Genomic DNA, 227,114 nt, shown 5'->3' with positions numbered 1-227,114 from the left:
TCCATCCCTTGCTTTTGGCGCAGACATTTCACAATGGAACAAAGCCTTTGTAGGCAGCTCCTGGGAAGAACCAATTATTTACTTCAGGTGTTATTTATTTATTTATTTATTTTTGCCTCCCCTTATAACACTAACATGCAGGTCCTATTACTATCCCCACAAGGAGCTGAGAAACGGGGCTTCAGGAATTTTCCAAAGGCCATGTGGCCTTCAGGTGGGATCTGACTGCAGGGTGTCAGGCACCAGCCCCCTGCGTCTTGGTGATTGTCAAGTTATCTTTTCAGTGCCTTTCACCAGAAACTGCATCATACGCCTGGCTCTGCCAGCCCCATGCTATTGATGGGACCAACACATATTGTTGCATGAAAAGTTAACTCCGGAAACTGATTTCCAATGGGATTTATTAGTCAGATAGCCAGATGAACACTTCCAACCCCAGAGACCAGAGAGCGCAGCAGGCTTCTCTGAGTTCTGGTCTCACCCTACTGAAGTTCTGTCGTTTTAAGTTTTATACCACTGGTTAAGGTCCAAAGAGCTTCGTAAGTCTCCCAGCAGAGAGAAAAGACATCTAGACACATGAAAAGGAAGACTGTTACACAATATTGACAAAATGGGAAGTTTTGCTTTGGCGAACTGTACATGGACCGAGGCTTATGCAGGTTTCTCTCTGCCCTAGAGAGAGCTTCTGCCGCCCCTAAGGCCAGACTGTGCAGGTTACTACTGGTCCCCTTCCAAGCACGACAAAGTGAGTGCTGGCCTTGGTGTGTGGCGTTTCTCAGAGCCTGATCGGCTATTGATTTTGCTGACTTGAAGCTTCTGGAGCCACTGGCAGTTTTTGGGGTGGGGTGGACACATCTCAGGTCAAAGCAGGAGGACAAGAGTTTTTCTCCAGTGACAAGAAACAACAAGACGTTTCCCTTAGGGGATCAAAACAGCCTATCATTTTGATGATCTCTTCCTCACCCTCATTCTCCCACTGCCCTTCTCTGGGGGTAGCCACCACTCTCTCTCTATCCCTTGCTTTTGGCACAGACATTTCACAATGGAACAAAGCCTTTGTAGGCAGCTCCTGGGAAGAACCAATTATTTATTTCAGGTGTTGGCTATATTTGCTAAAAAAAAAAAAGATATTTTTTTTTAGCCTCCCAACATAACACTAACACGCAGGTCCTATAACTATCCCCATAAGGAGCTGAGAAACGGGGCTTGAAGGACCTTCCAAAGGCCATGTGACCTTCGGGTGGGATCTGACTGCAGGGCATCAGGCACCAGCCTTCTGTGTCTTGGTCATTATGCTGTACTGACTTTCTGCTTATCTCACACGAAGGTGGTATTATTTCCACTGCAGTGCAGTGGTATTCTTTTTTTTTTTTTTTTTAAATTGAGGTGGCTGGGCAGTAGCTCAGTGGGTTAAACGCACATGGCGCAAAGTGCAAGGGTCAGCATAAGGATCCCGGTTCAGCCTCCCAGCTCCCCATCTGCAGGGGGGTCACTTCACAAGTAGTGAAGCAGGTCTGCAGGTGTCTATCTTCCTCTCTTCCTGTCTTCCCCTTGTCAATTTCTCTCTTTCCTATCCAACAACCACCACAACAGCTATAACAACTAAACAAGGGCAACAAAATGGGAAAAATGACCTCCAGGAGAAGCGGGTTCATAGTTATTGTGAGTCCAGCAATAACCGAGTCCCAGCAATAACCCTGGAGGCAATAAAATAAAATAAAATGAAATTTCTTTATTGGGGGATTAATGGTTTACAGTCAACAGTAAAATACAATAGTTTGTACATGCACAGCATTTCCCAGTTTGCCACATAACAGTTCAACCCCCACTAGGTCCTCTGTCATCATGTTTCAGGACCTTAACCACCCCCCCTGCCCGCCCCCAGTATCTTTTACTTCGGTGCAATACACCAACTCCGGTCCCAGTTCTCCTTAGTGTTTCCCTTCTGATCTTGCTTTTTCAACTTCTGCCTCTGAGTGAGATCATTCCAGACTCATCCTTTTGTGTCTGATTTATTTCACTTAACATGTTTTCGAGCTCTAAGATGAGATAAAGAAGGTGAATTCACCGTGAACGTGGGACTTTGGAGTCTCAGGAATAAGAGTTTCATTGCCTAACATTATGCCATCTACCCCTGTTCAGATTTCTCAGTTTTCCACATGACAATTCAGCCCCCTCTAGGTCCTCCTCTGCCATCATGTTCCAGGACCTGAAACTTCTCCCTACCCCAGTGTCCTTCACTTTGGTGCAATACTCTAGACCCAGTCCAAGTTCTGCTTTGGGTGTGTGTTTTAAATTGTCAGTGCCCATTTTCACATTTTATTATGAGAGGAGAAACAAGCTGACGACTATTTTTTAAAAATTATTTATTGGATAGAGCCAGAAATCGAGAGGCAAGGAAGGGGGGATAGAGAGGGAGAGAGACAGAGAGGCACCTGCAGCCCTGCTTCACCACTCGCAAAGCTTTCCCTGTGCAGGTGGGGACTAGGAGCTCGAACCCGGGCCCTTACGCACTGTAACCGGGTACGCCACCCCCGGCCCCTACTTTGTGTTTAACATTTATTTATGTATTTATTTATTTATTTATTTATTTATTTATTTATTTAGTGCAGTGGTATTCTAAGCTCCTTCCTAACTGCTGGAGCTCTATGTCTACCCGCATTTGGGAGATGCCTCAAGCAACCATCAATGACTGGATATTTGAAATCTGACCTGGTAGTAAATTAACACTACCTTTTTGCCTTAGTCTTTTTTGCTGTGAAGATGCCAACAGCTCTATTCTTGGTGCAGCTCCCTGTACCTGCAGAATCACGAAATCAAAGAACAAGAGGATAGATTCAAAGAAAGGCTGAACATGAGAATGCACCTTTGACAAAAAAAGTATATATATATATATATATATATATATATATATATATATATATATATATATGTGTGTGTGTGTGTATATAGATATTGCCTGCCTTTAACTGTCACCTGACAGCATCAGAATGAGTATCTGGCCAGAGTCAGGTCATAGCCTAAACAGAGGAGTTGATGCAAGTAGGGTCAGTCTGCCTTTTCTCCTCCTTTCTAAAATATATATGTGTAGATAGACTTACACATACATATATTTCAGAAGGAAAGACAGAGAGAGGGTGAGCACAGAGCGCTGCTTATCTCTGACTTATGGTGGTGCTGGGAATTGAACATGGGATCTCAGACATGAAAGTTTTTTTTTTTTTTTTTGCATAACCATTATGCAGCCTTCTTGTCTTCTTTCACTCTTTTTTTTTTTTTTTTTATAAATCTTATTAATTGGAATAGAGACAGAAACTGAGGGGAAGAGAGGGAACCAGTGAGATACCTGCAACTCTGCTTCACCACTTGTGAAGTTTTCCCCTTGAAGGTGGGGACCAGGGGCTTGAACCTGGGTCCTTGTGCACTGTAATGTGTGTGCTTAAGCAGGTACGTCACTGCCTGGGCCATCATCTTCTTTCAATAAGCAAAGTGCTTGCAAGATTTCTTCGTGTCCTTAAATGGACTAGTACTTTAACCTGTTTGTGACTGAATAAAAAACCATCTTACAAACAACCTTTTTTTTTTTTTTTTTTAATAAAAAGGGTTATCTCTGGGACTTAGTGCCTGCAGTATAAATCTACTGCTCCTGGAGGCCATTTACCACCCCCCCCCCCCCATTCTGTTGCCCTTGTTATTGCTGATGTTGTTCTTGGATAGGACAGAGAGTAATTGAGAGAGGCAGGTAAAACAGAGAGGGGGAGAGAAAGCCAAGTCACCTGCAGACCTGTTTCACTGCTTATGAAGTGACCCCTCCCTGCAGGTGGGGAGCTGGGAGCCTGAACCAGGATCCTTGGCCAGTCCTTGTGAAGGCTTCGAGCTGTGTGTGCTTAACCTAATGTGCTACCGCCTGGCCCCCAGCCCATTTTGTTTTTCCTTTCTTTGGTTCATGAGCAGTTGGGTTGTTTCCAGTTTTAAACTAAGAAGAGTGCTGCATTGAAGTAGTTTTTTTGGAAAGTATATAGTTTCTTCAAAACCAACACTCCCTCCCCCCTTTTCTCCCCTCCCTAGGAGAGGGGCTCTCGGGCTACCTGATAAGTGTGCGCTTAACTGTTGGAGGATTTTCCAAAGTGTCTTTTTATCTGTACCCGGGATGCATGGATGTTCCAATTTATCTGCATCTCAGTCAGTACCTGTGTCTCCTTTTCATTTTAGTCATCCCAGTGAGTGGCAGGGAGTGGTGGTGCTTTTATTTTTGCCACCAGGGTTATTGCTGGCGTTCTGACCTGCACAAATCCACCATTCCTGGTGGTCGGTTTTTTTGGTGAAGGGGGAGAGGGGAGGGGGGAGGGTGGGAGGGGGGGGGCACAGACATCAGCAAGACCATCACTCATACAGCTTTCCCCTGCTGTAGGTGGGGACAGGGCGTTTGAACCCAGGCTCTCACACATGGGAATATGTGCACTCTACTGGGTGCACCACTGTGCAGCTTCAGGGGATGGCATTTCACAGCAGTTTTGATTTGCACTTCCCTATTTTGATTTTGAACATTTTCTTAATGTGCCTATTGGCAATTACTATATAAGTTCCTTAGAACAATCAATATCTACACACACTCTTTTGCCTTTAAAGATTTGGTTAGGGGGCTGGCTGGTAGCACACCAGGTTAAATGCCCATAGCGCAAAGTGCAAGGGCCTAGGCAACGAGCCCGGTTCGAGCCTCTAGCTCCCCACCTGCAAGGGGGTCACTTCACAAATGGTGAAGCAGGTCTGTGGGTCTCTTTCTCTCTCCCCCTTTCTTCTCAATTTCTCTCTGTCCTATTCAGGAAAAAATAGGAAAAAAAAAAAAAAAAGGCCGCAGTGGATTCATAGTGCAGGTTCTGAGTCCCAGCGATAACACTGGAAGTGAAAAAAAAAAAAAGCATTTATTTGGCATTTGATTATTAGAACCCCATTTATTATTGTTCATTAGAAACACTGGTCTGTGAGGCCAGGCAGGGGCTCACCTGGTTAAGTGCTCACATTCCAGTGTACAAGGACCCAGATTCAAGCCCCTGATCCCCACCTGCAGGGGGAAAGCTTCACAGTGGTATAAAGTAGGCCTGTAGGTGCCTGTTTCTTTCCCTATCTCCCCTTCCCTTCTCAGTTTCTATCTCTATGCAATAAAAAAAAAGTTAACTAAATACTGTTTTTCCTATCTTGTACTGTTTCTGGTTTGGGTATCAGTAAATTAGTCTCATGGAGTGAGTTACTGCCAAGTGGTTCCTCTTCTACATTTGAAAACCTGTGAAAGATTATTTTAGTTCTTTTAACGTTGGGAAAAATTTACCAGCAAATAATTCAAGCTCTAAGTTTCCTCCCTCCTTCCCTTTTCCCCTTCATTTATCTCTTTACTTGGTGTAGTTGCATTCTGTCATTTCTAGTTCTTCTAGAGTGGGCTTTCGTAGCTCTATTTTTCTCATTTATGCAATTTGTTGACATACAATCATCATAGATAAAAATGTCAGTGGATGACAGTTGCTTTTTAATAATCTCTTTATTAATTTTTGTCTTAATGTTCCTTTCACATTTGATTTTAGTAATTTGAGTCTTTTCAAAGAACAACTTTTGGCTGCTCTTTTTAAAGTTTCCATTCTAATTATTTAAACTTCTTCATTCTGTTTGCTTTGAAATTAGTTTCTGCTCTTATTTCAAATTTGTTAAGGAGGGAAGCTGGACTATCAATCCAAGATGTTAATACGTTACGTAGATACTTCTAAATATTTCTTACCATTTTTGCCACTTTTTACTGTACTATCTAAATATATTCTTGAAAAATTTCACACACTTCGTTAATAAATTTGATTTAGAATTGCACTGTTTAAGCCTACTGTTGATTTCTAGTTTATTACGCCTAGAGGAACATTATTTGTGTGTTTTGCCCTCATCTAAGTGCTAATTTTATTGCCTATGAAATGGTATATTCTGGACCCAGACAATGTCTCCTGTATACTTGAAAAGAATGTGCTTTGGAAAAAAAAAAGTTCATTTTGCTTCTGTTGGAAGGAGTTTTCAACAGCTATGTTAGGTATAGTTGATATGTAGTATTATTCAAGTCTTTTAAACATCTTTTTAAAAAATTTTTATTTTGTGTTAGAGACCAGAAACAACATATGCACTTGACCCCAATCAACCAACCAAGTCACATTGATCTTTTTTTTTTTTTTCCTGGATTTTTTTTTTTTTTTTTGGATAGAGGCACAGAAAGGACCAAGAGACTGAAGCTTTCTTTAGTGGGAAAAACAGGGGTCACATGTCCAGATATTTTAAGAAAGTCCCGGAGCCAGAGACAGATAATGTATTTAAGATGAACAAGACTTTACCAGGGCAGACTTCGGAAAGTCAAGTTGATGATGGAGTAGCGCCATTACTGTTACAGAGCCATCTGCTGCCAACTCCAGGAATCGCTCCTTCAGGATGTCAACAATACTTTTTGAGAGTTCCGAGTGTAATAAAATAGATGAACTCAAGACATTTTTTTTTTCCCAATGACCTGGAAGGAAGAATTATTATGATTCCATCTGGGGCGCGCGGATTCCTAGGCAGGCTATGCACGCTCCGAGACAGACTGCGCTCGCCGGACTCATAGGCTTTCTGGTCTGAACCGCCCCAGCATTTACAAGGGCGGAGGGGCGCGGGGAAGCAGAGTCCCAGGGCCAGGAGACACCTGCTTCCGCATCGGGTGGCGCTCAGGGCATGTTGGCCCTTTTCTTTTGCAAAGCTTTCATGAGATCCGACATGAAGTCTTGCTCCCCGCCGCCCGCGCCCGCGCCCGCCGGGCTCTCGTGCCTCTTGGGGGGTATCGGGGGCCTCCTGGCGGCGCCCGGGAGCGGCCTGGCGGCGGCGGGGGGCGCGGAGCCCGGGGCGGTCGGCGGCGGCGGGGGTGGCGGCGGCAGGGCCCCCTCCTCACCCGCCCAAGACGGCGGTGGCGGCGGGATAAAGTCCGGGGGCCCCTCGCCGAAGTCGGGGGGCGGCGGCGGCGGCGGCAGCTCGTCCTGGTCCCCAGGGGGCGGTGGCGGCGGCGGCGGCAGGTCGTCGGGCGGCGCGGGGCAGCGGGCGGCCCACATCTTGGGGGGCGGCACCGGGCTGCCCCCCGCCACGTCGGAGGACCGGCGCACGGGCGGCGGCGGCGGCAGGCTGGCCTTGGCGGGGGGAGGGCACGGGGCCGGATTCTTGTCCTGGGACAGAGCAACGACAGCGTCAGGCGACAGTGGCCCCGGGGGTGGGGGCACCCCCCCCCCAAGATCTCAAGGCTGGTCCCCGGCTTGTTTCAGCTGTGGCCGCAGAGGACGTCCCCAGACTTGTCACCAGGGGGCGCCAGTGCCTGTGGCTTCTGTAATTGGCAATCTGCCCTATCCAGGGAGGTGCTTGGCATACTAGTACCATTATGTATTATTGCTATTATTATTTTAAGGAGAGAGGCAGAGAGAGAGACCGAGAGACCGAGACCACTTCAGCCCTCCAATGCGGTGGGGGCGGGTTCCAGTCTGTGCGGAGCGCATGGTGAAGCAGCGCACTCCACTCCCAGCGCCTGTGTTCTATTCAGATAGCCCCCTGCTCCTAACCAGAGCTTTACTGGTACAGAGTTTGGTGACCTGTGGGCCTACATCAGTCATCATCCACAACGTGGTCGGATTATGGGGCTCAGAATGGAAGCAGAATGGTTCTCCAGAACTGCCCTGGGTCGCTCCTCACCCCCCAAAACAAGCCACCAGGATCTTAGGTGCACCCCTAGCCATGGCCTTTTTCTTGGCCTCTTCGGGGTGGGTTGCAGCTCAGCTGCCTCGAGCAGGCGTCTGTCTGTAAATCACTCTGTCTGTAAATCACTCTGCTAAGCGCAGGGCAGTAGCACAGTGGATTGAGGGCACAAGGACTGGCCTTAAGGATCCCGGTTCAAGCACCCAGCGACCAACCTACAGGTGGGTCGCTTCACAAGCAGCGAAGCAGGTCTGCAGGTGTCTGTCTACACTCCCTCCCCTTCCCCCTGTCTTCCCCTCCTCTCTCGATTTCTCTCTCCTATCCAATAATAACAAGGGCAACAAAATGGGGAAAATGGCCTCCAGGAACACCGAGCCCCAGCGATAACCCTGGAAGAAAAAAAAGAAAAATCATTGTGCTCCGTGCCAGTCCCACCATGGCAAACAGGCTCTTAAGGAGCTTCCCAGACCTTTCTCCAAACCTCTGGCTTAACCGGCTTCCTTTAGGTAAGTGTGCATCTTAGAACGATGCTAAGACGGAAACTGAAACAGTTCTGGCTGGGCAAGAGGGAGCCAGTGTGGGAAGCTGAGCACCGGGACACTCCTTGGCTGTTCTGCCCACTCAGGTTTCTGTCTCCTTGCTCAGAGCAAAGGTGGCCGTTCCCCCAGCAGCTGCTTCTAGCCAGGAGCCAACCACAAACTTCTGGGAGGAGGTCCTGGCCTGTCTCCACACCTTTCCCTGTTCTTATGCGCACGAGAGTCAGCTGGTGAATGGGGGGGGGGTGGTCCGTAAAACAAGTGACACCCCCCCATTCTTATCTGTGTCTCAAGGTTATGAGATTAAGTCAGATCCATCAATGTGTGAGTGAGGCGGGGAAAGCAAAATACACGGATGCTCCAGGGTGAAACCAGAGCGCCAGTCTTGGCCAAGTAACAGAGGCTCAGTTTCCATGTGCTAACAAGTGGCACAGAGAGTGAGAGAAGTTTCTTTATATCATCCAACTTTCCTTTGGATTTCAAGCAGCCGTACTTAAATCCTCTGTTTTCATGATTATCATTGTAATTTTGCATTTTTCCAAGATTTTTTTTTTCTTGGCTCATTAAGCTCTGGACATAGAAGATTACATCTAGAAGTTTTATCTTTTTGTGACAAAATGTATTATGACTGAATTCTTTTTTATTTGGTTTGTTTAGCGTGATGAGCCAGCTCACTGTGATTTTTTTTTTTTTAAAAGATTTATTCTGTGTCTGGGAGGTGGCACAGTGATAAAGCTTTGGACTCTCAAGTATGAGGTCCTAGGTTTGATCCTCAGCAGCACATGTGCTAGTGTGATGTCTGGCTCTCTCTCCTCCTATCTTTCTCATAAATAAATAATTTTAAAAACTGTTTAAAAAAAGATTTATGGGAGTCAGGCAGTTAAGTGCAGGTGGTGCAAAGCGCATGGACTGGTATGAGGATCCTGGTTCAAGCCCCCACTCCCCACCTGCAGGGGTTCCCTTCACAGGTGGTGAAGCAGGTCTATCTTTCTTTCCCCCTTTCTGTCTTCCCCTCCTCTCTCCATTTCTCTCTGTCCTATCCAACAACAATGACATCAAAACAACAATGACATCAATAACAACAATAACTATAACAATAAAGCAACAAGGGCAACAAAAGGGAATATTAAAAAAAAGATTTATTCTGAATAGGCAGTTTGGTAACTGGTGTTCACGATAGAGCTAAGTGTTTTCTATTCTAGGATCCTCTTGTTGATTTTGATATTTAAAATATTTTACTTCCTTTAATACAGTCCTGGGTCGCTCCTCATGAAAATAAGAATAGCAGGGAGTCGGGTGGTAGTGCAGCGGATTAAGCGCACGTGGCACGAAGCACAAGGACTGGCATAAGGATCCCAGTTCGAGCCCCCGGCTTCCCACCTGTAGGGGAGTTGCTTTACAAAAGTGAAGCAGGTCTGCAGGTGTCTATCTTTCTCTCCCCCTCTGTCTTCCCCTCCTCTCTCCATTTCTCTCTGTCCTATCCAACCACAGCAACAACAACAACAATAATAATGATAAAACAACAACAATGATAAAACAACAAGGGCAACAAAAGGGAAAAAAATGGCCTCCAGGAGGAGTGGATTTGTGGTGCAGGCACCCAACCCCGGCAATAACCCTGAAGGCAAAAAAAAAAAAAAAGACTAGCAGAAAGTATAGTGCATGATGTGACTCCAGACTTGTGGTGAAGATAAAAAGGAATGTTGGAGAAATATAACCTTGGGGGTGTGAAATATTGTCCACATTTAAGCACACCTGGTTGAGCACACATTACAGTGCATAAAGGATGTAGGTTCGAGCCCCGGCTCCCGCCTGCAGGGGGGACGCTTCACAAGTGGTAAAGCAGGGCTGCAGGTGTTTCTCTGTCTCTTCTTCCTCTTTTTTAAAATCTAATTTAAAAATTTTATTATTGGATAGAGACAGAGAAATTGAGAGGAGAGGGGAGATAGGAGAGGGAGAGAGAGACAGAGAGACACCTGCAGCCCTGCTTCACTACTATTGAACCTTTCTCCCTGCAGGTGGGGACCAGGGGCTTGAACCTGGGTCTTTGCTTACTGTGGTGTGTGTGTTTAACCAGGTAGCCACCACTTGGCCCCACTTCTTTGTCTTTAACCTCCTTTCCCTTCTCAATTTCATTCTGTCTCTGTCCAAAAAATAAAATACAAACCTGAAAAAAGAAGAAACACCACCTTTAGGTCTATAATGGTTTTTCAAGAGTTATAATGCAAAGTTAAAAAAATAGATTTGTTTGCACCATGGCTGATGGACAAAGTGAAGTTGGAGAACACTAAAAGCAAAATCATCTAAGGTTGTTTTGAATCACAGGATGGAAATACTCAAAATAGAACTTGCAGTCAACTGAGACGATATCAACTGCTCTACTGAAAAAAAAAAAAAAAACAGCTTATAGAGAATGTTATGGGGCTGGGTGGTGGCACACCTGGTTGAGCGCTCAGGTCAGTGTGCAAGGACCCATGTTCAAGCTCCCAGTCCCCACCTGCAGGAGGGGAGCTCCAGTAAGTGGTGAAGCGGGGCTATCTTCCCCATCCCTCTTGATTTCTGTCTCTATCCAATAAATAAGAGTATTAAAAGAAATGTTCTAAGAATTTGCTTAATATTCAACAAGCATGCTTTTTATCTATCTCTGGGGTGGAGGGGATGTGTAGACTATAAACGGACAGACATAGAATCTTTTAAAATCACTTTTACAGTAGCCCTCTAACCTGTTATTGGATTCTACATACTGATTCTAATCTATTAAGCAGAAAGGCACATAAACATTTTTAGTGTCAGCTCACAGGCGCCAGCTAGACAGAACTTATGCCGGCTGCTCTCTGGCCTCACCTTGGTTGGCTCGGCTGGCCTTTGGGTTTCGTGCTGAACACGGCTCACAGAAGGTGCTGCTTGTGGAATCTGACCGTTGGCCTGGCAGGGGCTCATTTTCAGAGCTGAGAGGGGAGGAAGAGAGACAAGAAGAGTGAGTACGGCATCTTTAACGTTCTTGGAAATTAAGCCAAAAAAACACAGCTTCAATGCCCAAAGCCAGAGAAGGCAACTTGCAGGTCCAGTGTTGTATGCAGGCCTCATGAAGAACCCCAGGTCCCGGGCAGTCCTGCCGAGGATTTAGCAGAAGGTTCAGGAGAGTGAAAGCTTTCTCAGGTCTCCAGAAGATTTGGATAAACTGGCTAGAGAACAGCTTATTTGAAAAAGATAACCCGCTTCTCTGGCAAAAAAACCTTGGAAATCTCATTGAAGAAATAATTCCTATTGCTGACGTTTCTGAACATCTGCATGCTGCAGCTTGACGCTGTGCTGTGCACTCGTGGACACGACCTCAACAAAACCTTTTCTGGGCCCAGAAACGTCCCTGACTTTCTCCCTGGACCTGTTTCCACAAAACCCAGAGTAACAAGGATTTCAGTTTTGTACGCAATCAGAAGCTGCCTTTTGATTACGCTGGCTCCTCAGAGAACTTTCTGGAAGGGACAGCCAGTTCTCAAGTGACTTAACTGTCCGCCTGGATCCCCTTCCCCCACTGCTAGCTCTTCTGGCAAATCCTAATGGAAGGACTTGTTTCCTAGAGCCTTCAATGTTTTTTCTAGCATTTTGAGAAACTTGTCAATCACAAAAGCATCAAGAAGGTTAAGGATTTCAGGAGAGTAAGAAAAGAAGGGAGAGTTTGGGAGTCGGGCGGGCGGTATCGCAGCGGGTTAAGCGCATGTGGCACAAAGCGCCAAGGACCGGCCTAAGGATCCTGGCTCGAGCCCCCGGCTCCCCACTTGCAGGGGAGTCACTTCACAAGCAGTGAAGGAGGTCTGCAGGTGTCTATCTTTCTCTCCCCCTCTCTATCTTCCCCTCTTCTCTCCATTTCCTCTGTCCTAACAACGATAACATCAACAACAATAAAAAAACAAGGGCAACAAAAGGGAAAATAAATATAAAAAAAAAAAGAAGGGAGAGTTCAGTGAGGGTCAGGGTACTGGACAACACCGTCACCAAGGGGTCTGGGTGAATGCCCGCAACGAGGAACAAGAGGCGGGGCATGCCTCTCACTGATAGCTGAGGAAGGTATACTGCCCAGCAGATGACCTGAAATGCCTTAGAATGAAACAACAAACACATTCTAGCAAAGAAACAGCTCTTACCAGGTGAGGGAGATAGCATATTGCTTACACAAAAAGACTTTTGTGTCTGAGGTTCCAAAGCCCCAGGTTCAACCCCCCGTACCACCATAAGCCAGAGCTGAGCAGGGCTCTGGGGAAAACAAAACAAAAGTAAACTAAACTAATAAAAAAAAACCAAAGAGCTCTTATCTTTAAAACAGTGTTAATAGCCTGATAGCTGTTTCGGGTCCAAGGGGACTAAAGATGTGAGAACCCAGTGGAGTGCATGACCTTGGCCCACACCAGTGCCAGGGAAAACACGGCTGCCAGCAAAACTGGAATGTGGCCTGTGGTTTAGCTAAGAACATGCCATCAATTCGAAGATGTGTCTCCTGAATTTGATAATTAGGGCTAGTGAGTGCACAGGCAATGCGAACAGAAGAGTTATGGGGCAAATTAGAGTCAGTCTACTCTCAGATGTCTGCGGCTGGCAAGTGGTAGGGAGAGAAAATGAGCAAACCTGATGAAATAGTCTATGGTGGTGATCTGGGTGTTAAAGCGACACAGGAGTTCTTTATTCTCTTACTGCCCCATTCTGCTAGTCTAAATGACTCTCACAAAAAATAAGAGCAGCCCCCCCCCCCCCGGGATCGTTCTCTCTCTGTCTCTTCCTCACCCCTTCCCTCTTGATTTCTGGCTGTTTCTATCAAATAAACAAACACATACATACATAAATAAAAAGCAGGAGACACTGCAGCCCTGCTCCACCACTCCTGAAGTGTAATGTGGTGCAGGGCCCGGGGGCTGTAACCTGGATCCTCACGCATGGAAGTACGTGCTCTACTGGGAAAACTAAAGCCCAATCCCCTCCAACTTACTTTCTCTCTCTCTCTCTTTTTAAAACAGCATCAAGAATGAACTTCAATCCAGGGCCTCCAGCACGTATAACACTATTGAGTGGCCACCGTCGGTTCAACACTGTGTATTTTTCAGAGAGGAAAAGACATATATCTGTCTATGCAGCAATGCTGGTGCCATCCACACTGCTCCCATGTGGTGCTAGGCCTTGTGCATGGCGAGGCATGTGCTCTACCAGGTGGGTTATCTCCTGGCCTCCAGCACGTTTTCAAAGGTTCACCTCAAGTATTTTTTTTTTGGGGGGGGAGGTCTTGAGTCTTGGGAGGAGCATATGATTGGTTTATTGTGGGCCTCTATGAAGGGCGAGGGCCCCTCCAACACTTCCCAAGGGGCCCACTGATGCTGTGCCCTGAGTTAAGATGGAGAGAGAGGCTTCAGTAACAAAATCTGGTGAGAACGGGATTTTAAAAGATGGTGTCATTTCAGGAAGTCTGTTTCCAAAGACGTGACCAGGGTCATTCCTACATGTGTAGGTAGGTAGGTATGTGTGTGAGAAGAGGGACAGGTTCCCCCTTCTCTTTGAGGGGGAGCTTCACATTTTTCTACTCCCATCTTCAGTTCCTTCCATGCTCGTCAGTAATGAAACCCCACAGAGCAGGTGCCCATAGCCGTAGCGTCTAACCATACGCTGAACATGAGACTGATAACTTCTTCCCTTGACATGCTCACCGAAACATTTGATCATTAATAAGCCTGGGTGGCGTCCAGTCTGGTTAATCTGTAAAATCTCTGCCCCCAGTAGAATCAGTCATAAGAAAATAGAAGAAGGAGCATGTCTATCTGTATCGTGGTTCTATCTGTATCTGTTGTATGTCGAATCTGAAACTGTCCGTGTGTGTGTGTGTGTGTGTGTGTGTGTGTGTGTGTGTGAGAGAGAGAGAGAGAGAGAGAGAGAGAGATAATGGGATAGCGCTAGCTCTTCAGCAGAATCATAAGAAGGGTGCATGTCTGGTACAGTGTCTGCAAAGCTATTTCCACAAAATGGGTCTGACAGTTTGACGCCAGCGCTGGGTTCTGGGCGGTGTCAGGATGTGTGCCCTGTCAGCACTGTACCTGTGGGCGGCGTTGCTGGAGTGGCTGCATTGGTATTGCCCAGGCTTGTCCACCGGGACGCGAGCCCAGCCCTGGCCATGGCTCGCTGGTAATTGTCGTAGAGGGTCTTTCCGTACTAGGGAGGGGGCAGGAGAGAAGAAAGAGAAGGATCCATTTAGTCCGAGTCTGCACTCTATACACTACTGAGGAAAAACAAAGAACTCCATGGGTGACAAGGACAGAGGACTGGATAAAGCGGCTGTGGGAGTGGCCGGGAGGAGCACAGTGGCTACAGTTTTGCTTTCGAAGGCCTGAAGCCTTGCATTTAATCCTTGGCATCACATGTGCCAGAGTGATGGTGTGGAGAGAGCTCACCCGAGTAAAGAAATCTTAAAAAAGGAAAAAAAGAAACACCAATTCTAAGAAGTTAAGCAATACAGAGAAGACTATTCTGCAACTAAAAAAAAAAAGTGAGATTATTTCATTTGGGGGTGATTATGCTATGAGAAATAAGTAAAAAGTGAAGGACAACTACTGGATGGTTTTGCTCATATGTAGGATACGGATGGCTATACAAATAAATGTAAGAAAAAAAGGTAACCAAATTGTTGTTTGGACTTTGTGAGAACTATAGTCCTTATGGGGTTAGGGACGGGCACAGAACTTCGGTGGAGGGTTTGGTGACTCATAACCTATCTGCATGTGAAAAGAAACCCTTGCCATTTTATAATGCTGTAAATATAGTAAAATTACTAATAAAAAAGGGGAAAAAAACCTCACTGAACCATGCCATTAATATCCAGAACTGAGTAGTGCTCTGGTAGAAATAAACAAACAAACATACAAAGAAAGGAATGGGCCAACTATCTCCCAGCACTGCAAAGAGTGGACCAGCAGGCTGACAAATTCAAGATGGCAGATGCTCCCTCCCTCACCTTGGCAATCCTGATCCCAGCGACCCACTGGTTTAGCGTTCTTGCGTCATCACAACAGAGATACTTGATGTACTGGGACTCCTTCTGAATTTGGGGGTGCTAGAAAAAGAAAAAAACCCAAACATTTCAAAGGCCATTGTCATGAACTTTGCACACACCAACACCTTTCCCAAAGTTGTTTCAGGCTCAGATGATGTATGTGTCTTTATGAGCCGGTGTTAGGAAGTGAGGTGCTTTGTCAAAGGGGCTCGCTTTGGAAAGGACCTAAGACATCTGTGACAGGCCATCATCAACCCTTCACATGACAGTGTGACCACGACTCTTGGCTCTGCTTGTCTCAACTCTTCAAAGTCTTCCTCTCTGTCTTGGCTCTGTGCCCACAACAAATCTCAATCTGTTCTCTATTTATCAGATAAGGGGACCTACCAGATATAATTCTTCTGTCACAGGGTTAATGCTCTCGTGATGCACCCCCCCCCCCATAGACCTAGGGTTATTTCTGCTGCCAGGCACTCAGAAGTTCACTCTTAACTACCATTTCCTGTTTACATGGGGGACATTTTGACTTCTGCATGGATGGCCTGAAGGGTTACTTCTGGCTGTTCTTGAGTTGGGCTTGGGATGATGCAGTAGGGGTTATCTGGTGACCCAGGGGAGGCGACAGCCAAAGAGAACAAGGACAGGGCACACAGGAATGTAACAGAGACACAGGTCCTCATTCCTCTTGCCCTGTTGACTTCTGTTTTATGCCTCTGTTCCTGATATGCCGTGTGCCCCCCTGAGGATAGGAACCACAACCGTCACTCACTGGCGAAGACCCTAGTGCTTGGCTCTACAATCCAGAGGGGGAGGAAAGTTGGAAATAAACACATGTGGGATTTCCTGTGACCATCTGGTGAGTGACAGGCAACCAACTCTAGGTTCCAAGATGCATGTCCTGGGAATTTTCATGGGTGCTTATAATTTTTTTTAATTAATGTATTTATTTTCCCTTTTGTTGCCCGTGTTCTTTTTTATTGTTATTGTAGTTACTATTGTTGTTGTTACTGATGTCGTCATTGTTAGGACAGAGAGAAATGGAGAGAGGAGAGAGAGACAGGGGGGAGAGAAAGACAGACACCTGCAGACCTACTTTACTGCCTGTGAAGCGACTGCTCTGCAGATGGGGAGCTGGGGGCTCGAACCAGGATCCATACACTGGTCCTTGCACACTGTGATGTAAACATTTAACCAGGTACGTCACTGCCTAACCCCAGAAATGACTATTTTCAAAGCTAACCTCAGCCAAGGATACTGTGCCCTTGAACTTCCATTTAATCTGAGAGGCATCATCTGGGCTAGTCATTCCACTGGTCTTTCTTTTTTTTTTTTTTTTTTTAATTTTAATTAATTTTATTGGATAGAAACAGAAATGAAAGGGGGAAGGAGAAATAGAGAGGGAAAGAGAAGAGAGATAGGTGCAGTCCTGTTTCACCACTCATGAAGTTTCACCCCTGCAGATGGGGACCAGGGTCTTGAGCCTGGGTTCTTGTACGTTGTAATGTGAGTGCTTCATCAGCTGCGCCACTACATGGCCCCCATCCCACTGGTCTACCCACTAATTCAGTGATGGTGGTGTGTTTGCCTAGAGAGGACAGCAAGACCCACGGAGACTCTGAAGAGCTTACTGGGAAAGGGTAGGGCATTTTGAGAGAACCTAGTTCAGAGAGGTCATGGGGTCTTACCTCACAGCCTACTAGCACCCTGGGGCCTCTGGTCCTACTGCCTACAATGACTTTGTTTATGTGAAACCAAAAGCCCAGAGTTTCAATTCACCACAGAAAAACTCAAGAGATTACAAAGAGCTCTTCCTTTCAGCCTTTCGAGTTAGTTTAGCGGTCTGTCTTTATGTTTTTATCTTTGCATAGGCTGTCATCTTGATTTGAGTTCTTCATCCTCAGGTTCCACATCAACCGCACTTGAAGGAAGGCCACTTCCTGTGAAGACCCCAGTAGAGCCCCCCGCCCACCACCCCGGACTCTGGAACATTGCCTGCAGTTTTCCATTGTGACCAGCAGATGGCAGAAAACACTGCCGAAAGGTGGCTGTACATTTGTTTGTTTTGCGTTCAATGTTACTCTAAAGCCCAGCTATTTTGAAGGCCCTCATCTCCCAAACATGCAGTGGCGTCTTCCTAGTTATGTAAGGGGCAACCGGGAGTCTCTACAGTTAATCCATGCTTGTAACTGTTCTTAGAAAGTTGACTTAAAATGATTACTATTTTGACTTGTTTTCCAGACATCTAGAAAGTTGACACCATTATCCTGGACTGAGTGTACTAGCATGTTTGCTTGTTTTTTTTTTGTCACATGACCTGGGAGAGTCTGGTTCCCAGGTGCAGATTATAAACAGCAGCCTGAAGATAAATGCACAGACTGGGTTACACATGTAAATTCTGTTTTCTCCCCCAGATTTATTGAGAGAGAGACCCCAAGCAAAGCATTTGCTCTGCTGCCACAACAATTTTCTAAGTATGCTATTTCACCCAAATAGAGCAAAATGTAGCTATTCCCTTAAATACCAGGAGACAGCATCATGGTTATACAAAAGGCTTTCGTGCCTGAGGCTCAATTCCTGGCGCCACCCAAAGCCAGAGCTGAGCAGTGCTCTGCTGAAAACAAACAAGACACAGAAAAGAAAACGAAACCATAGTGACCTTGAAGTGTCAGGCAGAGACAGCACCTCTTCACTTTGAGTTCCCACAAGGTGAGAGGGACGGGTAGCTCCTGGCCTGGTCCATGCAGCCTCCCAGGGCAAATCCCACTGGCTTGCTGCCGTCAATCACACACTACAGACGTGCACAGGGGGGAGGGGGGCGGGGGGGGGGCTTAGCACCAGGTGTCCTGAAGGTGCCTGGCCAGTCTCAGGCGAACCCTTCAGTGATGCAGGGCTCCTCTAGGTTCTGCCATGAGTCTGGGCTCCAGTCTTGGGGCCTTGCTAAGGGTTTTACTCTCAAATTGAACTTTGGGTTGAAAACTTCTTTTGCAAAGGGAATTAAGAAAAAAAAGTGCTGCTTCAGTGCCTCTGGCCAGGTACTTCCAAAAGTGGTTTGTTCCTGACAGTAAAGAGAGAAGTTTCCTCAGGACAGTACATGAAAGGCTTCCAGCTTGGAAGCTTCTAGGTCTGAGGTTTGGACTCCCGCTTGCTGGACTTCCCTGTTCTGGCCTCTGGGTCTTCAAACCCTGGGGCTTGAGCCTCTGCTCCCTTCTAACAGCTCCTATTCAATGTGTCCACGCAGACAAGCATTTCCATCACCTGTCAAGCGCTGATGGTTGAGGGCAGAATTAGGACATTCGATAAACTTGACTACATGTAGAAAAACAAAGTTTTGGGGCTGGCAACACAGCTCACCCAGACAGTACGACCCCATGCAGTTAGCTTTCCCCAAAAGGAAGTCTGAACTCAAGATGCCTGCCACATCTGAACCAAGGGCCTCTCCCAACATACCTTCAGAACAAAGCAGTAGTCGCTGGGCGCTTTATATTTCATTTTGTACTGAATCCCATAGTAAATGTTGACATTTTCAAACTGGATAAAACATGCCAGATCACGAGATGTCTGCAGGAGAAGAAAAAAAAAATGAGCCTTAACACAGCCGGCTGACAGTTACTCTTTTCCCAAGGTTGTTCTTTATTTTGCCCCGGGGGCCTCAAACCTGTGAGATGACTTTGCATCTATGTCTCTGCAGACTATGTTTTCTTTGCCTTTCAATTCCCGATCTGGAGGGACAGACAGACGGACACAGATGCACACACACAGAAAAGCAGAGAGAGACATCATGCCACCGTTTCCTCATGGTGAAGCACCCCGCTGTGCTATGCCTGGTGCTACGTGGTGCAGAGGCTCAAACCTGGGTCCTCACACATGGTGAAGTGTATGTTCTGCTAACTGAGCCATCTCCCAGGCCGTCTTGAGGTTGCCCTTGATGGCACAACATTTTAGTAGAAAGAATATGGTGACTTTTACGCCTGCTATGTACAGTCTGCGGAAGGCCAAGCCTGCATTTAAAGAGTTAAAAGATATATTCTTGGCAACACAGAGCCACAGATCTGATAGGGGTGAAAGATGGTACCGCCTTGCCGGCACGGGGGACCCATAAGCCGCAGGCTTGACCTTGAGACATCAAAGGCAAGGTCACTGGCCACCTTAGTCAGAGGTTTCCCCTGGCCTTGGGTCATGCTAAGTCAGTGATGGGAGTCCATTGTGTGGGTCAAGCTGGGTGTGTGAACTTGATGTTCAACAAATTAGCAAATGCTTCATGCACTTCTTCTTGAGCAAAAAAACAAAAAACAAAAGAAATCCCAAGCAAAAAACCAAACCAAAAAAAAAAAAAAACCAAAAAACAAAAAACCACCTTTCATGAGCTCTCTTTAGAGCTGCCTGTGTTGCCATGGAAACAGGAACCTGCCCTCTGTACAGAATATACCCTGTGAAGACAACCTCTAATCTCTGTATTTGCTTCCACTTCAGTTAGAGATCCACTCCGCTCCGCTACCTCGTTAGGGGATGAAGAGGAAAGGGCAGGACTGCTGCACCTCGGTGCGCCACTAACCCCTTCCATGTAATTTTTTTTTGCTGTGCGTGGCATCTCCTTCTGCATTTCCAAAGCTTATCATTACAAAATAACACACATTCATCATGATCTTTCAAATAAGATGCTGTGCACATGAAGAGTAAAATGAGGAGCTGGGAGAGATCTCACCCCACAGAGCACATATTTTAACCATGCACCAGGCCCCAGGTTTAAGCCCCCACACCAGGGAAGGCTTCATGAATGGTGGAGCCATTCTATGGCTTGGCTTGGCTCCCCTCCCCTTCCATTCCCTCCCCTTCCCTTCCCTCCCATTCCCTCCCTTCCCTTCCCCTCCCCTCCCATCCCCTCCCCTCCCCTCCCCTCCCCTTCCCTCCCATTCTCCTCCCCTCTCCGGCCTGCCCTGCCCTGCCCTTCTCTCTCTCTCTCCCCCCAAACCCCACCGTCTGAAATTAAAATGAAAAAATAGTCTGCCAGGAGCAGTGGAGTTGTGTGGATGCAAAGTCTTGGTACCCAAGGAAAAAAAGGAGAAAATCACAACCATCATCCTGTTTCCCTTGAAGCACAGTTTGGTGCTATCATCCCAAGGGTTTTAGGTAAGTGTTTATACACACAGGTATGTGTGCGCATACTTACATGCATACACAAAGTTTTTAGAAAACTAGTATTACTGGACATGCCGTTCCATGAACTTGCTCTTTTCCCCTCCAGGGTTATTGCTGGGGCTTGGTGCCTGCACTACGAATCCAATGCTCCTGGAGGCCATTTTTTCCCCCTTTTGTTGCCCTTGTTATTTTATCGTTGTTGTGGTTATTATTGTAGTTATTACTGATGTCATTGTTATTGGATAGGACAGAGAGAAACTGAAAGAAGAGGGAAAGACAGAAGCGGGGAGAGAAAGATAGACACCTGCAGACCTGCTTCACCGCTTGTGAAAGTGAACCCTCTGCAGGTGGGGAGCTGGGGTCTCGAACCAGGATCCTTACACCAGTCCTTTGCACTTGGAGCCATGTGCACTTAACCTGTTGCACTACCACCCGGCTCCCAAACTTGTTATTTTCTTAACATGGCATCTTGGGGGTCTTTCTATGTCAAGATAAATGAAAGGATACGTGACATGCATTTTTATGAGTATACAGCACCCAATGCAGTGATTTAGCCATTTTACTATAGATAACAAGAGATTATGGACACACCATGCTTCTACCGCGACGCTCTGCTAGTTAGGTGACCAGAGATAAATACAATATTTAACTATTATAAAAATACTGCATGCCTGACTCCCTTATATTTGGCATTCTTTTTCTTGACTGGCTAGCTGTTTCTTTCATTCCTATGTTAATGGGAATGGTGAACTTACCTTGCCTAAATCTAAATAAACAATTCTAATTTTTATCACCAAGTATGTTGTTTGTGGTAGACTTATATGCAAATGAAAAAGACCTAAAATTCCTAAAGCAAATTTCTAAGATACATAAATGAAACTTATTTGGGTGTTATGTTCCTTCTGAACTGAAAATGTACAGGAAGGAAAGCAGCATTTCTCAGACTGAGGCCAGCAAAGGCGGAAGCTGCCTTGGGCCAAGTATTACCCATAGGCCTCACTGCTTGACAAGAAAAAGGGGATTCTAGGAGCAGACCTGTGTAAACACCAGGACTTCACCTTCATGGGCATGTGGCAACCTTAGAAGAAGCCTGCAGTTTGTAAATACGCCACTCGGTGGTGCTCTACCTTCAGCAGTGAAGATAAAACACATACCGTTTATCTTATCTCAAATACAGATTAAGTGGTTTTGTAAAAAAAAAAAAAAAAGCAACAACAACAACAATAATAATAATGTGGTGACAGGGAAATGAACTCGGGGTTTCACACATGAACAATTATCACTGCAGAGAAGCCTCACTGGCCCAATTTCTTCATTCACTGTTTTTTCTGAGAGGAGAAAGGGAGAGACAGAGTAGAGATACCACAGCACTGTTCTGCAATTTATGGACTAATGGAACTCCCTTGTGCTCCTATGTGGTGCCTTGACTTGGAACCCAAGCCTCACATACAGCTTGGTATGGGTTCTATGCTGTGAGCTTCTCTCTCAGTCCTAAAACTTTTCAAAGGCAAACAAGTGATGAAAATGCCTCAACCCTCTAAGAAAGATCTTCAAAAAGAATGATGGACAGAAAGAAGAGTTAAAATGACATCTCAAAGAATAGTTTACCATTTATTTAATTGGATAGGACAGAGAGAAATTGAGAGAGGAGGGGAAGACAGAGGGGGAGAGAAAGACAGACACCTGCAGACCTGCTTCACCACTTGTGAAGCAGGTGGGGAGCTGGGGGCTCAAACCAGGATCTTTGTGTGGGTCCTTATGCTTGGTACTATGTGCACTTTAACCCGGTGTGCTACTGCCCGGCCTCCTAAGAATGATTTACCATATGCTTGAAGATTTGAGACAATCACCTCCATCATCAACTAGAAGTTCAATGTTTGTCTAAACAAGTCTGCTAATTTATTTAGGAAAATGAATATAGCACATCTCACAGAATAATTTAAATGTTCAGAATATAAATGCTAAAATCTAAAGATTGATTAATATTTTTAATACCTCTATGATTCCTGGATAAAGAAGTTTTATTATGCTAACTATAGAATAAAAGAGGAGGTATGAAAGGGAAAATGGTCAGAAACAGATTATATACTGTAACAAATTCACTTGAAAGTGAACAAATTAGAAAAGTCTTCTCAAAATCTGACTTTAAACAGGTGAACCTCTTCACTTTCAAAACAGGGCTACGAAGATGAACTCACCAAACCCCACCTCTCCAGAGTCTTACTTCACTAGGAAAAGACAGAAACAGGCTGGGGGTATGGATCCACCTGCCAACACCCATGTCCAGTGGAGAAGCAATTACAGAAGCCAGACCTTCCACCTTCTGTATCCCATAATGATACTTGATCTATACTCCCAGAGGGTTAAAGAACAGGGAAGCTTCCAGTGGAGAGGATGGGACATGGAACTCTGGTGGTGGGAACTGTATGGAATTGTAAAAAGATTAACTATCTTGCTAATGATTTTTAAGTCACTAATAAAAAAAATAAAATCAAAGATGCTAAAAAAATAGGGCTATGAAAAAATTCAAAGGGCTTCCTACAATTTTATTCTAAAAGGTATGTATTCGTATAAACATTATATGTGACATGAATTTCAGTATATTTAAGCTACCTTAGCTATACGTATTTAAAATTAAGTATATTTTTAGCTTTAGTGTCATAGGAATTATAATCTTTTTTTTTTTTTTTGGTGCTATAGAGTTTTTTTTTTTTAATCTGACCTTAGTTTTTCCTTTGGGTACATAATAAATTCCAGAAGCCCGTAAAAGAAAATAACGCCTTTTCCAAGATTTCTTTCCATCTTCTTTCAGATAAAGAGCTCCTTCAAGCTCTGGTACAATGACGGATGTTCCACAGAAACTTTCCTGAAATTGAGGTAAAACACATGATATAAAACACTCATTTTGTTGACATTTCAACAAACCAGTAAAGTAGTTTTTAAGTTAAACTTTATTTCTAGCTGCAACTTAGAGTGAACGTATGGCCTGCTGTTAACAAGAGGGAGATTAGTCTGCTGGTGGAGTCCAGCTCCACAGTGAGTGAGATTTCTTTTTTTAAAAATTTTTTAATTTAAAAAAAATTTATTTAAGAAAGGAGACATTAGCAAAACCGTAGGATAGGAGGGGTACAACTCCACACAGAGTGAGTGAGATTTCAAGGCTTCCCGACTCCTCAGCTCTGTGACCACGGTTGGGCAAACTATGAAATCTCAGTTCCTTTACTTGTAGAAGTGTAGTAACAATAGCCTTAACCTCACGAAGAAGATTATGAATTAATCTGGGCATATTGTAAGAACTAAATATAAGCTTTGGCAAATACAAAGAAGAAAATCATTACTTTTCCTGTAAGTAAAAAAAAATACTATTTCACTCTTAGTAAATAGAAAAGTCATAAATATATATATTATATGTAAGTTAATTTAATCTTGGAAATATCTCCTTATCTAAGGATCAAGAAGGCAAATATGAATATTACAATACCAGAAGAGGATAGTGACAAAGTAATTTTCTTTTTTCTTATTCCATTCCATATATTTATTTTTCTTTTAATAACTGATAATTTTCTTTGTAATGTAGTCAATATATCTTAATGTATCTAGTAAAACACCTATCAGTTTGGTCACTTTACATGGAATTTAAAATAAACTATACATAGCAGGAAATGAACATAGTTTGTTATTAGTTTATAGCAACAGTAATAATAAGGTTTAAGTAAAGATCATATATGTCTTCATGCCAGCAATAATTTTTCTTGGGGGTGGGTTGCTGAGGACTGAAGCTAGTGCCTTAGGTATCCAGAGCATGAGGTCTGTCACTGAGCTGTAGTTCTGACCTGATAATACCTTTTTCCTGACAAAGTACATTTTCAAATGCCAAAACTTGCATCATTATATGTTCCTTAACAAAATTTACTTAAAAATCAATGTGACAAAATTAATACAGACTAGTCTATCAGTCAGTTTAGAGATTCAAACTTAATTCTTTTGCCTTCTAGTAACTCAGCTTCGTTGTACTCAGTGAATGGCGAGTAACTTCCAGCTTTGCATCCTTCCATCAAATGTGTATGTGGTTGAGCCAGGATACTTTTTGTTCTATTCGCATCTCCTCAGTGATTCACCCAAATTTGGCTAGTATTAGTTGTCTTGTCAATAGTCTCTTATTCAAGAAAAAGATTTTATTTATTTATTTTTATTTATTTACTTTTTATTTTTGAGAGAGATGTATGTAGTGAAAGACACAGAAATACCAGAGCACTGCTCAGCTCTGGTTTGTGGTGGTGCGGGGGATTGAACCTGGGACTTCAGGCATGAGAATCTCTTTGCATAACCATTATGCTGTCTATCCCTCCCCCACCCCACCCTTGAAGGATACTTTGAATGATGCTTGGTACATAGAAAGTGTAATAAGCACTTGTTCAACTAGAAAAGTCATTACATTCCAGAGAGAGAGTTTCTAGTTTGCACTATAGCATGTCATGGGCTCCTTCCACCCACCCCTCTTTCACCAGAGCACTGCTCAACTCTGGGTTATAGTGGTGTGGGGAATTGAACCTGGGACTTCAGAGCCTCAGGCATGATAATCTTTTTGCATAACCATTATCTATCTATCTATCTATCTATCTATCTATCTATCTATTTTTTAACAAACTGATGTCAGAATGATGGCTACCAGCAGGGAACAAGATAGGGTGGACTGACTAATGATGGATATTGACAGCCAGAGGTGGACATGATGTGAAGTGAAAAACTGGACACCTGGGACCTTCAGTGTTGGAAATTAAAGTTCCCTCAACAGAAATAATATTGTTTAAAAATAAAACTTTACAAGGGAAAAAAAAAGATTTGAGGATCAAAATTAAAGTAGGATACTGCTAGTTTTTCAAAGCATGTTTTAAATTTTCATTCACATCCAGCTTTTTAAAAATAAAATTTCACTGGCTGACAGTACTGTATCAGTGTCAACACAGTTTGACACCTCAAGCTGTATACTGACGCTCGAGAACCATCACACTGGTCCGGGAGGTGGCACAGTGGATAAAGCACTGGACTCTCAGGCATGAGAACCATCACACTATTTAATTCACTTCCTCTGAGCACTCCTCCCATTCACTGTCCCTCTGACAACCACCGCATTTTTTTCTTCCAAAAAAAATCTACAAGTTATTTTTATGCACGTCCAGCTTTTGAAATAAGAATCACTGAGGCAACTACATAAATCAAGGCATAAAACAGTCCTTGGTTCACAGGCAGTTGACATCTAAGCACTGACTGTCAGCAAGCGGCATTGTGGGGAAGCTCTTCACTCCCCTGTGTCTGTGGGCCTCCATCTCTGCCTGGTGTGCTTAGAACAGGCCCGTCCTTGTTGCAGGCATATCAGGTACTATATTTTCCTCAACCCAACCTGGAATCTGTTTGGAAAATGCAGACAGGTCCCCATTCCCACTGTTGAGCCTCCTTGGGAAATGCCACTGTGCTCTTGGTCCCAGGAATCAGACTGTCTGTGTGGGTGTTTAGGCTCTAGGAAGTGGCAGCCATTTTGCAGTGCTGCTCCTGGTGGTATGGGGCTGGGTGTGTGTGTGTGTGTGTGTGTGTGTGTGTGTGTGTGTGGTGCTGATAGGAACAGAAATAAATGAGGAGCCTGGGATGACCACGCAGGATGGGAGAGGGGGTCCGGGAGGTGGCGCAGTGGTAAAGCATAGGATTCTCAAGCATGAGGTCCCGAGTTCAATCCCCAGCAGCACATGTACCAGAGTGATGTCTGGTTCTTTCTCTCTCCCCTTCTATCTTTCTCATTAATAAATAAATAAATTCTAAAAAAAAAAAAAGAAAGCAAGAAAAAAAAAAAGAAGAAAGAATATGAATGGGGCTAGGCAGCCCAAGTCTCTTGAGATTTCAAGAGAAATTCAAGGAAAGTTCAGCAAATTTTCGGGAGTGAAGAAAAGTAGTTTGGGACTTCAGCATCCCCACTAGCAACCTGTGACCTGACCCTCATCTGTGCTTTGAGCTGGGAGCACAGTCTGGGCTTTGAGTATAGTCACATGTCCATGAGGAGTTAAAACAAAAACTGTCAAGTGAACTTCTGGAATGAGACCCCACAGTGCTCATCCTGGACACCTGTAGAATGACAGATACATGGCACTTCTGCTACCCTCTGGGCCTCTGGAATAACTCAGGAAATGGAGGTGCTTCAGACATGAACCTCAGTGGGCAGGGCCATACCTTGTGTCAGAACTCTAGCTCCAAACGTCACAATTCCCACACCCCTGGCTACTAGATGAGCGTTTCAGAACTCACTTAATTTTATTTATTTTAACAACAACTTATTATTTATTGTATAGAAAGAGAGATAAATACAGACGTGCAATACTGATTTGCTGTTCATGAAACTTTCCCCTTGCAGGTGGGGACTAAGGGCTTGAACCCAGGTCCTTGCACACTGTAACATATGCCCTTAACCAGATGCACCACCACTTAGCCTCCATAGAACTCTAAAGAAGATTTGGATGGGGTAGGGGAGATAGCATGGTTATACAAAGAGACTCTGCTTGAGCTTCTAAAGTCCCAGGTTCAGTCCTCTGAACCACCATAAACCAGAGCTGAGCAGTGCACTGTTAAAAAAAAAAATAGCTGTCTTTGCATCTAACTTAGGTGGAACATGTCAGTAACAAATAGGGCCATGGAGACAGCTCACCACAGTAGAGCACAGGACTTGCATGCCTGAGGGGCCAGGTTTGATACCCAGCCTTGTATATGCCGAGCACTGCTCTGTTCTCTTGCTCTCATAAAAATAAATTAGCCTTTTTATTATTATTATTTTTTTAAATATTTATTTTATTTATTTATTCCCTTTTGTTGCCCTTGTTGTTTTATTGTTGTAGTTATTATTGTTGTCGTAGTTGTTGGATAGGACAGAGAGAAATGGAGAGAGGAGGGGAAGACAGAGAGGAGGAGAGAAAGATAGACACCTGCAGACCTGCTTCACTGCCTGTGAAGCGACTCCCCTGCAAGTGGGGAGTCAGGGCTCGAACCGAGATCCTCATGCCGGTCCTTGTGCTTTGTGCCACCTGCGCTTAACCTGCTGTGCTACAGCCCGACTCCCCTTATTTTTTTTTTAAACAAAAGTAAGGAAGATGTATTGTCTAAAATTGTACTTTTTTTTTATAAACCAAAGAATTTAATTCAAATAGCTATAATCTAGTAATAATTCGATTTAAAAACTCCAAGTTAAAATTTCAGTGTGTCTCAAATCTGCCATTGTTCTCAAAAGGGAATAATTTAAAAAGTAGACCCGCAACAGCCTTCTCTAGTCTTCCATTCTGCAAAATTAAACTTACCTCAAGTAAGGATTCTTTGTTCTTAGCGTTCATTTTCTCCATTGTGTCCTTGTTTTCTTTTTTCCCTCTGTTGACCAAGTAAAAGTTCTAAATAAAACAGGAGACGTCAAGGTCAGTAAGTGGTCACCTACGTGCTACACACCACAGATTCATGTTGGAAAGAGAAAACAGAGGGGTCTGAAAGAGCATGGGAGCCTCCGGGCCCAGGCAACCCAACTGTCCACTGACTGCTCACTACTGTGTCACGGAGGTGGCAGTGAAGCCTCCCTTTCCTCCCTCAGTGCACAGTCAGCGAGGAGGCAAATGCAACGGCTGGAGATACCAGCAAGAGAGGTGATGTCTCTCCACTGTGCGCTCCTGAGTGGACCACCACTCAGCCCCTTCAGGTTCTTATTTTTATTTTATTTAATTTTTTTTTTTTTATGAGAATACTGCTAAATTCTGGCTTCTGTTGTTGCTGGGGATTGAACCTCAGGCACAAAGGTCTTTCTGTCGAAACTCTATGCTAGCTCCCTAGCCATTAAACGTCTCAGGATGACTAAGCTCTTCTGTACAAAAACATACCAAGTCATACTTTCTACCTATACCATTCTCATTTTAAACCTGGAAGGTACACTTTCATTATTTGACTTGTCCCTTTTCTTCAGTGAGATTGCAAACTCTGGGACAAATAATCTTTATCTTCCAAAAATAGTCACCAGAGTCAGCCAAATGGCTAAGATGAACCCTACCAAAGGGTTCTCAGACAAGCCAACTTTGAGAAAACATTCCACATGCTCATCCTTTTTTTTTTTTTTTTTTTTTTTTAATGAATCAACTGCTCAAAGACTCAAGCTTTTCCTTGTATTATCTCTGGTTAACATTAGCTCTTTGCACAGTTTCTAACGTTTGGATGGCTCCTAGACAGTTCCATGACTGGCTTTAGTGAGGCACAAAGACAAGGCGTACAGACTCTAAGTCCTAGTCCTGAAATGAGGAAGCGGAGTCTGTCTGAGGTTATGCTCTAGCCAACACTGAGACCCACTAGCTCATGTGAATGTTGGCAATTGTACTTTAAAAGAAATTAACAACCCAAATGAAGCACAGGATGAATTTGTACTTTTTTCCCCCCCTCCAGGGTTATCACTGGGGCTCGGTGCCAGCACTATGAATCCACCGCTCCTGGAGGCTATTTTTCCCATTTTGCTGCCCTTGTTGTGGTTGCTATTATTATTGTTGTTATAGCTATTGTTGTTGTTGGATAGGACAGAAAGAAATGGAGAGAGGAGGGGAAGACAGATGGGGAGAGAAAGACACCTGCAGACCTGCTTCACCGCTTGTGAAGAGACCTCAAACCGGGATTATTATGCTGGTCCTTGCACTTTGCGCCATGTGCGCTTAACCCGCTGCGCTACTGCCCAGCCCCAGAATTTGTACTTTTTAATGAACTGTTTCCGATAGTACTTGTAGAGAAAAAGGTTAGTCAATTAAAAAAAAATTCTAGATTGTATTTGTATAATAAACTCCCTCTGAATATATTCTTAACTAGGATCTTTTTTTCTTTTTTGTTAACTTAGCATAAAAAGTAAAGTTTACAGGGCTGGGGAGGTGGAGCAGAGCAGCACATAGGACTTCTGGCTATTACAAATCACGCTGCTCTGAACACAGGTATACACACATGCCTGGCAACAGTACATAACCGGGCTGAGCAGTGCTCTGGTTAAGGGAACAACATCGGGTTAAAGGCTAATAACTAAAATATACAAAAGAGCTAATGAAATGCAGCAAATGGAGGATATGAACAGAATATTCACCAAAGAAGAGGTCCAAAAGGACAACAGAAATGTGAAAAAATGCCCCTAATCATTGACTGTCAGGGAAATGCAAATAAAGATAATAATGAGGTACCACTTCACTCCTGTGAGAATGGCATACAACAGAAACATTAGTAACAATAAATGCTGGAGAGGTTGTTGGCGCAAAGAAGCCCTCCTGCACTGCTGGTGGGAATGCTGGTAGGAACCAGTTGGACCTTTTGGCCCAGGCCCTGTGGAAAGCAGAAGGACAGAAATGGACCTACCCTATGACCTGGCAATTCTTCTTCTGAGGATTTAATTTATGGAACCAAACACACCCATCCCCAAAGATGTGTGTATATCTATATTCATAGCAGCACAATTTATAATAGCCAAACCTGGAAGCAACCCAGGTGTCCAACAACAGATGAGTGTCTGGGCAAGTTATGATCTATGTACACAATGGAATACTACTCAGCTTTTAAGAATCATGAATTCACTTTTCTTCATCTCATCTTGAATGGAACTTGAAAGAAACATGTGAAGTGAGATAAGCCAGAAAGAGAAGGATGAATATGGGATGATCTCACTTTCAGGCAGAAGTTGAAAAACAAGATCAGAAGAGTAGAACCTGAACTGGAATTGGCGTATTGCACCAAAGTAAAAGACTCTGGGGTGGGGGGTGGGGTGGAGGGGAGAATACAGGTCCAAAAAGGATGACAGAGGACCTAGTGGGGGTTGTATTGTTATATGGAAAACTGGGAAATGTTATGCATGTATAAACTACTGTATTTACTGTTGAATGTAAAATATTAATTCCCCAATAAAGAAATAAAAAAAAGATTTAAAAAAAAACAAAGAGAAGGATGAATATGGGATGATCTCACTCATGGACAGAAGTTGAGAAATAAGAACAGAAGGGAAAACAAAGAGCAGAACTTGGACTGGGTTTGGTGTACTGCACCAAAGTAAAGGCCCAGCAGGTCACTGCCAGGTGCTTTTGCGATGACTCAAGTCCCACACACGGGGCACACATAGTACCCTAAGGAGTGTATCTCTTGTGACTGAGAGCCCAGTACCATCTCTGTCCAAGAAGGAGCTTGTCCACCACGTAGAAGTACGTCTTAAGCTTCACGCAGGTGCAAAACGAATACAGTCTCCTAAGTAGTAGATTCTCCCTCCCTGCAGATTCCCAAGGACCAGTAAATTCTCCCCAATTACCAAGGTTGAAGAGGCAGTGCTTTGCAAATGCTGTCTCCCTGTCTCTACTGCTTACTGCTAGTAATAAACTTCCCAATTACTTCTTTCTACCTTGATTGTGTCTTTTAGCTCAGCATTCATCAAGAGACCAATCCATTAAGGTTGGTTGTGACAATGGTATCCTCATTAATGTAGGTACTAATGCACGGCATAATGGTAGCTGCGGTTTGAAAGCTTTGCACTTTTTATTGTTTGCTATTTGTCACAAGCAAGTGTACTAAATAGCTTTGTTGTCCATCTGCCATTAAACACCCTAGAGAAAAGCACAGTACGGAGAAAAGAGCATGTTTTTTTTTTTTTTTAGTATTTATTTTTATTTATTTATTCCCTTTTGTTGCCCTTGCTGTTTTATTGTTGTAGTTATTATTGTTGTTGTCATTGTTGGATAGGACAGAGAGAAATGGAGAGAGGAGGGGAAGGCAGAGAGGAGGAGAGAAAGATAGACACCTGCAGACCTGCTTCACCGCCTGTGAAGCGACTCCCCTGCAGGTGGGGAGCTGGGCTCAAACTGGGATCCTTATGCCGGTCCTTGTGCTTTGCGCCACCTGCGCTTAACCCGCTGCGCTACAGCCCGACTCCCAAAGAGCATGTTTTTATGAAGAAAGTGTTCTGGGATATCCTACTTTCTCTTCTAGTGCAATGGGACTTGGATTTTTTTTTAAGAAATGTATTGGATAGAGAAAGAAAAAAATTGAGAGGAAAGGAGGATCTAGAGAGGGAGAGAGAAAGAGGGACACCTGCAGACCTGCTTGATCACTTATGAGGCTTTCCCCCTGCAGGTGGGGCCTGGGGGTTTGAACCTAGGTCCTGGTGCATGGTAACATGTGTACTCAGCTGGATACAATTCTGCCTGGCCTTGGTTTTCTTTTCACCTTCAAAATACAAATGTGTTTAGATGTCCCCAATAATCTTGTCCGTGGTGAACATGATTTGACTTTATAGAAAGAGTTAATGACTCTTCTGCACTTAGTTGACTGGAGTCTACAAGGGTAAAACTCCACAGTTATGTGACACCCTTTTACATATGACATTAAGAAAAAGCCCTTTTTAAATATCCTTTTTATTACACAGCCTGTGGAACTAGGGTAAACAAGCTATGTATTTCCCTCAGGTGTTCCCATTTGTTATTCCACATAAACAAGAACCAAACATGAACACCAAAGGACAGAGTATTTCTAAAGTTGAGGCATCCAGGACTCACCAAGCAAAAAGATACGACAACTGAACTGGATTAATGCTGTCAAACAGAAGTAAGAACGGGACGGGATTTTCTTCAGCAGATCCATCTTGGATACTGAATCCAAAGAAAAGACGTTCTTTTCTTTCTGCATCCCTCAAAGGACTCTTACTGCAAATGTTCTAAAGGTTGAGCTTGTGTTTATTCAAAAGGACCCCTTGTGTGATCCGTTCTGAGATGATGAGTGATGTGGGAAGTACACAGGTCACAGCGGAGACTCCTCTGTACTATACACCATTCAACAGTACAGGCATTATCTTACCTGTGGGTTTTTAAATACAGAATATTTTTCTTCCTTCTCTAAAAACAACACTTTGTTTTCTGTGTCTCTTGTCCAGTCTGATAAGACTTCAACAACATTTTCATGGTCTTCAAAAAACCTTTCTGATGAAATGAAAGAAAGCATTTTTTCAGACCCAAGATATTAGGGTTCCCTACACAGATAATGTTAGTTAGTACCAAGTTAAACATAGTGCATCATACTTCTCCTTGATGTCTGCAACTTCTAATTTATACGTATATATGATTTAATATCGATCTACAAAATTATGAGATAACAGGGGTATAATTCTGTACCATTCTTACCACCAGAGTTCTGTGTCCCCATTCTCTCCATTAGAAACTGCAGGAAATTCTCCCAAGGTCACCGAGGGGGGTTGACTAGTATTTCTATAGATATCTATACTTATATCAATATTTGCTCTTTTGTTTCCCATGGTCCTGCCTTCTCTTCCTGTCTAAGTCATACCTACACCTATTACTGATTGTCCTTCCCTTTCCCCCCTTCTCTCTCCAGGTGCTGATGGAACCGGAGATTCAGAGCCTTCTTGGTCATCTTCTTCTAACATTTCTCCTCTTCTGGGAGTATTCTTTATGGGGTACAGAAGGTGGGAGTTCTAGATTCTGCAATTGCTTTTCTGCTGGACATCAATGTTCGTAGGTTAATCCATACAGCCAGCCTGAGAAACTGCTAATTCTTACTGATGCCACATGGCTATATCCCTGTTAGATGGACTATTTCAGGTCTTCAACTTAGTTTCCATTAAGAAGATGTGGCAAAGCCTACAATGCAGTGAGAATGATGACCTACCATTGCACTTTTTTTCATATAAGATTATTATTATTATTACTTTTACTTTTAATAGTCCCAAACAGAGGTAAGCATTCTCTCTGTCAGATAACTAAGCAATGACTGGTTAAACAATTTTGAGTGCAATTTTGAGTTCAAAATATTCTAAAACACCATTCCCTAAACTCTCAAAACAGTCTATGAATGTCTGAACCAAAACTAAATATAGAAGGAGGCTTTCATTTCTCTGTTTGACGTAGCGAGTTGAAGAGAACTTCGAGGACTTGTTTCAGGGTAGGTAATTTCCTCTAGAAAAATAAAACAAACACCTAAAGTTCCTAAAATAGGTAACTGTACCCACCAGTATTTCTGGAAGACGTTCTGTGAGTGAAATTAAGAATGAGAAAGAGGGGGTCAGGCAGTGGCGCCCCAGGTTAAGTGCACATAGAACGAAGCACAAGGACCCGTACAAAGATCCCAGTTCCAGCCCAGGGTGGGTCCCCATCTGCAGGGGGGTCACCTCACAAGCAGTGAAGCAAGTCTGCAGGTGTCTTTCTATTTCCCCTTCTCTCTCAGTTTCTCTCTGCTCTATCTAATAAAATGGAGGGGGGAGGGTGCCAGGAACAGTGGATTTGTGGTACTAGCACCGAGCCTCCAAAGATTTAAAAAAAAAAAGGAATGAGAAAGTGTATTGCTTTAATGGCTTCTTTTCTTTAATCTATTATTATTATTGCTGTTGTTGTTGTTGCTTTGCTCCACCAATTCCTATCAATTACACTTTGCTATCGGGGTTGAATCTCTTCCTTTTTTTTTGTAATGTTTTCTTTTATTTTTTAATCTTTATTTATTTATTGGATAGAGACAGCCAGAAATTGAGAGGGAAGGGGTTGATAGGAAGAGAGACAGAGAGAGATGTCCGCAGCTGTGCTTCACCACTCGCAAAGCTTTCCCCTTGCAGGTGGGGACCGGGGGCTCGAACCTGGGTCCTTGAGCACTATAACATGTACACTCAACCAGGTGTGCCACCACCCAGTCCCGTGCTGAGCCTCTCCCACTAGATAAAGAGTCAGACATCAGGCTAGCAGGCTGGGGGCAAGAGGAAGTGAACAGTGATGTGAAGTCTACTTCAGAGTCACACTAGAGTTAACAAACAAATAAACAAAAAAACCCAAACAAGCAAACAAACAAAACTCTACAGAGACCTGAAGTGACTACTACTTAGTTCCTTCTATAATCTGCTCAGCTTATGAAGCAGGCCCTATGAAGTATCCACCTGCCACTTCCTCTTCCTTGTGGGGGCCCTAGAGACTTGGTAAGAATAAGGCTTCTGGGTCCCAAGCTGTGGGCCCCCCAACAAAGAAACGGAGAGGCCAGCACTGAGTCTGACTCTGGGAAGTGACAGAGAAGACGTTTTAATGGACTTGCACCAAACTCTTCTCAAGTAACAGAGTAAGACCCATGAAAGAGAAAAAAGAAAGGGTGGCATGGTGGTGCACCTAGCTGAGTGCACATACTCCCATGTGCAAGGACCGGGGTTCAAGCCCCCAGTTCACTTTTGTATGGGGGAAGCTTCCTGAGTTGTGAAAGTCCTGCAGCTCCCCCCTCGCTCCTTCCCTTCTCCCTCTCTCACCCCCTTCCCTCTCTATTTCTCTCTCTTGCTCTATCCAAAATAAATAAATAAAATTAAAAAAGAGAAAAGAATGAACGCAAAGCCACGGGATTTGGGAGGGCCACTCGTTGCTGGGCACGGGACTTACCAATTTGTAGTTCTGGGTAGATTTCATACAGACACCAGTCGACGTTGCAGTCACAGTGGGTCTTCTCAAAAAGGTTGTCTAGAATGTCTCTGGCCAGCTGCCGCTCGTCCACCATGAGGGACTTGGTGCTGCTGTCATTCATGTGCACCTTGACCACAAGCTGAGGAGGAAGCCACACAGTGGCCTGTCAGTGTCAGCAGCCGGAAAAGGCCCTGAAGACTGGGGTTTGAAAGACGCTAGTGTTTCTGTGAACGTGAGCAATCACAAATCCTGTGAACTCACTTGAGGTGAATTCACTCCCCTGCTAAGTCCTCGTTGGAACGTGCTAAGACTATGGAGGAGGATAAACCAACTCACAGAAAAGCAAGGGCAGAGGATGTAGCTCAGCTGTAGCGCGCCACACCTTTCACACGGGAGACTCGGGGTTCGGATACCAACAAGACACTAAAGATAGGACAGAGCTTCCGAGTGATAGCTCACCCAGTAGAGAGTATTCCTTACCAAGCACAGGAACCTGGGTTCACGCCCTGACACTACGTGGGAGCACCAGGGGTGGCACCAGGGGAGCTATGGTTAGTGTAGTGTAGTGCTGAGCTGTCTCTCTTGCTTTCTCTCTAAAGAATAAAGAATGAATGGGGGCCGGGTGGTGGCACACCTGGTTGAGTGCACATGTTACAATGCCCAAGGACCCAGGTTTGAGCCCCCGATTCCCACCTGTAGGGGGAAAAGTTTCACGAGTGGTGAAGCAGGACTGCAGGTATCTCTCTCTCCCCTCTCCATTTCTGACTATCTCTATCCAATAAGTAAATAAAGATAAAAAAAAATAAAGTAAAAAAAAAAAAAGAATGAATGTAAGCGGCCTTGTGGCCAGAGGAGAGATAGCATAATGGGTATGCAGTCAGACTCTCATTCCTGAGGCTCTGAGACATCCCAGGTTCAATCCTCTGCACTATCATAGGACAGAGCTGGACAGTGCTCTGGTAAAATAAATAAATAAATGAATGAATAAAAGATTGGCCCAGAGAGGTTACTCAACAGAACTATTACACATGCTTAAGACCTTGGTTTCATTCCCCAATATGAAAAAAAAAGACAGAAAAGCACACAATAAACAAACTCCTTTTATGGCCATCACAGATTTTGCCTTCTGGTTGAGGAGACAGAAAACAAGGAAAGAGAAGCAAAGAAATGCCGACTTTCTGCTCCCTGGACATGTTTCTGTTACTTGTTCAGGCTCATCCTGAAGCCAAGAAGTATTTCTTGATTGAAAACCAAGCCTGGATCTCTATAATACAGTCTCCTGCATAACTTAGCACAAGTTAGGCCCCTTATTGCAATTCAAGACTCATATTGGACTAAAGAAGCTAACAGTTCTTGGAAGGAATCCTCCTGCCCTGCTGGTGGGAATGCAAAATGGTCCGGTCCCTGTGGAAAGCAGAAGGACAGAAATGGACCTACCCTATGACCAGGCAATTCTTCTCCTGGGGATTTAATTTATGGAAGCAAACACACCCATCCCCAAAGATGTGTGTATATCTATCTGTTCATAGCAGCACAATTTGTAGTAGCCAAACCTGGAAGCAACCCAGGTGCCCAACAACAGATGAGTGGCTGAGAAGGTTGTGGTCTATGTACACAATGGGATACTATTTAGCTATTAAAAGTGGTGAATTCACCTTCTTCACCTCATTTTGGATGGAGCTTGAAGGAATCATGTGAAGTGAGACAAGCCAGAAAGAGAAGGATGAATATGGGATGATGTCACTCATGGACGGAAGATGAGAAATAAGAACAGAAAGGAAAACACAGAGCAGAACTTGGACTGGGTTTGGTGGACTGCACCAAAGTAAAGGACTCTGGATGGGGGGTAGGTTTCTGGTCCTGGTGCTGATGGTGGAGGAGGACCTCGGTGGGGGATTAGTGTTTGGCAGAAAACTAAGAATTTTTACATATGTACCAACAACTGTTGACTGTAAACTACTAATCCCCTCCAATAAAAATTTTTCCTCATATTAAAAAAATGAAACAAAACAAAATGCTAAGCAGATCAGATCTTTGCTTACATAACGTATTAGACTTGTGGGCATGAGGCCCCTATTTGATCCCTGGCATGACATGTTGGAGAAAGCCCTGGCTTTCTCTCTCTGCTTCTCTCACTCATATACAAACAAATACATTTAAAAAATAAGTCTACTGTATTCAGTTCAAAGCCAAACTGCTAAAACCCCAAATCTGGAGGTTTTAGTGGAAAACCTTTCTACTCATCTTCACTAAAGACAGAAGATTTCACTGACTTTTCTCAGACTACTTGTCAAAGTCATTACAATTTCTGGTCCCCATGATTCCGATACAATAGAGCAGAACTAATCCTTGAATTCATGCCTCTGGAGTTTGAATTTTTCTGTGATTTATTTTATATTTGCAGTACATTTTTAAACTATATTAATTGATTTTATGGGAGCTACGGGTTACAATGATGCTATGTATCCAGTCTTCAAAAGGATCAGTGGAAACGTACCACCGAGTCAGTTTCTTACACATTACAGTTCTATTTAAGAGAAGGTTTCCCATGAGCCTTTCTGGGAAGGCCTGTAGTCATATATATATTTTTTAAATATTTATTTATTTATTCCCTTTTGTTGCCCTTGTTGTTGTATTGTTGTAGTTGTTGATGTCATTGTTGTTGGATAGGACAGAGAGAAATGGAGAGAGGAGGGGAAGACAGAGAGGGGGAGAGAAAGACAGACACCTGCAGACCTGCTTCACCGCCTGTGAAGCGACTCCCCTGCAGGTGGGGAGCCGGGGGCTCGAACCAGGATTCTTATGTCGGTCCTTGCACTTTGCGCCACATGCGCTTAACCAGCTGCGCTACTGCCAGACTCCCAGTCATATTCTTTACTGAAATCACAGCTTTTATTATTTAAGAGGGACTCAGTTCTAGCTGAAGTCAGTCAAGACAGAGCATCTCTGACTGCAACACCAGGAAGGTGCAGCTTACTGGCAAGATGCTATCTTTTCCTTTGTAGACTGTCACCGCTCTCCCTCCAGGCTACGGTGCCTGCCATGCAAATATAGCACACCAAGCACACAAACTCAGCAGAGGAAGCCTAAAAGCAGCTTCACCAACCGGAAACTCCTAGTCCCCTGCCTTGTGTTTCTGTTCTCCTTTGGTGGTGTGTGGAGCAAGTTGCTCTAGTCATAGCCTTGGAATCTTACAACATTGTAAACCAGTGTCTAATTAATGCAAAACAGACAAACACAATAGCTGAAAAGAAATTCTAGTCTCTCTCATAAAGGGAAATAGTGAAAGAGAAGTTCTGCCTAGCACGTTCGCCTTGTATTGGTCCTGGTTATTCCCAGATGAGATTTCTTATTTAAGAAGTGACTAGGAAGGTACTTCAGTAGACGAAGCACATGCTTTTCTCCCAGGAGGTCCTGGGTTCGATCTTTGGCACCACATACGGACATCAAGTGTAAGACAAGAAGAACTTCATGGAGGCTCAAACAGTGCTTAAGCCTCTCTCTCTCTTTAACATTTATTTATTTATTTATTTTTGCTAGAGATAGAAATTGAGAGAGAAAGGGGAGGTAGAGAGGGAGACAGGAAGAGATACCTGTAGGATAGTTTCACTGTTTGTGAAGCTTCCCGCCCTGCAGGTGACTAGGTGCTTGAACGAGGGTCCTTGCGCACTGTAACATGTGCGCTCGACCCAGTGTGCATTGCCTGGTCCCTTATCTTCTATAAAAATATAAAAACCTGGGCTGGGGAGGTGGCTTAGCAGCAGAGGGCATGTAGAAGGTATTGGATTTGATCACTGTGGACTGCATTAAAAAAAAGTCACTACTTACGGTTGGCAGTATGTGTGGTCAACTGGGTGCAACACTGTCTGGCCTCCTTAAAGACTATGTTAAAAATCTTTTTATTTATTTATTTATAAAATCTTTTTATTTATTTATTATTGGATAGGTAGAGACAAAGAAACACTGAGAGGGGAAGGGGAGGTATAGAGGGAGAAAAAGGGCCAGTTGGCATACCTGGTTGAGTGCGCATGTTACAGACCCAGGTTCAAGCCCCGGTTCTCCACCTGCAGGGGGAAAGCTTTGCAAATGGTGAAGCAGGGCTGCGGGTGTCTCTCTGTCTCTGTCCCTCTCTATCTCCCCTTTCCTTCTCTATTTCTCTTTGTCTCTAATAAGTAAATATAATAATAAAAAAAAGAGGAAGAGAGAGAGACCTACAGTCTTGCTTCACCACTTGTAAAGCTTCCCACTTGCAGGAGGGGACCAGGGGCTTGAAACTGGGTCCCTGTACACTTAACCAGATGAGGCAGCACCTGCGCCCCCTTAAAGACTTTTTAAGAAATACTTTTTATTTTATTATTTTTTAAGATTTTATTTATTTATTCATAAAAGAGGAGGAGGAGAGATAAAGAATCAGACATCACTCTGGTAACTGTGCTGCCAGGGATTGAACTCTTGGACCTCCAGCTTGAGAGTCCAATGCTTTATCCATTGTGCCACCTCCCAGAACACTTAAAAATATTTTTTTATTGAAGAGATTAATGATTTACAGCAAATACAGCTGTTGATACATGTGTAAAATCACTCAGTTTTCTTCCAAACACTCTCACCTCTAGGCTAGGTTCTCCTCTACCATTGTGATCCGGGACCTGAACACACCCCTACCCCGAACCTGCCCCAAAGTGCTTTCCTTTGGTGCAATATATCAACCTCAGTCCAAGTTCTACTTTGTGTTTCCCCTTATGTTTTATTTCTCAATTTCTGTCCATGATCACTCATCCCAAATCATCCTTTTCTTTCGGGTCTATCTCACTTCACATGATTCCTTCAAGCTCCATCCAAGATGAGGTGAAGAAGGTGGTTCATTATTTTTATTTCTTACCTCCAGGGTTATCCCTGGGGTTTGGTGCCTGCACTATGAATCCACTGCTCCTCTGGCAAATGTTTTTTTTTTTTTTGGATAGGACAAAGAGAAATTGAGAGAGGGAAGGGAAGACAGAAAGGGAGAAAGACACCTGCAGACCTGCTTCACCACTTGTGAAGTGACCCCCCTGCAGGTGGGGAATTGGGGGCTCGAACCAGGATCCTTGCACTGGTCCTTGTGCTTTGTACTATGTGTGCTTAACCCGGTGTACCGCCACCCGGCCCCAGGTTCATTATTCTTAATAACTGAGTAGAATCCCATTGTGTATATATACCACAACATTTTCAGTCACTCATTTGCTGTCGGTCTTTTTTTCCCAGGGAAAAATCTGTATCCCAACCTCCAGTGGGACAGATGCTTTTTTTGCCTTTGGATACATTTGAATGATAGGCTCAAGTGCCTTGGTATCAAAACTGTGCTCACCTGACAGTAGAAAGAGTTCCCTAAACCCTAGGTCTTTACTGTGATGTATTTCCTGTGGAAGACAGACCTGCTCCCTGTGCTGAGAATTACGGCTATAATGTAGCTACATGTTTAGAGACACTAAACATATCAGTGCTTAGAAGAATTAATCTTCTTGGTGGAAAGCTTAACGGTGTTTGACTGCATTTTATTTCCACTAAGGAATTTATGAGAAAATCAAGTATAAGCCAGGTGCTTTATTTTTACATAGAGCCAACAAGCTAAACAACATAATTTGACAAGGGTGAAAGGTTGTTATTGTTTTTTTTTTTTTCTCCAAACTTATTTTAATCTCCATGTAGTTGTAAATATTCATAATTATAAAAATGTAGAAAAAATTAAAAACCAACAGAAGGCTGGTAACTTTTGGCAGGAAGAAATCTTATTTACTATTTTGAACAGCTTCTATCACCCCCTTTACCTGCTAAAAAAAGTAACTTATATAAATAAATAACACCAAAACGCAATCACAGTCCTTTGATGTAGCAAACTGAATATTTTTCATAGCTACAGAAATATGATTTGGAAGAAAAATGATTCAAGAGAAAAAAAAATAAAGCCACCACCTTTCTAGTGCTTCCTAGTAAATAGCTCACAGTTTTAAAGTTTCCTTCCTTTTTCTTTTGCAAGCTCTTAAATACAGGAATGCCCTAGTTCATAATCATTTACCACTGTTTTGCTGCTGTAATAAAACTTAGAAATGAAATTGTTCTCCTGTGTCACCAAGCTTTACAATAAACATACAAAATTAATAGATAAGTCCAATTATGTTTCCAGTCCCCCAAGCTTTATATCACAAACTGTGCGCACCATTTGTAATACAAAACAATTTCAGCACTCCACAGAATACTTACTGGCAAAATACTTCCAACAGACATGACCCACCTGCTGTGGATTACGCTTGAGCACTGCCTAGTTCTTTACTACGGAATGAATGGGTCTCAGCTCTTAACGTTCTGTGCCACACCTGAATTTTATAAGAACTCCATTTGTAGTGTCTGAAGCCGGAACAAACATCACTTGGCTTCCCAGTTGGCTCTCCTTCTGCCCTGAACACAACGGTTTTCTGCTGTACATCTTTTTTTTGGTGTGTGTTAAATCAAGGTAGGTCGTGCTTTGTGTTTAACTGTAAGACTTCCACCCAACTAAGTTATAGCAAAATTCTCTTGCTTTGATATGCAGCAGGGAATAGTTGCTTTCTCCACTCCTTAAAAAACAAAACAAGGGAGTTTGGCGGTAGCACAGCCGGTTAAGTGCAGGTGGTGCAAAGTGCAAGGACAGGAGTAAGGATCCCGGTTCGAGCCCCCGGCTCCCCACCTGCAGGGGGGTCGCTTCACAGGCGGTGAAGCAGGTCTGCAGGTGTCTATCTTTCTCTCCCCCCTCTCTGTCTTCCCCTCCTCTCTCCATTTCTCTCGGTCCTATCCAACAACAACGACATCAACAGCAACAACAATAATAACTATAACAATAAAACAACAAGGGCAACAAAAGGGAAAATAAATATTAAAACAAACAAACAAACAACTCCAGATGAAGTGAACAGGCTGATGATGCTAGCTGATCGATCTTTTAATCCAAAATGCAACTTCTCTTTTTCCTTCTCCTTCTGAAAATATACGCAGCGTGATCTTCCCTGTACAACTGAATGGCTTAAGGGAAGTTTCATTTTTTTTTTTTTTACTTTACTTTTTTCTTTTCTATCTCCAATGGTCACAGTGAGTGACCCTGTAAAGCCATTTCCACTTGTCATTTATTTTGTGATTGCATCAACCCAGCACATCTTTCTACAGGTCAAGAAGGTATTTTTCTAGAGAGGAACACAGGCCACTGGGCTCTTGACCGCTCTCCTTCCAATTTCTCCCACAAAAAAGGCTGAATGATCGCTAAAACCCACAGACAAAACAAACAAATAAACCAATAACCAGAGTAGCCCCTGTTAAAACCCTCATGGGGTATTGCACCAAAGCAAAAGGGCTCTGGGGAAGGAGGGTGGGCAGGGGGAGCTTTGGGCTCCTGGTGCATGGCGGGGGTGGGGGGGAAAGGACGCAAATTGGGAGAGTGTTCTGCAGACACCTGTCATGGTGAGATGAGAAAATGTACCCACGTGTCAACAACTGTGCTGTAAGTCACTATCCCCCTCCCAATAAAGTGATTAAAAAGCGCACACATTACAATGTGCAAGGTCCCAGGTTCAAACCCCTGGCCCCCCCACCTTCATGAGTGGTGAAGCAGGTCTGCAGGGGTCTCTCTGTCTCTCTAGCTCCCACTTCCCTCTCAGTTTCTCTCTATTCAATAATAAATAAGTTAAACAATAAAATGATTTAAAAAAAAACACCAACAAAACCTCATGGAGCGTCTATCACACTTGGAACAGACACATTCCAAATTCTCACCAGCTCAGTGACACCGAAACAGACTTAGGCGGCCTCCCAGACCTGTGTCCTCTCCCTCTTTGCCACGACTCAGTGGCTCAGCTTCCGGAGGGGGGGGACCCCCGATGTACCCTCAGCCATGACTCAGGTGGCCCGGATGTGCGCAGCTCGCTTACAGTGCGCTGACCTATTCGCCCTCGCCCACAGTGACCCGGATGCACCCTCGCCATGTCCGGCCGCCCAAATGCTCCCCCTACACCCTCAGTGCCTAGACGTTCCAGCCCGTGGCTGCAGTGACCTGGTTGCTCCCCACCACACCCACAATTACCTGGGAGGTCGCCACCCTACCCGCAGTGGCTGGGAGAAATTGAGAGGGGAGGGGAAAAGGGAGAGAGAGAGAGAGAGAGAGAGAGAGGCAAAGACAGAGACTTGCAACCCTGCGTTAGCATTTGTGAAGTTTCTTCCACGCCAGGTAGGGACGAGGAACTTGAACTTGGGTCCTTGCACATTGTAACATGTGCTCAACCAGGTGCAACACCACCTGGTCCTGTTTTAGGTTCTTCCTAAATGCCACCTCCCCCACCACAGATTTTATGTGTGTCCAGAGGACCTGACTGTCTGTCTGTCCGATGGGGGTGCCTTAAGGGGGGGGGGCTGGGAGAGCCAGAAGCCTTCCCACTAGGGCTCAAGGCCACTAGGGGCTTTTGACTTGGCTGTGTGACATGGGATGTCCTTGTGGCATCTAGCAGAGGAGGGGCAAGAAGAGAGGCTGGTCATATCCACCCCCCCCAGAGGGGAGAATGTTAGGGCAAGATGGCCAGAGGGATGTGAACCCCAATTCCACCAGGACAGAGACAAAGAAAATGAAAAAAAGGAAGGACACTCAGAAGTAGTAACCGGTGTAGGTGTGACTTAGGAAGAGAAGGGAGGACCATAGAAAACTGGGCAAATATATATAATTATAGATAGTTATAGAAATAATAGTCAACCCGTATCTGTGATCTCTGGAGAACTGCTGTAGTTTCCAATGGAGGGAATGGAAACAGAACTCGGCTGGTGGGAACGGTGTGGAATTGTACCCCTGTAATAATTTTGTAAAGCAATATTAATTCACTAATAATAATTAAAAAAAAGAAGAGAGGTTAAAAAGAAGGAGAAAGAGGAGGAGGAGAAGGGAGGTTAGTCTTAGAAACATGACACCAGCATGGAGAAGACAGGGGGCCCACATCTCAGACCTGGGCAGAATAGCAGCTACATATATTGGGAGCATCCCAGAGATTACTTCCAATGACTTCTGTTTTCTCAGAATAATGGGCAGTAGTGACCCATGGCACTAAGTGAGAGAATGTGGATGTGCCAAAGAGGGCCAGGGAGAAGTGACCTTCTACGTTAGTGGGGGTGGGGGTGGGTGGGTGACTTATTGGGATCGGCTGAAAATACATTGAGGGTCCAGGCCCCAAGCAGCAGAAAAGCTGCATCGACCCAGGGTTGACCAAAGTGAGTACAGTAGAGGAGAAAAATCAAGACAGCCGACGGCATCTAACTTCAGCAAATTGTCCACAGGATTCCATCGTGTGTACAAGGACGATGTAAAGAAATGCAGACATATCGGTACAAATAGGAACAGAGTAACTGGAAAGACTCCTAGATAAGGAGTCATTGGTTCAAGGAACCAGTGAGAAGTGTTGTGGAGACACAAAGTCTGAAGCCCTACGTGAAGCGAACAGTTCACCCAAATTATAAGTCAAAAGTGCTTGAGTCTCAAGAGATGCAAAGGCATCCGGAACTGAGCCCCATTACATCTCTTAACTTACCAAACTATCATGAACACAATTGTATTACATATAGATGTTTAAGGAAGTTGTTTGTTTTTAAACCAGAGCTCTGCTCAGCTCTGGCTTATGGTGGTGCTGGGGATTGAACCTGGGACCTTTGATGCCTTAGGTATGATAATCATTTTGCATCACCATTATGTTGTCTCCCCAGCCCAGACTTCTAATAAGGTTAAATACGTGTGTTTCTGATATGAAATAATATATAGGTATCTGGAAAAGTTATCGAACCCTGGTCATCTAGGGAGGCAGTTATGCTGAACACTGCCCCAGTGGATAGGAAAGATGACAAAGCTTTCATGGACATCCTAGCTCTGAAGGGAGGCCAAGGCCAACCTCGCTCTGATCCTAGTCTCACAGGCCCAAGGGGGTGCCAGTTGCTACTAGCCAAGTACTGAATGAGCAGAATCCAAGAAGGTGTGAAAAGAGAAAGAGAGAGAGAGAGTCAGTCAGTCAGTCAGTCAGTCAGTCAGTCAGTCAGTCAGTCCTGGGGGTAGAGATTCACTACAGAAATCTCATAAAAGAGAGCTGAGAGGGCCCTGGGTCTGTGCAATAGATGGCTCAAGAGTCTTTTCCTTTCTTGAAGGTTATAATTTTACTCCTGTTTTCTTGCTCCCAGGGAAAACCATGTGTAAGTCAAGGGGAAAAAAAGTCCTGTATTTACTAAGGATATAAGAAACACCAAGTTAATACTAACACAGTCCCTTATTTATCAAAGACAAGCTCAGTAATGTTAAAGAAAGAATAACTACAACAGTCCAATTATTTGGGAAGTACTACTCAAGATTCTCTTTTTTAATCATTACTTAATAAAATATTATTGATTTAACTTCCTCATGCAAGAGTTTACCTTCTTTTTCTTTATTTTATTTTATTTATTAAAAGGAAACCTAAGGGAGTTGGGGGGGGGTAGGGGTAGCGCAGTGGGTTAAGCACAGGTGGTGCAAAGCACAAGGAGTGGCATAAGAATCCGGGTTCAAGCCCCCAGCTCCCCACCTGAAGGGGTGTCGCTTCACAGGCGGTGAAGCAGGTCTGCAGGTGTCTGTCTTTCTCTCCCCCTCTCTGTCTCCCCCTCCTCTCTCCATTTCTCTCTGTCCTGTCCAACAACATCAATAACCACAACTACAACAATAAAACAACAAGGGCATCAAAAGGGAATAAATAAATATTAAAAAAAAAAAGGAAATACAAAACCATAGGGTAAGAGGGGTACAACTCCACACAGTTCCCACCACCAAAACTCCATATAGCCACTGGCCCTTTGGAATATAACTAAAATAAGCCTATTAGCTATCTACAAAAAGAGTTTACCTTCTTAACCTTGGCCTCCTTAAGTTTTTCCAGTGCAAGCTTGATTTTATCAGCCTTGGCTTGGGCCTCCTCTTCTTCCTGTAATAGAGCAAGACGATCAGCACAGACCATGAAAGAATACCAGCAAGTACTCAGGCCATTCTAACTATTCTATCTTGACAAAAGGTTGTCATTGGAGGCATGCAGTATCACACAATTGGCTTTCAGAATATGAACAACAGCAACAAAAATCTTGGGGCTAGGGAGATAGTTCAGTGGTAGAGTGCCCACCTTGCATGCATAAGGCCCTAGGTTCAAATACAGAACAAGTGGAGCTCCATGCCTGCTCAAACAGCACTGACCAAGTGCTTTCTGCCTCTCACAGGCACTAAAACACTTCCAGCTCAAAATACAGAGGACAGCTACCCACTACCTTTAGAACAGCGACTAAAAAGTGAAACGATGACTCCAACAAGACACACATTTTAGGTCACAGAAATATTTGTCTGGCTCAAAATGGGTTATATCAAATCTACATTTGGATCTCACTTGCTAATTTACATGCATTCTTTTTGATCTATTTTGCATCGGTGATTCTTAGTTTCCATTAGATTTATAAAGGGGCTCTTAGCTCCACCAAAGTTAAATTCAACGATCATTTCTGTTTAATGGGCTAGAGAGAAATTGAGAGTGCAAGGGGAGACAGAGAGAAACAGAGAGAACACCTGCAGACCTGCTTCACCACTTGTGAAGCTTCCCTCCTCCAGGTAGGGAGTGGGGGCTCATACCTAGGTCCTTGCACGCTGTAGTATGTGTGCTCAATTGCTACCATCTAGCCCTCCCAACTGTCAGCTTTAAGACCACAAAACCCACTGACAAGCACACAAAAGGAAGCAGAAAAGAGTGAAACATCTTATGAGCTCAATGCCCATCTATTTTTTGTAGTAATAATCTAAGACTAGGATAATAAAAGCGATCTATTTTTAGTGGTGATCTTTTCTGATTACACTCTAATTACTTGAAAACAGACATCCTTTTTATTTAATCAGTGGTTCTTATAATCTTTTGGAACCACAAACCCCTTTAGAGATATGCTGAGAATAATTAAGCCCGAATAGTCTCATATGTGAAATCAATATTCTTTCTTTTTTATATTTATTGATTCTCTTTTGTTGCCCTTGTTGTTTTATTGTTGTAGTTATTATTGTTGTTGTTGTTGTTGGCTAGGACAAAGAGAAGTCGAGAAAGGAGGGGAAGACAGAGACGGGGAGAGAAAGACAGACACCTGCTGACCTGCTTCACTGCTTGTGAAGCGACTCCCCTGCAGGTGGGGAGCTGGGGGCTCGAACCGGGATTCTTATGCTAGTCCTTGTGCTTTGCACCACCTGCACTTAACCGGCTGCACTACCTCCTGACTCCCAATATTCTTTCTTTTTTTAATTTAAATTTTATTTCTTTATTGGGGGTTAATAATTTACAGTCAAATCAGTTTTCTTTCAGGGAGTCATGGCCTTCTTGAAATCATGGATTCCACATTCAGAGACTCTGTTGATTCGCATGGCTATTATCAAAAGACAAGTGATTTTGGGTATTGAGAAGGTACCGAGGAAAGGGAAATCTTGTGCCTTATTGATGAAAATGTACATCGATATGTCACTATGGAACAGTCTGCAGCCTCCTTAAAAACTTAAAAATCTAACTACCACATGATACTGCAATCCTACTTCTAGATATTTATCCAGAGGAAATGAAATCACAGTCCCAGACAGAAAACTGAACTCCCAAGTTCACTGAAACATTATTTATAGCTAAGTTGGGCTAAGCTATGGACATAAAGACGCACAAGTCACTTCCACAGTTCATACCAATGTAATAAAACATTACCTCAATGGTTGTGTATTACCATAAAATGCTGTACACCAATATAGATTTTAGCCAAAAACACAAAGACCCCCGATTAGGCCCCTAATATGATGCTTACACACACCAATAATTTTTATTTATGGATGCCTCTGGCTTTGCAATAAATATGTTTGGTGTTCTTATTCTTTTTTCTTTTCTTTTCTTTCTTTCTTTCCTTTTTTTTTTTTTTTTTTTTTTTTAGTAACTTGAGCTTTGGATAGCAGTGAATGTAACCATCAGTTGGTTCTGCCAGCTCTGGCCGGCTGTGTGCATTTACCTGTGAGAGAGGCTCAGGAGGTGGAGGTGGAAGAGGAAGGTCAAGCATTGGGTCAACTGGCGGAGGTGGCAGGTCTTCATACTGGCTGCCACTAGCTGCAGCAGTGTTCGTTCTATAACCAAGAGACGCTGCCCCACTGTAATTGGAGACCTCCTGAGAGGTCGGATGATGCTGGTTCTGACCCAACTCTTTCTGTGCCTGGATTGTTCTCTGCTCAGCTTCACTTATATCTGCTACGAGCTCTGCCATGAGGGCATCTAGATCTTGGTCTTCCAGTGCATTTAAGGACTCTGAGAGGGAAAAGTACATTGTTATTAATCATCACAGGGATTTTGGACTTGAAAAAAAAATCATCTCTCTCTCTTTTTCTCTTTTTATTACCAGGATTATTGCTGGGGCTTGATGCCTACACAACTCCAATACTTCCAGTAACCTTTATTTTATTATTTTTTTTTTGCTTTCTTTCCCATTTCTTTTATAATAAGAGTCAGAGAGAAATAGGAGTGGGTTAGAGAAGGGCAAAGTGGTCCAGGAGGTGGCACAGTGGCTAAAACACGGGACTCTCAAGCATAAGGTCCTGAGTTCAAACCCCAGCAGCACATGTAGCAGAGTTTTGTCTGGTTCTTTCTTTCCTCTTATCTTTCTTATTAAAGAGTAAATAAAATCTGAGAAAGAGAGAGGGACAGAGACATTTAGCACTGATCCACCACTTGTGAGGCTTCAGGGAATTGAATCTGGGTTCTTATGCATGGTAATGTGTGAACTTTACTAAGAGTTAACTCTGACTGGCTCCAAAACCGATCATTTTAAGAAAAACACTTGAGTGTTAGCTGTAAATAGGTGGGGATGGGGGGATAGGGAGACAGATGCTGTTGTTTTATTTTTCATTCCTCTGGTAGGCTCTGCGAGTCTATGGAAAATACTGTTCTTCAGGAGTTGCAGTGAACCCTTACTAATTTGGAAGCAATTACCTCAAGATTCATTGTAGTAATTTGAATAACATGTTAGCAAAGCATTGTCTCTGTGCTCAACAAGAGAGATATCGTTAATAAAACAGTGGATTTTCTTAGGAACAAAAATGTGAAGTAGAACAAATGTATGCAGAAATAAAATATGCTTGTAAGCTCTCACATATTATCAGTCACCATGAAATGAGCAGTTCCTGGACATCCTTGAAAGATTATCTCTTTATTTACATTTTCTTATACTACTGTAACTTAACCCTACAGGGGCTGAGTTATAAGAAGTTCTCTTCTTGGAGGGGTAGAGCCAAGATGACGACTTGGAGGCAGCTGCTGGATAGGGTGACTGGTTGTCCTATCGATTGTGAGAGGAACTTGTTTCACTCTACCTCCTCCATCCACTCTCCCCTTTTCCCATCTTCTTAGCTAATTAAAAAAAAACCTCTTTCCTTTCACTGTTCTTTATTTTTTCTTGTTCTTGTCTTCTTTTCTTCCTTCCTCCTTCTTCTGCTTTCTCAATTCACTGATACTTGTTTGTGAATTATTTTGGGGAAGAAATCTTACTCAGAGTGGACTCTGTGTGTGTGTCTCTTCTCTACTTCCCTTTCTCCTCTTGCTACCCCTAGAATTTAGTGGACAGTAGATTTGCATAATTGTCTATTCTTGTTTTCCCTTTTTTCCTTTCTCTTTCTTGTTCATTTGGATTTGGTTGCTATTTTTTCTTGGACTGGAGGCATTGTGTGGTTAACTGGTATTGGTAAAACTGCATCAATCCTTGCTTCAGTTACCATTGTTGTAATTTCTGAGGTTGGTGACTGCATTTGTCATAAAGGTATTTAGTATAGTGTGGCTTGTACTCAAAATACAACAACTGAAGAACAGAAAAATAAAAAACACATCAATAAAAAAAAGGTTAAACTAAGAGCAAATAAAACTGCTACTACAATGAATCAAGACAGGAGCTCAGAAGAAACTCCAAATCAGTCAGAAATAACCATAGATAAGAAAAGTATGCAAGCAATAGTAAACCTAATAATCACAGAAATAAAGACAACTATGGAGGAAAAGGATAGCTAAATTAGGGAAACAACAGATGAAACCATCAAGGAAAATACTAGCTACCTCAAGGTAATTAGAGAACTGAAAGTTGAAATAGCTGAACTAAAAGGTCAGTTAGCAAAACAAGCTAATACTATAACTGAACTGAAGAAAGAAGCTGAGGGAAAGGAAAGCAGGCTAACAGAAGCAGAAAACAGAATTAGCCAGACAGGATGAGCTAGAGAAAACAAAGAAAGAGGTAAAAGAGCTCAAAAAGAGATTGAGAGACACTGAAAACAACAACAGAGACATATGGGATGATCTCAAAAGAAGCAACATTTGTATAATTGGCCTGCCAGAGGAAGAAAGAGAGGAAGGGGAAGTAAACATTCTAGAGAAAATAATAAAAGGAAACTTCCCAAACTTGAACAACAGAAAGGACATTAAGATTCAAGAGGCCCAGAGAGTCCCAAACAGAATCAACCCAGACCTGAAGACACCAAGAAACATCATAGTTACAATGAAAAGAAGTAAGGATAAAGAAAGAATCCTAAAGGCTGCAAGAGAAAAACAAAAAGTCACATACAGGGGAAAACCCATAAGACTATCAGCAGACTTCTCCACTCAAACTCTAAAAGCCAGAAGAGAGTGGCAAGATATCTATTGAGCCCTAAATGAAAAAGGGTTTCAACCAAGGATAATATATCCTGCTAGACTTTCATTCAGACTAGATGGAGGGATCAAAACCTTCTCAGACAGACAACAGTTAAAGGAGGCAACCATCACCAAGCCTGCCCTGAAAGAGGTTCTAAAAGACCTCTTATACACAAGAACATCACCATTATATATATATGTATGTGTGTATATATATATATAATGTATACACATTATATGTACATATAATGTATACACATATGTGTACATATATATATATCAGAGCAAATAAAAAATTGTTAAATAATGGCACTACAATACATTAAGTCCATAATATCAATAAATGTCAATCGCTTAAGCTCACCCATCAAAAGGCACAGAGTGGGAGGATGGATCAGAAAGAAGGTCTCTTCTTAGAAAATTAAAATATTTTTGAGACCTTATACACATGCACAATGGAATTTCCTTTCATGAGAGACAAAAATATATTCTTGTCTTTCCATTGGGTCCAAAGACAAGAAAACATGATCTGAATTCCAGGACTTGCTAGTAAATCATACTAATATGATGCCCAGCTTCCTCTAATCTCCCTTTCCTTCCCCTCCTCTCCCCTCCCCTGTTTTCCCCTCCCCTTCCCTCCCTTTCCCTTTCCTTCCCTTCCCCTTCCATAGAGACAGAGAGGGAGTAGAAGAGAAGTCAGCATTGAAGTTTCCTTTAATGCAGTGGGGGCCGGGCTTGAATGTGGGTTGCACACATGGCAAAGCAGCACATTATCTAAATGAGCTATTTCACTGGCCCTAATTTTGTTTCCAAATTATAGCTTCACATAAACTTTAGGTATCACTATGATTTCAAATGACTTAAGAAATTGTTAGGCTTACCATTTAAATCCTTGAAGCCCACAGTATAGTTAAACTCAGTTCCAGGTGGCTTAGGGTCTGGTGGAGGAAGAGTATCCACTCCTAAACTCTGTGAAGACATGTTCCACCCCCAAAAGTTATTTACAGTACAGACATTTCTTTTCTAGCACATTTTAATAACTAAGTAAACAATTACTTTCTGTTTACATACACCCTCTCATTAAACATGCTCTTTAGGGTTAGTGTGGGTTGCATAATGGCTATGCAAAGAGATTCTTATGCCTGAGGCTCCAAAGTCCCAGGATCAATCCTCTGCACCACTGTAAGCCAGAGATGAACAGTGATTTGGTTTAAAAAAAAAAGAAAAAAAAGTATGCTCTTTAAAAATTATATTCTTACCTTTATCCATGTGACTTATCTCTCCACAAAATTATGATTTAGAAAATATTCTAGAAAGAACATCTTGAAATAAGATACATCCACTGAAGACGAAATATTTAATTTTTACAAACAGGAGGTAGAATGTTCTGTAGTGATGTATCTGAGATATGCACACAATATAAGCAATTCTACAGATGCGTAACTAAGTCAAAGAAAGAGTACGTTCGGTATTTTCAGGATCAAAGTTGTTGCCATTATCAGTAAAATTGGTATGCTGTTACTCTCAGCTAGTAAACCACCAACAAAGAAATGAGGGCAGAGATAAGTTGCTCACTTTGTGACATTAAAATTTTTTTTTTATTTATAAAAAGGAAGCACTGACAAAAACCATAGGATAAGAGGGGTACAACTCCACACAGTTCCCACTATCAGAACACCGTATCCCATCCTCTCCCCATAGTTTTCCTATTTTTTTATCCCTCTGGGAGTATGGACCCAGGGTCATTATGAAGCTGTGGGAAGGGAAAGCAGATTAACAGAAGCAGAAAATAGAATTAGCCAGGCAGAGGATGAACTAGAGAAAACTAAGAAAGAAGTAAAAGAGCTAAAAAAAAGCGATTGAAAGACACTGAAAACAACAACAAAGATATATGGGATAATTTCAAAAGAAGTAACATTCGTATAATTGAACTACCAGAGGAAGAAAGAAAGGAACGTAAAACATCCTAGAGGACATTTTATTTTATTTTATTTATTTTCCTTTTTGTTGCCCTTTTATATTGTTGTTGTAGTTATTATTGTTGTTATTGGTGTCGTCGTTGTTAGGACAGAAAGAAATGGAGAAAGGAGGAGAAGACTGAGGGAGAGAGAGAGAGAGAGACACCTGCAGACCTGCTTCACCACCTGTGAAGTGACTCCCCTGCCAGGAGCTCAAAGCAGGATCCTCATGCCAGTCCTTATGCTTAGCGCCACGTGCACTTAACCTACTGCGCCACTGCCTGGCGCCCTAGGACATTTTTTTAAATGGAAAAAAAATGATTTCTTATATAATTTAAAAATTACCAAAGGGCTGGGCAGTAGCACACCTTGTTGAAGGCACATTATTACCATGTGCAAAGATGAGGTTCGAGTCCTCGTTCCCCACCTGCAGTGGGGGAAGCTTTACAAGAAGTAAAGCAGGTTCACAGAACTTTCTGTTTCTCTCTCGATCCCCTTTCAATTTCTGTGCCCTATCAAATAAAATAGAATAAAAGGGGGGGGGGAAGAAATGGCTTCTGGGAGAGGTGGACTTGTAGTGCTAACACTGAGTCCCAGCAAGAAACCTGGTGGCAATAAATAAATAAATAAATAAATAAATAAATAAATGTTATTACACATAATTTCAAGCTTCAAAAACACTTTGTTTATATCTTGAGAAGTTTTTTTTTTTTTACCCATTTGTAAACATGAGTGGTTCTTATGATGGTGAACGAATCCTTTGATTCTCATTTGGCTTGGCACGTAATTTGTGAAGGAAATCAATCATCTTATGTCTTCATCTACATTAAATTATGGGTAAAGCATTTATCAAGAAGTAAAGAAAATAATTCACCCACGCCAAGTGAGAACCAAGGAAACACGGGGGAGGGGCAGTAAATGCAACCCAGCAATTCATTCCCAAAAGCAGAAGGCACATGCAAACACTGCCAGGGCAATGGGGGGCTGCTAGAGTAACTATGCATGGGGTGGCAAGCAAAAAAGAAAAAAAATTGGTAACCAAATAATTTTTCTAAATTCGCTGTGCTCCTTAAAGAAAGAAATTACACACTAACAAAATATTAATACATACATTTCTTCCTCTTTCTTTTCTCTTTTTTCAAATTTTTGATTTGAGAAAGGGCTTCCTTCCTTCCTTCCTTCCTTCCTTCCTTTCTTTTTTTTTTTTTCCTTTCCTCCAGGATTATTGCTGGGCTCGGTGCCTGCACCATGAATCCACCGCTCCTGGAGGCCATTTTTTCCCCCTTTTGTTGCCCTTGTTGTTGTAGCCTCGCTGTGGCTATTATTATTGCCATTGTTGATGTCGTTTGTTGTTGGACAGGACAGAGAGAACTGGAGAGAGGAGGGGAAGACAGAGAGGGGGAGAGAAAGACAGACACCTGCAGACCTGCTTCACCGCCTGTGAAGCGAACCCTCTGCAGGTGGGGAGCCGGGGGCTCGAACCGGGATCCTTACGCCGGTCCTTGCGCTTTGCGCCACATGCGCTTAACTCACTGCACCACTGTCAGACCCCCCCTTCCTCCCTTTCTTTCTTTCTTTCTTTCTTTCTTTCTTTCTTTCTTTCTTTCTTTCTTTCTTTCTTTCTTTCTTTCTTTCTTTCTTCCTTCCTTCCTTCCCTCCCTCCCTCCCTCCCTCCCTCCCTCCTTCCTTCCTTCCTTCCTTCCTTCCTTTCTCCTTTTTAAAACTTGTTTCATATTTATTTCTTTATTTTCCCTTTTGTTGCCCTTGTTTTTTTTATTGTTGTTGTATTTATTGTTGTTGTTGTTGATGTTGTTGTCGTTGTTGGATAGGACCAGGAGAAACGGAGAGAGGAGGGGAGATGGGGAGAGAAAGACAGACACCTGTAGACCTGCTTCACCACTTGTGATGTGACTCCCCTGTAGGTGGGGAGCCGGAGGTGAAGAAAGGGGTTTCTTTAATGAGAATAAAGTTAGACAAAGACAACATGGAACAAGGGAGGGAGCATTTCTTCCATGATACATCTGATATGGCTGGTGAAATGATTTTAACCGGTGTGCAGAAACGTGCACGTTGAAATATTAAATGACTGTGATCATTTGGATGTCAGTTTAGTTTTGCCACCAGGGTTACTTACTGCTGGGGCTCTATGCCTACACAATTCCAACCCCCCGAGGACCCCCACCTTTTTTTCTTTTTAGATGGAGGGTGAGACAGAGAGAGAAATAGGGAAAGAGAGGCAGAGAGAGATCACAGTACAGATAATACATGTATCCGTTTCCAGGCCTTATGTGTGAAAATACACATATACCCATATAACACATGCAAAAACATACTCTTCCTTGGGAGTCCGCCGGTAGCGCAGTGAGTTGAGTGCACGTGGTGCAAAGCACAAGCACCTGCATAAGGATCCTGGTTCCAGCACTTCTGTCCCGGGCTCCCCACCTGCAGAGGGGTCGCTTCACAGGCAGTGAAGCAGGTCTGCAGGTGTCTTTTTCTCCCCCTCTCTGTCTTTCCCTCCTCTCTCCATTTCTCTCTGTCCTATCCAACAATGACGACAACACTAATAACTACAATAATAAAAACAACAAGGGCAACAAAAGGAAATAAATAAATATTTTTAAAAAATACTCTTCCTTATAATGGTTTAACTACTTCTCCATATATATATTTCTAAATAGTTTCTCCTTATTTTGTTATATGTCATTGGTATTCTGTCTCTGATCTTAAATATTTTTCACGATGTGTACGAGAGAGAATGTAAGTGATGTAATGTGTTAGCTGATGAGATATATGGGAAAAGCAAACGGGAGTTTTTAATTTTTAAAAAATTTTCTGTAAGCTTGAAATTATTTCAAAGTAGAAAAAAAACTTAACAATTACATCATGATATTTTAGTTCCTTCTAGTTTTTGCTGATTTGAGGAAATGAGGGTACCTATGGCTTATCTAATCCATGTCAGCCACACCCCAAAGTCTAGAATAGGGCACCCATTTCACAACTAGGGTCAGAACAGGAGCATGTCCAGCGACAGGGAAAACAGTCAATAATCGCCAAGGGCAGTTGATAATGGTCAAATTGAAGAATAGATTTTAGACCCAAGGATGAAGTGTGGCCTTTTGTTTTTTTATGCCCAAATCACATGAGAACTGTATTAGCTGAGGATGCTTATGACTCCACCCACTTGACACAAGAAAGAACAGAACCCAGAGTGGGTGTCAAGTAAAAAGGTCCCAGAGAAGGCCGCAATGTTAGTTACATCAGGAATATAGAATACTGTCAATCTCCAGTCTTTGCTTTTTACTTTGATTTATTTTATTTTACATGTATTTGACAGACAGAAATTGAGAGTGGAGGAGATAGGGAGAGAGAAAGAGACACCAGCAGCACTGATTGACCACTTGTGAAGCTATTCCACCCCTCCCCCACCCAGGCAGGTGGGGACTGGGGCTTGAACCTGGGTCCTTGCTCAGGGGAATGTGTGTGTTCAAGCCAGTACACCACTGCCTGACCCCCACCAGTCTTGTTTCTAAAGACACTATTCACATATTAAAATCAAAGTTGAGAACCCCACCCTTTTCCCCCCAACTCGAAAGTTCACATGGGTATTTACCTGGGTCAGGAGATCCATTTCTCCCAGCAAATTGCTGAACATTTGGTCTATATCTTCATTTGAGTCACCCATCTGAAAAAAAGAAGAAACCCAAATGTAAACAGTCTACTAAAAGCTTCATCTGAATACTTGTCTCATCTCTTTCTTCTAGCCAAGAGCCCCATCCATGGGCCAGTGCAGCAAGAAAGAGCCTGTGGAAAGGTTCAGTCACCTCAATGTGAAAGTCCACACCTCCAATTTGCTTGGCCTACGGTTGAACCAACTCCCAGGGATTGCCTCAGACCAGTAGTCATCCTCTTTCTAGTTTAAAGTAGTTTTTTTTTTTTTTTTTTTGAAGGGCAGGTGGACAAAAGGGACATTTAGGAATTCACTTTTCTTAGAAAAATCTGTGCCTTGGGCACTTGTGTGAAATGTATTTATTAAGTTCATTGGGGAAACTGACGATGCTTCCTAGCCGACTGAATCCACATGGATCCCAGTCACTTTCAAAGCCAGCAACAAGCAGCTCCTGACAGCTTTCAGCCTGACCTGTTGACTGGCTACGGAAGAAGGGCAAACGCTAGAAGAAGAAGAATTAAGTTATTACTTGTTTTAGGCAAGTCTCTCTAAAATGCATTTCTCACACTGTGAAACTACTATGTTTCTGGGACATTTCTTTGGAAGAACAATGGTCACAAACACTTACTGGGCTGTTGGAAAAGTCATGATGTGTTTTTTGATGCAAAAATGGTCATGAGTTTTTGTGACGATCCAACAGAACTAAAATGGTGACACTGTCAAGTGATTAGAGATGGTAATTAGCACTTTTTTTTCCTTTAAATATTACAACTTTTTTGCCTAGCCAAAAAGAAAAAAGAAAAAGAAAAAGGAAGTAATTGTCCAATAGAGGGAAAGTGTCTCCATACAGTGGGGTAGGGAGCCAGAGAGTTAGTCAATGGGTAGGGCTCACGTCCATTATGTGCACAGCCCAGGACCCATGGACGTGTTATGCCAAGGAAAGATGCCCTGTGAGGCACAACCAGCTGCTGTCTTCCTGGCACTTCTAACAAGGTTTTATTAGGAAATTCAGGGTCTGGGTGGTGGTCCACCTGGTTGAGCACACATGTTACAATGCACAAGGACCCATGTTCAAGCCCCAGGCCCCCACCTGCAGGGGGAGAGCTTCACAAGGAGTGAAGCAAGGCTTCAGGTGTCTCTCTGTCTCTCTATCTCCCCCTTCCTCTCAATTTTTGGCTGTCTCTATCCAATAAATAAAGATTAAAAAAACTTTAAAAAGGAAATGAACAATGCACAGTTACTAGTCTGCCTCCAGCACTAATTTGTAGTACGTTGCTTGACACAGGGGATCAATGCTTCATGTTCCAGGTGTGTTTGTTGCAGAGGATTTGTGAGAGTTCTGAGTGCTCTAAAACACTGTAACAGTTAATTTTTTTCTATTTGTGATTCACAGTAGGTTACAAGATTGTAAGATTACAATGTGTAGCTCCACACCACAGCCACCACCCCAAAGCTCTGTGTCCCCACCCTCCCACCTCTCACGGATAACCACTATAATTCTCACAATTCTTAGAAACAGTTTGTTTGCTTCTGTTTTTTTCCAAGTTCAGGTGTATCGATTTCTAGATTCCACATATGAGTGAAACCATCTGCTAGCTGTCTTTCATCTCTTTATTTATTTTGCTAAGTATAATCACCTCCAGTTCCATCCACTTTGTCCCAAAGGACACAGTATTGCAGAGTAGTATTCCATGGAGTATATATCCCATATACACTTTAGCTAGTCCTCTGTTGATGGGCATTTAGGCTGCTCCCACTCTTTGGCTACTGTGAATAATGCAGCTATGAACACAGGGGTGCATATGTCCTTCAAATTGGTGTTTGAATGTCCTTTGTATAAATGCCTGATCATTGGATTATAAGGTACTTCCATTTTTATTTGTTTTTTCCCCTTTTGTTGCCCTTATTGTTTATCATTGTTATTATTATCATTGCTGTCGTTTTTGGATAGGGCAGAGAAGTCGAGAGAGGAGGGGAAGACAGAGAGGGGAGAGAGAGAAAGAGACATCTGAAGACCTGTTTCACTGCCTGTGAAGCAACTCTCCTGCAGTTGGGGTGCCGGGGGCTCGAACTGGGATCTTTTCCAAAACGGAGACTCCAAATCTCACCTGCTCTATTCTTACCTTTAGGTTCCTGATTATTAAACAATTTGGTTTGCTTTATATCTTAATGCTTTTTCAGCTACCAAGTTGCAGATGCTAGCATAATGCCAACCTGACTTCCCTGGGCAGATGACCTCACCAATGTGTCCTGGAATCTCACCTCTCCAGAGCCCTGCCCCACTAGGGAAAGATAGAAACAGGCGGGGAGTATGGACTGACCTGCCAACACTCATGTCCAGTGGAGAAGTAATTATAGAAGCCAGATGTTCTTTTTAAAAAATTTTTTTATTTATAAAAAAGGAAACATTGACTAAACCGTAGGATAAGAGGGGTACAACATCATACAATTCCCACCACCAGAACTCTGTATCCCATCCCTTCCCCTGTTAGCTTTCCTATTCTTTAACCCTCTGGAAGTATGGGCCCAAGGTCATTCTGGGATGCAGAAGGTAGAAGGTCTAGAAGCCAGACCTTCTACCTTCTGTACCCCATAATGATCCTGGGCCCATGCTCCCAGAGGGATAAAGAATACAAAAGCTTCCAGTTGAAGGGATGAAGTACGGAACTCTGGTGGTGGGAATTGTGTGGAATTGTACTCCTCTTATCCTATGGTCTTGTTAATCATTATTGAATCAATAATAAAAACAAAGTCTTTAAAAAAACAAGAGAGATTTAGGATGTAGCACAGTCCTAAGTAGCCAACAGCCTGAATGAATCAGGTGTACATACACCCTGGAGCAGGAAGCACATGTCTGAATGCAAGGAAGCCATTCAGCAAGTGTCCAGGGTCATCCCACACAAGACAGGTGGGTGAACAGGCAGGCCTAGAAGAGACAGATAAGGCAGTCACTACAGGCGTGCGTATGTGTGAGCAAACCTAAAAACTAGGGAGGACTCAAACACAGCATCACTGAGGAAAGGAAGGTGTTCATTCTAGTTCATGTGGGTTTTTGGCTGAGAGGCACTTAACACAGTCAGAAGGAAAGAGAGCTGCAGGTGCAGGAGGGAAGTTTGTGCTAAGGATCCCTCCACACCTGCCTTTATCTCTCACACCTGGCATTATCCTCTCACACCTGACTTTATCCTCTCCCAAATGGCTATAGTATCTGAAACCATATGCTGCCTTCTTCAAATTACCTACAAAATGGATGAAAGGAAGTATTCAAGTCAATAGCATATCTATGGTTTGTTTCACAAACTGCCCCCTAAACAAATCAATCTGGTATTCAAAATTTTATAGGTTATTTGTTATTCCAGTAAGGGGAGATGAACAGAATAGATGAACAGAATAGATGTTAATCCCAGGACTGTCCATGCAAATTTTCATTTCACTGTTATACAGTACAGTAATGTGACAAAGTAAAGGAATCCCTCAGATGACTTATTCCTAACACTAAAAGTTTTTAGTATTAAGAGATCAATTTTTTTCCCCAAGAAAAGGAATCCCTTCATACCAGTGCTCACATGGGTGGCCTCACAACAGAGGTAAGCCACTGGCCCTCTCGTCACTGGTTCTAGTGACTATGTGAAACAGAAAGAGGTGCCAGGAGAAACTCAGGTATGAACTTCCACTTTATTTGGGGCAAGCACAGGGTTTTATAGCAAACAGAACAAAGGACATTTTTCACATATATCAGAAATTACAGGTTTCTAAAAGGTCAGCTACCCCTATGGTGGGGTGGGGTGGGGTAGGAATGACAAGAATTGACGAGATACAGAAAGGTCAAAGCAATTAGTTTCCATGATGCAAGGCATGTTAATTATCCAAAGGTATTAAGAAAAACATAGTGGTCAAACCAGTAAGGTGAGATAAAGCAGAGAAGGACAAAGCTTGATGTAAATCATAGATATCAAAGACAAGGAAATAGGTGTGGGGGGTCTTACTGCCAGGGTGCTGGCAAGGCTTGTGATGGAGTATGCTTATGTGTGTGATCAAAGGATGAAAGGATGGTGAACTCTGGGTGAACATAGTGAACTCTGGGTGAACATAGTGAACTTTGAGTGAACTTACAAGCAGGCAGTTATTTGGCCTGCTAGCAGGGGAGTGAGCTAAGTGTGAGAAGATGCAGGCTTTTGTGAAGCTTTGAGAGACTAATAAGGGGACACTGAGTCACGGAAAGCATTTCCCTCTTAGCTCCATCCCTAGAGGGGAGAGATTGACAAGTGGGGTGTCTTTCCAGACCTCTATCACAAGGATGGGAGAGCTCCCCTAAGCTCTACCAGGCTTTCACATAGTCCCACACCTTCAGAGTGGGAAAAGGATTTATTTACTGGTCTAAAAATTGCCAACCAGTGTTAGGATAAACTCAGTGGGAACCAATGATAATGCTAACAATAGGAATCTGGTCATTGGTGCTTTCTCTTATGTGACTGAAATAGCACTACAATGATGACAAATGACTTACTGAAAGTCAACTAAGCTGAATGATGAATCAGACAAACCTATTGAGGGGCCTGGGAGGTGGTTCAGTGGGTAGAACCCCACTGGAGCCTGGGACACCACACTGGGACAGCAAGGGCAGTAGCAATGGAACTCCATGGGTGCTGAAGCAGTGCCTTGGTATCCATTTCTATTTTTTTCTAAACTAGTATAAAATCAAAAGTTGGAGGTGGAGGCAGCTCAGTGAAGTCATGTATGAGGCTCTGAGTTCATTGCCGGCTACTATAAGATTAAGAAAGAAAGAAGGTAGCACAGTGGGTTAAGCGCATGTGGTGCAGAGTGTAAGGACCGGCATAAGGATCCCGGTTCGAGCCCCCAGATCCCCACGTGTAGGGGAGTTGCTTTACAGGTGGTGAAGCAGGTCTGCAGGTGTCTATCTTTCTCTCCCCCTCTCTGTCTTCCCCTTTCCTTTCCATTTCTCTCTGTCCTATCCATCAATGACGACATCAATAACAACAACAATAATAAGTACAACAACAATAAAAAATCCAACAAGGGCAACAAAAGGGAAAATAAATAAATAAATATAAAAGACCAAAGAAAGAAAGAAAAAGAAAAACCTATTGGACCCAAAGGTTTTAGCTTCTCAGTCTGTACACATCATCAAGGTTAGTTAGGATCTTGCCAGCATGGATCAAGCACCTACCATGAAAAAGAACTTAAACCAAAGCACATTACTGTAGTCTCTGTGGACGCTCTCCTTGGATTCACTTCTGAAGACTGTTGGTAAGGATTTTTAATTATCTTATGCGGCTCTGGGCTCTTGTGTGGATCCATACTACCACCCATAGGTCTTCCCCAGGACAATTTTCTCATCCTTTTATTTTGAGAGACACAGAGACAGAGATGGGAGAGATACCGCAGCATTATCCCCGATCTTCATGTATCCACGGGGCTCCTCTATGGTGCCAGGAATCAAACCCAGGGCCTCATATATGGAGAGGTGTGCACTGTGCTGGCTGAGGTCTCTCTCAGTCTCTGATGATACTGAATTGTTAAAAAAAAAAAACCAAACAACTGGGGGTCAGGAGGTAGTGGAGAGGGTTAAGTGCACATGGCACGAAGCACAAGGACATCAGGATCCTGGTTCGAGTCCCCGACTCCCCACCTGCAGGGGGGGTTGCCTCAAAAGTGGTGAAGCAGGTCTGCAGGTGTCTATCTTTCTTTCCCCCTCTCTATCTCCCCTCCTCTCTCCATTTCTCTCTGTCTTATCCAACAACAATATCAATGGTAACAATAACAATAATGACAACAACAAGGGCAACAAAAATGGCCTTCAGGAGTAGTGGATTTGTGGTGTAGGCACCGAGCCCCAGCAATAACCCTGGAGGCAGAAAAACAAAAACAAAAACAATTGTGCTATAAATCTACAGTCATAAATAAACACACCACTGAATGAATCACCATTTAAAGAAGTTGTAGCCGGGAAGGGGTAGATAGCAAAATGGTTACGCAAACAGACTGTCATGCCTGAGGCTTTGAAGTCCCAGGTTCAATCCCCTGCACCACTGTAAACCAGAGCTGATCAGTGCTCTGGTAAAAAAAAAAAAAAAAAAAAAAAAAGAGGTAGTCTCAGTGAAAATAATGACATCCCAGTTAGAGGCTACTACTAATCTAACTTTGGGTTAATTCCTAAATTCAGTCATCTATAAGTATACCCTCCTTGCCAGAAAATCTTATTTTTGGAATGGACAGAGCAACTCTCACTCTCCCCCCCCATCTATGTACATATTCATAGAGTGTAGAAACATCTATGTGATACAGACATACTGTGAGTGTGTGAGCAGACAGACCATAAGAATATCTGGTGGGGTCTGTGTGTATGTATGGTATTTGTGAAAGGTCAAAGGTCAAGATTCAAGACAGTGACAGAGCAAGGAAAAACACCCAACCCTGAGGGTTCATTATTAGGCTGACAGCCCCAAACAAGGGTGGAGCAGCCTTCGTGAAGCAACGGATTACAACACAAATGATGTGCACATCACAATTGGGAATTAACATGCTTTTTTGAGCACGTCACTCAGTCACTCTGGAGTTCGCTTTGTGTCTGGGGAACAACAGTCAATTAAAATACACTAGAGCAGTATCTTATCAGATTCGGTGAGTTTGAGGAGGAGGAGGTGATGGTGAGGACAGGTTGGGAGACTGAGCTTCCCACGGTTTCCTTAACAGCAAAGGAATTGCCTTAAATGGTTATTTCCTTAAAGCTCAAAATTCTAAGCCTTGGTTTTAATTCTTAAATAGTTTCTCTTCTCCACACATATGTTTCCTATTTAAACTTCAAGTATTTTGCTGGGCAGATGACTCCACCAATGTGTCCTGGAACCCCATGTCCTCAGATCCCTACCCCACTAGGAAAAGAGAGAAACAGGCTGGGAATATGGATCGACCTGTCAATGTCCATGTTCAGCGGGGAAGCAATTACAGAAGCCAGACCTTCCACCTTCTGCATCCCACAGTGATCCTGGGTCTGCACTCCCAGAGGGATAAAGAATGGGAAAGCTATCAAGGGAGAGAATGGGATACAGAGTTTGGGTAGTGACATAACTGGTTGAGTGCACATGTTATAATGTACAAGGACCCAGGTTTGAGGCCCCAGTCCCTACCTGCAGGGGGAAAGCTTTCTGAGTGGTGAAGAAGGGCTGCAGGTGTCTCTCTCCATCTCTATCTCCCTCTCCCCACTCAATTTCTATCCAATAAATAAAGATATATATATATATATATATCCTCCAGGGTTATCGCTGGGGCTCGGTACCTGCACTATGAGTCCACTGCTTCTGGAGGCCATATTTTCCCCCCATTTTGTTGCTCTTTTGCTCTTGTTGTTATTGTTGCCACTGCTGCTGTTATTGTTGGATAGGACAAAGAGAAATTGAGAGAGGTGGGAAGACAGAAAGGGGGGGAGAGAGAGACAAACACCTGCAGACCTGCTTCATCATTCTTGAAACAACCTACCCTAAGGTGGGGAGCTGGGGGCTTGAACTGGGATCCTTATACTGGCCCTTGTGCTTTGTGCCATGTGCACTTAACCCACTGCAGCACTGCCTGGCCCCCAATAAAGATAATATTTAAAAAATTTAAAATCAATAAATACTACAATTTGTGTTCAACATGACATATATCTGTAGCAAAGTTGACTTCCTATATTTAAGTCACTGTGAAAAGAGGTTTTATCCCCAGCTGTGACTTTGGACCCAGATCTGGGTAGACTTTATTTTACTTGTCTGGAGTCCTGCCTAAAAGCAGTCCATTGCACGGCACCAACATCAGCAGCAGTATTCCCCTTCTCAGGCAACCTCTTCCCACATGCCCTACCTTGACTGATTCATCTGCTAGTTCTATTTACAAGCCTTGGTTTAGTGTTTGACACTCCCATCCAAATCTGCTGAAAATCTCATTGGTTTTCTGGTGAGCGCTTTTCTTTTCCTTCATTCTTACTGTCAAGACACAGATCTTTAGCCCCATGAGAGCCTCATCTTCATGCTCTTATCAAACCACTAAGAATTTGAAATACACAGTTAAATGTGCTGCTCTCCTTCCACAGTGACCATGGGGAAGAGTTCATATGCTCAACGTGTCTTTTAAAGTCCTCCATCATTTGCCCTCCTGCTTTTCAGGCTCAGATCTTGTCATTGGCAGTCTCTGAACAGACTTACTTTAAAAAGTCTTTGTGGGGTTGGGCAGTGGCACATAATGGTTCAGCGCGTATAGTTGTAGCTCAAGGATCCTGGTTTTAGCCCCTGGCTGCCCACCTGCACAGGGGTTTGCCTCAGGGGTGGTAAAACAAGTCTGCAGGTGTCTTTCTCTTTCCCTCTCTGTCTTCCCTTCCTCTCTCAATGGAAAAAAAAAAAAAAAGGCCGCCGAGAGCAGTGGATTTGTAATGCAGGCACTGAACCTCAGCAATAACCCTGGAGGCAAAAAACCCCCAAAACTTTGTAATGGCCATTCCCTTTAAATACCTTCCTCCTGTCTACTTCCCCTTCATGAAATCTCACTTATCACGCAAAACCTAAGTTTCATGTCAACACTTCAGTGGTGTCTTCAGACCCAGTTAGAGAGGCCTGGTGTCCACTGCACTTGGCAACCTTTTCAACAGATCCTGGGCCCAGTAGTAACTGTGATATGATCTTTCACTTCTCTGGGCTTTAATTTCCTTATCTGTAAAATAGGGAGAATAATACCTACTTCACAGGATTGTTGTGACATTTTATCAGGGTAGAATATGGTACTCATTAGAAGCACTCAGTACTGTCAGGTGGTAGCGCAGCGGGTTAAGCGCATGTGGCGCAAAACCCAAGGACCGGTTAGGATCCTGGTTCAAGCCCCCGGCTCCCTGCCTGCAAGGGGGTCGCTTCACAGGTGGTGAAGCAGGTCTGCAGGTGTCTCTCTGTCTCTCTTCCTCTCTATGTCCCTCTTCTCTCTCAATTTCTCTCTGTCTCTATCCAATAACAAATAAATAAATAAATAAAAAGACTTTATTATTAAAAAAGAAAGAAGCATTCAGTACTGAACAAGGGTGTGTCTGTGTCTGTATCTATGTCTTTGTTTCTTGTCTCTCTCTTCCAGATTGGGAGCTGTTGTTAAGGAAGCTTCAGCTTTTCTTCATCTTCATGTTCACAATTGCTGTGTTGAAAGTTCACGGAGATTAAGTAACTCTCCAGTATGCTGGGAAGTAGTGAGTGTGAGTGCAGGTCTCAGGCTATGTCCTTCCCCTGCCACACCCAGGACACGGGTTCTGTTGTACTGAGAGACGTGACATTCTAGGACTGGGTGGCTGGCTCTCAGAGGTCCCCACATTAAAGTTGTCACTATCAGGGAGACTGAAAGTTAGCTTCTGGGATGTTACTGCTAATGTTGGGTTTTGGGGTCTTCTCCTCAGCTTTAGTTCTCTTAAGTGTCTCCCACCTGAGTAAATATTGACACTTACACTGATTAGTTTTGTTAATAATCACAAAGCTTTCTCTGGAACACATATCTAGTTAGCCTTGAGTCAATTTTCCAACTCAAAAAAATACATATTTTTGATTCAAGAAAGACTGATAGTTACTGTGCACTTGAATGAGATTATCAAAAGCTTTTTGTCTTCTTAATTTAATGTGAAGTCAGTATTCCAAGTAGAGAGTTAATCACTATTTAGTAAGTACAAGTTACGTTTTCTACCTTAATTACTCCTTTATTCACATTTCATATCTAATCAACCATAACCCCATAGACAGATTTATAATCTAACTTAAGGTAAAATAACAGGGTATCTGTATTACTATGATATGTAATTTATATTTATAAGAGTTTTGCTATTTAGATAGCATTCTATGCTTCTGCTTGCACTTGGTTTAAAAACAGAGAATAAATTATGTGTGTTGATAACCCTTTTACTCCTTATTCATCTCCCCAAACTTTCTGCTCATGGAATCCCACCTCTCTTGACAGACATTTTCTTTCTTTTTAATTTCAGGTAGAGACAGAATGAGAGAGAAAAAGAGACAGAGAGGGAGGGATGGAGGGAAGGAAAAAAAGGTGAGAGAGAGAGTGAGAGAGACTTCAGCACTGCTTGACTGTTCATGAAACTGCCTTGTATGTGGTGCTGGGGGATCATACTTGAGTCACACATGGCAAAGTATACACTCTACCAGGACAGCCCCTCCCAACAAATATTTTTTAATTTTTAAATGTGTAGATTTAAATTTTCTAATCTGCAAGAAGAAAAACAAGCATAGTGCACGTTCAAGTACTCCCCTCTTTATGCAAGTTACACTTTCTTGCTATGAACCGGGTCTTGAGTATAATTATACTGGACTAAGGGCTTATTTGATAACTTAAAACTAAAAGATTTACTTATACAAGCATAACATCTTGAGGCGTGGCTATGAAGTAGATGCCATTTCAGTTTGAGCTCCTGATTAACAAAAACTCACCTGAAAGCTCAACAAAAAGAAAAAATGGACAAGTATATATGAATATAGATGGATAGTTATAGAAGTAATAGTCAGCTTATATCTATGACCCTGGGAGAACTAACACAGTTTCCGGTGGAGGGTAGTGGGGACACAGAACTCTGCTGGTGGGGAAGGTGTGGAATTACACCTCTGTTATCTTATAATTTTGTAAATCAATATTACGTCACTAATAAAAATGTTTTTTAAAAAGCATAACACCTTTAGTAAAATTTATAACAAACAAAATCTTTATTAAAAAGATAATAATTGAGAAGGTCTTTTTTTTTTCCTATAAGTTTTAAACAGGTGGTCCTAACAACTTCTGCATAAAATAAAACGGTTAAGATTTTTCTCCTGTGATTATTAACACTTGGCTTAGTGGAAAGTTTATTCAGGGGCAGCAGTATGAATGCAGTGAAACACCTGGCGTTATTTACATGAAAAATTATGTATTTTTAATGAGTGTGAGAGACCAGACCACTGTCTGCTCTGGCCTCCAGTGGTGATGGGGACCTCAGGCATGAAAGGTTGGTGTGCAGTGGCTGTGCTATCTCCCGGCCCCTGTTTGCATCTTTATAAGCTTGACATTAGTCAAGTCTGCTTCCTTATAGCACTACATTAGTGGTAGATGGTCTGCTCTGAATTGCTGTGATGTTCCTCCTTAATTTTTAATATATATTTCATTTGTTTTACTTTAGTGACAGATGGGGGAGAAGGAGAGGGAGAAGGAGAGAGACACCAAGACCAGAGACTGGCACAACTCTGGCTTATGGTGGTGCTGGGGACTGAACCTGGGGCTTTGGAGTCTAAGGCACGAAAGCCTTTTTTGAAAAACTATTGTGCTGTCTCCCCAGGCCATGCTCATCCTTTCAGATGTGCTCTTAGTCATACACAAGCTTAACTTGAATTGAGCTGTTGATACCAATGACAGAAGATTGTAGAGCAATAAGCATTATAATATAGGATTCTTGTCAGTGATATTTTTATCTTATTTTATATAAGATTTTATTTATTTTATTAATGAGAAAGATAGGAGGAGAGAGAGAAAGAGCCAGAGATCACTCTGGTACATGTGCTGCCGGGGATTGAACTCAGGACCTCATGCTTGAAAGTCTAGTTACTTAGCCACTGTGCCACCTCCCGGACCACAGTTGGTGATATTTTAAAAATGAAACAACGACAAAAAAGGTGCATTCAATGGCTTTCTGACTGTTAAAATGAGCCAGCTGATGAAGCTGAGACAGGTTACAATTGTTTTTCAAATTTCCACTGGAAAGGTGAAAGTTTTGGAGAAAACCAACCAAACCAACCCCACTGTTGGTGTGTGCATGACTGTGGGTTGAAAGCAGAAGGAATCTCCCCACTGCCTTCATGTTGGGCAGCCCCTCTGCTCCATTCTCCATTGCTGACACTATGGTCTATTTACATAATCATTTGTCTTGCCTGATCTATCTTCTTTCTACCTCGGGACCTACCCTGCCTGCAGGGTACATTAATCTCGCCAGTTAAAACCCTAGCAACCATTGCTACGGAAGCTTTCTACCTTCCTGCTCTTTCCTTTTCTCCTCCCCTTTTCCTAGCCATTTCCTTTTCAGACTTGCCACTTCTGTTTCTAATAGATAAAAGCATTGTCTCTGATAATAAAGACACATTGTGTTCCTGCTCCTCTACAAGTTCCTGGTCTCCTGCAGCAGCCCAGGTTGGCTCCAGTCGAGTTCTCTCCAACCCAGAGAGCACGTGCCTGGGAAGAAACACTCTCACACTAGCCTGACACCTTCACTTGCCTCGTTCAGATCAAACAACCACCAGTACACTGTTAGGTCTCCTTCTAGGCTAGGCTGCCTGCCCTTGTGTTTTGGTGTACTGACTAATGGAATGCATTTGTTTTCCTCCTTTAACAGATGAGGAAACGGAGGCAATCAGGAATTAAGTAGATCGTCTGAGATTACACGATAGACAAAAATCTTTATTGATCTCAGACACTGCTCTAGGTTTACACCAACCTCTGGCACCATTCCTCTGTGAGCTTTGATTCTCCCCATTGGTGTGCCACAGACCAAATATCCAGATTATCTGTGCTGCTGTCCACCTTTCCAGTTTGAAAATGACTAAAGAAAGATGTTTGTGGCCTTTCAATGAGGCTATTTATTTATTTATAATGCATATTGAGGTGTCATTAATATAGAATATCGCACTAGTTTTACCTGTTCATTATACTAATCCAACATTTGTCTATACTGTGAAATGTTCACTATGATAGATTATTATTTTCTTTTTTTTACCCTCTATCCTCTCATGTATTTCTTTTCTTTTTAAAATGATCATTTATTTAGTTTCCCAGAGCATTGCCCAGCTGTGGCTTATGGTGGTGTGGGGGACTGAACCTGGGACTCTGAAGCCCCAGGTGTGAGAGTCTGTTTGCAGAACCGTTATGCTATCTACCCCAACCATTCTCGTATAGTTCTTAGTGCAGGTGAATAGTGTTTTGAATTCATAATTAGATAACCATTCCCAAAATCTAACTAGTATTAACTAGAAAAAGGATTTGAAGAGCTGGGATTCTGTTGGCATTTTTATTGTTTGAAAAAAATTTTTTAGTTATCAGTTTAAAGTGATTGTTATGTAAAACAAAATAAGAAATGACTAGGAATGTTAATATAACACTTTAAAGAAAAGAATAAGTCAGTATATATATTACAATTGCAGATTCAAAAGAGGAAAACTATTTTTTACATTTTCTATGTCAGTGATCACTCTTAGTGTGGAATATGTACTACATACAGAGTCCATAAGGTGACAACCATCAAGTAACCAGTGTGTGAGATGATTGAATTTTACCTGATTTCTTCAGTGTAGTATCTTTTTAATTTTTTTTCCCAAAGGGCAGTGAAAGCCCTTATCAAGAGGAAGTGGTTCACAGAACAACGTATGGTTAAAGATTCTTGCAATGTTTGCTGGGTAGAGGGAAGTCAGGGCTTCTGTGTAACGTAACACAGGAAACAGAAGCCTCTCTAAAATTACACATAACCTTAAATAAAACTAAATGAAGAAAGATGAAATCTCTTAGGTCAACTTACTAGGCTGTGAATGGCACACCTAAAAATCAGTGAAAAAAATTTAAGGAATAGGCTGACAAATCATTATTAAGTTAATGGGATAATTGCTGTGGACTTACAGACAACAGAGACTAAAACAACTGTCAGTCACAAAGGAAATTTGAGTGAATTTACAAGTCTCCTGAATGACCACACACACGAACACACACACACACACACACACACACACACACACACACACACACACACACACACACACACACACACACAGTTAGGACACAACGTTCACTGGCTAACAATTTTGTGAGGGCAGAAGCTAAGACGAAACAGTAGTTGTCAGTGAAGAAGGAGTCATGAAAGATTTATTGCACCAACTTAAACATTAAGGTGGGGCTCTGAAAAGTCTTTAAAACATATTACAATAAAGTCTCACACAGAGACAGAACATAGCTTTTGAGTGAACGCAGATGGTGTGGAGCTGAGCACTGTCCTCTGGAGGTCCAGCTCCAGGGGAGGTGAAGAGCAAGCAACTGAAAAGACCCAGAAAAAAGGGTCAGTACGACTCTGTTGCCTGAGACTCAGGGAAGCAAGGCCAGCTCCTAGGAACTCGACATTCTGCCTTGCATCTGTCAGAATTGACTTTTCTAGATCTCTGGAAGGCAAACTGCACACTAGTTTCACTTGGATCTGCAACAGCAAGAGTTTTAAATCTCAAGATTTTTCTCAAGTTCCCTTTTTGTTTTATTTTGAGTACCTAAATAAGGAATGGGGAAATGGTTTTTTTTTGCGTTTTTTTTTTTTTTTCGTAGCTAGGAACAACTGTAACATCAAACCAAAGTGACAACCTAATTTAGGATTTTTTTGAAGAGGAAAATAAAGAATATTCTCTTCACTCATTTGTCAATGGAAGCCATGCCTGCACCACGAATCCACTGCTCCTGGAGGCCACTTTCCCCATTTTTGTTGCCCTTATTATTATTGTCATTGCTGTTGTTGTTGCTAGATAGGACAGAGAGGAGGGGAAAACATAGGAAGGAAAGACAGACAAGCTTTTAATTGTTTTAGCATTGGCTTACAATATTATAAGACTTTAGGAGTATAGTTATCTATATCTATGCCAACATATCTACTACCAAAATTCCTGTCATTACATCAAATGAAACCCTCCACCTAGCCCCCACTAATCTATTCCCTCCAATAACCATCAAAGTCTTCAGAGAATTTAAGAGTCAATTAGGCTATTATTTTTAGTTAACTATATTTCACATATGAGTGAAACCATCTGGTAGTTGTCCTTCACTTCTTATTTTACTTTGCATAATCATTTCCAGAGCTCCATCCATTTTGTCCCAAATGACATAATCTCTCTCTTTTTAAAATAATAATCAGCACAGAGTGATGGTAGAAAAATAGGGAGAAATTGAGAGGGGAAGAGGAGATAGAGAGGGAAAGCGAGAGAGAGAGAGAGAGAGAGAGAGAGAGAGAGAGACCTGTAGCTCTGCTTCACCACTTGTGAAGCTCTCCCCCTGCAGGTAGAGACCATGGGCTTGAACCTGGGTCCTTGCTCACTATAACATGTGCGCTTAGCCAGGTATTTCACCTCCTGACCCCTATAATGTCTCCTTTTAAAATGGCTGAGTCCATTGGGCCTAACTGTAACTTCATACTCCTGATGGGCATTTATGCTGATTCCATATTTTGGCAACTGTTAAAATGCAGCTACAAACATAGGTGTGCATGTGACCTTTCGAATTAGCGTTTTCATGTCCTTTGGTTATGTGCCTAGGAATGGTACTGAAGTATTGCAAGGAATTTCCAATTTTTCCTTTTTTTTCCTTATGGACTCTCCAGATCATTTTTCACTGGGGTTGCACCAGTCAGCCTTCCCCCAACAGTGCACTGCGTTCTTTTGCTCTACACATCCTCACCAGCACTTACATGTTTTTTACTCTTTTTGGTATAGACTGTTCTCATCACTTTGAGGTCTTAACTTATTGTGGTTTTGATGTGCGTTTCTCCAGTAATAAATGAAGTTGAGCTTTCTTTTTTTTTCATATGTCTGTAGGCCATATGTATGTCTTCTTTGGAGAATTGTCTCTTCAGATCTTTTACCCTTGGGTTGCTTCCATTGTTGTTGAGTTGTATGACTTCTTATATACTTTTGATGTCAACCCTCTGTCAGATATGTAATATGCAAACTATCTTCTGTCATTTACTAGGCTGTCTTTTTTTTTTTTTAATCTTTGTGGTTGTTTCTTTTGATGTACAAACACTGCTCTGCTCTGGCTAATAGTGGTGCTGGGGATTGAACCTGGGACTTCAGAACCTCAGGCAGGAAAGTCATTTTGCATAGCCATTACACTGTTACCCCGTCCTACAAAAACTTTTCAATTCAATGTACTCCCATTTGCTCATTCTTGTCTCAGTTTTTCTCAGCCATGGGGTTGAATCTCTAAATTTATCTCTGATGTGAAGGTGTATGGATGTTAATTCTCAAGCACCAGGAAAAAAGTTCACTCAGATGGAGTGCTGCTTGCCTTGTGTGCAGCCCAGGTCTTACATGAAGCTTCTGTGCATTTGTTCATTCTATTCATTGTCTCCCACTTCCACTTCTCTCTGTTTTCTCTTGATTCTTCCTTTCCATGGCTGAATGTTTGTACCCAGCCCAGCAGTTCTCCTATGGTGAATCCCTCGTCCCCAACATCATAGTATCTGGAAATGGAGTCTTTGGGAAGTAACAAGGTCATGAGGGTGGAGCCTTCATGTTGGAATTAACATCCTTATGAAGCCTGGACTGGCTGACTCTCTTGGCTTCCTTTTTCTCCCTCCTTCCTTCTCTCTGCCATGGACATTGAGTGAACAGCCATTTACAAACCAAGAAGAGGACCCTTGCCAGACCGCAATCTGCCTGCAGGTAGCCCCTGGAATCCCCAGCTTCCAGAACTGCCAGAAATAGCTGTGCAGAAATGGCTTCTGGTTGAAGCCACCTGTTCTGTGGTATTTTGGTTATAACAGCCTGAACTGACCAAGACATACCCCAAGTAGACACGTGTTTTTACTGTATCACCAAACTTGCCAAAATGAGACATGACCTTCATGTTGCTAAGTCCAGAGATTAATTCTTAGCATCCTAAACAGCCTTTACCACCGTTGATCAAGGTAAGACAGGCGCTTCCGCCAAGCCATCTTCAAAGCAGCTTCCCAAGCCATTCCTCGTGGGAGACGTGCTAACTATACGCCTTGTCTTGATGCTGAATGCGAGCAACTACTAAAGCAGTATGATGAGTCGGGCGACCCAGATGTGGCTGACCATCTCATTGCCTCCCTGGATGCAGCACGCCAAGCCCGCTGGCAACAACTCACGGAAAGTCTGAACTTCACCCACTCAAGTAGGAAGGCCTGGAAGCTTCTTCATTGTCTGGGTACCGGTAGCTAACCCTCTCCCGTCTCCCATCCTCCCGTATCTCCAAACTCAGTGGCCAGTCACCTAACTCAAGTTGGACGTGCTAAGATTGACCCAGTCTGGAAAAGAGAAATTTCCCATGAGTGGTCATCCCACTTCCATTTATCTTGTCCATCTCCAAAACTCTCTCCCTTTACACTGTCTGAACTGGAAGACGCTTTGAAGAGGGTTAAACCGGGAACAGCTGCTGGCTATGATAACATCACCCCAGGACTCATTTTTAACTTGGGCCCCGCGGCAAAGAAGTGGCTCACTTCATTCCTGTCCCACATCTTGGAATCTGAATCTATGCCCAAAATTTGGCGTCATGCGAAGATAATAGCAGTTTTGAAACCAAAGAAAGACCCAACACTGGCCGCCAGCTATAGACCAATTCCTCTCCTCTCTGTGTGTTACAAACTCCTTGAGAGGCTGCTTCTGTCACGTATTTCTCCTCTTACAGAGAAATTCCTATCACCTAAGCTGGTTTCCGCCCAGGAAGATCTACCTGCGAACAAGCCCTGGCCCTCTCAACTTACATTGAAAATGGATTCCAGAAGAATTTAAAGATGAGTGCTGTCTTTGTTGATCTCACAGCAGCCTATGACATGGTCTGGCACCGTGGTCTCCTAGTCAAGATCTCAAGATGCCTGCCTCCATGGGTGGCCAACACTATATCATTTCTTCTCCAAAACAGAAGATTCCGGGTGCATCTGGGTGACAAGTCTAGCAGATGGAGACTTGTCTCAAGTGGCCTCCCCCAGGGCTCTGTTCTGGCTCCTACGTTATTTAATATTTACATCAATGACCTCCCAGAAACTTCTTCAAGGTAGTTCATCTACGCCGATGACATCTGCTGTGCAACTCAGGCATCCAAGTTCGACATCCTCGAGGAAACATTCACGAAAGACATGTCTCTGATATCTGATTGCTATAAAAAATGGTGACTAATCCCTAGCACTGCAAAAACGGTATCATCTGTTTTCCATCTACACCATGCCTCGGCCTCGCGTGAGCTTAATGTGCAGCTTGGCGATACGAGAATCTGGCAGTCTATCTTGGCGTTACTCTCGATTGCACTCTGTCATTTCACGAACATCTCATAAAAACTGCAGCAAAGGTGGGCGCGAGGAATCACATCATTGCAAGACTGGCCAGCTCCTCATGGGGCGCGAGCGCTTCCACACTACGATCATCATCTCTGGCATTATGCTATTCCACTGCAGAATACTGTGCCCCAGTATGGTTCCGTAGCCCCCATGTCCACTTGGTCGATTCCAAATTATATTCCTCCATGAGGATAATTTCTGGCACCATCCGTTCCACCCTGGTTCCATGCTGCCAGTTCTTAGCAACATCGCCCTGCCAGATATTCGTCGGGATGCGGCATCATCTAAGTTCATTTCCCACGTCTACGCTCGACTGGACCTGCCAATATACGCGGATACCTTCGCCCACCCTGTCCAACGCTTGACGTCTCGTCACCCAATCTGGTCCCCTACGCCTACACTGAACTTCTCTGTTCCAGACTCTTGGAAACAGAGTTGGCAGTCAGTTGAGGTAAAGAACAAACACCTCATCACAGACCCCTGCAAGCGTCAACCCGGCTTTGACCTAGCACGTTATGATTGGGCCCTCCTCAATCGCTATCGAACAGGCCATGGCCGGTGCGCCGCTATGTTCCATCGCTGGAGAGCCAGAGACGACCCGAACTGCCCCTGCGGCTCCAGACAGACTATGACCCACATAGTCAATGACTGCCACCTCTCCAGATTCAAAGGAGGTCTCAAAACTTTACATCAGGCTCAACCTGACGCTGTTGACTGGCTACGGAAGAAGGGCAAACGCTAGAAGAAGAGGAAGGTAAGACATAATATGCTTTTTTAAAAATTTATTTCTTTATTGGGGAATTAATGTTTTACATTCAACAGTAAATACAATAGTTTGTACATGCATAACAATCCCCAGTTTCCCATTTAACAATACAACCCCCACTATGTCATTTATCATCCTTCATGGACCTGTATTCTCCCCACCCACCCACCCCAGAGTCTTTTACTTTGGTGCAATATGCCAACTCCATTTCAGGTTCTACTTGTGTTTTCGTTTCTGATCTTGTTTTTCAACTTCTGCCTGAGAGTGAGATCATCCCATAGTCATCCTTCTGTTTCTGACTTATTTCACTTAACATGAATTTTTCAAGGTCTATCCAAGATCAGCTGAAAACAGTGAAGTCACCATTTTTTACAGCTGAATAGTATTCCATTGTGTATATAGACCACAACTTGCTCAGCCACTCATCCGTTGTTGGACACCTGGGTTGCTTCCAGGTTTTGGCTATTACAAATTGTGCTGCCAAGAACATATGTGTACACAGATCTTTTTGGATGGATGTGTTGGGTTCCTTAGAATATATCCCCAGGAGAGGAATTGCAGGGTCATAGGGTAGGTCCATTTCTAGCCTTCTGAGAGTTCTCCAGACTGTTCTCCAGAGAGGTTGGACCAATTGACATTCCCACCAGCAGTGCAGGAGGGTTCCTTTGACCCCACACCCTCTCCAGCATTTGTTGCTGTTACCTTTTCTGATGTATGACATTCTTACAGGAGTGAAGTGGTATCTCATTGTTGACTTTATTTGCATTTTTCTGACAATCAGAGACTTGGAGCAATTTTTCATGTGTTTCTTGGCCTTTTGGATCTCTTCTGTGGTGAATATTCCGTCCAAGTCCTCCCCCCATTTTTGGATGGGGTTATTTGTTGTCTTTTTGTTGAGTTTAGAAGTAATATGCTTTTAATGTGGCTTCCATGAAAGCTTTCTTTTCTGCTTGGTGGTCTCAGAGGTTGGAGTGGGACAATGGGATGACAACGTTACCTTTACCTCATCAGGACCCCAAAGAACGCTGGGTGCATGAGCTGAAGATCCCATCTTTTAAGTCCATGTAGATCTGAAGGAGACCCTACTATGCTTCTAGCATAGGGTCACCTGGCTCCACCCCTAGGATCAGGCTAGCAGCTGGGAGGGACCCTGCATTGATGGCTGTGTGGTTCTGCCTGAACTTGATCAGTTGCTTCCCGGGGGCTCTGGAAGCCATGGCACACCCTACTGTATCCTGTGAGGTCTTGCTCTTGAGTAAGAAGTACCACTGGAGTAAGATACCACAGAAGAAGGATGAGGCCTTCCATGGAGAGCTGTGAGTCTATAGTAAACTTTTTTCTAAACTGTCGATAGCAATAATTACTATTAATTTCGAGTAACCATGCTGGAGGAAAGGCTGCGTGGTCTCTGCTATTTCTTTGGAAAACTGCAACTTAAACTTCTCCACTGTCATGTGATTTCCTATTCCTGTTTTTTTTTTTTCTCCTTTTTCCTCCAGGGTTGTTGCTGGGGCTGGTGCCTGTAATACGAATCCACTGCTCCCTGAAGTACATTTTTTTCCATTTTGTTGTTGGACAGGACAGAGAAATAGAGAGAGGAGGGGACGACAGAGAGAGGAAGAGAAAGATTGACACCTGAAGACCTGTTTCACCGTGAAGAGACCCCCCAGCCCCCCCGCAGTTGGGGAGCTAGGGGGCTTGAACCGGGACCCTTGAGCTGGTCCTTGTGCTTCACGCCATATGTACTTAACCCAGCACACTACCAATCGTCTGACACAAACCCCCCCCCCACCGTTTTATTTATTTATTTTTGCCTCCAGGGTTATTGCTGGGGCTCGGTGCCTGCACTATGAATCCACTGCTCCTGAGGGCCATTTTCCCCTTTTTGTTGCCCTTGTTGTTGTTGTTATTGTTATTCTGCCATTGCTGTTGTTGTTGTTGGATAGGACAGAGAGAAATCAAGAGAGGAGGGGAAGACAGAAAGGGGGAGAGAAAGACAGACACCTGCAGACCTGCTTCATAGCTTGTGAAACAACCCCCCTGCTGGTGGGAAGCAGGGGGCTCGAACCCGAATCCTTATGCCAGTCATTGTGCTTTGCACTATGTGTACTTAACTAGCTGCGCTACCACCCAGCCCTGGTTCTATTTTTTAATGGGGGGGGTGTGGGGGAGGAAGAGACACACACAGAGACAGACACTAGAGAATTGCTCAGCTCTGACATATGGTGGTATCTGGAATTGAACCTGTGGTCTCTGGGATGCTTACTGCTTTAAAGGATGCCTCCTAGGCGCTAGGTTCAGTGCACATGTTATAATGCACAAGGGTGTCTCCTGGAATTGTGAAAGATCAGCCCCAGAGAGCCTGGGTCTATCCCTCCTGCCTACTGGTCTCTCCCTTTGGCTTCTGCAACTCTTTTTCTCTCATCTACCTGGTCTAGCCTTTCTTCTGACCTCTATACTCACCCTCTGGATGATCCACTATCATATGCAGTCAACTTCCAGAGTGCTAACTAGCTTCCATACCTTTTATTTCACAGATTCAACTACAAGTTTGCACCGCCCCACCCTGCCTGCCCTATGCCGCTGCGATTTTTATCTTTACCTCTCTGCCACTGGGCCTCCCAGCTGTTCCCTGAACAGCATCTTGGGGGTGCTCTCTGTCTCAAACACCTGGGCCCCACTCACTAAGTGGCTTGTTCCTCATTGCTTTTTAGATCTGCTCTAAACAGCTCCCTCATTACCTCGATCATCCCTCATCTACTGGGAAAGTAAGTCTTTCCCTGTTTATGTTCTGTCTCCACTTACTAACCAGAATGTATACCTTCTCTGTTCTTAAGAGATAAAAGGTGAAAAGAAAAATAGAGCAAGTGTAGTAAAATGTAAACAGCTGATGGATCTGCGCATATGTGGGTTTCCATGGCAACAATCTCACTTTGTTTTGTTATTTTTTGAACTCTTCAAAATAAAAAGCTGGGGGTGGATAACCATTTTTTTTTTTTTTTAAAAATTCAGACAGAACTGAATTTTAAATAAGAAAAGAAGTCTCCCTCCAAAAAGAAAAAAGAAAAAAAGAAAGAAAGAAAAGAAAAAGAAATAGAAGAAGAGGATGAAAAATAGAGGCAGGTAAAAACAATGTACAAAATATAACTATCCTGCACATTGCTGATATGCTAGCTTACCTAATTCTCACGGATTCCATGTAGAGTAGATCATTTAATGCTAGAATTTTCAGCTTATGCTCGAGTGCCTGAATACCTAGGGTCACACAGGTAACATATGGTAACTAGGATTCAAGCAAGTCCATCCTCTCGTCACTGTGCTCTTTCATGCTTTACCCGGAAGAGAAGCTACCCAGACAAAGACAAAAGAGTCTGAGCAGAAGTGTGTGAAAGAAAAGCACGCTGGAAAAATACACAAACTTAGACACCTGACTTGAGATGACACATACTCAAAAAGACACAGAAAGAAAGACGAGAGGAGGCAAAGGCACACAGAGCAGCACAGAAAGCCAGACAGAAATTGGCTTTCATCCCCAAGGAGAATCCCCAAGGGAGAATCTTTGACACTAGTATCTCTAAAGACTTCTGAATAGGCTTGTGTCTTCATAGAAGTTATGCTGTAGTGCACACCCTCCAAACTCAGGTCTGTATCCAGCCATGGTCTTGAGACCCAGCTCCCAGTCTACGTGGAAAAGGGGAGGCAGACTCTGTGTGGGTCTGGGCATCTTGCTTAACAAACAGGTTGAAGTAGAAATTATCTGATAGTTTTATAAACGAATCTCCTCAAGCCTTCCAAGTTGAGAGGGGAAGAGGATGAAGGGGTGGGGGAGGTCCAAACACTGTGGCTTCTATTTTTCATTTTGCCTTGGCAGTAAAGACCAGTGTTTTCAAGTACAAGGAAGATAGTCCCGTGTGATTATTAGAATTCATAGTATCCCAGTATGGGGATATCATTACAATATATATATATTTTTAAATTCCAGGACTGTGGGAGGGATATTTGTTAAACAAGCCTTAAAACTGAAAGCCATAATTTTGTTCATTGCTGGAGTAGTGAGAACAAGGTGTTTCTTTTTAAAAAAATATTTATTTTATTTATTTACTCCCTTTTGTTGCCCTTGTTGTTTTATTGTTGTAGTTATTATTGTTGTCATCGTTGTTGGATAGGACAGAGAGAAATGGGGAGAGGAAGGGGGAGACAGAGACGGGGAGAGAAAGATAGACACCTGCAGACCTGCTTCACTGCTTGTGAAGTGACTCCCCTGTGGGTGGGGAGCCAGGGCTCGAACCGGGATCCTTACACCGGTCCTTGTGCTTTGATTCATCTGTGCTTAACCCACTGCACTACAGCTCGACTCCCTGTTTCTTTTTTTCTTTTTTTTATTGTCTTTATTTATTTATGGAATAGAGATAGCCAGAAATTAAGTGGAAGGGGGAGATAGAGAGAGAGACAGAGAGACACCTGCAGCTTTGCTTCAGGGGACTGGGGGCTTGAACCCAGGTCCTTACACACTGTAACATGTGCACTTAACCAGGTGCACCACCACCACCAAGCTCCGAATAAGGCGTTTTTACTGCATTCTGGGAATTAGGAGTAAGCAGAGCACATGCTCCAGGCTTTACCTAAAAGACAGCCCATGGTCACCCTGGGCTGATCTCCCATGATATATAGACATGGGAGGGTTGAATCTTCCACAATTCTATTCTGGGGCTGAACAGCTCAGTTTGCAGCTTGTTTCTAACTGAAAATAAAACCATAGGTTACTGCAGAACATCAACAAACCCTGAAACCAAAAGGAAAAATAAAGGCAACTCATTTCCTCAAACACATGCATGTTTACATCGAGCGCTTGTAAAGCCTGAGTCACAGAGCAGAATGTGACCCTTGGCTATAGCCAGGAGGGCTCAGCTTTCTTGTACGGTTGCTCAACTACTGTAATCGTCACAATAAGCCAAAATATGGCAGTAACCTAAATGCCCATCGTTGGAGGACTGAATAGAAAAGTCAGGGGAAATATATTTATTGAGATACTACTCTGCAACTAAAAAGAGAGATTATAATATCTTTTCTGTACAAAATGGATAGAACTGGAAGTGATAATATTTGTGAAAATAATATACTTGTGAAATAAGTAAAAAAAAAAAAAAAGAAATCAGTTACTAACTAGATGAATTCACTCATGTGAATATGTGAAATACAGATAAAGCATACAAACTTGCAAAAAAAAAAAAGTAACCAAACTGTGAAGACTTTGTGAGAACTACGGTGGTTATCAGAGGTTGGCATGTTTTCGACAAGCCTGAAAATGATATTGTGGGCAAGACTACATATGGGCCTGGGTGATGGAAAGCTGAGTATTTTGGTCTGCTCTGTGGTGTCTTAGAACCTTCCAATTCTCGGTTCGTAGAAAATAAAGACACATTTTTCTGTAACACTAAGAGGAAATGATCTGTGCCACTATGAGCAACTGTCCTGTTCGGTCTTGACATGTTTCTGCACTTTCAATACAGCAGTTTCTACTCCCCAGAAGACAAAAATGTTGATGATTTAAGTAATAAACATGCTCCACGTTCTCAAGACGCCAACTGAGAAGTGACCTCTGGCTATAACCACACAGAAGTCACTGGCTATCTCTGGAAGAAAGTTGAGGGTGGAAGCCCAAAGGAGCCCTGAGCAGTGAGTGAGAAACAGAGATAACACCCACAGACAGAAAAGGTTGGGCTCACACAGTTCACAATGAAACAATTTCCATCACCCAGGATTCTGCCAAGGTTACTTTCAATGCTCCCCGCCTCTGTCCTGTGTCTTTGCTACACCATCACTCCACCAACTCTCTCCTGTTAGAAATGTAGTTTGCTCTCTTTTATTGACTGTTTTTCAAGATAGGATATGAGCCAGATGTTTTTGCTGGCAGAAAACTTATATGTGGTGTGACTTACAGAGAAAAGGGGAACTATCAACCAATTCTTGCTTCTTTCAGAAGTGACGAATCTTCTGGTTTTGCATCGGTGGTCTGCACCTGGCACCCAGACCCCCAATGGATGGAGGCATCTGGTAAAAATAATGATCCAGCGTGATGAGCTCTGCCTTGATGAACACAATCTGCCTGTGCCCTGCTGTCCTGTTCCTTTCTGTTTAGAAAGGTTCATTTCTTGGACTATTTGTGTGTCCAGAATGTATCAGGGCAATGCCTGCCATGGAAAAACTTGCATCTGACCTCACCAATGCCTCCTGGAACCTCACCTCACCTCTCCAGAGCTCTACCCCACTAGGGAAAGATAGAGACAGGTTGGGGGCAGTCGGATGGTTGTGCAGTGGGTTAAGTGCACGTGGCACAAAGCGCAAGGACCAGCGTAAGGATCCCGGTTCGATCCCCAGGCTCCCCACCTGCAGGGGGTTGCTTACAAGGCGGTGAAGCAGGTCTGCAGGTGTCTATCTTTCTCTCCCTCTCTCTGTCTTCCCCTCCCCTCTCCATTTCTCTCTGTCCTATCCAACAATGACAAAATCAATATTATTGTAACAACAATAACTACTATAACAATAAAAAACAAGGGCAACAAAAAGGGAAAATAAATAGATAAATAGTAAAAAAAAAATAAAATAAAAAACAGGTTGGGGGTATGGATCTACCTGCCAACACTCAAGTCCAGCAGTGAAGTGATTACAGAAACCAGAATTCTCACCATCTGCACCCCCAAAAGAATTTTGGTTCATACTCCTGGGGGCGCTAAACGATAGGAGAAGATAATTAGAGGGCTCTGAACCCCAAATTCCACCAGGATCCGAAGCACTTGTCACTAGGAATCTTGATTTCATAGCATCAATGAAAGGGAAAGGAATCTGGAAAACACCAGAGGCAGCCAGACACAGTTGCGATTACCTGAGAGAGAAGAGGAAAAAGGGAAAGACACCTGGAAGTGGTAATAAGTATGGAGTGAACTAGAAAGGAAGTGAAGGCAGGACTGTTAAAAAGTGGGGGAAAGGGGGCCGGGCAGTAGTGCCAGGCAGTAGTGGGTTCAGTAAGTGCACACGGCGGGAAGCGCAAGGATCCTGGTTTGAGCCCCCGGCTCTCCACCTGCAGGGAGGTAGTTTCACAAGCAGTGAAGCAGGTCTGCAGGTGTCTGTCTTTCTCTTCCCCTCTCTATCTCCTCCTCCTCTCTCGATTTCTCTCTGTCCTATCCAACAACAACAATAAACAACAAGGGCAACAAAAGGGGAAAAACAGCCTCCAAGAGCAGTGGATTTGTAGTAGTGCAGGCACCGAGCCCAGCGATAACCCTGAAAGCAAAAAAAAAAAAAGGGGGGGGGAAATATACACATAGACAGATAGTTATAGAACAAGCCTGTATCACTGACCTTGGGAGAACTTCAGCAGTTTCCAGTGGAGGAGATGGAGACAAGAACTCTGGTGGTGGGAACTATATGGAATTATATAGCCCTATTGCTTTATAATTTCATAAATCAATATTAAATCTCTAAATAAATAACTAAAAAATTACATCTGAAATATCTGAGGTACACCATGTGAGATTTTTTTTTTTTTTTAAGACAATCTAATTTTTCCTGGGTCTCTTGGTGAACTTCCTTTTTTCTTCCTAAGAAGCAACTGACAATTCGTCTCATTTTTCTATTTGTAAATAAGAATGGAACTAAATTTGGACCCCTTCATATTCAAGATGATTCATTCCTTAAAAAGGAAGCAAATGGGGGGGGGGGTGTCAAATGGTGTTGCACCAGGTTAAGCGTACGTAGTATGAAGCGCAAGGACCGGCACAAGGATCCGGGTTCAAGCTCCCAGCTCCCCACTGTAGGGGGGTTGCTTCACAAGCAGTGTCTATTGCTCTCTCCTTCTCTGTCTTCCCCTCCTCTCACAACTTCTCTCTGTCCTATCCAACAACAACAAACTGGAATAAATGGCCTGCAGGGGCAGTAGATTTGTATTGTAGGCAAGGAGCATCAGCTTAGATACCTGGAGGCAAAAAAAAAAAAAAAAAAAAAAAAAGCAAGCAAAAAGCAGCAACCAAATAACATCAGCTAAAATTTTTCTCCAAAACCACGTTTCGTAAGTAGCTAGGATGCAAGCTGTGTTGTTCCCACGTCCTCTGTGATATGTGGGCTCACTGAGGTAGGCCTCAAGCTGGGGAATTTCAAAGAACTCCCCTCCCCCAAAGAAAAAAAAGAATCTACAGTCAGTACTGTCACTTTTTACAACTGCTGTGCTTCCAGGACAACTCACTCAAGCCCCTACATTTTCTTGTCTTTGTAAAAAGGGTGTGATGATAAGCTACCTCCTGGGGTCGAAGTGAGAATTCTCGAAATTCGTACATGTGAAGTGCAGAAACAGCCTGGTTTAGATCTGAGGGCTCAGTGAGTTTGACTTGCAGTTTGATCTGCAGTCATTTCTATTTTATTTTATTTTATTTTATTTTATTTTATTTTATTTTATTTTATTTTATTTCATTTTGGGATACCTGCAGCACTACTCCACTTATGATGCTTCCCCCTCTGCTGGTGGGGGCTGGAGGCTTGAACATGGGTCCTTGAGCAATGTAACATATGCCCTCAAGGTGGTGAACCATCACCCAGCCCTGATCTGCAGTCATCTTTAACCCCTTGGGAATGTGGAAGGCCAGTGTGTAGTAGGCAGACTGAGGTTGGACATCCAAGACCGTGGTTTTGGAGAGGAACATAGAGGCAGTGCTGGTTGTGAAAGGCAACAATTTCCAGACCAGCATCTCCCCTTCCCTCCCTTTCCTTTCCCTCCAGGGAAATACTGAATTCCAGGGACTATGAAGACATCATGAGGTGAAAGGAACCAGAGAACTTAAAATGCAAACCAAAGCAAGCAAACAAAAAACCATCTGTATGGTTTGAGGCCTCGAAGGAAACCAAGAACGCAGAGCTGTTCTGTGCATTTTGTTGGAGCTGCCTTAGAGTAAAAGCCAGGCCTAGGGTGGGGTGCACAGAGATCAAAGAGGAAACAGGGTCACCGGCCTCAGGAAAGATGATAGCAAAGTCACCTCGGGGGCCAGTAGCCTTTGGGGAAGTACCAGTGACCCAGTGGGGGGAGCCCCAGATGATGTAATAGATATGACTCTTCTTTGCCCAGGACTGTGGAAGAATTCACATGAGTCATACCCAGGGCTCAGGGATGAGCTTCTGAGGGGGAACCCTGAGCAGGGGTGGCGGAGAAGCCCTGGGAGGTGTAGGTGACCAGAGCAGGGACCAGCTTTTTGCTACTGTGATAAACACACACTACTCACTTGTTCCCTTCATCTGGTATGACCTAGAGATTCATGGCCACACAAATGTACACACTAGGCAGCTACCTACTCTATTTCCACATAAACTCAATTACCTATAAGCACTGAAGGTCACTGTTTACAACATGATTTTTCATTTCCGAAATCATGAATTCATTAGCTCAAGAAGCAGCTGTCACAGGCCACACTACCAGATTTCTTCCCCCAAAACACAGGCTCAACATTCAGTTATTCACATCCCAGGTCTTCGTCCAAATGAAAGAAGTTCAGAATTCAGGGTGACTGACGCACACGTAGCACCATATAACACGATGTGAACGGTACAACTAAAATAATCGGGGCTCAGACAAGAGAGGGCCTGGATTCCCTTGGCATGAGTTGCTCTCAGCAGCCTGAGGAGATGGAGAGCAGCTCAGACCAGATTCAGAGAAAACTGGGCTGAGCTAGCACTTGCTGTGAAGGGTTAGTAAACAACTTGTGCCACCATAATAACTTCAGTTTTGAAATCTATTGGATGGGAATATCTCAGCCTGGCCCATGTGAAATGTCTGTAAGTGGAGAGAGTGGCCTTATTGTGGCTTTCTTTCTTCCCTGAATGTGTGTATCTTGTGAGAAGATCACCAGAAGCTTAGAAGCACATGGCGGGTGGATACAGCTGAATTACCTAGTGAGGCCAAAGCCAGTCTTTGGATTTGGTTTTGTGGATTACGCTGTAATCGTGGCTCTTAGAGTGTGGGGTCCCCTGACCAGCAGTGTGAACATCACCTAGACGCTTGGAGATGCAGATTCTTGGGCCCTGCTGCAAAGGTGTTGAATCAGAAACTCTGGGAATACTACTTGTAGCTGGACAGCTAGAAGTGCTAGTTCCCATACTCCCTTCCAATTTGGGTCCAGTCTAGAAACATGGTGACAGGAGGAGATTCCAGCTAGTAGAAAAGCCACACAGGAAGACGGGATCTTCTGGAAGCAGTGGAGCTGTCCTTGTTCTCTTAGATTAAGTAGCATGTACTGGAAGAAGTTCGACTGCTCTAGAACAATCCTGAAGGCAAGGTTGGCACTTTTGGTTTGTGTGATTTCTCTGAACGTCAGAAACAGTTCCCTGATTCTCCTAGCTGGTCTGCAGGCAAAGACCTTGTCTCCAATTCCTTTCTGTTTAATCTCAAGTGGATTCTGCCTCCTAATAATTACCAGTGGTGAGATGTTTTCCAAGCCTTAAAGACACTCCTTTGTTTATGGTTATTCATTTATGAGCGAGATTTGTTAAAAGTTTAATTACTATGGAAAAGTTCATTTTCTTTGGTTCACTAATTCAACCCATAGAAATTTAATTAAAGGAAAATTTAGAAGCCTTGTAAGAATTCTCTTAAAGATAAAACTGAGTTATTACTGGAAATTAATAATCTATATACCCAACAATGCCAGGAAGAGTTAATTTTTTATAATGCAACTTTTCTTGCTGTTATTATTGATACTCTATAAATGACAAGTATGGAAAGCTGTACTAATATGTTTAAATGTAGTAAGTTGGATATAAGATAGTTTCTTTTTTTTTTTTCAACCCAGTTTTCCCAGCACCATTTATTGAAAAGCCTCCTTCCTCAAGACTGTTCTGGTGTTTTTTTTTTTTTTTTTAATTTAAGAAAGGATTAATTAACAAAACCATAGGGTAGGAGGGGTACAACCCCACATAATTCCCACCGCCCAATCTCCATATCCCACCCCCTCCCCCGATAGCTTTCCCATTCTCTATCCCTCTGGGAGCATGGACCCAGGGTCATTGTGGGTTGCAGAAGGTAGAAGGTCTGGCTTCTGTAATTGCTTTCCCGCTGAACATGGGCGTTGACTGGTCGGTCCATACTCCCAGTCTGCCTCTCTCTTTCCCTAGTAGGGTGGGTCTCTGGGGAAGCTGAGCTCCAGGACACATTGGTGGGGTCTTCAATCCAGGGAAGTCTGGCCGGCATCCTGATGACACCTGGAACGGGTGATTTACTGGGTTTCTGTGGTCATTCTAGTCCTGTCGTGTTTCGGTCCGGGTGGTCTCCTTTGGTATTCCTAGTTGATCCGGTATAAGATAGTTTCTATTTTAATATCCCAACAATGTAAGAAAATCAAAAACCATAGAAAAAATACTAGATCAAATGTAAAGTCCTAGCCTCTTTTTTCTCTATTTTCCAAATTGTCTGTATATTGGATTATTCTCATAACTTAAAATAGAGTTAAGAGTCACATTTATAAATGTCACTTGAAGATGTCTTAGCAAAACTAGAGGCTAATACATACGTAGAGGCTGAGGTATGATGGACATAATATTGCGTATATTCAGGGTGTCCATGTTGATTTGATACGTGTAGACAGTGCAGTATGATTACGACCAGAGTTAGCCAATGCCTCTATCACATTGCAGAGTCCTCATTTCATTTTTTGTCTTTAGTCTTTAGATAATAAAGAAAGATCTGCTCTCTATATAACTATTTTTTTGATGCTAGTGCTTCACCCAGGCTTTGCACCTGCATGATGCCACAGTTCTGAGTGGACTCTTTTTTTTTTTCTCAGATAGAATGAGAGACAAGGAGATAGAAAGAGGAGAGATACTAAGAGAAGGAGAGACACCACAACACCACTTTACCACCTGTGGAGCTTCCCTTTTGTACGTACGGTGTTTCCCTGTTGTGGCTGGGAGCTTAAACCTGAGTCCCCATACTTAGTAAAGACTGCAGTCTACCAGATGAACTATCTGGCCCTTCTAGGAAGTTTGTGATACAGCATCACGGACTATAATCACTTTGTTGTGTATGGCATCTCCAGGACGTACCTACTAGTTACAAGTTTATAGCTTCCAGTGTTTCTGCAGCTCCCTCACCACCCAGCCGCCATAAACCAGCACTCTGTGTTCAGATTTCATAGCTTCCACATACAGTTGAGACCATACAGTGTTTTAGTGATTGTCTTGCTGTTTGGCTAGTGTTCCATAATGTCTCCAGGGTCCATCTATATTGTCACAACTTCTTTCTCATAGCTGAGTAATTGTGTGTGTATCACACCTTACACATTCATCTGTTAATGAGTATTCTAAGTTATTCCTGTGTCTTGACTACTGGGAACAACACTGCCTAAAACAAGGGTGTGCAGATATATATATTTTTTGATCTCTTACATTGATTATCTTGGGAGATAAACCCAGAAGTGGACTTGCTGGTCATATTATAGTTGTGTTTGAAACTTTTGAGACACTTTCACACTGTTTTCCATATAGCAACAGCACCATTTATACTTTCAACAACTACTGAGTTTCCCTTTTTCTTTTTTTAAAATTTTATTTATTTATTTATTTATTTTCCCTTTCATTGCCCTTGTTTTTATTGTTGTAGTAGTTACTATTGTTGTAGTTATTATTGTTGTCATTGTTAGATAGGACAGAGAGAAATGAAGAGAGGAGGGAAAGACAGAGAGGGGGACAGAAAGATAGACACCTGCAGACCTGCTTCACCGCCTGTGAAGCCACTCCCCTGCAGGTGGGGAGCTGGGGGCTCGAACAGGGATCCTTCCGCTGGTCTTTGCACTTTGCACCGTGTGCTTAGCCCACTGTGCTACCTCCCGACTCCCGGGTTTCCCTTTTTCTTCACATCCTCACCAACTCTTGTTCTCCAGCATCACTTTGTTGACAGCCATTCTAATAGGTGTGAGGCACCACTTCAAGGTAGTTTGGCTTGGCATCTCCCTGTTGCTTAGTAATGCTCAATGAAACACCTTTTTCATGCATCTTTTGGCCACACTGTCTATTTCCTTTTGAAAACTATCTATTCAGGTCCTCTGCTCAGTTTTTAAGTGGATTGTTTGGACTTTGTTATTATTAGGATTGTGTAAGACCCATAGATATTTTGAATTCTAATTCTCTATTCAAAGTATGGTTCACAATTCGACCACTCCCCATTCCACTATAAGGGCTACTATAAAAAAATAATGAATTCACCTTCTTCACCCGATCTAGGATGGAGCTTGAAGGAATCATGTTAAGTGAGATAAATCAGAAACAAATGAATATGGAATGATCTCACTCATAGAAGTTGAAAAACAAGATCAAAAGGGAAAACACTAAGCAGAACTTGGACCGGAGTTGGTGTATTGCACCAAAGTAAAAGACTCTGGGGTGGGGGGGTTCAGGTCCTGGAACATGATGGCAGAGGAGGACCTAGTGGGGGTTGAATTGCTATGTGGAAAACTGGGAAATATTACGCATGTACAAACTATTGTACTTTACTGTCGACTATAAACCATTAATCCCTCAATAGAAAATTTTAAAAAGGGGGGGAGATGAGACTCCTGTCCATCGCACCCAGCTGTGACTTTACTTTCTGAGCCATCACCAGGGTCAGTTTGAGGTGGGTAGTGTCCTTGTCCTTGCCTGGACTCTAAAGAAATTCTTCCTGATGAGAAATGCACAGTGCAATGTATCCTGCACATACTGTGCCTGACCAGGGAGTTCTGAGATGACTACTTAAAAAATTTATTGATATTTGCTCAGTTTCTTGATCTTATTTGTCTTTTCATTAAAATGTAATCGATTTACCATATAACCTTTTGGGAATACAGATTCACAACTCTCTGTGTATGTTTTTAAACCTTACCACACCTACCACTAGAGTCCTAGGACCATATTTGTGGTCAGTCTGACCCTTTCTCCTCTTCCCCTGTGGTAACCATCATATTTTCTAATGAAAAAAATTATTTTCTTCAGAGACTTATACATGCATAATTTCACATTTCACTACTCTGGTTTTCTTTTAAAAATTTTCTTTCTTTCTTTCTTTCTTTCTTTCTTTCTTTCTTTCTTTCTTTCTTCTCCTTCATCTCTTTCTCCTCCTCCTTCTTTTAAAATTCAGATGAGGTCCAGAGTAGAGACATCACAGCTAGAAGTTTCTTTTGATGTCACTGTCTCTTCCATGTGATGCCAGGGCTTAAACTTGGGTCACGTGTATCATGAGGCATCTGCCCTGCTGATGAGCTAGCTCTCCAGCTCTGATGACAATTTTTCTGGAAGGCATTTATTTATTTTGCTCAGTAACTTTCCAGGGAGTGTTTTGTTATCAGCTGATTAGTTTATTTCCCTGGTGGCAACAACTGCAATTAAAGATTTAGCATTATTCATTTTGATTCATCTCTAGACTTTCCAGCCAAGAACCTATTCTTTTATTTATATAAACTATTTTGAAGACTTAATGCTTTACAGATAGGAATGCTAAAGATTTGCTTTATAAAAAATCAAGACCTTTGTAATAATAGTAGTTCCTCTACTGGTCTAGTTAAAAAGTTAAATAAAGATACAGGGGATTTAAAACTTAGTTAAACAATATCTAGTCTAATATTGAGTAAAAACAAGATATTTGTGCCAGCAAAGTAGCTCACTTGAATACTGTGCTGCTTCAACATGTGTATGACTCAAGTTCGAGCCTGGTCCCCACTGCATTGAAGGAAGCTTCAGTGCTATGGCCTCTTTCACTATCTCTCTCTTTACCTCTATTTCTATCTAAAAACAAATAAAAATAGGCAAAAATTAAAATATTTGTTAAAATTAATCATACCAGGAAATCCCAGTAAGTTTCCTAAAAGAAATAATTTAGGCTATATCCTCAGTTCAAAATGTAATATAGATAGAAAAAGCAAGAAAAGATTAAACAGACTTATAAAGCCTTAGGAAAAAAAATTTATAGCAAGAAAATTTCAAAAATAGCAACTTTAAATTATCTAAAAATAACCAAGCAAGAAACTTCTCCTTTGCCTCTCTCTCTGCCTCTCTCTTCCTCTCTCACCAGAATCGAATTCAGATGAAATTTTGGAAGAAAGGGAAAATGAAAGACTTCTACAATGAGAGCAATTAGAGCAGAACAGTACAGATGTAAGGATAAAAGAGACAATAAATAAACAGTCACAAGTATCAGAGAATCTGGTGATTCATAATCTGACCAGAACCAAAAGCACAAAAATGAAATAGAGATGATTCTTCCTAGCATCTTATAATCTTTGTTTTATGATCTACTTTCCCACTAACAATTGATTTCAAGGTAGTATAACTGTCCACTCTTGCCTGTAATGTAACAGAAAGATAATGATCATTCTATCTTCGACTTAAATTAGGTTCTGCAGGTCCATACGAACACAAAAATATGTGAGACTGTCTCCACAGAGGTATATACGTAAAATCAAACAGGTAAAAATAGAAAGTAAAACCATCAAGTTTCGTAAATGTGAGGCGTGATAACCACTCTCTGAAGTCAAGTTGGCAGCACATTCACTCCAAAAAGTTGATGGAGCCGTGACCCAGGCTATGTTTGGGGCAGGCCCTCTTTGCTTTTTGTTTTCTCTTAGCCCTGTGCTTAGTTTCTGATCTCTGTAGATAGCGCTGGAGTGAAGCAGAGGAGTCTTATCTGGCACCCCTGCCCCTGCTTTTATGCTTCCTGATGTCTGTCAGCAGGGCATTTCCATGAAGGCTCCCACCCGTGGTCTAACCACAACATGGCTCCCTTCCCACTTCCTCTTCTGCAAATCCTCCAGCTTGGGTTGTGGAAAAGCAAAATTCAAGCTAGAGAGAGACTGCCTTGGGAATCGGGGAGAAAGTCACCACAGAGTGGGGAAAATCAGAGCCTGGGGAAGGAGGAGAACAGAGCCGGGAGGGTGAGGTGAGGCCCAGGCTGCAGTGGGGGCTGGGCAGAAGACACGCAAATCTCAAGTGGGAGAGTTCCCACAAGAGAGGAACTGAAACGGATGCCCCACAGGAGGAAGTGGGAAAGCAGTGGGGATAAAGGCAAGAAGATACTTGGAGGCAGCACAGACAGACAAGTAAAGGGTGAGCAAGGGTGCTTGCTGCCACCAGGCCCAGGCCCAGGCCCAGGCCCAGGCCCAGGCTCAGCCTTGACACACACACACACACACACACACACACACACACACACACACGCACCCCTTTTGCAGAACCATTATGTTATTTCTCTGGCCTCCAATATATACCTTTTTAAAAAAACATCTATTTTACAGGAGTTGGATGGTAGCGCAGCAGGTTAAACGCAGGTGGCGCAAAGTGCGAGGACCAGCATAAGGATCCTAGTTCGAGCCCCCGGCTCCTTACCTGCAAGGGAGTCGCTTCACAGGCAGTGAAACACATCTACAGGTGCCTATCTTTCTCTCCCCTTCTCTGTCTTCCCCATCTCTTTCCATTTCTCTCTGTCCTATCCAACAACGATGACATCAATAACAACAACAATAATAACTACAACAATAAAACAACAAGGGCAACATAAGGGAATAAATAAATAAATATTAAAAAAATGTTAAAGTTCTTTAAAAATTTTTTTTATTATCTTTATTTATTTATTGGGTAGACACAGCCCGAAATTGAGAGGGAAGGGGGCGATATATATATCTTGACACACAGGCTGGGTGGTGGTCTCCCCATGCCTCTTCCCAGAACACCAGGGGCCATCTCCTCAGCCTCCTGCTCCCCAGGTCCCCAGTGTGGTGAGTCACTCTGCCCTTCCCAACGCCCGTGCACATGCTCTACTCTTTGCAGTTCCCCTTCTCCCCAGCTCAGTCTCTCTGCCCCCTACATCATCAGGACCCTGTGAACACTGTTATCACTTCACCTGACATCTATTCCGATGTCGTCTTCAAAGACTTTTACAATTTCAGGTTTTAGACTTAGATCTGAGGGCCCTTTTTGAGTTAGTTTTTATGTATAGTGCAGTCAAATTTTAAAGGATGAGAACAGAGTGGTTTTTGTATGGAAAGGTGAGAAATGAAAGCACTTTCTCTCTCTCGACATGGTTGGCTTACAGTTCTCTGTAAGTCTATAAAAACATGATTACTAGGTCACATATTCAAATATATATGGCAGTAAACCAGACACCATGGCATACGAAACTGTGGCATGGCAAAAAGAAACTGGTAGTGAGTACCCTACTCCTGTAACTCAGGACCACTGCGAACAGTCAGGGGAAATTGATGAAAATGCCTTCAGAGAGTCACACTTGAGAAACATTGGTTTAGACCAAGTCCATCCATACAAAAAATCAGGCATGGAAATTAATGCTTGGCTTAAAACGCACATATGCCAACACAACACGACAGAAGCGTTACCCCCAAACTTCAAGAACCCCAAGAGCCAAACCAGCAGGTACAGAATTCAATATAATTTCTGGAAGTGTTTTTTACATCTGACTCTCATGACTGTTATCAAGCAATAGTACTCAGTTAAACTTAAGACTCCTTAGACACTTTCTAAAATGCTTATAATGATTTTTTTTGTATTAAAAGTGAGACCGGGGGCTGGGTGGTGATGCACTGGGTTAAATGCACATCATACAAAGCATAAGGACCAGAGCAAGGATGCTGGTTCCAGCTCCCAGTTCCCCACCTGCAGAGGGGTCGCTTCACAAGCAGTGAAGCAGGCCTGCAGGTATCTTTCTTCCCCTCTATCTCCCCCCTTCTCAATTTCTCTCTGTCCTATCTAATAAGAAAAAATGGCCACCAGGAGGAGTGGATTCGTAGTGCAGGTGGGGACCAGGAGCTTGAACCTGGGCCTTTGTGCACTGTAATGCCTGCGCTCAACCAGGCGCCCTACCACCTAGCCACTTTGTTTGCTTTCTTCTTTCTTTTCTTTTCTATTCTTTCGGGATGGGGACTGTTGGAGGCAGGAGACACTTGCCTCACTATATATGAGGTTCCAGGTCTGCAACCCTAGTACCACATGGGAATGTCTCAGCACCAGAAGAAGCTCCGTGAATAGTGGAGCTCGTCCTCTCCGTCTGCCTGTCCGTCTCTATCTGAGATTTTAAAAGAAGGTGGGAAAATGTTGGTCCCGGAGCAATAGGTCTGCACGGGTGTGAGGCTCTGGCTCACAAGGAAGCCTGCCGAGAGAGCACGCTCTGCGTGTGAACGAGTGGGCGGGGAAGGAAGAGCAGAAACGACAACCGCCACTGCCTGGGACAGCAGGTCACACTGTGCAGGATGTGGGTTTCAGGCTTACTGCTCTGCCACTGCTTTCCAGTTTAGAGGACTCAAAAAGAATAAAAATAAAAAATAAAGAGAGAGAGAGAGAAAAAAAAAAGAAGGAATGACTATGGAAGGTTGTCTGTCTTTGCTGCCTGAGGGTGAATAAATCAAGCATCTTCAGGTCTGGTTCACACATGTGAAGGTCAGGTTCCAGGGACAGACCCCATGCACATAAGGAAACACTGTCCCTTTCCTTTCCCCTCTAGTCTCCTCCATGCAGATGAGCAGCTGGCGCATATGAAAACTGGGGCCTATGGGGCCGGGTCGTAGCACACCTGGTAGAGCACACATAATATAGTGCTCAAAGACCCAGGTTCAAGTCCCCACCCCCACTTGTGGGGGGAAGCTTCTGGAGCAGTGAAGCAGTGCTGATGGGATCTCTCTCAAACTCCCTCTTTCTTCTTCTCAGTTTCCCTCTTTCTATCCCCTAAGTAGTTTTTTTTTTTTTTTTAAAGATTTTATTTCTTTATTAAGGAGACAGATAGCAGGAGAGAGAGAAAGAATCAGATATCACTCTGGTACATGTGCTGTTGGGGATTGAACTTGGGACCTCGTGCTTGAGAGTCCCATGCCTTATCCACTGCACCACCTTCTGGACCACAGAAATAAAGTACTTTTAATACTTTTTAAAAACTGGGTCCTACATCTCATCAGCTGGGGCCCTAGTCGGGGAGTCCTGAGATTCCCAAACAGAGATGATGGGCCTAGACCTCAAATAAATCCCTCTCTCCATTGTTACTGGTCATCTCTATCAGGAACAACAAAATAGACCCCTTTGTCAGCCCCCATAGGACTTTGCCCTCAACCTGGATCAACAATGGTAGAGAATGTTCCATCCTCTGAAGGGAGGATGGACAACACACTCTATGCTACACCTGAGGAAGATGGATAGATACTGGGGCAGCTTGGAATGTTCCTATTCATGTCCACAGAATGTGAGCTCAGATCTAGAGGGATGCAGAGGTCACACAGGCTCTGCATTATGTTATGGGCCCCAGATCACATCAAATCAATGGGGTTTACAGTCAACAATATTTATACCTCTTCCCAATATTAGGGAGCTACTCTCTTCCCTGATCCAACTTCCTGGTCATTTTTCCAGCCATGACATCATCTCCCCAGATAATAACTTGGATCCACTGGCATATCAGATTTCAGGCTCAGGGGCAAAAAGAAAAAGGAAAAAAAAAACACCTAGTATAGCCACAGGCCCTTTGGAATATAACTAAAATATGCCTACTAGCTATCTACAAAATGGAGGACCCCCCCAACTCTTCATCTGCACTATTCCAGACCTTAGGTCCATGATTGGTCAACAATTTGTTTGGCTTTGTATGTTAACTCTCTTTTCAACCACCAGGTTCCAGACGCTAGCAGGATGCCGACCAGACTTCCCTGGACAGACAACCCCACCAATGTGTCCTGGAGCTCTGCTTCCCCAGAGCCCTTCCCCACTGGGGAAAGAGAGAGACAGGCTGGGAGTATGGATTGACTTGTCAACACCCATGTTCAGCGGGGAAGCAACTACAGGAGCCAGACCTTCAACCTTCTGCATCCCACAATGACCTTGGGTCCATACTCCCAGAGGGTTAAAGAACAGGAAAGCTATCTGGGGAGGGGATGCGATACAGAGTTCTGGTGGTGGGAAGTGTGTGAAGCTGTACCCCTCTTATCCGATGGTTTGGTCAATGTTTCCTTTTTATAAATAAAAAATTAAAAACAAAAAAAAAAACTGGGGCCTAGAGCCTGCTCACCCTACCAGACAGTGAAGTGTCTGCTTAACCAGGTGAACTGTCCTCTTTCTTTTTTTCTTTAATTTCTTTATTGGCGGATTAAACAGTTTACAGTCGACAGTAAAATACAGTAGTTTGTACATGTGTAACATTTCTCAATTTTCCACATAACAATCAACCCCCTCTAGGTCCGCCTCTGTCTTCTAGGACCTGAGCCCTCCCCCCTGCCTTCACCCACAGAGTCTTTTACTTTGGTGCAATACACCAACTCCAGTCCAAGTTCTGCTTAGTGTTCTCCCTTTTGATTTTGTTGTTCAACTTCTGACTGAGATCATCCCACACTCATCCTTCTCCTTCAGACTTATCTTACTTAACATGATTCCTTTAAGCTCCATCCAAAATCCCGTTGTCAACTAAATGCATGTTTCTACTGTGCTCTCAACTTGGGGTCAGGTCTCTTCTCATTTCTGGAGCTAAAGTTCACAGTCTGACTTTGTGTCTTCTCCTGGGTAGATCTATACGTTTTTGCTTTAGAAACAAAATAAAAGAGATCAACCTCATAGGGCTGCGACGGTGCATGTAAAATTCTTCTTCATATGATGCAAAGTGATAATAATAATAATCAACCATTATCATTATCACCAATAACATTCCCTCTTCAACCTTAGGTGTGTCTTTACTATGCCTACTGCCTATCTCCCCACCAGATTATATTTTACAAATTCAGAGAACTCTGTCTTTTCTGTCCATTGGTCGTTCCCCCACAAATAGAAGAGGATTTGGAAAATATTTTAGACCTATATTTAAAGTGGACATTAAGGTCCTGGATGGTAACTTATCCAGTAAAGTGTGATTTACCACGTGCAAGGTCCTGGGTTCAAGTCCTGACACTACATGGGAGCACCACAACACTGGGGGAAGTTCCAGGCATGGTGGAGCAGTGCTGTGTCTCTCTCTTGCCTCTCCCCCCTTCTTCTCTTTAGAAGAGTGAAATTGTTGGTCTGGGAGTTGTGGTCTCAAGCATGGATGAGGCCCCAGCACTACATTCAAAGGAAAATCTTAGTCATATGGGAAAAAATTGTAGTTCTTAAGTGTCAGATTTTTATTTAGCTCCGAGACTAGAGTTAGTCTCTCACGAGTCTTGGTCATTCATTAATGACTAAGCCACTGCTATTTCCATAGTTCTTACTCTTAGCACTTTATAACTCACTTCTGACTATTTATAGGAAGCTGATTTTACTTCATGGCTCTCTGTGACCATGCTTTGAGTTGATGGGGAGTCTTTTATTTTTCTCCCTCATTTCTCAGCATTTTTATTTTTCGTTTCAATTCTTTTGACATTACGTAAATGTCAAACTATACACATACAAAATTCAAATCAGTTTCCTAAAATGCTTTTATAACTGATCAGATACTGACATTTTTGAATTGTCAGTTACGTCCCATGTGGTGTGGGGAGACGCAAACTCAGGTCCTTGAGTCTGGCAAAGTGTGCACTCTACCGGGAGAACTATTTCCTGGCCCAGCTGTATGTGATTTCTATTATATTTATTTATTTATTTATTTATTATTTATTTATTTATTTTTTAGAGAGACTGAGCAGGAGAGAGGCAGAAGGAGAGCATGAAAGAGACTGCAGCACTGAAGTCTCCTCTGATGCAGTGAGGCCAGGCTCCCACCTTGGTCACTCACTATGCAAGGAAGTTGTTTCTGCTGTTCTATACAGCTTTTTAAAAGTTTTTTTAAAATTATTTATTCCCTTTTGTTGCCCTTGTTGTAGTTATTATTTTTGTTGTTATTGATGTCATCATTGTTGGATAGCACAGAGAGAAATGAAGAGAGAAGGGGAAGACAGAGAGGGGGAGAGAAAGACAGACACCTACAGACCTGCTTCACCGCTTGTGAAGCGACCCCTCCTGCAGGTGCGGAGCTGTAAAAGTTTTTAAGACTTGGGAGTCGGGCGGTAGCGCAGCAGGTTAAGCACACTTGGCGCAAAGCGCAAGGACCAGCATAAAGATCCGGGTTCGAACCCCCGGCTTCCCATCTGCAGGGGGAGGGGTCGCTTCACAAGCAGTGAAGCAGGTCTGCAGGTGTCTGTCTTTCTCTCCTCCTCTTTGTCTTCCCCATCTCTCTCCATTTCTCTCCATCCTATCCAACAACAATGACATCAATAAAACAACAATAATAACCACAACAATAAAACAAGGGCAGCAAAAGGGAATAAAGAAATAAAGTTTTCTTTAAGATTTAACACACTCAAAATAATGACTGTTTCTAGGGGGGGAAAAGGAGACAGAGTATGTAATTGGAAGGGGGTCAGAAGATATATTGGTAATAGTCTACTTTTATAAAGAGGTTTATTTGTTCTTATGAGCAATGAGCGATCAGAGCACCACTCAGCTCTGATGCATGCAGGTGCCAAATATGGGCCCATAGGCATGTAAGTCCTGTGTCTTACTGACCTGAGCTCTCTCTCCAGCCTTAATATTCTACTTCTTAATCTGGGTGATAGAAACCTAGATGCTGACTTTATGATTATTTGATATAATTTACATATGCATCAGGCATCATCTTTTTTTTTTTTTACTAGTGAGTTAATACTGGAATACAAAATTACAAGATAACAGGGGTACAATTCCATATCGTCCCCACCACCCGAGCTCAGTGTCCCCATTCCTTCCATTGGAAACTGCAGAGGTTCTCCCAAGTTCACAGATCTGGGCTGACTATTATTTCTATAACTATCTGTCCCTCTACTGGGTATCATCATTTTTACTACAAAATCTTCCCCACGAACAAAAAAGAAAAGACATTAAGTGATTCTGATATTTATTGGACATACAATTGTTCTTTACTTGCCCTTCAGTTTGATCTGATGTAGCTCTCTGGTTCTAAGTCAATTTGTAGAAACAGTATTTACTGTGTGATTTGGTATTTACCCTCCCCCTCCCAAACCATCTCACTGATGAATCTGTCATATGCTATCAAATCATAAAAATTCCCCAGCAGAATTAGAATAAAACTATTTGACTCTCTACTTCATTGGTTTAATCAGCCTGGAAGCTGTCAAGTGAGACTAGAATATGAGAAAGATAAGAATGCAAACACATGGTTCCTGACAGCGCACGCCAGTTTCTCAAAAGGCATAAACAGCACACAACCCTCACAGATTCTAACACCTCCCTCCCTATTGTAACAAGCCAAGAAGCTCTTTGCTTGGCTGCCAATTTTCACCCTACTTCCTCAACCCAATGCGGTGTAGGGCCCTGAATGCTTCCACTGCAAGGACTGTGGTCACGTGTAGGAAGGACTATGACTGCCTGTTCATGCCTCTACTCTTGGACCGGAAGTTCTTGATGGAAAGGACCCAAGTTTTTTTTTTTTTTTTTTCACCATTTGAGCCTTATCCATTAAACAGCACTTTGGTATTGGTATCACCCAGGTTCTTTTGAGTTCTGCTTCACTGTGTCCCTTTCTCACCTTCTCTGTGCTTTCACTTCCTCTGACAAAAAGGGGGATAAGAAGAGCATAACCCCGGGATATATGGAGTGATGAAAACAATACAGCAGGGGCCAGGCAGTGGTGCACCTGATTAAGCACACACATTACAGTGCACAAGGACCCAGGTTCAAGCCCCTGGTTGCTACCTGCAAGGGGAAAGCTTCACAAATGGTGAAGCTGGGCTGCAGGTCTCTCTCTCTCTCTCCCCCAATTCCTGTCTGTCTTTATTCAATAATAAACAAATAGAAAGAAAACAATGCATCTAAATTGGTATAGGACCTGGCACAGAAGCTACATATTCATACGGTATTATTATTAATACCATTTAGTGATAAAGAGGAAGCTAAACTGATAGAGAAGAAAAAAATAGCTCTTATAATGTATGGTTCTTGGGCTAGGGGTATAGCTTACTGAGTAGGATCCCTGTGTGGTTACATTCATGCCAGGTTCAAACCCCACACCAGGGAAGACACTCTGGAGTTTCTCTGCTTCTCTCTGCTTTTCTCTCTCCACCTCACACAGAACTCTATGTAAAGTAATATGGCGACAAGTATAGTTATTAATTCCAATTCACAGTCGGTGTTGGGGAAGTGTTTGGAATCAGTCAGAACTTCAAGCTCCAGGGTATCTTGGGCTGAGCAAATGTGCTATTTTGGAGTTGTTAGTGCCAGATCTTGTGTCCATCTTGGTACCAACTGGCTAACTGGTCTCAGGAACTTGAGACACTTTGATGGCACAACCCTGGAGTGGAACTAATATATCCTGTAAATGTAACAATCAGTTCTTAAGTCCTGACTATGGTGCCTGGAATTCAGTCAGGATATGAGGTGGTGGCAAATCACATTTTTTAGTCCCTAGAAACTGCCCTGTCATTCTGCCTGTACAACTGTCCCTTAAGCTGATAATAGGCCCACCAATGTCATTCTTTTGTGCTGCTATTCTCTTCTCAAGAGAGTCTAGTGGCTTCTTTTCCAGACAGAGCCATTTCCTCTACAAATCACATTTCTCACGATCATTCACATTACAATACACCATGAACATCACCACAGAGCTATAGCAATCATTTAATATTTTACATCCTGACATGTATGATATCTACTTGAAATCACAATAAATGCTTCCACATGAAATGATTTGCTGTTTAGGATAACAGAATCTATAGCAAACATACACTTTGTCACACTAAAATATCATGCTAATAAGAATCTGTCCATTTTGAGGTATAAATTCCTAAAATCACTCTATTGCCTAAAACACAGATTTTAAGGTCCTTTAAAACTGCAAAAAGTGTGATTATACAAATTGAATACAAGTTCAATTTGTTAAAAAAAAGTATTGACTCGCTAAAGTGATTTAGCTGTAAAAATAAATGAAGCCCAAAAGGATGAGTTCTAAATAAATAAAAGATGCTTTTTTGAAGAGCAGGATGGTTTGAAGAAGATTCAAATACATAACAGACATTTATGATGAGGATTTTTTTTACAAGTAGCTCATTCTAACAATAACATGAAATACAAAGATAAATAGAACTTCTATTTGAAAATGAAAAAAGACAAGTAGGATTATAGAAATAAATAGAACTCTTATTTGTAAGTGAAAAAAGGCAAGAATAGTGGGTGACATTTTTCAGGTTTAAAAATACACAAAGAATTTTAGTGAATCCTACATCATCCAGCAAATAGTTTAGTATTCAAAGTAATCAAATCATTTAGCAACCCATATCAGAAAGTTATAATCCTTGACAAATAACTATCGTGGAATTTTGAAACCTAATATTGTTGTGCCCAAGCTTGAGGTCATCAATTCTCTACTTAGCTCTTACAGGATGGAAACTCACCATCTTACATACAGGCCAGAAATTAGCTCTGTTTTTATTTTATTTTATTTAATAGAACTTCTCAGAAGCAAAGGGTATCACGAGTGTTTCAAAACGGAACACAAATTATTATCATCATCACAATGTTCTCCATTCATTCCTGGTGGTTAGTAGCTCTGACTGCCAGCCTTCCACACTAGACACATTCACAGAATTACAGCCTTTTCTCCATGTCTGTTTTCAAGTCAGACAGAATGCAGCTGCCCCTGTTCTCACTTTGCAATAAGTGATCTGAGGTCCAGAAAGGTTAAAGTAACAGAAATCAAATCCATCCTCCTTCAATGAAAGCCAAATTTGTAGCCAGAATCCAGGTCTTCCAAGTATCCAGGACAGATAGAGAGGCATCAGCACCAATGGGAATGAAGCAGCAAAGGTCTGAAGCTGACCCTGAATTTCTTAGTCCTTTCACAATGCATCAAGCAGAAAAGAAATGCCACCGGGGAGACATTACAGAAGAGATCTGATTGTAGATCCTCTTTTCATTGGACTAGTTAAGTGTTTCAGGCAGGTTGACCATGTGCACTCCAGCACGCAGCTAGCAAACCACCTTCAGAGCTTCTCTCTCTCAGGCTTCACTCTGCATATGCATATCTAGAGTTTGCATTCGGTCAGCAGCTAGTTCACCCCGTCCAGGTCTAACCCACATTATGCCACCAGAAATAATATCCCAGGCAGCTGCAAACCCCTGAGCCTCTTCCCTTTGTTTCCTTCCTCTGTTCCTTCATCTCTTTTGCTACTGTAGTTCCTTTTTTTTTTTTTAACAGACCTGCTTCACCGCCTGTGAAGCGACCCCCCTGCAAGTGGGGAGCTGGGGTCTCAAACCGGGATCCTTACGCGGGTCCTTGTGCTTTGTGCCACGTGTGCTTAACTCGCTGCCCTACCGCCCAACTACCTGTGGGTCCTTTTTAAAACCACTTAGCTGTGTGTGGACTAAGACACAACACATATAGCGTGCAGTTAAGAATGAAAAATACCTTTCTAATTGGAAAATAAGGGGCGCATTGAGCCAGGTTTTGGTGATGGGGGTTAGGGAGAAGTGGGTACTGGTGCTCTGAAGTCTTCTGCAAGCCTCCGGACACTCATTCCAAGTCAAACTGTGGTACTTGTGCTGGTATGCACATCATCCCCCTATTTGATCTTAAAAGGAAAAGACCACCCATTTGGAGGGAGAGAGAAGTTTATAAAAAGAGAAAAGAAAAGGAGGAAGAGGAGGAAGTGGAGGAGGAGAAAGAGGGAGAAGAAGGTGGAGGAGGTGGAGGAGGAGAAATAGTCTTAAAGGAGGGGAACTCTAAGATGACTCGAACACTCCAATTCTCACAGGCCTTGCACTTAAACCCAACGATGGCCCCAAATTCCCCCCCCTGGAATTCCTTCAGAGCCCCACAGGATGGGGCTGCTGGACCTGCCCTGCCCCTCGACCCCCAAGGCCAGGGTTTACCAGCCCAAGTGGATAGAACCCGCGCCCGGCCGGCTAAGGCCCGAACCCGGCCAGACGGGCCGAGCCAGGAGGCCTCCGGGGTCCCGGGCTGCAGATCTAGGCAGGCGGACGCCGCTTACCTCGACGGCTGTGCTGGACGTGGCGGGGGTTCGGCGGGCGGCGCGGGCTCGGGGTGCTTGGGGATCTTCAGGGTGCTCGGGGTGCTCGGAGCTCAGGGTGCTCGGGGTGCTCCGGGTGCTCGAGGAGCTCGGGGTGCTCGGGGAGCTCGGGGTGCTCCGGGTGCTCGGGGTGCTCGGGGAGCTCGGGGTGCTCGGGGTGCTCCGGGTGCTCGGGGAGCTCGGGGTGCTCGGTGCGCCGCCCGGGAGGAAGTGGAGTCAGCGGCGCGAAGACGGGGTCGCTCGCCGCGCAGTTCTGCACAGATCAGCCGGGCTGCAGGCGGCGCCCGCGGGGAGCTGGGTCAGGACGCCCCCAGCCGGGGCTGCTCGCCGGCTCCCGCGGCCTCGGTGCCTCTTACCCTCCCTCCACTTGCATGCAAGGAAAAAGCCCCAAGTCGGGGGGGGGGGGCGGCTATGTCCCTGTCTCAACCCTCTCTGACCTGCGGGCCCCCGGGGGGACCCACCCACCCTTCTAAGCCTCCCCCCACCAGGTAGATGAACAGCTAAGACTAAGGGGACTTAGATAATGGCCTCGCCAAGGCCCCAGGGACCCGTTTTGTTTTGCAACGGCTCTGCGGAGTGTTGACTGCGGCTCTTTCTGTCTGTGCTTCCTCTTTCGGGCTGGTTGTGCAAGGTCGGAGCATGCCACGGGCACAGCCAGCCCTCAGGGTCCCCGGGAGTGGGAGGTGCCCAGGGGGTTGGGGGGTGAGCTCCCCGGCTTCAGCCAGTCCTCCTGATATTTAGCCAAGGCTCACATCCAGAGTGTGTGTGGGGAGGGGGGAGGCTGTGGCCTCTTACTTAATTGTCATAGGGAGTTATTACTCTCTGAGCACAGAGAGGGCCCCACCTCCAACTTAAAAAAAATTATATTATTATATTTATTTTTTAAAAGAAATATTATATTAATTTACTTGTTGGATAGAAACAGCTAGGAATCTTGAGGAAGGGGGAGATAGGGAGAGAGACAGAGAGACACCTACAGCCCTGCTTCACCACCTGTGAAGCTTTCTCCCTGCGGGTGGTGGGGACTGGGGTCTAGAAGCCAGGTACTTGTGCACTGTAACAAGTGTGCTCAACCAGAGGTACTACCACGTGGCCCCCTCTATCTTTCTCTTCCCTCTCAATTTGTCTGTCTCTATCATAAATAAATAAATGATATTTTTTTAAATTAAAAGAAACAAGTACAAAAAAGGAGAAACACAAAGTCAAGCTTGGCCTGGATGTGGTGTATTCTGTGAAAGCCTCTGAGGATGGAGGGGTGGAGGGGGTGTTGGAGTCCTGGTGCATGACGGTGGAAAGGGTTTCTCTATCTCTCTTTATCTCTCTATCTCTCCCCTTTGTAGACTGGCTGTCTCTATACAATAAATAAAGATAATAAAAAAATTTTAAAAAGAGAAAGATACTTGCCCGGCTTCACCACTTGTGAAGCTTCCTCAGTGCTGATTCTCAGACAGGTGTGCCACCAGCAGGCTGTCTCTGTTCTTGTTAAGTTCCACCTATGAGCGAGATCATCCAGTCTCCATCTTTCATTATGGAGACAAAGCTATAGGTCTTCAGCAGAGAACTGATGGGAAATGATCTTCAGATTATGACTCACTAGGTGAACTGGATGGGTGAGTTCTGGAGGTCACAAGGTAGGCAGATAGACTTTTGCTTCTGGAAGAAGTGACATTATGAGTTTGTGCCTATTGGTGGGCAGGGCCTCTGGTGGTCAAGGAAATGGAAGAAGAATGGGTTATGTAGGTAAATGTTTAAGTCACTCTGGTGACCACCATGTCTCTTGTTAAGACTGGAAGACTTTTGAGACTCGTAAAACTCTGAGAAACCAGGAAGCAGTTGTAATTCATGCTAATTTGCATTTCCCCAATGGTTCAGAATATTGATACCTCTTCTTATGTTTATTTACTACATCTGTCTAAATCTCTATATAGGTGAGGTGCTCATATTCAGATATTTAATTTTTTTTTTTTGCCACCAGGGTTATCTTTGTGGTTTGGTGCTGGCACTATAAATCCAACACTCCTGATGACCATTCCCCATCCCACCCCCCATTTTCCCTTTCTATTTTATTGGATAGGACAGAGAGAAATTGCGAGTGGAAGGGGAGATAGAGCTAGATAGAGAGAGACACTTGCAGCCCTGCTTCACCACTCATGAAGTGTCCCTCCTGCAGGTGGGGAACAGCAGCTTGGTTTTGGGTCCTTGCATAAAGTAATATGTGTGTTTAACAGAGTCTGTCACTGTCCAGCCCCGTCCCATCCCATATTCAGATCTTTTAACCATTTCTGTCAGACTTACTAAACAACAATTATTGAGTTATAAGATTTCTTTGTATATTTTGAGAATACTGATGATCTAATACTTAATTTGTGCCCTCTCTGTATCAGCTTCTCTGGTGTATCTCTCTAATACCAGATGTGACACCAGTGTATTGGTCATAGCAGGGCCCTCCCTTTTATGTGTACTGTGGGAAGTATGTCTTCATGATGAAAGAGTTTGTACCAGGATTAAATGTACTGAAAAAGAACACAGTCTTTAGGGAACCCTAGTGTTATGTATTTTAAAAGGTTGGATGGACTATGAATTCTCTAATGTATTTTCACCCAAATTAAGCTCTTTTGACTAGTTTCTTCTGACTCCTGGAGATAGAGGTTAAATTGTACAAACACTTTAGACTATCTGATGAAACTCTATCAAGAGGTAGAGAAGAATTCCAGTGTTAGGTTCCAATTTATTTTTCTGTATATGTTTTTGTATGACAAGATTGCAATGATCGGACTGAGTGATAGCTTAGTCCATAGTGTGCTTCACTATATGTGAGGCCCTGGGTTCAAGTTCTGGCATCATATGGAAGCACCATGGCTGGCACTGAGGGAGCTCCACGGGTGGTAGATCAGTGCTATGGTGTCTCTATTTCAAAAAAGTAAAGGATAAAAATTAAAATAATTAATGTATTAAAAACATGCATTAGACTTTATTGCATTTGACCTTATTTTGTATTTTAGAATCTCAAATTAAGACCTGACAACTTTTTTCCCCCCAGGGTTGTCCCTGGAGCTCAGTGCCTGCACTATGAGTCCACTGCTCCTGGAGGCCATTTTTTCCACTTTGTTGCCATTGTTGTTATTGTAATTGCTGTTGTTGTTGTTGGATAGGACAGAGAGAAATCAAGAGAGGAGGAGAAGATGGGGGGGAGAGGAAGATAAACACCTGAAGATCTGCTTCACTGCTAGTGAAGTGACCCCCCTGCAGGTGGGGAGCCAGAGGTTCAAACGGGGATCCTGATGCTGGTCCTTGGACTTTGTGCCAGGTGTGCTTAACCCAAAGTTACTGCCCAGCCCCCAACACCTGAAAACTTTTAATAGGCTCAGAATCACATTTAAATGCTGACCATGAACATTGTCTAGCTGCTCATAAAATTGTTGATGTTTGTTTCCCTAAGGCATGGGTTACCAACAAAGTCTTATTCAACAAAAGTACCACAATTACATTTCCACTATATGAAATCACTATCTCTTTGTCATAGAGATCAAAGAAACCTATTTAGACAGAATTCCCCCCTACAAGTTCACAAAGTAAGTATTAATTTTGCAGAGACTTAAATAAAAGTTATTTGCAGGTATTACAAACTCATGATATGATTTAGGTCTTGTTTACCATAATATAAATTGTTATTAATTATTTTCCTTTTGTGAATATTAGATTTTGTGCAATATGATCACAATCCCCCCCCCCACAAATCTTTTCCTTAAAGTATAGTTTACATACAGGTAAGTGCTCATTTTTGTTTTTCCTTTTAAAAACTTTGGTAACATAACACTGGTTTAGAATGGTAGAAGGTTTTAGGCATGTTGTCTCACCTTGAAGTGAATGTGAAAATCAGCATATTTACCTTTCACCAAAGTTCCAGTGCCATTATACCAAAGAGACCCTTCTGCCTCTCCCCACAAATGTAAAGCCTACAACTTCTTTTAAGAGATTTATTTATTGAAAGAAAGGAGGGGGGGGAGGGAGGGAGGCAGGAAGAGAGAGAGAGAGAGAGAGAGAGAGAGAGAGAGAGAGAGAAGGAAAGCAAGCGAGCATGAACCAGAGTGTCACTCAGTGTTGGTATGCTTCTGGATTCTGCTTGTGAAGCCTTCTGTTTTTATCATCACATTGGGTTCGCTTTGTGTTGCTTGCTGTGTGTTCTGTTTGCATGTCCACTGTTGGCTGGGCACCCCCTGTCTCCGGGACATTGGTTTGGTCCCCGCCCCCTGCCTCCGGGACATTTGGTTTAGTCCTCTCTGGTTTGTGCTTTTTTTTTTTTTTTCCTTCTCCCTGTACCCTATCGTATGTATTTCCTTTGTTCCTGACTCTTCTGCCTCAGGAGGGAGGTAGGAGAGAGATGCAGGACAGAATTGTGTTGTGATTAGAAGAGATTAGTTTTTTGAACTACATCCCCGCTCGTCAATAAAGAGATACTGCTTCTCAGCTCAGCCATGAGTCCCTGGTCCTCTCTGTCTCCTGCCTGCGAAGCTGATCCGGCAACTCAGGCACATGTGATGCCAGGGATCAACCCCCAAGCCTTACGTAAACTACTCCTGTAATTCTGCACAGTGCCACATCTCCAGCCGCTTCTGTGAACAACTTAATGAACACCACTATGGCGTTAATTCCAAATACAAAGTATCACGTCTTCCTTTATAATAAGTATTTTCTGTCCTAGCTATGGAATTGTTACCTGCCTCACAATCACACATACTTACTCCTAGGGTGTCTCCTGGAAGTTTTCGCTGTAGCTTTAGTTGGGGCTCACGATCGATCTTGAATTAGTGTTTATGAGCGGTGTCAGGTAGAGGTTGAGGCTCATTCTATTTCCATGAATGTATCTAGTTGTCCAGGCAGCATTCGATGAAAGGATTTTGCCCATCCAGCTATGCCATAACTTGGGTGACTAGTCTGACTCATATGTTCAGCAGCAGCAAACTCATTGAGCTTTTGAAAATTATTATTATTTTCCCCCATTTTGCTTTGTTACCAAGCTAAATGACCTCATCATTATGGCAGTGATGTTTTGGTCTCCATAATTATTTTTCCTGTGGTCAATACTTAATCACTTACCTCAGAACTCATACGAGGAAGAGAGATGCTACCCATAAGTTCCTGTCAATGGTGCATGGGGAACAACTTCCATGCTTCCAGTGAAGGGAATTAATTCATCCTCAGAGCCAGTAGAGGCTTGTCCTCCATCCAGGCTGCAGGGGCAGCTTTACTTCCTTCTTTTGCCTTTGATTTTGAGCTTCAGGTAGGTCACAAGTAGTGTTTGCTTAAGGCATTTTGTAAGCTTTTTAATGGAAGATGTATTGGTTCCTGTTACAGGATGTATTTTCTTAAGATAAACGAAGTTGGGACACCAGGAGATAGCTCATCTAGCAAAACGTACACCTTACCATTCATGATGGCTTGGGTTGACCCCAACAGCACACAGGGGGCATCATAGTGCCGGGGGAATCTTCATGGATGCTGTGGTGTCTTTCCTCTCTACTCACTCTATATTTATCTCTGAAATTAAAAAAGAAACGCTCATCTCAGGAGCAGTGGAATCATGAATATTCAGGGCCACTGCCACAAACAAAACAGTTTGGGGAGAGAGAGAAAAAAAACAGGACTTCCTTGTCTGAGAGCCCAGATTTGATTGGATTCTTGCACCATCATAGATCCCACAGTTAAGAAGTGCTCTGATCTCTCTATCTCTCTGTCATTTACCCTCTCATGAAACTAAATAAGTATTAAAAATAAGCAAATTAAAGATATATGCCATGGGTGTCAATCGGTAGTGCTGCGGGTTAAGCACACATGGCGCAAAGTGCAAGGACCAGAGTAAGGATCCCAGTTGGAGCCCCCAGTTCCCCACCTGCAGGGGGGGTCCACTTCACAAGCAGTGAAGCAGGTCAGCAGGTGTCTGTCTTTCTCTCCCCTCACTGTCTTGACCTGGGTCCTTGCAATTGCACTCATTAACAAATGCACTCAACCAGGTGTAATAGCTCCTGGCCCCATAATGATTTTTTAAGGGTAATATTTACCAGTGCTAACTATATACCAGCTACTATTCTATAAGTTTTACACTTAATCATTCCAATATAGTTTTATGCTGTTGTTGTTGTTATTTTATTTTATAAATGAAGGAAATGACATGTGGCCTTGAACCGCTTCATTTAGATAACCAATATGTGATAGAAATTTTACTTAAGTTGAGGTGGTCTGGTTCTAGGGCTTGTGCTGTTAACCACTGCATATCCTGCTTCCTTGAACATATCAGATGTGTCACTGCTTTATGTAGATGTCAGCCTGCCCCTGTCCTGAGGAGGAAATGGGGGGCTGTGTACTGTGACCTCCAAGGCTTGGGAAGAACAGAGACCAGCAGTCTCTTCAGCCTTCTCTCCTGGTATATCTTCCCACCCACAGCCAGCTCGGCTCAAGTCAGCCCCAAACCTTCCTCTCTGCCCCTGAGCCTCTGCTGTGCAATGTTCATTTCTTGGCTCTGTGTTGGAATGATATCTTGAGCAATGGTTTTCCATCTCCCATTCACACCTTCCAGTCTCTGATAAGAGATAACCTCTTGTCCTCCTTAGGTGAGCTCCAAGAAGACATGGAGGTGTAGCTACAGTAGATTGGAGAGGGGTGCTAAGCTAAGTACAGACAGAAGGTGGCATTTTTATGCTCACACTCCACCCTCAACTCCAAACTGAGGCCAGTAATGTCTCCCTGCCTGAATTACAGGGTCGCTGTGCAGATTCCATCTGCAAGATTGCTGTAAAGTCTCCACTATTCCAAGCTTGGGATCCATGATTGCTCAACAAATTGTTTGGCTTTGTATGTTAACTCTCTTTTCAATCACCAGGTTCCAGATGCCACCAGGATGCTGGCTAGGCTTTCCTGGATTGAAGACCCCACCAATGTGTCCTGGAGCTCAGCTTCCCCAGAGACACACCTTACTAGGGAAAGAGAGAGGCAGACTGGGAGTATGGACCGACCAGTCAACGCCCATGTTCAGCGGGGAAGCAATTACAGAAGCCAGACCCTCTACCTTCTGCAACCCTCAACGACTCTGGGTCCATGCTCCCAGAGGGCTAGAGAATGGGAAGGCTATCATGGGAGGGGGTGGGTTATGGGGATTGGGTGGTGGGAATTGTGTGGAGTTGTACCCCTCCTACCTTATGCTTTTGTTCACTAATCCTTTCTTAAATAAAAAATTAAAAAAAAAAAAAAAGACTGCAAACGGCAACAGATGTTAGTACCTTAAGCCAATGTAGTCTTCACGCTATGGGGGTGGGGGTGGGGGGGGGACTTCCGTTGCAGTGAGGTCCTTGTGCTTAGAAAAGAAGGCCTTGGCGGGCATTATATCACCTGCTCCAGGGACCTCAAAGTGTGGCAGAGAGTGGGGAGAGGCGGGTGTGGGCTGTTACCATTGAGAAACATAGTAATTTACTTCACTTAGGTCAGTCTAGCAGAGTATGTGCTTCTGTTCTGAGAATTATACCCTGGGAAGTCAGCAGGCTCTTGGGTTTCCTTGTTAACGTTCCAGTAAGTATAGGTAGTTACTTTTGATTTTTTTTTTTTTTTTTTTTTGCCTTCAGGGTTTTTGCTCAGGCTAGGTCCCAGCACCACAAATCCACTACTCTTGGCTGTCATTTTTCACTTTCATTGGATACGACAGAAAAAAATTGAGAGAGGAAAAGGAGGTCGAGAGGGAGAGAGACAGAGAGACACCTGCAGACCTGCTTCACCACTCCTGAAGCCCCCCCCCCTCCAGTTGGGGATCTGGGGGCTGGAACTAGGATCCTTTCTTTGGTTCTTGTGCTTTGTACTATGTGTGCTTAACCCGGTGTGCCACCACTGGGCCCCCAGCTGCTTTTGATTAATAGTACATCTGTTTGTTTAATAATGGGACATTAGGGAGCTTGAGTATTGTGTCCTCAAATATATGTCAACTAGATCCTCAGAATGTGACCTGCTTTGGAAGCTTTTTTTTAAAAAAAAAAAAAAATAACTAAAGGAGTTGGGCGGTAGCGCAGCAGGTTAAGCACACGTGGCGTAAAGCCCAAGGACCAGTGTAAGGATCCAGTTCAAACCCCTGGCTCCCCACCTGCAACGGAGTCGCTTCACAGTCGGTGAATCAGGTCTACAGGTGTCTATCTTTCTCTCCCCCTCTCTGTCTTCCCCTCCTCTCTCCATTTCTCTCTGTCCTATCCAACAACAATGACATCAATAACAACAACAATAATAAAAAAGTAACTAAGTTAAAACAAGTCATAACAATTTAGATTGGAACTTAATTCCGATGGCTGGTGTCCTTCTGAGAAAGTAGAGCTCTGCAGAGGAGGTAGTCGTGTAGTGAAAAAGGCAAAAACCTGAGTGACATGGAGATGCAGCCGCACTAGAGGGGAGAGGGGTAGGTTGTAGGCAACTCCAGTAGCCTGTTTTACTCTCCAATCAATTGTCCAAAATAGTGACATTACTCAGAGAAGTAGCATGAAATAAACTCAAACTCCCGTGAAGCTGAGTGCCCTTTATCAAACTACATCTCTGTTTATTTTACTATTTGTCAAAGTAACATCAACTCATAAAATTCAAGAAATGCAAAAGTGAATGATATCAAAAATCTTTGATAACTGACATGGGAAAGTAAGAACAGAATAAAGACTTGGGATAATTTGGTAGTAAAAAAAAATGTCATTGCTTTTGTGTTTTTATACCTTGTCCCAATAGCAAAGAGTATTCCAGGAAGGAAGTACCCTGTCTCCGATTTCAGCATTTTATAAGACCTACTTCTTTATATTTGAGATTTCTCCAACACGTTTGGGAGTTTGAGTTCACTATTGCATTGGCTCATATGAACTTGGAAAGTATTTTGGGAAATGCCCACCTGCTTATTTAATGGACTGTTTCCGAGTGATGGGAACAGAGTTGCTGATGGTGCAGTGTGTCTTTCACTTTGTGACATCCTGGATCACCTCCCCTGTCACAATGAGTATGTGCTACTTTGATTTATTTTAATAAATAAAATAAAACAAAATGTACAAACCAAGAACAGAAGAAAGGACTTAAGATTTTGAAAGCTGCAGAGCTGGGGAGTATATTTGACCAGCTCACATGAGGGCTTGTGAAGAGACAGGAAGAAATACAGCCAGTGGTGATTTGAAATTTATCTCCAAGGACCACAGAAGCAGGTCAGAAATCATTTTAGAAGTCAGATTCTCTGTAGGAAGTTGAAGCTGGTATGAAATTGATTAATGTTGAGGGAAGCGCCCTGACTGTGGCCTTCAGGAAAGTGATGAATCTGTCTTTTTTTTTTTTTTTAAACAGTTTGAAGAATACACTCTATGTCCTGCTAGGGTTCCCCCCCCCAACACACACCCATGTCTAAATATACAACCAACATGGATCACATTTATCTGGTGAAATATTATAATTTGATCTACTTGAGCTAGTGATTTTTAAAATACCTCTATAGAGGTTGGAGAGATAAGTCACCAGGTAGGGTGTGTGCTTTACCATGCACATTACCCAGGTTAGAACCCTGGCTCCATTCGGAAGGTGCTATGGCACCAGGGGAAGCTCTGGTACTGTGGTATCTCTTCTTCTCTCTTTCTCTCCATCTGAATGTAAAAGCAGAGGGCCAGGCAGTGACGTAGCAGGTTAAGCACACATAGTACTAAGCACAAGGGCTTGTCAAGGACCCAAATTGGAGCCCACAGATCTCTACCTGCAGGGGGATGGTTCACAAGTGAAGCAAGTCTGCAAGTGTCTATCTTTCCCTCTCCCCTATCTTTCCCTCTCTTCTCAATTTCCCTCTGTCCTATCCAATAAAATGAAGAAGAAAAAAAAAAAAACAGCCACCAGGAGCAGTGGATTTTTAGTGCCAGCACCAAGCCTGATCAATAAACCTGGAGGCAAAAAAAAAAAAAAAAAAAAAAGAGTTCAAAAGCAACTTGGAGCAGCAAAAATGCACATGAGTGAGGCTCCAGTTCTGCAACACTTAAGGAAAAGAAAAATAAAACAACAACAACAACAACAACAACACTGTGATGTAATAGGCTATAGTCCTTAAAGTTGTTAAAAAAGATTATGACTTTTGAGTTCAGCTTCAGTTGGATAAATGTAAATATATTAATGCAGCTATAAAGTATTTCAAGTTAATTTTTTTAAGTGGGATATGGTGAACAATCTGAACTTTTTAATTTACTCCTACCCTAAGACACATAAACATAGTATAACCTAAATAACACTTCATGTCCAGATTAACCAACAAAAATCTATACCTAGCACCAAGTTTCTCTATCTTTCTATAATCTACTGAGGAAGCCACGCAATTTCCTTGATAGAAGATGAGCAAATAACCTTCTTCTGCTCTAATGTCATTTCTGATTTCATGACTCACAATGCAATTATTATTCTTTTCCCATCTGAGACAAGTGCATTCAATCTCCAAATATTATGTGGTGAGAGGAAGAAATAGCTGAATAGCACAGGTAACCTATGAAGTGTCTGTGTCTCATCACAGTGTAAGAAAGAGTAATAACTGACTCAGATTTTTTTTTTTTTTGCACTCACATCTTCTTTTAAACACAAACACTCACATGCAGATACACAGGCTGCTAATCCTCGCTGAACTGCATAAGGATTAGTGCATTTCTCGAAAATTCTAATTCAGAAAGGCCTCCCTTCTACTTCTTAGTTTCCTTTGGGGGAATTCCTCAGCATCTGTTTGTGAGTTCTCAGGAAACACATAAATGTTTTAACCATAATCAAGGCAAAGTGTAATCTAGAAGGTAACTTGGAAACAAAGGGATGAAACAAAGCACTTAATAGCCAAACTTTTTTTTTTTAAATTTGCATTAGCTGCTTGGGCTTCCCAAATGCTTCCTTTTTTTTTTTTTAATTAGTGAGTTAATAATGATCAACAAGATTGTTAAGGATAAGAGGGAGGGGGTACAAATCCACACAGTTCCCACGAACAGAGTTCCACATCTCCTTTGCTCTATTGGAAGGTTTCCTGTTCTTTATCTCTCTGGGAGTATGGACCAAAGATCTTTATGGAGTGCAGAAGGTGGGAGGTCTGGCTTCTGTAATTGCTTCTTCTCTGGACCTGGGCATTAGCAGGTCCATCCATACCCCCAGCCTGTCTCTACCTTTTCCTAGTGGGGTAGGACTTTGAGGAGGTGGACATTGGTGAGGTCATCTATCCAGGGAAGTCAGGTTGGTGTCAAGATGCCATCTGCAACTTTGTGGCTGAAAAGCATGAAGATATAAAGCAGAAAAAAATTGTTTAACTATCAGGCGCCTAAAGGTAAAAATATTGTCAATGTAATTTGGGTCTTCATGTTGGAAGAAGCTAAGAAGTCTGTTGGGGGGGCTGGGTGGTGGCACACCTGGCTGAGTGCACATATTACAGTGTGCAGGGAACCAGGTTCTAGTCCTGGTCCCCACCTGCAGGGGAAAAGCTTCGAGAGCGGTGAAGCAGTGCTGCAGGTGTCATCTGTCTCTCTCCCTCTCAATAACCACTTTCCCTCTCAATTTCTGGCTGTGTCTATCCAATAAATAAGTAAAGGTTAAAAAACAGATTTAAAAAAAGAAGCCTGTTAGGTATGTTTGAAGGGGCTCATGACTAATTTTTGCCTGAGCCTGACAGCTGACAGAACACTTTGTATGGCCAGGAGATAGCTCAGTGGTGGGGAACAGGACTTGTACAGGAGACACTGGCTTGATTCCAGCACCCTGTATGCTGAAGGGCTGCTCTGGGGCACTTACCTGGGAGCTTTCTTGCTGGCACCGGCAAATTCTGGCAAATAGGATGTCAACCAAATGCCCTTTCTTGTCAAATGCCTCTCGATTTACGATTATCTCTATCCAATCAATCAATAAAAAAGATAATACAAATTAAGAAAAAGTAGGAGGAATGAGACACACTTGTAGCCCAGCTTCACTGATTGTGAAGCTTCTTCCCTGCAGGTGGGGACCTGGAGCTTGAACCCCATTCCTTGTACATGATAATGTGTGCACTCAGCGAGTTACACCATTCAGTCCCCTGAATGAATACATTTTAGTAGCCTCAAATTTTAGCTTTGGGGAGGGGTTGCCTCTCTCAGAACAACTATCACACAAGATAGATAGTAAATTATTTGTTGAAATGTCACCATGCTAAAAGATGCCATTGTATCTAAGTGAGGTTAGCCACTATACCTCCAACATAGATGTATTCAGAGAAGACATTTTTTTTCCTGAAGTCTATAGTTCTTCCAGGTGTACTCTAATGACTTATTTTCAGGAGGTTATAAGGTCAAGGTCAAGGGTCCTGCTGACTCGGTTTCTGGTGTGTGCTATCTGTTCTTCTCTTGGGGCATGCTCTCAGGGGGTAGGGGAAGAGTCCAGGGTGGTCAGTGTAGGGGGCGCACTCTGGGGTCTCTGTAAGAACAGGTGTCTGGCCACCAGATGCCTGTATGATGCCGACCAGACTTCCCTGGACAGACGACCCCACCAATGTGTCCTGGAGCTCCACTTCCCCAGGGCCCTTCCCCACTAGGGAAAGAGAGAGGCAGATTGGTTGTATGGATCGACTAATTAACACCCGTGTTCAGCAGGGAAGCAACTATAGAAGTCAGACCTTCCACCTTCTGCATCCCACCATGACCTTGGGTCCATACTCCCAGAGAGATAAAGAATAGGAAAGCTATCAGGGGAAGGGGTGGGATACGGAGATCTGGTGGTGGGAATTGTGTGGAGTTGTGCCTCTCTTATCCTATAGTTTTGTTAATGTCTCCTTTTTTAAATAAATAAAAAAAGATAAAAATGAAAAAGTACAACTGTCTGATCAGATCAGGGCCCCACCTTTAGAAACACATTTAACCTAAATCACTTCCTTGATGGTCCATTTCAGGTTTCACTAAAGTTAGAGCTTCACATGTCAGGTTGTGTGTGGGGGTGGGTGGGGAGGCACACAGGCATCTCACAGTGACGGGTCAACTTTTGTTCCACAGACAAGGTAGTAAGTACCCTTTGCTCAATGACAGTGGGCTACAGCTTTCCCTGAAGTTCAAAGAATTGACTTATGAGCTGCTGTTGTGATTGATATGTGAATATCCCAGGTCAATATCAAATTGCTTTCAGTGTTTTAAGCCCTGTTTGACCAGTGCCATGTTAGTACTCTTTTCTTGGGTCACTGTTCCTCATGAGAAAGTGTTTCATGGACAGAGAGAAAATGAGGTCTGAATTCATTGTGGTTCCCCTACCTTGAGATTCTGAGCAGTCGAAACCTTGTTCCAATGAACTTGGTGTTTCAGTCCTAAGCCATCTCTATTAAACATTAATCCTGTATTAAAACCCCTAACTTGAAGCCTGACAGTGATTCACCTGGTTGAACACACAAACTACAATGTTCAAGGACCTGGGTTCAAGCCCCCAGTTCCCACCTACAGGAGAAACTGTGTGAATGGTGAAGCAGTGCTGCAGGTCTTGCTCTCTCCCTCTCTCTCTCTCTCTCCCTTTTTCTCTCTCTCCTTCCCTCTCTCTCTCTCTCCCTCTCTATTTCCTGCTGATCTCTGTCTCTTTCTATTTCTATCAAATAAATAAATATTTTAAAAACTCCTAGCTATTGATTATCAAGAGGAATTTTACAAAGAAACAATTAGGATCCTCCTTGAGAGATGGGGCTTGTCAAAGAATCTTAGACCAAACTAAATTCTTCAGAACAACCTGGAACAACCTGAATGCCTTGAGAGTCACATTTAAGGAGACTTGTTGGGAAAAAGACAGGAAGACCAGACCACCACTCCATCATCTACCATGTTCTGTTGAATCTTTGCTTTTGTCTTTCTTATTTAGACACTGTGCTAGGGACTGAACCCAGGACTTCATGCATGCCAAGACACAAACTCTACAACGGAGCCACAGCCCCTACCTTGATATAGGGTTCTGTTTCTCACTTATGCAGTCTGAATTAATAGCTTCTTGAATTATAAAGTCAGTTCTGGGGCTGGGAGATAGCTTACTTGGTAGAGTATGCACCGTGCTATGTATAAGGCCTTGAATTTGAACCCTGATATCACATGGGAGCACCACAGATGGCATCAGTGAAACTCCATGGTGCTCCCATTGGTGCTGCCATGTTGTATGCTTTACATTGGGTTGTTCTAGCTCTCCCCCTGCCAAGAAAATTGGTTCAGTCCTGCTAGTTTCACGGGCCCACTTGTCCCCACCCCAAGGAACCCCGCCAGAGTTCCAGAGTTTCAGAGTTAGAGAGTTCTTGGCGCCGCCATGTGAGAAGGAGGCAGGAGAGTTTTGGTGATTAGTTTGGGTTAGTTTATGAATCGTTGTTCCTGAATAAAGAAATACAGCTTCCCTGCCCAGCCATGTGTCCCTGAGTCTCTGTTACCCGCCCGTGAAGCTAGCCCGGCCAGCTGGAGCTTCCGAAATTTTAACAACACTGCCATATCTCCCCTCTTCTCCTCCTCATCTTCCTCCTCCTCCCCTCCCCCTCCTTCTTTTTCCTCCTCTCTTTCTCCTTCCTTCTCCTCCTCCTCCCCCTCCCCCTCCCCTCCTCCTCCTCCTCCTCTCCTCCTTCTCTCTCTCTCTCTCTCTCTCTCTCTCATATTGTGCCTAGAAGTGGCTTAGTTGTATCAGGCATGTATGAGGTCTTGAGTTCATTCCCCAGCACCTCATAAAAAAAAAGTGATTTTTTTTCCCTCTGGTATCTGGTGGTTTTCCAGGGCTATGATGCTGTGCCATGGGATTCACACCAGGATTTATTACACAGCCATCTGTCTACTACAGGGGAGAGGGACGACCGTGAAATCATTTGCTCCTGCTCTGCCAAGGCAGCCAGAGCTCTGTTTCATAGCAACATTAAGTATCCGCCTTTAAGTTGATACTTTTGTCTGGCCTGTGAATGATATTATAGATATTCACATGGCCCTTGGCAGAAATAAAGGGTTCCTCACCCCTGGTCTACTAGGAAGTGTCAGATGGACTTCTGGAAAGTGTGGAGTCAGCAGCTGTCAGAGCCAGTGCTGGTCACTGGACATTGAGGGTGCACTTCTGATATGACTTGGAACTTAAGGAAGTAGTGCTCTAAAAATAAATTAGAGAAGGACTAATTGAGTTCCATGTTGCTCTTGACCATGTCTGCCCTGGGCTGGCTGGCTGGTGGAACTTGGCAGTACTAACCGATGACAGCGCAGTGCAGTTCCTCAGTTTCCAGTCAAGTCCGCATGGGCAGAGAAAGGCTTCCTCTCGCCTTTGCTTTTGTGTCAGAGCCTAGCACTTTCGTCTCACCTGTAAGCTGAAGGCAGGCCATCACTTTAGATTTGAATCTGATGGGAAGTATGGTTTACCAGGCTGGGCACCTGGCTTACCACATGGGAGTTACCAGGTTGGAGCCCCAGCATGACATGAAGGCAGGATGGCACATGGGGAAGGTTCACACATGGTGGAGCCCCTCTCTGTTTCTCTCTGTGGTGTTTCGCTCTGTGTGTCTGTTGTATCCTCTCTTTCTGAAGTAGAAAAGGGGAAAATGGTACCCTGTGAACTGTGGAATTGTGCATATTTTTGAGGTGTGTGTGTGTGTGTGTGTGCGTTCACATGTACAGTTGCTGAGGGGACACATAATTGGAAGCATTTCAACTGTCACATCAAAGTACAGTTCTTTTCTTGAAATGATGGTGATTTAGGAGGTCTAGAAATTCCTTTTAAGTTTTCTTTTTTACTCAAATTTATTTATTTATTGGCCAGAAAGTGGGGGTGGTGGTGACAGAGAGGGAGAGAGACCTGTAACCTTGCTTTACCACTTGCAAAGCTTTCTTCCTGCAGGTGGGGGCTGGGGGCTTGAACTCGGGTCTTTACACACTATAACATGTACACTCAACCATGTGCACCATCACTCGACCCCTTAAGTTTTCTTATATATATATTTTTTCTAGAGATGTTGACCTTTTAACACTGTGCTAAATTTGCCAAGGTGGAGTTAGACGGTACAGCAATGAAAGGTTTGCACACATGTGGTTGTAGAAATAAATCAATGATTTTACAGTGGTGTTAGTAGTGACTAATGCAGAAAGAAAAACGTTTAATGTGTTTGATTGTGTGAACAATGTGTCAGGCTGGGCATAGTCAGGAGACAGAAACCACATAAGTATTTTATTTATTTTATTTTTCTCCACTGTTTATTTGTGATGAATAGTGGATTACAAGACTGTAAGAGTACAGGGTCTAGTTCCACGCCACATCTACCAAGGTCACATCAGTAATTGCAAGGAATGAACGTGAAGATGTCAAATAAACATTACTTCAGTCTGTCTGGGCTTCTGTCACAAAATGCCACAGGCTGTGAAATATATTTCTCACAGAGAGAAACAGGAGCTGTGTGCTCTGGCTTCCTAGCCCCTGGGGAAGATTGCAGCCAGCACCTGCAGAATTAGAAGCTTAGCCTTAGGCAACAGGATGCACACAAATCTTTTGTCTGCTGTGGCCAGAGGTTGCACAGTGGTTAGTGCTGGACTTCAGCACACGAGGTCCTGAGTTTGATCCCTGTGTTGCATGTGTTCAGAGTGATGCTCTGGTTCTTTCTCCCCTTCTCTCACATGTAAATAAATAAATAAATAAATAAATAAATAAATAAATAAATATCTAAGAACAAAATACTCTTTCTGAAGAAGATTGTGAGTAGGCAGTTTTTCTTGTTCTCTGAGTCCTGGGGGACAGGTAAGAAGGTAGCAAGAAATCTGCTCCAACTAAGAATTGCTTCTCTGAGGCCCAGAGGAAACAGATGCACATGCCCGAGGCCCCAGGATTGCTTGTTTGTTTGCTATGGTTTTGAGTCTCATGAACCCAAACCCCAGCCGCAGTGCTGACTTTTCACAACTAGGCTATTTTTGAAGACAGAACTAATCCAAAAAACATCACTGTTTCTGTCCAGCATTATACAGAGACTAAAGCTCTGTACACCAACCTTTTGTGTGTGTGTGTGTGTGGGGGAAAGCTTTATTTTGCTAGGCCATACAGTCTGGGGCCAGAATATTTTTGTCCCTCAAATTGATCTGGCCCTTTCCTTATGTGGCAGTGTTACTGGGAAAAGCAGAAGTATAAACAACAAAAACAACAGCAACAACAACAATATTGAAACTCTTCATCTTCATTGGAAATTATTCCACAAAGATAAGATGTTTTTGTGAGCAGACTCTTTATTAAGTATGAGAGCAAAAAAGACCAGAAAATTTCTTCTCTTCCTTTTTTTTCTTTCTTCGTTTCTTTCTTTTATTGGGAGGCTAATGGTTTACAGCACAATTATTGGCACATGGGTACAATTTCTCATCTCATCAAGTTATCAACACTCTCACCCCAACTTAGATCCATCATCGTGGACCAGGGCCTGAAAGCCCACCACCACCCCCATCCTTACCCTGCCTTCCCAGAGTCCTTTGCTTTGTTGTAATACACCAACCCAATCCAAGTGTTACTTTATGTTTCCCCTTTCTTTCTATTCTTGTGTCTTAAGTTCTGCCACATAAGTGAGACCATCCCATATTCACCCTTCTCTTTCTGGCTCAGTGTGAAGGAAGGTCAGAAGATTTGCTGAGGACTGTCTGCAGTCACTTGGGGGCAGTTCTTTCCCTTCTTTCCTTTATTTCTTCTTTTTTTAATTTTTTAATATTTATTTTCCCTTTTGTTGCCCTTGTTGTTTAACATGGTTGTGGTTATTATTGTTGTTGTTATCGATGTTGTTGTTGTTGGATAGGACAGAGAGAAATGGAGAGAGGAAGGGAAGACAGAGAGGAAAAAGGGAGAGAAAAACAGACACCTGCAGACCTGCTTCACCACCTATGAAGCGACTCCCCTGCAGGTGAGGAGCCGGGGGCTCGAACCAGGATCCTTAAGCCGGTCCTTGCGCTTTGTGCCATGCGCGCTTAACCCACTGCGCCACCACCAGACTCCCTCTTTCTTTCTTCTTCTTCTTCTTTTTTTTTTTTTTTTTTGCCTCCAGGGTTATTTCTGGGGCTCAGTGCCAACACTATGAATCCATTACTCCCAGCAACCATTTTTTCCACTTTATTGGGAAAAATGGAAAGGCTGCCTTGCCCTTCCAGACCTACTTCACCATTTGTAAAGCTTCCTTCCTTCAGGTGGGGAATGAGGGTATTGAACCCAGATCCCTGCGTGGGCCCTTGAGCTTAGTACTATGTTTGCTTAATTGAGAGCGCCACTGCCCGACCCCTGGGCAGGGCAGTTAATCTGCTCCCACACCAAGGCTGCCTTGCCCTTCCAGTGCTATGAATTTTCACAAGTCACTTGTCGAAGTAACTCAGTTTCCTTAGCTTCCTCTTTATTTCAGCATTCCTCCTTCCTTCTCCCTGTCTCTATTCAGGCTGGCTTCCACTTTATACACTTTCAGCTTCCTCTTAGTTGTTGTACTCCCCGCACCCCCAGCCTGGGGAAATGAGCCTCGGGCCTTACTCAGCATCTGGGATAGCGTTGAGCTGTCTCACTGGTCCAAGACAGACATATCTGTATACGGAATCGTAGAGCCGGGGCCGCACACATGCATGGGTTTCTTCATACTGAGTGCTTCTCCATTCAGATGGAGGATACAGAGAGGGAGGTACACCACAACACTGACGTGTCTCCCTGCACCGTAGCACCTTCCTTGTGGTGCTGGGTTTGAACCAAGGACCTCATGCACAATAGGATGTGTGTTCTACCAGATAAGTCATCTCTTTGTTAATGGTATTATTTTTTAATTGCCAGTACTATTATCACTGGGGTTTGGAGCCTGTACTGCAAATCTACTGCTTCCAGTAGCCCCGCCCTCCCCTCCCCTCCCCTCCTCTTCTCTCTCCTCTCCTCTCCTCCTCTCTCCTCTCTTTTTCTCTTTCCTCTTTTTTATTCCTCTCTTTTTCGTTTCTTTTCTTTTTGATAGAGACAGAGAAAAATTGAGCGGGAAGGAGGAGAAAGAAGGAGAAAGAGAGACACCTGCAGCACTGCTTCACCACTCGTGAAGCTTCCTCCCTGCAGCTGGGGACTGAGAGCTTGAACCTGGGTAATATGGTAATATGTTCTCTGATATCTTTATATTTACTTATTTATTTAATCTCCAGTGTTATCACTGGGGCTCGGTGCCTTCACTATGAATCCACCACTCTTGGAGGCCATTTTTTCCCTTGTTGTTTATCGTTGTTGTTATTGCTGTCCTTGTTGTTGGATAGGACAGAGGGAAATGAAGAGAGGAGGGGAAGACAGAGAGGAGGAGAGAAAGAGACCTACAGACCTGCTTCACCACTTGTGAAGTGACTCCCCTGCAGGTGGGGAGCCTGGGGCTCAAACCGGGATCCATCTGCCGCTCCTTGCTTTGCGCCACGTGCACTTAAGCTGCTGCGCTACCGCCTGGCCCACTATTTTTATTTTTTAAAACTCGGTCAGATGCTGTTGTGAAGCTTATGGATTACCTAAAGTGGTCATAAGCTTATAATTAAAGTTGCAGGAAGAACAGAGATCAGATAGGAAATGGATTCATCCCAGAAAATGCCTTGGGGGGGGGGGGATAGTTTTTAGGGGAGGGGCCTAGAACTGGGTGAAACTCAGGAGGAAACATAGATCCCTGCCCCAGTCAGGTGTCCTATGTTTGTAAGGGATCTGGAGCAGAGTCCAGCTTGGTGATGGACACCAAGCTTGCATTTGAAAACAGCTAACCAGGCAGGAAATATAGAAACCGAGGTTTGAACCTATTTATCTTTCACTGGGTACTGTTCTTCTTAGAAATTAGCTATTGATTCCTGTTGACCTGAGCCCATTGGAAGCTTTTCAGCACTGAAATGAGATTTTAAGATAGTTGTACCAGACCATGTAATATAGTTGTAATTAAAGGAGAATTCCTCCAGTGACTTAATTCTGTAATTTAAACAAAAAATCCATATTTTAAGAAATTTAGGAGCAGTGAAGGTTATAAGTAGGATGTGAACATACAAGATGGTGTGAAATTGTGTGTAGCGCTGATATTCTATTGAACTCCTGTCTTAAGGGAGAGTCGGTAGTGCCTAGAATTTGGGGTGACGTAAGACCGAAGGGACACTCTTCAGGAAGCAAGTTTTCGATCAGGCCAGTAGGTCTTTGTCAGCAACTGCTGTGTCATGTGAACTGCTGTTTTACCAGAAGCAGAAATGGATGACTTACCATTGAAGGCCTTGGCTACAAACTGAACTAGGGGTTCCAAAACCCTGAGCCCCCCCCTCCCCCATATAAATGTTTGCAAGTGTTTGGAAAGACAAGATAAAGAGGAACTAGAGAGGTTGTTTTATAGCCCTTTGGTTTCATAAATTCTCTGAAAAATATCTCTTCTGGCTAGGTCTGTCTCAAGGAGAGCTCTTAAAAATCGTAGAATGTTCAGCATTTTTTATTATGAGCGCTTAGTCATGTCTCCAACTTCCAGCATGGGGAGCCATGCAGCTCTTGAATTCTGCCAGCGTCATATAGAATTATTTTACTTTATGTATTGCCGAGAGCCAAGACCTTCCAGAGAGATGGCTGATATTTATTGTTTTAAATGCACAACCATCAAAGACAAGCTGATAAGAAATGTCCCATCATTGTGTCCTTTCCTTAAAAAATCACTTATCACTTTGCTCAGTGCCTTGGATTCTCTTTAAAACAAAAACCAAATAAAAAAAAAAAGTCTATTTATTGGCACCTCTCTGCTGAATGTTCTTCATTCAGACTTGTCTTTCCATCTACTTGGAAACCTTATTTTGGCAACGTTTCCTGGTGACCAGATATTGGCACGGACATGACCCATTCTGATTGTCTGATGAATAGAGTTTGATGAGTTAAGTCAGTCTGACAAAGAAAACTGGACTTGAAAAAAATTATTTTAGTTATTAACATCTTTCCTCATGCCTATTTCCAGGTTTTTTTTTTCTCATGTTCCCTTTCTCTCTGTCTGTCTGTCTGTCTGTCTGTCTTTCTTTCTGTTATTCTTTATTTTAGATGGAAGGAGAGACAAGTAGAGAGAGATACCACAGTCCCACTTTATGATTCAGGGAACTCTCCTGGTACCCTTCATGGTGCTCCCTTGTGGTACTGGGGCTTGAACCCACAGCCTCATGTACAACTAGACCTGTGCTTTACTGAATGAGCTATCTCCCAGCTTAGCCCTTTTAAAATTTAATTTTATTTTTTGCCTCCAGCGTTATTGCTGGGACTCAGTGCCTGCACCATGAATCCACTGTTCCTGGAGGCCATTTCCCCCCTTTTAATTTTTTAAAATTTTATTATTATCATTTTTTTGGCCTCCAGGCTTTATTGCGGGGGCTCAGTGCCTGCACTACGAATCCACTGCTCCCGGAGGCTATTTTTTTCCCCCTTTTGTTGCCCTTGTTTATTGTTGTTCTTGTTGTTGTTGGATAGGACAGTGAGAAATTGAGAGAGGAGGGGAAGAGAAAGATAGACACCTACAGACCTGCTTCACCGCTTGTGAAGTAACCCCCCTGCAGGTGGGGAGCCGGTGGCTCAAACCAGGATCCTTATGCCAGTCCTTGCACTTTGTGCCACCAGTGCTTAACCCGCTTCACTACTGCCTGACTCTCGCTCTTTTTTTTTTTTTAAACTCTATTTCTGCACTGCACAGCTACCTGATACAAATTTCAAGGGAACTTGTTGCGAATGTTTTCTACTATCCCTCTCAAAAGAATATGTGCTGCTGAAAAGGACCCCTGGCAATCTTTAACCCAGTGGAGTAGTCCTCTGCCAGTAAATTGACTTGTTCTTTGAGAGGACAAGGCAGAGAATGAGATCTCTCTTTTGGGTGGGGGGAGACGGGCATAAGAGTCTGTTCTGGTATCCTTTCTGGTATACATTTACTATGTAGGTAAATAATACAGTATAAAAATAATTTTCTTTTCTTTTTTTCCCCCACCTCCAAATCATTTTATTGGAGAAATAATGATTTACAAGATAGTTGTTGACAGCTGGGTGCACTTTCTAGATTTCCTGTGATGGGTGTCTGCACATTACTTCAACCACCGACAGGTACTTCTCTACCACTGTGTAGTGGGTGCGTAATCAATGCCTTCTCTGCCTACTCCCAGTTCCCTCCTGCCCCCAGAGTCCTTTGCTGTGGTGCAACACGCCACCAAGAAGTTTTTGTACACAATTGGAGATTAAAAGACACCCTTTCAATGGCAAAGCTTGTATCATGCAAATCTCACGTTCAGGCTGTTGTCCTCTTTGTCATATGCTGTTCAGACACTTTCCATCTCACCTCCTTTTAATGTGATTCTGTACTTTGACCTTTTAGTTGTATGTCTCACCCAGCAGACCAGGGTGAAAGAAATACTTTATCTTCTAGCTATTACTAAACTCCAATATTTACCCTGAAGGAACTCATGAACCAGAGGGTGAAGCTAAGTCTTTTTGAACTGTGAGAAACGCAAAATTTCATTACGGTGATTCGCAGTGGAAAACTGGATAGTTAAGTCGCTGACTAACACTGGAAGCAGAATGCTGAATGTATCAAAATGGACAGAAATAGTACATTCACATGCAAATATGCAACTTAATTTCAGATGAGGGTGCCAAAGTGGTGCTATTCTTGAAGCCTGAAAATGGGAAATGGCCTTTCAAATGATGGATGTTATTTCTAGTTTGAAATTGTTTGGGGGCTGGAAGGTGACTTAGTAGCAGAATACAGTCCTTGTGGTCATGGGGCTCTCAGCTCTCTGCATTAACAGAAAACAAGCAGCAGCAGCAGCAATGAGAAAGAAAACAGAACCTCATAATGGTAGAGGTTTCTCACTTTAAACAAAAGTTTGCTTGTTTGTTTACTCTGTATTTATTTACTTGCTTGTATGACCAGTTGACTGCTCCTGGTGGCTGGCTGCCTTTCTTTCTTTCTTTCTCTTTCTTTCTTCAGAGAGAAATTGAGAGGGGAGGGAGGATAGAAAGAAAGGAAGATACTTGCTGACCTGATTCACTGCTCATGAAGTTTCCCTACTGCAAGTGGGGAGAAAGAGCTCAAACCCAGGTCCTCAAGCATGGAATGTGTGCACTTCACTGGGTGAGCTGCCAGCCAGCCCACAGACGCTTGTCTGCTTGTTTGTTTATGCTGCTGTGGCTTTCTGTGCCCTGCACTATTCCACTGCACCCATGCACCCATTTGGTTATTCTCTCTCTCTTTCTCTTTCTCTCTCTCTCTCTGTGTGTGTGTGTGTGTGTGACAGAGAGAGAGAGAGAGAGAGAGAGAGAGAGAGAGAGAGAGGTAACACCACCCCACTGCCTATGAAGCTTCTCTTGTACAACGTGCTAGGTCCTTGTGCATGGTCAGTGTATGTTCACCAGGGTGAGCTCTCTCCTGACCCTTCACTTAAAAAGTTTTAAGAGAGTCACATACTCTGTAAAGCTCATAGGGTGAACACAGAACTGCAATATTGGGGCCAGGTGATGGTGCACCTGGTTGAGCACTCATTTTACAAGGCATAAGGACCTGGTCCCCACCTGCAGGGGGGAAGCTTCATGAGTGTTGAAACAGGCCTGCAGGTATCTCTCTTTCTCCTTACCTCTATTACTCCCTTCTCTCTCATTTTCTCTTTTTATCTGTCATAAGAAAATAAATAAAGGGGGCGGGGTGGTAGTGCGGTGACTTAAACGCACATGGTACAAAGTTCAAGGACCAGTGTAAGGATCCCAGTTCGAGCCTCCGGCTCCCCATCTGCAGGGGAGTTGCTTCACAGGCGGTGAAGCAGGTCTGTAGATGTCTATCTTTCTCTCTTCCTCTCTGTCTTTCTCTCCTCTCTTGATTTCTCTCTGTCCTATCAAACAGCAACAACAGCTATAACAACAATAACAACAACAAGGACAACAAAATGGGGAAAATGGCTTCCAGGAGCAGTGGATTCATGGAGCAGGCACCGAGTCCCAGAGATAACCCTGGAGGCAAAAAAATAAAATAATAAAAATAAAAAAGTAAAAATTAAAAGAGAATGCAATATTAAAGATCTGTACATCTCTTTCATCTTTTACCCTTGAGAAAAATAAACCAATATGCAATTCTTGATATTTTACACTTAGTACCACAGAAGCAGCAGCAGCAACAAAAAAAGAAAACAGAACATCATAATGGTAGAACAGCACCTGCTTTCTCACTTTAAACAAAAGTTTGCTTGTTCGTTACTTGTTGCTTGTGTGTTACTACAGACAGATGCAGTCAGTAATCTTGTGCTTTTGACTTCGTGACTCTTAAAAATTTTTTTCCTCTCTCTTTTTTAAAGAGTTTATTTTATTTATTGATTTGTTTCATGGACAGAGACAGTCAGAAATTTTGAGAGGAGGGGAGATAGAGAGGGAGAGAGAAAGAGAGACATCTGCAGCCCTGCTTCACCACTTGTGAAGCTTTGCCCCTGCAGATGGGGACTGGGGGCTCGAACCTGGTTCCTTGTGCACTGTAACACATGTGCTCAACCAGGTGTGCCATCATTCAGCCCCCTTAAAAAATGGTTTTCTTCCAAAACCATATGGGTTTCCTTGGAAGAGTCACAGGCCTTCTGAGATGGTACACTAGGAAACCAAATCACTAAACTACTTTTTTCTTTAGGATCCCCATCATTTTTTGTTGCTTGTCTTTATTGTAATTACGCCTCAGAAAGGAGAAGGGTTTCTTATTGCCATACTTCCTGTTCTACTGTCATATCCTCAACAGCTAGAGATAGGGGAATGTGAATAATATGAGTACTGTTATTATTATTTCATGGATAGAGAGTGGGAGAGAGAAATAACTTCAGCACTGTCTCACCACTCATGAAGCTTCCCCTATACAGGTAGGGACTGGGAACTTGAACCCAGATCCTTGATCATGGTAACATGGGAGCTCAACCGGGTGCATCTCCATCCAGCCCCAACATGGATATTAAACATCATAAATAATAAGTGCCTAGTTTTCCCATAGTGAGTTAACCTTTTCCAAGTCCTTCATGTGATCCTTGATTAAAACTCTGATGAAGTCTTTCTTTGAAGATTTTCACAAACTTTTTTTTTTTTACAAGCGGCCTCAACAAAGGAAAATAAGAACATGCCTATCAGGTTCGCACATAATACTGAGACGGTGGAGACTGAAAACAATTGTACTGACTTTGTAATCTTAGGACAAAATGTAAGTAGAAACTGGGAAGCTGGAAAAACAGTGACACACAAGCCAGCAGGAGACTTTTGCTTCACGTTGTGAGGTATTTCTGAGGTATCCTGTCAGGACTCAAGGTGCCTGCTGTGGGAAGACAGAGCCACCTGCAGGAGAAGTGACAGGAGAGGAACAGGGACTTGTCTTCTCACAGAGGAGGGCTGTGGGATAGAGTTGATAGGCAGGGAGAAACAGATGGTCACTCGACTTTGGACACGCTTCACTCCTTCGCTGCTCTATTTATCCACCCAGGCAGTTGTGAAGGCTGAAGTGGAGGAGGATCTGGGCCTTGACTGTAAAGCTTGTTGCAAGCCAACTTAAGGATTCTGAACTTCACTGAAGGCCCTGGGAGTCACAGGGAGGTGGCTTTATTAGACTTGTTCCAGAAAGACCTCTTTGGTGTCAGGGCGTTGGGGTACACAGAGAGAGGGTGTGTGAACACAGAAAGATTTGAGTGTGTTGAGAATTGGATAGTGGGAATTCCCAAGCAATGTCCTGATGATCGTTTCCCCTTGTGACTCAACTTCCGTTGTCTGTAAAATAAATGCCTCCCTTTCCTTGGGATTCTTCCATTCCTTTTTAGCTCAACCTGAAGCCATGCAAGCTTCCCAGCTGGCTCAGCATTTCCACATGGATGTCCTTCTGTCGCCTTAAGGCTGAGTTGTCCTCAAGGGAACTCCCAGCCAACCTGTCCTTATTCTATGCTTCTTGTGTCAGTCACTGAGTCTCATAAAATGAGGACTGATCCCTCGATCCTTCATCTCCTTCAGCCTCCCAGGTCTATCGTAATTGGTCACTGAGTCCTACCAGCTCTTTTTTTCCCAAATTTATCTTTAGTCTGTGCTCTTTGTCCTTCCTTCTTCCTCCCTACCTTCTCTTTTTAAATTTTTTGTTATTATCTTTATTTATTGGATAGAGACAGCCATAAATTGAGAGGGAAGGGGGTGATAGAGAGGGAGAAAGACAGAGAGACATCTGCAGCCCTACTTCACCACTTATGAAGCTTTCCTCCTGCAGGTGGGGACCAGGGGCTTAAACCTGGGTCCTTGTGCACTGTAACATGTATGTGTGTTCAACAGGATGTGCCACCACCCAACCTTCTCCCCCTCTCGAAAGCTTTTGTCTGCTCCCTGCTGAACTGCAACCTCTGGTCTCCACTCTGTTCCTTCGGTCCCTGTATTTCTCACAAATGCCAGGAGGAACTTGGCAGGATGTGAATCTAGCCATATCCCTTCTCTTCTCCAAAGAAGCACTGTGTCTGCATGTAGTGGATTCAACCCCCCCCCCCTTGCTACCATCCTCCAAATTTGTCCTTGTAGATGCATCCACTGTCCATTGGCCTTGCTTCTTGTCTTCCTATCTCCCTTCTTAATTCCTGTGATGTCCCCTGTCAGGAAGTACCTTTCCAGTTGCATTTCTCTGCTCCTTTCAAGCTCAGGAAGAAGAAAGCTGCACCATACTTGAACAAGTATCAAGCAAGAGTGGGGATAGATGTGATCTGAAAGCATTCTTATTATGGTTCAAGTACATTGTTGAAGATTTTATGTGAGGCTTGAAAAACCAGATAAAAGCCCAAGGGAAATGCAAAAGATTATTTTGGGGTTACCTGGTACTCTAGAAAGCTTTTAAAATTGAGTGAGACCTTGACTGTGACTTGGCAGAAAGAGAATTTTCCAGTTGAGTGGGCTTTCCTGGAAGCCCATATCATTAACAGATAGATAGACAGACAGACAGACAGACAGACAGATAGGCAGGCAAATAGACAGACACATCCCCAGACGCATTGAAAGGTTGCTGATTGGTATCCAGAAGCTTATGGAAAACTGACCTTTGTTCTGCATCCCAGAACTCAATTCAGAAATGAACTTGACCCCAGCTGGGAGCATGGTGTGTTTGTCCTTCAGTTTATAGTGAATGGATGGGAGTGTCCCCAACACTGGTTCCCTGGTGCTCTCCAGGCTTCTGTTAACCTACTGTGAATGTACAGCCCCTGGGGAGGACTTCTAGATTCCAGAAGCTTGTACCTCTCTGTCCTGCCTGATGCTGCAGTCTCTCTACTGTGTGTCTATGGGTAACCTGTTTGATTTGACTTCATTCAGCCTGTTGTTAAACAATGGAAGTCTGAACTAACTATTGGCATTTGTTAAAATTATATATATATATATATATGTATGTATATATATATATATATATATATATATATATATATATATATATATGTATTTGGTTTCTCCAGGTTTCCTTAAAGCTGTGTCTTTAAGATTTACAGGGATGCAATGTTTTATACCATGTGTGTTTAACTTTGTGCCCTACCACCCAGCCCCTAGATACAATGCTTTGCTGAGTGAATTCTCTTATTTGTTCAATAAATAAATAAGTAAACTTGATGCCTTTAAAACTGTACCACAGCATAAAGACAAACACTTTTAAAACAGAAACCAGGGGGCTGGGCAGTGGTGCACCTGGTTTAGCGCACATAGTACTAAGCACAAGGACACTCAGAAGGATCCGGGTTTGAGCTCCTGGCTCCCCACCTATGGGGGGGGGGTGTTGATTCACAAGTGGTGAATCAGGTCTGCAGGTGTCTATCTTGCTCTCTCTTTCTCCCTCTCCTCTCTAAATTACTCTCTGTCCTAGCCAATAAAATAAATAAAAAAAAAAAACAACCCAACATCTACCAGGAGCAACTTGTATTATTTAAGTCATACGAGAGAGTGTGAGTTCAGAAAGAAGCCGGAGCACCACTCTGCCACATGCAGTTCCCAGGGCTTGAACCCAGAACCTCAGGCATTCAAGGCTTGTGCTCTACCAACTAAGTCACCTCCCCTGTCATTGCTAGGTGATGTTTATAGTAAGTAGGTTCTCACAGAAACTTTGGACCATTGGAAGTAACAAAATATTAGATACACAGCATTTTAAAAGTACTATTTATTAGGACTTGCCAGCCAGCCTCCATAATAGCATTTATCAGTATTCTGGCTCAGAATCCACTGTCTCTTGATTTCAGTGTGCTTCACTTCAGTCTCTGCTTGTGAAGGAAAATGAGGCATCTAAATAAATATAAATGAAGAATAGATGAATGACAAAACAACCAAAACTTGCCCTCTGAGAACCACAACAGAGAATAAGGTATTGTAAGCCAATGACAAGCATACCAAAAAATGACGCCTGCATGTTTTTAGAAGTCGGGGGAAAGATATACAGAAGCCCAGAGTTAGTGTTTCATTGAGTGTATATGTCCTATAGCTTTTCTAGATAGGCGTGATTCCAGGCATTGACTACAGTGTACAATGCAACTATGAACACAGGGGTTCAGATAATGTTTCTTTGTTGTTGTCACTGGGGTTTAGCTTAGCCAGGTCAACTTTTTCAGATAGAAAGACAGAAAGAGTGATGTAGAGATAGAGATAAAAGCGGCACAGCATCAAAGTTTCTTTCAATTCAGTGGTGGCTGGGTTTGATCCTGGACCACGTGCTTGGCAATATAATGCACGACTCAAGTGAGCTGTCTTGCTGGCCCCAGACAGTCTTTTGTATTGGTATTTTCTTTTTTTAAAAAATATTTGTTTTATTTATTTATTCCCTTTTGTTGCCCTTGTTGTTTTATTGTTGTAGTTATTATTATTGTCATTGTTGTTGGATAGGACAGAGAGAAATGGAGAGAGGAGGGGAAAAACAGAGAGAGGGAGAAAAAGACAGACACCTGCAGACCTGCTTCACCACCTGTGAAGCGACTCCCCTGCAGGTGGGGATTCTAACCAGGATCTTTATGCCGGTTCTTATGCTTTGCACCACCTGCACTTAACCTGTTGAGCTACAGACTGATGCCCAAATTGGTGTTTTCATAGTCTCTGAATCAAAGTCTAGGGATGACATTGTTGGATCCCATAGTCTGTCTTTCTTTCTTCCTTTCTTTATTTTTCTTCCTTCCTTCCTTCCTTCCTTCCTTTCTTCCCTTCTTTCTTTCTCCTTCTTTTCTTTTCTTTATTTTTAAAAATTTTTTTAGAATTTCCATGCTTGGGTCAGGCAGGTTAAGTACACATTTGGTTAAGTACACATGTTGCCATGTGCAAGGATCCAGGTTCAAGCTTCCAGTCCCCATCTTCAGGGAGAAAGCTTCACAGGAGGAATCTCTCTCTCTCTCTCTCTTTCTCCTTTCTCTCTCTCTCTATCTACCTTCCTCTCAATTTCTCTCTGTCCTATCACATTAAATAAAGTAAAAACAAAAAACTTTAAAAATGCTTTAAAAATTTTTCCCATGCCATTTTCCATAGAAGCTGCACCAATTTCCATTCTTTTTTTTAATTGTTGTTGTGGTTATTATTACTATTGTTATTGATGTTGTTGTTGGATAGGACAGAGAGAAATGGAGAGAGGTGGGGAAGACAAAGAGGGGGAGAGAAAGACAGACACCTGCAGACCTGCTTCACCGCTTGTGAAGCAAATCCCCTGCAGGGGGGGAGCCAGGGGCTCGAACCAGGATCCTTATACTGGTCTTTGTGCATTGCGCCGCCTGCGCTTAACCCACTGTGCTACTGCCCGACTCCCCCAATTTCCATTCTTACCAACAGTATACAAGGTCCCCGTTTTTTCCACGCCCTCCCAATACTGGTTTCCAGGGCTGTGAGGTGACACCTCATTGTGGTTTTGAGTTGCATTTTCCTGATAATAAGTGAAGTTGAATATTACTTTTCTTTTTTATTTTATTGCCACCAGGGTTATTGATAGAGCTTGGTGCCTGAACAATGGACCCACTACTTCTGGTGACCTTTTTGTCTTCTCCTTCTCCTCCCTCTCCGTCTCCTCCTTCTTCTCTTTTCTGTCTCTTTTGGATAGAGGCAGAGAAAAATTGAGAAGGAGGGGATATGCATAGAAAGGGAGAAAGTGTGTGTGTGTGTGTGTGTGTGTGACAGAGAGAGAGAGAGAGATGCAGCACTGCTTCACTGATCATGAAGCTGTCCCCTTGAGGGGACTGGGGGCTTGGAAGAGGGTCTTTATGCATGGTAATGTGTATACTCAACTAGGTATACCACCACTCAGGCCCCAAAACTGAGAGTTTTTTTTTCAAATATTTTATTTATTTATTAATGAGAAAGATATGAGGAGAGAAAGAAAGAACCAGACATTCTGGTACATGTGCTGCTGGGGATTGCACTTAGGACCTTATGCTTGAGAGTCCAGTGCTTTATCCGCTGTGTCACCTGGACCACAAAATTGAGTTTTTTAAAAAATATTTTACTTATTTTAACGAGAGACAGGGAGAGAGAGGGAGAAGGAGAGAGAGAGAGAGAGAGAGAGAGAGATCTCCCCGTCCTACTCTTACCCCTTATCTTGTCTTCCTAGCTCAACTGAAACAGCTCTCCTTTCAAAATGCCCATCTGCCTATCTCCTTTTCAGGACAAAGACACAACTCCTTAATATCTTTTCCAAGCCCAACAGGGCCCCCACCCCACTTCGCTTTATCACCCATCCAGCCCTCACCTTCCACTTCTGCACAAACTCTGCCAAGCTCTCTATTTCCATATGAGGAAAGCCTCACAGCCTGATACTCACGTATCCTCTTTTCTTCTCTTTTTCAGGGTGCCTGTGAATGAACCCAGGGTCTCATTTATGTAGAAAATGAGAGGAGGGGAGGGAGAAAGGTGTGAAGGAGACAACAAGGAAGGTAGAGAGCAAAAGAGAGACACTAAAGCATGACTCCATCATCATTCATGGATCTCCTTGGTCTCACCAATGGTCCTCTCAAGTGGCCCCAGAGATGGAAGCCAGGGCCTCGCTCATGGTGGGGTGAGCACTCTAGCTGCCAAGTCAACTCCTGACCTCAGTTCCTTTTCTTCATGCTGGGGATATGGCAATGAAAGAAAACAGGCAAAACTATCATTCTCTAGTTACTGGAGACCCACCATCACCAAACATTTGGAAAGTCTCTTCCATTTGTCATGGTCTCTCCCACCCCCATCTCCATCCAGGTGCTTACATACAAAGTTGGTTGTTTTTTTTTTCTGCAACACTAAGCTTTCCCATTTCATCTGAGGGCCTCTTACTCTGCTTTCAGATCTTGCATGGATTAATTGCTCAGAAAATGTCATCGTAGGCTCTTACATCGTGTACCCCTTCCTTTCTGGACTTGCGACTTCACATGCGTTTGTTTTATTATCTTTCCTCCTCTTACAAGTATCCCTATGACAACAGGGGCCAGGCCTGCTGTTCTTTCTCACTAGCTCACTAGGACACCGAGTAAATATTTGTTGGCTAGATGAGTGAGATAGATGTTGTGTGTGTGTGTGTGTGTGTGTACGCACTTGGTCGTGTGCTCACATGTGTGGCTGTGTCCACATTAAGTAGCTCACAGTGCCTATTGGTGTTGGGCAGCCCCCCTGCTCCATCCTCCATTGCTGACACTATGCTCTCTTTACATAATCATTGTTTTGCCTGAAAGATTCCCCACCCATTCCTTTGATCTATCTTCTTTCTACCTCGAGACCTGCAGCACTGCCTGCAGGGTACATTAATCCTGCCAGTTAAGACCCTATCAACCATTGCTATGGAAGCTTTCTATTTTTCCGCTCTTTCCTTTTTTCCACTCCCTTTCCTAGCCATTTCCTTTTATGACTTGCCACTTCCGGTTCTAAATATATAAAAGTGTTGTCTCTGATCAATAAAGACACATTGCGTTTCCACTCCGCCACGAGTTCCTGGTCTCTCTCCCGTGTAGCTGAGTAAGCAACAACCCAGACTGGCTCCGGTCGAGTTCTCTCCAACCCAGAATGCACGTGTCCAGGAAGAAACACCCTCATGCTAGCCCGCCATATTGGGGTTCTTGTCAAATCTGCAGAACCAAGGGACCAGGTGGTGGTACACCTGGTTAAGTGCACACATGACAGTGTGCAAAAATGCAAGTTCAAGTCCCTGGTCCCCACCTGCAGGGGAAAGCCTCACTAGTGGTGAATAGGGCTGCAGGTGTTTCTCTGTCTCTTTCCCTCTCAATTTCCTTCTCCCTTCTTAATTTCTCTGTCTCTATCCAATAATATATCCAGTCCCCATCTGCAGGAAGGACACTTCATGATCTGTGAAGCAGTACTGTAGATGTCGCCCAGTCTCCCCCTTCCCTCTCAATTTCTGGATGCCTGTCCAATAAATACAGAATTAAAAAAAAATTAAGCAATTTGTTTCTAAGACTTCTGAGAACTGTGGTGGTGATCTTTGGAAAGTGGGAGGGTGGGGACACAGATCTTTAGTGGTGGGTGTGGTGTGGAGCTATATGCTGTGATCTTACAATCCTGTAACCTACTGTTAATCACAAATAAAAATGGAAAAAATTGGGAGTCGGGCAGTGGCGCTGCGGGTTAAGCGCAGGTGGCTCAAAGCGCAAGGGCCTGCATAAGGATCCCGGTTCGAGCCCCCGGCTCCTCACCTGCAGAGGAGTCGCTTCACAGGTGGTGAAGCAGGTGTGCAGGTGTCTATCTTTCTCTCCCCCTCTGCCTTCCCCTCCTCTCTCCATTTCTCTCTGTCCTATCCAACAACAGCATCAATAGCAACAACAATAATAACTACAACAATAAACAACAAGGGCAACAAAAGGGAATAAATAAATATTTTTTAAAAATGGAAAAAATTGAAAAAGTGACATGAGGAAGACTCTTGGGGGAAGGTGAAATTTGAGTCAAAGCTCTTTATTAATGGGGCTATCTACTGGTGCAAGGGTATGCACCTCGGGTCCTGAAGGGCTCGTCTACACAGCCTCTGCTGACTACCTCTGCCAGACCCAGGACCCACGACCCAGGACCCAGGTATGACTAGCAAGGTTCTGCCTTGGTCCAGTCAAAGCCAAGAGAATGTACTGGTATGGCTGCTCGCAGGGAAGGGTTGTTTCACTTTCCAAACTCGAAGGCTCAGGTCTGTTTTTGTTTTCCGTAAGCCCAGAGAGTCCTTTCCAGATTTATTCAGAGAAAGAAAAAGAGGTAAACTATTGCAGCTGAAGCTTTGAGAGGTGTAACAATAGCTCAGAGGATGGGGGTACCATGAGATTTGTGGCCAAAGAAGTGGTGGCATGAAGGTGACACAAGCTGTGATCCTCAACTTCTGGCTCTCAAGCCTTTCTCTTTCCCAGCTCTCTCTATCTCATATGCACACACAAACAGTGATGCCTATTGACCAACAAAAGCTACACTGAGTGTTCGTATAGTGCCACTGTTTCATCTGGTGGGCAATTGGTCATAGTAAAATATAAGAAGAGAAGAGAAGGAAAAGGAGAAGGGAAGGGAAGGGAAGGGAAGAAAAGAGAGAAGAGGAAAGGGAAGGGAAGGGAATAAAATAAAAGAAAAAAGGAAAGAAAAGACCAAACCTGGTTAAAGCAGAAACCAGAGTAAACAAACTGTCTCCATCACGAGCTCCAGTAGGGGGCGACAGCAGACAGAAGAGCTGTTTTCCTCCAAGGACACTGAGGTTGGTGATGATCTAAGCACCTTTTATCCATTAAATATTTATTGCTTCACCTGAAGAGCGTCCAAAAGAAGCAGCCAAAGCCCCAGATGTGTCCACGTTTACACATTTATTTGCACTGAGAGCGACAACACAGATCAAATACTTGATCATACACAAGTTTATATTTGGTAAGAAGAACAAGTTGCCATGTTTACTTTTTTTTTTTTTTCTCTTGATCTTTAGTGATGGAGCCATGTGGGGGAAATGTCGATGTCTTTCAGAGACACCAGTTGGGAACGGTGTTTTGGCACAGATGACTAAGAAATACACAGTGACTGTATTTAGCGTTGGGCAACAGAAGAGCACGTGCAAGATGACGCCCTTTCCTGGTGCCTGGGCTCCTCCCCCACACTGTAGGGACAACCTTGTGAGGTGAACCCTCTCCTGAACCCCAGCAGGTTCAAGGTCTGCAGTCTGGGCAATCTGTGGCCCTTCAGAGCTGAAATAGCAAAAAAACAGCGTTCACCTTGTGTTTTGTGAAATCACACAGTTCTCAAAGGCGATTTCTCAGCGGGGAGCTTAGCAGAGGGCCTCTTCAGAGCTGCTAGGGGATGGGGTTAGCAGAGAGTGGGGTAGGGAGAAAGCACACAAGGACAGAGGCAAATGCAGTTCTCATAGTATCGGTACAGCTACCACACACACAAAAGGACACATCAATAGTATATTGTGCAAGCTTTTACGGCAACACAGGTTGATTTGCACACTGTACAGTTCAGGTCTAAAGTGCACAACCCCAATCTGAGGCGACAAGTCAGTACGATCAATAGCATGAAGGCAGCACAGTTACACACACGACTGAGTTCCTTTCCCTCCCTCCTCGTGACAGTACATGAAGCCAATACTGTTCAAACATCTCAGGTCAAAGACATACTACGCTTTTTGTTCAAGTATTTGAAATAATAATAATAATATTAACCCAACACAATATTGCTGTATAAATGAAAGTGGCCACTTTGATTCTCATTAAAGCTAAAACCAAACATTCCTAAAATTTATAAAGAGTGGTTCCTACTCTTTGGTACTGGGAATTTGGGCTAATAGTCAAAGCCATTTTACGCCTCCTGTTTTCTCTGTCTCTCTGTCTCTGTCTCTCTCTCCCCTTTTGCCCTTCTTCCCTCCATCTTGAGTGGGTTACAGACCTACACCTTGGAGGATATTTATTAAACTATTGGGGCTGCAAGGCTTTTCTTTACTTCCTTCCCTAGGGCTATACAGTTGATGGAGGTTTCACTGTGTAAGATTTAGCAAGGTTCCCAGCAAAATAGGAGAAGGATCTGCAGGGAACAGGGGGTGGGAAAAATACTGATAAACACTCTGACAAATGTTATTTGGCTAGACTTTCCTACACAGGCACAGATACTCTTTCAAGTTCCAGCAAGTTAAAAAAACAGCAGCTTCTGATGGAGGGATCTGCCCCCCGCAAGTAGAAGCATCTTGAATTATATAGAGATGCATGTCCAGATCAGGGCAAGAACTCCACTCACTTCTCCAAGCAGGACAGGGGCTTTGATAATTTGGTAAGTGCCTCTGATTATGAAGCAGGCAGGGTCTTTTGGACCTGAGGCTCAAGACAGGTGGGTATCGATGTGCTTATTGCCAATTTCAATAAAGAGGGGGTTATATATAAGTAAGCATGGGTGACTTTTTTCTTCATGAAATTCTGGAGTACAGAAAGGACTTTTCCATACTTATGAAAGGGAATCTATTTGCTTTCTGGACAGCAAGATCCCCAAGCCACGTTCATTTAAAGCATCAGTGTTTTCATAAATCATCTGGGAGAATGTAAGGGCATGAAAAGTTCATGAAAAGTTCAGATGTTTGGATCCTATTTTCACCAAGCAGGAATCTCCTCTCTATTGATGGACAAGACCCTCTTTCTCCCCTGGTAGACCAATAGTCTTTCTGTTGATTAGTCTGGGCCATACAGAAAAGACACACATTTCTAAATTTGGATCTTCAGTTTATACATGGGAGTTCCTAGTCTTCCTGCTAGAATTTGGAGTCTGACAATCAGTGACTCCATAAATAACTATAGAAATTCTTGTTAGTTCCTGTCTTTACATCAGGGCATCAAGGGAAGAAAGATAATCTGATTTTTTTTTTAATTGTAAGGATCTTATCATCTATATCCTCCAGACAGCCTGAATCTTGGTGGGAGATAAACGATTTTAAGATGTTGTCTCTAAAAAAACAAGGAGTTTATTTCATGAGAGGGGAAATAACCACTCAGGGACTAGAAAGTAATTATTTGGGACTCAGTGATAGGATGCCTGGCAGGAGAGATGACTGTGGGTAAACATTCAGATGGAATTCACCCAGCGGGTAAATGACTCCTCCCTGGTCAGCGGCAATATGGCACCCAGGATGATGTCCATTCTCACACAGAGATCTCTTCCCTCAAAGTCAAGTTTAATTTTCCTGGGCTTGCCACATCCTAGAGTATGCTGATTTCCTCTTGGCTCAGGCTGAGCAGATTTCATTTCTATTTTACCTAATTAATTCAAATGACCTAATAAGAGAATATTATTTGGGGAGATGCCTCAATAAATAGCATTGGCCTTTTGTTGGAAACAAGCTGAACTGGAAAGCAGACTAGAGACCCTAAGTTAGTCTAAGTAGAAGCTTTGTTTAACAGGTTTACTGGATGAGTCCGATAAGGGTCCACAGGGCTGGAAAACTTAAATAGGGAGAATATCTTATAGTCAGTCTATCCAATCATTTTAAAGAGCTTGCAGTATCTTTCTTTGTGTTTGGTTTGCAATATTAACTTTATAGATGCCAAAAGCTATCACATGAATAAAAGGAAGGCATCCATCTTCTTAGAATTTTGTGGGCCTACAGTTTTAAAATAACTCTGCTGAGTGTTTTATTGTGCCTTCAGTAAAATAAAGAGAGGAAAAATAAAAGCTGACTTTGTGTTTATATCTGCCCCTGCAGTTTGTATAACCCATATAAAATAAAAATCTATATGTTACAAAATAGGATTTCTTTTTAATATATATATATATTTTCCTTTTGTAAAATTATATGTATTTAAATACATTTGAAATGTTGCTATAGTTAAATTAGAAATTGTTTTTCTAATACTATGAAAAAGGCAAGAGTTTTTTTTTTATTATCAACATACATTTTATATTTACTTTACTCTTTTTCTTGGCACCCCCAGAGAACCTTTTATGATTCAGGGGCAGTTTGGCACTATTCAATACTACTACTCTGAAATGAAAATAAAACTTGATTTGCAACACTCTGTTAAAATTAATGGAAGTATTTATAATAATTGTAAGCTTTTCCTTATTGATTGGAACACAGCCTTTTGTCACTAATTACTAGAGAGGTATTCTCAACTTCAGGAAGGATTTTTAAAAGGAGCAATGTTTTCTTGATATTGAAACTGTACTCTACTTGGACACCACACAAGATAGAAATAGATTGACTTTGGAACAAACTACAAATACATTCACACAGTTTGTGACAACTTAATTGTCTACCTAGAGAATTGAAACAGCTTAGTGATCCGGGTTATTATAAATCTTGTCCAAGACGTTCTATTTCTTCAATCAGGAAGTCAATATCTTGGTGAGTAGCTGCGGGATTTGAGATGACCATACGGAAGAAGTTGACCTTGTCTCCCAGGGGCTGGTAGCTGACCATCGTGGTCCCAAATTCCATCATCCTGGCCTTAATCACCGGAGCCACCTAAGGGAGAGACGGACCAACACCGTTGCTCCCAGGGATTCATTCTCCTCTTCGTTGACAAACCTAACATCAACTAGTGTTTTCCATTGTCAACAAAACAACAGGACCATATTTATCTTCTCATGAAAGAATCGTCTCTAAGTTTCTTGGGGATTAAAGCTAGAGTAGTTCAAAATGCCCAGGATCTTGGCAGTCATATGAGGAGTGATACCTAGTAAGTTATCAGGTTTGTGCCATCTTACCCTTGACTTTCTAATATGTGTTTTAGGGAAAGCTGGAAAAATCTGGTGTTGGTTCTAAGACTAAATAGCAATACAACATGTGGAAGGAAGGCTAATTTTTTTCCTTCAGTAAATGTGAAAACATCTGGAAAAAAACAGTCCAGTGAATGGTTAACAAGAGATAAAAGCCTGACTATCAAATGATGTACAGAAAGAAATAATCGCTGGAGACACTGGGTCAATTTTATTGAGACCCAAGAACTTCCGGTTTCTTTCTTTCTTCCTTTTTTTAATTCTGCTTTTGCATGGACTCAGTGTATGAGATATTTTGAAACATATTTTTTAGCAAGATGAAGAATCAACTGAGGGAAAAAGAAGAAGGCTGAACCCACTGGGACTACCCTTACAGAAGCGGGTTGCAGAAATCTCACTGTGCTGATCACAGAAGTGATGGCATTAGTGGCCCTTCGTGGTATATGATGAAGTCAACCTCAAACTCTGCAGCTTGGCAGAGGCCTCTTGTCCCCTAACTCTGGGGCTTCTTCCTCTAGTGCTCCCCGAAATGACTCTTCAACTCAGAAAAACCTATTTACTCAATATTCCTTGATGGTGACGCACATAATTTCTCCCTTCACCCTTGTTCTCAGTCTTACCATGTCACACACACTCTATTTCCTTAGAATTTCCATTCTCTGGGGCCAGGTGGTAGTGCACCTGGTTGAGTGCACACATTGCAGTGTACAAAGATCTGGGTTCAAGCCCCCATTCTCCATCTGTAGGGGGAAGGCTTCACAAGTGGTGAAGCAGTGCTGCAGGTCTTTCTCTCATCCTCCCCCTCTTGATGTCTATCTTCATAAAAAAAATAAGTAAAATAAAATAAATAAAAATAATAAACAAGAATTCCCATTTTCTTTTACATACGTGCCATCATAGTCCTCCAGATGTGGTGGAGCCTTCTCTGACTGCTCTAGTCCATCAGCCTTTTTCCTCTTTTAAGCTGTAAATCCACCACCCTCACCTACAGACCCTGACTATGCTCTGATTTCCTGTTGTCTTCTTACTGATGAGGAAATACAGGTTGTCTCTGTACTTCTATGGTGAACTTCTGAAGGGCAGGGCCAGTCTTATTTTTATTTGATTTTATTTTGCCTCCAGGGTTATCACTGGGGCTCGGTACCTGCACTATGAATCCACTGATACTGGAGGCCATTTTTTCCCATTTTGTTGCCCATGCTGTTGTTGTTATTGCTATTGTTGCCACTGATGATGTTATTGTTGGCTAGGACAGAGAGAAATTGAGAGAGGAGGGGAAGACAGAAGGAGGAGAGAAAGATAGACACCTGTAGACCTGCTCCACCACTTGTAAAGCAAACCCCCCCTCCCCCCGCTGGTGGAGAGCAGGGGGCTCCAACTGGGATCCTTATGCTGGTCCTTGTGCTTTGTGCCATGTGCGCTTAACCTGCTGAGCTACCGTCTGACCCCCAGCAGGCCCAGTCTTTTCCTCTGTTTGTTGGCCAGCAGAGCCTGGGGGCTACATGGAGGGCTGCATGAACCTTATAGACTCTACAGAAGAGTGTGATTACTGCAACTTTTTGGAGGCAACAGAGGTCGTTTATCCACATGAACAACTGCCCATATCTTTTACCGTGGGAGTTCATAAATGTGCATCTGATCTTTTAAATTCACTGCTGCGTATTTGTATCCATGAGTGATGAACATGAGGGCAACTTTCAATTTATTTTAAATATGCACAGTTAGCAACTCGGTTCAAAATGGGGCTCGTGCCCTGACACTGTAGTTGGATGCATCTTAAGAAGATGATTCCCAACAGCAGATGAGTGGCTGAGAAAGCTGTGGTATATATACACAATGGAATACTATACAGCTATCAAGAACAATGAACCCACCTTCCCTGACCCATCTTGGACAGAGCTAGAAGGAATTATGTTAAGTGAGCTAAGTCAGAAAGATAAAGATGAGTATGGGATGATCCCACTCATCAACAGAAATTGAGAAAGAAGATCTGAAAGGGAAACTAAAAGCAGGATCTGACTAAATTGAAAGTAGGGCACCAAAGTAAAAACCCTGTGGTGAGGGGTAGACATGTGGCTTCCTGGGCTGGTGGGGGGTGGGGGTGGGTGGGAGGGATGGGACACAGTCTTTTGGTGGTGGGAATGGTATTTATGTACACTCCTAGTAAAGTGTAGTCATATAAATCACTAGTTAATTAATATGAGAGGGGGGAAATTAATTGTATATCTCGAAGTTTTTAAAACACAGACTGAGTCTTTTTAATTTATAGGCTGTGTATTTGATATTCGGACTCTCTCAAAAGCCTAGACCAAGTAGATGAGAAGCAACTGGTGGCACAGATATATACAAGATACTGGGTACTATACAGCAAACCCTAACAAAAGGACTTTTCAAAGTTAACCCAATTACCAAAAAATGTGATGATAACATTAACTATCCATTGTCTTTTTGAACCCTAAGATAGCAGGAACCTCACATCTCCACTATAGAGCCTATATTTCCCCCAGTGCTGGAACCTTAGGATAGGGCCCACTTTCCCGCATGCCTCTCCCAATCCATATCAAATAATATTGCATCTGCCGATCGCAACCTAATCAACGCAACGATTGCCACCTCAACATGCTTTAGCTCAGACTGTGTCCAGAGACTTCAGGTGTGGAATGACAACCCTTCAGCTTCATTACTCGGGTGAGACCTTTCCTTTCATAGTATTCTCTAATTCCATCCCAGGTGGTTCACTTTCTAACAAAGTTTCAAAACCTAGATATAGACCAGGTTCTGTGAGAGAGAGCATATATTCACATGTATCCATAAACAAGTGCAAAATATATACCTGAAAGCAGAAGTACACCAGAGTTTGCAGTGAGTACCCCCCCCGCAACACTTCATCTCCACTATTCCAACCTTTGGGTCCATGATTGCTCAACAATTTGTTTGGCTTCGTATGTTAACTCTCTTTTCAGTCACCAGGTTCCAGATGCCATCAGGATGCTGGCCAGGCTTCCCTGGACTGAAGACCCCACGAATGTGTCCTGGAGCTCTGCTTCCCCAGAGACCCACCCCACTAGGGAAAGAGAGAGGCAGACTGGGAGTATGGACCGACCAGTCAATGTCCATATTCAGTGGGGAAGCAATTACAGAAGCCAGACCTTCCACCTTCTGCAACCCACAACGACCCTGGGTCCATGCTCCCAGAGGGATAGAGAATGGGAAAGCTATCAGGGGAGGGATGGGATATGGAGATTGGGTGGTGGGAACTGTGTGGAGTTGTACCTCTCCTACCCTATGGCTTTGTTAATTTATCCTTTCTTAAATAAAAAATAAATTTTAAAAAAAAGAAGAGGATGATTAGACTCAAATGGAATGCTGTTAGGAACATGTGACTTCTGAATATCTACACTTAAGGCAATCATTGGCATACAATGAGGGTTTCACCCTCAAATACTGAAAATGCAAAATGACACCGTTCCTCTTGTCAGGCCCAGTTGTTTACTAGTTACCAAACATAAAGCTGGATACTATGATTCCATTCTGAACTCCATGGGAAGATGACCTCACTGATGTGTTCTGGAACCTCACCTCCCCAGAGCCTATCCCATGAGGGAAAGATAGAAACAGGCTGGGGGTATGGATGGACTTGCTAACGCCCATGTCCACTGAGAAGCAATTACAGAAGCTAGAACTCCCAGTTTCTGTAAGGAGTTTTGGCCTATAATCCCAGAGGGGGAGAAACATTACAGGAGGATGACTTAGAGGGCTCTGAACCCCAACTCCATCAGGACCCAATGAGAGAAGAGGAAAAAAGGAAAGGCATTTGGAAGTAGTAACAGGAAGTGAAAAATAGTAAAAAGGAAGATAGGATCATAGGAAAGTGGGCAAAAGTACAGATTGATAGGTAGGTAGATAGACAGATAGATAAATAGATAAAAAGATAGACAGAAAGAGAAGTAATAGTCAGCCCATATCTGTGACCTTGGGAGAACCACTACACTTTTACAGTGGAGGGAATGGGGGCACAGAACCCTGGTGATGGGGTGGGGTGGAGCTGTACCTCTGTTATTTTGCAATTTTGTAAATCACTAATAAAAAAAAAAAAGCTGGAGACAGTTTACCTTTACCTCCACTTGACATCTTAAACAATTCTTATTGCTTTATTTTAAAATGAATGTAGATGCTGGTTCCAGTACTAATATTTTCTGATTAATAAATCCTTTCTTTTTTTTTTTTTTGCTTCCACAGTTATTGGTGGGGCTCGGTGCCTGCACCATGAGTCCACTGCTCCTGGAGGCTCTTTTCCCCCCTTTTGTTGCCCTGGTTGTTTTATCATTGTTGTAGTTATTATTATTGTTTTTATTGCTGTCATAATTGTTGGATAGGACACAGAGAAATGGAGAGAGGAGGGGAAGATAGAGAGAGGAAGAGAAAGATAAGACACCTGCAGACCTGCTTCACCACCAGTGAAGCAACTCCCCTGAAGGTGGGGAGCTGGGGGCTCGAACCGGGATCCTTACGCTGGTTCTTATGTTTTGTGCCACTTGTGCTTAACCTCCTATGCTACAGCCCAACTCTCTGATTAATAAATTCTTATCCACTTCCTACCCCTTCCTTGTAGATGAAGAGATAATGTAAACAGAGATTCCTTGATTGACTTGAACTCTCAATTAAAGGGCTAGAGGTGTATAGAGAGCAATAGTCTGGGATCAGATTCTGAAAATGGATCTACTAGAACATTTTAGTCTCAGGACATAAGATGAATTGATTACTCTGTGCTGCCTGGCATGGTAAGTCAATGTGTTCCTGGGAAGACAGACCGCAAATTAGAAAAGGAATTCCAAATTCATACCACTGTGTAAATTTATGGGAAAAACCACCTACCTGTTCCTTAGCTTTATTTGTACAATAAGTAATTCTTGCTCTTCAGAATTAGCAAGACAACAAAGTTTCACTAGGGGAATTAAAGTCTAATTTAGTCTCCACAGGCAATTCAAAGCCAAAAGCAGGAGTGGTACTGATAAAGGACAACCTCTCCAACTTTTCAGATTAGTGCAAATTAAAGGTCAAAAGATTAATGGCAACAATCATCATTCCAAACAGATTTCAGCCTACAATGAGATTAAATCCCCCTGGTTCCTGGAGCCAGCTGGGTTGGCAGAAATCACAGCTATCTAAATACATATGACTTTTGGTTGTTTCTAGCACATGCTGATGAACTAAAATCAGCAGGGATATGGAACATCTACTTCATGGCAGAATCACTAATTGCACGTTCAGGAAACCAAGATTCTGATGAGGTTGATGACCAGAGTTTTTACTTATTTCTAGATTTTTTTTTTTGGACATACTTTTGCTGAAGAAAGAAAGTCAGGAAAGATGTTGAATTCAATAAAGACCTAGAACTACAGCTAGTTAACAAAGGGCTTGCTTTTGACAGTTTGAGGGTATCAGTTTTTCCCCATGTTACTGGATCTTTCTTTCTTTCTTTCTTTCTTTCTTTCTTTCTTTCTTTCTTTCTTTCTTTCTTTATCTCCAGGGTTATCACTGGGGCTCGGTGCTGCTCCTGGAGGCTATCTTTTCCATTTTTTTTTAAAGATTTTTTTTTCTTTTTAAAAATTTATTTTCCCTTTTTTGCCCTGTTTATTATTGTTGTTGTTGATGATGATGTCATCATTGTTAGGACAGAGAGAAATGGAGAGTGGAGGGGAAGACAAAGGGGGAAGAGAAAGACAGACACCTGTAGACCTGCCTCACCACCTATGAAGCAACTGCCCTGCAGGTGGGGAGCCAGGGGCTCGAACCGGGATCCTTAACTCAGGTCTTTGCACTTTGTGCCACCTGTGCTTAACCCACTGAGCTAACGTCTGACTCCCTTTTTTAAGGTTTTATAAAGTTTATTGGAATAAACAAGAAATAGTCATCAAAAATTAGAAGGGAGGAGAGTAAAAGAGCCATCTGCCTCACAGGTGAGATAGGAGGCCTGTCAGCAAGGACTGGCTGCCTAGCAATGCCTTGGTTAAATATATTTCAGTGAAAATTGCATCTGTGGGAAACTGGGCAAAGGGATGTGTCAGTAGCCACCCTGCAGGCAGGGGGCAGATTTCCATTCATTTGCCTTCATTCAGTGCCTAGGTGTGGAGACCTTCCTTATCTTTTTTTTTAAATTATTATTTGATAGAACAGAGAGAAATTGAGAGAGAAAGGGAAATCAAAAGATAGACATTTGCAGACCTGCTTCATTGCTTGGAAAGCGAGCCCCATGCAGGCGGGGAGCCGGGGGGCTTGAACAGGGATCCTTGCACCAGTCCTTGTGCTTCATACTATGTGCTCTCAACCCAATGCACTATCACCTCTCCCCCTCCCCCCCAGCTTTTTAAATCCTTTAGAAAACCAGAACTGGGGAATAGCTCTACAACTGGGTCCACATTTGCTTCCTCTAAAACAGAGCTCAGAATAAATACTGTGAAGGAATCTTACAAACAAGTCTAGAAGTTTATTTATGCATTACGAAACATTTTTGTTTTATAAAGCTTAGAAGGTTGAAATCTTGAAAAACAATAAAGCAGAGTAACAACTAATCAGATTCCAGAACACCCCACTCTATTAGTCAAATTCCCCATCACATTTAGTAATCTAAACTGTACAAGATTCATCTTCCAGGTGAGGTTAAACAACTCTAATACTGATTTACTTTTTTTTTTTTTTAAAGATTTTATTAATGAGAAAGATAGGAGGAGAGAGAGAAAGAACCAGGCATCGCTCTGGTACATGTGCTACTGGGGATTGAACTCAGGACCTCATGCTTGAGAGTCCGATGCTTTATCTGCTGCGCCACCTCCCAGATCATTCACACTCGTTTACTTTTAAATCCTTTGTGATCAAGGCTGGGTGGTGGCACACGTGGCTGTAACACATGTTACAGTGTACAAGGACCTGGGTTTAATTAAGCCTCTGGTCCCCACCTGCAGGGGGAAAGCTTTGTGAGTGGTGAAGCAGGGCTGCGGGTGTCTCTCTCTGTCTCTCTTCCTCTCTAGCTCCCCCTACCCTCTCTCTCCATTTCAGACTGTCTCTGTCCAATAAATAAAGACATAAAAAAGAAATGATAAATTTAAAAAATAATAGTAAATAAATCCACTGTGATCTTTTGAAAGCTCATCAATCAATATGGAACTATAAAAGCTGACTGAGGAAATGTACTTAATGACCAAATAGAAATGAAAATTGGAGTTCAAGACAGAGATGATGAACCAGAAACACAGGAGGTGATCAATATACCCACCTGGAGAATGTTCTAAGATTCATTTTCATGAGAGCCTCTCTCTCCCCACCTCCCCCCACCCCTTTCAAGTACCACTCAGTTCTGGGAATTGAACCCGGGACCTCAAATTTCTCCATCTTGTGCTCTCCTGCTCTGTAGCCCAACATGGTTCTCTTTTCATTTCCAATTCTAGATTGTTGTCTTCTCTGTATTACAGTAGTAAAAACTGAGTCCCATGAGAGGGGGAAAATATTAAGGGAATTCATAGTGCAATCCCTCAAGACTTTCAAATTACAACTCCCATGAGTATAAAACCAGTTTACTAACATTCAAATTTCAGACTCCAAGAAATAACCTCTACCCTCATCACAGCTTAGGAGATGTTTTAAAATCTAAAAGACGTGTGTGGGGTGGGGGGCTCAGAGTTGGCTTTCCATCCAGAAAATGATGACAAGAATTTTTCTGTTCAGTGTTTCTCTTTCTTCCTCCCTCAGCCTCACTGTAATTAATCGACTCAACACATCAGATCAACCAAAGTCACCTATTGGTTTTGTGCAAGAATGGAAATAATTACTTTCTAAAAAAAAAATCTGTTAAACAAAGTTATTCACTGATGATATGCAGTATGGAGAAGTCACCACAAAACTTGCAGGGGAAATACGATTTTTTCCTCTTAAATGCACCCCCCCTTTCTTCTTCGTCTCCTTCTCCTCCTTCTTCTTCTTTTTGTGCTTGTACAGAGTCCTCACTAAAACTTCAGACATGACCATGATCCTTCCCACCCCAGACACATGTATCCTTGTGTCCCTGGTCATAAAGTTATCTTCTTCTCTTTTCCTCTTTTGTTAACCTTGTTATTTATCGTTTTTGTGGTCATTATTATTGTTGTTATTGGATAGGACAAGCGAAATCAAGAGAGGAGGGGAAAACAGAGAGGGGAAGAGAAAAATAGACCTGCAGACCTGCTTCACTATTCATGAAGTGATCCCCCTGCAGGTGGAGAGCTGGGGGCTCAAACCAGGACCCTTAAGGTGGTCCTTGTGTTCTGCACCATGTGCACCTAACCCAATGCCTGACCCCCTGAAGTTATGCTTCTCTAGGTCAGTGGCCTGAAACCTGTACATTGGAATCTGGAGAACTTTTAGGGCCATCCTCTAGCTCATCCAGAGTCAATCTGATCACATGTTTGGAGCAAGACAGCCCCCCCCCCCTTTTTAAATAAAGCAAAATGTCTCTAAGGGTTAAAGAACTCAACGATGAAGTGTTTCTTTCTCCTGTGGGGCACTTGATCTGGCACAGCTCAAAGGTAGGTGTTACTATTTAGTAGCTTTTCTGGAGGCTTTATATCCACATATAACCCAATCCTTCTTTCTGTGTGGAAGGAAACTATGTTTTCTGAAAGGCCAGTAGCCCTGTCCAGACTCGCTGACAATGGAGGAGAGGGTCTCCCCAGCACAGGGCAGAGACTGGAGGCCAGTCTCTTCTTTTGTGATCAATGGAAAGTCAACCAAGTTTCTGAGATCCAAATACACATCATTCTTAGTTTTCTGTTTCTCCAGCTCTGTGGAGATGGGTCTCTGTATCTACCTCCCATCAAGATTCAATGCACTTCCAACTCAAATTCCACCTGGGTATCAACGATGGGTGAAGAGAGGCTGAATGATAAAGGTGCCTCCCTGGGCCACACCAGAACTTGAAGTTCATGATCTGGAGTCAGTGATACGGGGGGAAAGTGACTTTTTCTTCCTGCGTTTCAGTTTACCAATCAGCAAGGCAAGGCATAACAGTGCCTCCACACTAAGAGACCATGCTCTCAACAGGGTCCAAGCAGAGCCTCTAAAAATGACTGTTAGCCATTATTACTGCCTGCCCTGTCACCTTTTATTTGGGGTGGGGTGGGGTGAGGGGTGACAACAGCTTTAAGGACCCCACTGGGTAGTCTTGACCATGACACCTCAAGAGGGTCAGCAGCAGATTCGTGTTCTAATCATTTCTGGTGCCTGGAGTCTCTATCAGGCTTGTAACTGAGCACTGGTTGCAGGCCAGCCTGCTCCAGCAAGGATGCTTGCTGCTTTGTGAGTACCATTAATACCTAGCACCTCAAGCTTACTGTCATGAACTTGCTATCATGAACTTGCTCTCCGGAATGAGGAATGAGGAAAATTATGCATGTGTGCCGGCTCTGTGTGCCCTGACCCTGCTGGTGCCCACAGAGGCCCAGGCAGCAAAGCTGAAGGGCTGGGGATGAAGCTAAGTGGCAGGTTCAAACTTTGCATGCATAAGGCTCTGGGTTCGACACACATGGATAATGGCATGGGCTTGTCACAAGGATGGATGACAGTGAAAGACCTCAGGTCCACAAACACCACCTTCTATGTGACAGGAGCTTGTGCCAATTACCTTGGAGAGACGGCTCATTCTTTCCTCATTGTCTTCCAGGTTACGCAAACTGGGTGGAACATACCAGAAACAGACGTTTGTGTGCTGAGGCTGCAAAGAGAAAAAAAAAGGTTCACTCTTGGCCCAAACTGGTAAGGCCATTTCAATTACTTTTTAAAGTCTATTTTATTATTTTATTTTAATGAGACACAGGGAGAGGGAGAGGGAGAGGGAGAGGGAGAGGGAGAGGGAGAGGGAGAGGGAGAGGGAGAGGGAGAGGGAGAGGGAGAGGGAGAGGGAGAGGGGCTGACCTGTATACTGCTCAGCTCTGGCTTACAGTGATGCTCTGGAAAGAACCTAAGACCTCAGAGCCTCAGGCTTTTTTTTTTCTTTTTTTTTTTTTTGCCTCCAGGGTTATTGTTGGGGCTTGATGCCTGCACTACAAATCCACTGCTCCTGGAGGCTATTTTTTCCCTTTTGTTGCCCTTGTTGTTTATTATTGTTGTTGTTATTATTATTGTTCTGATTGCCATCACTGTTGTTGTATGGGACAGAGAGAAATTGAGAGAGGAGAAGACAGAGAGGAGGAGAGAAAGACAGACACCTGCAGACCTGCCTCACTGCTTGTGAAGCAACCCTCCTGCAGGTGGGGAGCCGGGGGCTTGAACCAGGATCCTTATGCCAGTCCTTGCACATCGTGCCATGTGCCTTTAACCCACTGCGCTACCATCTGGGCCCTATGAAAGTCTTTTTACATAATCATGATTTCTCCCCAGACTGGAACATTTCAGGCAGAATCATCTTTTGAGTTTGGGCTTACTTTTTTTTCTTTTCCTGACTCTGGAACCTCGCACATAAATACAATTCCACTCCTCCCTTGGGGACATTTATTTTTTCTTTTAATTTTCAATCAAGGGAGAAGTTGAGAGAGGAGAGACACGACAACACAACACCCCCCCCCCATTATTCCTGGAGGGCTCCCTGGTGCTGTCCATGGTGCTTCTGTGTACAGGGGTGCACGCTGCCAGGTGAATCATCTTCTGGCCCCGTGAATTTTGACTTGCTTCTCCTTTGTAATGATCCCTCTAACTGAACAGTTCATTACTGACATCGTAACTCCTCAGTGCTAAGAACTGGGACCGGCTCATCTCTAGGGGGCTGGGGAAAGCAGGAGACAGAAAACATACCTTCCCATCAAACACCATTTCATAGCCTTCTCGGTTTTTGATAATATTGTACAAATACTCTGCCAGCTCCAGACACTTGTCAATATGTGCTTCGAACCCAATAGTCCCCTACGAGAAGAAGAAAGCTTGTTAGGCAGGCTGAGAAAGTGGGGTGAGCACTGGGTCTGAGGTGGGAGGACACAGCTCCCTGGAGGCCCTCATCCTGCAGTCACTGGGTCTCAGCTCTGCCCTGGCATCTTCCTCACACAGGACCATGTTAAGGAGACTCTTCTGGGGTTATTTTGCCTTTCCATACTCTTCCCCCTCAGGTGCTTTTTTTTTTATTGTTGTAGTTATTATTGTTGTTACTGATGTCATTGTTGTTGGATAGGACAAAGAGAAATGGAGAGAGGAGGGGAAGACAGAGAGGGGGAGAGAAAGATAGACACCTGCAGACCTGCTTAATCACCTGTGAAGCGACTTCCCTGCAGGTGGGGAGCCGGGGGCTTGAACCGGGATCCTCACGCTGGTCCTTGCGCTTGGCGCCACGTGAGCTTAACCCGCTGCGCTACCGCCCGACTCCCCCTCAGGTGCTTTTGTTCCCTTTCACGCCTGTCATTACTGCTCTCCACAGCCCACTCTTTGCCTTCCAAGCCTTTGCCTTCTATTCATTCCCGGCGCAATTATTTTGATTACTCAAGGGGAAAATTTGCCTCTGTCACTCACAGGAATCATTATAGAAGCCATTAATGACAGGGGGGCAGGCTGCTCCCTTCCTGCAGATAAGAAGCAACATTAGAGACCACCCCCTTCTCCAGGGCAACTGCTTGGCCCCCCATCATATCAAACTGTCATTTCCAGCTCCCAGTTTTGTTCACCAGTGTACCTCCACAATAAGAGTACAGACTTAGCAAATATTCTTGAATTAATCAATGTTTTTTTTTTTTTTCTGTACCAGGGCTTTGCACCTGCGTGAGTCCACTGCCCTCCCAGTGGTGTCCTGTTTTTTTTTTTTTTTTTCTTTTGTTCCAGATAGAGAGGGAGAGAAGGAGAGGGAAGGACAGGCAGCCCTGCCCCACTGCCTGTGAAACTGTCCCTGTGTGTGACATTCCCATGTGGTGTCTGGGGGCTCGAACCTGGATCCTCACACATGGTAAAGTGCGTGTCCTACCAGGTGTGCTATCTCCTGGTCCCAGAATGAATGAGTCTTAAAGGACACCTGCATGCTTTGTCAGCGACATCCTGCAAGGCTCTCCAGCCTTCTCTGTTGGGATCAAGTAACCTTCATGCCTGTGCTGGGAAAGCATGGTCACAGAGCCCTTCCAGTGCTGGAAGTCCGGAGACACATTAGTAATCCTTAAAACTGTATTCTTTGGTCCAGTTTAGAGTTGGACTTGAACCTGTAACCTGGCCCAGAAGACAGCCAGGACCAGGGGGACTCTGATCTTGCTTATTGTCTGATGGCGCCTTTCCTCTTGGTTTCACGGCAAGGATGATGCCTATCTGATTTCCCACACAGACACACAGATGTCAAGATGAACGCTCTGGCCTGGGTGCAAAGGGCCAGGGCCTTTGCTAGTGGCACACTTCATTTGGAGCTGGTCAAAGCTAATCTGAATGTACACGTGTCCTTTCATCTAAGGGACTCCAGCATTCTCAGTTTTATTCTTCAACTTGACTTGATTGAGGAAATAGTGGTTTATGGGATTGCTGTTGTCACGAGGGCCCATTTCCACATGTCCCCAAGTTAGGTGGCAGTCCAGCTCACCCTCCTCCAAACCATCCTCCTCCTCTGCCCTAGATTTCATTATCTGCAGGGGTCCTGGGGCCCATCCCTTGTGGGTGTGGAGGGATGATCATTCATCATGTGGCAGTTTGTAGGACCCAATAAAATGCAGACAAAGCAAACGGTCTACTCCATCCCATGCGCGCTGAGGCAGACACAGTGCTTTTGCCAAGGACGAACTTACCTCCTCTCACTGTGTTAGGTCTAGAATCACTCCTAACACCCCACAGCAGAAGGCCCTTCCTGTTGTTGGGTGTGTTAACCTGCTCCAATCAAATTATCTTGGGGTTTACACGGTGGCTGTCACCAGTAAACAAACATAACTCCTTTCATCATCCACAGACTGTAATTTACACTTAGGTCACTGTTTTGTTCTGTGAATGTGCTTGAACACTGAATCTCTGGACACATCTGATTAACAGAGCAGTTACTGAATTAATACTAGGCTCCTCTACCTCTTTCTGGCCTTCTCAGATTGCATCCTTATTGCTGAGGGAGATGGGATGTTATGGCTGATCCTTCTGTGCTTCTTGGGAGAGGATGATTTGTCTGTCCTTCCTCAGCTGACACGGTCACTATTTCACCCTGCGAGAGGGTAGCTTTCACTGGAAAACCACATGCACACTTCTGCCGTTTAGATATCTAGCTGCTGAAGGTTTTGCAAAAGGAATTAGAAGCAGATTTGTCCACGCCTTTCTCTTTTCATCCCTGCCCCCAATGACTTTATTTCAGGCTTCATTAGGTCCTGCTGTGGAACGCACACCTGACGGCCTCCACGTTATTTCTCTTAAGAACCAGCCAGCTGCACCACACTGTCAGGAGGCTGGAAATGGAAAGGGAGCAGCAGGAACTGATGAACCATGAGAGAAGCATTTTGGTGTAAACAGAGCTAATGATCACCATCTTAATAACAACACCGCGGGGAGAGGGGCCAGAGAGGATGATAGGAACACTCTGCAGAGATCAAGCTTTCTTCTGAATACTCTCTGGCATTTACGTTTGTTGTTTTGTAGTCCTCACCAATCAGGGAAGTGACCATCCTACTCATTTTAAAACAGCTTGTGACTAGAGCAATAACTGATATCCTTGATTAATTTTTTCCCCCAAAATGAAAGTGTCATTGCTAACAGAATGTGCCTTCCAGATACCTATCCTTTTTCGGCTCTCCACTTTCTAAAGAGGAAGGGATCACTCTCCTCTTCACGGGACAGAACCAACACATTCCCCCAGTCTTTTAGGGGGCAGCAACCCAGCTGCCACATACTTAATGACAATTGGAGAAGAATCAGCTACGCCAATTGCCATTAGGGAGGCTGGCCTGAACACTATGCAGTTCTGACACCCTGGAAACCATCGAAGAGTTCTTCCCACACTAAAGGAAACTCCTCTCTCTTCAAACTACCTATTCCCAGAACGGATTTAAAGACAATTCCATTAAACAGTTGTGAACTGCACTGTGTCACTTCTACTAATCTCCCCATTTTTTTCTTGCTAACTACCTTCCCTTGTAAAATGCTTACGGTGAGCTGGGGAGACAGCATAATGGTTATGCAAAGGGCTTTCATGCCTGAGGCTTCAGAGTTCCAGGTTCAATCCTCAGCAGCACCCCTAGCCAGAGTTTATGATCTACACAGCTCTGATCTCTTTTCTCTCTTTGCTTTGCCTCTCTCTTTTAAAGAAAACAAATAAAATATTTTAAAAAATAAAAAAAATGCTGGGACTGGGTGGTGGTGCACCTGGTTACAGCAAACATTAAGTGTGCAAGAACCTGGCTTCAAGCCCTTGGTCCCCACCTGTAGGGGGCTTCACTAGTGGTGAACCAGGGCTGCAGGTATCTCTCTCACTCTTTATCTCCTGCCCCCCCTCATTTTTTCAGTCTTTTTCCAATAATAAAGAAATAAATACAAAAATTAAATAAATAAAAATTTTACACTCCACTAGTTACAATTTCTCTTCTTCTCCATCCTCTTCTCTTTTTTCTTCTCCTTGTGCTTCTCTTTCTCCTTCTTTGCCTCTAGCTTTATTGCTGGGGTTTGGTGCCTGCACTATGAATCCACTGCTCCTGGAGGCCTTTTTTTTTCATTTTGTTGGATAAGACTGAGAGAAAGTGAGAGAGAGGGGCTAGATAGAAAGGAAAAGAGAAAGACAGACACCTGCTGACTTGTTTCACTGCTTGTGAAGCTATGCCCCCTGCAGGCAGGGAGCAGGGGGGGTAAACCGGGATCCTTACGTGGGTAGTTGTGCTTTGTACTCTCTGCACTGAACTCGGTGAGCCAGTGCCCAACCCCCAGCTTCCTTTTGTGAGAGAGGAATGATCATCTATTTAATCCTGAAGTAAGTAGAGAAAGCATACAAAAGAAGATTGCTAGGTATTTTCTGAATTTTTTTTAAAGCTTTAGAATAAGAAGTTATTCTTTCATGTGTAAAAAAATAAGCTATTAGGGTGTTTTATTTTTTTCATTTTTCCCTTTTGTTCATTAGATTGTAGCTTTTAGATTGCATTAGCCTATGCAAGTGATCAATCACTCAGTAAAAACCAGGAGTTGGCAGACAACAACAGCAAAACATTCTTAAGAATCCAGGTGTCTTGCCTGCTGGATTTGTTTCCTAGAATCATGAGCACTAGATACAAAAGAAAAAAGAAGGAGGAGGAGGAGGAGGAGGAGGAGGAAGAGGAGGAGGAGGAGGAGGGGAGGAGGAGGGGGGAGGAGGAGGAGGGGGGAGGAGGAGGAGGGGGAAGGAGGAGGGGGGAGGAGGAGGAGGAGGAGGGAGGAGGAGGAGGGAGGAGGAGGAGGGAGGAGGAGGAAGAAGACAGAAAGGCTTTTCCTCCCCTTGCTCAGGTGGCATGCACACCTATAGGAAGAGGATTCGAAAACAACAGGGAAATTGTGTGGGCAATACTCCATTTGGTAGTCAGTTTTGAACACACCCCAATCAGGGACCAGAGACAGTTTCTGTCTTTGGCTGGCATTTTGCTGAAACTGCCTGTGCTCACCTTTGCCCTCCACATCAGCCACAACTTGAATACGTCCACATGGCGGCCGCACTGCAGGGCCTTGTCTCCGGTGTCGTAGGACAGGTCGTAGTGCTTATCTTGCTGGAAGAGGTAGGAGGCGTGCATCTGGTTGCAGCTCTGCATCAGCCCCTGGGAGAGAAGACAAAGTTCAGGAGGTTCTGCTGACTTGATCAGAGGTTGTATTAGGCTGATGGTGTGGTGGGAATGATTATGAAGAAGGACATGAAAGAAAGACACGGAGGAGGGAGTCGGGCGGTAGCGCAGCGGGTTAAGCGCACGTGGCACATAAAGCACAAGGACCGGCATAAGGATCCCGAGCCCCGGCCGACTCCCCACCTGCAGGGGAGTCGTTTCACAAGTGGTGAAGCAGGTCTGCAGGTGTCTATCTTTCTCTCCCCTCTCTGTATTCCCCTCCTCTCTCCATTTCTCTCTGTCCTCTCCAACAACGATGCCATCAATAACAACAACAATAAAACAACAAGAGCAACAAAAGGGAATAAATAAATAAATATTTTTTAAAAAAAGACACAGAACATACACACTAGGGAGAGAAAACAGTAAGAATTTAAAAGGTGGGGGGGGGCAGTGCCTGCACAGGATGGACTTTATTGAGAGAGAAACTGGGAGATTAGAGAGTTAAAGTCAAATGTGACCAATTCTTTGGGAGACCATCCTGATTTTGTTATAATTAAAATATTTCGGCATCTCTTTGCTTCTATGAAATATTAGTGGGAATCTACCAATGTTTTATTTACATTTAGTTTAATAGTGTTTTTTTGTTTCTTATCATGTATCTGTAAAAAAAAAAACCTTGAGTTCTCTATTAATGACAGTTTTTAAGACACTTCACTGTTATCAATGTTATATATTGAAATTGAAAAAAATTAAGATATTGCTATCCTGAGATGTTGTGAATAATGAATCTTTCAAATATCTTGTTTCTTCTCTCCAGAGTGGGTAGAGAGCTAGTATTGCATTTTCTTATTCAGTAGTTTATGGTAGCTCTGGTAGAAAGTTCCATAGTTGGGGCCAGGTGATGGTATGTCTGGTTAAGCACATATGCTACTATGAGCAAGGACCCATGTTCAAGCCCCCACTCTCCACCTGCAGGGGGTCACTTCACAAGTGATGAAGTAGGTCTGCAGGTGTTTCTCTTTCTCACCCTCTATTTTCCCCTCCCCACTCAATTTCTCTCTGTTCTATCAAAAAATAAAAATAGAAAGGAAGAAAGAAAGAAAGGAAGGAAGGAAGGAAGGAAGGAAGGAAGGAAGGAAGGAAGGGAGGAAAATGGCCGCTGGAAGTGGTGGATTCATGTGCTGGCACTGACCTGCCCAGTGATAACCCTGACAGCAATGAAAAAGAGAGAGAGAGATGGGAGTCGGGCGGTGGCGTAGCGGGTTAAGCGCACATGGTGCAAAGTGCAAAGACCGATGTAAGTATCCCGGTTCAAGTCCCTGGCTCCCCACCTGCAGGGGGGGTCGCTCCACAGGCGGTGAAGCAGGTCTGCAGGTGTCTGTCTTTCTCTCCCCCTCTCTGTCTTCCCCTCCTCTCTCCATTTCTCTCTGTCCTACCCAACAACAACGACAGCAATAACAACCACCACGATGAACAACAAGGGCAACAAAAGGGGGGGATTACATAATAAATTTAAAAATTTAAAAAGAGTGAGAGAGAGAGAGAGAGAGAGAGAGAGAGAGAGAGAGAAGGAAAGAAAGTTGCATTGTTGATGCTCATTGATTTGCTCCAGCACCATATATTACTGTGGAAAATAGGTGGCAATGGGACAGAAATGCTCCAAAGATCAGTGAAGGAACCATGTTCTCTGACTAAAACAGTGTTGCCAGTCTCCTCACCTGAAACCCCACCACACTTGAATTTTTCATGAACCACAGGGAGTCTTTGACTTTTGTCTTATCTACAGGCTAACTGTAATTTTACAGAAGCATTGACATTTGTTTTTTTTCCCCCTTGTGACTCATGCCAAGAGAAGAAAAGATTAAAATGTGATCACTCTGTTCTAGACAAAGTGAGAATCTTTTTTTCTTAAATTTATTATTATCTTTATTTATTGGATACAGACAGCCAGAGGTCAAGAGGGAGGGGTTTGATAGAGAGGGAGAGAGACAGACAGACACCTGCAGCCCTGCTTCACCACTCATAAAACTTTCCCCCTATAGGTTGGGACCGGGGGCTCGAACCCAGGTCCTTGAGCACAGTAATACATGTATTCAACCAGGTGTGCCACCACCAGGCCCCGAGAACCTTTCTTTAAAAGTCTCCAAACTTTTTACAACTTTTTATTTTAAATGAAAAGTTAAAATAAAGCTTGGATTCCTGTATTCCACTAGATGGTTTTTGGATGGTAATTTTCTCTTGCTCTAGATTAACCTACAGAGTACATACAACCTATCACCACCCTAAGGCTTGCTCCCTCAACTGAAATTTTAAAAAGTCCTGAAACACTAGGACCAGAACTAGACTCAGCCTTGATATGTAAGGCTTCATCATCAGTGGAACTTATTAGTTAATTCTCAGGATGAAGGGAAATTAAATGCAATGAAATTCTAAGTAATATCCTGAAGCATCAATAAGTTATATTCCACTATGTCCCAAACTATTCGGAATACATTAACAGTTGTTAGGATTTTTTAAAAAGCTACTATAAAATCAATTCCTATGGTCACATAGACTTAGCAAACCATCTCCCACAACCCTTTTACTTAGATTATTTGCAATACATATCAGAACATTAAAGGCTCTTATATGCCCTAAGGTAATGAAATTGGATTTCGCTCTTTCACCTAATGCAATTCAAGCTTTTTAAGACCTAGGACTTGGATCACGGACTACTTAACACAATTTTTTACAGTGGCGATATTTCTTATGTCCCAATAAGGTAACTGTTGTTAAAGCATCATGAACTCTGGGACTTGGAAGGAATCCTGGAGCAATCCATCTGTCCCTTCTCAGTGACAGCATCTTTTCTTACTAGTAAGTGGTTGCCGAATCTCCATCCAATCACCTCCCTACATGATGGATTTATCCCTACCTAACACACTCATTACTTCTTGGGCAGCTTCATCTTTAGAAAGTATTTTCTTTGTTGACCCCATGTGAGACTAGAAATCATGGTTTATTCTGAGTTTGTCACCAAATCTGTATTCTCCACTGACACTAACCAGGTTTCCCAATGCCTTAAGATACAAACATTTTCCTTCTACTTGAGTCACTTAGATTGTGGGGGTTGTCACATATTCAGTCATTTGTCACTCTAGGATTACCATCCACAGTTCTGTCAACCACTCCTTTACATGCTGACTGGTACCCACTATTTAACCCTAGCTTGATGAGATGCCATATACAATTTGGTACCTGCCCTAGCAAAGCACTCCAGATGTGGTTAACACAGAGTAGAGTGGAAGACTACACCTTCCCTCACCCTGAAGCTTCGATTCCTGTATTCCACTAGATGGTTTTTGGATGGTAATTTTCTCTTGCTCTAGATTAACCTGCATACAACATACAACCTACCACCACCCCAGGGCTTGCTCCCTCAAGTACAATTTCACCATGTATGAAACATGCCTCTCTGTCTACTCAAATGGAATGTCCTACACTTGGATATAAGGATAGGACCTGATGATTCTGCTCACTAACAATTTTCTCTTTGTGGCTGTGACTCGGTGTTTCAGTCAATCAAACCATTCCATCTTCTGATTGTCCCACTCCACACATCTCCTCTACTAAACCTTCTTGATGAACTGGGTCACACATCAGAAAAGACTCACCTCTTCTCTAACCAGGAGAGCAGAACACTGCAAGGGGACGCCCATCATCTTGTGTGGATTCCATGTCACAGAGTTGGCCCTAATGGAAACAAACCACATTAGCAGGGTAGTGGCCAGGACAGGCTCAAACACTGCAAGGGGACGCCCATCATCTTGTGTGGATTCTATGTCACAGAGTTGGCCCTAATGGAAACAAACCACATTAGCAGGGTAGTGGCCAGGACAGGCTCAAACTACTGTGGGCAACAGAGCATCAGGCTTCTGGGCCCTGTTGCTCAGACTCCAGGAAGGTACAAAGTTCATGAAACAGGAAGTGAACTCTTGAATCAACAACACTGTCTTTGACAGTAGCCCAGGTCTTTCGCAGAAGAAAGCCTTCTGCCACCAAGGTGGGTTGAGAGCCAGTCTGAGTGATGAGAATTATCTGGTCCTGGGAGACCCTGTGTCTCCACCACTTTCTGCCTCTGATACTGCTTAACGACTGCAGAGTAAAGACTCATTCCACCAAGTTCTTTGCTTTTCCCCAATCCAGTACATCCTTCCTGTTCAACCAATTACCCAGTTTCTCACTTGTGTCCCTTCACTAGACTTTTTCGCTCACCCTTGTGTCTCCCTCTTCTCTACTCCCCAGCTGTCCTCCTAGACCAGCTATGAGACAGGCGTTAGTTTCTGCAGCAGTTTCTAATCTATCTGATCCCAACACACTTGGAAAATATCATGCGTCTCCAGAAGACACAGTGATTCTCAGCTCAGGGGGTGATGCTATTTACAAAGGTGAAGCCACAGTTCTAAATCAGATTCTTTTTTTTAAATATATCTTTCTTTAAAAAATATTTTATTTACTTATTCATGAGAAAGATAGGAGGAGAGAGTGAAAGAACCAGATGTCACTCTGGTACATGTGCTGCCAGGGATTGAACTCAGGACCTCATGCTTGAGAGTCCAATGCCTTATTCACTGCGCCAACTCCCAGACCATTATTCCTTTAATTATAATGATTATCTTCACTATCCAAATCTGCATACATTGTCTCAACTGAGTCTTGGTTTTATCTGATCCTCCACCCAGTGCCATAGGTCTGTTTCCTTTTTTCTCTCTCTCTATTAGTGATTTACAAAATTATAAGATAATAAGGGTATAATTCCACACTGAGCCCACCTCCAGACTCCTATGTCCCCATCACCCTCCAGCAGAAAATGCAACAGTTCTCCCAAGGTCACAGATGGGGGTTGACTATATATCTAAATCATCAATCAATCAATCTTTCTATCTCTCTCTCTCTATATATATATAGTTCTTTTCTTAACTTTTTTTTTTTTTTTTGCCTCTAGGGTTATCGCTGGGGCTTGGTGCCTGCACTACAAATCCACTGCTCCTGGAGGCCATTTTTTCCATTTTGTTGCCTTTGTTGTTGTTGGATAGGACAGAGAGAAATCGAGAGAGGAGGGGAAGAAAGAGAGAGGGAGAGAAGGATGGATACCTGCAGACCTGCTTCACCACTTGTGAAGTGACCCCCCTGTAGGTGGGGAGCCGGGAGCTTGAACTGGGATCATTATGCCAGTCCTTGCGTTTTGTACCATGTGCGCTTAATCCACTGTGCTACCTCCTGGCCCCGTATATAGTCCATTTTTGTTTACTTCTACAGAACTGCCTTCACTTCCTTTCTAAGTCACACCTACACCCAATACTACTTCCTAGTGTCCTTCCTTTTTCCTCTTCCCTTTCAGATAATCGAAAACAGTGCCTGAAGGCCTCTGATGCTTTCCAAATTCTCTTCCTTTTCAGTGATGGTATAAAAACAAAGATTCCTGATGACAAATGTTTCTAGTCTCAGTGAAATTGTGGTCCAGAGTCCTCTGTTTATCTTCCCTTATCTTTTCCCTCTCTCTGGGAGTGTGGACCAACATTATTTTGGGGGTGCAGAATGAAGGGGCTCTGGATTCTGTAATTGTTTTTCCACTGAACATGGACATTGGCAATCCACTTCTCTTTCTTGTTTTTTTAACCTTTTTTTATTGTTGTAGTTATTATTACTATTGTTATTTTTGTCGTTGTTGGATAGGACAGAGAGAAATCGAGAGAGGAGGGGAAGACAGAGAGGGGGAGAGAAAGATAGACACCTGCAGACCTGCTTCACCTCTTGTGAAGTGACTCCCCTGCAGGTGGGGAGCCAGAGGCTCGAACTGGGATCTTTACGCTGGTCCTTGCACTTTGAGCCACATGCACTTAGCCTGCTGCACTACCGCCTGGCTCCCCCACTTCTCTTTCAAAAGGTTGATGGCTCCCCATTACTTCTAGTGTGGAATCCACTCTGTGGGTGATGGCCATGACCTCTGGTGCACCTCAGGCGATGTGTGTCGTCTTCCTATGCCTTTCCAGGACACATTTTCGTCACTGCCAGATTGCTCAAATTATTTCCAAGAAACGCTCCCTTTTTTTTTTTTTTTTTTGCCTCCAGGGTTATTGCTGGGGCTCAGTGCTTGCACTATGAATCCACTGTTCCTGGCAGCCATTTTTTCCATTTTATTGGATAGGATGGAGAGAAATTGAGAGGCAGGAGGGAGATTTAGAGAGATACAGAGAGACACCTGCAGACCTGCTTCAGCACTTGTGAAACAATCCCCCCTGTAAGTGGGGAGCTGGGGGCTCAAAGTGGGATCCTTGTGCTTAGTACTACGTGTGCTTAACCTGGTGCACTACAGCCCACTCCTCACCCCCCCAAAAACGTTCTTCTCATGGTCCTGCACATTTCAGTGCTATTTCCTCTTCCTGGGATGTTCCTCTCCCTTTGCTTCCTTGGTTAAAACTTACTCCTCGCTGACGACCAGATCAAGCTTAATCTCTGCAAGCTTCTTCCACTTCTCTCTGGCTCTCTTGCCTTTCTGTTCCAATCCCTCTTCTTACTCCTTCACTTCCCAGAGAAGCCCTGTTCCCTCTGTGAGCTCTCGTCATGTGTCTACCAGGCACGTGAGATCCTGAGCATTTCTCCTGAGTGACTGAGTGATCCCTCCCTGAGTATGAGAGTCATGACCATGACCTTGGATGAACAGACTTCCGAGAGGAAAGAAAGAGCAAGCTGCCTCCAGGGTGCCGAACAATTTGGTCTTTCCTCTGACTGAAAAGCAGACTTGGGGTCACTTGGCTTCTGGAGTGCAGCTTGAGGACCTGGGGGAGGAGGAGAAGCTAGGGGAAGCTTGATCCATCTCCTTGATGAATGGAGGCCATCAGCCGGCCAGTCAGAGAGAGCACTGCCCGGTCCCAGCATCTTATCTGAATCTATGCCTCCTTCAGCTCCTTTCTGGGCCTGTCTTTGGCTCTGACATGGGCTGTCAGGCCTATTTAGGACTGGAACTGGGCAAAGAAACAAAGGCAGCTCTTGGCCAGACTACTGCCCTCCAGAAAGAGGACAGAATGACTTCATGAATAATAATGGCACCGAGGCATTGAAACACTCTTTCCAAGAAAAATATTTCCTTGCTCTGTATGCTAACACTGAAATCAAGAACCATGGGCTTTGAGTATAACATAAAGGTTCACAGAGAAGCTCTCAGGAGCCAGGAAAGTCTGTGTTTCCTCTCACTCCTTAGCTGTGTGACCTTGAGCAAGTTACTGAACTTCTCTGTGCTTAGACTGCCTGGCTTTTAAAAGAAGAACACTTATAACATTTGGACTTCATGCTTGCAACTGTGTCTGATGGACAGGAGATGAAATCTCCTGTTGGCTTCCATGTTCTTATTTATAAGCTTTGTGAGGACCACCATTGTGCACATCCTGAGTCATTCTAGAGCTCTGTGCCTAGTCCTGGTGGGACTCAGCTAACAACACCAGCCAGAGAAGCAAACAGCTAATCTCCACATCTCTGACAGAAGCACCCATTTCACTATAGTCACCAATTTCTGCTCTTTGCCTTCAGGCTGCTCAGGTCCACTGCTGACTGTCCCCAGGTCCTCTGTCGCCCGCAAAACAAAGAAACATCCAACAGTGTGGCCTTGGTTTGTTTGAGAAGAACTCTCCATTTCAAAATGTCTTGGGGTGGCTTCCATGCCTGTGGCTCTGAAGTCTCATGTTCAATCCTCCCCACCACCATAAGCCAGAGCTAATCCTAACCCTAACTGTGCTTTGCCTGGTAAACAAAATAAAACAAACAAAAATTACGGTGGTTCCAAGATGTAGCCTGTGTCTCCAGCCTCCATGGACCCGGGGTGACTTATCCAGGCCACCCTACCTTCTTTCTCTTCTTGTATCTGGGCCCTCATTCCTTGAGTCCTTTTCCCTTCAAGCATCCAGCTTCTGAATCTCAGGGTCTGTTGGGCAGTAAGCCAGCTCCCCCCTGCTCCATTGCTTAATGCTGTGGTCTATTTACATAATCACTGTTTTACCTGAAACCCGCCCTGCCTGCAGGGCACTGGTTTAATCCCACTGGTTCGAACTCTCTTTTTGCTCCACCCCCTCTCCTAGCCACACCCTGTTTTAACACTTTACCACTTCCTTCCTGGAGAGTATAAATGCAGATGAATAAAGCCAGCATGGCATTGCATTCCAGCTCAGCCACAAGAGTTCCTGGTTTCTCTCCCGTGTTGCTGAGTAGGCAGCAGCCTAGATTGGCTCCAGCAGAGTTCTCTCCAACCCAGAAAGCACACGCCTGGGAAGAAACACTCTCAGGCTAGCCCGGCATCTGGTGCCTGAACAGGGACCGGCAAGGGTCTGGGTCACTGAAGTTCAAGGGCCCAGCCCTTTGAAGCTCTGTCTACCGCCTCTTCCTGCTCTGGATTCACTCACTTTCCTCCCTCTGAGTTCCATGTCCTCTTCTCCCAGTATTATCATTCCAGTGTGCCGTGGGGGGTGGCACTGCCCTCCACAGGTCCTGGCCTGGCTGCCTCAACAGGCGTTCCACCCTTCTTGTGCCTGGGGAGAAGGAGCACTGTCTCTACCTATAGCGGAGGCTCACACTACAGAGACTCTCCATCAGGGTTGAATGAATGCTGGCTCTGCCCTGACTCTGTGCCTAAGACTCAGCAGACAGCACTTGGGCACCTCCATGAGCCTTGCCCTCACTGCCTTGAACCCATCATCTCCTCCACCTGCACCTGACTGCACTTTCTCTACCCTCCAGGAGACTTTCAAAGCTTCCCGTCTCTCTGCTGGCCACCCAAACATCTTTCTTCCACTTATGCTCTACTTGCACACTGTGCTGGGCTCCAAGCCTGCCCAGACCCTGGGGGAAAGGGTTCCATCAGGACCCTGCTGGGAAGGAGCCCTTTCTCCCTCTGTGGCCTCCCGTAGTTCTGTCTGTCTTCTGTGCGTGGTGATGCACTGGGGCTCCTCCGTCCCTGAACCCTGAGCCCTGAACCTGAGCCCTAACCTTGTGCTGCTGCTGTAGCTCACTCAGCAGAGGCTGGGGGCCAGGGATGGTGATCTGGTGGAAGCCTCGCTGGGACCCTGTGCCATGGCCGTCACAGGGGAGCAGGCACAGACCTTGTAGTGCCAAGTCCAGAGAAAGCTGTTCTCTAAGAATCTAGCTAGTTCCCAAAGAGGGTGCCAGGCAGGGTGCCAGGTGCTTATGTCACCTTGCTCTAAGGATGGCACTCTGGGGAATCCCTGTGGCTTCTGGGGAACCTCTGGACTTGGGAACAAGTAAGACAACCTCCCCCCCCCAAAAAAAAAAAAACAACAACAGACATGCCCAGGAGAGGCAAATGGCAAAAATCCTTCCTAAGCCCATACACATGCCCCTGTGAATTGTCTAAAGAACTTCTGCCTCTTGCTGGCTGCTGGCTTGCTCAGCTAATGGGGAGGGGGATGTTGGGGGAAGGTCACTTCTAGGACTTCCTCTTCAGCTCTTCCGGTTGATGGCTATAGGGGCCCAGTGGTGGCACGTCCCATTGAGTGCCCATGTTTCCAGTCAGTGGGTTTAGTTACAGAGCAGCTTCAAGCACTGTGGCTGTTCGAGAGGACTCTGTGTTCCATAATTAGTGTTTTAAGTTCTGCTCAGAGATAATCATCTCTAGCACAAAGGCAGGTGTGTGGGTGTTGATTTTTCCAGGGCTCTGGGTAGGTAATCTGGTGAGCTTTGAAGTAATTGCTGGCAGAGGAGCTCTGGTTGTCAGCACAGAGCATATGAAAGGTAGAAGTTCCTCAGATGTTCACTCTGTGCCTGTCAAAAGGGGACTCAGCCCTGGGACAGGGGCTCTTGGGTGTGACAGCACTGAACTGGGGGACTGGATGTGCTGAGTCTTTTATACAAATGCAGGTGTGGACTCATTACACTGTAAGTCAGCTAAAATAACGGGAAAAAAAGGGAGGGTGGGAGAGTCGGGCGGTGGTGCAGCAGGTTAAGCGCATGTGGCACAAAGCGCAAGGACCCACATAAGGATCCAGGTTCGAACCCCCGGCTCCCCACCTGCAGGGCAGTTGCTTCACAGGCAGTGAAGCAGGTCTTCAGGTGTCTATCTTTCTCTCCCCCCTCTGTCTTCCCCTCCTCTCTCCATTTCTCTCTGTCCTACCCAACAACAACGACATCAATAACCACAACAATTTTAAACAACAAGGGCAACAAAAGGGAAAATAAATAAATAAATATGAAAAAAGGGAGGGCGGGCTTGTGTGTGGGTTTACAAGCTTGTTCATGTTGGGTGCAATGTGGGGTGTCATGCCTGATCTGCATTCTGCACTCGGAGGCTGTCATCCTGTGAATGTCCTCAGTGTTCCCCTGGACCCTCCCTCTGACCTGACTGTCTGCTTGGAACAGCACAGACAACTATGTCCAAAGTTCCTCATGCCTTAACCCTGGCACAGAAACTGCTTAGGCGTCTGGGGGTGAAGGCAGTGGGGGAACTGTTCCTGGGTAGCATCTGACTATTTGGCAGGACCTAGCAGGCATCTGGCTGCCTTAGACACATTCAGGGCTCTTTCTTTGCCTGACACATCAGAGCTCCTGGGACTGACCTGCCATGTTGCTGTGACTGATGGAGGGGGAGCAATTCCCAAGCCCAGGGCTCTGCACTGCGCTGCTTTCTTTCTGTTTGCACCTGAATAGGCTTGATGTCAATCAGATACTCCTTCATTTGTGTTTTGCAGCTTTTCTTAAGGTTTTCCAGCTTAGCGTCTGAGTAACGGGCAATTGGGAGCTATGTCAAGGAAAAGTGATTATGATGGCTTGAAACCATCAGCTGACATTACTTTTTTATTGTTTACGTTTTTTATTATTTTATTTACTTACTTATTTTTGCCTCCAGGATTATTGCTAGGGCTTGGCGCCTGCACTATGAATCCACTACTCCTAGAGGCCATCTTTCCCTTTTGTTGCCCTTGTTATTTATTGTGGTTGTTGTTATTGTTGTTGTTATTGCTGTCATTGTTGTTGGATAGGACAGAGAGAAATGGAGAGGCGGGGTAAGACAGAGAGAGGAAGAGAAAAATAGACACCTGCAGACCTGCTTCACCACTTGTGAAGCACCCCCCCCCCCACAGGTGGGGAGCCGGGGGCTCGAACCGGGATCCTGAACTGGGATCCTGAACCGGGATCCTTATGCCGGTCCTTGCGCTTTGCACCACATGCGCTTAACCCACTGCACTACCACCCGACCTCCTCAGATGACATTACTTACATCTGCCTGGCCTCAAGTCACCCGGCTACACTAGCCCTCACGCCTAGGCTGTCTCTACTGAATCATAAGGTGCTTATTCGCTTTACACAAATAGTTATACATTGCTTTAGAGCAGTAGATACAACCCCTTTCGAGGACTAGACAGATTATCTCCTGAGAAAACGAGGCAGGCTGCAGGTTTTAGACAACTTGGAAATCTGTTGGCTCACAGATTTCTAGGAAGGTCATTCCCGAGTTCTTTGATAAACCACAAACCCCAGTTAGGAATCTTTATGCTGGAGACAGTCTCCTGGGCCAACCCCCATTGGCTTTTCACACTTAGCTTCTACACTTTATATAGTTCACAAGAAAGAGAGAGGTACCTCTCCACGCCGTTCAACTTCCACTTGTGCTTCTGGGACATCAGCAATCCTCCACCCCAGGCAGCCTGAAGATCATATAAGAAGATCATGTAAGGGGAAAGGGAATGGTTTTCATTGCCTAGACTTCTGCAGTTTGGTGTCTTCAGAACAAGGAGAATCTTCTCAACCACAAGCAGTACAAGGTTAACTATGACCCTCCAACACTAGACTTCCATAGTATACATTGGGCACAGGGGTTGTTCTCAGGTCTCTGTTCCACCTCACATGGGGATAAGGAGACAAAGTGAGGGTACATTTCTCAGTCTGCATGAGGAAGAGCCCTCCTTCACCCTTTAAAAAGTGGGTGTTGGGGCCAGGTGGCAGCACAGCAGGTTAAGCGCAGGTGGCGCAAAGCACAAGGACCGGCATAAGGATGGATCCTGGTTCAAGCCCCTGGCTCCCCACCTGCAGGGGAGTCGCTTCACAAGTGGTGAAGCAGGTCTGCAGGTGTCTGTCTTTCTCTCCCCCTCTCTGTCTTCCCCTCCTCTTTCGATTTCTCTCTGTCCTATCCAACAACAATGACAGCAGCAATAATAACAACAACAACAACAATAACAATGATAAACAAGGGCAACAAAAGGGAAAAAATAGCCTCCAGGAGCAGTGGATTTGTAGTGCAGGCACTGAGCCCCAGTGATAACCCTGGAGGCAAAAAAAAACTAAGTGGGTATCTTGCCCAATGTCTATGTCCAGCAGAGAAGCAATTACAGAGGCCAGACCTTCCACCTTCTGCACCCCATAAGGATTTTTTGCTCCAAACTCCCAGAGGGAGAGAAAGAATAGTGAAGTTTCCAATGGAGGGGATGGGACATGGAACTCTGGTGGTGGAAACTGTATGGAACTGTACCCCTGTGATCTTAAAAACTTGTTAATCATTATTGAATTGCTAACAAAACATTTTTAAAAGTGGGTGTCAAGTGGGAGATTTGTTTGAAAATGTTAACATTCTGTGTGTGTAAAATTCATCCTGGGATAATTAAATTTTTTATTTTTAGTTTATTTTTAGGTTTTTTTTTTTTAGTGATTTAATATTGATTACAAGACTGTAAGATAACAGAAGTACAATTCCAAGCAGTTCCCTTCAGCAGAGTTCCATGTCCACATCCTCTCCACTCGAAGCTTCCCTATTGTTTACCTTTCTGGGAGTACGAATCAAAACTCTTTATGAGGTATAGAAGGTGAGAGTTCTGGCTTCTGTGATTGCTTCTCCACTGGGCATGGGCAGTCGATCCATATCTCCAGCCTGTAACTATCTTTTCCTAGTAGGATAGAGCTCTGGAGACATGAGGTTCCAGGAAACACTGGTGAATCCTGGGATAATTTTAAGGAAAAAAAAAGCCCTGATGAAATAGGCCATTATTTTCCCTCTGCCAGAATGGTTGTTTTTGTTTGTTTATTTGTTTTTCCTTTGGAAAATGATCTGATTTTCTGTTGTTTATTTATTTTTTTAATTCTTTATTTATTTATTAGATAGAGACATCCAGAAATCAAGAGGGAAGGGGATGATAGAGAGACAGAGACACCCACAACACTGTTTCACCACTCATAAAGCATTCCCCCTGCAGGTGAGGACCAGGGGCTTGAACCGGGGTAGCATTGTAACGTGCGCTCAACCACTGCCCAGGCCCCCTGATTTTCTAAATGAGCAATATCTTTTTTTTTCTTTTACTGCTTCTCTAGCACTAAGAGAAGCCTTTTCTCATTGTTTTCCTGTGTGAAATGGAGTTTAGCCCAATGAATACCTCACATTGTGAATCAAAGAAGCATCAGAAGATTTTGACTGGTACACAGAACTCTGGAATAGTGGAAGTCTACTAGGTTAGCCCGGAGCTACTTTGGGATTTTACAGGAAGGGGAAATGCATCTGGTCTGAAGGTTTATGGTACAGTCTGAATGGTGGCAGTGGGGTGGGGTGAGGGAGGTGGCTCTCCAGGTAGAGCGCAGGATTTGTCTGTGTGAGGTCCCCAAGTTCAACCCCTGACACAACACATAACAGAGTGGTGCTCTGCTTTTCTCTCTCTCCCCATCCTCCTCTCTCAAAACTACTTTTGAAAAAAGGGAAATGATATAATTCATTGTTATTCAACAACATGCAAATTCTGTACCCACATGTAAATCAGTTTACAGCTCCCTTTATAGGGAAAGATCTTTGGGGAAGATGGGAGGGGCTGTGGCACACCTGGTTAAGTGCACATAGTACTGTGTGCAATGACCCATGCAAGGATCAGGGTTCAAGGCCCCCGCTCCCCACCTGCAGTGAGCACGCTTCACATGAAGCAGGTCTGCAGGTGTCTATCTTTCTTTCTCCCTCTCTATCTTCCCCTCCTCTCTTAAGTTCTCTGTCCAATCCAATAAAAAGGAAAAGAAAAAAGAAACAGTTTTTAAAAATACCAGGGGTCGGGCAGTAGCACAGCAGGTTAAGTGCACATGGCGCAAAGTGCAAGGACCAGCATAAGGATCCCGGTTCGAGCCCCCGGATCCCCACCTGCAGGGGAGTCGCTTCACAGGCGGTGAAGCAGGCCTGCAGGTGTCTATCTTTCTCTCCCTTTCTCTGTCTTCCCTTCCTCTCTCCATTTCTCTCTGTCCTATCCAACAACAAACGACATCATCATCAACAATAATAACCACAACAAGGCTACAACAACAAGGGCAACAAAAGGGGGGGGGAATGGCCTCCAGGAGCAGTGGATTCATAGTGCAGGCACTGAACCCAGAAATAACCCTGGAGGCAAAAAAGAAAAACATCTTATAACAAGAAAGGTCATCTGAAGCAAACATCATGTTCAGTGGTGACTTGGCGCCAGGCCTTTCTCTCATTATGGACATTGCCAGATATTTTGCAAATGGCAGTTGATCTCTGAACTGGAAGTAATACTGACCTCAACTTAAGTTCCTCCCCATTGTCCTTCAAAAACCTTATGTAGCTCCTCATTTAAAAATTTTCTGATGGGGACATTTTCATTATTTTTTTAAAAATATTTTTATTTTGTTTTATATTTATTTATTAGATAGCAAGGCAGAGTATGAAAAAGTCCACAGCATCAAAGCTTCCTTCGATATGGTGGGGATTGGGTGGCACACATAGCAAATTAACACACTATCCACACGAGCTACCTGAGTTTTTTGTTGTTGTTGTTGTTATTTGTTTGTTTGTTTATTTGCCTCAAGGGTTATCACTGGGGATCAGACCTGCACTATGAACCCACTGCCACTGATGGCCATCTTTTTTCCATTGTTATTGTTATTGCTGTTGTTGGATAGGACAGAGAGAAATGGAGAGATGAGGGGAAGACAGGGGGAGAGAAAGATAGACACCTGCAGACCTGCTTCACTGCTTGTGAAGTGACCTCCCCCCCTGCAAGTGGGGAGCTGGGGGCTCGAACTGGGTTCCTTGTGCTTCTCACTACGTGCACTTAACCCAGTGCTGCCACCAGGCCCCCCTTTTTATTAATCATCTGGGGTTCCTATGTAAATCCATCTCCGTTTCCTCCTCTCGATCATGTACCTGGGTTATATAACCTTCCAATGACATTATGACTCAGTGAGTAGTGACCCCAGTGCTCAGTTCAGGTACAGCTCTTAGAAATTAAAATATTGGAGGCTGGGTAGTGGCACACCTGGTTGAGTATACCTGTTACCATGTGCAGTGACCTGGGTTCTAGCCCCCGCTCCCTATCTAAAGGGGCAACACTTCATGAACTGTGAAGCAGGTCTGCAGGTGTCTCTCTTTCTCTCTCCCTCCCTGTTTATCCCCCCCATTTCTCTCTATCTTCCTGAATAATAAAAAGAAAGAAAGAAAAGCATGGCTGATGGGAGCAGTGGATTCACAGTGCCAGCACCGAGCCCCAGCAACAGCCTTGGAGACAAACACCAAACAAACTAGAATATTATTCACTTAGGAACACTGAGGCTTAATCAGCCTCGGAATGCTTCCAACCAATGTTGTATACCATGGGACCCGTGGGCTATTTTGTCTTTGCATTCTTTTAAAATTTTAAGTATCACTGTTTGAAAATAAACTCCTCAAGTAAGAGTGAGAGAGAGCAAGCAAGAGAGAGGATTTCATTCCATGAAAACGGAAGTGCAGAACTGTGCTCACACAGCTTCATGTCTCTGTGGGATACTCACATCTACATGCATCCAGATCTTGTACTTTTTGCAGAGGTCAGCAACAGCTAAGAGGGGGTCAAACGCTCCATACACAGTGGTCCCAGCCGTGGCACTCACAAGGAAAGGAACATATCCCTGTGGAGACAAGAACATAGCAAAGAATACAAACCAGGGGTTCAAGGATTCTTCACAGAAGCTGATACAAACAGTGGGAATTCTCTAGCTGGTACTCAGAAATTTCTAAGTTAAAAAAGTTCTAGGAACTGAAAGATATTTAGAGTTAGTCATGTCTGTAGTTCTCTAGCAGGAAAACAACACCGCTGTCAGATTCTCATATGCTGCACTAGTGCCTGAGAATACTTCCACTTCTGACGAGTGCTATTTGCCAGTTGTGAAAATGACTTTTATAAGTTGTATAAGCTCTTCTGTAAACTCCGATAGGACCACTGTGTTCATTGTCCAGGAAGTTAGACTTTTCCAAAGCAGAGCATGTGACACAGAGAAGTAAGTGAAAACTAGATGTAAAACCCCATATTCTCATTAAAATTAGGAGGCAGACGATTGGATTCTCTTTATAAAATTAAAACCAGAGAGTGTTCTCCATTAAATGGATAGAAATGCCTAGCCATACTCTATGCTACACCTGAGGGAGATAGGTCAGTACTGGGGCAACTTGGAACGTTCCTACTCATGACCACAGGATGTGAGCTCAGATCTACAGGGATGCAGAGGTCACATAGGCTCCTAAGCTGAATATGGGCCCAGATCACATCAAATCGATGGGGTTTACAGTTAACAATATTTATACCCCTTTCTAATATTAGGGAGCTACTCTCTTCCCTGATCCAACTTTCTGGTCCTTTTTCCAGCCATGACATCATCTCCTCAGACAATAACTTGGATCCACCTGCATATCAGATTTCAGGCTCAGGGGAAAAAAGAAAAAGAAAAAAAAAACTAGTATAGCCACAGGCCCTTTGGAATATAACTAAAATATGTCTACTAGCTATCTACAAAATGGAGGACCCCCCCAACTCTTCATCTGCACTATTCCAGCCCTTAGGTCCATGACTGGTCAACAATTTGATTGGCTTTGTATGTTAACTCTCTTTTCAGCCACAAGGTCCCAGATGGCAGCATGATGCCAACCAGACTTCCCTGGACAGACAACCCCACCAATGTGTCCTGGAGCTCTGATTCCCCAGAGTCCCACCCAACTAGGGAAAGATAGAGACAGACTGGGAGTATGGATCAACCTGTCAATGCCCATGTTTAGCGGGGAAGCAATTACAGAAGCCAGACCTTCAACCTTCTGCATCCCACAGTGACCTTGGGTCCATACTCCCAGAGGGATAAAGAATGGGAAAACTATCAGGGGAGGGGACTGGATATGGAGCTCTGGTGGTGGGAACTGTGTGGAGTTGTACCCCTCTTATCCTATGGTTTAGTTAATGTTTCCTTTTTATAAATAAAAAAAAATTTAAAAAGAAAATAAAACAAAAAAGAAAGAATGCTATAATAATAATTAAAAAAGAAGAAAAAAGTAGTAAAAAGAAATGCTTAGCCATGGCTTGTGGATGGACTGCATAATGTTTCCTCCAAAAACCCACCTTTTGTTTGGCTTCCATGATCCTTCTTTCAAGATCAGATGGGATCATTCTTCCCCTGCGAGGAAATAAATATGTATATATTGTAGGCTTCCTTCCTTTGAGTTATTTATTTGTTTTCCTTTTAATTTCAGATACAGACAGAGAGGAAGAGAAAGACACCACAGCACAGATGAACCATTCATGAAGCTTCCTCTGGTGTGGGTGCTTCCATGTGGTGTTGGGAGCTCGAATCCAGGTCCTCCACAAGGTAAATGTACATTCTACTGGCTGAACTACCTTATCTTCTTTAAGGAACTTACCATCCCCTGTCTTTAAGGAACTTACTTGACTGCCTTTGCTAATGGCCACATGAGAACACTCAAGTCTGGATATTAATGACCAGGTAAAACAACTCCTTGGTTGTTTTCAGAAAGAAATGCCTTCACCCCCTCCCAACTGCCCCCAGGCTGTTAATTCCCTGCACACTCAGGAATTTCCCCACCACTCCGTGGAGAAGAACCCTGTGTCACCTAAAAATTAGGTGAACCAAAGCAAGTCTTTCTGGAACAAGACATTCAGCAATGAGCGGAGAGTGCGGGGAAAGCTTTGCATTCCTAATCTTCTAAGGAATGGACCCATAATTTTCCACCTGGACAGATGCCATGGAGGGAAGAAATAAACCTAGTCTGAAACATCTGAATGAAACACCAAGTGAGAAAGCAACCTGATTGTATTTCACATGCTGAAATCGTAAAGCAGATATGTAATATGTGCACTTACCTGGATGTACAACTGCCCGACCCATGGACCTGGCTTTTCCCGAAAAGCATTTAGATCAGCAAAGGACTTTCAAGCCTGAGCTTCTGAGATCCCAGGTTCAATCCTTGGCAACACCATAAGCCAGAGCTGAGCACTGCTCTGGTCTTTCCGTGTCTCTCTCTCTCTCTGTTTGTGTGTGTGTGTGTATCTTTCTCTCTCTATCTCTCTCTCAATAAAATAAATAAATGTATTTTTAAAATAATAATGCTTACAGTCTGGCAATGACATGAATAATGTCCATAGCTTTGAAATGCTGCTCTCTGTTAGTGGTTTGCATTGAAACCACAGCTGCCATTCGCATGGGGGCTGTGAAACCAGACAGTTTTGCAGTGACTAGCAAATAGTCTTTAAAAGCTCCCATGATGCTGAAGGATCTAAAGCCTTTATAAGGCTGCCTAGGAAAAACCTCACGGTGCCAAGCAGAGCTGCCAGCAGGAGAAATATTTTTATGGGAAGAAACAAAAGACACAGGAGACACCATGTGTGGACGTATGGTCCAAGTTCATGGCTGGCTCTCCACAGCTCTGGAGGAGAAAACCGTTTACCTAAAGGAGCCGCTGTTGAGTGAAGCCCTCCACGACAACACCCAGTTATCACATAGCGATTCTACAAGTCCTTCCTGTTTGAGAGAAACTCAACCCTGTGCACATTTTTTCTCCTTTCTCCTAGGAAACCTTCTTGTTGCTGCTGCCGGGGGTTGGTGACAGAGCTAAGAGGGAAGTGGGTAAGGTGTGCTGGAAACTGCTCCCTCGGGCTACCATCCTTCTGACCTGTGCATGGTTTGTAGAGAGAAGAAACAGATGGGGGCTGGGCAGTGGGGCACCTGGCTGAGCACACACATTACCATGCACAAGGACCTGGGCTTAAGCCCCCACTCCCCACCTTCAGAGACGCTTCAAAAGCAGTCAAACAAGTCTGCAAGCATCTATCTTTCTCTCTCCCCCTCTATCTCCATACCCCCTCTCAATTTCTCTTTTTTAAATTAAAGACTAGCATGGAACCAAATATGGTTTATGGCAGTTGTTCTAAGAATGGAAGGCAGATAAAATTGTAATGATTGAAAAGTATAAAGGAGTAAACTGAGATTAATATTTGAGAAAAAATATATAGTGTTTACCAAAGGACACACACAAAAGGCTTGGGCAATTCTACTTCTGGATACACACCTAAAGAATGTAAAGTTGGACTCAAAGAGACAGCTGCACACCCCCATGATCACCGTGGCATTATTCACAAAAGCTAAAGTACAGAAACAACCAAGCTGTATATTCACACAATGGGCTATCTTTCCAAATTTAAAAGGAAGGACATTCTAATCTATGTGAAAACATGGATGAACCTGGAAAAAATTGCTAAGTTAAATAAGCTAGTCAAAAGAGAGCGGTTAAATGGATAGGACAGAAAATAAATACAATGGTGGTCAGCAGGGACCGGGAGAAGAGGAAATGGAGAGTGGGAGAGTCATTCAATGGCTATAGTGTTTCAGTTTTGAAAGACAAAAAGACAGTGGTAGATAGTGAAGCACTTGGTTGAGTGTCTACATTACAGTGTACAAGGACTTGGGTTCAAGTCCCTGGTCCCCACCTGCAGGGGCACGCCTCACAAGCGGTGAAACAATGCTGCAGGAGTCTTTCTTTCTATCTCTCTCTCCTCTTTTCCTCAGTTTTCTTTCTCTATCCAAAGAAAATTGAAAGATATTAAAAACATGTATTTTTTTTAAAAAAGGAAGGTAAAAAGACTTTTGGAAACAGGAAGTTCATGGTGGTTTCACAATAATATAAATGTGTATTTAATAGTAGGATAACAAATACTGAAAATGATAAATTTTATACATCTACAAAAATGTACAAAACACAAAAATGTTAGCGGGGGTAGGGGGAGGGAAGAGAAGGGGTAAACAAGAAGAGTTTTCTTTTAGGTCCAAGTCCTGATTCTACACTTAGCAGTCATCTGACCTTGGGCATGGTGCACATCTACCAGGGCTGTGAGTCCAGCGGCTAAAGGAGAATTTACCGCACTATTCAGGATGCCTGCGTACACAAAACGCCTCCCAAACTCTGCTGGAGCCAGGTCAGTGCGAGGGAGTACACTACCGGCACTCACTGAATGAATGAAGTTGAGTAACTGTGCTAAGGGCATAGGCCTGGCACATCCCAGTCACCCAGTAAATGCCAACTGTTATTATATTCCCAGTCCATGCTGACATAGGCAATAATGCAGTTCAAATATCACTAACATCCAAGTTCTTTGTACCAGGGGTGGCTCCCTGCATACGTGATTCAAGGTCTCTGTGAAGTCTGTCCTATTCCAGATCACTCAGCGGCTCCCCAAGGACCTCTCAAACCACCTTCAGCCACTGGCCGTAATTCAGCTAATTGCAGAGTATAATGAGCCCAGACTGGTTAAACTTTTAATTGTCTGAATCAAAAGTGTGGCATTGGATAAGCACAGACAAAGGGAATCTAACTGTAATTTCCAAAGCTAAAGTGATATGTTAGAAAAAAAAAAAGTAAAACGTATATACAAAGGTACTTGCAGCTCATTTTTTGTGGTCTGTAAGTATTCATCCAAACAACTAACAAAAATCCTTGTGGTAAGTAGGAGCAAGGAAAGCCATCAACTCTTTAGTTGTTTGCCAATCAGGAATACGGCATCTTGGTCACTTTCCTTAAGGGGGCTCACATAGTTTATTCACAATTATATCAACAATTTAAAAAGTGGAGAAGCCCCAGGCCCACAAGAATGTTCACTGAACAATGGAAAGGTTGTTTATAACAGCAACACCAGCAACAGGGCAGGGACTAGTATTTTGTGCCAATTCTGCACAAGGTATTTCTTCTTAATAACAACTCTATGAGGCAGATCCCATCACCCCGCCTCCCTTTTTCTCCCCCATAAAGAAGCCAAAGCACAGAGAAGGACCTGTCCTCAGCTGGAGCTGAGATGTGAAGTCAAAGTACCATCATGCTTTCTGATTACATCACACCTTAATGGTCATGTAGCCTGTGTGCTGTGCTTGTAATAAAGTTGAAAAATATTTGTGTCATCAGGTCTAGAGTGAAAAAGAAAAACCAATCGAAACAATATAAAAATAGGGACGGGAGCTAGCTCACCCAGTAGAGTGCATGCTTCACCATGTCTGAGACGGTGAGTTTGAGCCCTGGTGCCACATGGATGGCAACTAATGGAAGAGAGATACCATAGCAGTGTTCCACTACCCATGATGCTCTCTTGGAGCCACTGATGGTGCTCCCATGTGGGGCCAGGGCTTGAACTCAGAAGGCCTTATTTAAGGGAAATAGCTGTCTCCCTGGCCCTCAGAAAAATGTCTTACTCAAGCTTTTCAAGATTGAGTTTACTTGCTTATGGGTTCCGTACAACAGCTCAACAATAATTAACATTAAACTAAAAGTTCAGTGAGTGGAATCTGCAAACTTCTCACCACCCAAAGTGGCAGGTTCATGCTTACCTCTCATCACATTTAATGAGAATCACACTGTCAGTCCCGATCCCCAAGGCTGCAGCTCCCTTCTTGAGAGAAAAGTGACTCTGTAAGGAAAAAAAAAAAAGAGGGGGATGCATACTTGCAATTAGTTGCATATAAAGTCAAGATCCAATCACTCGACTGTTTTATTTACTTATTTCCATCCTTTGCTGTTGCTAGGGTTTAACTGTTAGAAGCCAAATTTTTCAGAGAAAGCTAGAGTTCCCAGGATTAGAGCTTCCCCTGGTGCTATGGGGTTGGGGCTGGGACTGGGCTTTGTCTCTTGACTTTTTTTTCCTTTTCTTCCCTTTACTCCATAGCCAACTGTACTTCAAAATGTTTAGATCCAATAAGATACTATCATATAGACCACATTCACATAACTTAAAAAATTATTAACTTTATTTAATTTATTGGATAGAGGCACCCAGAAATCAAGAGGGCAGCGGGAGATAGAGAAGGAAGACAGAAAGACAGACACCTGCAGCCCTGCTTCACCATTTGCAAAGCTTTCCCCCTGCAGGTGGGGACTGGGGGCTTGAACCTGGGTTCTTGTGCACTGCAACATGTGCGCTCAATCAGGTCCGCCACCACTCAGCCCCCACATAACTTTTATTACCAGATAGTGTTATAAAAATTCTTCCTCATTAGTAGTGAGTGTAGTTAATCTCTTTTAAAAATATTTTTATTATTTATTTTGGTAGGGGCTGAGAGAAATTGAGAAGGAAGGGGAAGAATAAGAGGGAGAGGGAGGGAGGGAGGCAGGGGGAGAGAGAGAGAGACAGAGAGAGAGAGAGAGCACTGAAGCAGTGCTTCACTACTTAGGAAGCTCCTCCTCTGCAGGTGGGGACTGGGGTCTTGAACCTTGTGCGTTGTAGTCTGTGCACTCAACAAGGCGCACCCCTCCATGTCCCTGTAGTTAATCTCTTACTGTACCTTGTTTAGAAATTAAATGCTATCATGGATATAGGGAAAATACATATGGAGATTGGTACCTTCTAGAACTCAGGGTCCACTGAGTGGTGGAGTTTTGCAATGAAACTCCTGCAGAGAAGTGAGGGCTTTCTAATCTGTCCCTGCAAAGCTTTGATGGCAAAATAGTCTTCTCTTGAGTGTGTAATAAAATGTGAACTAAAATACACATCCCGTAGAATTTATCATCATAATCATTTTTATAGGTGCAGTTCAGTGGCCTGAAGTACATTCCCATCACCACTGCCACCCACCCCCAGAACTGCTGCATCCTGAGGCAGGGAACTGTGTCCTCCTCACCCCTATCTCACAGCAGCTGACATTGCTGTCACTTCAGCTCTGAACACATCTTGTAAAGTGGAATCAACAATAACTGCTTGCCCTTTCTTGACTTTTTTTCTCTTTTTACACACAGCATAATTCCATGCTGTAACCTGTGTATGAGTTGTCTTCCTTGTGAAGGCTGAGTTACACTCATTATTTGTAAATGTCACGTTTTGTTTCTCCACTGTCCATCAGTGACCACTTGGGCTGCTTCCAGTTCTGGATCAACCTTTGCTTTGAACAAGGTTGAAAAAAAAATATATATCTTCAAAGAAATATCTAAAATAGATTTTTTTTGAGGCCAGATAGTTTTTATTCACAAGATGTTAGAACTAAAAAAAGGAAAATGTGCCAGAAACACAGCTGTTGAATACATAGTCTTAAATCTTCCAAAAATACAGTGGAACATAATTGAGAATACAGAATTGATTTGTAAACTTCTAGAAGGCATCTAATTCAGTTGAGTGGAAAAAAAAAAGTAAGGATCTGAATAATGTAGTTAGCATATCTGTGCCTATATGATTTTAATTCTTATTTTGGTTTTTAAATATTTTATTTATTTGAATGAGAGAGACAGAGGGTGAGCAGAGTACTGCTCAGCTCTGGCTTATGATGGTGCTAGGATTGAACCTAGGACCTTAGAGCCTCAAAGCCTCAGACACGAAAATCTTTAGCATCAACGTCATGCTCACTCCTCACCCCTGCTTTTAGTTGTTTTTTTTTTTTCCTCCAGGGTTGTCGCTGGAGCTTAGTACCAGCTATGAATCCATGGGTCCTGGCAGCCATTTTTTCCTTTCCTTCCCCCTCCCCTTTCTTTCTTCTATTTTATTTGATAAGACAGAGAGAAATTGAGAGGGAAGGAGGAGATAGGAAGGGAGAAAAAGATACCTGCAGACCAGCTTTACCACTTGTGAAGCATCCCCACTGCATGTGGGGAGCTAGGGGCTCAAACTCAGGTCCTTTTGCACAGTACAACAGGTACACCACCACCCAGCCCCTCACTTTTAATTGCTTTTGGGTATGTACTCATAGGTAGAACTGTCTGATGACAAGACTGTTTTATTTATTTATTTATTTATTTATTTATTTAATTTATTTATTTTCCCTCCAGGGTTATTGCTGGGCTTGGTGCCTGCACCATGAATCCACTGCTCCTGGAGGCCATTTTTCCCCCTTTTGTTGCCCTTGTTGTTGTAGCCTTGTGGTTATTATTATTGCCATTGTTGATGTTGTTCGTTGTTGGATAGGACAGAGAGAAATGGAGAGAGGAGGGGAAGACAGAGGGGGAGAGAAAGATAGACACCTGCAGACCTGCTTCACCGCCTGTGAAGCGACTCCCCTGCAGGTAGGGAGCCGGGGGCTCGAACCAGGATCCTTTCGCCGGTCCCTGCACTTTGCGCTACATGCGCTTAACCCACTGCGCCACCGCCCGACCCCCGACTGTTTTATTTTTTAGATGTGGTTACTGCTCTGAGCTGACCTCCAAGCAGAGAAAGACAGCATAGCTCTGAAGCTCCCCTCTTCAAGTGTTATATCACACACACCTGGCCACTCGGGCCCCTGCCAGGTGAGCCATCCCGCTGACGCGACCCCTGACAATAATCCCACTTTCGAGGCACTGCCATATTTTCTAGAGCAGCTGTATCATTTTCTGTTTCCACCAACAGCCACAGAGGTCCCACTGTTTCCACCTCCTTGCCAACACTTACTACTGTCTGCTTTCTGGCGACAGTCTTTCTAGCCAGGTGGTAGTGGTGATGTCTCAGTACAGCTTGGCTGTGTATCTCCCTCCTTGGTGACCCTGAGCATTTTTTTCACACCTTCTCTGTCTTTTTACATCATCTCTGGAGAATCATCTAGACAAGAACTTTGCCCATTTTTGAACACCTTTAAAAATTCACCTGGGGGAGGGGTGGGCGATAGCACAGTGGGTTAAGTGCACATGGCACGAAGTACAAGGACCGTCTCAAGGATCTGAGTTCAAGCCCCCAGCTTCCCACTTGCAGGGGCAGGGTCACTTCACAAGTGGTCTATCTTTCTCTCCCTTTCTCTGTCTTCCTTCCTCTCTTGATTTCTCTCTGTCCTATCCAACAACAACAATGATAAACAATAAGGGCAACAAAAAGGAAAAACCTAGCCTTCAGGAGCAGTGGATTCACAGTGCAGGCACCGAGCCTCAGCAATAACCCTGGAGGCAAAAAAGAAAGAAAGAAAGAAAGAAAGAAAGAAAGAAAGAAAGAAAGAGAAGAAGGAAGGAAGGGAGGAAGGAAGGAAGAAAAATAAAAAGAAAAAGAAAAGAAATTCTCTTGGAGGGGGTCAAGCAGTAGCACACCCAGTTAAGTGCACATGTTACCATGTGCAAGCACCCGGGTTTGAGCCCTCGCTCCACACCTGCAGGGAGGACGCTTCACGAGTGGTGAAGCAGGTTTGCAGTTGTCTTTCTTTCTCTCTCCCTCTATATTTCCCTTTCCCTTCTTAATTTCTCTCTGTCCTATCAAATAAAATAGGAAGAAAGAAAGGAAGGAAGGAAGAAAGAAAGAGAGAGAAAGAAAGAAAGAGAGAAAGGGGGGAAGTGCCACCCAAGTAGTGGATTCACAGTGCTGGCACCAAGCCCCACCAATAACCCTGGTGGCAATAGAAAGAAAGTTAAAAAATTTCATTTGGGCTTTTGAATGAACCTAATCCTGGAGATTGTATACAGATCTGTTCTCCCAGTCATCTGAGCTGGCTGGCACACACTGGAAGCACCAGAACATGCCAGCTTTCTCAGCAGGTGGGAACTCAGGCTTCCAGATCTACCTCTGGTGCCTGGAGACTGAACTCAGTTACACCAACATCAGCAGACTTGCATACACTTAAGTCCAAGGAGAAATTCTTAATCCCCAACACCGTTTACTCTAGACTCACAGGAGGGGTTGTTTGCTGTGCAGGGGACAGCCAGGCCTGGGCAGACTTGGGAGGAGGCAGGGGTTACTGACTCAGGCAGAACAAGGAGACAGAAAGGTCACTGTGACAGGCTGCTGCCAGAGCTCTGTCTGTGCCTGTGGTTCCTGATTCCGGTAGGATGCATGAATCTCATCAGCTGTAATCACTGTGCAATTTGGAGCAGAGCTGAGAAGGGCTAACCTCAGCCCAGCTGTACAGCATCTGCCCGGCCGCCTCTTACTATTAACTACAGGCCATTAAGCTGTCCAAAGGGAAGGCAGCTGCCTCCATTTCCATCTCCAAAAGGTTGCTGACTAGAATTGAAAGCTATAGTTCCACAGGGAAGTCTCTGAATGTCTATGTCCAGACTCAGCTGAAACTCTATGCATCCTGGGAATCAGCAGCACACTTATTTGGGGTGTGCATGGGGGGGGGGTAATCTCCTAAGCAAGAAGAAATCACATTTATAACGGCCATTATATACATGGATAAACAAAGTTGTGATGAGAGGAGTTTTAATAGTCCACCAGTGTGGCTAAGAATGAGTGAGGAAGGGTCACTATTAGCCTGATAACAAGCCCAGAAAGAAAAGGTTGGCCAGTCCTTTCCAAGCTACCTGGGAATTAGGAGAGACAGCCTAATCAGTTTGTAAAGAGGCAGACCCCTTGGGGGCTGGGTGGTGGCACATCAGTTTAAGCACACATAGCACTAAGCTCAGGGACCCGTGCAAGGACTGGAGTTTGAACCCCCGGCTCTCCACCTGCAGAGGTGACACTTCACGAGTGGGAAAGCAGGTCTGCAGGTATCTATCTTTCTCTCTCCTTCTCTATTTTCCCTTCCTCTCTCAACTTCTCTACTTTATCCAATAAAATAGGAAAAAAAAAAAAAAAGGAAAAAATGGCTGCTAGGAGCAGTGGATTCCTAGTGCCAGCACTGAGCTCCAGTGATAAACTTGGAGAGAAGAAAAAAAAAAAAAGAGGCAGACTCCCTCCCCACAAGCACACAGCAAAAAGTGTGCTCTCTCATGCAGTGAGTGGATCTCTGAATGGCTATGAAGAGAAGAAACTCAAGGAAACAGTGTTTTGTGTTTTACTCTTGGTGGGGGAAGGGGTGGTGGACAGCCAGCTAGCTGCCCCACTGAGGCAACACAAGCCACTCTGAAGAGAGGCCTCAGTGGACCAGCATGGAAGCACCAAGTGCCAGTCGGCAACTGGGGGTCAAGTGAGCCATCGGGGTACCCTGCAGTTCGTGGGGGGCAGTCATCCTTTCTGGTCTTTTAATGAGGAAGAAAAGGGATTCATACACAAGAGGATAATTGATCACAGCACCAAATTGATGCCACGCACTTAACAGGAAAAAAACGCTCATGCAGAAAAACAGAAGGCTTGAAGACTGGGGGGGGGGGGGGGAGAGGTCAAAGGTGCCTCCAGGCATGAAAAAGAGATAAGGCACTACGCACAGGGTCTATTGATAGGTCAGGAGAGAGCAGAGGAGTGCCAGGGACCCAGGGAAAAGAAGGAACTTGAGAAGAGGTGGGGGAGGGAGGGAAGGAGGGAGGAAGACATGATACCTACTGAGGAAGAAGCAAAGGAGACAGCTTCAAAGGCAGCATTTGTGCTCAGTGAGATGACACGTGGAGACTAATTTGTAATCCTTGGTGCCATGATATATATATCATATATATATATCCATACCTCCAGCTTTTTCCAAAATGGAGACCCCAAATTTCATCTGCTATATTCTTATCTCACCTGCTTATTCTTTAGTTTCCTGATTATTAAAGAACTTGCTCTGCTTTATATCTTAATGTTTTTTCAGCCACCAAGTTGCAGATGCTACCATGACGCCAACCTGACTTCCCTGGGCAGGTAACTTCACCAATGTGCCCTGGAATCTCACCTCTCCAGAGCCCTGCCCCACTAGGGAAAAATAAAAACAGGCTGGGTGTATGGATCCACCTGCCAAACACCCATGTTCATCCGAGAAACAATTAAAGAAGCCAGATCTTCCACCTTCTGCACCCCATAATGACCATGCTTCCTCCAGAGGGATAAAGAATAGGAAAGCTTCCAAATGATAGGATACGGAACTCTGGTGGTGGAAATTTTACCCCTTTTATCCTATGGTCTTGTTGATCAATCAAAACAAACAAACAAACAAAACAACAACAACAAAACCCTCTCCATAATGAAATGACTTCTTCCCAGCTTACAGCCTATCCTGAAAACTACTACAGGACAGCACAGCTGAGAACTCAGGAGCCAGGGGGATAGTCAGGAGGCTGAAACCTCCTCAGGAAAATGCCAGGGTTTGAAATTCTAGTAGCAACCCACCTTGCTAGAAAGCTTCGACACAAATGTTATCTGCTTATACAAAGCAATCTGTTAAAGGACGACAGGAGCACGTGGGCTCTTGAGAACCCTTAAAGAATGTTGTTAGGGAAAGATAAGGGTCAGGGAGGCCAGGACACTAGTTCCACCAAGACTACCTGAGACTCCGACCTTTTGTGACTAGGATCCTTTGTTTTTGGTTCTATCATTGAGAGGGAAGAGAAAAGGATACCGGAAAAGTAGTAACAGATGTAGGTAGGCATGGCTTAGAGAGGGAGAAGGAGGAGGAGGAAGAATGGGAAGGGGAGGGGAAGGGGAAGTGAGAGGAGAATGAGGAGGAGGAGGGGGAGGAGAAGAAGGTGGGAGCCTTAGAAAGTCTTACCTAGAGGACAGAAGCAATAGAAAAGTCAGGTCATTTAACAAACCAGTGTCATTCCAGGCAGGCAAGCCAGAATAAAAGAGCCAGGCCTGAACCAAAGCACACCATTTTGGCTGAGTGATCCACGTGTGTCTATACATGTGTTTTCATCTTCCTATATAACAAGTAGGTAACAGTTGACCATGGCCTCCCCAGTGGTGAACCAGACACCTTGGAGAAGATGCCAGGGTCTCACCCCCCTACACACACACACACACACACACACACACACCACAAAGTGACCCTGAAAACAGACAAAATTTCTGCTTATTCAAAAGGCTCCAGAAAGAATAATATAAGCTATGTAGCTTCTGCTTAACCTATGACAGTCACCTAACTTGGTGACTCCTTTTTTTTTTTTTCCACAAATCCCCAACGCCATACAGGTGGTCAAATCTCTCCTTTCTTAACTTGCCCACTTTCCTGCTTCATTTGGCAGAACTCTAATATAAACTGACTCTCCTCTGCTCCCAACTTTGTCTGGTGAAACCTCACCGGTCATTAGCATAGGCCAGGATCATTACCAGCAAAACCATATCCCTTGGCACCATGTTTATTGAAGCCTCTTGTTGGTGAGAGAGCCAAGCAGCCTCCAGACAGCCGTCTGCTAGACACCGAGAGGGCTGGAAAGCAGGTGTCTACAAATAGTTCGAGGGGCACTTGGTCAAGGGCATGTGGATCATGGGGCCTTCTGTTCAAAGGGCTGTGCCAAGGGGGAAGTAGAGGGACAGACCGTTGGGGGTGGCTCCAAAGGAAAAACCATGAATGAGGGGCCAGGTGGCTGCACAACTGGCGAATCCACATGTTACAATGCACAAGGACCAGGTTCAAGCCTTCTAGTCCCCACCTGCAGTGGGGAATACTGTTATTTGCTAGGACAGAGAGAAATTGAGGGGAGAAAGAGAAAGAGAAAGAGACAGAGACAGAGAGACATCTGCAATCATTGCTTCACTGCTTGTGAAACTTCTCCTCTGCAGGTGGTGGGGAGTGGGGGCTTGAACCAGTGTCCTCCTTGTGTATGGTAATGTGTGCTCTTAACCAGATGTGCCATTGCCCAGCCCCAATCTCATGTGTCTTTAAGGGTGGTGGGAAAGATTCAAAACTTCACGAGTGATGAAGCAGGGCTACAGGTGTCTCTCTGTATGTCTATTTCCCTCTCTATCTCCCTCCCCCATCTTAATCACCCCCTCTCTCTTTCCCTCCCTCCCTCCCTCTCTCTGCCTCCAAGGTTATGGCTGGGACTCGCTGCCTGCACTATAAATTCACTGCTCCTGTGGCCATTTTTTTTTTCGATTTTTTTGGATAGGACAGAGAGAAATTGAGAGAAGGGAAGATAGATAGTGAGAAAGATAGACACCTACAGACCTGCTTCATCACTTGTGAAGTGACCCCCTGCAGGTGGAGAGCTAGGGGCTCAAACTGGGATCCTTGCTTGGATCTTTGTGCTTCATACTATGTGCACTTAATCTGGTATGCCACCATCCAGCCCCCCAGTCTCTATTAACTAAAATCAAATAAATAAGTAAATAAAGCTTTTTTTTAAAGGAAAACCATAAACAAAAAGTGGAAGCATTCAGATAGACATGTCCCCAAATGGTCACTTTTCTTGTCAAAATAGCAACTCTTCCATTTAACAGAATTACTAGAGCAGTGAGCTCCCTTACCACCCTGACTCTGGAAAGACAGCAATAGATCCCTGAGAGAATCAAGAGCTTACTGGGAATTCAGTCATGTTCTGATTCAAGAGCAATAGATGTCAAACCTCATATGATTTTCATTACACACCAAATAAAAAAATTCAAGGATGAAGAAAGATTAATTTCTCCCTTTTTAATATCAAAGTCATCTAGAGACAGACTTCATGATCCAGCTGACATTTTAAAATATATGCAAATAAGTATGGGATTTTATAGTTACAGGATAATTGGAATTTAAAAATCTTTTTCGTTTTTTGGCACTAGGGTTATTGCTGCAGCTCAGTGCCTGTACAACAAATCCACCATTCCTGACAGCCATTTATTTTCCTTTTTTTCTTTATTTGCTAGGACAGAGAGAAAATGAGGAGAGAGAGAGAGACAGAGACAGAGAGACATTTGCAATCATTGCTTCACTGCTTGTGAAACTTCCCCTCTGCAGGTGGGGAGCGGGGGCTTGAACCAGTGTCCTTGTGTATAGTAATGTGTGCTTTTAACCAGATGTGCATTGCCCAGCCCCAACCTCATGTCTTTTTAAGGGTGGTGGGAAAGAAAGGGGGAATGGTTCGAAGCTCTGTAATCTACCACTTCAGTCTCTTAACTAAGGCCAGTTTCTCTTTGTTAGAGTTTTGAAAAGCAAAAGCTTGGAGGTATCCCCTCTCACAAAGCAAATACCTTACCATGTTCAGAGCCTTGGGACTGAGCTCTGACACCTCATGAGAGCACTATGGGAACTGTAGAGGTGGTGGAGCAATTCTACAGTGTCTCTCCTCTCTTTCTCCTTCTTTTTCCCTCCCCTCCTCACTTCTCTCCTCTCCTCTCCTCTCCTCTCCTCTCCTCTCCTCTCCTCTCCTCTCCTCTCCTCTCCTCTCCTCTCCTCTCCTCTCCTCTCCTCCCCTTTTCTCTCTCTCTCTCTCAAGAAAAGAAAGAACAGAAGATTGGGCTGGGAAGGCCAAGCCACACACTGGTATCAGGCCTGCCCTGGACTCTGAGTTCATTTCCCAACGCTACACTAAAACCAAGAGAATTCTGACAAGTCCTTTGGAAAGTCCCATTCATTCTTTCAAGCTATTGTCAGTCACACTCAAAGGCGTAACTGAGACTCCGATTCATTGTTCTAGAGAATTTCAGGATGATTTTCTATTGAGGCTCACAGGACATGAAGTTTAAGACAATCTCCTCTAACTAGCTGCCTCTCCCTTGATTTTTAATCTCACAAACAAACAAAACAGTGAATTACATTCATTCTGCTTGAAGACACCAACATCCTGCTCCAGGTAACCTGGGAGACTGAGGGTGATAGACATTGGGTGGAAGGGTAGGAGAAAAGAAGGGTTGCAGTGTGGTGCTCTGTGCTGGGGTGCAGGAGCCATCAGAAGTGACAGCCATACTTCTCTCACCCTCTCCTCTGAGAGAGAAACTGATCTTTGCAGCTGAGCAAACAATGGCTTAGAATGAGAATAGAGCCTGGTGTCAAACCCAAGTTAGTCACTTTGCCACCAATGATGCCATTTCCTGTATCCATCTTCACCCCCTCCTTCTACCCTCACCCTGTCCTATAATCAGAGGTAACTACTGCCTTCCCCTGACTGATGGCTCTTTCTGAAGACATTCTCAGTGCTGGCATTCATGCTTGTCTCCAACTACCAGCCTTGGCTTTCATCTCATGTCAATTTACATGCCATTTCCTATCCTTTAACACACACTTTGGGAACAAGCTCACAGAGGAGGGACTTAACCTATAGAGTCAAGTGTAAATAACAGGGTGGAAGCCTTGCAGAATTGTCAGTGCACACACAGTTCTCACCACCTGGGCAGCACAGGAAGGGGCTGGCTGAGCCCCGCCCTCCAGAGCATAATAATTAGAGATGGGTGAGTCACTTTTAGAGAACAAGTTTCTTTGCAAATCAGATGCTTTAGGAAGCGGAATGTTCTTGCAGGTCACTTGAGGAGCAACAATAAGGGCTGGTTACCCAGCTCTCTAAAGCTGAGGTAGCTCTCTCCATTTCCTAATGATGAGAAGTATGGGAGGCCAAGCAATGTGTGTGGAGAGGGGAGGGTGGCAGGGGAGAAGGCACAGGAAGAAGACAACTGATGTTGAAATTGTGGGGACAGGACCCCAGGCCCAAGGGGGGAGGGGGTGTCAAAGAAGCAGATTCCAGTTCCTTTACAGCTTGGGCTTCAAGGTCAACTTATGGGGGAGGGGTTGTGATATGTAAGTACCCCACTCACCTCTGTGAAGCATTCCCACACACACTCTCTCCACTTCACTGGCAAAGGCCAGGAGTGTGTTAATACAAAAGGGTCAAGTCCAAGGACAATTGATAGACCTCAGGGCTAGAAGGTAGAAGCCTTCTGATAGAACATTAGAAGAGTTAAGGGCTCAGATATCCAACCTAGTGTGTCCTTTCTTTACTAGAATTCCCTGGATTGCTTCTTTCCACCACCAAGCGGCTGGTCTGACTGGAAAAGCCTACAACTGCCTCCTGCTTGGGAAAGACCCCAGCTTGGACCTTCTGGGGTGGGTGGACTCACTTTGATAATAGATCTTACATTGGGATCATTGAGATCTATTTGTCCCCCCAGTATCTGCACCCATGCCTCACAGCCATACCTCAGTATGGGCATTTGTGACCAGCAATTCATGATGATAAATACTGGACATTTCCCTGAACTTGCTCACTGAGCACAAAGTCATGTTCAACAACTACTTGTTAACCATATTGTACAACAAAGCTCTTTATCCTCATATAACATGTGTTCTAGCAGGAGCCAGACAAGTAAGGAACACTCCTGTGGTGAGATCAGCTAGTAGGCTATTTATAACATGGTCATAAAAGACCTCTGTAGAAATCCATAGAGAATGAGGAAGGTGAGGATTCTGAGGGGAGGAGAGAAAGAAAGTGGCATGGAGAAGTGACTTGATGGGGTTTCACATGCACAAGATCCTGAGTTCATTTCCAGGCACCATATAAAAGAATAATAAGCCATGTGGGATACGCAGGGGGAATCTTAAAATCTTAAACTCATGCAAGTAACAAGGATCCAGCCCCTATCCAGGCTGTGAACTCTTGAGTAGTGATCTGGCATTTTGGAAGAGAGGTACAGCCACCAAATTGTGTAGAATTGTACCCCTCTTATCTTATGGTCTTATTGTTATTTTTGTATTTTATAAATATTTTTTTTAAAAAAAGAAAAGAACTTGCCCCCAGATATGACCCTTTCACGTCACCACTGTCCCTGCTACCTCCATCTTTCCCCAAACACAGGCTCTTTTCCACGTGGGACACCTGTGGGTGGCTGGTTACATCATCTGAGCACTTTCTGAAGTCCAGGTGCCGTGCCCACCCTGCCATGCATGATCTCACATCATCCTCCAACAACTAAATCGAGTTAGGTATCAAAAGAAACAAACAAACAAAAAAAATGAAGTAGCTAGTGTGTGGTCATATCTTAGAAAGTGGCACTACCACTATCTAGTCTATCCTAAAGCTTATCTGTGGGCCTGGAGAAAAAAATTAATCTACCCGGTCACTTCTGATATAGCACTCAGACAAGGGGGAGTCAGTTGTCATTGTGGACTGTGATCTCAGGGACACAGAAGGGTGACTGTCCCCTCCATACTCTCTGTCCTGCCTCTTTCCCTAAGTAAAATGTCTGCTCATTGAGAGCAGGCAATGAGTCTGTTCGGTTCACTCGTCAATCCTGTAGCAATGCCTGGGGCCCAGCAGCTATAAATGAATGAGTGAGTGAACAGATAAATGGAAGATGGCATGAAGAAGCCATCTCACTGTAACATGTATGCTCAACCAGGTAAACCACAACCTGGCCCCAAGAATTCATCTCACTGTCCAATGGATAACTGTGTCCATGTTCTCTTATTCCTGTCTCCTGCTGCAATGGAAACCTGTCCAGGAGACACTTAGTTTTACAGTTATCACTCTGGGAGTTAAGTCTTGATGGCATTTGGGTGGGGGAGAAAATAGCAGGGTGCTAATGGCCCTAAAATGAGAAGGAAGTAGGACCAGAGAGGTGCAGCAAGGGACACTCAGGTCAGATGATATGAACTGAGTTCAATAGACTGACTCAGTGTCAGCTCAGTCAGACTCACTTCCTGTCTAACAGGAAGTAGTCCATGGGAGCTGTTTTTGTTCAAGATACCCCGGCCACTGTCCTTTTTTTTTTTTTTTTTAAACACAAAGGAAACATTTTAATGATGGGGAAAATTTCTCAAGCAGTGTTATTACAATTACTCTATTTCATATACTGTTATTACTATATGGATTATAAACATCTTTGGAAGGCAATTCTGAGAATGGCCTTTTCTCAGAGGTGGGATTACAAGAGGCTTCAGGAGATGGGTGGAGATGGCTTTTAGAAGAATGGAAATGAGCTGGGGGCTTGGTTTGTGAGGGTTGGTAGTTGGCTGTGGTGATTTGCTTAATGTCATGATCGCAAAGAATATTTTTCTCTAGATGTAATTACTCTGTTTCATTGAAGCTATTTCTGGAAGGGTGTGTGTCAGATGAAAAATTAAGAGGAATTTGGAATTAACCTCTGAGTCTGGGCTTTCAAGGAATTCAGAGCAAGAGCTGTGAATTATTGGACTAAGATTTAGCTTTCTCTCTAAGCCTGCTTTAAGAAAAGTCCTAAAACTCAATAGATTCTTTTTATTGCCAATCAATTTTATCAAACAATTTGGTGATAAGTATTCAACCAGGTAATCTTTATGATACCTTCCAAAAATAATATCTGGGGATGCCACAGTCATGGAGTGAAGGTTCACTGAATAAACAAAATGGCTTTTATAACCTGACTTGTTATTACCACAGAGATGAAAATGGCATTGAGAGATTTTGTTGTCTTCCAGCTTCCAACCAGGAAAGTATGTTGGCACTGGAATACATTCGAATAAGCATACTTCATCCTTCATTAATCATAATATAGTAGTGACAAGAGCTATTATATTGGTCATAGTAGGAGGATAAAGAGGTTTGAGCACAACTATTAAAATATGCTATATATGTATATATAACTTTTAAAAAATATTTATTTTCCCTTTTATTGCCCTTGTTTTTTTTTTGTTGTTGTTGTAGTTATTATTGTTGTTATTGATGATGTTGTTGTTGGATAGGACAAAGAGAAATGGAGAGAGGAGGGTAAGACAGAGGGGGAGAAAGATAGACACCTGCAGACCTGCTTCACTGCTTGTGAAGCGACTCCTCTGCAGGTGGGGAGCTGGGGCTCGAACCGGGATCCTTATGCTGGTCCTTGCACTTTGCACCACCTGCGCTTAACTCACCACGCTACCACCCGACTCTCTCTCTATATATATATCACATTTTTTCCAAAGGAGATAGACTGATATCCAACAGGCACTTGAGCAATTGCTCAATATCACTAATCACCAGGGAAATGAGACTCAAAACCAGGATAAGATATCACCTCACACTTGTTAGACTTCCCAAAAAGACAAGAGGAAGGAAGTGTTGGCAAAAATGTAGAAAAAAGAGAATCCTGTGTACTGTTTGTGGGCATTATTAATTAAGCCACTAAGGAAAATAACATGAAGTTTCCCCCCAAAAGGTTAAAAATAAGACTATTTGATTTAGCAGTTCCAATTCTCAATAGATATCCAAAGAAAATACAATCAGAAAATAAAGAGACATCTACATTTGCACAGTTACTGAAACATTATTCATTATTGTCATGACTTGGAAGTAGCCCATGTCCACCAATGGATAAAGAAAATATAGTATACAGATACGACAGAATGAATATCACCCAGCCATCAAAGTCAACGTTTATAGTCCTTGAAGGCGTTATGCTAAGTAAAGTAAACCACATTGAGAAAGTCACATACTGTATGATTTCACTTACATGTAGGAGCCAAGATAAAAAGGAGGAAAGAAAAGAGAGGCAGATGATTCAACTCATACATACCTAAGAGAACAGACTGATGAGTACCAGATGTTGGGGGTGGGTACCAGAATGTGGAAGGGGGTTAATAGGTACAAACTTCCAATTATGAAATAAGTTAAGTGCTGGGATGTTGTGTATAGCATGTGACTAGACATGATACTTGGATTGTTTGAATATTCTTAAGAGAGCAGGTCTTGGGGGCTGGGTGGTGGTGCACCTGGTTGAGTGCATGTTACAGTGCACAAGGACCCAGGTTCAAGTCCCCGGTCCCCACCTGCAAGGTGAAAGCTTCATGAGTGGTGAAGCAGTGCTGCAAGTGTCTCTCTGTCCTTCTCTCTCTCTAACCCCCTTCCCTCTTGATTTCTGGCTGTCTCTATCCAATAAGTAAAGATAATAATAAAAAAGAGAACAGGTCTTAAATGTTCTCATGATCAATAAGTAAGCTCTGCAGACACTACATATATACCTCTTACAACTTTTCACTTCCCTGTTTCCTTTTGTCTTGTCCCTGGCGAGGAACAGAAAACTAGGAGCCAGTCACATTAGAAAGTGAAGAAGAAGTTATTGTGTGATGATGTCATCTCAAAGTTTTACAAGGTACAGACCAACAGCCATAGTGATTCATTTCCTGTGACAGGATCCCTTCTCTCCACTGACTCAGTGTCCTTTCTAAACCCTGGATCCTGGCAAAGTCAAAGTAGTTTATGCCAAGCTTGAGTCTAAGGTCATGCAGAAAACAGAGGACAACTTATTGGTGGACAACCTCTATTTTGTATTGTGGAAATAACATGGAACCCAAAGAGAAAGATGCCCAATATAAGGTTATCTGGGTTTTTAAGACTGAGAATATAGCACATGTAACTGCAAGTCCACTTCAGGGAGATAGTAGTCAGAAATAAAATGATGTCCTATTTTTCTACTCTTGGAGGAACTGAGAAAGAAATGCTATTCCTGGTTGTGTGCTAGGTGTGGGAAGTTGCATCATCTTCTCCCTCCCAAAGATATGCACATCCTAGTCTTTGAGGCCTGACACTGTCATCTTACATGGCAAAAGGGACTTTGCAGATGTGATTACATGAAGGCTCTTGAGAAGAGAGATTATTCTGGGTCATCTGAGTGGATAAGATCGAATCACAAGGGTCCCTATAAGGAAGAGGGGACAGGAAAGTCAGAGTCAGAGGAGACACTACCTACCTCACCTCTAGGTAGATAGGAAGGCTCTCGCGTTATGCAGGGTCTGTGTGGTGAGAGAGTTTGGAAGCAGGATGCTGCCTACCTGTAGCGTACTTTGAGCCTGTATACTGCTTTACCCTGGCATGTGGGAAGAAACTGGAGGCCTAGCAGGCTAAAGTTGTTTACCTCAATTCTATTTACTTATTTATTTTTATTGCCACCAGGTTTATTACTGGGGCTTGGTGTCTACACTAAAAACCTATTGCTCCTAGTGGCCTTTTTTTTTTTTTCTCCTTTTATTTTTTTACTTGATAGGACAAAGCAAAATTGAGAGGGAAAGCAGAGACAGAGAAACTGAGATACCTGCAGCCTTCCTTCACCACTCATGAAGTTCCCTCCCACTCTTCCAGGGGCTTGAACCTGGGTCCTTGTGTATGTTGACATGTGTGCTCAACTGGGTGTGCCACCACCTGGCCTCTACTTACCCTAATTTTTGTAAACAGGATGGGTCACTCAACTCCTTTATGGAAGTAAGAAGACTGTCATCAACTTTTTGAAGATCACTGAAGGAATGTGAAATACTATACCCAGACATGAAACAAGGAAGACCCTTGTTCTTGCTCTCAGTGTCCCGTCTGACCAGCAACCTGGCCAAAGGCAGAGACTGTTTGGTGGTGACCAAATCAACCCAGAGAACAAGCATGACAGAACACTAGACCATTTGTCCACAGTGATTAAATCTCTGGTGAGATCACCAAATGGCTCCAGTCACCATGAGAGTAGAATATCTGATTTGAGCAGCAAGTTTTCAGAGACTGTCTCAACAGAGTACTTGGAAGTACTGAGTTATATAGACATAGTACTGATGGTCCAAATGGGTTCATGATCCCTCTCCCCATCCCTACCACCAATATGCAATAGTATTACAGAAAAGCACAGTGTAGGAACTAGTGTAAAAATATTCTTGTGGTCTGGGAGCTGGCACAGTGGATAATGCATTGGATTCTCAACCATGAGGTCCCAAGTTCAATCCCCAGCAGCACAAGTACCAGAGTAATGTCTTGTTCTTTCTCTCTCTCCTCCTATCTTTTTCATGGATAAATAAATAAATTCTAAAAATAATCTTGTTTCTCTTTGAGGATTTTCTTGAATTTTAGAGAAGAGTCTACACCACTGGGTTGCTCAGTTGACCCCATTCTCTCCCAAGAAGCATTTTCTGAAGAGAGAATCAATCTCTGGGGGGAGAGAAGATGTGCAAATAATCAGTTCTCCAACTCAGGATTTATGGGTTATAACCTTAAACTTGGAAAGAAGAGAGACACGTACATGCTCAGATGTGAAGGCAATGAGCCTGGGGATGGCAGCCATTCCTTTCTCCTTGACTTCCGGGAACATCTTAAAGCGTGCTATCAGCATGGCGTACATGTTAGATATGGCGCCACCTGAAGGCACAGAAACACACGGTTATGTTTTTTTGTAGTCATCAATGTCACTTCACATGCAAGTCACCATCCTTCCATTGAACTCAAGTCCTCCTTGGACTCACAAGACATTCTTATGAGGCATCCTTTGAACTAAATCTTCAGACTTGGGTGCTAATGAATCAGAGAAGGGGCTTTTCTGGATGATCCCTCCACCTCAACTCTGTCATTAGGGCACTGCAGTTGAATCTACTCTGTTTTAGAGCTCTTCTAAAAGGCTTTTGGAGCGCTAAGGAATTGTTTTCCCTCACAGGTTATGACTGTGCATCTCTTGTGTTAGGCTTATGGGAATCCTACTTGTATCCTTCTGAAGACTGCTTATGTACTTTTCCTTTCCACTCATACAATGCTTTGTTGCAAGTGACTGTTCATGACACGTGGACAATTCATCAATAATTCTTCTAGAACAGAGATAAACATCCAAGTCTATCTCATCAATTCTGTTAATTCTCCCTAACAGCGCTTTCCTCTCAGAGACATCACTGAAATATATTCATGATCATTAATAAAATCTTATTCCAAAAGTAAATGTAGGTCCACACTAAAATACTTTATTACTCTTCCTGTGTAGCTCCAAGACTGTTAAGGAATTTCATATCATAAGAGTCACATTTTATAAATCAAACTGTCATTTGACAAGCCAAGAAGTCATCTTTCTCCCAGGATTAAGAGAAAGTCTATGTGTTTGTCTGTTTGTTTGATATCCAGGAAAAAGATTGTTATGAATGAAAATGAAAATGTTGGCACAGGAGCTATGAGACCATGAGACCAAGTGAAGGTACTATCTTCTCCTCCCAGCCAATGAGGATGTCCTCAGGCCCTCCAGATACATGAGCAGTCTGGCTTGTCTTCCCTTCTGGTGGTGAAGGACAGAAGGCTGTCTGTCTGTGCCAAGATGAACGGTGCCCACAGGACCAGCATCTTTGCCTCATGAGCCCCCCAGCTCTGATGCGAACAGGCAGCTGGCTCAGAGCAGTCATCATCACTCAGATCCTGGCTCCATCATCACAATGAAGGTAATTCCTTCCTCTGTTGGACCCCAGAGATACGGGATGAGGAAGTTCAGGTCAGGCCTGCTCTGAGCAGGCTGTCTGTCAAGTGTGAAAAGCCTTTCACTGTGTGGGATATGGCTGGACAAAGGACCAGCCTTTACTCATTCTTTTAAAAAGATGTATTGGGGGAGAGAGAAAGATGGAGAGAGGGAGGGAGGGAGGGAGGGAAGGAGAGAGGGAGAGAGGGAGAGAGGGAGAGAGGGAGAGGGAGAGAGGGAGAGAGGGAGAGAGGGAGAGAGGGAGAGAGGGAGAGAGAGAGAGAGAGAGAGAGAGAGAGAGAGAGAGAGAGAGAGAGAGAGACTGTCACATGAACTTTCAAGTTCTGTGCTCAACTATTGTGCCACCTCCTGGACTACTACAGAGCTTTCACTCTAGCTCATGGTGTCTCGATGTTGCTTTCATTCATGTATTTTATTTTATTTTATTTTATTTTTTATTGCCATCAGGAGTGTTGCTGCAGCTCAGTGCCAGCACAACAAATCCACTGCTCCTGGAAGCCATTTTCTCCCTTCCCTTCCCTTCCCTTCCCTTCCCTTCCCTTCCCTTTCCTTCCTTTCTTCCCTCCCTCCCTCCCTTCCTTCCTTCCTTCCTTCCTTCCTTCCTTCCTTCCTTTCCTCCTTCCTCTTTTTTTTTCTATTTTGATAGAACAGAGAGAATTGAAAGGGGGAGCGGGAGACATAGAGGGAGAATGAAAGATGTAAGCCTGCTTCAGCACTCATGAAGCATCCCTCCTGAAGGAAGGGAGTGGCAGCTTAAACCTGCATTCTTTTGCTCATGGTAATGTGTGTGCTTAACCAGGTGCACCACCACCTGGCCCTGGTTTCATGATATCTTAATCACATTTTGGGCTGGATAAATCCTTGAGGTGGGGGGCGACCATGTGTTTTGTAGGGTTGTTAGCAGCACCTCTGGACTCTACTCACCAGATGCCAATAGCCCCACCCACCAGTTGTGACAATCCAAAAATTCTCCAGCCACACAACCAACTTTGCCAACAGCAGAAACAAAAAGAAGAAATAGTGTTTCTATGGGAGGTCTTGGAAACCTACTTGATTGAAAATCTTAGGGATAGCAGGTTAGGGCACTGATAACAAAGGTCCCTGAAGAAGGTGGCTTCCCAAAGAAAAAACTAAGTACTAAGTTCCCTATGAAAAATAAGCCCTGTTTATGAAGTTGGGGTGGTGGTGGTGCACACATGGCCATGTACAAGGATTTGGGTTCAAGCTCCTGGTCCCCAACTCTGAGGGAAGCTTCATGAACAGTGATGCAAGTGTCTGTCTTTCTTTGTCCCTCTCTGTTTCTTCCTTCTATCTCAATTTCTCTCTGTTTCTATCAAAAGAGAAGGGAAGGAAGAAAGATAAAGAAAGGGGGCCAGGCGTTGGTGCACCTGGTTAAGCACATACATTACAGTGTACAAGGAGCCAGATTCAAGCCACTGGTCCCCACCTGTAGGGCGAAAACTTCATGAGTAGTGAAGCAGGGCTGCAGGTGTCTTTCTGTTTCTCTCTCTCTCCCTTTCCTCTCTCAATTTTTTTCTGTATATATCTAATAATAAACAAATAAAAATATTTTAAAAACATATTTCTAAAAAAAAGAAAGAGAAATAGAGACAGAAAGGAAGAAAGGGAAAAAGAAGAAAGGAAAAAGCAAGAAAAAAATGGCCACTGGGAGTGGTGGATTTATTGTGCAGACATGGAGCCCTGCAATAAAACTGGTGGTACTTTTTTAAAAGGCTGGGAGGTGTTTAAAATCTATCACAGGAACCTAAAGTTAGCCCATGTAGATATGTCTTGCCATGTGTATGGTCTAGGTTTGAGCCGTGGCATCACATGGGAGGATGGTATGCCACCAGAGGAAGCTCTGTTACTTTTCTCTGTTACTTTTTTCTTTATTTTTTCTTTTTTAAATCTTTGTTTAAACTTTACTTATTAGATAGAGATAGCCAGAAACCAAGAGGGGAGGGGGAGATAGTGAGGGAGAGACACAGAGAGACACCTGCAGCCCTGCTTCACCACTCACCAAGCTTTCCCCCTGTAGGTGGGTACCAGGGGTTCAAACCCAGGTCCTTGTACATTGTAGCATGTGCACTTAACTAGGTGTGCCACCACCTGGCCCTGCTCTGTTGCTCTGTTACTTCTTTGCCTTGGATCACTGACTTCCAAACTGCATTTTGTTTGCTTGCTTGTTTATTTGTTTATTTATTTATGAAGGAAATAGGGAGGGAGGGGGGAGGGAAACAGATATCACTCTAACACATGTGCTGCCACGGATTGAAGCCAGGACCTCATGCTGGAGAGCGCAGTGCTTTATCCACTGCACCACCTCCTGAATCTCCTCTATTACTCCTCTGTATGGAATCTAGTCCACACAGAGGCCCCAGAGCAGATGGCAGGAACCTTCTTCACTCAGGCTGATTCTCTTGACTGGAAGAGGTATAAATAATGGGACTTGGAATTCAATGGCAAGTGATAAAATCAAGATAGAAGACCTGAGCAGCACGATGCAGAAGAAGGGGATTGAGTAATCTCAAGAAAGCATCACCTCACCCTCTTTTTTTTTTTTCTCTCCTAAGAAATGGTCTCCGGGAATTGGGCAGTAGCGCAGCAGGTTAAGCGCACATGGCACTAAGCACAAGGACCAGTGGAAGGATCCTGGTTCGAGCCACGGCTCCCCACCTGCAGGGGAGTCGCTTCACAGGAGGTGAAGCAGGTCTGCGGGTGTCTGTCTTTCTCTCCCCCTCTCTGTCTTCCCCTCCTCTCTCTATTTCTCTCTGTTCTATCCAACAACAAGGACATCAATAATAACTACAACAATAAAACAACAAAGGCAACAAAAGGAATAAATAAAATAAAATAAAATAAAAAAGAAACGGTCTCCTCAGCTGTCCTCTATTCTTAAAATGAGTGTGACTCGGCATCCTTGCTTGCTACCTGAATGTAGTAAGGTAAGGGGCTCTATTAAGCAGATCTGTGGTGGTGAGCACTCCCAAACCGGGCCTGCTTTATTAAATGAGGCTGCCCTTTTTCCTTCACTAATTCTGGTCAGTTTGTCTAAGAGTGAAAGCATTATTCAGAGCCTTTATTTCACTGTACCCTTAGAACCTGCATGTAAGATCTCAGTATAAACAGTTACTGTGCTGATTAGGCTCTTTCTGAGCACAAACAACTAAATTCAGGCAGGAAATCTTTGGCCTGGGGATGTGATCAACAGTCATGCATATGTAATTGAGTTTCTTTCTCTCTTTCTTTCCTTTCTTTCTTTCTTTCTTTCTTTCTTTCTTTCTTTCTCCTTCCTTCCTTCCTTCCTTCCTTCCTTCCTTCCTTCCTTCTTTCTTTCTTCCTTTCTTTCTGTCAGCACATAGCATATTTAACCTAGGCAGAAATATATGCTACAGTCTTTCCTAGATCCAAAGTGACGCATTCCACGTCAGAAGAAAAGAAACGCAAAGAAGAACTGAAAAGTCATGTACCCGGAGAAAATATTCCATCGCCAGAGCCCCCAGGCCAGCCAATGATTTCTCTCATCTTCTTTAGTGTGACATATTCCAAAAGCACAAACACTGGAGCGATCTCATAGGTGAACCTGAAATGCAGTAATGGCCACACTTTATGTATGTGACTCAAAGGGAGAATCCAGGTTACAAAACCTACAGAACTAGCTTTTCTTTTCATTTTTTTATTTCAGACGCTACACCCACAGGTGTTCTGATTATGACATTGTACACAGCTATAAATCCAATCCCCTCCCCCAAGCCCCCTGACTACGTAAAATTTTTATATAGCTTTGACTGCATGAAAGATAGATTAGGACTGTTTTCTATTACGTTAGAAAAATACACACTTCTTAAGCTTACATCACTATTTTAGAGTCCTCTTAGTAAGAAAGAATTTCATCCAACAGGTAAAGACTATGGGACATTAGTAATACATATGGTGGGTTATATAGAGACACCTTGAGACACTTACATGTTAGTGTTTGCTGTTGATGTCAGCCAGTCTGCTGCCAACCCAACCATATCCAGTCCAGTGGAAAGTTGATTGAAATATCTAGGATGCCCTGAACAAAACGGAAGACCAGAATCAGGGCTACATCCAGTTGATGCAAATGTCTCTCAAGCACATGATCTCTCTAACTTTCAAGTGGAAACTTGAAAGGTCCTTCAGTGACAGGAAATTCATCTTAAGAAATCCAAAATGCGTACACACACACACACACACACACACACACACACACACACGAAGCATTTTCTTTTAGCAAGACACTTTGGGGCTTTAGTATTTATTGAAATACACCCTCCTCTCCAAAAACTTTCTTCAAACATGTCTTATGATGAAGTCACAACTGTGGTTTGCAGCCTGGGCTTAATTTCCTGATACTCTTCCAAATATGATTGCAAACTGAAATAAATAAAATGCTCAAGGAATCCAACACTATTCAAACAGGCTGCTTCTTCTCCACATGCTCATGAATCACATGCTCAAAATCCTCTTTTGTTGAAGCTGTTCTTGGAATCTGTGACAGCATGACACCTGCCTGACATGCTAACACTCATGGGAATCAGGTGATTGCTAAGGACAAGGTAAAAATAAGAAAACAGGACACTCTGCTGAGTGACTTGCCCTGGACTCAAAAGATGGCAGGGACAAACCTAATTCTTGTCAATTTTTTCCTCTGTCTATAGAGTAAATTACACACACTTATCAGACCATTAGGAAGGAATCATCAAGCTAACTTTTGGATTTCTTTTAAACTCTCTAAAAGGGATGCCGTCTAAACAGTGCCATAGTAATTACTTTAAAATGTGACTCTAAATTGCTCATTTGTATTGCATCCTTGTCTCGGCTCTTATCACTCCATTTATAAAGCTGCCATTTGCCAAGGGATAGAGATTGGGGGGGGGGGAATGAACAATTATGGAGATAGCATCTGATCAAAAGGGCTCCATCACTTACTGGACACCTGTCTGCAGCCTGAGGGTGTGACAGTCCCTGGTCCACAGCAGGGGAATAACAAGATAAAGGGAGGCAATGGGGGATGGCGCTGACAAAAGCCAACACAGACCTTATCTCCAGCACTGGAGTGCTTACTTATCAGGCTCCTGCATGTGGCTAGAGAATTAGGCACTGAGGACAGCTAAGAATTGGGGAGAGCGCAGACAAAGGGGGCTGGGGCTAGCAGTGCTCTCGCTCATTCTCATTCTCCAGCTTTGTTTTCCCTCCCTGGGGCCTCCCAGGGCGCCATCTATCTTCCTGCTCTTTTCCAGGCTCTCTGACGCTGGCTCCTGTCGGTTTCTTTCCTGCCTTCTGGAACAGCTCTCCTCTCCTCTGCCTCTCTGCCTCATTGACTCCCCATTTCATTAGAGCTCGCGGCTGAAATCAGAGCCCCCCTTCTCCCTCTGGGTGCCCCTCCATTTCTCTTCCTCTCATTTCTTTTTTAAAGTGAGGAAATGAATAGAGATTAGCAAATCCATCCATTAATCTATGCCCCCAAATCCATGTGCCTTTTCTGGAGAGAGCTGGTCTTTATGATCCCACATTATTGAATTCCATGGAAATTTTGGCCTGAAAATCTCTGCACCCATAGGAAAGGGGTCTCAGGGACTGTGCTGTATTCCTGGAAGCCAGAAGGCACCCATGTAGACTGGGAAGAAGTCACTTCAGAAACTCGGTTGCTTTTTTTTTTTTTTTTTTTTTTGACCTTGGTTTGCCATCTCATCTAAATCTCTTCTGCCTCCAAAATTCATTCACAGAGAGTGATATGATCATTTGGAGGAAGACGATTCGACAGGTCAGTATAGCACTACCAGTATGCCTGCTTTCTCCTAGGACCTGTGAGTCCAGCCCCGGCTCTCTGAGCCAGGGTGCTCAAGAGCCCTGCCTGAGAGCCGGCCAGCTGTGCCAGGGCTCATCACCGGGCATCCAGATGTTGCAGCCGCTGCCCCCTCACCCAGAGCTCTGGTGTGGCTCTCATCACCAGGGGCACCCAGCCCAACCCTGGAGGAAGAGTCTGATTTGAAGAAGCGGGATTAGAGTCACCCATCTCCCTGGAAAAGTCAGGCTAGCCACGGAGACTCAGACTCTGCAGACTACAGCCCCAGGCAGCTCAGACTCCTGTGCCCACACTTGGCTGGGGAGAGACCCCAAATCTGTCCACACAGTTCTCTGTGTGTATCCAGAGCACACACACACACAAGGACCCTCGCTTTTAATAGTGCATCAGTCCCTTTGTCTGGCAGTTTGGTTAAGAGAATCCAGATGTTAACTCTTCCACTGCCACCATCATCTCCCTCCACCAAATCGAATGAGCCCAGCAAGTGCCAGCAGATCATTCCAGAATTCCACCACTCCCTGCCACTTCCCCTCCTAACATTCCTTACAGATGTGATTCTATCCAGGCTGTATTTTCCTAGTAATTCCCCACTGCCTCACTCCTTTCTAAGCCTGGAGCTCAAGTGGAAAATTAGGTTAAAGACTCTTAAGGAGAAAGCAGGTGATAGATAGTATGCACACTTTTTAAAAAGAACGTCTCCCTGGGAATGTCGAATTACCTGATGGTAAGAGACATGCTAAATACTTCACAGAGCTTAAACAGTACTCAATGGCAGATACACAACCTATAAATTTGCCAATCCAAAAAGAGAAGGGACTGCTGGCATTCTTTGACTCAGTACCATTTCACCTCGGTGGGGGAGAGGCTGCGAGCAGAACGCTGTAAATTTATGGATAATGTCTATATGGAATTTACCCTGACATGCCTTACTTATAAACGGAACCCAACCAAATTTCCATCTGAACTCTAAATAAAATGCATTGAAACGACACTTCAGGGAACAGTTCCACAAGCATGATGGCAAAATCTGAGTGTTGACTTGAACCATCTTTTCCTGACATTAAATGGAACATTGACAGATTTAAAAAAAGAAAGAAACATTATTTTCATTAACTTGCAATTCCCATCCTGTTAGCTCTTCAAATTGTATTTCAGACGTCATTAGATTTGAGAATGAAGGTGAAAAACAGGTTTACATATTATTTTTGGTTTGGTAACAATAAAAACAATAGGCGAGCGTTTACTGTTAAGGTCTCTAAGTGGCTGGTTAGGGGAATGAGTAAAAAACAAAAATGGATTAAAAACACAATTCAGCTTTGCATCTTCAGATTCAAGAAAAGCTGAGAGGGAGAAAAAAACCACACAACATTTTCAAATGCCTCATAGGATATCATGTGAATTCACTAGCGTGAATATAGCAAGCTTTTAAAAAACTTATCTTGCCCAGATAAGTTTGACGACAATTGCCAAGTTCAATTCCTTTTCTTATGTTTCTAGTTTTAATTCTATAATCTCACAGATGTGGCTACTAACACAGTAAATGCATTTTCCAAGGATTGTTGTACTCATACCTTTCTTTACCTTTCCTGTATACTGGTTTAAGAAATGGGAGAGAGATAAAAAGAAAAGCTAAAAATCTGACAGCAAATATTCTTAAGATGATTGTTGTTGATCTAAATGACAGCAATAATTCATCAACCAAAAAAAAAAAAGCTGGAAATATAAAAAGACCAAGTTTCTATAGTAGTCACTATAGAAATAATAAAATAAATACATTTTCCTTTATTTGCTAGCAAATCTCTCTAAAACCACAAATCCACTTAGAGTAACCAAATATACCCCTGCCCACACTCCTGAAAGCTGGCCATCCTTATTTTTGATTGCTGTGAAGGAGTGAGCCGCCAAGTATCTAGAGGATCACAGAAAACGTACAAGACTGGGGGGGGGGATGGGAAGCTAAAACAGAAGCTTGAGTTGCACCCCAGTAAATGTTCTACCTGGGGTTAGAAAATGGATAGCGTATGCAGAATAGCGTGAACAGAGGAAGACCACTGAGTATGTCTTAAAAAAAAAAGATTTCCAATAAAGGTGATCTGATGTTTCTCCCCACAGCCATTCTGGTGATATTCTTCTGTAAGAGCAAGTGATGTATAGAGCAAATGTATTGTTGGATAAAATGACTGTATTGTGGAGCTATTCTGCACTGTCCTTTCGTGTGTGTGTGTGTGTGTGTGTGTGTGTGTGTGTGTGTGTGTGTGTGTAGAGAGAGAGAGAGAGAGAGAGAGAGAGAGAGAGAGGAAAGAGACCTGGAATTCAGTTTTCACGTCTTAGCCACTGAAGACAATGTTGAAATACTATTCCTCTCATTCAGTAATTACATAGGATGGTTGGCCCCACATCGGACCACTTCCATGCCAAAGAAATTACTAGCACTACAGTGCCAGTTGGGTCAAGCCCTTTGAAATGTCATTTCAAATGTGATCCCTTTCTGTCTCCATTTTGGATCGCTCCTGTCGGCCTCTGCTGAGGGATGGTGGCTTCTACACCAGTGGTTATTTTCTAAAGTCAATCATGTGCAGTGTAAAACCTGGCCATTTCTACTGAAGCCTTCTGGTATTTCTGACTTCCAAAACACCCGTAGGAATTATAAGAAGGTGTTTCTGATCTTAATCACTATGGTAATCCCTATTTTACAAAACAATGGAAAGAACTTGCATTGGCAAAAATAGTAACTTCGTAAAACACATTTTTAAAAAGAAAAGTAACAGTTGTAAACTAAAGGACTTTATTATTTCTGAGTAGACAATACCTGTTTTAATGGCATATTTTAGAGTCGTTTGGCAATGCATCAAAATCTCTTCCAAATTTTGGGGCTGGTCTGCCAATTCCCAATTATACTCTTGAAGAAGCTCATTAGGATAATGAAAATCAATCACTTTGGTCGATCTGTCGAAACTTTTCACCACATACTGAAGCAAAATCTCCATCACATCTTGCAGAAACGCCAGCGTGGCCCTTTCTCCATCACCCGCTGGGAGCAGATCTGAACAACGGAATCAAAACACTGTTTTTAATTTGACTGTGATACGCACCCAGGCAAGAACCTGGTCTGGCATTCTCTCTGTGAACCCAGACATTTCCCTTTATTATTTTTTAAAATTTAATCTTAGTTAAAAATTTTAAAATTTAATCTTAGCCTTTTAGGAACACAGAACATTTTCTTTCTTTTTCTTTTAAAGGGGTTATTATTATTATTATTATTATTATTATTATTTTCTAAAAGGAAGGAATGAAGCTGACCACTCCCCCGCCCCAAATTTCTTGTTATGCTTCAGCTGCTGACTTAGAATTTGCTATAGAATTGGCGATTCCTTTCTCTTCTTGCTCTTGCCAACCCTCTCTCCCTCAGAGTGTGCCCCCATGGGGGGGGGTTGTCCTAGATGTTACTGGTCAGGGAAGCATCTTCAGTGATGTTGGAAACACTTGTCCTGGGAAGAATTTGCCTAGCACCTCTGGGCAAGTCTGACTAAGTGGAACAGGCAGTGTGAGCATCTCTGGCTTGCTAGGCCGCTGTTTCTTTCCTGTGTGGTGTGTGTGTGTGTGTGTGTGTGTGTGTCTCAGGTGCACAGCCACGAATGCTCTACCATCGAAGGGCCTAGCAGGTTCTGCAGTTCTGACCTGTAGACCCAACCCCTCGAGGCCCCAGGGACACCTGCCCAGCGAGGGGCACCCCGAGCTGCTGGGATGGGCTCTTGCAGGTGTCCCTCCTAGGGTCACCAAGGTCGGGTTGGCCGCTCCAGGGAGGAGGAGGAAGCCGGGTCCTGGGGTGCCTGGGTCAAGGCGGCGGAGGACCACACCTGTTGAGTGCAGGAGCGCATAGTTGACCTCGGCTCCGGGGCAGCTGCAGGGCTTCTGGTCGCAGGAGCAGGCGGCCTTGCGGGGGGCGACCCCGGGGGACTCGCTCCCGCTGCTCCCACCAGTTTTCTCGGCGTCTCCATAGAGCAGGGCTGAAAGGATAGAGGCGCAGCCTGGTCAGAGTCCTCCCCGCGTCGCCTCCGGCCCCTCGACCCCCTAGACCGGAGATATGCGGCCCCCTAACCCTCGGCTCCCCCTAAACCCCAGCCTCTTCTAAGCCCCCATCCCTTAGCTTCCAGACCCCCTAATCCCCTACTCCTCTGGCCCTTTTGATCCCCCCCACCCCGCACTCACCGCACAGCTTGTTCCCAATGCCGCCAGTGAACTTCTGGGCCACCTGACACCAGGCTCGGGCTGTGGGAAAGACAGACAGGCAGGGAACCACAGGCGGACGTGTGACATCTCGGGCTGGGCGAACCCCAAGACACCCCGGGTACGGCAGATACGGGGGACCGCGAGGGCCAGGCTCTCAGCCTTGGGGAACCCGCCTGTCTCCGAAGGCGCACCCCGCGGGCCCCCCCGCACCTGTCTCCAGGTGACAGTCGGCCCCGCACCTGCCTCCCGGGGCGACCCCGGACCCCAACCCGCGGCGAGACCCGCCCGCCCGGTGAGAATGAGCCACTGTCCCCGTTTCCCCTCGGGTCTCCCCAACACGCGGACGCCAAGATGGTGGCTGCGCCCCAGGCCCCCGCGGGGTTCGTGGTGGCGGAGACGCCTGCTTTTGGGGCGGGTGAGGGGGGCTTCCCCAGACCCGGGCAGAAAGGGCTGCGGACTCTGGGCATTTTCCCATGGATGAAGGAGACAGGTGGATGCCTCCCCGAGAGCCTGGCGAAGCGCCCCAAGTTTTCCGCTGCAGGTGCCAAACCCCCTCTTCTCGGCCGGCTTCGAATCCCCGACCTGCCCGCCAGGGCTGCGGGTCTGGCTTCTCCTACCTGTGCCGGGGTTCTCAGGGTCCCCCGAGCCATCCTCAGAGCCGAAGGACCAGAAGCCGGAGCCGGGAGATGCCATGGGCGCTGCGAGCCCGGAGCCGGTCGCCGCCGAGTGCTGCCCGCTCGGCCACGCGCGCCTGCGGGAGGGGTGCGGGGGACGGGCGCAGCGGAGGGAGGGGTGCGGGAGGCAGGGTGCGGGAGGCAGGGTGCGGGCGCGCGGGTGGGGGAGTGTCACACACCCGGGGACCGACAGGGACGTGCAGCTCGCGGGTCTGCCCAGCGTGCGCCAGCAGCTGGGTTCCGGGGCTAGAAGCCGCGCCCCAAAAACCGGAGGGGGACCCCGAAAGCGGGAGGCGGAGCTGAGGGTCCCCGCTCAGCTGCCCGCAGCTCTAGAAGCGCGCGTACCGTGGCGGTTTTGAAGGCGCGGGAGCCGTGGAGGGGCCCGGGAAGCGGGGGTAGCAGTGGGGTGTCCGGGGGCGGGGAAACGCAGTGGTCAGGGTGCGAGGTAGCTGACACGCACAGCCCGAGTCGGGGCGCGGGGGCGGGAGGCTGTTCGCGGTCTGGCTGCGGAGAGGGGGCGCCGCCTTCCCCCCTCAGGTGCGCAGGTGGCGGTGACCCCGGGAGTCCGCGGGCCTGGAGAGACCCCCCCCACGCCTTTCAGCCCCTCGGCAGTCTGCTGGGGGGGGGGTCTCCCGCCACACCGCTGTCCAGGCTCAGGTCACTGTCGCAGCTTGTCGCCCCGGGCCTCGGGCTGGGGCAGCAGTAAGGGGCGTGGAAGCCTCTGGTGAGGTGCGGGAGCTGACCTTGGTCCGCAGCTGGCTCGCCGGGCAGGTGTGCACATGAATGGGGCGCAAGACTCCCAGCCGAGCCAGCAAGCTCCCCAAACACTGGGCGGAAAGCAGACTGTCTGGGCCTAGGCTCACCAGCCCCCTCACACCAGCCACCCCCCCCCCCCCACCGGGGAATCTTCTGGATAAGTCACAGGAGAGATTTTCAAGGTCTGGAGACAAGGGGTTGGGGTTCACCCTGGTCAAGTGCAAGGAAGTAAAGTCCTCCTTTCTCTAAGGGTCCTTAACAAAGGCTGCACACCCTGAGGGTTGGGGTAGAATGACAGAGAGAGAGAGAGAGAGATTGATTTTGAGAAAGAAATGACCAAGATCGGCCTTTAAGGCTATCCGGGTCTTCCCAAGAGTGGGGGCCTCAGACCAGCAGTTCACTGCTCCCTGGGGCCAGAGGAGGTGCGGGATGAACCCTTTGCCTATCTTCTGGGTTCCAAAGTCATTTTTGCACTGACTCCTGAAGCCAGTTTTTAAGCAGAACCCCAGAACCCCAGCCTTGGTTAATACCCCTAGATACTTAAATGCTCAAAGTGTCTTGGGGCCCTGAGTGTCTGTGCAGACACTGAGATCCTGTGCCCCTCCCAAAGGAAAACCTGGAGCCCCTGGATTCTCTTCAAAGGCTCTGCCCAGCCAAGGTAGAACACTGGCAAGCGTCCAGCATACCTGGGCCTGAGTGGGGAGCAGGGTAGGGCGCTGTCCCGACCACAGGCAGAAGAGAAACCCAGAGAAGAATGTGGATCACGCGGCCTCCAGTCCAGGCCTTGATCCTGCGCTCTCTGCCTTGACGCTTCAAAGGACCAGAGAGGTGGCCCTGCCACTTTACAGATGGGTGGAAGGCGCAGTGGGCAGCGTGGCCCCCACACCTGCTCCACCATCTATCCGTCTTTGTTCATATCCACCCACAGTCCTGCAAAAATCCCTTACAAAGTCAGCAGGCCAGGGGGCTGCCTAACTTTTCCCACTGTAAACCCAAGGTTCCTCCTGCAGACAGACCCCAACATCTGGATTTAAGTGTTTCTTTCTCCCCTGTTAAGGCAATGGCTTAAAATGCTTCTGTTTAAACGCCTCTGCACCCTGGAGTTTGAACCTAATGGCAGTATTTACTTTTTTTTTTTTTTTTTCAAATCCCTTACTTGTGATACACTGGGGGTTGCGGGGGGGGGGGGGGGAGAGGGGGGATGGGGGGTGAGGTGGAAGATGTGGCTTGTCAGTCCTTAGCCCTCTACCTCCCTAGCTGGCAATTTGTTTTTATAAAGACTTTTATTTCACTCCAGAGCCCCCCCTTCTTTCCCTGGGGGCTTGGGGTTTGGAGATAACAAAAGAGCTCTGGGAGGTCATAATTACAGTTATTAGTTCACAAAGGAGGCAGCCAGCCAATGGGGGAAGGGAGGAGGCCAGCCCTGGGGAAAAGCTTCCCAGGTCCTCGCCTGCCTCCACAAAGCCCAGAGAGAGAGCCAGGCTGCTTCCCCCACCTGACCTATTTCTTGTGGACAGTCCCTCCCACCCCCCACACACCCCAGCCCTCCAGATCGCAGTGCTGATCATAAAAAAAAAGAATTAAAAACCTTTCTGGTCCAGGTGGTCCCCTATGTCCTCTCAGGACAGAATAAGATGGGCAGATGGAAAGAGGAGACAAAGAAATGCCAAAGACAAAAGGAAAACAGCAACACTGCCAACATTTTAACACTCTCTTTTCCCAGTCTCACTTAAAAGGAATCGAAGGAGGCATTCATGATGGAAGGGAATCGCGTTGTTGCCATCTCAGGTAAAGGAAGACACTCCTGCCAGGAGTTGGGTGCAGGGACTTCGAAGAAATGAGTTGGACAACATGGAGTGGATTGGAGCTTGGTCCCTGGCCCCGCCATGGGGCTTTAGGTAGTGGGCAGACACCACGGGTTACATGTGGACCTGGCCCCATCCCCACTACTCTCCTGCCTTGCTGGTGTCACTGGGGCCCAGTCAGGCTCAGTGCTGGCTGAGCTGCTGTCTGGCTCCAGCCTCCAGCTGAACCCACAGTTGGCTGCCAACCCTGGGAAAGAGCTGAGCCAAGAGCACCTGGACTCGGCCCTGGTGCAGTGAGAAGTCCCTCCCCCACCCCGCCCCAGGGAAGCACATTCATAAAGTGGAAAGGGCATACAAATCGTCTCTGGGGACCTTTGGGGTGCAAGTTCTTTGGACTGGAAAGATGGCTATGCCTTTATGCTCTTGGCAAGCAGGACGGTGAATCTTATCCAAAGGCTGCACGTGCCCTCACTCTTCCTTGGGCTTGCTCCAGTGTCTCCTGGCAGGGCAGGGGTGTGGGTGCAGAAGCCAGGGGTGCCTGCCAATGGGGACACCTCCCCTTTTAGCCAGAACTCTTCTTCCAAGGAGGAGGAGCCCAAGGAGCCAGCCTCTTAGCCTGCCTCACTTCCACAGATGGAGAGCTTAGCTTAGGTGGGCTTTCCAGGGAGATTTAGTCAACTGAAAGATGCAAATCTCTCCTCTCCTCACCTTAGACACATCAGTATTCTCAACAGAGGAGACAGCCTCCACACCAGCAGGCTAATAGGGCCTAAAATAGCTGGCAGTTCGGTGACAGCACCAAAAGAAGCCACTGTGTGTGTGTGTGTGTGTGTGTGTGTGTGTGTGTGTGTGTGTGTGTATTTGTCTGCAAGTCACATCTGTGGAGCGAGATTTTAAACTCAGTACACAGTTTGGGGGTGACTGCTGGGGGTATGTGGTTTATTCAACAAAAGAAGCAGAAGGCATCTCCCACATTGGAAGGAAACACCTGCACAGCTGGACAGCAGCTGGAGCCCAGGCCTCAAGAGGATTAAGGCAGACCAGCTGGAAAGCAGAGGACTCCACCTTGACTGAGTGATCCTAAAGCTGAGGGAAGGAAACATGCAGTGCCTTCCCTTCCCTCCCACCCAAAGGGGTTTTTGTTCCTTTCTCCAAATCTTAACTCTTCCCAGTTCATCCCAAAGGGCTGGAAGAGTCAGGTGCAAGAGAGAAGAAATCCTGAGGAGGGGTGTGGGTGGCAGCTCTGGTGCTGGGTGTTGCCCACAGAGGACGTTGCAATAAGTGAGCAAAAAGATGTCATGGGGGTCAGGGTGGAGGAACCCTGCAGGTAGGAGCAGCAGGTGTCTGCAGGAAGGCAGCCTGGGAAGGGTTCACAGGTTCTCTTCTGACCACCCTGGCTCCAGCGCCCCTTGGATCACTGCCAGACAGCCCCACCCCACACACACAGCCAGATACGCCCCTCCCGCCGCCACAACACACACACACACACACACACACACACACACACACACACACACACACACACACTTTGGCCCCATGCAGCCGGGTTTTCTGGCACACTGGCTGGCAGCGGCGGTTCAGAGGAGGAAGACTACATCAGCTCCACCAGGCGCCGGCGCTGGGAGGTTTTGCGTAGCAGCCGCCGGTAGTCGTAGGGGTTGGCGGTAGGCCCGCTCTCCTGCTCCCTGCTCCAGGCCGCCCAGCACCTGCAGGGACACCCCGTCTGCATAAGCCGCTGCAGCTTCCCCTCTGGCCCACCGGCTCCCGGTCCTCCTCCCTGGGTCCCCCCTCCAGCTCCCACTCAAATCAGGACTCCAAGCCAAAAGCGGGGTCTCAAAACCCCTCCAAGCCCATTAGTGGGAATCTAGTGACTTAGAGGTTAGTAAGGGCTGTTTTGTAATAAATTACAACCAGTAAACAAGCACTGACATTTAAACTTTTGCTTTTTTTTTTTTTTCACAGGGGAAAAAGAAAGAAAAAAGAAAGAAAAAACCCTGGAGATTTTGGTCAAATAGGAGAACTCCAGGTGCCTCAACAGGCAATTATAGTTAAATTATAATTATATATGAACCTGGGAGCTTGGAGCCTCTGGCAAAAAAGTCTTTTTGCATAAACATCACGCTACCTTCCCAGCCCTCATTTTGCATTTTTAGATTGGTCAAATGGTGCTTAAAAAGACCCACCTGCAGGGGGGTCCCTTCACAAGCTTCTATCTTTCTCTTCTCCTGTCTTCCCTTCCTCTCTCAGTTTCTCTCTGTCCTACCCAACAAGAACAACAGCAATAACAATAAAAATGCAAAAAAAAAAAAAAAGACCACTAGGAACAGTGGATTCCTAGTGGAGGCACTGAGCCCCAGTGATCACCCTGGAGGCAAAAAAAAAAAAAAACCTTCATAAAAATAGTAAGGGGCTAGGTGGTCATCATACACCTGGTTCAGAGCATACATTACAGTACGTAAGGATCCAGGTCAAGTGCCTGGTCCCCATCTGCAGAGGGAAAGCTTCATAAGTGAAGCAGTGCTGCAGGTGTTTCCTCCCTCTATTTCTCCTGCCCCTCTCAATCGCTGTTTCTATCCAATAATAAAATAAATAAAAATACTTTCTTTTTATTGTTGTAGTTATTATTGTTGTTGTTACTGATGTTGTTGTTGGATAGGACAGAGAGAAGCAGAGAGAGGAGAAGACAGAGAGGGGGAGAGAAAAATAGATACCTGCAGACCTGCTTCACCACTTGTGAAGCGACTCCCCTGCAGGTGGGGATCCGGGGGCTCAAACCTGGATCCTTAATTGGTCCCTGCACTTTGTGCTACGTGTGCTTAACCTGCTGTGCTACCGCCGGACTCCCCAAATAAAAATGCTTTTAAAAAGTAATAGTAACACTCCCCAGATTCTAACCAACTATGGGAGCTGTAGACCTTTCAGGTTTATGGTTTGTTTTTTGTTCTGTTTCAGCGTTTTTATGAAAAGTGGACTACTAGGACAACTTTCTTGAACCCATGGCCAATGCTCTGGTTGCTGTAGGGTGCCTGGGGAAGTGGGGTGCTCTGAGATTCTTGGAGCATTAATTAAGGACTCCTTGCTGGTGTTCATGCTGACACACAATTATTTATTTATTTATTTATTTATTTTATTTTTTTTTTCCTCCTCCAGGGTTATTGCTAGGATCGGTGCCTGCACCATGAATCCACCGCTCCTGGAGGCCATTTTTTCCCCCCTTTTGTTGCCCTTGTTGTAGCTTCATTGTGGTTATTATTATTGCCCTTGTTGACGCAATTCGTTGTTGGATAGGACAGAGAGAAATGGAGAGAGGAGGGGAAGACAGAGAAGGGGAGAGAAAGATAGACACCTGCAGACCTGCTTCACCGCCTGTGAAGCGACTCCCCTGCAGGTGGGGAGCCGGGGGCTCGAACCGGGATCCATACGCCGCTCCCTGCGCTTTGCACCACATGCGCTTAACCCACAGCGCCACCGCCCGACCCCTTCAATTATTTATTTTTAAGGATTTATCTATTGATTTTTAATCATTGGGAGAAGAGATGGTGAAGCCAGAGCATCACCATGACATCTTTGTTGCTGGGGGTTCAAACTCTGGATCTCGTGCACATGTGAGTCCTATGCTCTGCCCCTGAGCCACTATCACTGAGCTCAAAGAATAGTGTGTGCTAAGAGCTGTGACACCGAAAAACAAAGAAGGCTGGTGGGAAATGAGTGACGGGGTGTGATTTCATTGAGTTTTCATGAGCCATGAACCGTTTCATCACAGCTCATCGGGAAAAGTCTTTCTGATAAGGGGATATAGCAGAAGGAACTTGAAGGAAGAGGAGTGCTTTCTAGATCACCTACATACAGTAAATTTTACTTTATGTACTTATTTATTTACTTTTAAAATTATTTATTTACTTATTGGCTAGAGACAGAAATTGAGAGGGAAGGGGGAGATAAATAGGGAGACAAAGAGACACCTGCAGCTCTGCTTCACCCCACCCTTGCAGGTGGGGAACCATTATCCTTGTGCTTCGTAGTATGTGCGCTTAACTAGGTCAGTCACTGCCCGGCCCCTGTCCTGCTGCCTCCTTTAGAGACAGAAGCATCAGCTTCTACCTCTCAGTGGCATCACTCTTGTTCAGTTTCCTTCTCCTCTTCCAGCCTTGCAATAGTATCTCCCTGACATATGTATCCCACCTCTCTCACTACTGCTCTCAATAGAGACTCTGTCAAGTCGCATCTTAGTGGAAACCTAGGAAACACGACTTCTCTTGTCAGTCTCTAATGCCTTCTCTGGTCACTTGTTACATGCCACTTGCTTTTCTTCTGTTAAAGTCCCTATTACTTTTTAAAAAATATTTTAAAATATATTTTTAAATATTAGATAGAGACAGAAAGAAATTGAGAGGGGAAGGGGATACAGAGAAAGGAAGAGACAGAAAGATACCACTTATGAAGCTTTCCTACTGCATGTGGGGACCAGGCACTTGAACCTAGGACCTTGTGCACTGTAATGTGAGTACTTAACTAGGTGCACCACCTCCTGGCTCCCTATTACTCTTGATTCTGATCCTCAGAATTATTCACAACTTCCTGGGTGAAGTCTGTACTTGTGTGTGTCTATGCCAACAATATATGCATAATATATTATAACAATGCATCACATTATTATGTATAAAATTTTGTATATACACATTATAAAACATCAATTGTCTGACAGTTCATATGTAATCTTTCTTCAATAACATCATTTGCCATAATACTTTAGTTTCAAATTTATTTGATTATTCCAAAATGTCTTAAAATCTTTTTTTTTCTTATCTAAATCCAGGATCCTATCAAAGATTATCTGCTGCATTTTTTTCCCTTTTTAATCTCCTTTCAGTTTAGATTAAAAAAAAAAGAACCCTCTTGGAGTTAGCATGTTCAGTACCGTAATATGAAACTCCCCTCCTCCAATGTAAGTCCCCTGTGTCTGAGGACAGCACCTCAAGTCCCTTTGCATCCACCTATCCTTGTTTGCACACACCTGGTGTGAGGCTTTGCAGAGGGCTTGTGTGTGTGTGTGTGTGTGTGAGTGTGCGCGCGCGCGCGCGCGCGTGCGCGCGCACACACACGTGCACGCCAACAGAGCTGTGGTCATGATCCTGGACTCTAAACTCACAAAGGTCTATACTCAGATTCAGGGTCCATCACTTAGGATTTAAGTGAGCACTCAGAGTCACTAAATGTTGTACACTTAGCCTCCTCAGCTATAAAGTGAGGGCAATAAAGGTAACTGCCTTGAAAGGTTGCTCTGAGGATTAAATGACATAGTGACAGAGCAAGTACCTACCACAAGGCAAACACTTAACCAATGCCACCTTCTGATTCAGCGTACTAAGTATCCATTCATAGTCACCACTGAATAGGAATCAGGCAAGTCAGTGAAAAGCAGGTTAGGCAAGGAGCTTCAGTTCCCCAATTCCGTGTGTGACTTGGGGGCCACTCACTGAACCTTTCTGGCACTTGGGATTTTCCTGCCTCAAACACTGCCATCAGATGTGTAGTTCTTAATCCCAAGTGGGAGAATAGAACACCTCCCTTTGGAGACAAGAGGCAGAAACTGCAGGGGAGATAGATTCTGGAAAAGCAAACACATATGCAAATAGCCACTGCTTCAGGAACACCTCCCTTATGACAAATTTGCTGTTGTAACATTGTATTTAATCTCTACAGTAACAAGGTGAGGCAGTTACTTGGAACTCTTTCTGCAGATGTAGAATCTGAGGCTTAGCAGAGTCAAATCATAAGAGCAAGGTCACTCAACGAAGTGGCAGAATCAGGGTCCAAACCCTAGGCTGCCGCCTCATTCTAACATCTCTTCTCTTAAACACCATGTCTTCCACCATTAAAAAGAAAGAAAGAAAGAAAGAAATAACGAAAGAAAGAAAGAAAGGAAGGAAGGAAGAAAGGCTGGTGAGAAGTCAAAGTGCCCTAGGCTGAGAGGCTGTTCACCTAGGCTTTTGGATAAGTTTTTTTTTTTTTTTTTTAAATTTTTGTATCACCATTTATCTTTGTTCCTATTTCTTAAATACTGCACTATCACCGTATTATATACCTTCAGTTTCAAAGCTTCACAAATGATTTCTGTGAAAAGAAAGTGCCAAGTCGCCAGTAAGTTATAACTGCTTTATGTTAGTTAATGGCAGCCAATGAGAGTGATAAGGTGAGAGATCAGAGCCAAAAACAGACTTTTCTAGATGAATCTTTCGCCCCCCATTTTTTTTTTTTTGGTGGGAGAGTAATGACATCACTGAATCTGAGATACAGGGTAACTGAGAAACCAGTATGTGATAAAAGTATTGGTTAGAGGGAGTCGGGCATTAGAGCAGTGGGTTAAGCGCACATGGCGCAAAGTGCAAGGACTCCCATAAGGATCCAGGTTCGAGCTCCTGGCTCCCCACTTGCAGGGGAGTCACTTCACAGGCAGTGAAGCAGGTCTGCAGGTGTCTATCTTTCTCTACCCCCTCTATCCTCCCCTTCTCTCTCCATTTCTCTCTGTCCTATCCAACAATGATGACAACAATAATAACTACAACAATAAAACAACAAGGGCAACAAAAGGGAATAAATATTAAACAAAATTAAAAAAAAATATATATATATATATCGGTTAGAACTTAAGTCTAACTTTCTGGACATGGGCACCTTGCTTATAACTAGGAAGAGAGTACAATTTATTCTCTAAGATATTTAAAAGGTGTGCACTTGATGACAACACCAAGAAAACAGGCTTGCAAAGATGGGGCTGCTGCATTAGCCTCTCCTATTTGTGCTTTGGCTTCTTCTTCTTCTTCTTCTTCTTTTTTTTTTTTTTTTTTTGCCTCCAGGGTTATTGCTGGAGCTCAGTGCCTGCACTATGAATCCACTGCTCCTGGAGGCCATTTTTCCCCCATTTTGTTGCCCTTGTTGTAGTTGTTATTGTCGTAATAGCTGTTGTTGTTGTTGGATAGGACAGAGAAAAGTCGAGAGAGAAGGGGAAGACAGAGAGGAGGAGAGAAAGATAGACACCTGCAGACCTGCTTTGCTGTCTGTGAAGCAACTCCCCTGCAGGTGGGGAGCTGGGGGCTCAAACTGGGATCCTTCCGCTGGTCCTTATGCTTTGCACCATGTGCACTTAACCTGCTATGCTACCACCCGGCCTCCTGCGCTTTTGCTTCTAAAAAGCATTTCAGTCACAGGATGCAAAGCTCAGTCTGAAGACATAGGCATCAGTCCATACATGAGAGCACAGTGTGTTAGCAATGGGGTAGGGAGTGGGAAACTGAAAACGTCACCTGGACAGGTGTTGCTCATTACCTTGCATCAGCTGGCAAACAGTGATTCTGGAGCTCTCTCTGTTGTCTTCTCACTCTGTAAGCAGGGTTGCATTCCTTTGGTCCAGAATGACTTGGCAAGATTCCCTTATAATAGAAATCTTCCAAATCTAGCAATTTCCCCTGACTGCAAATCGAACACATGGATACACCAGGGTATTAATCTAATTTTTCTATTCAGCCCAAGAGGATACTTTGCTTCTCTTAGAAGCATTTGCTGTATAGTAGGGGCAACACATAACTGATGATAGAGGGCATTCTTGTACTGTGCAAAAGTAGCACATACCATGAGTTAAATAGAACCCCCTTTGCCACTTACCTTTAAGAGAATATTAGAAGCTAGACTATCTTTTTCAGGTTCTGCTGTATTGAATGTGGAACAGAAGTAATTGGGACAGATAGACAGTGATTACAATGGTTCAGGTTGGTGAGTCTATATAAGGGTTCACAAGTGACCTCTGGGCTACTGTGAGAGCAGCTGCCCCTCATGGATGAACACACAGCCTTTTCCAGTCTGGTCAGACATCAGAATGTTAAAGCACACAGTGTTTCATGAGTTTGCTTTACCACGTTTCACAGCAACCTTCTCTGTCATTTGGGATTAATTGGGATTAATTCCTATTCTAGGTTTAAATCCTTGCATAAGACACACACACACACACACACACACACACACACACACACACACACACACACACACACACACACACACACACCCAGGGCTGTGTCCTGAGCTACTTGAATTCTTGGGTCACTCACTGATGGTAGTTCCTGTGATGTTCAGCATGCATAGTCCGATGGGACTTCCCATGAGATGAACAAGTACAGGACTGGGAAACTCCAGGAAAAGATCAGCCTTCTAGAGAAAGGTGCTTGACATTTATTTATTTATTTGCCATTGCAGGACTTCCCACTCTAGGCCAACTTTTACAGATAAGAGAGACCAAGTAACAGAAGGAAAGACACTGCAGTATTGAAGCTTCCGATTGGGCCAGGCTCCAATTGGGTCAAGTGTCTGGGAACACAGGCACCTTCCCAGGTGAGCTATCTCATGGGCCCAAGAAAGGTGTTTCTAAAGCTACCGAATCTAGTTGATAAATGAACTCTGTATAAATAAACAGTTCATAAATCAGGGACTCTGTGTCCTCTCCTTCTCGGCAGCAAAACCTTCATTTGTTATTGGGCTGTTGGAAAAGTCATGATGCATTTTTGCATAGAAAACATGTCAGGACTTCTCCAACAACCCAATATAGGAAGTGTCCAGAAGTCAACTGACTGAAGTAATCATACAATATGAAGATATTGAGGGCCGGCTGGTGGTACACCTGGTTAAGTGCATACATTACTGTGGGCAAGGAGTCCAGTTAGAGCTCCTGATCTCCACCTGAATGGGGGAGCTTCAGGAGCGGTGAAGCAAGTGTCTCTTTGTCTCTTTCCCTCTCTACCTTCTCCTCCCCTCTCCATTTCTCTCTGTTATATCAAATAAAGACAAGGAAAAAAAAAAGGGAGAAAGTTTCTGCCAGGAGTAGTGGATTCATCATGCAGGCATCAAGTCCCAGCAATAATCCTGGTGGAAATATTATTATTATTATTATTACTATTGCTGGGAAGAAATATAGGAAAAGGGGGAGAGAGTGAATTTAAGTCTGTCAGACCTCAGGGGACAAACCTTATCTTGCTACTTTCCCCATATTTGGGAGTTACTCTCTTCCCTGATCCAGCTTTCTAGTCCTTTTTTCAACTATGACACTATCTCCCCAGATAATACCTTGGGTCCACCTGCATGTTAGATGTCAGGTTCAGGCAAAAACTAGTAAAGTCATGGGTGCCTTGGAATATACCTAAAATAGATCTACTAGTTTTTTTTTCCAAAATGGAGACTCCCAAATCTTCTTCTGCTATATTCTTGCCTTTAGGTACATGATTAATCAACAATTTGTTCTGCTTTATATCTTAATGCTTTCTCAGCTACCAGGCTTCAGATGCTACCATGATGCCAACCTGACCTCCCTGGGCAGACAACCCCACCAATGTGTCTTGGAGCTCTACCTTTCCAGATCCCTGCCCCACTAGGGAAAGAGAGACAGGCTGGGAGTATGGATCAACCTGCCAATGCCCATGTTCAGCAGGGAAGCAATTACAGAAGCCAGACTTTCCTCATTCTGCATCCCATAATGACCCTGGGTCCGTATTCCCAGAGGGATAAAGAATAGGAAAGCTATCAGGGGAGAGGGGGGTTACAGAGTTTTGGTGGTGGGAATTGTGTGGAATTGTACCCCTCTTATTATAGGGTCTTGTCGATATTCCCATTTTATAAATAAAAATTAAAAAAAGAATATATAAACAAACAGAAAAAGAAATTATAAAGATGTGAGATTCAGCATGTGTTGATGGCCAAAACACACACACACACACACACACACACACACACACACACACACACACACACACACACACATACACACACAAAGATATTTGAGGAAAAAAAGTTCATAAACAATCTAATCAACTTGTTCAGTCAGATCCATACCAATGCAGCAAGGCAAATACACTGTATACTGAAACAGTACAATTCATTCAAAAGCTATCTGAATTCTTGGTATATACCTCTCAATATATCTCCTGCTAGAGGCAAAATCTTATAAATATATGTGGACCTCATATTTATAGCATGAGCATTCTGAGAGCATACCATTTTCTAGCCTAGCCACAAAATAGGTGTTTTTTTTTTTTTCTTCTATCATGAACACATGAATTTCTATTTGCCTTGACAAATAAGATGACCTGATACAAGTCTGGAAATAATAATTACCCATCTTTCCTTGATCTTCGCTTTTCTTCTTGGACTGACTTCTAAAAGAGAAAAGAAAAACAATTTAAAAATTCACACAGAATTTAGATCTCCAGCATGAATTTCACTTATATACCATGACATTCTTAACATCAACCTTTACTTGTAAAAGGATAATTCAGAAATAAGCAAGCAAGATCAATATTTTTAGTCTGAAGAACTGAAATTGAGTCAAATCTTACTAGTTATAAATTTGTGCCCTCCCTCCCTCCCTTTTTTTTTTTTTTAACCAGTCCTGGACTGAAATAAATCTTCTGTACTTCATATAAAAAAAGTTGACTACACAGGGACCAGTAAGCACAAGAAGCTAATGTCGGGATTTTTGAAAAGTCCTCCTCTTCAACAAATGAAGCTGCAATTCAGATAAACTGCATAGCTGTTGTGCCACTCGGAATTCCTGTCGTCCTTGTCTGCGGGTGAACAAGATGCCTCAATGTGAGAGAATGCGCAACAGCCCTCACAAGAGTGACAGTGTGACTCCATCAGTCTGTCAGGAGGCACACAGGAGCAGCATAGAAGAGGCTTCATAACTGAGAACTTTAGGTGCCAAGCCACATACTAGACTCAGTCAGTATAAAAATTATTGGGTCGGGAGTCGGGCAGTAGCGCAGCAGATTAAGTGCAGGTGGCGCAAAGCGCAAGGACCGGAGTAAGGATCAAGGTTTGAGCCCCCGGCTCACCACCTGCAGGGGAGTCGCTTCACAGGTGGTGAAGCAGGTCTGCAGGTGTCTGTCTTTCTCTCCTCCTCTCTGTCTTCCTCTCCGCTCTCCATTTCTCTCTGTCCTATCCAACAACAACAGCAACAACAACAACAACAACAATAACAACAACAATGATAAACAACAAGGGTAACAAAAGGGAATAAATAAATAAAATAAATATTAAAAATAATTTCGTCTATTTGAATCAATGCTTCAGTCTGAATGCTAACAAAATGGTTTATCATTTTGCTTTACATTACATTATTTTTTTTCCCCTTCCGGGGTTATCACTGGGGCTTGGTGCTGGCACTACGAATCTATTGCTCCTGTTACTCGCCCCCTTTTTCCTTTTATTAGATAGGACATAGAGAAATTAAGAGAGGAGGGCAGAGATTGAGAAGGAGAGACAAAGACACCAGCAGACCGTCTTCACCGCTCATGAAATGTCCCCCCTGTAGGTGGGGAGTGGGGGCTTGAAGCTGCATCTTTGCACGGGTCCCTGTGCTTTGTGCTATGTGTGCTTAACCGGGAGCGCCACTGCCAGGCCCCTTTATATTACATTACACAGCACATTAGGGAGGTGCCTTGCTGTGTGTTCAGTAGATATATTGAGCTCATATATTCATGTTTTTCAGGTTGCAAGAACAAATGCTACAGTTACCTTGAGCAAATTGAAGATATGACTGTGGAAGCCCTAGTACAGATATCAAGATGATTGGCACCATAACAGTGCAAGACAATAGAAACAGCAGTGAATAAAAGATTGTAAAAATCGAAGGGTTATGCCTAATGCATTTTTTAAAATACTTATTTATTCCCTTTTGTTGCCCTTGTTTTATTGTTGTAGTTATTATTGTTGTCGTCATTGTTGGATAGGACCGAGAGAAATGGAGAGAGGAGGGGAAGACAGAGATGGGGAGAGAAAGACACCTACAGACCTGCTTCACCGCCTGTGAAGCGACTTCCTTGCAGGTGGGAAGCCAGGGGCTCGAACTAGAATCCTTTAGCAGGTCCTGTACTTTGCGCTGTGTGCACTTAACCCGCTGCACTACTGCCCGGCTCTCGCCTAATGCATTCTTAAATAGGCTGCCATTTATAATATACTACAACAGTGGATGAGTCAAATAGTTGATAGGTTCCTTAATTCCAGTTGGTTGGTAGGTTAGTGGATGGATGGGGTAGAAGTGAATGCTTCAGTGCATCTGGTCTGGGAGTAGACCACACCAGAAATAACAATTGTAAGGGGCAGGACACCAATTACATTCCTGTCCTCCTTCCCACTCCTGATCCAGTGCCCGAGGCCAGGAGGTACTTACAAATCATTACTTTACCAGCATGGGCACAACGGCCCCTGGCAGTCCAGTTAATGATCCCGGGGACCAAGGCGGTGGTTTCTTGTGGTTGTTTTATTATGACAGAGGTCCTGCCTCCAGGATCTGTTATCTATAAAGAGGCCTTTCTCATTCTTGGGGACAATTCTCTAGAATATGAAATTACGCTTATATGATTACAAATCACCAACTTGAAATTTTTGTTAGTATTATCGCAGGAGCTTCACTGCTCTGGGCTGACTAGTTTTCTTTTTTCTTTTATCAGGTGTGGGGGGATGGAGGGCAAGAGTCCTAGTCATGAGTGACTGATACAATGACAGAATATTTCATTTGTTAAACTGAGCGCAGCGACAGATTAGTAGCTGGGGTGGAAGGGTTCCTATGGGGACCATAGGCATCCACTCCCTGATCTTCTGGCTCTAAGTGAATAGCATTCTTCTTTACTTAAGAGCCCTCATCTCACCATTTCTCATACTAGAGAAATGGTGGGAATGGTTTCTCTTATTGAAGCCAACTCAACTGGCATTCCAGTTGCAATTCATAAAGGTTCTCAAGTATCACTGAGCCATTAAGCTCAGGGTCAATAGGGAATGTTTGGTCATATCTAATCCTGTACTTGGCTGCTTTTTTATTCAACTTCATAAACAAATGAAACAAATGTCAGATGATTTCTTTCTTTTTTTTGAGCATTATGGGGAAAATCAATAACCTTTATTAATCTGTATCAAATATTTGTTTATTTGATGCAGTTATGGGGAGTGAACTCAGAACCTCATTCTCTGTACTGCTGAGACGGTTCCTTGGCACAATTTTTAATTCTTTACACACATACAGGAAGGAGGACAGGTATGTAGTTGGTGTCCTTACAATTGTTATTTCCTGTGGGTCTACTCCTAGAGAAATAGATAGGTAGATAGATAGGTAGATAGATAGATAGATAGATAGATAGATAGACAGGTTGAAAGAGAGGAAGAAGGAAGAGGAGGAGGAGAGGAGAAGCAAGGGAAAGATAATAGACACAGAGAAGAGAGACACCACAGCACAGCTCCATTCACGAAACTCACACAGAGTCAGGGCTCCAGTCCAGGGTTTCAAGCATAGTTTAGGTCAATGGCATGTCTACTTGGGTCACACTGAATCGAAAAACTCCCTGACCTCATGAAACCACATCAATCACACCTGAGCATGATAGGGAAGTACAGACTTCTTGGGTAGGCTATAGGAAGAGTTCTTTGCGGATTTGGGAGGTGTCAGAAAGACTTCTTCAAGAATAAGACATCTCAGCCAGGGCAATTTAACCAAACATGGTGAGAGAGCACCTGTTAGGAAGAACTTCTCTTTCTGGAATGATCAATGAACCAGAAAGATAGTGCTGGAAAACACGGCAGTCCCAGCACTGTGGGAGAGTTGTGGATGGTGAGGAAGGAAAGGAGGAGCCTGGCTTCCAGACACTCAGCTTGGGGAGGGACCAAGGGGCAGCTCCATTTTCACAAGCCCCATGTGGTCACATTGCTCTCTTGCTGTTAGTGGATTCTAGAAACATAGCGACTTACATGCAGTAGATAGTAGTATGTGGAGTCTTCAGGGTTGTTTAATGTTTTAGGTTTCCGGGGCCGTCTTGGGGGTCTCAGTATTTTTGGCTCTTCTCCTCTGGAGATACCTACAAGGAAGGCGACTGTGTACGGATATTCAATGACAGAGACTATTCTCAAGCTGCGTTTTCCCTTGGACATAAATGAGAAGTCATATGCACACAACGGGGATGAAGTCTGGGAGAAAGAAGAAATGACATCCCTCTCCTTGCCCCAACCAACTCCTAGCCCATTCCTTAGTGTGCAATTCTGATGCCCTGGTGATTCAGGGCTTTGAGAGCCAAGGGCAAGGAAAGAAGCAAAAGGCAGGCAACTTGTGGTTTGGCTGTATGAAACAGGCTAGAGTGGTAGTGTGAGAAGAGGAGGCAAAGCTTCCAGAAAAATCTTTCAAGAAGGTTGTCTTTCCTCTTTTTCTTTTCTTTTCTCCCCCCCCCCTTTTTGCCAGTAAAATCTCTTTAGTCATCTGTATTCCACTTTTTTTTTCTTTATTGGGGGGATTAATGGTTTACAGTTGACAGTAAAATACAGGAGTTGGCACATGTGTAACATTTCTTAGTTTTCCATATAACAATCTTTTTAAAAAAATATCTTTTTATTTATTGGATAGAGTCAGCCAGAAGTAGTGAGGCTAGGGGAGACAGAGAGGGAGAGAGACAAAGAGACACCTGCAGCACTATTTCACCACTTGCAAAGCATTCCCCCTGCAGGTGGGGACCAGGGGCTCGAACCTGGGTCCTTGAGCACTGTAACATGTGCGCTCAACCAGGTGCGTGACCACCCGGACTCTCCATATAACAAGCTAACCCCCCACCTAGATCCTTCTCCACTATCATGTTCCAGGACCTTAACAGCATGACCCCCCCCATCCTTTACTTTGGTGCAATACACTAAATTCTACTCCAACTTCTGCTTTGTGTTTCCCTTTCTGTTTTTATTTTTCAAACTGTCTATGAGTAGTATCACCCCATATTCATCCTTTTCATCATTCATCCTCATTCTGCTTATGTCACTTAACATGATTCCTTCAAGCTCCATCCAAGATGAGGTGAAGAAGGTGAATTTACCATTCTTAATAGCAGAGTAATATTCCATTGTGTATATAGACCACAGCTTTCTCAGCCATGCATCTGTCACTGGAAATGTGGTTTTTTTTTTTTTTTTTTTTTTTTGCTTCTAGGTTTTGGCTATTACTAATTGTGCTGCTGTGAACATAGGTAGACACACATCTTTTTGCATGGGTGTGTTTGGTTCCTTAGGATATGTCCTCAGGAGAGGAATTGCTGGGTCATAGGGTGGGTCCATTTCTAGCCTTCTAAGAGTCTTCTAGACTCTTAACAGGATTTTAAGGTCACCAAGTAAAAACTAGATTTCCTTCCTTAAAGATTACTTTATAACTAGAAAGTTTTACTTCTCCAATTTATTTTTTTTAGTGTTTCTTTTCCCTCTCATATCAAAGCTAAATGTCTCCTAAATTCAGGCTAGTTACTGTCAAATCAAATCAGGAGATAAACTGAGACAAGCTAAAAATGGTAAAAAAAAAAAAAATTAAAAAAAAAAAAAAGAAAAAAGGAAGTTAAGCACAGGTGGTGCAAAGCTCAAGGACTGGAGTAAGGATCCCGGTTCAAGCCCCTGGCTCCCCACCTGCAGGAGAGTCGCTTCACAGGTAGTGAAGCAGGTCTGCAGGTGTCTCTCTTTCTCTCGCCCTCTCTGTCTTCCCCTCCTCTCTCCATTTCTCTCTGTCCTATCTAACAACAACAACAACAATAACTACAACAATTATAAACAAGGGCAACAAAAGGGAAAAATAAATATTTTTTTTAAAAAAAGAACTGAGTTTATTTGCCATTCACTGAGGCTGTGCTGCGCAGAAGACACACACACACACACACATACTAGCACATTGTAGCAAGTTATGGGGGGAGATTGCAGTTATGGACGGGGAAGTGGGGAGAGTGTAAAGCCTGCTACAATAAAAGTAAAAGAAAACCAGTCTTGAAAATGCCCCAGAGCAGACAAAATCTGCCCAGTCATTCAGACAAAGTTTAACTGCATCTACTTCCTGAGCCCCTGGATTCAGGTCATCTCTGGTTTATGCCTCCAATAGCAGCTTTCTGTTAAGTCACATGTTTATGGGAAATCAGGTTCTCAGTTCTGAAGTTTGGCTTTCCTGAAAGCATCTGCGTACCTTTCCCATTTTATGGCTTCTGGTTCCATTTTAGATTGAGAGCCTTTCTCTTTAAGCCTAGGCTCTTCTGATTTTACTGCCCACTTCTCCTGTCCATCCCCCTAAGGAATGAACAATTTCCCTGATGAGTCCTGTTTTCTTAGTGGAGTCACAACATGCCATGCCTACGGCTGTATCTCTGCTTAATTCTCACAGAAGAGCTTTTGCAGCTCCACTAGTATCTCAGGCCTGCTCCCATGCCCGTCTCAATCCCACCTCCTCTGTGAAGCTCTCAGCGGCCGGCCGTTCAGTGATTTCTCTCGCTCAAGGTTGCACACATTGAGTGAAACTTGTGGTCTGAATCATGCCCCCTCCAAATCTATATGTGAAAGTCCTACTTCCCAATGCCTCTGAGGACCCTAGAATAGGACTCTACTTGGAGAAAGGCTTTCTAAAGTGAGATCAGGATGCAGACATAGTAGGAAGACCGTGAGAAGGGAGGGAGAAGACGGCCATCTAGAAAACCAAGGAGAAAGTCTTCAAAAGAATCCAACTTTGTCAGCACCTTGGCCTTAACCTTCTAGCCTTCAGAACTCTGAGGAAACAAGTTCCTGTTGGTTAAGGCACTCTGGTGAGTGTGTTATGGCACTCCTAGGAGAATATAACACCGAACATAATTTCAGGCTTTAGGTGACTTACTTTTACTGGCTTTTTATTTTTTTATTTTTTTTTTTTACAGGAAACCATATCTACATAGGTTCAGATGCTTTCCTGTGTGTTTTTTTAAAGTGGCTGTTTGTACATGTTTGTTTGAAGATGCTAGTAAGAGGTTCTGTTAATTTCATTTTTTAAAAATATTTTTTAATATTTATTTATTCCCTTTTGTTGCCCTTGTTGTAGTTATTATTGATGCCATTGTTGTTGGATAGGGCAGAGAGAAATGGAGAGAGGAGGGGAAGACAGAGTGGGGGAGAGAAAGATAGACACCTGTAGACCTGTTTCACCACTTGTGAAGTGACTCCCCTTGTAGGTGGGGAGCCGGGGGCTCGAACCAGGATCCTTACGCTAGTCCTTGGCTTTGTGCCATGTGCACTTAACCCGCTGTGCTACCGCCCGACTCCCATTAATTTCATTTTAAGGATGAATATGCACAGCCATCACTCAAATACACTTTTGTTAACTAGATCACTAGTGTCGGCAGATACGTAGATGAATTTCTGATGCTTTAAAGTAATGGAAACAGGGGACTGGCTGTTGGTGCACTTGGCAGAGAGCTCAAGGACCTGGGTTCAAGTGCTTGGTCCCTACCTGCAGGGGTAGGGGGAAAGCTTCACAAATGGTGAAGCAGTGCTGCAGGTGTCTATCTCTCTCCCCCTCTCCCTTGCCTTTCCCTTTCAATTTCTGTCTCTACCCAAAGTAAGTAGCTACAGAAATAAAATGTTTAAAAAAGAGAAATGGAAATAGAGCCAGCGAAACAGCTCACTTGAGTAGCGTACTGCTTTGCCAGGAGCCCAGCCTCCAGTACTTGGAAGGAAGCTTCGGTGCTGTAGTCTCTTTCACTTTACCTTTGCTGACTCTAGTTTAAAAAAAGCACAATGAAATATTAATACATGGAAATAAAAGGCTCAAAGACTCCTGAAAGAAAAACTAGAGACTTCACAAATAGTCAAGGGTCACAAATATTTTAACCAAAATGCACAGGGGATTAAAAAAAGGGGGCGGGGGAGTCAGGCGGTAGTAGCAGGTCAAGTGCACATGGCGCAAAGCGCAAGGACCAGCATAAAGATCCCAGTTCGAGCCCCCAGCTCCCCACCTACAGGGAGAGTCGCTTCACAAGTGGTGAAGCAGGTCTACAGGTATCTATCTTTCTCTCCCCCTCTCTGTCTTCCCCTACTCCTCCCTCCATTTCTCTCTGTCCTATCCAATAATGACATCAATAACTATAACAATAAAACAACAAGGGCAACCAAAGGGAAAATAAATAAATAAATATTAAAAAAAAAAGACAAAGCTATCTGACTCAAACAACTGTAGCCAGGGGTTGCTCCACAGAGCAAATTTCTTGCCTGCACGAGTCCCCAAGTTCCATTACCTGGGATGGTAGGTTCCATAACCTATGACAGATTTGCTTTGCTCTCTCCTGCTGTCACACATAAATAAACCCATCCATCTTTATTTAAAGATTTATTTATTTTTTCTCAGAGAGATAATGAGAAAGGAGGGGGAAAAGTGAGAGAGAGAGAGAGAGAGAGAAAAGCACTGCTCAGCTCTGGCATAAGGTCGTGCTGGAGCTAAACCTCTGGCTTCTGGAGCCTCAGTCAGGCAAGCTCTGTGCTCTGACAGGTTGAGCTATCTCTCTGGTGCAATAAAGTAATCTTTTAAACATAGATGAAAACCTTAGTATTTACCAAAGTCAAAAGACACATAACAGATTTGGACAACAATCT

At 43.9% G+C, this 227,114-nt stretch overlaps 3 protein-coding genes across 4 annotated transcripts in view; all 3 read right to left on the bottom strand.

The window, feature by feature from the left end:
• Window positions 1-6,587: 6,587 nt before the first annotated feature.
• On the bottom strand, window positions 6,588-102,823 carry APBB1IP (amyloid beta precursor protein binding family B member 1 interacting protein). Of its 2 annotated transcripts, XM_060192327.1 has the most exons (15): window positions 102,045-102,823; window positions 101,462-101,624; window positions 56,165-56,236; window positions 51,478-51,565; window positions 47,943-48,232; window positions 45,785-45,862; window positions 34,866-35,025; window positions 32,302-32,423; window positions 27,768-27,854; window positions 23,156-23,299; window positions 18,745-18,855; window positions 15,259-15,357; window positions 14,345-14,459; window positions 11,115-11,218; window positions 6,588-7,214 (listed from the first exon to the last, which is right to left on the bottom strand). In XM_060192327.1, exons 3-15 carry the CDS (start codon window positions 56,234-56,236, stop codon window positions 6,726-6,728), a joined length of 1,959 nt encoding a protein of 652 aa, XP_060048310.1. In that variant the 5' UTR covers window positions 101,462-101,624; window positions 102,045-102,823; the 3' UTR covers window positions 6,588-6,725. The 2 variants fall into 2 exon arrangements, with proteins under 2 accessions (XP_060048310.1, XP_060048308.1); XM_060192325.1 differs by lacking the exon at window positions 101,462-101,624 and having other exon boundaries at window positions 102,045-102,822.
• A 32,975-nt stretch (window positions 102,824-135,798) lies between these two features.
• GAD2 (glutamate decarboxylase 2) lies at window positions 135,799-206,440 on the bottom strand. Its single transcript, XM_007526505.3, has 16 exons — window positions 206,068-206,440; window positions 205,430-205,489; window positions 205,078-205,227; window positions 204,030-204,263; window positions 199,357-199,447; window positions 198,861-198,973; window positions 194,185-194,300; window positions 177,086-177,165; window positions 172,819-172,873; window positions 171,227-171,343; window positions 167,060-167,124; window positions 159,091-159,169; window positions 155,282-155,431; window positions 150,522-150,629; window positions 149,356-149,445; window positions 135,799-139,449 (listed from the first exon to the last, which is right to left on the bottom strand). Exons 1-16 carry the CDS (start codon window positions 206,141-206,143, stop codon window positions 139,276-139,278), a joined length of 1,758 nt encoding a protein of 585 aa, XP_007526567.1. The 5' UTR covers window positions 206,144-206,440; the 3' UTR covers window positions 135,799-139,275.
• Window positions 206,441-210,176: 3,736 nt separating this feature from the next.
• The window catches only part of MYO3A (myosin IIIA), a 194,443-nt gene continuing 177,505 nt past the window's right edge, over window positions 210,177-227,114 (bottom strand). The window contains exons 32-35 of the mRNA XM_060192328.1: window positions 222,465-222,571; window positions 218,841-218,881; window positions 216,012-216,155; window positions 210,177-210,391 (exon numbers count right to left, since the gene is read on the bottom strand). Coding sequence (XP_060048311.1) covers window positions 210,277-210,391; window positions 216,012-216,155; window positions 218,841-218,881; window positions 222,465-222,571 — 407 coding nt within the window. The 3' untranslated portion in view covers window positions 210,177-210,276. The remainder of the gene's footprint in view (window positions 210,392-216,011; window positions 216,156-218,840; window positions 218,882-222,464; window positions 222,572-227,114) is intronic.

Source organism: Erinaceus europaeus, chromosome 6, assembly GCF_950295315.1.
Source record: "Erinaceus europaeus chromosome 6, mEriEur2.1, whole genome shotgun sequence".
NCBI lineage: Eukaryota > Metazoa > Chordata > Mammalia > Eulipotyphla > Erinaceidae > Erinaceus > Erinaceus europaeus.
The sequence above is the reverse complement of the archived record's forward strand: the minus strand, read 5'-3'. Positions and strand labels throughout refer to the sequence as shown.

Excerpts from the sequence above, each read along its gene's own strand:
- APBB1IP (XM_060192327.1), bottom strand. The coding sequence starts at position 56,236 with ATGGGTGACTCAAATGAAGATATAGACCAAATGTTCAGCAATTTGCTG. Across the intron at positions 51,566-56,164 it reads AAATGGATCTCCTGACCCAG|AGTTTAGGAGTGGATACTCT; the intron begins GTAAATACCCAT and ends ATGTCTTCACAG. Across the intron at positions 14,460-15,258 it reads CTGGGATCAGGATTGCCAAG|TACGGAAAGACCCTCTACGA; the intron begins GTGAGGGAGGGA and ends CCCCCTCCCTAG.
- GAD2 (XM_007526505.3), bottom strand. The coding sequence starts at position 206,143 with ATGGCATCTCCCGGCTCCGGCTTCTGGTCCTTCGGCTCTGAGGATGGC. Across the intron at positions 199,448-204,029 it reads AAAATATGCCATTAAAACAG|GGCATCCTAGATATTTCAAT; the intron begins GTATTGTCTACT and ends CGTTTTGTTCAG. Across the intron at positions 150,630-155,281 it reads GGCTGATGTGGAGGGCAAAG|GGGACTATTGGGTTCGAAGC; the intron begins GTGAGCACAGGC and ends TTCTTCTCGTAG.